Raw genomic sequence first — 247484 nt, forward strand, 5'->3', positions numbered from 1 at the left:
TAAAAAATGAATTGTCTACTGGTACATGATTTTAGGGGACAAAAAATCTGTGGACTGCAAGCGGCGATCGTTCTCCCTCTCTCTACTCTTCATACACAGTGTATAAAGTTACATACAGTGACAGTATAGTGTATAAAAGTCACGTACAGTGACTTTATAATAGTTAAAACACTTATAAAGTCATACACATCTCTCGCAGTGACCTCTGTAATTGTTAACCTACAACAGTGTTGTAGATTTCTTCACTGCGAAATCTACTATTACAGTTTTCTATATACAGGAGAAGTTTAAAGTGCACATTCGATTGTTGCTTAACGATTCCACGACAGGATGGCACTGAGTTCGAGTCTTGACTCATTCATTGCCTATTCATTCTTTCACTTGGAGGTTGGTTTCAGTGCGCCAACTAATGCGCATTAACAAAAAAATTTGTATTCGAAACTTGAATGTTTTGATTGTTTGCGAGTTGCGACTGTTGCGAGTACCTACTACTATACGCGTTTGTGAGGAAGGTGGTTTGTGTGTCGTTTCGTTCATTAAAATTCGCATAGTTACATGACAACAAAGTTTCCGACAATCTTTAAATCCACGAATGATACATTACTTTGACTGAATTGTGGAGTGAAGTGATTAGAAACCTGTTTTGTACATCTGTGAAGTGTAATGTCTGTGAATTGTATTACTCCGACTGCTCTATCTTAGGTGTTCAATTATCAGGTGAGTTCAATTAAATATCATCAAACTTCCAACGAACTTGTATCATTACCAGCAACGGATGCTGAATCTTATGGAATGTTTGGAGATGACTAATGCCATTATGATTCTCAGAACTTTAAACGTTACGTAGTGGTTAACAGGTAGGAGATGAGGTAGACATCTAGGTACGCAATTCTGTTTCGAAGTCTTTAGGTGTACGTCGGTTCGTTCTAGCGGTTTTCGTTTGGTGGTTTGGTACGACATGATTGGGTTAAGAACAGCGGCAAATTATGCGATAATTTATGTCGCCTAGAAATATTGATACAGATAAATTTTTGCATCAAACAATATAGCAGGGTGCTGCTTATGGAACAATCTCGGGAACAATTCGACTCTCCTCATAATCTTTCATTTCACATAAGTTCTTAAAAAGAAATTCTCGGCTATTTATTGCTAGAATTACAATTTTCGTGAACGAATAACACTGGAAATACCTGGTCGACAAACTCTCAAAGTTGAATAATTATGGCATAGGTAAGACTTGTCTCCTAAATTTTGAATGATTCAGCTAACAATTATTCAAATAAGTATTGAAACATCAATACCGCACAATTTCATAGATTAAGTATGTACAGGGTGTATCTGAATGACACCGAAAAAATGAAAGTAGATTATGCTCCGAAAGGGTTGAGATAGTAAACGATATTCTCGCAACTTTTTTAAGGGGGAAATTTTCATTTTCAAAAAACGGCCGAGAAGCCCAATGCATCTACAACTTTTTCGTTTTTCATGAGTTTCACCAATTTTCTACATCACTATATAAACATTGATAACATATTTTTGAGTAATCGATTACTGAGCCCTAATTATTGTCATTCTTATTATTATTTTTTTCCAACGCATGATGATTAATCTAACACTGTAAGTATTCATTCACTCCAGTGTGACTATGTTTTTCACGAAACCTCAATATCTTGTTAGCTGGAGAAGTTTGGAAGAGACACGTGTTGGTACTGTATATCGATTTAATTCTCTAAAAATGTTTTCTAGCTCTATTCATATGGGACTCCTTTTCCATAATAATCAATAATCATCATGAGAACTTAGTAGGTTAAGAAAAAGGTACTTTGTATGAGTCTCGGTAGGAGTAGATATAATTTTAATGAGAAAGTAGATTTTGCAGGTAAAATTTCTCTCTTTCAACTCAAGTTTGCTCTGATTTTGATACAAATATCATTCGCAAAATTGCCAAGCTTTCACATTACAATCCAGAAACTTTGCCGGCAAAATTTCATCACTACACCATTTCCAATTGTAATCATTCAGAAACGAGTTCAGAAATAATCGATTGAAATTTACAAAACATCACTCATATTTCGGATTAGTCAAGTTTGTTTCGGAAAACATCAAATGTAATTCCGAGTGTAATTCAGATTCGAGATCAATTGTAATTCGGAAAGAAATCAATCGAATTAAGTATGCGTCTCGGTATGCTTTATAACAGATACTACTGAAGATAAAAAGATGCTGAGTAGGTACGGCCGAGCCTACGGCTTTAAATGCTTTCTAAAATTCATAAACAGTAAAACAGTATTCTCATTTATCCATTTTGTTCAGTTGATTATAAACCTGAGAAAAAGCAACACACAAAATTCATATCTTCCGTACCTACTTATTTACTTTTTCGTAGGAAAATTCTTCACTTGAAATTGCACAATTCTAGTGCATTGATTGAGTAGTTTGCGAGGGAGTTTTCATCCTCTATGAAGGAGGGAGGGTTGTTCAGTTTTTCAAAATAGCAACTCTAACCTTTTGTGCCAGAAATGGATTAAACCTTGCTGCTGAGGATAGGTCATTGAGGGGATTTTTTATCAACGCTTTATTAGGTTTTGAATTCGAGTTTTTGCTTTTTAAGGAATGTGAAATCATATCCTTTTCTAGAGTGATGAAAGAAGAAAATAGGTAGGTTTATCAATTATTATATTAATTAATATCAATTATTATATTAATATATAATATATCAATTATTATATTACTTATTATATCAATTATTATATTAATTATTATATTAATACATGTTCAATTATTTTCAATTCTGATTTTAATTTTGGATAATTCATCAATTACAACACTACGACAAGGGCATGTTTTCGACATATCAAAAACATCAATCACTCCTACAGTGAATGTCATTGAGGTCGAAATTAAAAGTTTGAATTTTATGATAGAATATTTTTGTATCATTCTTCGAGTAAATTTTTTTAATTGTTGAATTGAAAAATTAAACTGCATGTTCTGGCATACTCATTTCTTTTAATAATTTTTATTTAAATCCGAAAATAGTAGGTACTCGAGGTTTTGTTCATCTGAAAACCATACGTTGTGTGTGGCTCACCCTGTATATATATATATATTTTTATTGTCAGCAATACATTTTTGTTTTCAAAAAATATAGTATATATCTGAGTTTTAACAGAGGTAAATGTAACGGGGTACCATCTCGGGTACCATATCCTGACGTTAAAAAAATCCTGTCTCCGCGTGAGTGGTGTAGTGCTGACAAATTTGTTTACAGAATAAGCTCTTAATATTGAAGGACTTCTTTTCCATTGACATAAAGATTTCTTTCCTGTCTCCATTTCGAAATTATATCTGAAACATACGAGGAAACAGAAAACAAGAACAGAACCTCCAGCTAGCAGAACCTTCGGCAGAACCACTTTTGAATTTTGGATTTTTTTTGCGGCCATAATTTTAAGCTAATTTATTACCCAATTAAGAATTTTTCGCTCCCCAATTTTTGGAGATATTGGGGGTTCTGCTAGCTTAACGTTAAGCGAAAACGAGTAAGAAAAAGTAAATACAATACAGCCTTTATCAAATTGGAAGATGGATTCATCTTCCATAGATGTATCAGTGGTTATTCTTTTAATAATAGGAAAAAAAACGAGAAAGAAAAGATATTAAAAAAAATTCGGACACTTCATTGAATGTGCAACACGTCTGAATTTCAACTGTAATTTGAATTCGAATATGCGAATATGTATAAGTATTTGCTTTATAGTATTCCTGTAAATGCTCACTTTAAATGATTTAGGCGAGAAATACGTTTTGCACGCAAGCGTTCTAACGGTTTCTTATAAGAACCTTGACCTCAGTTGCCACTTTTTCAATCCACAATATAGCATATTTCAAGCATTGAAGGACGGAAGAAAAAATAAATAAGTAGCTATTATTGTGTGTCTTTTGTGAGCCGGTTTACATGCAGGAAGCTTTGAAGGAGAACCGGACACAAACATATGACACATATGAGTGTGTTCATAGGGTGTATTATGTTCATCCCCCAAAAAAATTGACACCGGATTTTTATCGCCCTGTAATATTCATTTTATCCTTTTTCAAGCTACACTTAAAATAATATCGATCTCTCGTTTCGGACTAGGTTTTCTGACAAAGAGAATGTAAGAATTTTGCCCAATAATTCTTGAACGTCAACGCAACATCCAACACCTACACTGATAAAAATTCAATTTCAAACAACTCGGTTGAAAAATTAGGGCGAAATCATTAATTCGTGTACAGGTTTGTGAGAGGGATTTTATCTTCTGCAAGTAGGTACTTTTTATAAGACGTCATACAATATAACTTAAAACAGATTACACGATTTTCACAAATACTAATACTACTAGTCAATCATTTGAAATTCGCATACAAACTATATTTTTCATAATATCTGAACGAATTTGAGGCTTGGAACCGAGTTGGAACATAGATACAAGGAATGGAAAATAAACATTTGTTGTTGTCCAAAGACTGGAGTGAGATAGTTGCTAAGTGTAGCCAATCACAATTGAGATAGTTGAATCTGACATCATTGTCACGTCAATTTTCCGTACAAAAAGGTAGGAGCTATATAAATTTTATTCATTTTACGCCACTGCCTTAGTGTCGTGCTAGACACTAGATGCTAAGATCTGAGGACGATGTATAATGTGTGATATATTTCTGAAACGAAAAAAAAATGGCGATTTTTTCTAGGTCACTTCAAACGACTGTTTCCATAAGAAAAAACACGACTTTATGTTATAGCTCAACAAATGTACCTGTTAAAATAAATCATAGTACGCCACTAGATGCTATCAAAAAGGTGTCTCTATAATGTTTTCATTTCAACATCCTAGCAGAAACAGAAACGGAGATAATGACCAAATTTGAAATTGCCAAAATTTAAACTTTGGCCTATAACTCGAAAACAAAAGAATATAGAGGAATGCAGTTGATGGCATTTTTAGTTTCTCGAAAAAAGACAACATGAATGGCACAGCCATTTTCCTCTATCTCGTTGGATTAAAAAGTTGTAGTTCATGTATCACCAATTTTGCTCACTTTGTGCATATGCTTTTCGACAGTTTTGTTGAATATGTAGAATGCGAGGTAAAATGTGTATGAAACGCACGAAATCAAATGAATACCGAGGTATCTTTCTATCATCAGAGAGCATTTCTTAACTGGAAAATTAGGACATTTTTGAATCTTTACAACGAGATGAGTGAAATTGTGAATTTTCTATGCACTGTCATTTGCAGATGATTTCAAACCTCGTTTCAAACTGTTCAGCAAAATTCCTGAACATACTAGATTGTATTTTTTTGCAGAAAGATTTAAGTCAGATTGTTCAATGCTTTAAAAACAATAAAATGTCATTGATTATAGGAAAATGTCATGTTGTCAGCTACATTAGAAAATCTAACCCTATACATTTTGATCATGAAATTAATTCAAATGTCATTGATCGTAAGATAAATGTTAGAGACTTGGGTGTTATCCGAGGTGTTATCTTTCAGCACATTTTAAAATTCAGCGATCATTATGATTTACTGACAAATAGAGCATATAAAGCTATGGGATTTGTTTTAAGAAATTCTGTAGATTTTAATATTTTAACTACCATCCTACTGTATAATGCCCTAGTAAGACCCCATCTTGAATATGCCTTGGTTGTATGGATGCCAACTCAGATGCCAATGACAGTCACTAATATTGACAGAATAGACAGAATACTATTCAAGACCAAAATTGTGCTTTTATTGAGTTTATCAATTTCAGAGTTCCAAAATTCGAATTTGAGGATCACAAACAATTATTCTCAATTAAACCGCGTGGGTCTTCACCTCTGAACAAAATGATGATGATTTATAATGAATTTCTCATGAATAATGATATGGATATATTTTTTCATGACTTAAAAGACCTGAGGGATTTATTTTTTTTTAGATTAAGACATGAATGGTTTCTTTTCTCACTTTTTGTTCTTTTTTTGGTTCTGCATGTTGTAATTAACATAATTAATGGTGTTGGTGTTGAAGTAAAATAATTGAAAAAATAAATAAAATAAATACTATTTGAAACCAAACTGTTTGATGAGAATGATTTTGAATATTCGGGATGAAATTAAAATGGAAATATTCGATTTAAAAAGAATTTATCGACATTCTGAGAGAGCACCAGCATTTACTGAACTAGTTCTAGTGGGTAGCAGCTCCAGCGAGGGTTCCAGTTTGTCGGTAAGGACTAAGAAAGGATCGTTCATTTAAATTGAAAATAGCCAATCTTGGTGTGAAAATTTGCAGTGCCCTATCCATGAATTTTATTCTGTTTTGAAGTCAAATCTTCTGTTATTATGTATATACTACTTGAGATTCTTGAACGTATTCTTCCTACGCGGAGGTCGAATACCTTAGAATATGAACCATTGTTTTCAGTCAGGTACATTTTATGAGTTATTCGAATATGTGATCATAAAGATGGAATTCTTTCGATTTTTATATAACTATATGAGTCTCTAACATTCTGTAAAAGTAGGCAAACTCGCAAACTAATGAATGACTAGATCATAATGATCGGGTAAAAATAATAATTTTCGGAATATTTTTTTATTTCAATCGAGATTTCAATGCTAGTTTCAATGAACAGATGGTGTTTTCCCCGGTGTGTCCGTATGAGTGAATATTTTTTTTTGTAAGCTTTTCACGAGGCTTTTCATAATAGAAATTATAAGCTACGACACTGTCGTAGCGGAGGGGGAATGAGTGAAATAGATTGACATCGATATCATCCTGATACAAACTATCGATTGATAAAACTTTACTGACTGTCGACTAGGACTACTTCAAAGATTTTTTGTGGGAGATTTTCAGGCATTACAGTTTTCAAACGAAACAAGCCAAAATGATCAATGATCTCGGTGGCCTTTACATCAGGATATCTATTCCAAATTGCTTGATTTTGGCTGTTTCTGGAACTTCTAGCTAGACTATATACAGGGTGATTCATAACTATTGGGACATAGGCTAAGGGCAGATTGTTTGGACCAAAATATGGCGATAGGACCAAATATACCCCAATAAAATAAAAAAGAGAGCGTTAGAATTTTTTCGAAAAGTTCGAAAGTCCTTTATTAAAAGAATTAGAGAAGGCATAGAAGTCGGAGGAGGCCTCGTAGAACATTTAATTTAAGTTTATTCTTTTTATGTTACATTGTTTTTAATTATGCTTTATCTACGAAATGAATAAATAAAATAAATAAATCGTTACTTCAAATCCCCTTCCGATCCTCTGAACTGTTCAATTGTGTTTTTCTTAAAAACGGATGAAAAAATATACAGTGAAATTATTAGCAAAAAACAAAAAAAAAACTTCAACTTTAATGCCCTCTATCTTTATCCACAGCAATATTTTATTGAGATATATTTGGTCCTATCGCCATATTTTGGTCCAAACAATCTGCCCTTAGCCTATGTCCCAATAGTTATGAATCACCCTGTATAGGTAAATACCTCGGTAAAAACGTTAAAAGGAGGCCTGAGTTCGATTTTTGTGAAAAGTCGATTAGTGGCAACCGTTTCACGATATCTTCATTTGTTTTAAACATACATATAACCAAATATTGATATTTTGTCGATTTCATAACTGTCATAACTTCTCTGGTTACTTCTTTATTTTCGAACGTATATGAAAACGATAAAAACTTTCTACACTGGGAATACAATACCTACTAATTTCAAAATTTTTATCTCCTGTACTAAGGGTGAAAAAAAACAACTTCGTTATTTTAATTATGAATGCATCCTTTTTTTGATCTCATGTTACAAAAAAAATATCAGATTTTCAAAAATATAATTTATGTAATATTATATTATATGTCGATATATTACTTACATCTTCAAGGCAAAATCAGCATAAAAGTGAAATGATCACCAACTGTTGAGTCTCACATGCTATTAATAAAGTAAACATCGAGGTGAACATAGAATACTTCAATACATCGTAATAGTGAAGTTCATACAATGACATGAATTTCAATAAATTTTTGCTAGATTCTTTCCAAAAAAAGCATTGCCATAGATATAGGCAATCAGTGGATGGGAACGCTTGGTCCTATTGCCTGGAGAGCAAGATCACCTGACATCAATCGTTTTGTTTTTTTTTGTATTATGCTGTTGAATACAGTGAAATCTTTCAGAAAAAAGAATTTGTTAACAGAATTTTAGACTTTAGAAATTCAGCTCCGAGTTCTGCTCGATATTTATCGAAATTGAGTGTAACATGAATTACATGATTTCGTTGAAGTTATAGATATTTTAGCTAACAAATGGAATTCTATGAACGGAAAGTTTTGATTCGTATCATAGAGAGTATTGAGATGGGGATTTATTGAGAGCGGATATTTTTGTGTTCGATTGTTTCATAGAAATCTGTCGAAAATGGGAATTTCACTAAAATGGCTATTTTGCCTTGAGTATAGGAGAAATATATCGACATAGGTTTATATATTTTTGAAGGGCTATTTTTTTGTAATACCTGGGATTCAAAAAAAATTAAATCCGTATATAAAATAAAAAAGTTTTTTGTTCTCACCCTTAGTACAGAAGATTTAAAAAAATTTAATATAGTACCGTATAGATGCCGTGAAACGGTTTCCACGGGTTTCCACTTATGGACTTTTCTCGAAAATCGAGCCTAGGATTCCTTTTAACGTTTTCACCCTCGTTTTCACCTGATAAGTTTTCACCGGTTTTCACCTTTCTAGTTCGGAAGTACCAGAAACAGCCTAAATAAAGCAATTTGGGATACAGTGTACCGAGCAGTGTACACAAAAGCACAGCAGAAAAATAAGTTTTTGAAAAAACAGCTAACCGTTATTTCGACAGTTTATTCCGTAATTCCAGGGCATAAACTGATGATGCCATCCAATCATGAATGCAATTGAGATATCTTGTTTGAAAACTGACGAGCATGTTTGTTGAAAACATTCGGATGCCGTACTGGCAGATTTTTATACAAGACACTCGGCTCAGCTAAGTTGTCTTTCCTTCAAACTTGATCCTATCCAACTATGAAACGAACTCTCATATAACCCGGATCATAAAATAAATTCTTCGAATTATTTTCAGTGTCGCTTTGTATAAAACTGCGTAGCCGATAGCCAACCTCCAATCTACCCCATTTCCAAACAACCGATTCAATTAATCACCCTGAGCTTGATATCAATAACTTCAATAGAAAACTTGAGTGTGGGAAGCTTCAAATACTACTAATAAGTGCATTTCGATATGATCAAACTTTAATCGTGTTGTTACAATTATTATTGGATAAGAATTTATAATCACACTCTCGAATTATTTATTGTTATTCACAAATTTATGTTGTTTACATTTCCATGTAAGTATGTTCATTACACAATTCCAGAGTGAAATAAATTCCTCAATAATTGATGTCATCTCTTATTATAACGCATTCTAATAATTGTTTTACATGATGGTTTTGTCCAATGAGACATGAACTAGACAAGTTGGCAGGAAGACCTAGGTCGTTAGCCCTTTGAAAGTACCTAGTAGTTTGTTACTACTAGGTACTACTATACAAGTTTGATAAAAAAATTTATATTGTGTTCAGTTTTGTCTCTGTATTTCTTCGTCACTATGCCTTCCCATCCTATTTATACAGATCACAAAAATTTAACGCCGAACATAGGGAATGACTTGAGAAAGAAGAGGACTGTAAAAATGCAACCGCTCAGTGCGAGAATAATTTGATAACAGGCGATGAATTGTTCAATATTCAAACGGACCACTCCATATTTGATTTGCCACACTTATTTTCAAGTGAGCTGCGCCTATCATGGCTACGAGCTACAAATTTTTATGTCGTGAACGCCACCGGCCACGAATTCGCAGTTCCCACTCTAATGACAAAGTCCATATAGTTGGGGAGCCGAAGATGCTAAATCGGGATTTACTCGAGCGTCGTAGAAACCTAGTGGATTCTGAAGATTAGATGGTAGAAAAAAAAAGTATGCACTTTCAACGGTGGGGAAAGCGTATGCAGGTTCTCAAAGATATAAAAAAATCGTCCGTTCCTCTGATAATGAATTCACGCTTATCTGACAGTTTGAGCGGTGGGGCTGGTCGTACGGAAGAGTTGAAAATGGTAAAAAAAAAGTTCTTGAACGTGTCATATTTTTGGAGGATATGTTAATTGGACCCAAAGAAAGCTACTTTTCAAGGGACTGACAATTTGGACGTGACGCAAGGTCAAAGCGGCTCTTTGAAAATGCAAAAAAATCGTTACTTACACATACTCGAGCGGGTCAGATTTTCATACAGATGGTTAATCTTGGTGTTGTAGACGTGTTGACCCATTAATCTGACACTAATCAGGGGGGTTTTTCTTAATCTGACACTTTGAAGATGATGAAAATGCATTTTTTGCAAATATCTCCTTGCCTGTACCTCTAATCGTTTTTGTTTTCATTATGAAAGTTGTAGATAATATAATTCTATGCAACTTCCGTCTGAAGCAATTTTGCCTACTCTTAACCGTTTTCGAGTTAGAGGGCGATAAAGGCGAGGAGCTTAGCCACACATACGAAAGGCCAAGGTCAATGAAAAAACCCAGTCTAAAGTACATTAATCGCCATATATCTCAAAAACGTTTGAACGTAGAAAAAATTGCGTGAGACAAAATTTGTAGGAAATGTTATGCTCTACAACTTTTATAATGTATGCGGAAAAGATTTGAAACCCAGGGAAGGAGAGAATTTAATAAAATGGTTTTTGGTGACCTTTATGTCCAATTTTTATTGTTTCGGATTAAACTGTCAGATTATATTTTTTCCGTTATTCTGGAATCATTAGCTTCAAAATGACAAAAACGCCAAGGCGCTCGAGAATGTACACGTGACTTTTTTTTGCAACTTTGTCAGATTAAGAGAATATATACTTTTCAACATGTAATTAACTTTATATATCTTATGGTGGTATTCTGCTTTCATCTGTAAGTCAATATGTAACTTTTCATAAGCTTACAGGAAAATTGCAATTCTGTGCGGTTTTTAGTGGTCTGTAGCTTACAGGAATCCGTAACTATTTACGATAAATAGTTCAAAAATGCGACACTTTCAATGAGATAGTGAAAGAAACATTTCCAGAATTGCATTATTTACGAATCTGTCAATCTGATATTAGTATTCTGTGATCTGAAACTTACAGATCGATCGTACTCTACAGATTCGTAACTTACGAATGAAAAGCAGAATACAATCATTAATCTGACATGCTCGAATATGTACAATAATCGTTTTTTTACTATTCTGACAGGCTGTCCTAGAATATTCCCCTCGCTATTCCCCCAATATACAGGTCTAATTTTTGGTAGAGGTACTCTACAGAGTCCAAGGTATCTCTCTTTGTATTAATCTGACACGCTCGAGTAAATCCCGAATTTCTCTCTTCGGCTCCATATTTAGATTCAGAACAGGAAAATGGTCGATGGAATATTGTTAAGGTTCTCCCAAGGGTTTCCCTTGCTATTTTTACTAGTATTTTTACAACTATTTTTGAGATTTTCCGAATGTTGAAAGCACTTGAGCACTCTTGGACATGTACCTGTTGAATTGCGAATGCCTCATTCGTCAAAGTGTGACTGTTTTATGGACTTCCTGTTTTCTAACAAAACATTTAAATTTCATGGTCACGTTGAAGTCAAGTTTAAAAACCCAATGGTGATAAACTAAGAACTTATCTTCTAAATCTAGATTGTCTAAAATTTCATTTCATTTGAGCTACAGATTATTTTCCTTGTTTAATGCCAAAATGGCATCGGCAGGGCAATCGGCTTGAAAGAATGTTTTATAAAATTACAGGAAATGCTCACACTAATGTATTTCAGGCAATCTAGAAGATTAGTTCTCAGGGTACCACCATTGCCATTCGAAATTTTGGATTTCACCTTGAAGTGACCTTGAAATTAAAATAAGTTATTTATCGTAGGTACCATGAAAAATGGGGAATTTGCAATTCAACAGGTATAATTCCAAATCGGAATGATTGCTCTACCGTAGCCTTCATTCCAGAAATCTCATTAAAGATGAGCTTTTGGTTTGGGATACTTTCAGTATACTCCAATTTTTTCTGTACTGAATCGCGGTATGTTGAACTGAAACACACGGTTGGCAATTCCAAAATCGATTTGTGGCCTTTTTCTCAACTGAAATTTTGACCGTTCTGTTTGAACGCCCTGTATATCAGGTCCCCATGCTAGCTACAAAAAATATGTGATAGTTTCTTGGTAACCGATTTCATTAAACAGATTTGAAATTGTACATCGCGCTCTCGAGAAATACGCTGTAATTCAGCAGCTATTTTTTTTTAAGAAATGACGAATTACCCAAAGATTACTAAGAAAACAATATAAGGCATACAAAAAATGAACAAATACATGTGAATATGCAATGAAATACAGGAAGTTCATTTAAAAAGCATAACTTGACCTTTCATTAACCTTGAAGGTAACCTTGACTTCGACATTTGACTAAATCAAGAAGAGATTTTCTATAGGCAAATTACACATGGGGGAGGGTCATATTATAGGTAATATACCTAAATAAAAAACATTATTCAAGATCTATGTTGTCTATAATATATAATCTTGTTATATTTTAGCACCTTACTCTTAATCTTCTTGACTTCTTGACCATCAGTGTTTGATGTGTGGAATGGTCTCTCGCACGATGTGGTCAATGCAGGATCGGTCAATGCGTTCAAGAACTCCTATGAGAAATGGAATCACGACTGTAGACTGCTGTAATGGCTGGTGTTTCATGGCTTTCCTTAATTTAGTTTTTTTCTGTTTACGAGTTTCCGCATAATTTTTTCATTGTTTCTTTTTGAGTTCATACGTTCAAACCTCTTCTCAATAAATAATAATAATATCGGGGGATTAATACGATATAAGTATTCATTCAATTTATTAGACAAGAAAAATTTCTCCAACAGAGCAGACTGGCTTCGAATATTTTTGTAATTTCATATTTGAAAATAAATATGAAACATGACCTAGTCTGCATAGAAGTTTCTTACAACAAATGTGCAATATACTGCATGAAATGTGACTTCCCAAGGGGAGTTCAGATGGCATCGTTTCTAGATACTTATCCGCAATTGCCTTCATCGACAAGTGTATCGTAGGGCAGGTGTACTGTTCATCGTCGGCGTCGTCCACTGATAGACTGGAAACCTCTCATGATATTCGATACTTTTTTCGAGTGTTAAGTGAAACATTTTACTTTCACAATATCGTTGTTTCGTTTGGGAAGAACACATTTTTTATCGATTAGATGAAAAGTGTTTTTAATCTTGTACCTATGCTTTTTTTATCATAGGAACTTGTCATTATGTTCTCGATTTTGTGTCTAAAATATTAAACTTTTGTTATTTGTTGCTTTAGTCATATCTTCAGATGTCCTCAAATCATATCTATATTAATAAAAGAGGATCTATGGTTTACTTCAAAATGCTTTATTGTTCAAACGATCGTACCAAATTAGACAATTCTTTTTTTGTTGTGTTTATTATTGTTAGGGCAAGGTTTATATAACAAAATATTCAGAACAGAAAAAAAGGCATTCCTTTTTCTTACGACCAATCGAGCAATCACGATGAGTTAGTTATTATTATCTACCCTAGAAATAATTTAAATGGCAAAACTAGGTTTGCCGAGTCAGCTAGTATCACATAAATCTCTATGTTTAAGTAATATGTGGAATGAAATCACTTTTCGATCGATTATTATCTATTAGTCGATGCCGACCAACTTTCTAAGCAACGTTTTAGCGGACATTTTTCGCATTCTTCAGGCCTTAGAAGTACATACTTATTTACATCATTTCGAATGATGACGTTAAAAAAGGTAATTGAATAATTATATCCAATAATCTTGAAAAGGATACAATGCGTCAGTTTTCTCTGCAGGTATTTTGAGGAGAAAGAAAATGAGGTACATACCTAATTTTTGAGAAATAGCCTTATTCGTATTTAACGTAGATGGTTTAGACGAGATCAGAGAAAAAAATTAATGCAGAAGAGAACCCCTTCAAAGAATATAAATATTAATTTTTTTTAAATAATAATTCATAAGCAATAACGAGTGTAGATGCGACCCAATCCCTTCAATAAAATCAATATTCAATTTTGTTATCTTCAGTCTTGTTCATAGCTATGTTAGACTCTTGTACCTTATACTTTAATGGTTAATTGCATGTTGAATGAATAATAATACAGTGAAATCATCATCAGCATAAAAATTACAAGGCTGAGTTAATCAGGTACGTTCATAGAAAACAATCAACATTGAACATTGCATTGTAACGAGATGAAACTTCCTGATGAGTTTTGCCTGTAGGTATTTAAAAAAAACATAACGCAATAGCGTGTCGGCATGGTGAATAGTAATGCTGGTATGTAAAGAATGAATTACTTATTTGAATACTCAGCCATAAGTGTAGCCGTTAGCCAAAAATATCGTAAAGTTTTCATAAGAAAAAATTAACAACAAGTGTTGAGAAAAGAATATTCATCTACATTAGTTTATATCTCGGTTTATATCGATTGTCTCACAATTTATCAGAAATGAGTGACTTGTATCTGGCGCACTTCAGTGTTAAGGTACACTTTTTGTGTATACTGGCAATACAGGGTAATTCTTTCAAAAGGACAATTAGCCTTTTATAGCTTATGGTTATAGCTAGCATTCAAATGGCAACTTAATGTTACTTAAGATTTGTTCAACATTTCGTGTTTGCGAACTTTTGCATGATACAGGACACAGGTTCTAATCCAGTAGACTGCATCTGTGTCCTTGCCAAACAATGCGATGGGATAAAAAGTTTCTATAAATTATATTCTCTACTTTATTTGCTCGTCAGAAAACTATGACATCTTTGCTCAATACAGTGAGAACGTATTGATAATGAAATCACGTTTCATTCATAGGACAGCTGCATAACTGCTTACCCTGCATTTTGAGAATTATCAAGGAATAGGATGTATATTATTCAGCTGTCCTTGTACTTGTGAGTTTATCATTCAAAAGGAAATATGAAGTAGGTGTAAGTAAGCTGATTTTCAAAACTATTTGTTGAAAACATTCTGTGTTTAATTTCATTTTGACGGATGAAGAAATTGAATTTAAATCTCAACAGACGAACAATCAGTTCGCCAAATGGCTGTTTATGTTCATGTTTAAATTGACTCTGAAATGTTTTTCGCAAACTCTGCAGTGAATGGTTGGAATGATTTTTTTTCAGGAAAAAGATTTACGCCATAAAAGCTTCCTTTCTTCGTTTTCGAAAAAAAAAACAAAAAAAGGCATACGATGATTAGAAATGGTTTCTTTATGAAACATTGCCTATGTGCAGGGTGGGCAAAATTCGTTTTCTATCTCGAGAACTATAGCAGCTAGAAGAAAACGAATGACACATTTCCCAGCTCTTTTTCAGGGAAACAAAGAATAGTTCAAACCGTAGCCTCCTACGATTCATCGTTTTTTTTGAGTTATTAGCAAAAAATGAGATTTTGACGATTTCGAAAAGTTCTTGTTGGAAATTAGGTTGGTTTAGGATAAATTCTTCTTCAATGAAACGCACTTTGTGAAACAATCTTTATATTGATTCAATCGATTTAACGGAGGTCGATCTATACTCTCAATGAATATCAAACCAGAACTAACTAAACGGAGAGAAATATCTCATTCCTAAAAGATGCTTATATACAGTATATAGGCTCCAATAGCAAAGTACATAATATGGTTATCACAGTCGAAAACTGCTGGGGTATGTTATTCAACACTTTTACCGCCAGCACTAATATTGTTAACTAATAAACCAATCGCATTTGACATATTTATATTTGTCGAGAATTCTGAATGAGTAAGGGATTTGGTTTTGCTTTACTCTGATGAATTTATCTCAACAGTTCTCATAACTTTTTTGTTACAGATCTGAAACTGAAACCTTCTACAGGCACTTTTTTACGTAGAATCCACTGACGAGCTCGAAATATTTTTTCATTTCGAATCATTAGGCGAACTTTCGTTTTCTTAAATGCAAACTTTCATTGAATTTGTTATTTTTGATTTGGGAAAAAATCTTTTGCCTGTAGATTCTAAGTATAAAAGTGCCGAAGAAGGTTCAAGTTTCAGATCTGTAACTTCAAAGACAAAAAAAATATGAGAACTTTTCGAAAACGTCAAAATCTCAATTTTTGTTTATAACCCAAAATCTAAAAATGATAGGCCGGTTCTGTTTTCAGATTTGGATTATTCAGGAAAAAAGAGATTCCCTCAGTAGGCCTGAAAAGGCAACGATAACGAAATACATACATCACTCATAATGAATCGCATCACAAAAAAGGCTCAAAGGTTCACAAGTTTTACACTTTTCTATTGAGGGCGAACATACAAGGCTTATTCATAGTCATTAACTGATACTAGACTGGTCTTCATTTGTTGAAATCCTTGTAAAATCCAAATTGTCTACCAGCTATTATATCGAATTCATTGAATTACTCTTTAAATCATCATCATCCGAACAATTTTGTCTATCGAACTCATGGAAATGGGCTTTAACTTCACGTTTATTCCTTTTTTTTTTTAAATCGGAATAATGACCCTCCTCAGTTCATTCACATATTCCCATTTATGGAATTGTGGAATTAATTGAATTTTCTACGGGTTCCGCTTTGCATCGGTCATTTCTTTCAGGGTTTCGCTCTGTATTCCTATTTAATCCTGACGTAGTACTTCCGTAAGCCTCGTATCGTTCCACAAACACCATTTTTCTAGCCGACCTCAATAATTAATAGTTAAATTCTCGGAAAATTCATTTCTGATGAACAATGTGTACTAGGCTACTGTGCAATTTTCAGAACCCCCTCTCTGTATACGCCGTGCGCCTGTGAAGTCTCCATTCCCCCGATTCAAAATTTTATTTCTTGGATTGTGGATGTCCAATTTCTACAATGCGATTTGTTTATTGCCTTATTTTTTTTAGTAGGTATGTAAAATTTTGGAGATTATTGCAAGCCAGACGAAGTTTCATCTGCCAGATTTTGAAATTTAGAATGTTTAATGCTCGCTTTAATGCGATGTGTGGTAGCACAAGTCAAGAGGGGAATAACTTAAGAACGTAGTCAAATTTCAGTGGATACTTTGAGAGAGCTGTTACAAAATAACAAACAAAGATTCTTGAAAATGTACCTGTTTAGTTTATCCTATAATGAGGTTTATTTCTGGTGCGTAAATAAAGTTAATTTTTTATTATTATTATTTTTAACAGTACCAATATTCTGAAACTCAAAATACTATTCATATTCTAACAGATAAGATTTCCCATGATCACCACTACCATTGGAATTTTTGTACTTCACTTTGTAGGTGCCTTTGGAATGAAGAAATCGTACTGTAAAAAATGATGTCCGCCCTACAACACATACAGTTTCACATAGGGCGGGTAGAGAGATTTCACGGACGCACAATGTGTTCCCTTCTTAGGAATATTTTGCGACAGCTTTAAACATAATTTTAACGTGAAGTTGAGGTATCCGTTTTACATTAAAGGTCACTCAACGCTACATTTCACAGAATGGTAAAAATACTGCACAACATTCATATCCGTAAATAATCCTCAATAATTATAATATGAATAAGATAACATACAGTGTGTCGATTTGAAAAAGTATCACCCTTAAAACCTCGGCAGAAAAAATGCACAAAAAGGTAAACTTTTTATACGGTTAGTTCCGATCAATTTATATCAACCCTGTGAGCGTGATGACTCCTAAAATCCTAAATGGAAAGGGGAATGAGTGAAGTAATTTGATTGCCCTTTCAAAAATGACGTACACTTAACTAGTTTTGTTAGTACCTCGGTTAGTACGAAAAAAAAAGAGTAGACTAGTAACGGTACCAAGAGTTGCAATGAAACATAAAAATAATGAAAAACTTCTACTATAAAAGATTCTCACAATGTTATCCATTATTTTGTACACAAAAATATAACCTATTTTCAAATTCGGCCCTAACGTTTTGGAAAACTTCAACTCGAATTTCTTGGCATACTCTTTTCATTCTAACATCAAACTAACAATTCTTCTACATCTTTGTGTTTTATAAATGCACAATCGACTTTAAATATTCCCAGAGGAAAAAGTCTAAAGGTGTCAAGTCTTGTGGGCGTGGTGGCCATTCAATCGGCCCTTCTCTACCAATCCATTTCTCTTGGAAATCATCCAGTGAACCATTGCCTTCAGATTTTCAATCAATTGTGAGAACGTAAAATAATGACTGAAATTTTCAGAAACGCAAATGACCAGAAATTTTTTAAAAATGAAAAATTTATCGAACGAGGAGCAAAAAAAACATTCGGATATAACAGAGTAAACATTTGATTTCTCATAAATGAACATTTGGTGGACAAGAATCAGCATCTTTTCTCAAAAATTCATAAAATTTCGGAACCTCCTTAACTTTTGTTATACAGGGTGTCCGCGCCATGGTGCAGCGGTCGATTCTCTAATTCTATTAACTTTACAAAAAAAAGTTTCAAATAAAACTTTCCTGTTTTTAAGTAGAGCATCTCCTGAAATTATTTAGAACTATACAAAGTGTTTCGCTCGGTGTTTAGTTTCTTCTGCACAGTTATCAACTTCGATATTTTAAATGGAACACCTTATATATTTTTACATTTTTGAATTCCTTGTTAAATTTGAATATAAGTTTGATAACACAACTATGTCTGAATTCTCAACGGAGAAATTTGACTTTCTATTAATATTTTGACAATTTAAGGTACTTACATAAAGGACTAAAGCTCCGTCCCTATTCTATGTGATTGATTCAAATTTGGACTGTGTTTAGTCAATAAATGAAACACTAAAAATTTTCTTTGTAAATTACCATATCATATACAGGGTCCACGAAAACGTAGATCCCTTATCAAAACAGAAATTTGTCGAAATCTTCATTTTTGAAATGGCAACCCATATTTTTTTATTCATTATTTAAAAATTTTTTGTTCGCTTTTAGTTTTTTCAAAAAATGAAGGGAAAAAAATGAGTTGCCATTTAAAAAAATTTAGATTTTGATGAATTTCTGTTTTGATAATGGATCTACGTTTTCGTGGACCTGTATATAATATGGTTATTAACAAAGGAAATTTTTTGTGTTTCATTTATTGACTAGACACAGTCCAAATTTGAATCAATCACATAGAATAGGGACGGAGCTATAGTCCTTTATGTAATTACCTCAAACTGTCAAAATATTGATAAAAAGTCAAATTTCTCGAAAACCGTTGTGAATTCAGACATAGTTGTGTTATGAAACTTATATTCGAATTTAACAAGGGATTCAAAAATGTAAAATATACAGGGTGTTCCATTCAAAATAACGAAGTTTGTAGCTGTGCAGAAGAAACAAAACCACTTTGTATAGTTCTTAATAGTTTTTGGAGATGCTCTATCCGAAAAGAGGAATGTTTTATTTGGAACTCTTTTTTGTAAAGTTAATAGAATTAGAGTAATCGACCGCTTCGCCGGACAAACTGTATAAAACATTTCAATAAAGAATAAACATGGAAATATTATTTAACACTTTAGTAGAAATTACGTAGCAGTTAAGTTTGCTCAGTGAACATCACCATAAAAATAGGCCAATACTCTTTACTTTAGAGTTACCGGTTACGTAAATTCTGAACGGGCTTTAATGAGGCACTTCTGCAGCCCAAGGCATTTCTCGTTTCCCTAACCGAGGTTCCCTTGACTTGTCTTTAATGCGGTGGCTAATTCTTTCTCCCGGATTTCATTTTTGCTGAACGATATCGAATTCTACCTGACCTATCTAGTTGGCCGTTGTGACTGTGCATTCCTGAATGCCTGACATACTTCCACACCTTTCCGGACTCCGACTTATTATTTGTGGTTCTCGGAATGAACAGGGCCATCGTATAGATAAGAAAGTTGGATTTAGTTAAAATTTCAGTCTCGGCACGTCCTGTGACTCGAATAATTTACAATGTCGAGTACATCGACTCTGTGCCAAGGCACTAAATGGTTATTTGTCGAGGTGTTTCCATCCAATTGAATTGTTTCCTTTGTTTACTCGAGAAACTGACATACTTAATCGTAAGATAGGCTTGGCAATAGGATCGTCATTGAACATTCTACCTTTGGTTCAAATGAATGCACTGCGTTTTTAGAAAAAATTATTTGTGCCACCTTTTTTTCACTTTCTTCTGGTTGCTTCCAAAATTGTATTATAATAATAATAATAATAAAAAGGTTCTTTATTTTCTACAGGTCAACACCCAGCTACAGAAAATCTTACAAATAATAATAATTTTATTTGAGTTAGGACGAATTCAAATTTTACTTTAATTATAAAACCTATTATACTTTTGAGTACCCAACGATTAACTCTATAACTGGTACAGCGAAAAAATGAACAAATCTATTTCGCTCAAATACCTTGATATATGTACTTTTTTAATAAACCTATAGGTATTTCAGTTTCATTCCCTATATTTGCCCCACAAAAAAGTTGATGACTTCCTTATAAATTAAGATAGGTACATAGATACATTTTCATCTCATTTTTCTGTTAAGAACAGAAATCTTCATACTATACAGGCTAAGTCTTTGAATCGTACAAATATTTTAACAGTAGATTCTTTAGGTCAAAAGAAACACTTCGAATCACTCGAAAACGGCACAGTTCCTTTTTACAAAACGTTCAAGTATTAATTAGCGTCCAACTTATTTTCAGGAGTTGAGTTCATTGAATTTTTCTTATTTTTATGGTACGTAATGGTCAAAATGGGAAAACTGGAAGACCAGGGTGATATCTTGTGCGAATAAAGATTACTCAAATAAATGAAAAATTATATTCCGAAATTCATTTCATTCGATAAAACCGTTTGTGAGATAGAACTAAAAATAACATTTATTTATGTTTTTTCAACAGCCTGTATCTTTTAAATCGAGCCGATACGGAAAAAATGGTAAAATAGTCTTTCTTTCGACCTCAATAAATCTACTGTTGAAATATTTGTGCGAGTCCAAGACTCACCCTGTATATTATTACACCGGCCTTAGACCCATACGCAAAGTGTATATGTATTTGTCGAGGCAAATGTGTAATGTGATCAATCAACCAGCATATTAAGAATATTTATGAAAAAACTGAAGCAGGTTAGGAAATAAATAAATGTTACATTGATTCAACAATGAAATAAGCTCCATTCAGAAAAAAAAATGTACCTATACTCCATTCATGTTTTTTAATTGATTGTACATATAGATTGTTCTGTGATAGGTATATATTGATTGCTTTATAAATATTTTTTTCAATATCTCTTTTTTCCACAAATTCTACAAATATAATAAAATATTAATAAGATGACAATAAATCATAGTTGGAGCTTTATTTTTGATATTCATCGATTCATTTTAATTGTCCATGCTCCATTCACATTTATTTTAGCACTCGGTTAGCCATGGAAATTTGACACATTTCACTCTGTATAGTACGAAAATGTGGGGTTATGACGCGTGTCAAAACAAACGTTTTAAATCAACGCTATGTTGCCCGTCCTATGTTAAAGTTTCTGTTATTATGTATTTTATTACAATGTCGAATCTCTTTGGAATATATGTGACGAACGTAATTGACGTTTACACAAACTGATTGAAGGCATACCAAATCTAGTTATTTGCATGGAAAATACAAGAGATCAGTATAATATCAAATATGCAGGAGAGGTAATGTTCGTTATCTTCTTTGGCTAAAGTTTGAATACGTTACATCAGTTGTAGATTTCAAAAATGTTAACCCGAAGATGAAATGCATATGATGCAGTAGTTGGGAATGGGTATCTCTCGAAGGAATTAACAGATAATTACAAAAATGTTAAATTCTTCAACAAAAATCATCTTGCATCAATGAAAGTAAAAAGAATTGAAGGAAAGTTTCAAGTCAAGATGAACTTCACCTTTGTACAAAAATTCCACATGAATAAACAATTAACAGGACAACTGGCTCGTATTTGTGGCTGTTCATCTTAAAACATTGATATAATATTAATAATTAGGTATTTATTGGTACCTTAAGTCATTTACAATGTGTGGAATAGGACAAGTCAAATAAAAAATTGAAAAATCAATTTTCGGAAATTTATTCTACGATGACATTCATCGAAAATCCTGTAGTAACGTTTCGCATCAATTCACCCAAACATAAAATTCTCAAATTCCTCCACTTTTTGGGTTCCGAAATAATGGCTTGTGGAAAATATGGACCAAATGAATAAAGAATCCTGTATCTAGTACAATAGGCATCGTAGACCGTTCAACTATAGGAATTACAATCGTCTGAGTGTCACACTTAACAATTAAACACCCTGTAGAGAGTGTAGAGATCGTCTATCCGAGAGTCCATCCCAATTTATTTCAAATTCGAAGACATTTCTTTACTAGAATGACATTTGCCATTTCATCTCGCATTTCATTCTTCAAATGAACCCTGTAGATTTGTTTATGAAAAAGTTTTTCTTACGGCACTTTCATATCTTGCTAGTTTAGTTAAATATATTGAATAATAATTTGCGTCAGTGAATTCATATTCTTAACGATTTGGAATTTATTGTTCCTTTTTATTTTTATTGAATTTTGTCACTTTTGTCGAAGATTTACTGAATATGTCTAATTAGAAAAGAAATTTCCTTTGAAATAATTAACTGGAGATTCTGTATGAGAGACTCCGTCTGCCGATAAAGTATGCGTCGCAAGGTTAATTATGATTGTTCGGTCTCAATTAAATAAGATATTCCTCTCCTTAATGGGGAACATTATTATTGTTATTGTTCGAGTTAACAATTTACCATGGGATACTTAATTTTTGCTCAGCATTCACCTCACATTTTCCCACGTCCGTCGAATGGATGCATCTCCACTTTCTCCATATCCTTACGATAAACTTCGCAACTGAAACCGGTTGCATCGGTTTCATTGCCAAGGCCTTTTTATTCATTCAAAATACGTTGGCTCCTTTAGGAGAATCATGATTGAAGTTTAGCGCGGGACTTGGTTTTTGCGGAGAACTTTCATTTCAAATAATTGGCGATCCAATTAGTCTTGCAATTTTTTAACGATCATTTGATGTGATAAATTAGTTAGAAGTAATGAAAGCCTTGCATACTAATGCTGTCATAGATATACATATAGGGATTCTGTTGGGCTGGTTCCATATCGAGCATTTGATAGAAGGCAAAAACAGCAAAGTTGCCTTAGTGATAAGGGAACTTTAACTTCTTACAGGTATCTGGGACTAGTTTCATACTCTGTGACCGAGTCTGTGACCGAGTCTGTGACAGGGTTTTCCAACCTTTAGTCCTGTCCACTACTCTTGTATACTCCATTCACTTTTGTTTTAGCACTCGGTTGGCCATGGAAATTTGACACATTTCACTCTGTATGGTACGAAAATGTGGGTTATGAAACTTGTCAAAACATTTGTGGGTTTTAAATCAACGCTATGGTGCCCGTTCTACGTGAAAGTTTCTGTTATTACGTATTTTATCACAATGTCGAATCTCTTCGGAAAATATGTGACGAACATAATTCAAGTTCATACAAACTGATTGAAGGCATACCAAATCCAGTTATTTGCATGGAAAATACAAGAGATCAGTATAATATCGTAATATCCTTTTTATTCACAATGTTTCAGATTGTGGAAATATTCAGCTAAAATATAAGTCGTTTAGATTCAGATGAAACATTATATAAATTATCTTACATTGAATATGTTCGCTACCGTCTGACGTATTGTGGATTTTCGAATATCAGGGTTACCTACTATTTGAATGAGCTGACCTGAATTCTAAATACACAGCTCTTCCTGAAACCCATTCTTCTCTATTTTTTAGTCACTTTCTGCATTTTCTGTAATATTAATTGATAATAGGTTATCTATGATTAGGTGGCAACGGCTTTATGACATTATCGATATTTCATGAGTGTCAACCTTATTCCGTTCTAGTAACAAAAATTTGAGAAAATTATTTCGCTAAAATAAATGTGAATTGAGGATAGTGGACAGTGTAGTGTAGTCTGTCCTACACTTGAGGGCTGGGAGTTCTTTCCTAAGGCCTCGTAAAGCCAAAAGCCGGGGATTCTTCTGTGCGTCTTCTTGGCTATTTCTCTGAATGACACAACAGCCTCGGATAAGCCTATTATTCGCCACCTGTCCAACTGTCCTTTGCTCATCCTGACCTAAACAAATATAATCCTATAAATTCCTTCTAATAAATTCATTGGATAAAATTTATAGGCCCTAAGAAACACAAAGAGCCCTTCCTCAGCTACCTGCCCTCACCATAGCCCTAGCAATGACCCTTCGAAATTCGTCAATAGGCTCTGCCGCACCCTGTATATTTGAAAAATCATCAGAAACAACAACTGTGATTGTTACATACAATGGGGGCATTTAATTTCAAATAAATTCTTCTGAGCGATAGCAGCGCCTCATACCCTGTTTTTGACTCTATTCTCTATTTATGGTTAGAATAATAGAAAAAATTTATGAAACGCAAATCACATAGAAAAACTTTGTCACAGGGACAGTTGTATCAAAAAAATTTTGAAAAGGAGAGATATTTAAAACTATAGCGGTCTTATATCTGAAACTGAGTAACATTTCATTTGTCCCTAATCTGTATGCTAGCTCACTTTATCTGTTTGGTTAGAAGGATGCAAATGATGAACACGTTTTCATCGATTGAAAATTAATTAAGTTTGGATGAACATTGTAATTTATCGATTATCGGTTACATTATGAGCCAGTAAGTATCCAGTTTTGTTAGATTTTTCTAAAATTATACTGATGACCTAGCTTATATGTTGCACTTTAATATTTGGTAAAGGAGACTACCTATTGACCTGCAATAGAACGTTTCCCTATCAAGTTTCTAGATTAGTTGAATTGAAACAAGTATTTGGCATAAATATTGATGATTTTTATTCGGTTTTGAACTTGGGATATATTTTCGAGCATTCATGAATACATATTTTATTATATCAAACTGCTCATCTTGATCAGATCTTCAATAATCTGTTACAAAATGATGGAAGAATAGCACCCACAATAAGACCAGTCATCTTTCTTATGAATAGACAAACCATGAACCAAATAAAGAATATGTTTTTCATAAGTACTATGTTGATTATTGCGAAAATCATCTCGATATGATAAACTTCGAATTTGGTGATACTGAAATAATTTCAAGTGACAGGTCGGGTAGAAATATTCTTACCAACCTGAATTCCGCAACACAAAATCTCAGTTTATGGGCCATTACCAACTTAAATTCTATTTTCAATAGCCACCCGAGATGTCAATCATTCTTGAATAAACTATAAGCTGGTCACAGTATTTTGTAACATTGTAACTTATTCATTGAACAGAATTGAAGAATATGATAATGTTACTCATCTATAATTAAATCCATCTAGCTATAAAGGAATGAGGTGGAAAAGGAATGATTGCAGAATTGCCGATATAGCCTAGGAAACCGAGATAAGCACGTGCACAGTATCTCAGGTGCAATTCCACAAGAGCATAATTTTAATACGATGCAGCCATCTATAAATAAAAATTAGGTTCGATTTTATCTTATGGTATGGAAACAACACGTTGACAGTTCTCACTTCTTTATCTTGCCATTCAAAAATAGGATATACTAGGGATATTTATCATTCTAATTTGAATAAATCTACTGAATCATGCTTCAACATAATCTATGTTAACTCCTCATTTAAATCTTAACGATTTCCGGTGCAAGTGAAAGGAGAGACAGGATGGTGAAATTATTGAACGAACACGTACAACAGAGGTGTAAACATCGCAATTGGAGACCTTGATAAGCACAAGGAAAACAAAATACCTCATTCTTCTTGAATAAATATTGAATTGATATTCTCTTAAGTAAATAAACACCTGATGTGAGGATTATTTGTTTACATAGACTACGTTGGGTGAGCATGTGAGTTTGAATTAAACAATTCTTATATCAAGGAATGTGTACCAAATAATAGGTGTACTCGTGCAGAATTTTGAGGAAGAATATGATAAATTCGAATTTCAAAACTATTGAATAAGGAGTGAACGAATATTAAGGTGGAATTTATTTGATTCGAAATATTTTTCAATGAAGGAAGCCAATGGGAAAATTCGGGATTTACTGGAGTGTGTCAGATTAATATAAGGGAAGCTATCTTCTGGAACCCTGTATATATAGGGGGAATTGTCTAGAACAGCCTGTCAGAATAGTAAGAAAAAATGATCTTTGTACATACTCGAGCGTGTCAGTTCAAGATATATATGTGGTTGATTACACGTTGAAAAGTATACATGTATTCTCCTAATCTGACAATTTAAGCGTGGCGAATATTTTTAGGAGGACGCGAGGGAGGACGTCAAACTTGTCAAAAGAAATCACGAGTACATTTAAGAGCGCGTCGGCCTCTTTTCTTATTTTGAAGCTAATGATTCAAGAAAAACGGAAAAAATATAATCTGACATTTTCAGCAAGCCGAAACAATAAATATTGATCAAAAAGGTCACAAAAATAAGTTTTTTTCAATTGTCTCCTCTCCTGTTTTCACATTCATAATGAAAGTTGTAGAGCATAATATTTTCCACAAATTTCGTTTCAAGCAAATTTTTTTACGTTCAAACGTTTTTGAGATATATGGCGATGAATGTATATATACACAGTGGGATTCTACATTGACCTTGCCCTCCCGCATGTATGGCTAACCTCCTCGCTCTCATCATACTCTAGCTCGAAAACGGTTAAAAGTATTTATGTTGAATTGCTACAGACAAAAGTTGTATCGAATTTTATTATCTACAACTTTCATAATGAAAACAAAAACGATTAGAGGTACAGGCAAGGAGATATTCGCAAAAAATGCATTTTCATCATCTTCAAAGTGTCAGATTAAGAAAACCCCCCCTGATTAGTGTCAGATTAATGGGTCAACACGTCTACAACACCAATATTAATTAATATTATCTACAACTTTCATAATGATTAAAACAATGATTAGAGGTATAGGAAGGGAAACATGTGAAGAAATGAATTGTTATCTTTTCCAAACTGTCAGATTAAGAAAATCCGCCCTGATTAGTGTCATATTAATGGGTCAACACGTCTGCAACACCGAGATTCGCCATCTGTATGAAAATCTGACACGCTCGAGTATGTAGATACAAGTAGGTAACGATTTTTTTTGCATTCTCAAAGAATCGCTGTGACTTTGCGTCACGTTCGAACAGTCATTCTCTTGAACAGTAGCTTCCTCCGTATCGGCAGCCCCACTACGGAAACTGTCAGATTAACATGAATTTATTATTATAGACACGTAGGGCATATACAGTATGTTAATCTGACACGTTTCAGTTTGTAGGTACACCTGACGATTTTTTCTACATCTTTGGAAACTTGCAGACGCTTTCCCCACCGCTGAAAGTGCATAAGAACCTTATTTTCTTTCAACCATCTAGTATTCAAAATCTACTAGGTTTCCATGATGCTCCAGTAAATCCCGATTTCGCATCTTGGGCTACCCAACTAATTGAATTCTACTTTCCTGACATCGAATTCAATAATAATGAAGTTTATTCATAATGAAAGTTCAAGCTTGCGATATGCGTAAATTTCTGAGGACACTGGACACTTTAGGTTGACTCATATGAGCAATTTTTTTATCTGAGATGGAAAAATGCAAAAAAAAATTCAAGGACGGTAGAAAGATGTTAGAATGAACTAACGGAAGTTCTGCCAAAATTAATAAATCACCCTGTATATCAGAAACGAAGAGCTTTAGCCCATATTTCTTGTTTTCTGGCTCTCCTAGGTACCACCTTTTCACCATAAAACTAAGTGCAATTGCTCATGGGTATAAACGTCATTATATCTGTCGGGCAATCCAACTTTTGTGAAACCCACTATCTATGTTTGATATTCGGTCTATACAAAAAAAAATTGTTAGCCTTGAGTTTATGAAATATAAGCTCTTTCTTCGAAGACTCAATATTAGAACGTTCAATCACTGCCTACATCTAAATAGGGGAATTAACCTTCAACTTAGTTCAAATTCAAAGTGACTCAATTTTCGAGTCAAGAGTAAATTTTTCTCGATCATGTTATAGCAGCATGATGATGGTGGTCTGCATTTTCTGTTTGTTGATGTCGAGAAGATATAGGGGTCGTCCAGCAACAAATTCCCCTTACAGTATACCAATTAAATCCATTGTCCATCGCCCTATTGCGGACTATAATGGATGATTCAGGGAAGAAAAACAGCCTCCGATTCCCGAATAATTCGTATTGCACCCCATGAACCGAACATGTGTGCGCACTTTCTATCCTGCTCTTCCGTTCCATATTTACTTCGCAATCTGTACCGACCGAAGTTTACTTTATGCCCATCAAAATCATCTCCGAAAGAAACATGTCCAAGTTTGCCGGAATCAATCAACAAAGACTATTTTTATCGTGCAGGAAATGTGTTAACAAACTTGAGTTACGGTTTAACACGTCGTGAACAAATTCGATTCAGTTCCTGCAATAATTAGCGTTTATTTAGGTTAGTCAATCAACAAGCTGATAATTAAAACATTTCACTCATGTTGAAATGTTGCAGTGATGGGAGTTCGAGCAGAAAAGAACAGAATCAATTGAAAATGTGGTATTTTTAGATTTATTCATGTCGCACCTACCACAACAACAGACTTGAAGAACTGTACAGGTAAAAAAAATCAACCTTTCGAGCTGATATAGATAATTATCCACAACTGATCAACATTATCATTATCAATGAAAAGAAAAGTAGATGGTTCTCATGATACCTATAGGACTCATTTGTCCCCTTCTTCAATTACCCATAACTTTCGAACCAGCCTATATATTTTGAGAATACTTGGTGCGTTTATTCTACGCAACAACTAGTTCATACTGAGATAGTAACTGAACTGTTTTATTGATAAATAAGGTTCAACCCAAAAAATTCCTTGAATTTGATAGGATATTCGAAAGAATCAGAAAAAAACTAAAGAAAACAAGGCGTTTCTTGCACTTCCGCATGCGATTTCAATAGGTAGGGGGAGTCCGGGAGAGTTGAACTACTTTTCACTCTGAAGCCACTCAAGTTGTATCTGTAAATGGTAGCAACTCATTTTTTTGACAGATATCATGCCCAATAGGTAACTATAGATAATAGTAGATTGATGGTGAGATGAACATTTTGAGTACAGAAATTCTTTTTTTACGAACCGAAAATTGGCTCATGTCTCTCTAACCCATGAGAGAGTTGAAGAGGGGGCAAGAATTAAGTTTGTTTATAAGGAGAAACGCTGAAAAAAACAACAATTTCCAAAGACCAACGACTATGTGAAGGTTTTCATCATCAGATGTTGTGCCCGTCTAGACTTTTGATCACTGATTTTGCAGGGTCCTCTTGTTCACAATTTTCGAAACAATATTGATAACCTGCCGAGCGGAGACTCGCAGTATGTTTGAATTTGCAAGTTCTCATAAATAGATCGGAGCGAATTCTTCTTTAGTCAAGGATCTTCCAGTGCCCTACACTAACATCTATATTTACTCACCTTATAGCTACAGTGGTAATTAATACCACTCTATCTTATTTACGTAGTTGAATTCCATAAAATTGAGGTCGAATTCCCAAATAATCTGGAATAAGGATGAAATCTCTTACATTTGTATGTATTAGAAGATAAGAACCAGAACATTATACATGACGAAATCTACAGTTACAGTTTAAAGGAGATTGAAGCAAATATTGATGATATACAGGCTGTTAGATTGGTGAAGAAAACTAAAGGATGAGCGGGAGGATGAGTTATCTTGCGAAATTTCTCCAAACGCAGTTTTATAAACATGTATTTATTATATTAGGAGATAAAAACCTGACAGACACAGTGAATAAACATCGAGAAACTTTACAACGAAGGTAGGTTGAGGCTACTATATAGGGTGTGCCACTGTGGGTGGCCTATTAGACGTTTACGGAGAACGCATCATGTACAGAAAATTTGGGTAGGTACTAGGGTTTATACTACTGATCTATCTGACTAAAATATTTTCAATAATGTGCTGTTGCCGCTTATACGAAAAAATAGTACAAACTTCGTTATTTCAAAGGGGATACATTATTTATTATAAATTTTTTCGCTTCTGTATCCCCATTGTACATAATGTAACGTAACTTGCTAATAATTCGATTTCTGTTAGCTTTACAAAAAAAATGTTCCTTTGGTACTGTCGAATAGAACAAGGAAGGCAATTTGAACATCTAATTAAATAAGATAAATATTATTCATTGCTGTTAATTATTTTAGTAATAAAAACGTAAATGATTTCTCGATACCTGTATAATCAATAAGGCTAGAATTATGCGGTCTTCACGGTTGTATTTGTATTTTGATAGATTAAGAAAAACTAAAATAATATACAAGGTGTACCATTCACAAAAATATGTGTATGTTATTTTAGAGTAACGGTGCAATCTGTATACTCATAATCTACTTATGCAGATAGCTTGAATTATTTAAAAAACTTTTTTCTTGCAAACTCTACAGAAATTGAAATATTTTCAAGTTACGGTACTTTATGTACAGGGTGGGCAAAATAAATTCGTTGCCTACTGTGAGGATCTCGAGAACTATAAGAGCTAAGGGGGAACGGATGACACATTTCCGAGTTTTTTTTTACAGAAACAAAGAATGGTGAGAACTGTAGCCTCATACTTTTCTCCGTTTTTGAGTTATTAGCTAAAAATGAGATTTTCACGATTTCGAAAAGTTCTTATAACTTTTTTGTCTTTGAAATTACAAATCTGAAACTTCTTAGGCCTTCTTAGGCACTTTTATACGTAGAATCTCCTGGCAAAAGATTTTTTTCCTATTCAAAAATAACTATAAAAACGAAAGTTCTCCTAATGATCCGAAAAAAATATTCTGAGCTCGTCAGTGGGTTCTACGTAAAATGGTTCAAGTATCAGATCTGTAACTTCAAAGACGAAAACCGAGACAAAAACGCTATGAGAATTTTTCGAAATCGTCAAAATTTAATTTTTTGCTAATTACTCCAAAAAGAAAAATCATAGGAGGCTACGGTATCCACCATTCTTTCTTTCTCTGAAAAAGAGCTAGGAAATGTGTCATTCATTTTCTTCTATATTTTATAGTTCTCGAGATCCCCTTAGTGGACAACGAATTTTGCCCACCCTGTACACACCATATTTACAATTCATGAAATTATGATAATTATTTATCTGAATATCCAATTTCAGTTTCCTTCTGTGGTTCTCGCACAGTGTTAGACTAGAAAAGGGTCTCAAAATAGGTTGTTATATTGAAACATTTCCATACATTTCCAGTCCAAACAGCAAACAGTTTTGTAATGCTACAGAAACACAAAATTGAAAATGGAAAAAATTTCTGGAAAAGCGTCTCCAGCACAAATATTCAAAAAGATGTGATTTCTCGTTTTCACCACTTTTTTCATAAGAATACCAAGGTAATTGCTACCTAACGATGCAAAGATATATACTGGGTGTGCAATTCGAAATGAGTAAGTAGTAGACTGTTTACGGTATAACCGGAAGTTACAGAGGTCTGAAAATATTTCAGGGAGGAAGTTTATTGTCGAAAATACTAACAGCCAAATTTTCAGCACAAAATTGTGATTAGCATTCCATAATCGTCTAATGGGTCATCTAGGGGAATCACCCTGTATTTGACTGAATACATAAGGGTATTAAGGAGGTGTTTCGCATTTAGAAACAGAATTGAACTTGAATTCATTTTGTTTATTTTTGTATATTAAACCATATTACCATACGTATGACATCAATCTTGTACAGGGTGTTTCATAACTATTAGGACATAGGCTAAGGGCCGATTGTTTGAACCAAAATATGGCGGTAGGACCAAATATACCTCAATAGAATATTGCTGTGGAAAAAGATAGAAGGATTTAAAGTTAATTTTTTTTCGTTTTTTGCTAATAATTTCACTGTATATTTTTTCATCCGTTTTTGAGAAAAACACAATTGAACAGTTCAGAGCATCGGAAGGGGATTTGAAGTAACGATTTATTTTATTTTATTTATTTATTTCGACGATAAAGTATAATTAAAAACAATGTAACATAAAAAGAATGAACTTAAATAAAATGTTCTACGTGTCCTCCTCCGAATTCTATGATTTCTGATTTTTTCAATAAAGGACTTTCAAACTTCGAAAGAAAATATTATTCTGTCCCCTTATAAAAAATTCAACTTTAACGCCCTGCATCTTTTTCCACAGCAATATTTTATTGAGGTATATTTGGTCCTATCGCCTTATTTTGGTCCAAACAATCTGCCCTTAGCCTATGTCCCAATCGTTATGAATCACCCTGTATATTAGATGTCATTTTTGTATTGTTCGAACCCATTACGTTCTTCAAAGATTTTACCCAATTATCATAAAAGATTCTGACCAATTCGTTAATCGCCGTTTTCCCACGTGTAAAATAAATACGAACTTCCCTAAGGGCGAGGGCCTTCACTCTACCGTAACCGAACATTTCCTCCATTCCATTCGCCCTAACCCTTCCGTACTGTTAACCTTGACTGACCATCGAAATATAGACGACCATTGTTGAAGTTGGAAGTTGGAACCAACCTGCAGGAAATTGATCATAAAGGTCCAGTGTCCGGTTCCTGTGGATCTAAAATATTGTCGTTACACGATACAATAGACGATTAACACCATTTTCCATAATTTAATTATTGCCGTCGCCTGTTTCAAGTACGAAATAAGATATTTTTTATCCGACCTCGCCTGTAGGAGCGTAATATTGTTCTCTATTTAGCTAGCTAGAATCGATAAATTCTACAAGGATTTACTACGGCAAAATTTGCGAAAATATCCCATTCTTACAGGAATTTCTGAGTTCCATTTTAAATATACCTATATATTGGATTGATGTGGCCGACACTTGATGAAAATCAATAAGTTACCTTCACTCACCTAAAGATGCTATTGTGATAGCGAAACACGTGTCGTGGTTTAAAAACTCATTTTTGTGGAAATCGTATAATCTGTTTTAAGTTACATTTATATGTTGTCAGCACCGTTCATCTATGCGCATCCGTCCATTATTCAGTTCATATGGACGCTTATTTGCCAATTATTTGTTAAATTCGACGGGCCATTTTTTCCATATTAACGGATTTTATTAGCTTTTATAGGGTACCTTTTACTATAGGAGGATACGAAATGACGGCTTGGAGGTGAGATACGATATGGAATATTTGAATGGGGATTTTTCTCTGTCACATATTACACAAGGTGACACAGGATTGCGTACATCCCAAATTCTATGCCCAGTGTGGGTATCGCGGAAACTAGCATACCTAGAACAAAATCGATGACACATTTCCGAGCTATTTTTCAGAGAAACAAAGAATGGCGAAAACCGAAGCCTCCTAAGATCCTTCTTTTTTGAGTTATTAGCAAAAAATTAGATTTCGAAAAGTTCTCATAACTTTTTTATCTTTGAAGTTACAGATCTGAGACTTGAACCTTCCAACACAAGGAATTAACAGATTGTATTTGGATTAATCTCTGGTAATTTCAAGTAATTTTGGCACTAAAAACGATAAGATTTATTTATTTGATATAAGACCTCTATATACAGGCTGTCCCAAGTCCGAGTGCCTATTAGGGGTTCCTGGAGAACTGAATAAATCTGAATAAATGTCGAATTCGAATAGTTGAAATATCGAAAAAAAAACTGAAAAAAAGGACATATTCAGTATTAGGTTCATTATTCCTATTATAAATATCTTGTTGAAATATTGTACATTTCCTGAATTTTGAGATACTTGTCACAGGGTGTTCCAAATGTTGTGTTAAAAATGGAGATCAAGGTTTGCCCATAACTTTCGGTTTTCAAATAAGAACCCTATATTTTTATGATTGTGTTGGATTTTGCGAAGAAAAATAATGATAGTGTTTACACGTTAATGCTCCTGAAATGAATGATTCCCGAGTTCTATTCTGATATTCTGAATTTCGTAGAGTCAATTTCTCGGTCAAATCAATAAAATCTGCTTCATATCAGTAATCCATGGTCATAGAAGATTAATTATACCAATAATTCACAAGCGACAGATCTAATAATCTTATCTGAAATTTTTGTTTTATTCATTCAAATTCTGTTTTTTGCGTTTTTTTTTTCAAATGAACGAATTCAGAAAAGAGGTCTGTCACTTGTCGATTATTGGAAAAATTTCTATGACCATAGATTATTATTGATATGAAACATTTTATGAATTGTACCTACTCTACGTACGACATAAATTGAGAAAATCCTAAGTAACTCCGAAATTATTCATTTTAAGAGCATTGAAATATTAGAACACTATCACTATCATTATTTTTCTTCGCAGACTTAAAATCATAAAAATTAGGGTTCTAATGTAAAAAACGAAAGTTATGGAAAATGTTGATCTCAATTTTTGACACATTTGAAACATCCTTTGGCAAGTTTTTCAAAATTCAGGAAATGTACAATATTTCCACTTTCTTCGCCAGTCATCTTCCAGTGTCTGCCGGTGTAAGGGTTCCTCGAACAAATTATTCATTTTTTCTTCAGATAAGATGTTGATGAAAGGGATGGTAAGACTTAAAAAAATAATACAAAAGAAATGTTCGAGTGTAACACTGAGTCACTGAGTATATTCTTGTGATGGAACCAGATTTGTTCATTCAGCCAAACAAGTTGATCGAAATGCAGGTTATCAATAGGGATTAGACAAATTTTAAATGAGGAGGAAGGATGCCTCTCTGATCTATCTATGTTCACGGACAAAGCGTTACCAATAGAATTTTCAATTCCTGTATTGTGCGAATTTCAATGAGCTCATTCGACCAGAAATGGGGGGTCCCAAGCTGAACGACAGTATTGAGCGATCAGGTTCACACACCTTTTCGAAGTGATTGTAGGAATGTCTACTGTAAGTTCTTTTTTTCGGAATTTGTTAGTTCAGTTATGGGAAAATGGATGTACCTCAATAACTGTTTTTGTTACCGTTCACGTCCGCTGATTTACATATTATACACTCGATCTGTCGATTCTACAATGGAGTTCATAGGACCAGCAAATTATAAGGAATGTTTTTACAGTCACAAATAACGTGCTTTCAAAAAAATAGTCGTCAAGTAGGCTATGAAATTTTGAAGGTTGATGTTCTGTGACTGAACGTGTATGCCTTTCCTCGAAATACATCTTTGCGAATGTAAACAATGATGACAAAGCTATACAGGGTGTGTCTTTGACTCGTACAAATATTTCAACAGTAGATTCTTGAGGTCAAAGAAAACACTTTTTTCCGAACCGGCTCGGTTTAAAAGATACAGGATGTTGAAACACCTCCTAAACGGTTTTATCGAATGAAATGAATTTCGGAATATAGATTTTCATTTATTTTTATTTGATGAATCTTTTTACATCACAATATATCACCCTTGATATCACCCATGTCTTCCAGTTTTTTTAATTATGAATATTATGTACCATAAAAATACCGAAAATTCAAAAAACCCAACTCTTGACACTAAGTTGAACGCTATCTGATGAACATTTGAGCGTTTTGTAAATAAAAGTATTCTTCATATTTTCTCGTATACTGCGCCGTCTTCGAGTAATGTCCAAAAATTAAAAAGTATCTGTGAAATTAGAAAAATTGGTTACTTTGAATACAACTGATGTGTGGTGTCACACATTTAGCTAGGGAAGGAAAATTTTGTTTTTCCATGGGCATCGCAGCTCAATGAAAACTTAAAATAGCTATATTTTTACATCAGGGCCGAATGGAAAAATATGTTATAGGAAAAAAGTGTTTCTTTGGACCTCAAGAATCTACTGTTAAAATATTTGTACGAGTCAAACAAACACTCACCCTGTATATCGAATTTTGTATGGAAAGTTGAGAGACACTCTTCAGGAAGAAATTACTCGTAGATTTCTCCCAATGTGCGAAAGCATTTCTTTCATTTAGTCAGATTACAAGAATTCAAACAATCTGTGGCGGTTGGAAACATTTTTGGTGAAAAAGTTAACCGAATTTCACAATTTTCATCCGTAAGAGACATGAATCTTGAATGAATCGAGGTATTATATTTTTTGTACTTACTATTAGATATGTAAATCAATATTTTAGTGATATGAATAAACCTCAATATCTCTCTATAAATATTGACTTGATGTGGTTAATATTTAATGAAAATCCATAACTTAACTAAAGATAAGAAACTGAATAACATGATTTTCATTGAAATGAGTTCGAGGTTCTATAATCAAAATAGTTGCTAGAAATGTCCTGCCCTTTGCTCCCAACACTTTTCACATCCCCTGACATTTTCGAGAAGAAATAAAAATGAAAGAATCATTGTTAATTTCATGAATTTTTTTCAATGATTCTAGTCTAGATATTTTAAAAATTAAATTTTCTAAATGAGAGGAAAAATCACATAGTGTGAGATAACACGATCATGGAGGAAATTCATGTTGGGTATCAAGGATAATGATCCTGAAACACATTAATTGAAGTAGCTAAGATTTCAACAGCTGTTGGAAAGAACTATTCGACAATTCATCAAAATAAAATTTAGTTATAAAAAAGCATGATATTTTCTCTTCTTTAACATTCTGCTATTTTGATGCTACAAGGGTAGGTAATCAACCTTTAATTTTCTGATAATATGGCAATCTTCATGGAAACAAATTGATGTCTCCTATTTTCTGTCCAAGTTCGAAGTAGGAATCAGTAATGATTCTTATTGTACGCCCGTAAAAAACATGTTTTTAATTTTGCTGATAAATTTTAATACAACAATCCAAAGCGCTAACTCGACAGTTCACCTTGAAAATAGTACCCCACAAGATTGGAGGTGCGTTTAGACACAGAATATCGACTTTAAGAATTCCATAGCCTGCTTGACGACCAATTTTTTTGAACGCACTTAAAATATCGAGCAAATGTTTATTCGAGCTGAATGAAATAATCTGCGTGAGAAGTTGTCCAATTATTGTATCAGTTTTACATAGTTGGAAAACGTTCATTGGTCTACTTGCAGAACCAATTTGATTGGAGCAATGTCTTGTCTACCCAGCCCTCCGTTTCCTTCCTATAGTTTACGATAGCATATTTTGCTCCGATTCGTACCCCCGGTTATGTTTGTTACGTTTGACCGAAGCTCTTATCTGCACATAATATTCTTCAAACGGTGAGTCTGTCAATAAGGATCATTTAAAGAATGCACCGAATTGGTTTATCATGTCCAATTTTCTTCTTGAAAAATCAAATTTTTTCCGCTATACCTACCTCAAATTACGGTATTCAAATGACTCGAAAACGAATTCAACTAAATTAGACTTGTTGCAGAGACAATGGAAGTTCTAATTATTTGGACTCTAGCTTCAATATTTTGGAAAATGAAGAACTTCAATCTTCGAAATTTATTGGACAATATATTTCGGGATGGCACTTTATTCCAGTAGTTATTATTAATTTTTGTCCGGGGAGATATTTCGAATGGGAGTTATAATTTCACTATTTATTTCGTAAGAAAATACTAGAAGTGGTCAATTTTCATGTACAGGGTGGGCAAAATTGGTGAAACCTGAACTACAACTTTCTTACACAACGAAATAGAGTAAAATGAATGTACCATTCATGTGGTCTTTTATCCAGAAACTAATAATGCCATCAAATGCATTTCTCTATCTTCATTTGTTTTCGAGTTATAAGCCAAAATTTAAATTTGGGCGATTTCAACCATCCCCATCAACCCTCTGAATTTTTTGAATATGGAAAGGTCTTTGTATTCTTATTTGTATTCTTCTTCTTTACAGGCGTGCAGAAATTTTCAAGAAAATTTTTTTTTTTTGAAAAATTAGTTCAAAGAGGTTTTCAGTATGTGCACTTTGTCATGGCTCATTTACTTTGAGACGATGGTACCTGATGAAATTTGTCACCGAATGAAAGTCGACCATTACAGTTTTGTTCCTGACAAATTTCATCGTTACAAAGTCTCAAGTAAATGAGCCATGACAAAGTGCACATACTGAAAACCTCTTTGAACTAATTAATTAAAAAAAAATTTTTTTCCTGAAAATTTCTGCACGCCTGTAAAGAAGATACAAAGACCTTGCCAAAAAAGTACCACATGACCCACTTACCCTATTCAAAAAAATTTTGAGGGTTGATGGGGATGGCACAGGGTGCAACAAAAATCCTTCAAAAATGCATAGAAATTTGGTAAAAGTGAATCAAAAATGGGCAAGTTTCCTAAAACTCCAAAACCGAATTTGAGATTATTTATAGAAAGCCTTTTCTACTAGTTATCCAACACGTAAAAGATTCGCTTCAAAATTCAGACATTTCAGAAATCCACCCTTCGAAACTTCGACTATGGGAAGGCTTGTGACGTAGAATGCTTTTATTAAAGTATAGTAATTTTTGTTAATTCGACAACACTGGAACCGATCAAGAAGATATCCACAGATTACAAAAAATTATTTCTGTAATCTGTGTCTTTACCTTCTTAAAACCGAAGACATTTTCTGTCATTGTGTGTTTTTCTTGTCAAATGTGATCATCAAACTTGATATTTATTACGTCTATGGTGATCAGAAAACTTTCATGACCATTAGTGACACAAATAGGCGTTGCCGGATTGTAAAAATGACGTAGAATGTACACAAGAGCACTTCTGAAATCAGAATTTTCGTAATCGAATACAGACGAAATGCAATATGTTAAAATTCGAAAAAAATATATTTCGAGATATTTGAGTTATAAGGATTTTTATGAAATATATTTTGAAATTTAGGAAAATAGCCCATTGACCTGTTTCAGTATTTTGTTGCCAAATATTTTTCTTCTGAGAAAATGAATTTCTCAAGAAATTTTCTTGAAAACAAAACAGATCCAACATTCCGGAAATGTTTTTCATTTGTATCTGAGAATTTTTTTTTAATTTTCAGTAAAAAATTCTAAGAGTGCAATTTTTTTTTTCTTTGCAATAGAATAGTGAAGAAGTTTTGAGGTTGTTGTAAATAATACACTACTTACCTATTGAATTATCATACCTCTCGTCATACCTACACAAGAAAGTTTTTCGTGAAGTTTCATATTTTATCGATATATTTCAACAATTTTTATTTGTTCTAGGACATAAATGCATGGCAATTCATTGGAACGCAGGGCCCTCGAGAGAGAGGCCCTGCGTAATGTCATCATTCAGTGGAACGCCAACAGATTAGATCTTTTCGAGCTATCGGAGCCAAATGAGGTGAGTGAAAATATTTTAGAATTTGAGTACAAAATGTCCAGACCCTGCATCACTTTGTCACACACTTGATTTCCGAACATGCTTCGAATTCTTCAGTTTTTGTTTGGAAGAGGACAATTGTGATTTCACTTCCTCAACTTCCTAAACCTAACTTCCACAGGTAGTTACTCCAGTTTTCCGATAGGTATAGATCTGGATCAACTGATAAGTCTTTCAATTCGTATAAGAATATAATTGTTATAAGAAATTTTAGACCACTTTTTCAATTTCGGATCATTAATCAGTAATTCAAAGTATACGGGGTGGCCCACCCTAGACGCGTCGCTCATTTTGAGGGAGTAAATAAAGATATTTAGAAAATTTTTTCTTGTGTTGTGTGAATTATTGTCATATATACAGGATGTTTTAAACAGATAAAGACCAAAGTAACACTTTTTTAAATGTAACACTCTGTATTTGACCTGAAAAATGGAATGGAAAGCTCAAATTATGATGAGTTTCTTGAGATCACTTTATACCTTAGAAGCCTTAGTTGAACATCATCTCGAAACGGGACAGTCATTCGATTTTAATAGAGTCAACATACAAATCTCCATAGAGAGGAAAATTAAGAAAGAGGGAGTTTTACATTAGAAAATCAGACGACTGTGTCAATTTTAGATCAGATCTGGACAACTTGAGCTCTATTTACAATGTTATAATAGATATAGTAATTATTAGATGCAATACTTGATGTGTGGTTCTCTAGGTTATGTTATTGTTTTGGTTCCGGGTGTTTTTGTTTTTCGTTCATATAATGCTGGTTTCGTGAATTATTTGTTAAATTTTCCATTCGTAATTTAAGATCATTGTTTTATCTGTAATTGAATTGATGTGGCCGATACTTGATCAAAATCCATAATTGAACTTGAAGCAGATTATACGATTTTCTGAGTTATTTAACCACAACACGCGTTTCGCTTTCGCAATAGCATCTTTAGGTGAGTGAAGACGAGCCACCCGTTATATCCCGTAGTGATTGGAAAAATTTTCCGAAACACGTCGAATGATTTTTATTGAGGGGGGACATCTTTTGACGTATATTTGAGGCTTGAACGAGCAACTCCCTAAAAAGGGATGCTTCAACCCCTTAAAATTGAATAGGGGGGGGGTCTAGTGATACTTCATTTGAAAAGTCTTGGGGGCGTCTTTAAAACGAGAAGGATCTTTTTCAAATTTCCAACATTTCAAAATATTTCGCCATTTAAATTTCCAGGAATCAACAGAGGTCCATTTATGTGGTCTCTCAAAATTCCTATATTGTAAAAATAACCGAAATATTTAAGGTTTTTTCAATACCGTTGTGAAGAGGCTTCCAATACCTTTCAAATGAAGTATCACTCAACCCCTGTCCCCTATTCAAATTTGAGAGGCGGAAGCGCCCCTTCTTAAGGGGGTGGTTGTTCAAGCCTCAAATATAAGTCGAAAGATGCCCCCTAAAGAAAATCATTCAACGTGTTTCGGGAAATTCTTCCAATTACTATGGGATAATATATAATATACGGGGTGGCTCGTCTGAGATGGAACACCCTATATATCCGCTCGATATGATGCGACTCTCCCTACTTATTTTCATTTCATCTTGCTTTAACTTTTTTGTTTGACAAAAAAGGATGAACAAATACCACTTTACGACTTTACATTCCATTTCCAAACTGAATTATTTCATCATCGAATTGATTGATGCTTGTTAAATATGTTTATTTGTTTCTCATTTGTTAGTGTCACTTTCCAAAAATACAATATTAATCAAAAAAGTTTATTTTATCAAGTCACTAACTTGTAAAACTGACAGTTAACTTGCAAAATTGTTAGAAGTTAGTAGTATTATTTACATTAGAAAATTTTGTTTCATCGTCATATATGTTGAAAATCATATAGTACAATTGTTATTTCCAGTAACACAGATTTTTGATGATGAAAGAGTTGATACTGATGATGATGAACCATCTGTTGACTCAGAAACTGCTGAACTCGAGGACTGCGAAACATTTGTACTCTCCTTACTACCAAATAATTTGCTAGACATTTCGATTTTGTTGTTGACCGAATCATCGACATAACTCATCGCAATTTCGGTGCTCTTCCACCATCCTGCACGCTTTAGTGCTAAAATATCTCTATACCCGAATCCGCAACCATAGTGGCTCCAGTTCTGCGAAAAGAGTGGCCGGTGTATAACTCTGGGTCTTTCAAACCTAAATATTTCGCTATTTGCTTTGGGACACCACCAATAGTGTGCTGGCCAGCATTAAGGGAAATGCACTTTCCATGTCGATATGTCAAAAAAAATCTTAGGCTTTCTGTTCCAGGAGGCCGAAGATTTACATATTTTCTGTATAACATGCAGGGCTTGAAGCTGCAGCCATCATCGGTTATGGTGAATCTTCTTGTTGTTAAATTTTTTGTTTGCCGCAATGTCACAATAACGTATTTTCCCATATCTTCTACATCATTCATGTTTAAGGAGAGAATTTCGTCACATCGACAATATCCAAAAATCCCAAATATTGTTACAATTTTCGCCAGCAACCACTGGTCATCAGGAGCATGTAAAAGAAATTGTTCAGCCTCTTCTTTACTTAATACCTTGGCCCTTTTTTGGCGTATAACGCTCAATTTTTCGTTTCAGAAACGCTATTACCTTTTGAAATCTGCAGATGACAACTAAAGGTCGTATTTTTCAATGAATTTTCTAAGGAAAACAAACCTGCGAACAGGGGCATTTTCTTTCATTTCCAAGCAGCTTTTCAGCATAGACCATTTTGCCATAAAGTTTTAGGGCTGAATCGATTCAAGCTGATTGATTCAAGTAGACCAACAAAACATCTTCAGTTACCCCAATCACATTATTTTTTTTTGCCACTTTTTGAAGTCGTCCTATTCTAGCTCGTACCTTGAAGCTGATTTTGCAGGTAATAAACTTGAAGCTACACTGCTGTCTGCCTCAATAATTTCTTTTGGTACATTTATTTTCGCTTTCGCCAAAACAAATGTAAAGAAAGATAAACAGACATGTTCATGGCTATGCTTCCATAGCTCACGACATTTGCGACTAATTATTGAGATTTTTTTGGAATTTATCTAACCTTTTTACAAATGAGAAACAAATAAAATATAAAACAATACACGCAAGGTAATCGGTTTTACTGGCTCAAGGAGGTAACTGACTCGCCTGCGGCTCGGCAGTTATATCCTCCATTCGCCAGTAAAAACCCTCTTACCTTTCTAGTAATGTTATATACTATTTAACGACAAGCGATAAGGATTGCATATATGGTACGCATCTGTAACCTGATATACTTTATGATAATAGTCATAAAAAATGATCTATTACGTCATATCCATAGATTAATAAATCTATGATCATATCACAAATTTGGGACATGTTGTATAACATTTTCTTGGTTCAAAAGACATCGCAATTCAAAACACTAATTGACCTGTCCGAGCATATTTATTAGATGTATATTTATATCGAAAATGATATCTCTTCCAAGTAATCTTGATACTTATTGATTCCTTTCATATCCGGACCTAGTTTATCGTCATAACTCCGATTATTCGGGAGTGGTATTGAGAGAACCAACGGTTCTACACAGCTCGGCCATTTGCCATTTGACAATAGGTCATGTCCCCCTAAAATCGTCAGACCGTGTTTCCCCAATTCCGTTACAATTTTTTTTCGCGACGGAACTCTTCTTTTTGGGTTCTATAATACTCTTCGTACGGAACAGGTGGGAAGCCCCCTTCTTGTGACATCCGTAGCCGAATGAATTCCTCAGTTAAATGACAGGTTTTGTTGTTGATGAGACACTGACGAATCAGGAGGGATGATAATCGCTCTGATGCTTACTTTTTTCACTCCTGTTTCTTAGCAAAATAAGTGCGATAAAATTCCGTTCACTTTGACTCCGGAAGAAACGAATGACTTCAACGTTGTTTGTCCATCGTAGGTCCATCTTTGTCCAGGTCAGAGTTTGTCCGGAGAGATATGGAAAAAGGGGTGTTTTTAATGGCGTAGATCGTTTATTGAACGTAAATCTATATTGTTTCGACAATTATTTTATCTCTCCATTCACTGAACCACGAGCTGAACCATATCAATCATAAATTTTTTTTTGTAAAGGTGAAGTGGGCAAATTTTTGAACAAAAAATGCAAATAAATTTTCGATGTACAGGTGGGCAAAATTGGTGATACCTGAACTACAACTTTTTAACCTGACGAGATAGAGAAAAATGAACGATTCATGTCGTCTTTTTTCTAGAAACTAATAATGCCATCGACTGCATTCCTCTATCTTCTTTTGTTTTTGAGTTATAGGCCAAAATTTAAATTTGGGCCTTTTCAACTTTTGTCATTATCTCCGTTTCTGTTTGGGCTAGGATGTTTAACTGATGACACAATACAGACACTTTTTTGATAGCAATTCAGTGGCGTACTATGATTTTTTCCTACATGTTTAATTGCTGAGCTATAACATAAAGTTGTGTTTTTCTTATGAAAACAGTAGTTTAAAATGACTTAGAAAGAATCGCCATTTTTTTACCATTTCAGAAATATATTCGTCTTTCTAAGTCATTTTGAACTACACTTTTCATAAAAAAATACATCTTTATGTTATAGTTCAGCAAATATACCTGTTAGAAAAAAATCATAGTACGCCACTGGATTGCTATCGAAAAAGTGTATAATGTTTTCATTTCAACATTCTAGCTTAAACAGAAACGGAGTGAATGACCAATGTTGAAATTTTAATTTTGACCCATAACTCGAAAACAAAAGAAGATATAGTATTGCAGTTGATGGCATTATAAGTTTCTCGAAAAAGGCGACCGTAATGTGCCATGCATTTTCCTCTATCTCATTGGGTTGAAAAAGTTGTAATTCAGGTATCACCAATTTTGCCCACCCTGTACAACTTATGAACAAGCAAAAGACAAACGAACTTGAATTTTTGGTTTTAAAATTGGCCTGTGGGAAAGCCAACTCCGCACTTCCAAAATATATTGATTTCCATGGTTCTGTGAGTGGAAACAAAAATTTGGACAAAAGGGAACTTACGTTGAATAAACGGTCTGAGCTATTAAAAATACGTTTTTCTAATTTTGACATATAAAAAAACTCATTGACGTTTTGAACCGTTTTCGTAAACATCTACGAAAAGTAAAATATTTCTCAACTGGTGATGAAAAATGCTTGCTTCCATAGTAACGGAGAATAGAATTAAATATTTCCGTCACTAGATTTAAAAGGAATCTGTGAGAGACCCTTCTATAGACGTTCTTGGTTCTTTTAATTTAAAATCATAGGCATTTCACGTTCATTACACTCATTACGAAAAATAATATTTGTCTCAAATGGTTGCTACTCAGAAAATGCACGAGGTAACTGCTTTTTCCATATCTTTGGGACGACGCCGGAGCCTGGAAAAATGAGAGGGTGGATAGACAGAAATTTTGATAGACATCCTTTTTGATAGACCTATGATTCGGTGGTAAAAAGTGGATTTGGTGCAGAAAAAATGGAAGGTTGGTTCCAATCACCCTATAAAATATCCCCCTACGAAACAAAGTTTACCTCTTTTTCCATTTATTCTGATTTTGCTCGGATTTTGAGGGTGGTACCTTTTCAAAGTGACACACTGTCTAGTGTCTACTGTTCTATTCTGAATGAATTATTGGGTTTAATTAATCATACTGGGATATTTCATTTATAGCAATGAAGTGAGCATAAAATTTGATGTGAAGAAAGGACAAGATGGAATTCGAAGAACAGATATTAAAAATTATATTGTCAAATTGTAGAATTTGTCAGCTCCTTATTATAACATATTATTTCTCTAATGATTTGAAAACTTTGAAGAATAGGGAATAATTATGGAAATTCTAAAAATATATACCAACAATCAGGAAATCGCTGAAAAACGTCAGACGACTTCTTCTTCTTTGAGTACCATCTTCTTTTGTTGAAGCAGGTTGGCGATCAATTGAACCTTTGAAACTGCGGCACGGAAGAGTTGTTATGTGGTTTATCCGTACCAACAGACAGTAGATATAGGTATATGGCTGCGCATGAGATGGTATTCTAATTTTCTAGTATGGGTAATATGCTTTAATTGCAATTCGCTGTTCATCCTGGATAGCACCTCCACATTCCTCATTCTGTCCATCCATGATGCCTTATAACTCGAAAACGATAAATTGTTGTCCGCATTACTCATTAACTGAGTACTCCTAGCTTATTCTTCCTGAACTAAGTGTGCTCAGACTTAATTTTGGTCTCATCAATAAGTCCAACCAATTGGTTAAAAATTCGAAAATCATTAGGAATTCGGGCAAAATGATGAAATAAAGGTATCACTATGGACAAATCTTCGAAATAGAGGACTAGAAAAAGTGAAATTAAAATATGGTATGTCGAAAACTTTGGAAAAACTTCTCAACTAAATCACAAGTGTTTTTATTTAATTCATTTTCTATTCACGATTTCAATGGTCGACTGTGAAACTTATGGCTTAGGGATTTTTATTATGGATAAAATATAGCTCGGGCCCGAAGTCACATTCTTGTCGAAACCATAGCTAATAAAATATTTTTGTGCAGCATTCAAAGTTCATTTCAACCTAACCCATTTGAGTTGATAGGAATTATAGAAGACCATAATATTCTTTAGTCCGAGGTCCACTAACTTTATATCTCCCCTTTTTTACCTGCAGTGAGATGGTTTCCATCATTTCGAATTCTATTGAACGAAGTTTTCCTGTTATCCATATGTCTGTACCTATCTACCTACAGATGAGACCACTTCGTCAATTCACTGTAATTTTGATTCATATGCCGCGTCCAAACCAAGCAGAAAAAGAGAACAAAATTTGTAGACATAATGGGGTATTCAGCAGTCAAGACAGGATAGATAAAATTGAAACTATATTGATTATATTTATTTTAGATCCTACTCACAGACACGACATGTTTTGACAACGAAAATGTATTATTTCCGTCATTCTGTATTTGCTGCATGCAAAGATACTAAGTTAACCCGCCATTTAGATGAAGTTTTAAGAGGCTATAATACAAGATTTTTTATCATTTCACTGTTCCGATCTAACATGCAATCCTCTACTTCAACTATTATCCCAAAGAATTCATGTTTGTGATTAAGAGGAAAAATGCATTAAATTTATCAAATGAATGTACCTAATTATCGTGCTGTGACGTTTGATTCACTCGTTTTGGGACAGCCTGTATATCAAATTAAAATAGACCATTAGAACGCATGCGCATTTTTGATCAAAATGGGAAAGAAATGCATGGAAATGCGATTTTATGATAAAACCAATATTAGAAGTTATTCGTTGCATGGCAAATTATGTACTTTCGTTTATTTGCACTATAAATTATATTCTTCAGAAGTTTTTTTCACATTGCAAAATTTTGTTTATTCTTTAATTTTTGGTTTGAATCGAATCTTTTCAATTTTTCCAACAATTTCATGACCAAACCGCAAGTTCTGCTGAATCTATTTGAAAATTGTGATCTATTGCGAAAATGGATATTTCAACGGTTGCTTGTCTTTTAAAACAGGTCATTTTCTGAATAGGTCAAGAGACAGTTAACATTTCATCATCTATTCTGAATAAGAATACTTTCATGCGATTAATTAACTCGATTTACCCGTTTCCTGACTGCTGCTGAAAAAGCATTGTTTTATTCCGTGTAAATGTATTCATGCAGAAACGTAACAAAATTTAACCGAACCTGTTTCGCCACTATTTCCTTCAAGATGTAGTGAAAGCTTCAAAAACAAGATAGAGGGCTTTAGTGCTCGGAATCATATTCGAATTTTCCGTAATCATATGAATTTGAATATTCCGATTATTCAGATTTTCGGATATACGATTATTCAATTATCTAGCAATTCACGTGGTGTGAATTATTCGAATTACCTTCAGGTATTTATAATGCAAATTATCTGTCTCCACTATACAGGGTGTTTCATAAACATTGCGTACAAATTCAGGATAATGGTCTCTGAGTTATATGGCATCAAAAAGGTCCCTTAGGTTAGGCCTTTGTCCGGAAATGCATCGTTTCTAAAATATGTAAATAACGAATTCTTCGATATTGTCGAAACGGCTTGAGATATTTGAACGACATTGGGTAGAACAGGATACTTCATTAAGGAAATTATTTAACGTTGAATACGTCTTTTTCAGCAACTACAGTGGTGTGCGTACTGGCATTGACTTTGAAATTTTTGAAGAAAAAAAAAGTGCACCAGTGCCTTTCTCCAAAAATGAATTCATTTCCTCAATTCTTATTCAATCTGGAACAAAAATCAACACTTTTCAGTGAAAATTTAAAAACCGTGTTTTATTCAAAAAACTACTTCCCAAGATTTTGTTATTCATCTGGTAACATGTAACTCCCTGTATATCTTGGAAACAAAGCATTTCCGGACCAAGGCCTACAGTACCTTTCCGACTCCAAATAACTGAGAGAACAATATCCTGAATTTGTTATCAAAGTTTATGAAACACCCTGTATGTATAAACTGTCTCTAGCATAAACAGTGAAAATGTCGAGATTCAAAAAACAAAAAGTTATTCCTGTTGACAACAGCTACTCTAGCTATGCTCAAACTCAAAGATGTATGTAAATTTCTGACATCAATCGACAATTTAAAAAAAAACGTCAAAATCGAATGAGCGTTGCGTGTCTGTTTTTTTCGCTGGCGAGTGTATGTTTAACGGGCTTAAAATGTTGAATGACTCTTATTTCCATGTTTCTTCTGTGCGTGGTCTTCATAAATTGAACATAGCAATGAGCGTTAATTCTGAAATTCTATAATATTTGTCACAAAAGCCTTCAATAGGCGCAGCATATTTCATTTAAAAAGACCCAGTTTTATCCTCAAAGGAGTATACCTGTCCTTATGTGGTCAAAACCTTTCGTTAATTATATTTCACTGATTTTCCTCGCATGACTTGTGATTTCGTTATTTACATCGGATCTAAAAATCTCAATTCTGGAATGAACACGCAAACATGCAGAGTGAAACATAATAATAATTGTCATGAAGTAGGTAAAGAACGATTTTTCCGATTCACTGTTAGAAATGGAAATACATATTCATTTACTACAAACATACAGAATATCGATTGAAATTTAATCTGGGAGGACTCTGCATCTTCTGAAATTCTTTAGGGTTTTCACTCTCAGTCTCTGAAATAGAATCAATTGAAAAATTTGAATAATCGATTTGCTCCTGCGTCAATTCTTGCACTAATTTGTCAAAAGCAAATCAGATGGAAGAAAATGTTGCCTGATAATGAACGATAAATTGAACTTTTTTTTAAACTTTCGTTACGTTCAAAATTGTAGATTTTCAGCACAGATAACAGATTTTCAGTTGGTCAATTGACATTTGTCAAACACGGAGACGTTGATTCATTTAATTTTGTAATTACCGGATGTCAGTTCGTTGCTCAGTAAATTAATCCAAATACGAACTATTCGTACTGAACAATTGGCCAAATTATTATCTTGATTCAACAAAAATCATTTTGTGTTTTGAAAACAACTGAAAACAACCAGGAAACCGTTAAGAGCAACCAAATTTATTGAACGTCATTCCTTACGTGGTCTTTCAGAAAAAGTCAAAAAGAATCGGTTCCAAATTCAACATAAGAGCTGTTTTCAAAACACAAAATGATCTAACAAAAACTGAACCATTGAATGAAAAACAGAAATAAAAAATTGTATTTACAACATGCCCTGTATTTGTGGTAAAACTTATACAGGTGAAACGTCTAGACCTCGCGAACATAAAAATATCCTTAAAAATAGAGAACTTAAATAGATCACAGATTGCAGATCATGTGTGTTCTAATACAGGTGACCAGATGATGGATTTCACAGAACCGGATCATTATAAATGAAATATTAAAGATTCCACGTGTATTTTGTTGGATCAAAATAATAATTTGGCCAATTGTTCAGTAGGAATAGATCGTATTGTTGACAATTGTCAATTGACAAAATGAAAATCCTTCAATGGGCAGACATACTGGGTTTGCCATTTGAAATAAGAAAGTAGTAGGCTGTAGGTATAACAGAAGTTCCAGAGGTCTGAAAATATTTTAGAGAGGAAGTTCATTATTGAAAACACCAATATGAACATTCTCAGCACAATTATGATAACTTAACATGAAAGTTTCTCAAAAATTCCTCCACAGTTGAAAATATCGTTTATCCTGGAAATATTCGAACAAAGTTGCGGCATTTGTTAAGCTTTTTTCGACTCCCATTCATCGATGGCGCCAAGTATCAATGCAGAGTGATTTATAACAACCCTGATATTCGATACTTTTGGATAAACCCACTTCCACTATACTTCTGTCGCCAAGCAGCGACAAATAAGCTGAAATGAGCCGAGACTGGAGTGACGTGTTACATAAATCGATTAGGATTTGAAAGAAGCATTCGTCACTTCGAGTGGTTGAGAGGTTACATGGTGAATTTAATTTATGATGTTTCATCTCATTCACATTCATACATTTGAAACATTTATTTTGTTTCATTATCTTTGAGAATGAAACTTTTCACGAATTATGTTCTGAAACAATTGAAGTTATCAAGATGAAAAAATAAGAACAAATTCTATATTCACAAAGCAGAACAATTTTTTTATCATGATCTACAGGATTCCTTATTTCGGTAAAAGCCCAAAAATACTCAAAAAAGAGAATAATATCACGAAAAAGCACGAATTCAATTTATTTTCCATCCTATAGCAACGCAGTCTGTAAGAAAAAGATATTATGAAAAAAAAAACCTTGAATACAAACTCACCATTTATTGAGTTACTGGGATTTTTATAAAAAAAATAGAATTCTTAACCATCTTAAATTTTTCAGTTATGTTGTTTCATTATAACACTGTTTGCTGTTTGGACGTAGAATGTACAGGGTGTGAGAACGTAGAATCGACACTGACAATAAATTTTTTTATTTTAATTCGAAAATATTAAGTTCTGATTAATTCGATTTGTCCAACTCGATGATATTCTCATAAACTGTACAGGGTGGGCAAAATTCGTTGTCTACTGAAGGGATCTCGAAAATTATAGCAGCTAGAAGGAAACGGCCGAGCTCTTTTTTCTTGACTAATCGCAAACTGAAAACAGACCCAGCTTGAAGTTCATAGATTTTGAATTATGAACGAAAATTGGGAAATTGTCATTTTCAATGAAACTGAATAACTCGCTTATTTGAACTTGAATTCGAAATCCCTTGTTACATTCTACAGGCATTTTTAATGAGGAATTCGTATATGATATTAATAAATTTTTTGAGCCAGACATTTTCGAGATACGACAGGGATTTCTGATTTTTCAAATGTAAACCATAGTTGAAAGTTATTTCATCTTGCTGAATTTTTTTTCTGATTTCAAAAATGTATCATGAAAATGACAATTTATCAATTTTCGTTCATAACTCAAAATCTATGAACATTAGGCAGGATCTGTTTTCAGATTTTGAATAGTCAGGAAAAAATAGCTCGAGAATGTGTCATCCGTTTTCTTCTAGCTGCTATAGTTCTCGAGATCCCTTCAGTAGACAACGAATTTTGCCCACCCTGTACATTGTCGACCCCAACAGTAAACTGTACATAATAGAAAAATTGAAATTGGTTGAGTTTTTTCCTGAAATAAACCTCCCCAGCAGAAATATTCAAGATAGTTCTTACCAAATGTCAAAGTAACTCATAAACCATTGAGTTTTTAGCCAAGGTATGGAATACTCTTGGGGTGTGTTCATAAACTTACTCCGAGAGTAGAGTATGAGTATGGTCATGCTCAGAGAGCATACTCTGAGGAACTAAAAGTACGTTTGTGAACGCTTCGGGTAATCAGAGCTTACTCAGAGCTTGCTCTGAGTAAGTTTGTGGACGCAACCTTTTAATTGCCATATAAAGTCAGTTATCTTACGATGCAAAGATATGCTGGCTGTGTGGGTTTTTTTTTATAACCGGATGTTTCAGGGTTCTGGAAATATTTTTGGGAGAAAGTTTATTGTCAAAAACCCCAAAATGAGAATTTTGAGCACAAAATTATGATTAGTCATCGCAGTGAATAACCCTGTATCTACTGAACTAGGTTACAAAGCAAAAAGAAAACATGGTGGATTCATTATTTTTTCCTCTTTGCATTTTACATCAAGATCATTAAAGGACTACCTATGACTTTCTAACGATAGTCTTTATTTATGAGCTATTCTCGGTCCATTAACAAAGATGATTCATTTGAGTAGCAATTGCAATATTCTTGACCCTCCTGTCGTTCATCGACCTCCCCAAAAAGCCAGCAATTTGCTTTGCAGATTTTATTGGTTTATGCCTGTAGATACACCATCAAGTATCCACGTTAATTCATACACGGATCGTTACTTTGAACTTGCCTGGCACACTGCCATTGCATTTACAATCTGACCAAACAATTGCCCCGTTGATCATTGAACTCCACTTAATCAAACGAATTTGCGGTCACGAATCTCTGAAAGGAAGTTTTGCGAACGGGAAATTAGACCAGGTAGACACATTGGCCATTTAAATCTGAATGTGAAAGCGGATGAGGCGTTTTCATTAAGAAAGAGGCTGAGAAGTAGTTTGGCCGGTCTAGTGCAACGCAATTCTAGATAGTTTTGCTTTACCTACTTTCTATGAGGTGTTTGTGTGTTGTGGCCTCAAGCCGTGAATTCTCCTAATCTTCCGAGATATTTTATGTCGAGGTCAACGCTCGTACTAGAAGTACATATCGATCTTTAAGTTCTTAACTAAGTGATATTGAGAAGTCTTTTATATGTAGACTGCAGACGTTTCTTCTATAACCCTTTTCTTTCTTCATTCAACAGCGGTAAAGAGCACATTGTCTTATTATTTCCAAAGTTTTCCAATTATATTTGTATTCTTATCTATAGTCTAAGCTCACTAAGCTATCCGGTGTGAATAAAAAGTAACACACAAAATTCATATCTTCGATATTTATTTTATTACTCAGTAGAAAAATAATCGAACAAGTGAATTTTTATTTCAAACCAGCTGACCCAGCAGACGTTGCCCACCGCATAGTGAGGGTATATCGGAGGTATTAAGAAATTGGAATTAAAGTAAGAGATGAAAAAATTGAAGAAAGAGATTGAAAGAGTTAGGAAAGTATGAAAAATGAAAAAAGTTTTTATTATAAAATGTTCATTGAAAAAATTGATTGAGTACTTATTTATACAAATATCTAATATATACATTTTTCTATTTGAAGTGAATATTGACTCTTCCATTGTAGTGCATTTTTGTAAACAACTTTTTGGATTTTTCTGTTGCATGAATAAATGAAGTTGAGGGTTTGTCAACACAGGAACAGACTAAATACAATTGACCGTGTGAAAAATATATATAATACATGGATAATCGAGATTATTGCTGCAAATCCTAAAGTGCGATTTATTCATCGTCATTGCGAATGCAAGTCATACTGAAACTTGCAGAAGACTAATTTTCTTTTGAACGTAAATAAAACTTATGGCCTCACGGAAATTTAAAGTGAATAGTACAGTTCAAAGCACAATCGCGATTTATACATATAGTATAACTCACGATAATCACTTAATTCATAACCAAAATGCTTAACTTAACGTTGTTAAAGCAATATTGAGATCGTGTTGTTCATTCGTTAACTTTCAACCGCCAGCAATTTTCAATGACTCGGCCCTGGAGGGTAGACTACCCAACATACACTTGCACTTGAAATTTAAATTTCGGTTATTTTCCTGATTTTCCCTGTTTCCCAGGTAACTTTTCCGATTTTTTTTCCACTGAAACCTTCTACGAAGTATGAGGAAGGTAAAGAAGGAAAAAAGAATAAAAATAGGTTGAACTGTTTTTACGTGATGGTAATGTATGAACGCATGATAGGGCTCCACTTTTATTCATAAGAACTGCGAAACTTATAATGCATAATAGAGCAGCGATGAGAACAGCTCCGATAATTGCACCAACTTTTTGAACTTCAAACTATGTATAACTGAGGTCAAATTTATTGAATTCGAATTTCTGATTTTTTGAGTATAAGAGGTGATAACAAATGCTTTAGGACTGATAAAAGTTCTGGATAAGTGAACGAACAAGATGATTGTGTTTCTAACGATTTCATCAGTATAAATTTTTTTTTCACATTTTTTCATGAATAAAATTAAAAATGTGAACTGGAACTACTGCGTGGGGAGGGGGATTGGTACGAGGATATTTCGAAAAATTCCAAACAAAATTTTAATGTCAAAATATTTTATTACTCAACATATTCTCCTCTTAATCGGATACATTCATTACAGGGAACCTGCAAAGGTCTCTAGAACTTTAATAAAATGTTTCTTTTTGCTCTGCAAACCTGAACTCCACAGCTTTTATTAGGTACCTCTTGTTGGAAGAAAAAGTTTAAAAAAACTTTTTTTCATTTAAGGTAAGAGATGATAGTCGGATGGAGCCAAATCTGGTGATTAGGGGGGGTGTTCTAGTAATTCAAACCCTAAATCACAAATTTTTTGCATGGCAACATGAGATTTGTATGCAGGGGCATTGTCCTGCAAAAACAAAACCCCTTTTGATAGCTTTCCGCTTCAATTTCTTGCCGTAGAGTGGTCAGTAATATCGAATAGTAATCTCCGGTTATTGTTCTACCCTTATCCAAAAAATTAATCATTATTAATCCATGGCAATCCCAAAAAACTGAAGCAAGAACTTTTCCAGCAGATTTTTTGACACTAAACTTCTTAGGTCTTGGAGAACCAGAGTGTCGCCATTCCATCGATTGTTGTTTTGTTTCTGGATCGTAGAAATGTACCCAAGTCTCATCCACAGTAACAATTCGGTTACAAGTCTACATCGCTTTCAAATCGAGCACAGATCGAACGCGATGCTTCTACCCTTGCACGCCTTCGGTCATAATTCAAACATTTGGGGATCCATTGTGCAGAAATTTTTCTCATGTCCAAATTGACGTGAATGCGTTCGTATGAAATATTCAGTGCTTCAGATATCCGTTTTAGCCCAATTCGCCGGTCTGATAAAATCATATCATGAACTGCAGCGATATTTTCGGGGACTGACACAGAAACTGGCCTTCCTAATAGGTCATAATCTTCAATGGAAAATTTACCTCTTTTGAAGCTTCCAGTCCAATTTTTCACGGTTGCATACGAGGGACATTGATCACCAAGAATATTAAGCATATCTTCGTAAATCTGCTTACCTCTCAACCCTTATTAATACAGGTACTTGATGATGACTGGATACTCCAATTTTTCGATTTTCACAATTTCGGTGGACATCTTCTTTTTTTTTTATTTATTGCGTAACTCTGGTTTACTTTTTTGACTTCAAATTTTACACTAACACTTCTAATGAGTAATTGTTCGTTGCTAAGGTAACGCAATATTTTTTATGCATGAAACTGGTCTAGGCTAACTAGATATCAATATCCTCGTAATTATTCCCTTTATCCCACTCTGTATATGACCGTCCATGACTATTTGTAGAGGATGCATGAGCATGTCTTCAATGGTACATAAAAATGCGAACACTTTTTCACAAAATAGCAAAACTTCACGTTTCACCTACTTTTTATTGGAGGTTGTTTACCATAGATAGGCTAAAAATTCCTGTGATTTCCTGCAAGAAATATTTCGTGGAAAAACATGGGGTCGAATTCGAACCCCTTCTGCGAGATATGGGCGTCAAAAATGGGAAATTTCTCAGGTGTTCGCCATTTAAATTATTGTAATGATAAGAGATATTCCGTTTAAATTTCAATTATATCAATAGTTTATTATCATTATTTCAGGATGGTGTTTTTTTTTTTAATATTCGCAATTCCGAAATGAATGGATAGTCAGTGGTCTTCACCTGTCTATTTTGGACACGGGTCATTTCCAGCATGCAATTATCATTCAGCGTATGGTAAAACGTTTAATCGTAATGAATTCCCACGGTTCCCCTTTCTATTCCTACTCGATTATTTTTCGAACAGTTCACTGGCGTTGTAGGAACAGGTGCTTCAATTTGTAGATTAGTATTCGTCGCAGTGATGTAACACATACTCGGCTGGAGATATTTGCCAATTCAAAGACTTGCATGCGGTTCATTCTTGATGAGAATTGTTTTTTTATCGAAGAAATAAGACTACATGAAGATGTATTCGCATTTTTTAAAAGGGTAGATGAAGATTGATTTGAGGAGTGAAAGTTAATGATAATAGTTATAGAGACTTTATTGAAAACATACAAATAGGGCCAAGCAAATGCTAGTTTGTTTTGTACTGAAGTTTAAAAGTGCATTATTTTCTGTGTAACAAATAATTGATTTGCATCAAATGATAACTTCAAACCCTCTTGTGTGTACTATAACTAGAATGTAATACTAGTGTTTACCAAAAATTCCTAAATTTTAAAGGACACCTAAGTCCAATTAAGTAGTATACTTAGCTCGATTTCGATCCCTATAGAATCCTCAACAAAATATTTTTGTCAAAGAGATAATAAGTTTTTATAGTAAAAATGGATGGTGAATTTTTGGAAATTTTCTGAAACAGATATGTGATTGATTCGGTCCCAAATTGATTCAGTATTTATAGAAAATAAACATATTGAGATTCTTACTATGAATTATTCTTATTACTGAAATAGGTAGAACCCTTTTACAAAAATAATACCTTTATTCATTCAAGATTCATGTTTCATACGTTTGCAAATTGTTGACTTCGGTTAAAATTTCTACCTAGAATTTTTCCAACCGCCTCAGATTGTTTGAATTCCTGTGATTTGACTCAATGGAAGCAATGCTTCCCGCATAATGGGATAAATCTACAGGTAACTTTCTACTTTCCCTACAAAATTACGATATATGGGTTATTGTCATCATTGTTTACATTTTGGAAGATAAAGTAATTCAAGGAAAGACAACGTTCAGCCACAGAACATCAACCTTCAGAATTTCCATAGCCTACTATAACGCATGTTATAAGTAATGAAAATTAAGTGGGGAGGAATCGTTTATTAAATGAAGGATTCCACTCTAAGCAAGCTCTTTCCATACAGGAATCGATTGCAGATATAGATATTTGTTATAAAGCAGGGTTTCTTAACCAGTGGTCCATGGACCCCTAAGGGGTCCATTTAACAAAAGTCGGGGGTCCATGACCATTCTGTCTCAACATTAAGTTTGAAACTGATGTACATTGCGTACTTATCGTAAATAATAAAATCTGGCAAAATCCAAATCTCGTTCTTTTTATTTTTTCAGAAAGGGTCCGTGAGCTCTGCGAAATATTGAAAGGGGTCCATAGCTAGAAAAAGGTTAAGAAACCCTGTTATAAAGGGTATCCTTCTTCTAACCTTTTTGCCACTTTGCGACAACCTATTTTTATTTCTTCCGGTTGTTTCAGGAAACTCAGTCTCTTATTTCGAATGGGTTATTCACTCTTCTTGATTCTCTCATTTTCCTGAAATCAAAAAAAAAATTTTCAACTCATACCTTATACTTAGATTATATGTGAAAAGAGTTAGCTGTACAGGGTGGGCAAAATTAGTGATACTTGAACTACAACTTCTTCAATCCAACGAGATAGAACGGCACATTACGGTCGTAATTTTGTTTGTTCTCGAGTTATAGGCCAAAATTTAAATTTCATCTTTGGTCATTATGGCTTGATCAATCTATTAAGAATTCCGAACTTCAAATTCATAATAATTATAATATTTATCGTTGTGATCGTTCGCATAAATCAAGTTCTAAAAAGATGGGGGGTGGTGTCCTGCTTGCTGTTAAAAAGTGTCTTAGATCTGAAATTGTTCTTACTTCATGAGAACGTGGAGGATTTATTTGTCTTAGTCCGTGGTACTAAGAGTGTTTTGTTCGGTGCAGCATACATGCCTCCTTTGCTTGGTGTTGAGTATTTTGAGAGTCATTGTTCTAACTTTGAACATGCCATGGAATCTGTCAAGCCGGACTATGTGGTCATAGCCGGTGATTATAATTTGGGAAATTGTGTGTGGGTGAATGACGATTTGGGTGTTGGTCTTAGTGGTGTGAATGATTTGCGTGCTCAAGCTCTTGTTGATACCTTCGGGTTTTATGGTCTTCACCAGGCAAATGCAATAGAGAATGTTCATGGCAAAGTATTGGACTTGGTTTTCACGCAACAACACGATACCGTGGTTGATTGTGCGGTTGATGTTCTTTCTAAATTGGATGCGCATCATCCTGCACTTTCGTTTACTTACAAGTTCTTCAGTGATGTATACAATGAGTATGAGATCACTGCATATGATTTCAGGAACAGCGATTTTGTTGGTTTGAATGTCCATTTCAGTTCAATTGATTGGGTTAATTCATTGCCGGTTGATGCTTCTGTTGATGTTCTGGTGGATACTCTTTACAATTGTATTTACGAGGCTATTGATGTGTTTGTTCCTAAAAGACGTTTGAAGAGAACTAAATTTCCTGTATGGTATTCACACGACTTGAGGCAGCTTGTATTGGAGAAGAAAAAGTTTCATAAGAAGTTCAAAATATCAAAGTCTTGGGATGATTATCTTGTGTTCTGTAATCTGAGAGCCCAATGTAAGTCGCTTGCAAGTTCTTGTTACGCCTCCTATGTTGATCGGGTGGAGGGCCATATAAAGAATAATGTCAAAGCTTTTTGGAATTTCGTTAACGGAAAGCGCCATGATAACGATATTCCTTCTGAGGTCATGTATGGTGAGAGATGGCTCAACAGTGATCGGGACATTGCTAATGGATTTGCAAATCATTTCCAGTCAGTTTTTGCTGCGGCCTCTTATCCACCTTCTGGGATGACGGAGGGCGACTCCACTTCATGTTGTGATGTGGGTGGTATCTTGAAACTTGAATTGACCGAGGTTCTGCAGAAACTTAATAGCTTGGATATAAATAAGGGCCCTGGTCCGGATCAGATTCCCACTATTTTTTTACGGGGATGTTCTTCATCCCTGGCTTTACCACTTCAAATTGTCTTCAACAGATCCCTTGAATCTGGCACTTTCCCATCCAAGTGGAAGGAAAGTTTTGTCAGGCCTGTTCATAAGTCAGGAACTAAACTCAATGTAAGTAACTATCGCCCAATTTCCATCATAAGTGCTATACCTAAGTTGCTTGAACTGCTGGTGTATGATAGAGTCTATGAGAAGATTTTGCCAGGTATATCTCCTCGGCAACATGGTTTCTTGAGAGGCAGAAGTATCGAAACTAATTTGATACTTTTCACGCAGTACTCCATTGATGCGTTGGAGCGTGGGAGTCAGGTTGAGGTCATATATACTGATTTTTCGAAGGCGTTCGACTCTGTCGACCACTCAATTCTCGAATCTAAACTTATCCAATTTGGAATATGGGGTGCTCTTCTCAGATGGCTATTGTCCTACTTCAATTTTAGGATTCAATTTGTCAAGGTTAGGGATGCGCTATCTGACGCAATTCTGGTAACTTCTGGTGTTCCTCAGGGCAGCCACTTGGGTCCTCTACTATTCCTAATTTTTCTAAATGACGTATCCAGTTGTTTTTGGCATTCTCTGTTCCTGATATTTGCGGATGATCTCAAGATTTTTCTTGCAGTTAACAATAGGGAGGACGCTCGTAATATCCAGGCTGATCTTGACAGATTGGTAAAATGGTGTGAACATAATAGACTGCATCTTAATGTCGATAAGTGCAAGCACCTAACCATCTATCGCGGTAGTCCCCGAGTTGACTGCACTTTCTCATTGTCTAACAATTTCCTTGAAAGAGTAGACCAAATCAGAGATTTGGGTGTACTATATGATTGTAACATGAGCTTCAAGCCTCATGTTGATTATATTGTAAATAGAGGTGTAAAGTTGCTTGGGTTTATTATCAGACACTCGCAGGATTTCCAGTCGGAGGAGACACTTAAGTATCTTTTTGTGACGCTTGTTAGGCCGACGCTGGAGTTTGCTTCAGTTGTGTGGTCTCCTTATACGTACATGGACTCTGAGAGGATTGAGAAGGTACAAAATAGGTTTCTTATGTATATTTCCTTTCGCCTTGGCATTGAGAGGATACATTTTTCAGCTTCACTCATGAGATCTAGAATCGATCTGCCCTCATTGTTCCTTAGACGCAAGCGTGGAGATGTGATATTTTTTTCTAAGTTGATTTGTGGGGCACTAAACTGCCCTGATCTGCTTGAGCTTTTCAGCTTTCTGGTTCCTCCTAGGCGAACCAGAGGTAGAACTCTTCTTCATATCCATGGTTATAAATGTAACTATTCTAAAAACTCTCCTGTCCCAAGGATTAGCAATCATGTAAACGTTGCATCTGTCTCAGGAATTGACTTTTTTAATCGGTCTTTATCGGGGTTAAGGGGGGAGATATGTCGGGCGATTGTGGCGTGATCTTTGTTTTTAAATTCTTGAGACTTTTTTGTTTTCTTTTTTCCGCCTTTCGAGCTCCGCCTCAGTTTGAATTTAAATTAAGTTTAAATTTAAAATTGTAAAACACGTTGTCTACTGTTATGAAGTGCTTTTCGCTATCAATGTGCTTGTACTGAAATTTGTAAATCTTGTCCATTCCATTGTGTTGCACACAGTTATTTGTGTTATTTTTACTATTGTATTAAAGGGTATATCCCGTTTATTTCTTTAAATAAATAAATAAATAAATTATCTCCGTTTCTGTTTGTGCTAAGATGTTGAAATGAAGACATTATACAGACACTTTTTTGATAGCAATCCAGTTGCTTATTATGATTTTTTCCAACAGGTATATTTGTTCATATAACATATCACATAAAGATATATTTTTAATATAAAACAGTAGTTTAAAATGACTCAGAAAGACTGAGGGCGATGTATGATATATTTCTGAAACGGGAAAAAATGGCGATTCTTTTTAAGTCATTTTATACTGCTGTTTTCATACGAAAAAACACAATTTCATGTTATAGCTCAGCAAATAAACCTGTAGGAAAAAATCATAGAGCGCCACTGGATTGCTATCAAAAAGTACCTCAATAACGTTTTCATTTCAAGCACAAACAGAAACGGAGATAATGACCAAAGTTGAAATCGCCCAAATTTGAATTTTGGTCTGTAACTCGAAAACAAAAGAAGATAGTAGAATGCAGTTGATGGCATTCTTTGTTTCTCGAAAAAAGACGAACGTAATGTGCCATTCATTTTCCCCTATCTCGTGGTGTTAAAAAGAAAGAGAGAAAGCAACTTTTGAAAAACAATTTTTTTTCTGTGTGCAGATAAATGTTTCTCCTTCTTCAATTGACTTTTTAGTCTGCCTCACAAAAATATCCACAGACTGTTGGGTGGGCGCCTTATTCTACCGAATCTATGGATTGACATTTTGATTTAGAAATGTGTTGTTTTTCCGTTCAGGATAATCAATGTTTTCGCATATAATTCAACATTTTCTAGCTTTTTTGCACATATCATAATTAGAGTTCGTAATCATCATGCCACAATAGTTTGTAATCATAATAATCAAGATAATTGAGGAATTTATGTATTACTTATGTCTATATCTTTTCATCATTTAAGTGAAAAAAATTTAAAATTCCCAGGAGAAGAAAAAGATCAAATGAAAAAAAGGCACCCGTTTGAAATTAGAAGATTGGATCACAGACATTTTTTCAGAAAAACCCTCTTTGAAAAAAATTGAAAATTAATTAAAAAAACTTTGTGTGAAATTTTCTTAAATATACTGGCATACAAAATACTTGCAGAAAAGATGGCATTTATAAGCAATCACCCAATGTATAAACCACCGACTCGATTAGCGACTAAGACAATGAGGCAAATGATAGTAAAATCAGTCATGAAAAAAAACCAACTGTACATCAATAAATAAGTATCCGTTGTTTGTTCACATTTTACACAAAAACGAGAAGTCTCTCCCGTTGCGCTCCACATAGCTTGAATATTGTAAAGGTAATTTTTCATTTGAATCGAACCAGAACTGAGTTTCTACTTTATGGCTTCTCACGGCATATGTTGATCTATTTCCTTCCACACTCACCTTGAGAATTAAACAAAGTACCTTTTGGCATACATCCTCGAAGTATCACATAATTGAATAAGAGATGATTCATACTGGGTGGCAAATCGGACGTTCTTTTATTTAGACAGAGCGTATGACATAAATCTAGTCTCAACACTCAGTTATTCGAAAATATTCATGCAAGTAAATATTTCCAACGATGCGGTAACACGACTTTTACTGAAAAGTAGTAGTAGGTTTGGTCTATCAACTGTCGTTGATATTTTTGTTTATATGTGCATCCGTCTTGAACACAGAAATTTATTCAAATTTCAACATAACCTCTAGAAATGTTTCGAGCTCACTCATTCAAAATTGCTTTGTAGTATCTTGAACTACTCAGGTTGCTTTCAGCATTTTGAAAGAACCACTAAATAACACTGGATCCAAAAAGGTTTCGGATGAAAGTTTCTTAGTCTTCTATTCATACGGAATATAAAAACCAATTATTCTATTAGAAATGACTTAAAAGTAGGTATTTTGAAGACTATCTTGAGCATGAAACACTTCATATCTCCAGAAAAATTAGTTTAATGGAAAAATCGAAAGAAACAAAATACTACTCTGCAAAGAAGAATGAAAATTTTCTATTCAAAAAATCTGCTCGACCTTGAAGTTGACCTTCAAGGTCAGATAAAAATCTGCTCTTGATGTCCCTCTGAAGACTAAGGAACTTTTATATGAAACATTCTTGTTGTATCCATGCTCTTCCCAGGGAGTTATTTCATTAGATCTTTCAAAATGGGTCATCCTGTATATCTAAAATATTACCCGATTGATGCTTTTCACTGTAGGACTCTGACTAAACCAGTTCTCGAATCTCGATCAGCTCATAAAACTCATCATGCAATTTATTATTTTATCTAAAATCATCGAATAATGACCATTCTATGAAATTTACATGGCATTCGTGGTTTCTTCGGAGATCGCACTCCACTCCACTGATGGCTCAGTATACCATGAACTGAATTCTGTCGACTCAAGAAGTCACCGTCTCATGTCGGTCGTTCTTGGCTTGATATTTCCTTGTTAGAGTAATTTGGTTAACTGTGTCCAATCGAGACCGTCTGCTGTATTTCAAGTGACGTCACACGCGATATCTTGATGTGTGGCATGATATCGTCTCGAGTCCATCGTCTCCCCTCGCACCTTTACTATGTGGACAGGCATGAAACAACCTCCAGGCGTGCGATCAATGACCCAAAAGATCATGACTGAGGAAGACATCTCATTCCTGCGGTTTGGCGAGCTACTGGAACTAGATTAACTGTAGAGTTGCCTCCTAGGTTGCCTCTAATTATTTTATGTATTTCAAGCTGGGACAATACATTGCCAACAAAAAGTTTTGTTGCTCGTAAGGGAAATGTTGCAAATAGGACAGTTCGGATCACAGTATTTTAGAGCGAGAATTTGTTGGTCCGCCTGCCTTCTTTTGAAGTTAACGGAGATTTTGTACCAATAATGAGTTCTAACTCAATATTGGTGTCATCTATGACACGATATTGGTCCTATAGTACACAGGGGGAGCGCCTTTGACTCCTACAAATTTTTCAACAGTGGATTCTTGAAATCAAAAGAAAAACGTCTTTCCCTTACCATTTTTTCCGAATCTGCTCGGTTTAAAAGATACAGGCTGTTGAAAAAACATAAAAAAAAATGTTATTGTCCATGTGTCCATGTATGACATCGAATAAAAGGGTTCGTTACAAATAATATAACTGTAAATAAGATAATTAATCAATTGGAATTAATATTTCAAAAAATATTTAAGAATATATATGTACACTCCATTCACTTTTATAAGAGCGCCCGTTGGTCATGGAAATTTGACACATCCCACATTGTATAGTACGAAAATGTGAGGTTATGGCTTTTGTCATAAAATTTTTTGGTTTTAAATCAGCGCTGTGTTGTCCGTTTCACGTAAAGGTCTCAGTAATTTATCACGTATTTTATCACAATGTGAAGTTACTTCGGAAAATATGGATTCGAAAATATGTGGTGGACATAATTAACTTAAGACATTCACCATGTATAGGACAAGTGATATAAAAATAGAAAAATAAATTTTCTGGAACTTATTCTGCGATGACCTTAATGCCCTTAAATGAAAATGCTTAACACTGTAGTAACTTTTTGCGTCTTTTCACCCAAGAATAGAGTCCTCGAATGCCAATAACTTTTTGGGTCTTCCAATAGAAGGAGATTCTTTGTCATCCTCTTCATTCACTATCTGTGGAAGAATTCAATTGAAATATTAGTCGTTTAGGGTGACCGGCCACCGAATGCGAAGTTCAGCGAAGCTGAGCGTTTTCAGTACTAATATGACAACCTAGGAATCGAGTGACGTTGCTCGTCATTTAGCATTGAAAACGCTCAGCTTAGATTTAGATGAAACATAATATAAATTTACTTAGGTACATTGAATATGTTCGATACCGTCTGATATGTTCTAGATTTTAGAATATCAAGATTACTATTTGAATGCGCGCCCCCCCAATTCTGAATAGCACTTTCTGATGTGTTTTCTCTTTTTCAAACACTCTTGGAGTTTTTGTAGTATCAATTACTATTGGTAGTTTTTTCGAAGCTTTGCAGGCAAATAAAATGACAAATAAAACCATATAAGGCCTTGGTTAGTAGATATTGTACAGATAAGATAAGAAGTTCACGTAATAAACGAAAAAACAACAAAATTCTCCCTAATAGCTTTAGCACTTGACCGGTTTTGCAAATTTACAAACTTCGCATCTTCAGTCAAGTTACTACAAGTGATACACAAAAATAAAGGACTCAGTGGTTAAATTATTGCCGTTTTGAACAATTATCAAAATAGGTTCATCATTTAATCTCTGACGAAACAAATACAGGGTGTTTTCAAAGGTGTGGCTTTTTTTCGACAGGAGGTAGAAGTCATCAAAATACGCCATTTCACCAAAAATTTACTTTATAAAATATTCTAGATGGATGAGCTACAACCCATAGAATTTCGACAAAATTTCTTTGAATTTCATGTACGGAAAAACGTACGAGTGTATCTGATTAGATCACTTGAAAAAACTGTTGTATCGTGCGATTTGGGGTGAAAACAGTGTAGAAAATTGAGACAGTTCATTGAAAGTGCTTAGGTTGACAAAACTCTATTATTGTTACCTTATTTCACCCCATTTTTTGGAAGATTGTTGGAGGTTTCGAACAAGGAGAAGATTGTGGAAAAATTGGTGAATAATTCAGACGAATTTTATAGGTGACATTTTCAATTAATATTCTATATTAATACACTTGGTCCTAACTATTTTTCTGTCAGTTGATATCGTTTCAACTTGTAAGAGTAGGAAATTATCCTCGTTGAAGCCGTCCCTGATACTAGATAATAATAACAGCTCTGTTTTTCCCACTGCTTTGCGATAATTCAGGTAACAAACGGTCTAGGGTCATATTACGATCTATTTCAGTGATCATTTTCAATATTTTTTTCATCTTTTTTATTTTGAGAGTTTTATACAGGTGATTTTTGGTGAAACGCTTTATTTTGATCAGTTCTACCTTCTGTTCAAAAAAGCCTCACCTTAAAATACACTCTGTATTCAGACATCTAAAAAAAACCATACATTTAATATTGAAGTTATCTGCATTGTTTACGATTTGCACTGTTTTTCTGAATCACCTCGCTGTCTAAATCGTTTGATGTCGGAACCACTATAAATCATTATATTACCATGTTTTGCAAAATGGAAAATTTGAAACTTGAATGGCAATTCTGCTTTCGAAGAATGAGGAATATACATTCACTTGACATAATTCAAATATCTACAACTCCCACGAAAAGAAAAAAGTGACAGGAATCCCCGTAGTAGGGTTCTTTACAGTGATGTTATTTATTGACATCCAGCGCATTCTGCTAAGAACTCTACCAACTTCATAATATGGTGATTCCTGTCACTTTTTCTTATTCAGAGTCCATGTGAGGTGGCCACCCCAGGAAAGTTGACGTTTGCAAAACATGGTGAAGATTTCCAGTCTTTTCGATGCCAAAAAAATTGGAGAGCCGGTATAGTGAAAAAAAATCTTCAATATTTGATAACAAAGTCATATTGAGCTTCACAATGAGGCGTCACTTGGACATGCTCCAATTAAAATTGTCCGGGAAGGTGGCTACTCTTCCGTAGGGGTTGTAATAAGTCGTCAAAATTTGTCTCCCTTGATTTCAAAGTTGACGTGTAAAGCTACATCGGATATAAACTTTTCCTCTTTGAATGCCACACTCTGTATTGAGGATTTTATTGCATTAAACTCGTGAAAGAAATTCTATATAAGTTGTTAACGTCATTCTTCTTTATAGCTGTTGACATTGTCGGTAACAGCTGCATTTGTACAAGACCGAAGAACCTCAATTCTGCAATTATGGTTCGACCTCCGCCTATTTATAGGTTAATTCGAGTCCGCCTCATTTAACATTTGCTCCGAGAACAAACTGATTCATTCATGAGTAATCATGGAATTCATTCATTCAAGAATTCAATCCTAGTGCGTGCGCCTCACTTTTGGTTTTGGACAGTTTTTCAACATACAACATCCCAAAATGAAAATGGCTTCGATTAATTCGTTTTGAAGTATTCTTATATCATTCGAATTTCCCATATATTTGAACTAGAACTGTTTTAATAATAACCATGTCTTGACAAATTATAGGCAATGATGTAGGATTAACTGGGCTATTTTCATAATTCTGGCCTTTTCTGTACAATAATTTGAACTATTTTTTGGACAGTTTTTCGACATACAATATCCCAAAATGAAAATGGAATCCATATATTCGTTTTGAATAGTTCTTATCATTCGAATTTTTCATTGATTTTCACTAAAACTGTGTTGATAATGAACATGTCCTAACAATTTATACTGATATAGGATTATATAACTGGGTTTTTTGCTCTTCGTTTGATAACTTTCCAGTTTCAGGAAAATTCTTGTCGGTTGTATTTCTGAGAATTTTGGAACAGTTGTTGCTTTATGATCGAAAGTATGTAAAGGCGTTATCAGACTGTGGTTGATGTTCGGCAACAACATACTCTTTACTCAACTTTTTTATTGAATGAACTGATTTTGTACTACAAACATTGAAAATAAATTTTCTCCTGAAACTGTGCAACTTATAAAGTACCGGGCAGATGAATGAGCGAGTAAAAAGTTGGATGTCTCATATTTAAAGAATTGGTGAAAAAAAATGGAAACTTTTGAAACAGTCCCAAGGTTTCTGAATTATGTAGCAGTATATTTAAGGTTTCCAACTCTTTTGTTCTATAGGCTCCGAAATAGACCTCAGATATTTGCGACCTTGGAAAAGTTTGGCATCGACATCTGAAAATAAGTCTCCTTTTATAGAATGAATATTTCTAACTGAGTATTCTGTTAAGTATGTTGCCTTCAGGCCTATCTAAAGATAGGCCAGCTTAAAAGCTGGCTCCGTTAAGGATAGAATAGTGATATTTCACTTATCTTCTTTTTATAAACTGACCAGTAAACTGGTGTATAACTTTCCAAGTTCCATCGTATTTTGATAGACCCATTCGGTCTTCTAGGGATATTTTTATTTTTATCCGCACGAATTTTCTTTCCAAATGCGATATTTTATTATTTTAATTCATTTATTAAATTTCCTTTTTTGAAACAATATGTACGAGGATATATATTGAAAAATTCTTAGTCTACTATAGAGCCAAACAAAATTTCAATGTCAAAATATTTTATTACTCAACATGTTCCTCTTAGTTGGATAAATTTATTACAGCGAACCTGCAACGTCAAAAAAATGTTTCTTCTTGCTCTGCAAACCAGATCTCCACAGCTTTTATTACCTTCTCGTTAGAAGAAAATTTACGACCATTTAAACGTTTTTTCAATGGAGGAAAGAGATGATAGTCGGATGGAGCAAAATCTGGTGAATAAGGGGGGTGTTCTAGTAATCACGAATTTTTTGCATGGCAACATGAGATTTGTGTGCAGGGGCGTTGTCCTGCAAAAACAAAACACCTTTGGATAGCTTTCCTCGTATTTTTTCTTTAATTTTTTCCCGTAGAGTGGTCAGTAATGTCGAATAGTAATCTCCGGTTATTGTTCTACCCTTATCCAAGAAATCAATCATGATTACTCCATGGCAATTCCAAAAAACTGAAGCAATAACTTTTCCAGCAGATTTCTGGACACGAAACTTCTTAGGTCTTAGAGAACCAGAGTGTCGCCATCGATTTTTGCTTAGTTTCTGTATCGTAGAAAAGTACCCAAGTCCATATAGTAACAATTCGGTTCAAGAAGTCTACATCGTTTTCAAATCGAGCACAGATCGAACGCGATGCTTCTACCCTTGCACGCTTTTGTCAGTACGCCGATTCGCTTTGCGAATGTCAGACGCATGATGAATTGAGAAGTCTGGGACGCGCTCAAATCAGGACAGAAATGATGCCAGCGGTACAGTAATGAAAGAATGATAACGCCTAAATGACAATGAATACAATAATAAGGATAAATTCAGATGCATACCACCCGACGATATGAATATCGACAAGTGTTACGATCTGAATTGAGCTAGCCAATTTGCCATCGTCAAAGCCCCAAATGGAGTACTCCATTTGGGAGTTCTCCACCGTGGAAAAATGCTATGTTGCTCTGATGAGGCCAAATGAGGCCGAAACCATGGTCAGCATCTGCTTTTTCTCGGTGGAGCGTACTCCATTTGGGGCTTTGACGATGGTAAGAGGTATCAGAGGTGTTGCGATACCTCATGTTTTTATTAAGATCTTATCGAGTTCAATTTGATCCTGAAATTTCGCTTCAAAATTTCCATCGTTAACGAAATAACAGGTAAAATAGTGAAGTACTTACTTTTATCATTAGTTTATTAAATGCTGGAAATGGGCAACATTCACTTCCATGCAGTAATACAAGTTTTGCCGAAAACGCTCACGTATATTACGCAAGATTTCTGGTGTAATATGACGTCATTCATTAATGATCCGAGTTCGCAAATAATCCTGTGACTCAGGCTAGGTAGCGTAAATCTTGAATTTCAGGTGACCCCATAGAAAAAAGTCCAGTGGAACTAGATCAGATGATATCGGTGGCCACTCAATATGTCCGCTTCTTCCAATCTAGGCGTGAGGAAAATTTTAACTGACGCATTGGTTGAACGAAATAAGGTGGTGCGTTATTTTGATCGCTTGCTGGTCTTCTTCTGCAGTCTGCAATACTTCCACGAAGGCTGGATAAAGAGTGTTCTCCAATAGATCTAAATAATATATCGGACAATTTCTTAGTACTCAAGGTCGGATCCATTGCTACATGACCTAAGACAGCAATGTCTCTCGCTTCGTCTCTTTTATGCACCCTCTTTTTGTTTCCGTCTCAACCGCTAGCGTCAAATTGGACAAACAGTTGCACAACGTAAGCACTCAAACAGCGTATACATTTTTTCCAGAATGTCGTTCGTTGAATAAAGCCGCTGCTGTTCACGGAGACTCATTATTTCTAAAAAATAATAATATCATTTCCACTCTTTTTCCTACTAATTCACCATTCGAATTCTACGACAAATTCACAATCGCTGTGACACACTTGTAACGTTCTTAAAAACATATCTACTAAATAAAACCTTTGAAATCTGTCAGATACGAATACTATTCTTGAGGTAAATTCCACAATGCTTCTTTCGAGGAGTTAAGTTTTCATTGGACCATCCTATATAAATCGCAATATCGGTTTTTACAAATTCCAAAACCACAGTCGTTATATTATAGGGGTGAAATGTTACTCGCATTCCCTCATCTCCTAATTCATAACGAACTTTTTACAAAATCCACCAAAAATACGACACCCAGAATGAAAAACGACTGTTCTACAACATGTTTACTTTCAGTTCTGAATGAAACAAATCCTGAATTTTACACGAGCTCATCAACCAGCAGAGAGAGTATCGCTTGACTTGAAAGAAATCCTGTTGACCCCGGTGCTCTGGAGCATTTCGGCGTTGTCTGTCACCTTATAGTGGAAAAACAAAAGAGAATTCGATATCGTTCGGTGGGATATGTGCTTTACTCCGAATACAGTCCGATTTTTCATTTGAAAAGGAAGGATAAAATGACGACCAACGGTCTATTGTTTTCAGTCATGTCATCCGATACCTTTCGAAGTGAGGACAAAAGAACTGGTTAATGAGTTCATAACACGAAGTTTGTTTATAACTTGAGAAGTTCCACGAAAGTTGTAATGTTGATGAAGTTTAGTTTGAAGACTCACGTTTCGTTCGACAGTTAGGATTATCGTAGAGAAATATTTCATTAACACTATAATGAAGCCCCGTTTGAAATTTCACGAACCTAGCTACTACCAGTTTTCGTGGTATATTTTTATATATTTACTTATTACTTCATGTTCTATATAAGTTTCTGATAATGCTCCTAATTTTGTGGAGCGTCGAGAAATAGTGGAATTTCAGGAATATAGGTACTAATAGACGATCAGATCCATCATTAACAGCAGATTTCCCTTAAAAACCATTTGATAAATAACTAGTCCAACAACACTATCGACATAGAGTGGACCGAGGAATGGACTGAGCATTCCCTAACCAATTTAGTAAATATGCCAGTAGTTGTTTTCTTCTACAATTCTAAGTGGTCCACACTCACGTCTATGTACACAGAAAAGAGACAGGTAATGGCCGTGTCGTTGCTTTCTCTCTTTATACAAAGTATAGACACGTTCATGCGGGCATTGTCAATCTATATAGTCCCTACGCCTATGAACAACAGTTCGTTGTATGAGTTGAATCGATACGACCCAGCCCGTCTGTGACCGATGCTAACCTCACTTTTGTCAAACTGACATTAACCTGTACTTGTGAGAAACAGGCGGTAGTTCACCCTGTGATCGTGATCTTTTTTATTTTGGTTTTTCTTAAGGTTTTTCGGTCGAGATTTTTACCAGCATACGGTCGATTATTCCACTTTGTCTGGTTTCTTCAGCAGCTGGCGAAACGCAGCAGTATTAGGTCAAATACCATTTTTCGAACTCAGCTGATTTTCCTCCCTTGCCTCTTCCACTCTTCCACTTATTGTTTGATGTTAAAAATTATTTGGCTACGGATACAATTCATACGATTGGTTCAAAACAATTTGTATTAACCCTGTCGGCCTGATGACAGCAACCCCTAAAATCTTAAATAGTAGGTAATAGGGGTTGAGTGACACCTTGTTTCAAAGGTAATACGATTGCCTTTTCGAAAATGCCCTATACTTCACCTTTTTGTAAGATTTAATGGAACACCTTCTTTGTAAGAGTTAATGGAACATGAAAATGATGAAAAATTTTTGACTATAAAGAACTGAACTCTCAACACGTTGTCTTTCATTTTGTAGACAAAAATTCCTGGAATACTTCAACTTGAATTTTTCGGCATGCTATGGGTATTCTCACTTTCAATTCTTTCAACTACATCTCGGGTCACAACCCACTTTGAATGTCCCCAGAAGAAAAATATTAAAGGTGTCTGCTGAGCGTGGTGGCCAAGCAATCGGTCTTTTATCTTGGAAATAATCCTTACTAACTTTAAAATCATATTTCCATCCTCATCGAGTTGATTTTCCGAACTTAGTGTTATTAACGAATCTATTACTTCTTCAAGCATTTGATTATCATCAATTGGATATGCTTCAATATACAGGGTTGGTGACTCTACACATTTGTGAATCTTTTAAACGGAGTTTTGTATTCAGTCAAAGTATCCAATTTTTCAAATTTTATAGATACTTCTTGATTTTTGAACATCAAATTACTCGAAAACGAGAGAATATGAAGAATACTTCTATTTTACAAAATGTTCAAATATTCATTAGATAGCGTCCAACTTTTTTCCATGAGTTGGGTTCTTTGAATTTTCGGTACAGTACCTAATAGTCATAATGTGAAAACTGAAAGATGTGGGTGATGTATTCGAAAAAGATTCATCAAATAAATTAAAAACTATATTCCGAAATTTATTTTATTCAATGAAACCGTTTTTGAGATATGGTTTTTCAATAGCTTGTATCTTTTAAACAGGAAAAAAGTGTTTCTTTTGTCCGAATATTCTGTTAAAATTTTTGTACGTGTCAAAGACTCATCTCCTAGAATACCAGTGAATCTCACGTGTGGAGAAAAACATTTAGATACTATGATAAACATTTTGCAAAAATAATGATTAATAGGTACCTAATGAATTTTTTTTGGATTCTTCATTCTTCAGTTATTTTCTGCACTTCTTCAAAATAATAAATAAAAAAATGAATAATTGAATCTACTCGAAGAAAAAATAGATCCGTTCGTTTATAACAGCTTTAGAAAACAATGAACATCCGAATCAAGATCTTGGTGAACTACGACTCAGAGGAAGGCAGAGGAAAAATGAGAATTTGCAGAAAGAGACCGAGTGATTAGGGGTTAAGATGAGTAGATGGAATAGAATGACTCCCGACCAGGATAACCTCATAAACAGCAGCAAGATAGTGTGCAAGAAGAAATGAACCGGCAGTTTATAGGTCATTTGAACAGTAATGAGAACGGCTGTTTTTGTTGTCCATAAAAAAGTATTTTTACAGATTGTATATATATCATAATCCTTTATTCATCTTTTTAGTACGTTGAAAGCAAACTGAATTTCCAATGTGCCTCTAAATCGATATTTCAAATCATACATACCTACCTTCAAATAAATAAGACCACATACAGCTAATGAGATTCACTGTATAAATGGATTATCCGAAAGTCCTTGGCCAAGTTTATGTAACGATTCTGTGAAATATACTGGGTATATATGAGAGAACTAGAGATGTTTTGATAGAATAATGCCAGGAGAGGAATTAGTTATTAACAATACCTATCAACTATCAACTGAAAATTCGTGAAATTAATAATCAGCGAAATAACTCTCTCCGTCATGAGCAATAGAAGTTGTAATCCTACATTCTAAATGTGCAATTGTATTCACAACTAAATTGGCATTTTTAGGTTCGTTCACAGCATTTATAATTTTTTGCTTCAGGTCATATGCAGAAGTCTGCTTAATCACAAACGTATTAATATATCAAACCTTCTAAATGCGATTTTTATTTAACTTTGAGAAAGGCAACAATCGTAATTTCCTGGATAATACTTCTTGTTGCCAGGAAACAGCAAAAACTCCGAAAAATTGATTCAAAATAAGCAAGGAATTTCTTAAAATAATCAAACGAACAAAAAACCTAGCTTAATGACTGTGATGATATACAGGGTGTCTATAAACAAATGCGAAAGACTTATTAGAGAAATGCTTCCTCGATGAAAATAACCAGGGGTAGCTCCTATGAATTTTTATCGAAGTCGGCCTCCCTTCCAAGATACAGCCTTTGGAAGGCGATGACGAGTTGAACAGTTTTCAATTTTTTTTTACGGGTTCTAAGAAACAAGAGTCATAAAACTATACATAATATGAAGCTCTAAGTAGATGATATTCACACAGATCTCAGATCTCACAACTTTATTATTAGGGGTTGAAAATAACAACCCCTTATGATGTTACTTCAAGAATTGTTTTCGTGGGATAGATTTTCGAAAAATGAAATTCTCTTATGGTTTCCCATTCGATTCTGGAGAAGAAAGTTTGTCGCAAAATTTCGATGCAGTCGATACTTTTCTCGGAATAAATAAAAACAGAAGAAAAAAAGATGCATGCGTATTTTAGCGGGAGGTAGTCATTCTATGGAATGATCAAAAATAAATTTCAATGGGACTTCGCACACCTTTATAATTGCAAATATTGAGGTGACGAATTTTGTTAAGAACTTCCATGACGAAAATCTCGAAAACAATATGCATTCAATGTTTAGATGTACAGATATTCATGGAGTATCATATATTTTTCATGTAGGAACCGAAAAATTTATATAAAATACAGGTTGCCATTTTGTGGAAATAATGTTGGAAATCGTCCAGTGAAAATCGAACAGCGCATGAACAACAAATATTTTAATATTGTCGAGCTCGAATATAAAAAATAATAATTTTTATGTTTCCCAAACGGAGATATGAGTCACGGTGCACTCACTCCTGCTGGACCCTTTATGAAATCCACTCATTCGGAAACGCGTAGATTGCAATAAGCTTTTAGTTCAATTCATGAGCGTGAAATTTTACTATACATATCGAATGTTGTAATAGACGATGTGTCTATGCTTAGTCGTCCACAAGTTATCATCAATTAATTATGTAAACAAATAATGTGTTACTGATCTCTGTAGCGTGGAGTTAATAGACAACACTCATTAAAACTCCATTTGGTGAGATTATACGAGTATCACCCAGTTTAAGACATTTGAATAATGTTGAAAGAATTAGGTACTTGAATATGAATGACTCAGGTGATATAGAACTGTTACTGTACTGTCCGAGGTACTGTCCTTCGGTTCATAACCATTTTCATTTTGACTAGATTGAAGGTACATGAATTCATCTAAAAGAATGGGGTCACGTAAGCGGTTCACTAAATTTTGTGACTTCTTAATTGGGCAAAATTGAGAAGTGAACTGTCCATGTAATGTACGAATTTTTTGCATGGCAATATGAGATTTGTGTACAGGAGCGTTGTCCTGCAAAAACAAAACACCTTCGGATAGCTTTCCGCGTCTTTTCTCTTTAATTTTTTCCCGTAGAGTGGTCAGTAATGTCGAATAGTAATCCCCGGATATTTTTCTACCCTTATCCAAAAAATCAATCATGATTACTCCATGGCGATTCTAAAAAACTGAAGCAAGAACTTTTCCAGTAGATTTTTGGACACGAAACTTCTTAGGCCTTGGAGAACCAGAGTGTTGCCATTCCATCGATTGTTGCTTTGTTTCTGGATCGTAGAAATGTACCCAAGTCTCATCCATAGTAACAATTCGGTTTAAGAAGTCTACATCGTTTTCAAATCGAGAGCAGATCGAACGCTATGCTTCTACCCTTGTACGCTTTTGGTCAATATCCAAACATTTGGGGATCCATTTTGCAGCAATTTTTCTCATGTCCAAATTGACGTGAACTATATGATGAAGAAAGAAATATTCAGTGCTTCAGATATCCGTTTTAGCCGAATTCGACGGTCTGATAAAATCATGTAATGAACTGCATCGATATTTTCGGGTAGTGACACAGAAACTGGCCTTCCCGATCGGTGATAATCTTTAATGGAAAATTTACCTCTTTTGAAGCTTGCAGTCCAATTTTTCACGGTCGCATACGAACGACATTGATCACCAAGGGTATTGAGCTTATCTTCGTAAATCTGCGTACCTTTTAAATACAGGTACTTGATGATGGTTCGATACTCCAATTTTTCGATTTTCACAATTCCGGTGGACATATTCTTCCTTTTAATTTATTGCGTAACTCTGGTTTACTTTTTTACCTCAAACTTCACACTGACACTTCTAATGAGTTATTGTTCGTTGCTATGGTAACGCAATATTTTTTTTAATGCATGGAACTGGTCTAGGCTAACTAGATATGGGCCATCCAAATATGCAGTCGGAAATAACGTGCTCTACTATTTTCTAGGTGAATTGTCAAGTTAGTTTCCTGAATCCACTGACGACCTCAAAATATTTTTTCATTTCGAATAATCAAGCGAACTTTCGTTTTTTTCAAATGCAAACTTTTATTGAATATGTTATTTTTGAATTGGAAAAAATCTTTCGTCAGTAAATTCTAGGTAAAAAAATGTGGCTAAGAAGACTCAAGTTTAAGATCTGTAGCTTCAAAAACAAAAATGTTATGAGAACTTGTCGAAATCTTCAAAATCCTAATTTTTACTAATAACTCAAAAACGAAGGATCGTAGGAGGCTACGGTTTCCACCATTCATTGTTCCTCTGAAAGAGAGCTTGGAAACGTGCCATCGGTTTTGCTCTAGCTCTTTTAGTTTCCGAGATTCCCTCACTGGACATCGAATTTGAGACACCCTTTACATAATATGTATACTCAATCTTGCATTCACCTTTTTGTCGATCTAAGATAGGAGTTCCCTGATGTCAGTTTTTTTTTTTGTTATACTAACCTTATCCTTATTTTTCAGGACCTGGAATTCCATGGCGTCATGCGGTTCTACTTTCAAGATTCGGGTCAGAAGGTAGCGACGAAATGTATCCGCGTCGCCTCGGACGCTACTGTGGAAGACGTTATCGGCACTCTCGTCGAAAAATTTCGCCCGGATATGAGGATGCTGTCGGTACCCTCCTATGCCCTATACGAGCTTCACGAGGGTTGCCCAGAAAGGAAAATGGCACCTGAAGAAAAACCCCTATTAGTACAATTGAACTGGCACGTGGACGATAGAGAAGGCAGATTTTTATTGAAAAATGTAGATGACAAAACGGTAAGTAAACTCGCCTATGCTGAATTGCGCTGCGACCATTTTATTCCAGTGGCGTACCTAGGGGGCAGATTGAACGGTGTGGGGCTGCACCGTTAAGCTTTCTTTTTCTTCCTTCCTTAATTTTTCAAAAAAAATCTCGTTTATATCCAAGTCTTCATTTTTTATGGAGAACTAGATGTGCCATTGTTTGAGACCGATTTTCGGGTGAGGTTTACACTCAGGTTCACAGCATTTGATCTGGAATACCACTTTAGAAAAAAATTTCAATAATTTTTATTCCGTCAAAAAATTTGCGAAAATGTAGGTTGTATTCTAGTTGACGACTTTCTGAAATCAAATAACCTTTTTATCTACTTCTACATCACTGAAAATGTTCGAAGAATGCAAAAGGCAATGACAGTTGACATTCAACAAGCAATGTGAATGTAATATCTTTTGTCTCGGAAGTGAAAATATGTACCTAATTCCTTATCTTTATTAGTAGGAACTTTTTGTTAAACTTACACCGGGATAACCTGAATGAGAAATTGATATAAAATAAGAAGCAAATGAAGTGGGACACCTAAAAAATTGCCTAAATTTGGCTATTTATATCTTCGATATTTTGATGATATTGAATTTTAACCCCGAGATGTAAAAGAATTATCCTTCGCCTATAGACCATTGGCACAGGGTAATTTTTTTTCTCAATCTCTTCTTGTTGTAGAGGCTGTGAATTAAAGGCGGCCAAAAGTTTTAGTTTTTCGCTGAAGAATTTGGGAATAGTAGAACAATAGTAGACTTTTCAGATATTGCTATGGAAATATCGCCATTTTATGAAATCACCTTTCTGTCTTGAAATTCTAACTATAACCTCGACATTTCTTCCCCGATGTTGGATTTTTCGCCAGTGGTGTAAGTTATAACTAGTCGAACCTAGGCAATTTTTCACCTGTCTCCCTTCATTTGATGCTTAGTTTAAATCTTAGAACATATATACATGGAATGGCCATTAGGTGCTACGAATGAATTGTTTGTAGTCCAAACATCCACGATGTTTCTCTGTCTAGAGCGACACTAAGGCCGTGGCGTTTTATTGAAAAATTCACATGCATCCTGTCTATTCGTATTGAAAATTGATGCGCCAATGATGTCCGGATCAACTGTCTCAATTGTGATTGGCGAAACTAAGCAACTATCTCACTCCAATGTTTATTTTCCATTCCATGTATCTATGTTCTAAGGTTTAAATATTATAGATAGTTGATAGTTCGTTCATGTTATGTATCTGAATTACATTTCACGAGTAAACTGACAAATAAGAACTATTAATAGAGCTCAATAAAAAAAAAATTTGGGTATCAGAATTATCGCAAAGCAATGGGAAAAAACTTATCTCGTGATGACTGACTCAACCTCGGACTCAACCATATGATTTCGTTGTGGATATATTGGCCCGTTCGATTTTTACGTGGGAATGAAAATGGAAACTTGGGATTGCCGGTCAAACTAACGAATGAGAAAATTGTATGCGCTTTCGAAATTTGTGAATGAATTTTCAAAATATTGATATACCTACAGGGTGTTATTTCGACTCGAAACCTGCTCATTAAATCTCGCATTGAATTTTTTAGAGCCAAACCTGGATTGAGACATTATTTATAATGTTAATGGATAGCACTCATGATGACAAAGATCATACGAATACAATATTAAAAGAATGTAAAGAGCAGTTCATCTAAAAAAATGGAGAAAATTAGAAAATCAGCCTGTATCTTGGTTACAGAATGATAGACCCAAACCCCATACAATATACATAAGTTATTTCGAAGCGCACCTCGGTATCCTTCATCTACCCTGATTGTATATGAGCATTTTCCACTATCGCCCTGTATATTTCAGTAAGTGTAATCCTTTTGAAAAATTCATTTTATTTCGACGAAAGTTTTTGTTAAATATTTTTATGTAACTGTTTTTGTAATAGAGTTAAAAAGCTGGTCAATTTATAGCGAAAACCTGGTAGATGTTGTACGAGTATCCATATTTCTAAGATCTCGCTCAGGTCACAAGATTTTATCTTCTGATTTCGGGTTGAAACACTGAAAATTTGTAACTTGGACAGTAATAAACCTAGATATTTGATCAGACCACTTATTGATATGTAGGGTGTTCGTTCGCACATTGACCAAATTTTTTGTTCCGCTCTTCACATACTGAACGAGCACACTGGTAGTATCTGTATTATCCTACAAGCATATCAAATTCTCAAACTTTCTCAACAGATTCACTTCTTACACAAAGCCGAATTTGTCTCAAGTATTGCGCTCCACCCATTGATATACAGCCCTCTGTTTCTAAATACATAATGCCAGGCATTGTTCATTACTAACTAGAAATATCGAGCAATATAAAAGGAACGAACATGGTCTAGCGTAAGGAATCCTAAACTATACGGCAGTATCGAATTTAAATCTTAAGATGATTAATTTCACAGACCTACTTTGTCAGGGTTCACGGATTTATTGCTCTTCATGATTACTCACCACCTTCAATTTTAAATAAAGTAACAAAAGGCAGCTCGAAATGATTGCGCTAACAGGGTCGGTTCTGGTGAATGTTATGTCTAGGTACATATTTATTCAAATTCGTCATGTCCCAATTCCGCTTTAATACATGTGCGACAAGTTGTTCTTGTCACTCTTCACTGATTCTTGAAGGAAATCTGAACGCAATGTTTCGAAAACGGAAAACACCCGTTAACTTTTTCCTCTTTGTCCAGGTGAATTCAATCGGCAGCATAGACTCTAACGCAAGCTTCAGAAGAAAACTATCGAAAAGGGAGAAGAAGCAATTAAAGAAACAGGAGAAATTGTCCAGAATGAAAAGCGAGAACGGTGATATTAATGATAAGCAAGATGGTGTAGCTGAGAAATTGTACACTGGTGGGTATTAGATGTTTCTCCATCAATTTATTTCACTTCACTACGTTTGTTTTTTCAGAATTACCTGAAACTTCTTTCACACGATCAATATCTAATCCAGAAGCAGTGATGAGAAGAAGACGGCAGCAGAAATTGGAGAAGAAATTGCAGCAGTTCAGATCCAAAGATGGAGGACCGGATACAGGTACCTTATTCATGAAGATTCAGTCGAGTTAATTCATTTGTCAATATCACATGGCGAGTTGAAATGAATCATAATAATTGATCAATTTATAATGCAAAGCTTTTCAAAAGAACTTCTAATTACTTTGCATTTAGATGTGCTGATCTTATTTTTTCCTTATAGGGGGCACCTTGAAGATATATGGAGAAGCTTTGTGTAAAGACGTTCCATACAAAACTCTCCTTCTATCCATTCGTGATTGTGCCGGTGCTGTTGTTCGAGAAATGTTAGACAAATACGGTTTGAGTAGGGCCGACCCTACTCAGTGGTGTCTTGTGCAAGTGAACGCTAACGCCAATGGGACCACTGAATCAGAATATGTGCTTGACGATGACGAATGTCCACTTTCTATATTGATGAATTCTTCAAATACTGGTAAGTCTTTGTAGTTTCTGTATCCCCAAGTTGTATCACCATAACTAAATGGTACATGTGCGAATCATCGTTTACTGCCATATGCATGTAAACTTACAGTGACTCTATCAAACATCTCGTTAGAGTCACTGTATTTAAACTGACAATGAAGCGCTATCTATGTTTGTTATGGTAAGTTAACAACTTGCATTGGCTGTTCTCGATCGAGAGCGTCCTCAATTCGAATACAACTTTCGAAGTTTGCCAATAGAGGTCTCAATGGGTACCATCGCACGTGTTTTATCGAAGAGCTTCATAAATAATAGAAGGAATTGAAAAAAAAACGTGGTTGAATCGATATTACGGAACTTGATATCAGGCAGATAAACATTCATACTTTCGCTCGCTAGCCAGATTGTGTGTAGTGTAGACAATGCCTGGAAGTATTTCATTTTTGAATTACTGACAACGGTGTTCTAGATCAGGTTATGCGTCAAATATTTATAGCACATTTCTGTTCAAACGATTAATGGCACTTAGAGTTTTTTATTTATCTTTGTTTTGACATTTTTTGCTGAATTTTTAACGTAAATATTCTCAATACGTTCATTCACATTATATTTATTCAGCTTATTTCTTGTGTTTTATTGGAACTGGACACTTTCTTGGTTATGATCAGAAACAATAAGAGCCAAACGACTTTGTACAATTAAGTAACTACCCTCGACGTAATTTTTTATGACACGCGATTCATTCCAGTGTATGTGATTGCACGTGCTTCAAAACAGTGATAATTTCAACCTGATCTGCATTGCAAATATCAAAACGCCATCCTAAGTCCCAAAGCGGTCCTCCATTCAAGTGTCAATCACGATCATTAGTTTCATCACCAAATATACAGGGTGTATACCCCCTCGGTCTATTAGAGGTTTATGGAGAACAAATCACAATTTTGTGCTGAAAATTTGCATGCTGGTGTTCTTCGTAAGTTTCCCTCCCTGAAATATTTGCAAACTTGTGCAACTTTCGGTTCTACTAGAAACAGTCCACTAATTTCCTATTTCAAATTGCATAACCTCACACCCAGTGTATCCCCAGGAGGAATATTTAAAAATATATATATTATATACATATTATATATGACGTACTGTTGAAATTGCTATCAAAACAGCTATCTAACGATGCAAAGATATACTGGGTGTTTTCTATTCGAAATAAAGAAGTCGTAGACTGTTTTCCGAGCTGCTTAGGTCTGAAAATATTTTAGCGATAAAGTTCATAGTCGAAAAGCTCAGCATGCAAATTTTGTTCACAAAATTGTGATTAGTCGTCTATACAGGGTGGGACACCTTGCATATGAACGAAAATTTTGCCAATAACAGGCATTCTAGTGGGAATGACTTAGCGGGGGTATAGCAGTGGCACACCCGAATGATATTTTTGGGGGGCATATATAGGTGCATGCTAAATGAAAGTTGCATTGGAGACGTTTTCTTAGCATGGAAAAATCATGCTAATCCTTGGGGTTGGGAAGGGCGTGCATATGTGCCCCCCTGGGTGCTGTAAAGGGGTACACGCAAGACATATCAGTGCATCGTGCGTTGAAGCGAGTCTGATTTTTTCGTTCGTATCCAAGTCTTCTTTAAGTGAGAGATTGATCGGTCTGTTGTACGAGTACAGAGGTGTTTGTGGGGCATGCTAGAAAATGCTGACAAAAATGATCATAACATACAAAATGTATGTAATTGTTTGGCAAGCTCTGCTTTTCAACCATTCAAAAATAATAACTCCATTAGCGCACTCAAGAGAATAAAATACATTGAAGTCGTTTATATTTGCAAGTGGTAAGAATATATTGACTATTTCGCTGATGTAAACGCAGCTTTAGAAAAGGCAAACACTGAAAACCTGGTTCTGACGACAAATCTTTTCAGGAAGGCTGAAATTTTTCTCTTTTATTATTTAGATATTCAAGAGTCATACACGAAATTTGTAGACTCCGATTGCATCTGCCTTCTTTTAGCCAAATGTCGGTCAGATTCATGGTTGCCTCTTGAATATCTAAATATGTAATATAATATCCAAATTTAGTCTTTTTGGAATGGCTTCTTGAGTGTTTTGTCATCATTCACTTCGAATATGAAGCGAAAGATAAAGTAGTATTTTGAAACTTTGAGGGCGTCTGCCTTCTTTTAGAAACCTAATTAACGTCTCTCAACCTCTTGTTTTATTCAAATAATATAATATTGAAATTTTAGCCTTCCTGAAATGGTTGGAAATTTTACTTTCTTCTCCAACAATGGCGTTTGCCAGGAACTTAGCAACGGCCGATGCATCTGCCAAAAAAATTCATATTCCCAATTGTGTGCAACAAGAATAAATCTTGATAAAATAACTTCAAATTCATCACTCTAAGGCAGTGGCAGAGGTGTCATTTTTTGTTCGAGTGAATTCAAGGAATCATGAATAATCGAGTGATTAATATTGAAGAATCAGCCTTCCTGAAGAGCCAATGTTGTTGGCTCTTAGACTTGAAATTCCAGTCGAGGAAGTGAATTTTTTGTGCGCCCATTTTCGAATATTCAATATTCATCATAGACGTGTCATCGGAAACGTTGAAGAAAAATTTGAGCGAAAAAACTGAAAATTACCCAGAATTACCACCCGTAGATCAAAGGGGAAAATCTTTGCTAATAACTTCGATGTGACCTCTGATTAATAGTCTGAACCGTACAGTATTGTTCTTCTGTAAGCGACTTCAAGCCACAATTACTTCTCTACTCGCCGTCAATGGTCGTTCGGTATATCACACGCATACCAAAAGCGGTTTCTTAGTTATCTTCTACCGCCGTACACCTTCGAATATGCCCTTGACGTCCGAGTGGTTGATTCAGAGATTCAATTTCTTATTTATTATTATTTCCATCAATATTCCTTTGCATTTGAACAAGAAATTGAATAAGATAAAAATTTTCATTAACTCCTAGAGTTCAGACAGTTCTTTTAAATTTTCCATTTGTTTCCATTTAGCGTTTAGAGTTTCTACTCAAATTGTCTGAATGAATCTTTCTGCTTTTCATTATTATGGTTGTTTTCAAGTTATAAGTCAAAACTCATTTTCGACAGTTTGAATTGGTGCCTCTGTTCCGTAAAGTTTTAGTGATATCGAAAAACAAATGTAACATTCTTCAGGCACTTTTTATGTAGAATGCAGTGGCGTAGTCAAACAATTTTTTCAGTCCGCCACTTCTGTCATATTTTAGTCGTAACTTTCATTTTTTAAGGATAAATTCTATTTTCTTTCACATATTGTAGTCCCATATTTTTTTCTGATTCGGGATATATGATATACGTCATGTCTCTAATCGTTCTGCCAATAAAAAAATTCAGAAACTAGTTCCGTCAAGTTGGCAGGTCCTTTTCTTTGATAATATGATTTCATGCTTCTATGTTGTGTCAGGTTATGGGAGATTTTGAAGATCACTTTCCTTCCAGATATTTAAAAAGATGAAAAATTTTCCAATATGGAATGCATCACTTTCAGGAAATTTTGTAAATCTGAATTCAAATGAATATGTTCCGAAACATAGTATAAAGGTAATCTTTATACTAGTACCAAAGCCTTTTCAAATACCTTCACAAATAAAGACGGCTGTGCTGGTACTAGTATAGGCCAACTTGAACGAACTATTATAGTTTTTGAGTTGTTTCTATTGGAAGAACAATTAGAAACACGACGTATATTACATATTCTTAATCCTAAAATAATTTGGGTCTGGAATATGTAAAAAATTTCAAATGAAAATGAAAGTTAGTATCATAACACTGAAGTGGTGGAAAGGAAAGAATCTTTCACTATGCCACTGCATTCATTCTACATGAAAAAGTGTACGTAGAATGTTACACTCGTTCTTCGATTTCACTGAAACTTGAGGAAGTAGAGGCACCAACTCAAAAAGCCGAAAAAGAGATGAAGGGATGTGGTTTGGCTATGAATTTTTCCCTAGCTCTTATGGTTACAAAGTTGCGATTCAAACCCATCGAATTTTGCCCACCCGGTACAGAAACGAATACTAACGCCGATTTCAGTGGAGATCGTAATCATCAGTAAATTCTACAAAACAATCTCATAAAAGATTCTGTATCTCGCCAGATGATACCCAAATTTGGACCAACAACGTTCAAAAAGACGTTTTTAACTAGATTATATCGGTATTTTCGAAACTATTTGGAAACAATTAAGCGACGATAGATGAGTTCAGTACCTGAATTGGTGACTGCTCGGATTATTTTTGAACAAACGCGCAAAAGTTTTTGAGCAGAGCTTTCAACTTATAGTTGGGGAGCCGAGGATGCTGAATCGGGGTGGTAGAAAGAAAGAAAAAGTTCTATGAAGTAGGCAGTTTCAGCGGTGGGAAAAGCGTCTGCAGGTTCTCAAAGATGTAAAAAAATAAATCGTCAGATGTACATACTCGAGCGAGTCAGATTAAGATACTGTATATGACCTATGTCTTTCTGATATTGAATTCATGCTTATCTGACAGTTTGCGCGGTGGGATTGAAGAGTTGAAAATGGCAAAAAAAGAATTTTTTTTCGATCGTGTCAGATTTTTAGATGATATGTTAATTGGACTCAAAGGAAACTACTTTTCAAGGGACTGACAATTCGAACGTGACGCAAGGTCTTGCGGTCCTTTGAAAATGCAAAAAAATCGTTATTTGTACATACTCGAGCGTGTCAGATTTTCATACAGATGGCGAATCTCGGTGTTACAGACGTGTTGACCCATTAATCTCACATTAATCAAGGGGGTGTTCTTAATCTGACAGTTTGAAGATGATAACAAGGCTTTTTTTTCGAATATTTCCCTTCCTGTACCTCTAATCGTTTCTGTATTCATTATGAAAGTCGTAGATAATAAAATTCTAAACAACTTTTGTCTGAAGCAATTTGGCATATTACTCTTAACCGTTTTAGAATTAAAGGGCGATAAGGTGAGGAGCTTAGAAACACATGCGGAAGGCCAAGGTCAATGTAGAAACCAAGTCTAATGTACATTCATCGCCATATATCTCGAAAACGTTCAAACATGGAAAAAATTACTTCGGACAAAATTTGTAGAAAATGTTATGCCCTACAACCTTTTTAATGAATGCGAAAACAATTTGAAGCCCCGGAGAGGAGACAATTCAAAAAAACTTATTTTTGTGACCTTTATGGCCAATTTTTATCGTTTCGGCGTGCTGAAACTGTCAGATTATATTTTTTCCGTTATTCTTGAATCATTAGCTTCAATATAAGAAAAAAAGCCACGGCTCTCGAGAATGTACACGTGACGTTTTTTTTCAAGTTTGGCGCCCTGCCACACATTTTCGTCACTGTTAAATTGTCAGATAAAGAAACTTTTCAATATGTAATTAACCTATTAACCACATATATCTCAAGCTGACACTCTCGAGTATGTTCAATGATGGTTTTTTTTTTACTATTCTGACAGGCTGTCCCGAATTTCCTGCTTGGGCTCCCCAACTATTACTTTCAAATCAAAATTTCATAAAAAGTAAAATGTGAAGGTGGGATATTCTCACTCTCTTATTCGAAATACGTTCTTCGTACCATGCGAACCATTATTTTAACTTCGATTTCACACTGTTGATACACTTATAGAAAAACCTGCTTCCTCTGCTATCAATATAGCGCTCTTTATCGAAATCATTCGAAAGCATAGGTCCAACTAGTGACAAAATAAAATACGAAAGAATACACCACTCCATGTTTTGTGCAATTTTCTGATTAATTCGGTGGGGACATACCGAACAAACAGAAAATTGTCTCTTAATGGGCTGACTTTTCCTTTGTTACATTGGCTTGAACGCTACTGTAGTGTATGAACTTTGTTTCAGTTTGAATAATCATTTTAAATACACGTATATGTTAAAAATTAAGCCGATTCCTTCTCTGAAATTGACCTAGATCAATCAGAACGCTTGAAAATATCATTCGAAAATCGGTAGATCTACCGAAAAATCATCCGCAACTACTATCGGGTCTGCGCTTCCTCCGGCAAGCGAGAGAGTGAAGGACCTTTGTCTCACCGGCAACAATCGAGGTACCTTCTCGAAGAAGCCAGAGAAAGAAGCACCAACTCCAGTGTTCGACAGACCCGACGGGCGCATGTTTCCCCGGTGGAGCAGGTTAGAAATCGTGGTGTCCTGAGTGCTGGAGTGCGTCGCACTCTGCGATATCAGTTGTTGACCGTTTGTTGTCTATGGCATGTCTCATACGCGGCCCCCAGATATGAGGGTGAAATCGGTGGCATCTAGGTGGATTCGGAACCGTGGCCAGTTTGAAAACGCTTCTTCGAGCCCATAAGAAACAACGATACAGGGCATTCTGCCGAGCGATGGTGTGGACAATATGATGGACTGGGGTATCAGACGTACGTATATAAATATTTATTCACTCGAGAGAACTTTGTGGACACTGTTAACTATCTTGTTGTTGCTGCTGCTAGCTGCTACTGCTGTTGGTGCCCACTATGTGTGATTTATGTGGCATTGTTGTTCTGTTGTTAGACGTAACAAACAACCCGATTGAGTTGAACAACTGTTTTGTCTTTTATTGTGTACGCTTGAAAAGGTTGAAGAGTTATTTCCGCTTGTTGGGCTTGTCTCCACTGGGATAGAGATAGATATCAAAGATATCACTCGAGTCCGTTTACATAGAGGCATTGTTGAACACAGGTGGTTTTTTTTTGAAGATGCGTGCCTTTCGGTTGTTAAAAAGTTTTCAGTTCTACGTTATCGAACTTTTTTCTCTGAATCTATGGTGATGCATTTTCAAGTTGGCTACTCTAGAAATTGAATTCATTCTAAAGCGAGCTTCCTATTACAGTAATGAATTATAGGAAGGAATCAAGAAAATCGAGAAGAAAATATTACACTAGACGCTGTTGAAATTTCCAGAGTTGAGATTCTGAATGAAAGCGAACCAATTATTCATCTCCCAAAATGAAATTAATGTAGTTACGAAATCTGCCGAATACCCTTTTGATTCTTGGGTTGCGTCTTGATAATTTAATTAATGTGCTTAATAATTATTTCATGTTTTTACTTATTCAACTATAAATTCGTTGAGTCTACATGAGATATATCGAGAGATATATTTATAGGGTGGGCAAAATTTGTTTTCTACTGATGGGATCTCGAGAACTATTTACAGCAGGTAGAAGAAAAGGGATTATGCATTCTCTAGTTTTTTTTCCTGGCTAATTCCAATATGAAAATAGAACCGGCCTATAATTTCTAGTTTTCGAGTTTTAAACAAAAATTGAGAAATTGCTATTTTCCTTCATGCTTCTTTCAACTCATACTCGAAAATGATTGACAGGCTTTTTTTATGGGTTATCCGAATATGATTCATTAAATTTTTCGATCCAGCCATTTTCAAGATATGACAGGGATTTCTGATTTTTCAAATGTAAATTGTCATCCGTTTTCTTCTAGCTGCTTTAGATCTCGAGATCCCCTCAGAAGACAACTAGTACTAGCCTGTACAGGGTATATCCCATTTTGGCTACTTTTGTGGGGTAACCTCCCTTATAATCAAAGATAGAGGATTGCAGTTCTCCCGATAGTGCGCTACTTTTTTAAGAAATTAAAAATGGCGCAAGCTCTTCAGGTGTTTGATATGCAGGGTGAAAATGAAGTGTCTCTCTCTCGGTATCATTTTTCAGGCACCCGTCATATCTCAGTTATTGTTAAACTTATGGAAGAAGTTCAAACTTTTTCTGATTTGTCGAAGAATACAATGACGTAGTTTGTTTTTTCCTGACGTATTTTGTTTTTCAGTTAGGGAGCAAATACATATATGGTTTGCTATTGAGACACCGAGTGAAACACCTTGTGACCTTGTATATTATTTTCTATATTGACCAGGCATGAAGTGGGCAAAATATATATCCGAGTATATATGTATACATATGTAATTGTAAAAAATTTTTTTGAAAAGTAATCTTAGAATTCAAGATTTTCTAAAAATTTTTATGTTACCTTTTTCAATTCCGAAGCTTCTTGCAGATTTCCATTTTATCAAACTTTTCATTATTTTCGTTAACCACAATTTTCGTAAAATAAATTAAATATTTTATATTGTAAATTAGAAATACCAAAACAGCAGAAGCTGAACTATTCAACTAATTATCAGTTAGCTTCGGACATTTTGCTCTCTACATTTAACAAATCAGCCAAAGTCTTTCTATTATAATAGGAAAATTTTGTGCAAATTCTGAGCTTGCTTTTGAAAATACTTGAATTCAATTAATATACTTTTGGAAATCCCACTTCATGTTCAATGAATGAGGAAAATACTGTACATGCATATACATGTGTGGTCCATAACTGACAAACAAAATATGTTTGGAGAAATCTAACCACATTACTGGATTATACGACAAAAATTCTATCAGAACCAGTTTCAACCTCGGTTTCAACTTATTCGATAAGATAACCAAAATACAAGGGGTGTCTGAAAGGTGATACTTCTCAATACCATCCTATAATATGTCAAAAACCATAAGAGCTATCAAAATTAATACACTATCGCAAAGATCGCAATCCTCCATCTTCATTGTTGGAGATACCCCAAAAAGTTGTTATAGGGAAAGATGAATATGAAAAAATGCTACTTCGGGATTTCTCTTCCGACAGGTGAAAAACCCCGTTTGTATTCAAACCAGCTGTAGTCGACAGTGTCGACATTGACATTTTATTTTTGTATTAATATTAGCCAGAATGATCTCCAACATCCGATGACGCATTGGCAGTATTGGCACTATAATGAAGAAAGAAAACAATATTAGATACCAACAAAAAACGAGGGTCGAAAATATGTGTATGCAGGGATTTTGTGAGAAGCAAGGTTTATTTGAAAATCAGACAAAATGTAGCACTTCAGTGAAACCCACAAGATTGAAATTTTAAATATGATTGGCTACTGAGATAAGGCAAGAACACAAAATGTTCTTCATATTAGTCAGAGAGAACGAGAGAAGTATCCTGATTTACCGCCCGTTTCGCAAAGTACCATTGTTATCTCGATGATCTTCGCTTGATACGATGCTCTTCTCCTTACTTATTTTTATTTTACTTTTTGTTTGGGAAAAAATTTTTTTTCTGCTCTTCAATCTATTTCTTTCCACTTGGCTTAATTGCTTGTATTTTTTTTCGAGTTTAAAGGCACTGTCTAAACCCTCGTCAATTTGTAATAAGTTTCAAATTAGTTGATTGCCAAGCATCCTTTTAACGACACTATACAGGATGAGTCTTTGGCTCGTAAAAATATTTAACAGTAGATTCTTGAAGTCGAAAGAAATACTTTTTTCCTAACCATTTTTTCCGAATCGTCTAGGTTTTAAAGATACCTATTATTTTAGTATTTTTATCTCACAAACGGTTTTATCCTCGCTTTTATCGGATTAAATGAATTTCGGAATATAATTTTTCATTTATTTGATTAATTCTTTTTCGAACACAATATATAACCCACGTCTTCCAGTTTTCTCATTATGACCATTACGTATCATAAAAATACCGAAAATTCAAAGAACCCAACTCTTGAAACTAAGTTGGATGCTATCTATATAATAAATATATGAACGTTTTGTATGCCTCATATTTTCTCGTATAATGCGCCGTTTTCAAATTCAAGAATTAAAAATATCTCGGAAATCTGAAAATCTTTGTACTTTGACTGAATACAACTCTGTTTAAAAGATCCACATATGTGTAGTGTCACAGATTTATCTAGTTTTTCTGAATGTAATTCAATTTTCCAAGGTCATTATGAAAACTTAAAATGGCTATATCTTTTTATCAGGGCCGAATCGGAAGAAATGGTATATAGGAAAAAAGTGTTTCTTTTAACCTCAAGAATCTACTGTTGAAATATTTGTACGAGGCAAAGACTCACCCTGAATATTTAGAACCCTGTGTAACTTGAAATTCCTAAAACCCTTCAAGAATGGTCATAAAAAGATAGCATTGCCATTTAAAAATTTATAGGAAGTATAATTTCGAATTCAAGTGATTTGTGCAACAAATTTTTGGCGGATAATTTGGCCATGTGGAGTTTCATCTTTTTCATACTTTTAGATCCTTGGTTCGACATCCAGGATGGTATTTCTGTACACATCCGGTGTGTTGGCAGTTATTCTATTTGAGTAACTTATCAGACAACACGGAACAAAGAACAGAAACCAGACGGTTGTTAGCCTTATGCTGAATTTGCTGAATATTCGCGTTCTCATTGTACGCAGACGTTCGTCTCATCTATTCTGAAACCTTTTATGTTTCTCTCCAGAATCTTACTACTGATTATAGATAAAACCGAATTCGTGCTCGAACAGTATTTCCTACTCTTCCAAAAGAATATTATGTGGAGTTCAGTCTTGAATATAAATGAATGAAATTCAGTGCATTGATTCGGCAGTAAAAGGCATGAACACCTTATCTGAATACTCTAACACGAAAGGAAAGAATTGCAGTATTGACATTACATGCATATGTGGAATTTGTTCGAAAATATAAATAAATTATGTGAATAGTAATTGAGTATAATTTTTGGAATTGACAATTGACATCAAGTAGGTCTTTTTCTCTAGAATGCTAATTCAATAGAGAAAACATAGATCAAAATCTTTGACAAACTGTCAAGTCATTATGCCTTTCTCTTTTGCCTTCATTGTAGTTTCAATTTCGTACCACTTTCCATGTTTTATTTGAGTTATCATTTTGCCGAATTTCCTATTCACTGAATTAGCATCTTAAAATAAAAGAGTGTAAATGAATTTGAAATAGGATTTCATCGGTGATTTTTGGCAAAAAATAGTGTGGTTTTTTCATATGCAGTAGCTTGAGGAGAGTTAATGCTGGGTTTCTCTCGAAGACATGAAAATTACAAGAATGATAAATTCGTCAACAAAAATCATCTTGCATCAATAGAAGTCAAAAAATTAAAAGAAGTTTCAAGGCAAGAGGAACTTCTTCTTTATACAAAACAACTGGCTCGTATTTATGGCTGTTTATTTTTAATACTTTGATTTAATAATAATAATTATCTCTCAAGTCATTTACAATGTATAGGATAAGTCAAATGAAAAATTATCGAATATCCTGTTGTAACTTTACGCATTCGTTTACCCTGAAATAAAATTCTCAAATTACTCTACCTCTTTGGCTCTCCCAATAGAAGGAAATTCTTTGTCATCCTCTTCATTAACAATCTAGAGAGATTGTGTAAACATTCAGCTAAAATATAAGTCGTTCAGATTCCGATGAATTATTTTATGTATTCACTTACATTGAATATGTTCGCCACCGTCTAATATATGGTAGATATTAGAATATCAGGGTTATCTACTATTTGAATGAGCGGACCTGAATTCTAAATAGTACTTCTTGAAACCCTGTCTTCTATCTTTTTCAATCACTTTCAGCATTTTTGTAATTTGTAATTGATGTAAGTTGTGGCAACGGCGTTATGACATTAACGACATTTGATGAGTGCCAACCTTACTCCGTTCTAGTTACAAAAACTTGAGAAAATTATTTCATGGCCATCCGAGTGGTAAAATGAATGTGAGTGGAGTACAGGATGGGCAAAAATCGTTGTCTACTGAGAGGATCTAGAGAACTATATCAGCTAGAAGAAAACGGATGACACATTTCCGAGCTCTTTTTCGGAGAAACAAAGAATGGTGAGAACCACAGTCTCCTACGATACTTCGTTTTTGAGTTTGACAATTTCGTAAAGTTCTCATAACATTTTTGTTTTTGAAGTAACGGATCTGAAACTTGAACATTCTACAGGCACTTTTTTTTCGTAGAATCCACCGATGAGCTCAAAATATTTTTTTCATTTCGAATCATTAGCTGAACTTTAATTTTTTTGAATGAAAACTTTCATTAAATTTGTTATTTTTCAGTTGGAAAAAATCTTTTGTCGGTAGATTCTACGTATGAAAGTGCCTAAGAAGGTTCAAGTTTCAGACCTGTAACTTCAAAGACAAAAAAGTTGAGAACTTTTCGGAATCGTCAAAATCTCAATTTTTGTTTATAACTCGAAATCTAAAAATGACTCTGTTTTCAGATTTGGATTAGTCATGAAAAAAGAGCTCCAGAATGTGTCATCCGTTTTCTTCTAGCTGCTATAGTTCTCGAGATCCCCTCAGTAGACAACGAATTTTGCCCAGCCTGTGCATATTGAAAGACTTCGAAAACAAACAAATTCAGAAATATCTCATCCACAGATTGAGGAAGGTGAATCAAAATTTCAAGAATGATTAGAACATAATAGCCTTACGAGAAGTTTCCTTCGATTGGGAAACACAAAGAATGACTTTGAAATCTTCATAATGCAAAATGAAAAGTACTTCGAATAAGAGATGCTTTCACCACCTCATCACCATAAAATCCAACTCACCATAATGCCATCTTATGTATGGCGAACTCCTTTGTTTATTACCTATACTAGAATATGTACCGTCGTCAGGACGAGATGGCAGAAATAGAGGAAAAGGAAAATAACGCCGGGTTGGCTGTGGAACTGGTTGATTTATCTGCTTAATTTTTTCAGTGTCGATCACGCGCCACGTCAGCTTGCGTTCGTTCTATATATTAGGAACGAAGCGCCGTCGAGACTGGAAAATAGGAACAAAACGTGCGAATTGAGATGTTGCTGGATGTAAAATATTCACTTGGTACATTAACGTCCTCCCTTTTGTTGCATTTTTCATGTGGTGACGTGGGGAGATGTGTATAAAAACCAACGATGCTATTAACGAAATTTTCTAGTATCGAAGGGTTCGAAATTTTGCATAAACGTCAAGTGTTTCCAAATTCCTCCGAATATTTCAACTCTCAATATTCCAAATCAAAATCTGAGTTATTTCTTATGACTTTATGGCAAGGTTTTGGTATATTTTAATCTCCATTTTTCTCGGGCTATACATTACCAAAGAAATACTTCTACAATAATAATGATATCATACAAATCCTCTGCTAAAAAAAAACAACATTTAGTTAAAAAATGAATTATTAAATCAAAAGTTGGCCACACCCACAAACAACAATATTTTTAGTGAAAGGGTCTGAAAACCATAACATTCACCAGGGAAATAAACGTTCTATTTCATAATTGAAATGCGAGCAATTTTTTTAGAAGGTTTTCCATCTTTTTCCATTCCTAAATTGCTCAAGTTGATTTATAATTCATTGTAAAGTTTATTGTTTCTTGTTTTGCCGTTGATAAGAGTATTTTCACCTCGATTTGTTTGGTATCATTGTTTGTTCTGAACCATATTTGTTGTTATTGTAGCCTGAGGGCTGTGAAGAATAGAATCTACCAATACGTCGCCAAAGAAATAAAGCAAAATTTATGGTTTTATTTAACTTGAATTTATATTCACAATATATAGAGGTTGAGTCTTTGACTTGCTCATGTATTTTAAAAGAAGATTTCTGAGGTCAATACAAACACTTTTTCCTTTTACCATTTTTTTCAATTCGATTCTGTCGATACATGCTGTTGAAAAATGTAATTTTGAGTTACATGTCAAACGATTTTATCGAATGGAAAGATTTTCGGCGTATACTTATTGATTCATTAATAGGGTTAACAAAAAATTGTACATCTTCCAGTTTCATCATTATGACCATTACATACCATGAAACTACCAGAACCCAACTCTTAACAGTGAGTTAAACGCTCAATAATGAATGTGTGACCATTTTGGAAAATAAAAGCATTCTTCATATTTTCTCGTATTATACACCGTTTTCGAGTTGATAGTTATTCAAAAATAAATAATATCTGGAGAATTTGAAAAATTATGTAATTTGGTTGAGTCTCTGTTAAAAAGATCAACAGTTGTATAGTGTCATAGATTCAGCTCGAGATTCAGCTTGTTATCTGAAAAGAATTTTGTTTTTCCACGGGTGGCATAGCTCATTATGAAAACTTAAAATGGCTATACAGGGTGAGTCTTTGACTAGTAGAAATATTTCAACTGTAGATTCTTTAGGTCGAAAGAAACATTTGTTTCCTGTGGCATTTTGTCATTTTGAAGGTTTTGTAATGTTTAATTCCATATTGCTAAAAAAGTCCTTTCCCTTGCGCCGATTTTTTTAAGGCAGGATTAATTTTAGGTCATATTTATTTCAATGAATGCTATGGTAACTGCTATAGAAATTAGAGAATTAAGTAAGCCATAACGTAAAACCATAATATTGGAAATTAAAAACTGCAATTCATTCCATTATTAATTCCATACAAGCAATAAGCCCCCTGGCGTGATTATAAATAAACAAAATTTTTTACATTAACATGATTTTAATCATAGCGCAAAAGTTCAAAAATACCGCTATTAACCTCTTAACACACGAAAGGGCTCTTGTTGCTTTTTTAAGTGATTCATGCCTTTCTTTGACAAGCATTTCTACCTAGGATTACCAAGCATTAGGACCTCTCGAGTGTCGACCTTCACTTCGCACGCTTCATTTTTAAGCCAGCCCCACATACAATAGTCCAGTGGTGTGAGGTCTGGAGATCTTGGAGGTCAACTAATAGGACCACCGCGACTAATCCATAGTCCAGGAAACTCTTCGTCCAAAAATTGCTTAACCTGACGAGTGAAATGTGCGGGAGCTCTATGGTGCTGATAATACATTTGCATTCTGATGTTCTCTAATAATGCTTCCAATTCATTTCGCAAGAAAAATAAGTAGTTTTCTCCTGTAAGACGATCTTCTAAAATATGCGACCGTACCACATCATACGTTAACTGAAAACTTGTGCTGGAAATTAGTTTCGACTGTTGCGTGTGGATTTTCGTCTGACCATACATGAGATTTGTGAGTATTATTGCGTCAAATACACTGACACTAACAAATGTCAGAACAACACACAATGGACCAAACAATCGATAACTACAGCATTCGTGATAAGAAGGGGTAAACTACATTCTAATTACGCTATATTTTGAATACAAATTAGAATCGTATAAGAATATATGGGTTTTTTGAAATTATTTTCACGTGTATAATACACCCCTGGAGTTTGCTCAGTTCCTCCCGACTCTCTCTGTATAATGGAGACGGCAAAATATCATAGTTGTGGCTCTCATATAATCAATTTCCTTCTATTAGATATTATCGTGTAAAGAGTCAAGAAGTTCGGATTCAATAAATATTGCTCATCAGCTGATTCTGAATATAGTCGGAATTTTTTTCATAAATACTAATACTACATGACATTTATTGACCTAAAATTGATAATAATTCACACACTTGAATCCAGTTTCGGCAACCAATCTTCAAAATCGAGAAAAAACTACTATCAATTGAGAAAAATAGATTAATTTGACCAAAATCTCAAAATACCCTTAAAAAATGACAATGACTGTATTAACTTTTCAGTTCGTACTGTCATCAGTCATCACCATGTCGCTGCAATCTACATTTGAATTCCCAATCAGATGAAATAGATTTCGGGAATCCACCGGAAATAACCTCTTGGCGTTAACTTTTGACATTTAATAGTTGATCAGAGAGTCGCTTTCGAAGTCGGATCAGTTGAACCGTATCCAACGGTGGATGCATTTTATTCCCGTTGAACAATCACGAATGACAGCTATTGTTTTCGTGTGCAACATTCAAAATCCGGATCACCGCCGCCGTTAGAACGGACGTATCAATGGTGAAACTTCGATCGGATATTTTTTTACGGTCCGCGAAGATATCTTCGCAAAACAAGCCCGTATTATGTTGAACTTTTTCACAATCGAACGCGCGGTGGAGATTCGAATCGAATAATTTAGTTACTTTCGTTCATTGTTCAATTTGTATCTGGTTTGATCGGTGGTTATTTGGAAAGTAAGGTACTTTACTAATAGTGATTAACGGATGAAAATTAACGATTCAGTGTTAGTTTTGTCATCTGAAAATTGTTATTTTGCTGTGGTGATGTTTCACGAATTTCAAAGGACAAGTTGAGGAACACGAGAAAACTGTTTTAGTTAAATTTTATTTTTTTTAATTCCATTTGTGCCTTTCGGTTTCCGACTCGGTTTCCGAAACAATTACTATTTTCCCGAATTTGAAAATAAATATTCAAATCCTCATAACTCCCAATACCCATGATATTCTACCTCACTGTCACAATTTGGCAACGGCCTAAAGTCATATACAGGGTATCCCATACTGCTTGATTTTGGCTGTTTCTGGTACTTCTGAACTACATAGGTAAAAATGTTGTTACGTTCTGGGCTCGATTTTCCTGGAAACTATATTAGTGGATATCTGTTTCACGATATTTTCATTTGTATTTAAGATATAAACAAATTTTGATATTTTGTCGATTTCAAAAATTTGCCGTAACTTCTATATTTCCGAATATCATTAAAAACGATAAAAACTTTCTACTGGCACTTTCACTGGGAATACGACACAATTAATTTTTTTAAATGTTTCGTACTAAGGGTAGATAAAAAACTTCGTTTTCTTAAATCTCTTAAATTAATTGAATTCTCTTTTACATCTCATATCATACAAAAAATTATCTTTTCAAAAATATATATGTGTCGATATATTACTCACATCTTCAAGGCAAAATCAGCATAGTGAAATAATTACTAACTCTTGAGTCTCTCATACATTATTCTATGAATGAAGTGGACCAGAATAATTATACATGTTATAGTAAAGGTAATAATAATAATAATAATAATTTTATTTGCAGAAACTATAAATACATACTCCACAAATAAAGAATATTCCCACAAAGGCTTAGCCTGTCTGTGGGGTGAACCATCAAATCAAATTCCTTTTCACAAGCAATGCAAAAAAAGAATAAGATGAATTTTTGTAATTTTTTGCTCTTAAATTATTTCCAATAAGAACCAACCAGGAATATGGTCCTGTTTCCTGGTCAGCAAGATCAGCAGACCTCAATCCTTTGGATTTTTTCGTATGTTAAAAATTAAATTCTCAAGGCTCAAGTCATAAATAGAGCTGATTAAGGGCAATGTTAGAAAAAGATTTCGAATTTGTTTACAGAATAATGGTACCTACTCATTTCGAGAACTTTTTATGAGTTATATTGAAATTGATTATAGAAATTCTGCTGGATATTTATTCAATTTGAGTGTAACATGAATTATATGATTTTGTTTCAGCTAACAAATGAAGTTTTAATCAGTATTAAAGAGATGGAGATTTATTGGGACATTTTTGTGGTCAATGGTTTCATAGAATTCTCTCGAAACTGGGAATTTTATTAAAATGTTGATCTTGCCTTATATGAAGAAGCTTGGGAAGAAGTGAAATATCGAAAAATATATGTATTTTTGAAAAGCTGTTTGTTTTTGTATAACATGAGATCTAACAAAGATTCCATCCATATTTGAAATGAAGTTTTTTCTAGCCTTAGTACAGGGGATAAAAAAAAATCTTCAAGACAAATGAAGATATCTTGAAAAGGTTTCCACTAATGGACTTTTCACGAAAATCGAGCTTAGGGCTCCTCTCAACGACTTTACCTTCTAGTCTGGTAGTAGCAGCACATTCTATATCTTCCGGTGTTTTCAAATTTACAAAAATTAAGGGCTCTAGTGAAGGCATTCTACGTCATAAAATTTTTGATATTCTAATGTTTACTGAATTTTGGGTCGAATTTTTCACGTGGTGGATAATTAATGAAAAATGTTTTCCATAAATAATTTTCAATTAGATTTAGGAGTTTCAGGAAAAGTGGCGAATTATTGTAAAATAATAGCGAAAGGCACCAAAAGAATTTTAAAAAGATGCGTTTTTACTGATAGAGTTTTTCTAGTAGTTTGTTGGTGAAAGTTTTTGTGCGCGCCCATTCAATCATAATAAGGTGTAGAATTGTAGTGAACAGTTGGATGTGGTTCCATGTTAATCCTATAAGAAACGAAAAACCTACGACCACTCGATTGTTCTTCGAATTTTCAGTACTGATAGGGTGGAAATTTGTTACGTTTAGGGAATCAGGTGACGAAATCATGAAAATTAATTGATGTTATGTGAAATTGATTCTTTTACAGAAAATTTAACAATAAAAAGATTTCGTTTTCTTCATTTTCAGACGTATATTTTGTTAGATAATTGGCAAGATTCCTAAAACACAAAAATCTAATTTAAAATGATTTATGGAAACCATTTCCCATTAGTTATCCAACATATAAAAGATTCGTCTCAAAATTCAGTTCGAAACTCAGTAAACATTTTATAATATAAAATCTTGTGACGTAGAATGGTAATTTCTGTTAATTCGAAAACAGTGGAACCAATCTAGAAGATATCCACAGATAACAAAAAATTGTTCCTGTAATCTGTATCTATACCTTCTTAAAACCAATGACATTTTGTGTCATTGTTTGTTTTTTGTCTATTGTGATCATCAAACTTAATAAGTCTTAAGTGATCAGAAAGTTTTTATGATCATTTTTAACTTGATGAGCGTTACCGGATTGTTAAAATGACTTAGAATGAGAGGACTTCTCAAATCAGAATTTTCGTAAGCGATTACAGACAAAATGCAATATGTTAAAAGAAAAAAAAATCATTTTTCGATGTGTTCGAGTTATAACGATTTCAAGGGTATGTATTTTGAAATTTAGGGGAACAGCCAATTAAAAATTCATATGAAAATTGGTCATCGTCTACCACAAGGTATACTCTGAGAGAAACCGGATCAAATAACAAATTCATTCATTCTCAATTAACGTATATACGCTATAAATACAATTTAGTGGTGCCTAGTGAAAATCACAAAGCGTCGGTGCGTCCCATAAATCTTTATCGGTCCAGCCCTTCATCGCCCCGAACAGGGGTCAATCAAACGAAAATCCTAGGTGTCCAGATAAAAAAAAAAGTGTGGATGGTATGCGATGATTATTACAAAAAATTCCTTTCTAGGAAGAGTTCGACTCGAATTAAACTATTTTTTTACTCTGCCTTGGACCCGAGCTTGGCCCTTAGACCTTATTGTAGCTCTGTGTCTAAGATAACGTATACCTACTTCTTCAGTGCATAATGCATTTGTCTGTTATTAAACTTTCAAAATTTGAATTAACAATTTATATTTTTGCAATTCGAGACAGTGCTGCTGAAGTTTTTTTTTTCATCCTAGTTAATCTACTGTTGAAATGGTGGATTTTTCTCTAAACCGTACTATACAGTCTGACAGAGTCTATGAAGAATTTTAGACGTTGTTGCCCTGTTTATCGAAAAACCTCGGGTCTCGATAGTATTTTGCTCCTTTATTTTGAATCATTAAGACCACTTCACATCCACCAAGAATCTGAATATAATATACCTTTATGAGAAATAATTTGTAATTGTTTATTCGTTAGAATAGTTATTATTGCAAATGAATCACACTACTATCGAAAATTCAGAAATAAGTCAAAAATTTTGAACTCTCTAAGAAATTGTCAATAAGTCACATCTCTTCAAACAATTTGAGATCATTCATTTCCTACAGAATAACTATCGATAGTATTGCTGGCAATCTATTTCTTGATAAAAGATTTATTAAAACAGTGAAGAAAAAGATTGGTGGTTTGTAGGGCTGGGCGATAATAAAAACAACAATCCTTTTCAATTGACGAACGTTTCGAAAAACTCTTTTTCAAAGTTAAAATTTCAAATTTCAGTTACACAATGTTACATATAAACACAATAAAGGTTAACAAACAGAAGAACACAAAAGTATTGAATTTATGTGACTAATACTTGATGAAAATTCATAATGGAACTTGAAACAGATTATACGATTTTCACAAAATGAGTTTTTAAACCACGACACGTTTTTCGCTATCACAATAGCATCTTCAGGTGGGTGTAGGTGTTTACCGAGGTGTTTACCTTCACCCTGTTTTATCTATGACTTTCCCGACTTCGCCATTCTGAAATTTTTTGTAGGTGGTATTTGGTGAAAGGTGAAATGTTTTATCTTGACTCCATGTTTTAGGGGATAAAAACATAACAAATCTTGCTTGGCATGAAATCGCATAACTAACCAACGCAATGGCGTTTATTTGATCTAGGTCAAGACTATCCCCTCGTTCCCAATCAGGCGGAAAAGCTCTTCGATTTTCTAGGAAATTAACCATGCAAACAACGATCACAAAAAATGACACAGTCCTTTTCGAGGACGGTTCACATCAACGGAATTATATTGTTGGAAATCCCTAGCGTAGTATAATGTAGCGCCAGGAAGGACGAAATGAACCGAATGAAAAAAAAAACCTATAATCTTACAGTTTGTATGTCGGACGAAAGGATGTAATCGAATTCCGATGTTGTTCCATTACGCCACCTACATGAACTGTCCGTTTTGATGGGATTATTATTAAAGCCATTAGATTTTAGCTGCCATTCAATTCGCGAATGCGTGCCGAGAGCTTATGCCGCAAGTTCTATATACGTCTATTTGAAATTGGAATGCCCCCATAAAACTTCAGTCGATTCAGATGTCGGTGAAATGGAAAATTATTTGGTGGATTTTCCAACGATGATTATTTACGTGTGACAGTATCGGGAGCGTTCTAACTGAATCGAAAAATCAGCAGAATCAAATCACATAATATTTGATAAAGGATTTCCGAATCTACAGGGTGAGTCTTCGCAGTTTACATATACAGGGTGAGTTTTTGATTCGTACGAAAATGAATGACCAGTAGATTCTTGAAGTCAAAATAAACACTTTTTTCCTTTACCAGTTTTTCAGAATCTGCTCGGTTTAAAAGAGTCTGTTGGAAAACCATAAAAAATGTTATTTTTAGTCTGACGAATGGTTTTATCGAATGAAATGAATTTCGGATTATAGGTTTCGATTTATTTGACGAATCTTTTTTGAATACAAGATATCACCCACGCCTTCCAGTTTCCTCATTATGATCATTACGTACCATAAAAATACCAGAAATTCAAAAAAACCCAACTCTTGACACTTTTTGTAAAATAAAAGTACTATTCATACTCGTATAATGCGCCCTTCTCGAGTAATTTGATGTTCAGAAATTGAAAAGTATCTGTAAAATTTCAAAAATTGGGTACTTTGGCTGAATACAACTCTATTTATAATCATATATTTAAATCCACAGAAGTGTGATGTCACAGGTTTAGCTAGTTATCCTAAAATTAATTTTGTTTTCCTAGGGTTAGCACAGCTTATTAGTAGTATAGGACAAATTGTTTTTCTTTTACTTCAAGAATCTACTGTTATAATATTTGTACGAATCAAAGACTCACCCTGTATTTTATCAGCAGACGCTTTAGGTAAAAAAACACAAAACACTTTTTCCTTAGCATTTTTCGATTTGGCCTAGATAGAAAGATGTAGCCATTTTAAGTTTTATAATGAGCAATGCCAAAATTCCCTTCAGAATTAAGAAGCTTAATCTATATGGCACTACAACATCTATGGAGCTTTCAAACAGAGTTGCATTCAGCCTGAATATCCAATTTTTCGAATTCTACAGATATTTTTCATTCAAATTACTCGAAAACGGGGTATTGTACGAGATTATACCGGGTGTCCCAAAACTAGTGAATCAAACGTCACACCACGATAGAGTAGACCAAATATTATCGAATGACACCAACATTAGTTCAACGGAAATGTACCGTTTCCAAAATAATCATAATTTTATTAAAATACCTAAAGTTGCCGATTTTCGAACTATTTTTCTTAATCACAGGGCCAGTTTGTGAAGAAGGATATCGATTTTAAATTATATTGAACTAAGATCATTGTTTCATCTCCCCTAATTGAAATTATTTTAAGTAGTTAATCGATAACCTAAGTAAATATAAATTAAAACAATTGTTTTTTGTACATGATTTTTATTACTCAGAATAAACCCTCTCTACAGGGGTGATAATATGGGAGAAAAACGTTATACTTAATCACAAATTGGCCTTGTGATTGAAAAAATAGTTCGATAATCGGCAACTTTAGGTTAGGTTTTTTCAGAAACGGTACATTTTCGGTCAACTAATGTTGGTATCATTCGATAGTATTTGATCTACTCTATCGTGGTGTGACATTTGTTTGATTCACTAGTTTTGGGACACCCTGTATGAGAAATACATTTCCAAAATGGTCACATATTCATTATTGAGCGTTTAACTAATATTTAAGAGTTGGGTTCTTCGAATTACTGGTATTTCTACGGCATGCAATAGTCATAACGATGGAAAAGAATGATGTGGGTGGAATCTTGTGTTCGGAAAAATTATTCACATCAATGAAAAGCTAGGTATATGCCGCAAATCATCCCATTCGATTCAATTATTGTAAGATAGATCTCAAAGAACATTTCTCTTTGAATTTCAACAGCCTGTATATGTTGAAGCATATAGCCTAATCCTGTTACTGCTTTTCACTTTTGGGCTAACATTTTCACCTTCACATTGTCAAATAATTATTATGGCTCTATTTGCTATTGCAATGTTTCTATATAGGGTCTAAAATCACATGATCTTAGTGACCAGTAATCATGACGTTTTCCGAAATTTAGCTTGCAGAAAATGCAGCGCAACCGGCAGATTACATTGAAAAAGTTATTATAACAGAACCATTCACAGAATCTGATGATAACAAACAACATTGAACCTTCAGACGCGCAGTTCACTGGTGGAAAATTATTGGATTATCTTCACTTCAAATATTTCAATTTTTTAATCATCCTAGAATTAGCTGGCTCTTCATTGCCAGAACTGACAAATGAAAGCATTTCAAATGACACAGTGGTTATATTTCCGGTATTATTTATTCTCTAAGTTTCATAATCGAATTTAAAGTCACTTTTAGTGCTTAAAGCTTCCTTTAGTGTACTACGATGGTGGCTGTCAGAAGCTTAGGTTGGCATCTTCTTACCATAACAGAAAGAAGTCTGGGAATATCTGTTTGGACTCAATTTCAAGTTGCAATACGTGCATCTGTATTCGACAATTTCCTATAAACATTTATTGCAGAACGCCATTCTACAACTTGATGGTACGCCCCGGCTTCCCCGGCTTCATACAGGCTACATTATGAACTTTCATTGCCAACTGCCTAAAAAAATGCACTTGCTTTGAAATCACATTCTTCTTGTATTTGAAAATGTTGAACGCAAAAAATTTTCTAGGAAAGAACTCAGAATTAATAAGCTATCAATTAATTGGATTATTTTCGACCGTAATCAACATACATATTCTGTTAATGCAAAATGGCGAATGCAATGGTTAACGTTGCAAATAAAAAACCAGTGGCGCTGGTGAACTCATAACCGTTTAAGTCTCGGTTTAAGTATATAATTTCACCTCGTCAAAAATCTTATCCTTTCCGAAACACTTGATTCCACGGCATGTTCTCCATGTGTGGAGATTCTGCCAGTCCGATTTATTTTGTTATCATCAGACTCCAGACTAGAGTAGTTGCAGGACATTGCGATGGGAGAGAAGAAATTAACGCAGATATCTACTTTTGAGTAGCTATGTATGAGAAAGCTTAGGTTGTTGAACGATAGATGTCGCATCGATTTATTTACTACTTCGATGACGCCACTGGCTTCCAACAAAAAGTCCTGCTTTATTCAGTTGTTGAGTTATGACGAGCTTAAACGAGAGCGAAACTGGTCTATCGCTACTCACCTTCTATGTCGGCACGTTCTGAATGGTGTACTGAATGTGTAGATTTGCAAAAATTCCCTTTTGTAAAAAAAAATTTATCGTTAATCGAAGGAAAACACGAAGAGCATGCTTGTTTTCTTTTGGAAGATAGTACGAATTTCAAATATTCAAGAGGAAGAATCATCCGTAGTTGCCGAACACGATGTGGTTATGATGGTCACGGTTGTTGGACAGAAGACGGCAAAATGTTTCATATCCTTACGTCTCTCTGACAATTCTGATCGGAGAGATGGAAATCCTATGCTTCAAAATGAAAGAGTCAGGCACCTAATTATCGAGCAAAAATGGCTTGATTTAGAAGGAGGATCTAATTTTAGTTCATTAAATCATCCTTATATTTCTGATACACTAATCAACAACTGATAGGGATCACTGACCTTCCATCGATTTCAGGAATATTAGCTTCAAGATGTTTCTCTTGATCAGGTAACATGGAAGGTTTAATGATATGCTTGATTTTTTTCAGAAAAGAACAGAAGAATGAAAAGTTTCATAGAACATTTTCATTAATGAAAATATGACAGTTTTAGGTTTTAATAATAGAGAAAAAAGTTCCGGTGAAGCTAGTTCTAGTGGAGAACCACTCGAGCTCGTTTCTAACATTCTACTCTTCGAGAAATACTGTCGATGGGACAATTCATGAAATTTTAGGATAAATGCTGCTCCAGATTGAATATGTTTTGCTAAGAAGGATAGTTTTCTAGACATCAGTTCTAGTCCAAAATTGCGGAGAATTGCGAGGAAATAATTGTATAAATATCGAATGCCAATTGATTTGCTCTGAATTTGAGTATGTATTTTTTCATTTAGAATACTTTTCTAGGTTATTTTTATACATGGTGAGTCCTTGACTCGTACGAATATTCTAACAGTAGATTCCTGAGGTCAAAAGAAACACTTTTCTTTACCATTTTTTCAGAATCGCCTCGGTTCGAAAGATGAAGGCTGTTGAAAAACCATAAATAAAATATTTTTAGTTTTCTCTTACAAATGGTTTTATCGAATGAAATGAATTTTGGAATATAGTTTTTCATTTATTTGATTAATCTTTTTCTTACACAAGATATCATCTACGTCTTCCAGTTTTCTGATTATGACCATTAGATACCATAAAAATACCAAAAATTCAAAGAACCCAACACTTGAAATTAGGTTGGACGCTATCTAATGAATATTTGAACGTTTTGTGAAATAAAAGTTTTCTTCATATTTTCTCATTTGATGCGCCGTTTTCGAGTAATTTAATGTTCGAAAATGAAACATATCTGTGAAGTTTGAAAATTTGGGTACTTTATCTTAATACAACTCTGTTTAAATGTGTAGTGTCACAGATAGCTAGTTATTCTAGTTTTTCCAGGGGTGGTACAGCTGAGTATTAAAACTCAAAATGGCTATATCTTTTTATCAGGACCGGATCTGAAAAAATGGTATATGAAAAAATCGTTTCTATTAACATCAAGAAGGTACTCTTAAAATAGTTGTACGAGCCAAAGACTCACTCTGTATATTTAAGATATTAAGCTGCATCTGGACTTTCAAGGCATACTGGGAGGTCAATAATACAAGGACCATATACAAACCATAACTGTGTACGTGCAGTCCTGGCTTTACCCAGTGCATATTCGACCTGCGTTCTCTGCTCCGATGCGATGCACTCACCATCCATTTCGCTGCCAACTAACCGTATATAACCATTCATGTCGTGACATTCAAAATCGAACCGGGATGTTTGAATCGCAAACGCAAAAATTATGCATCATTAGATTCGGCAGACCGTCGTTATATAAGGGCAACGAATCAAACAACATCAACTAGATAATTCAATCCGTCTAATTGAATCAATTGTTGACGAATTAGTAACGTTTGATTGCGTTCACCTCAGCTGAACCCTGCCTCAGTCTGCATTAATGCCATATAAGAGAGGCTTAAGTAGGGTAATGCGAGTACAATGCACGGCAAATTTCGTTATTGGGGTATGTGGAAATAACTACCACGTCGGGTTCCATTCGAGGGCTTCGGGGAACTGATTAAAATTCGCCATTTTCGAATCAATACCTTGTTCTTGGACCCCTCACGACGTGGCTTTAATATTCATCCATGAGCTGATCGAAAAGAAGTATGGGTTGAAAACAAAGTAAAACAGAACATCGAGGCTGAGCTGAAACTGTTCAGAAAAATATTTCTCGACTCGTCAATGTCCTTGCTTTCCGAAACAAATCACTCCTTTTTTGAAAAATCTATAGAATAATCCTTCATCCTCTCATCACGTCAAAATACACAGCTCAACAATTGATAAGGATCGTGTATAAATTTCTCTTTATTTGTGGCTTTTGTTAAGTTATCTGGAACATCTGTTACACTGAGTGTTAGGTACACATATCTTCTTCTAGGAATAATTGGGATATTTTAAGATGTTTTAATCGTATTCTTTTTTTTTAACCCATCAAGCTGTTCTCCTCTGCAATAGATTAATTGTAGGCTGCAGATGGCCGCATAAAAAACCATGTCGTGTTTGTTGTTAAACCAATTAGCAATTTTATATAAATTATTCATGTCATGAAGTGTTACTGTTTATGAAAACATTCTGAATCAGCTAATAAAACTGATTATTTTTTTTAAATCCCAACTTCTTGGCTCCTTACACGATTATAATTGAAGGACATTGATTAAATGAGAGCCACTGCTATGATATCTTGCCTTCTCCATTATCTACAATGACTAAAACTTTAACATTATGCTAAGAAAATTGTCCAAATTGAACTGGAAATTAGTAATGATGTCCGTATGAATATTATCGAAATTTATATGTATATCAACTTATTAGGTGGAAAAAATCTTGTTTGGGGAGAACAATTTGTTGTTTGGGTAAATCCTTTCATTTTGAGGCTATACATACAAGGTGAATACAAATATTTTAACAGTAGAGTCGTGAGGTCAGAAGAAACCCTTTTTTTCTTCGCCATTTTTTCCGAATCGGCTCGGTTTAAAAGATACAGGCTGTTGATAATCCATTAAAAAAATGTTATTTTCAGATCTATCTCAAACGGTTTCACCGAATGAAATGAATTTCGAAATACAGCTTTTTATTAATTTGATTAATCTTTTTCGAACACAAGATATCACCCATCTCTTCCACTTTTCTCATTATGAACATTACGTACCATAAAAATACAAAAAAATTCAAAAAACCCAACTCTTGAAACTAAGTTGGACGCTAGGTAATAAGTATATAAAGAATATTTGAACGTTTTGAAAAATAAAAGTATTCTTCATATTTTCTCGTATAATACGCCATTATCGAGTAATTTGATTTTCAAAAATTAAAAAGTATCTGTGAAATTAGAAAAATTGGGTACTTTGGCTGAATACAACTCTATTCAAAAGATCTGTATAGTGTCACAGATTTAGCTAATTATTCTGAAGGGGTGGCACAGCTCATTATGGCTATATCTTTTTATCAAGGCCGAATCGGAAAAAATGGTATGAGAAAAAAGTGTTTCTTTCGACCTCATCAATCTACTGTTAAAGTATTTGTTATATATAGGTTAGTTAATTGACCTCCTATTCCTTGTAACCAATTTGATATGTATAAAAACTTTACATTTTATATGAACAAGATACATATATGTCCTTGAACATTCTATAAACCTTCATTTTATCGTGCAAAATGGATAAAACTGACACCCCTAACAAGATAGGTAATTCGAAGATTTACTCGAAGGATGCAAATTATGATAACTTTAGTAAGCGCCTTTCAATATCACGAGATAGATAAAGATATTTTTTACCATTATTGACCAATATTGACACCAGGTGGCGTATATCCAATTACAGACCAACTTTAATTCGTTTTTCCACATCAGCTGCCCGAGATGTCAATAATTCTTGAATGCAGTATACTCGCTCCAAGAATTATTCACAATCTTCTTTTAATTGAACTGATTGAAAAAATAAATATATCAATTTTGAATGGTTTATTTAAGTATTTTTTCAGTCAAAACCTTTACTAGGTATTGTAGGTAAGTATTGAGTAGTGACAAGTCAAAGGTATTGGTCCTGAACCAGAATACAGACGAACACATCGAACACACCATGTTCTTGCACGGTTCCAGAAACTGGAATCTGGATGGTAATTTTTCGTGTTTGAAAGCAGTGCAAAGGGTGGGCAAAAATGATGTCAGTGGTTCATGCCCCCCAATTTGCATTTGTTTTACTTTCCTTTCATTTTAGAAATAATTGAATAGAGTCGCCGATATTGGGTCACTTTGCTTGGTGCCTCTTTTAATTGGGAGAGAGCAAATCTCTTCTCCGGTACAGAAAATGGTTGTTGTAGCATCTTTGCAGTTTGCCATAATGTATTGGCGGGTGTTCTCGTCTATTCCCTTCCTAATGGGAGTTCTCTCAATCGTGGCATGGGATAGTGTGTCAAACGCCTTCTTAATGTCGATCGATATAACTGAGTAGCCTCTTCTAGATCTTCGTTTGGACCATCGCTCTTAACGAACCCTCTTTGGTTGGTATTTATCGAGACTGCCATGAGCCTGCGATTTATGATTTTATTGCAGACTCTCGGCATCAGGCTTAAGGTGGTGATGGGCCTCCAATTCTTGATGTTGGACAATCCTCTTGGGGATTAGAGTTGTTCTACTTTTATTTGGGCATTTTGGTATAGCTTTAGTCAGGAGCATATAGAAATGTAAAGAAGTAGAAGCTTAAACCTGGGGATCCTGGTGATCTGTCACAGAGTTATGCCTTCGGGATTAGCAGCGTTTATATTGGTATTTTCCGAGCCCACAGAAAGGCTCAGGTTAAGCAGGTGTTAACCTTGATGCCTTTTTTGCAAACCCATAGTAAAATTACTTTGTTGTCTCTGGCCAGTTGCTTTATGGTATTGCGGCACTCCCATGTCAGCAGAGCTCTCTGGCAGTGTGATTCCAGGGACCTCAGCGTGGCCTGGCTCACCGTGGTGATGTAGATATGCGCCCCTTGAGGTTCATTTTAAGACACTCCTGACCCTGACCGAATACGTAAACAGCCAGTGTCTCTGTCTGTAAAATAGAGGGTTCACTTTCCAAGGCTTTAAGGATCCTCAGTTTAGGTCCATATACACCAATGCCGGTGCCCCTTTCTGCCCAGTAGGGTAAAATATAAACGAGATTCCTTGTGCCTACCGCAGCGAAAAGAAAAGTCAAGTTGAATATCTAATCAGTACGGCTGAAAATCCCTTTTTTTAATCTTATGACTGCATCATTTTTTGGCTTTCACCTGAATATCTCAATGGGAAACTGGATGGGAGGCATAGGTGTTTTTTTTTGGAGCGCTAATTTCAAAATGTATAAGTCTACCCTCTATGGGCATCGTATAATCATGTGAATAAATGACTAGCTTCAATCCAGAAGCAGTGGCTAACACTTGAAGGATTTGAAGTATTAATTGAATTTTGAGAAATGGAAACCCCTTTCATCCATTTTTTGTCCTTAGAGAAGGCAGAGTTAGCATTTTCACTAGATTCGACGTTATCGTTTCTGGATTGCCTTTCGATGACTACGTCACGTGTTATCGGATATAGGTTTCACGTTTCCGCAACTGTGCTACAGCGGCGTGCCAGGGGGTCTGAACTAAAGGACCTTCAATCACCCGATTAATTTCGAGAGGCGTTTATATTTATTATTTACCTCGAGCTGGCGCGGTCGATTCTGCTGCCATGACTGTTTGACGTTTGCGTTGGTTGGTTAGTTTATCGTTTGTTTCTTTACCATCTTCTAGGAGGATCATCAGTGGATTACGAACTTCTTGTGCGCAAAAGTGTTTTATATTTTTGGTCATATTTTCATCGTACGTTTTACAGTGAAAACTGGACATTTTCCATTAGTTTTTTCGGGGTGAGTGATTTTACTATTTTAGATTTAGATTCTAAGGAACGGCACTGATGATTAATTTTTTCTTATTTCAACTCATAGAGTAGAGAGTAGGATTTATTGAGCTATTTTATTTTTCCCACATCGATATTCATCCACTGAAAATATGATAACATTTCTGAAATTTTCATGACTTGGAATATTTTATATCCCTCAATGTCGTTGAAAAAATCTCAGTGAAATAAACTAAGAAGAAAATGTAGTGAAACTGCTGAAAAATTTCACTAGATATAATTTCGACATTACTTTGGTGATGTTTTTCAGCCCGAGATGCAAAGTATTATCATTTGTCTTTGTGCCACTCAGGCAGGGTATTTTTGTTGTACAGGGTTTGAATGCAAGACAACTAGAAATTTCCTTTCTTTAGCGAAGTATTTGGGAATGGTACATTGCCTCTCGAATTTTTATCATGCTGGGTGTATTGTTAAATCAACAACTCAAGTTGTCTCTATAACTTTTCGGATACAATGCGTTGTTGCTATGGATAAATCAGCATTTTATGAGATGACCTGTTTTACTTGAATTTCTTGTCTATAACTTATAACTCGACATTTTCTCGACGATGATGGATTTTTAGCAGTGGTGTAAAAAAGCACTATGGATAGTCTCTACGTAACCGGCTCAAGGTTTTTTTATTTCAAGCTCTTGTTGTACAGGGTCTGAATATAGGAAAGCAAAAAATTCCCTTATCAATTTCTCACAAATAATTTTTTTCGCTGGATCCAAAACCTTCATTTATTATTGTCATCAATGAACCAAAAAGCCTTATTACGCATCTTTATATTATCTCTATATATTTATACCTTTGTATTCAGTAAATCGGCGTGTCCGTAAAAAAAACATTTATCAATAAGTTGAAACAGCCTGTTCAGCAATGGAGGAACCAAATCTTGAAGACGACAAATTAAACTTCTATTTAAACTGTGTGAGTGGAGAACTGGACCCACAATTCAACAAAAACAGCTTGAATTATTTTCTCTTCCTTGTTAGGTATTCCTCCGGGTGGTCTGTATTGGAACTCTGTGAATTGCACATCTGAATTAATTGTGCATAACCCTCGGCACAAACTCTTGTGCCGGGTTAGGACGCAATGACATTAGTTCTGCAGATTTATGCCTCAGGTTGGTGTCGTATTCCCTTAACTGAAATTTTCCCGATCTTGTTATGAACAGACTGGGACCGTTTCGTAGAGAACCATGAAATTATTTCGTGGCAAGACTCAGCCAAGTGAAGATTTGCAACTGTTTCTTCTGACAGCATTTGATAGACTATAGTTATTTTACAATGTATGAAAATTGTTCTCGCCTTTTTCGGTTGCGCATAACGTTCTCGTGATATAACGAGTCTCTGGAGTGCATAATCTAGAAAAATTTCTTTTTTTTGCACTCGAATCAAATGCCGTACAAAAGTAGCGTGTGGAGAGGCAGATGTTTGTGGATACACTCACAAAATATGGTCCTCACGGCTCTTAAACACTTATTTAAAAAAAAAAATATAACAAACTTTCTTTCGGAACGTATGATAATGGGCTAGTGCAATTCATCTGGTGTTGTGTACCACCTATCAATTTGGAATTAATTGTCACTGGTTCAACTCAACAAGAAGTGATTTATTGTCTTCAGGTTTCGCAGATCGTAGAGCGTGGTAACGTACTAGTGGATGTGCTGCGTATACTACTCATGAAGGTGGGAGAGCAAGAGCTACAACCGTCGCATAAGATCGGCTAATACCCTCGCGATTACCTTTTACTGAATGACGAAATCCCTTATTCAAAGCATCCCGAATCAATAGCTTCGGTGGGATAGTTTCTGGCCAAACAATCCGTAATAGGTTGCATAGCTTCAATTTGCTGGCGAGAAATTTCACCAGGCAACCCCGCGATTGAGTTGGTAGCAGGACCGCGTAGGATATCGTTGGGTTCTCGACCATGAAAGCTGAAACACGCATTGATGGAGATCCTGCTCATGAATGAGTCCAGATTTCTTCTGTATGAGTCTGAGGGGCGAATATTGGTGTGGCTAGAACGGAGTTAACGGTATAATGAACATTCCATGACGCTAACAAGTCAGTGTGCGTTTGAGGAAGCATTTGTTGTTTCGATGTGCGCACAGATCTAATCATTTTCATTAAGGTTGTTCATTGATTTGGTTGTAGAAGATATTATTGTTCCCTTTGAGGCAGCCATAGGCCACCATTACTCACTCTGCAGGTATACAGGGTGTTTTCAAAGGTAAGATATCGCTCACACGTAATATCACTATTTTACCTTGTGAAATTGACCTATCCATTAATGTGATCCGTGTTTGTAAAATCATGAAAATACATCGAAAACTTTCTTCATGAAAATATTATACAGAAATTTTTGCAAAGGTGAGGCTTTTTTTTGACAGAAGGTAGAACTCATCAAAATAAGTCGTTTAACCAAAAATTGTCTATATAAAATATCCAAGATGGCTTCATTGAACTTCAAGTACGGGACTGTGCATCCGGCATCGCAAAAACGAAACAAAACATAAACATATGGCTGGACAATGAATGGTTCAGTACCAAGTTATAGTATTAGATGCATCAGGTCACTCTTGAGAGAATAATAATTGCTGTATCGTGCAATTTAGGGTGAAAAAAAATTAGAGAATCGAGGCAGTTCCTTGAAAGTGCTTATGTTAGTTATGTTGAAAAATTGCTATTATGTACCCATTTCATCCCATTTTTACGAAGATTGTTGGGGTGTGTTCACAAACTTACTCCGAGAGTAGAGTATGAGTATGGCCATGCTCAGAGAGCAAACTCTGAGGAACTAAAAGTACGTTTGTGAACGCTTCTAGTAACCTGAGCTTACTCAGAGCTTGTGATGCCCATTGTGAAAAAATTCGTGAATAATTTAGACGAATTTTACTGGTGAGATTTTGAAGTATTATTCTATTTTTTTCTGTCAGTTGGTATTGAAATGAGCCATTCTTAAAATCGTGTATGTTACTGAAAATTAATGAGAACAATTCGGGAATCCTAAGTTTCCATTTTCCTTACAACGTAAATATCGAACGAGCCAATATCCTAAACGAAACCACATGGTCGAATCAGGAGATAAGTTTTTTCCCACTGCTTTGCAATAATTCAGCGGTCTAGGGTCGTATTAGGATCTATTTCAGTAATAATTTTCAATTTTTTTTTTTTTTACTTTTGAAAGTATTTTATAGGTGATTTTCGGTGAAACGCTCCATTTTGACCAACCTTCTGTTGAAAAGAAAATCCTCAACTTCAAATACACCCTGTATTTATATAAAATAGCTCGTCTAGTGACGGAAATTATTCAATTTTTCACTCCGTTACTATGAAAGCAAGTATCGGTTCATCATCAGTTGCGAGATATTTTACTTTGCGTAACTGGTTTAGAAAAATAAAACGTTCCAAAACGTCAATGGGTTTTGAAAAGTGTGACTTTATACGTCAAAATTAGAAAAAATACATTACTTTATAAGTTAATAATGCTCCCCAGTTTGTTTTCAAACTATTAGACATTAATAGGTAGCAATGTGTGATCAGAAAGTTGTTGATACTGAGAAAATATTCCCTGATTCAGCAGCATCCGGATCATTCACGTTCCCAGAGGAATCCCTATGATAATTTTATTATGCCGGTCGATTGAAATGCAACAACAATTAGGTCAACACTAGGCGAATTCTACATCCTACAGTGTTACAGGTTTGTTCCAAAAACAAGGATGGTTTGTCCAGTTTGAACTAAACACATAGAAGATTGCAATTACACAATATCTGACCATTCTAACCGCTGGCTGCGTACCTCAATCGGACCACCTATTGGGATCGATTTGAACTCCGTGTTCCGTCATGCTGTCCGCATTATGTTGCACGTTTACTTGTATGTAGCATCATTACGTTCTTCTCCACGCAGCATTAGATAAACGGCTAACGACCTGAGTCTTGTTTCCATCATTCTAGAATATTGGTCTTGGAAACCACAAATAGAGAAGAATTCCCTACAATTGAGGCGATTTCCGGAGAATTATCATTTTTCCGTGAATAGAACCGAAATAGATTTCTGAAATTCTTGTTTCCGTTATTTACATAACCTAAAATAAATATCAGATTTACTTATCTGTGATGGACAGTTTTTTTGGCTTCGGGTTTGACATCCATGCAGTATGTAGACGTGAATCTACTTTCGGATATGCAGGGTGTATTTGATGGTGAGGCTTTTTTTCAACAGAGGGTAGAACTGGTCAAAATGAAGCGTTTCACCAAAAATCACCTATACAAAACTTTCAAAATGACAAAGTCGAAACAAAATTGAAAATGATTAGTGAAATAGATCCTAATACGGCCCTAGACCGTTTTTTAGCTGAATATTGGCTCGTTCGATATTTAGGTACGTTGTAATGAAAATGGAAACTTATGATTGCCGAATTGTTCTCATTATTTTTAAGTAACACGATTTTATGAAATGGCTCATTTCGATACCAACTGACAGAAGAGGCTTAGGACACAAGTGTAAAAAATAGAATAATACTTCAAAATCTCACCAGTAAAATTCGTCTAAATTATTCACGAATTTTTTCACAATGGTCATCACAATCTTCTCGTTCGAACATTCCAACAATCGTCGTAAAAATGGGATGAAATGGGGAAACATCATAGATAGCACTTTTTCAACATAACTAACATAAGTAGGTACTTTCAAGAAACTGCCTCGATTTTCTTTATTATTTTTTTCCATCCTAAATTGCACGATACAACAATTATGATTCTATCAAAAGTGACCTGATGCATCTAATCCGATGAACTGGGTACTGAACCATTCATTGTCCAGCTATATGTTTATGTTTTGTTTCGTTTTTGCGATGCCGGAGTCTTCTTCCACAGTTCCGTACATGAAATTCAATGAAATTTTGTCGAACTTCTAGGGGTTGTATCTCAGCCATCTTGAATATTTCATATAGACAATTTTTGGTTAAACGACTTATTTTGATGTGCTCTACTTCCTGTCAAAAAAAAGCTTCACCTTTGAAAATATCCTGTATAATATTTTCATGAAGAAAGTTTTTAATGTATTTTCATGATTTTACAAATACGGATCACATTAATGCATAAGTCAATTTTACAAGGTAAAATAGTGAGATTACGTGTGAGCGATATCTGTCGAGTAATGTGTACAGGAACGATAAAAGACCCTCTTGTTTATGCAGAAAGATACGGTTCATATCACAACTTCAAACAGAGAAGTCATTGTTATGTACATCAACGGCCTTCCCTTCTTCATTCCCACACTTGAGCGACATTATTATTAGCTCGACAATGGGTGACAGAAGTGCAGAATTTCCTCCACAGGCTGTTTTACTGTTTACTATTTTCCATGCACTGAATTATGAACTCAAATCTTATTTAAATGGAATACCGTATACCAGTGTTAATAATACTGGATTTTATTAGATATACAGTAGGACAATAGAGCGTCGATTCTCCGAAATAATTACATTATATGGGTATTCGGAAAACCAATTCATTCGGATAATCAAACTGACAATGTTTATTCGAAAATATTGTGCATATATGCAAAAATTTCTACAGAATAATAAAAAATATAATCACGTTGATTAGAAGTGGCAGGTTCAAAAATGGAACACAATATTATTTTGATTTTAGACTCAACTTTTTTGTTAACTATATGTTATAACTTAATTCATCAGTTTTCTAGAAATCGGAGTTTCAAAAGTGTGAGAATGACGAAAGAAATGGTTTTGATTACCTAGCAGACATTTTTGCGATAATTTGTAGCATTTTCAGATAGTAAATGAAGACCATTTTAGACAATTATTGAAAAATAGAGCCTTCTTGCCATTTTGTCCTATATGTTTTTGTTTAATTTGAACTTATTAAAATGTTTCTTGAAATTTCTTTTATGTTCAGTAACTGACGAAGATGTCCTTATATCTAGGTGTCGAGGATCAAAATAAGAAATAGCATACAGGGTGCTCCATTAAAAAAATCAGTCATTTTCTACAAATTTTGTGACAGACCCCGTATAGTTCAATTAATCACAGATGAATTTATGAGCTTTAAAACTTTTGTGGGAGACATTTTTGATACCATCTGTATACATATTTTGAAATAATCGTTCTGGTAATTTTTCTAAATCCTTTATAAAGAGGTACATTGCTTCCTAATTTTACGTTACTATTCAACTTCAGCAATATTTCAAAGGAACTGTATTGGAAATACGTAATGTGAATTGTGGGCATGTATTTAGAAACAGAGATACATTGTAAATCTATTCTAGTCTGTTCTTCAAATATTCTTCATGAGTAGATATAGTGAAAATTCCCTTTCCGTCAACTGAATATATTGGTTATAATAATATCCATTAATAAAACTGTGTTTTATTGAAATCATATTGAATTACCCCCTCATGAATTCAATTTATCAAACGGAAATTATCTTGAAGAATAGTAAATACTCCTTCGAACCCTTATTCGATAGTGTTGAAGTATTGACAGATTTGTTTTAACAACGAAAATTAAACTGTAAATCACGAATATTCCTTAACAGCTGACAAAATGGGCCAGTTCATATTTTGAACTCGTTGATCGATATTCGATATAAACCCAAAACAAAATAAAACGAGAGAGTATCATTGGACTTCCTTTGGAGAACAAAGGATAGAACGAACCAAATGACATGGTGGCGCCGCCACGAAACTGATCCCATATCCCCGATTTTCTGAAATGTTGATGCTTGCAAAAAGTGACAACTGCACACACCAGTATTTTAGACATCTTAGATATAGGCAACCAATGGATGGAAATGCATGGTCCTGGCCAGCAAGATCAGCCGACCAAATTCCTTTAGATTTTTTCGTTTTCGGATATGTTGAAAATAAAATTTTCAATATTCCAGTTATAAATAGGGCTAATTTAGAGCAGTCAGGAACACCATCACAGACATTTCCGCTGTTGAGACACAATGAATTCTGAATTCTGAAAAAGATTTCGAATTTGTATACAGAATAATGGTCCTCAATTTGAAAACTCTATGAGTTATGTTTATTGAAATTGATTATAGAAATTCTGCTCGATATTTATTCAATTTGAGTGTAACATGAATTACACGATTTTATTGAAGTTTCAGATGTTTAAGCTGGCAAATGAAGTTTTAATTCCTATCACAGAGATGGAGATTTAGTGGGAATGGACATTTTTGTGGTCAATGATTTCACAGAATTCTATTGAAATATCAAAATTTGGCTATATCTTCCAGACAAATGAATATATTTTGAAAAGGTTTCCACTAATGGACTTTTGAGGAAAATCGAGTCCAGGACTCCTTTCAACATTTTCACCTATCTATCGATAATAAAGTTTTTCCCGAGGTTTTTCGTAAACCAGTGCACTGATATTATTGGCAAGTATTCTGTCTCACCATATTTACCCATGTAATGCGTCAAAGTTGACTCCTGCCTAATCCAATCGAACTTCGTGTAATTGCTCCATTTCATTCGCGATTCAGTTTGATACGATTTTCTCATGATCATGTCCTGAGAGCTCAGTCAATCATCCAACTAACTTGATAATCCTGTAGCCATTCGTCTGCTATCGATCGGTCCGCTGTGAAACTTTGGAGGCTATAACTTCCGGCCTGTAATTTTCCCTTCAAAAGGGCAAAGGTAACGCGGTGAAATAAGAGCAACGTCGCTTCAAAGCATAAAAAATGTCTTCTGCGAGAGTTCAACACGGAACTTCTTCCTTATCGGAAATATCGATTGTTTTTTAGAAATAAACTGATTTTGTTTACTCAGCCTTTTTTTTGGAGACGAACGGTTCACCGTGTTGCTTGACCACTCAGGTTCAAATAGGGTAAGACAAGGGCAGATTTAGGGGTGGGGGCACGGGGGCACGTGCCCCCCCCCCAGACGGACGGATCTTTCTATACATAGTTGAACTCTTAAAAATAAACTTGAAGTTCATTTCTCACATTTACTGTTGATTTTTTTGCTTGTCTGCCCATTGTGCCCCCCCCCAGAAAAAAATCCTAGATCCGCCCTTGGGGTAAAATGTGTTAACAAATATTGAATGAAAATGAATAAAGATCAAAAAACCGATCCAGATTGTAATTCCTCGAGTAAAGTAGCCATCAATCCCGAAATGCACACTATTTGAGGATTTTTGAACAATAGAAAAATTTTCTGTTTCTCTAATTTAGATCAAAAACCAAATGGTTTGAAAAATACCTGGTAGTTTTTGGCCTACATCAAATTGTTTTTTGCGCGTTTGTTCAAATTAAGCACCAACGTTTATAAAGCACTTGTGTGAGCAACATTCAGCTTATTGTTAGTAGGTCAGTTAAGTCTGATATAAATAAATATATATATATATATATATATATAACCCGGAATGGTGAAAAAGAGAAAAAAAGATATATATATATATATATATATATATACTTTAAATATATTTCAAATGAATTAAAAAGTGATTCATTGGTTAATGGTCGGAAGATAAGAATAGATAGAGGACACGGAGGTAAGTTAGAGTATCCTATATTCAAAGGTTTTTTATAATCAAGATACAGAGTGTTTTATTGATTTTGCCAAATTCTTCAATTGGTAACCCAACTTTCAAACCACCCTTGGCGTGTTGATAATATTTGTAGTACGTTTTTTTTTCGCAACAACTAGTTTATACTGACATTATAACTGATTTTGTTTTCAGATCCGGCTTAGAAAAATCTGATAAATAAAATTGATCCCAAAGAAAACACACTGTATATCAAAATTCCTTTTATTTGATATGATATTCGAGAAAAGGAGAAGAAACTAAAGGGAACAACCAAAATGCTATAAAACACCATTTTATTCGGTATTATCCAAGTAATTTCTCTAATAATTGAATCTTCAGCCTCTCATCAGGCCCTTATTTTTTGGCTCACAGACTTCAGACCTCCTCTTTCGTAGTGTTTCACGTTTGTAACCCAAACAGTTGGTAAAATTAATAAATACAAATGAAAGTTTTAGCGGCATACAGACAGGAATTGAATTCTGAAAAAAGTACCACCCAGAGCAGGATTCAGAATTCAATTCCTGTCTGTATGCCGCTAAAACTTTCATTTCATTATATTTTCAGACAAAAACTATCATCACAATTAATAAATACCGAATGAAATTTAATTTTTTTGAAATTTTGGTTACTATATTCAGATTCAGATTTGACTCGGTTTATTGAGTATAGAAAGAAATACCTTGTTCCTTTCAGTTTTTTCTGATTTCCTATTGATTTTGAGGAATTTCGATATACAATATGTTTTTTTTGGGTTGAACCTGATTCAACAATTTTTTCTAGGCCGGACCTAAAAAAATGCGATAACTTTACACAGTATAAAGTAGTTGTTGCGCACAATTAACGCACCAAATATCATCAAAATATATAAGGTGGTACGAAAGTTATGGGTAATGAAAGAAATTGACACAATCAACAAAACACTCTGTAGATCTTGATTTAAAAAAAAGACCCCTCAATTATGGGATATTCGATATTCTGACTCACCTCAGTGTTATCTATCTACCCTTAGCTTCCGCCTGTGTACCAATAAATCACCTTTTATAATTAAACAAAATAAGAAATACAAATACATAAATACTTATTACTAAATTACCTTAGTCTCTATTAGACTGTGCTGCCAATTTTACTCACGTTATTTTGGTTTCTATGTCACTGTGTACTTCAATGAAGTCTATCTATTTGATGTACGTACTGTGTAGTCTATGCTTGATCACTGGTAGTACATATTTATCGACATGTGATATTGCACTTAAAAATTTTCTTCATTCTCTCTTCTCTAACTGAAAGATCCCGATCTCCAAATTTAATTCTTCATTCATCTCTTCTTAAATTGTTTCGATCTGATGTGATCTCCATCTAGGATTTTCATCTACCAAACAGCTATTTCTTCTTGATTTTAATTTCAATGTTCTTCAGTTTGAATTCTTACATATTATAGCCAAATTCTATGATAAGAAAATTGTATAAATGTATCACTAATATTTCATACGAGATTTCATACAATATTCAAGTAATAATTTCCTAAACCGTTCATCTTTTTCTTCTATACTTTTTCTCGTTACCATGTTTTTTAAATTTTTTAACATTAAGCATCTATGAATCATAAATATACTAATATTTTTCGTACTATAAACTAACTTCGTAAGCCTTGATTGATAGAGATCAGAGGGAAAAATCAGTTGATTTACAGGGTTGGGAAATCTCTGAGCGAACCGCTGCATATTGTAGGCCGCTAAAAATGGCAAACATAAGACGAATAACCGGAATGTGCCCAACAAATACTATCAACCCGGGGGTTAGATCGGAAATTAAAAAAAAAACCTTCGGAAATTCGAAATTTTTGACGTTTACCAAAGGCAAATGTACACAAATCTACGTCAGTCGCCAGTTTGACAAAAGTTAGGTTAGCAGGGTTAGCACTGATCACAGAGTAGTGTTTTTGGCATCGGTATTTATGAAATTCATTTCATTATGGATTTTTGAAACTGAGCTGCCCGAAAAGATCTATCTTCTGGCCTGTTACTTAAACAAACTAAATAAATACATTCTCTATCTTCGAAACCACAATTGATATGCATAACTGAAAGACTAAATAAATAAATTTTTGACTAAAGAAACGTCTACCTCAACAGTAGTAACTGAGTTTCAATACAATTGGATCGGGTTTTTTTAAATAAAAAAAATTAACTTCAGATGTGTGTAACTCGGAAACCATCGGGTTGATTTGATCCAGGAAATCGAATCGCCACATTCGACTTTTGATGGAACCTATGGTGAGTTTAAAATCCCTATCTTTTTTTTTTTGAGGTGTTTACCGACATAATTGGTCGTTCGAATTTCTCATCAATGAGCCAAACCCCATCATTTGGAACCATTGTCGGTCCAAAATTACAGACATTTGAGAGGAATATCCCGGCAATCGTGTCGTCATTGAATTTCATAATGATTGAAGTATTGGAATTTCTAATGAGAAATGTTCCGAATTGAGTTCGAGGGAAAATTGGAATCCTCTGAAATTTTTACTTTTTGAGACGATGTAAAAAAAACGCCATGTTAACTTTGACACCAGTTGAAGCTTTAATAAAGAAACCGAATCACATTTCAATCATTTTTCTGTGAGTGTAGACACTTTGAGAGAAGGAATACTCCATGAATTTTCCAGTCTTTACTTCCACCTATTTCCTCCAACTCACACTTTATCTTCTGCACTGTTTCTTTCGAAAGCATAATAGAATGTTGTGAAAGGAAGGCAAAATCTTTTCTGTGGCATGAAAAGAAGGAGAAACGGGATGACTTCTATTGGCATTAGGTACTTTCAGAAGGGGTGAAGTGAGCAATAAAACAAAGGACGGGATAAAGTTGATGTGTTCTTTCCATTTTATACTCGGGGGAGAAATATTTTGTATTGCCCCATTTCGCGAGATGCGGCGGAAATAACCGCTCAGGGCATTTGGCTAGAACGGTTTCCACAAAGAAGAAAAAACTGTTACAGAATTATCTTTCTTTCTCTATGTGATAAGGAATTTTTATAGCACGCGCGGTTCGCCAAGTACGATAATTGGAATCGGTTGTATAGTTCTACTAAATAAATTCTGTTAATCTACTGTTTTGTTATGCATTTTGATGAAAAATTATTTGTGGTAATTGCAATTGAAAGTCATGCCACTGCCAAATGGGTATCTTGATAAAGCTGTAACATTTTTCAAAAATATTTCATAGGTTTTGAGATATACGTATTTTAGCGTTGCGACGGTGACATCACAAACAAAAAAATGTTTGATTATATTTAGTGAATATTGAAAATAAATTCTGTCCAAGTTCGAACCGCAAAACTATTAATTTCAGCACTAATGGATTCACACAGGATATATTTTGAAAATATTTTTGAACGCAGTATACAGCTCAAATGTGGGACAATATTTTGTTTAGTATTTCTACACTCATGTCCAATATAAAGGAATACTTTCCGAAATCTACAAACACAAAAATAATAGACTCCCGAGTACAGAGCGCTTGGCTCATAGTTATCACGATGGAACGAGTGCATAACAAATGCGAAAAGCACTTCGTTACCGTGCTACCTCAAGGAATAAATAAAATACATAGCTCCGGCTAACATAGCATCATGTATTGCCAATAATTATTCATAAAAATATATCTACAGGTCAGGTTGAGTCTTTAACTCGTACAATTATTTTAACAGTAGATTCTTGAGGTCGAAAGAAACATTTTTTTCCTTTACCATTTTTTCCGGCCCTGATAAAAAGATATAGCCATTTTAAGTTTTCATAATGAACTTATTTCGTGAACAATTACAATCCACTACACTCACGGGGAGAAAGGATTTTTTTACTAAGGTTTTTCCCTAAGCTCTAGTATCATACACCAATTTGTATGGTACCCTGTTTACGCTAACCTCTGCTAAAATTGTATCTCATACACATGCTATAATTATTGTTTGCTGTTAAGGACTGTAATGCTCTGTATCAAAAGAATATATACAGTCCCTGCCAGTTTATTAGACGCACTGAGGATTTTTTTTATATTTACTGGTATTGCCCGAGGAAAAAGCAGAATATTTGAATTTCATTTCCACAGAATGTCAGTTTTATCTACGACTCTCATTAAATTGTTCTATTTGGCATTTATTTTTGATGTTGTAGTATTAGTACTAAAGTATGAATCAGTACTATGTCTTCCAGTGGACGTCTTGCATTCTGCAGGTTCGGACTTTATTTCGATAATCCACATATGAAATCATCGTCCTCGAAAGCAGCAAACCGAACAATTCTGCATTGATAGTATGAAGCTCTCTTAGCTACACAGGGTGGCTCAGCAAAATATTAGAATTTCATGTTTGATCATCAATAAATCAATATTTTTTATTGAATATGATATATTATATGTGAAAACCATTTACAGATGAAGTATATATAACATATACATTCAATTCAATCATTCAATATTCAAAAACCAATATCCTAATAACATATTTCAAAGCGTGTTTAATTGAGATTCTGCATCGAATCAATGCGTCTAATTAATATGGCCAGGGACTGTAGATAATGAACTGTGCCACCCCTGCAAAAATAAAATTACCTTCAGAATAACTCGCTAAATCTGTTACACTACAAATCAGTGGATCTTTCAAACAGAGTTGTATTCGGCCAAAGTACCCAATTTTTTAAATTTCACAGACACTTTTTAATTTTACATCAAATTACTCGAGAACGGTGCATGGTACGACAAAATATGAAGAAAACTTTTATTTTACAAAACGTCCAAATATTCATTATATAGCGCCCAACTCAGTTTCTTTCTAATTTTTTTATTTTTATGGTAAGTAATGGTCATAATGAGAAAATTGGAAGACGTGGGTGGTATCTTGTGTTCGAAGAAGATTAATCAAATATGTAATTGAAAAATTCATTTAATTTCATGAAACCGTTTGTGGCATAGTACAAAAAATTACATTTTTTATGGTTTTTAAACAGCCTGTATCTTTCAAACGGAGCCGATACGGAAAAAATGGTAAAGGAAAAAAGCGATTCTCTTGACCTCAAGAATTTGCTGTTAAAATATTTGTACGAGTCGAAGACTCACCCTGTATAGGTATCCTCAATTCTCTATCAGGGGAGATATTCAAAAACAAACTTAGAAATGCGCTAAAATATGATATGCAAATATAATAAAAAAACCGAAAAATCAATCATACTAAATGGTTATATGCATTATATTCTGGGAAATACGAAGTACTTGCAGGAAAAAAGACGAAAATCTGTGATACCCTTTTATAAGTAATACATTCGGTACATCCTTGGAAATAATATTCGTGACAGTTAATCCGAGGCACTATAGCGAAGACAAAGCTTTGGGATTGGTTCATTATTTTTGTTGGACTATAGGTGTACTTGCGAGGCTTTTTCATTCATCTTAAATTACAATCATAAAGATGAATAGAGGACATATCTACTGAAATTTTTTCGAATCAAGAATAATATTGCATAAACTCACCAATACCAACAACACTGTTTTACTAGGGAGCGATAATTATCTGGATTACTAGTTTCGGGGCTTCTCAACGCATCCTTTCTTCAGATCCTTGATAAAAATACTCAAACAATAGGTAAACAGGTAAAGTCAACAACAATAAAATTAAAATAAACTGTTGTTGACTTAACCTATCCTTACCATAATACCTCAAATTTTGATGGCACGCAGATAGATTTTACAACAAGTGGTACTGCTACAAACTAATTTGCAATAACAATTTATCTTTAACGTTAAAAATTTATGAATTCCTTTCTGAATATGACGTGAATAATTCGAGGAATAAATGGGGAGCAGCATTAACGTGGCCCAAAATCACCCAAATTTTCAGCCGTGACGTATTAGGAGCTTCCTCCAGATCTCAAAGACTGCCTTGTGTAATTATCTAAGGAGTTTATTATACACCGTCTTCTTTGGGTTGGAAATTATAACTCATTCATAAACTTTTAGGAGGAGTTACCAAGGATTGACTAATTTCAACAAAGTTATACATACTTCAAAGACTCAGTGAATATAAATTCTCATCTGCAGTGATCAATAAAATTATTAGATAGCGGAATATTGGCAGGTTACACTTATGAGACTGAATGGCAGAGTTTCAAGCATAGTTGGTATCAAATTTTCGAAATAAATATGTCAAAATGTAATATGTAAAAAAAATCTTCTTCAAACAACATTCATATAGTTGTCTAAATGTTTAAAAAAATTCGATTGTTGAGATCTTCTTCAAAAGCTCGTGCTTGTATACAATGTCCCACGGTGGGACAGTATTGTTACTTGATTTTATTACTTGGGATTTTGATCCTTATGACTAAAATATTTGCATTATTCTGATGTTGTCGCTTATACGAAAAAAAAAACTGCAAACTTCGTTCTTTCAAATGGGACATCCTATTCCCTATTCATTACAACTTTTTTCGCTTCTCTATCCGCATCTGAGTATTTTTATCTAGTACTTCCCATCTAACCTAAATTCAAAGCACTCCAACTGCTCAAGATAGCTCCCCTTGACGTATGGATCGATTTCATGTAAAACAAAAATAAGTTGTTTGATTAAACGAGCGGTATTTTTTTAAGTGAAATTAGAGAGAGAGGGCAACCTCATGTCACCTTGGAGGTCGGCGACCAAATGATGAAAACTGTTTTTTTTTCAACCTTTCCTTACCTATTGTGGTTAGGAACATCACGAAATATTTACTACGTATAAATACATAGTTCCGAATAACGAAATTGTCGTAAAATCCGTTTGTTTCTTTAAGACATTAACTGAGTTTTTGTGGATATGAATCTAATGAATGAATGAAGAGAACTGCAAAATATGTTTAATAAAATGTGAAGCTCGAAACTTCAATCACTTTAATTAGAACATGAAGATTTTACGCGAGTTATAAACCGTTTGTCATAAGTAAATGGAACTTGGTTGAAGGAGTAATTAATTAACCCAGCACACGCGATTCCATGACCATCGGTTGTAGGAAAATCGCTATTATTATAGTTTTTTTCTTCAGATATTAATTTCTGCTTCTAGTTATTTATTGTTGTTCGATACTGTTGTGCAAAAACTGTTGAATTATATATATATGGATGATTCTCAATTCCTCAATAACTTATTCAAAAGAGATTGCACAATCGACCATTGTAAGAAAGTTATCAAGGTAGAACTTTATATCTTGATAATGAAGAGTTATGTATGTTAATTATGTAGGATGCATATCATAATTTCATTATTGATATTTATATTAATATTTTTTTCTTATTGCAGGTAAGTCACTGTTTTATGAAAAAATGTGCAACTCTCCGTAGGTGAGTAAAGGAAAAGTTCTTACTGTAATTTTGAGAATATCACCACCCATTCAACCTCAAACGAAGGGTTTGCATTCGTTTCGATAATTCACATTTTGAATCTTGAACTTTATGTTAACTCAACTCAAACTTGGTTGAGTAAAAAGTTGTTTTTATTCTGTAGATTCAATTTTTATTTTAAATTTAAATTATTTTGATTTAATTTTCATTAATAAATAACGAGTTTGTGGTGAAGGGTGATAGGGTTTTCCAAACACAATCCTAAGTTTTTGTGCCAAGAATGGATAGAGACCCTCTGTTGCTGATGATAATTCGGTCATTTTGAGGTTTTAATCAATTCTCTTTCTATTGAAGGGTTGTAGTGGTTAAACTACTTGAATTCGAATTTTTATTTTATTTTTTTTGTATTTCTAGGTAATTTTCATACTCTTCAAGAGTAAAGGATGTTTGGCCAGTGTTATTGAAAACATGCCCTTTTGTTGTGTAGTAATTAATAAAATATATCAAATAAAAATGACAATTACAAAAATAAATGTACAGGCTGCAGCTCAAGAACTATAATACTCAGAAAAAAAATGTTCAAGGACTATTTCTAATATTTCGCTATATCCTGGTTTATGTTCGATATATTCGAAATATTCCAAAACATTTTTTTTTATTTTTATTTTTTATGTGAAAGTCATAACGGATTATAGAAAATTAATTAATAATAATCTCCTTCAGTAAAGTTAATATCACATACATCAATCACTTCTAAAGAGAAAAAAATTAAAACTACAACTTCCTCAAAATACTTTAATGATTTAAGAACAAATAATATTTTTGTAATAACCTGACGAAACTATTGTTCTGAAATTATTAGAGTATTTTGTGCAAGTTGTAGGTTTATTATCAATTCCAAAACAAATTTTCATCATATAAAGACCGACCCAATCAAATGTTTTTGAAGAATATCTCATACAAAATGTTAAAAAGTAAGAATTCGAATTCAATAAGTTTAACCCTCGGTTTAACCATTTCTTCACCATAAGAAAGAAGGTGGTTAAAAAACTCCCAACAGTGACCGAGTCATCCTCAGTAACAAAAGGTCTGAATATTTCTGGCGCAGAAAGTAAATTCAACTATCCTCTCTTCTTATAGAGGGTCTTTGACAAAATCCTCAATTTTACAGAGTAAGTCTTTGACTCGTACAAACATTTCAACAGTAGATTCTTGAGGTCAAAAGAAACACTTTTTTTCTATACCATTTTTTCCGATTCGGCCCTGATAAAAAGATAGCCATTTTAAGTTTTCATAATGAGCTGTGCCACCCCTGAAAAAACAAAATTACCTTCAGAATATCTAGTTAAATCTGTGACACTAAACATCTGTGGATATTTTGAACAGGGTTGTATTCAGCCAAAATATCATTTTCAAATTTCACAGGTACTTTTTGATTTTACTAACATCAAATTACTCGAAAAGGGCGCATTATACTAGAAAATATACAGGATACTTTTATTTTATAAAACGTTCAATAATTCATCAAACAGCATCCAACTTAGTAAAGAGTTGGGTTCCTTGGGTTTTTTGGTATTTTTATGGTACATATCTAATGGTCATACTGAGAAAACTGGAAGATGTTGATGATATCTTGTATTGTAGAAAGATTCATCAAATAGATGAAAAACTGTATTCCAAAATTCATTTCCTTCGATATAACCGTTTGTGAGATAGTACTAAAAATAACATTTTTTTATGTTTTCTCAATAGCCTTCATCTTTTAAACTGACCCGATTCGTAAAAAATGGTAAAAGAAAAAAGTGATTTTTTTGACCTCAAGAATCTACTGTTAAAATATTTGTACGTGTCATAGACTCACCCTGTAGGTATATGAAAAGTTGTTGGATTTAAAATAAACATTGAACCTCTCCGGCAAATTGGGACTTAACGAAGATATGAATTTTCTATATTACTTTTTACTCATTCTGTATATTCAATATACTGTATCTCTTATTTATCGGAATGTCTATCAAATAAATGCGAATGTCATTTATAACAATTTCGGCTCCAGAGTTCAGAGTTCATTCAAGTAAGTATCTCAATATTTTAGCCTATAAAGATAAATTATTCAGAATACGTTTCCTTCTCGCGAGGTAAAATCTGGAGTGTTTAATTTGCAAGTCTCTTTTTATCGAACAGCATCTTCATTCTTCAAAGCGATATGGAGTATTAAGGCCTTCAGCGTCTGCTCCATTTTTTCATCAACTCTTAATGGTTTGACAAATTTATTAGCCCTCACAAATTGGGCTCCTTTCCAACTACAAGCTTCTCAAACGAAAGAAACGATCATGGTTTTTATTTCGCATGAAAAACGTTCGAATGGATTCGTAATATAATTGAGAAGAAGCATCGCCAATTTTTCTCCCGAAAATCCTGCGATTTAACATGAGAACTGAAAAATTGAAAACAATATACAGGGGGAGGATCGTTGACTTGCACACTTATTCCTTTACCGTTTTTTCCAATTCGCCTCGGTTGGAAAGAACAGGCTGCTAAAGTCCAAAAAATTATATACAGGCTGTCCCGGATAAGATGGGAAACATTTCGATATGACGTAGAGAACACCTAGAGGATCACGAAAACCTCCCATATGTAGTATCTAGGAGTTCTACATTCTGATTTACACGGTGTTTTTCAAACTTGAATGTAAATTAGAACCACTCTATCTTCTGAACGGAATCACCGATTTATCCGAAATTTGGAATGAAGATAGCTTCCATGAGGTTCCAGAAAACTGCAATCAAATATCCGGTTTACAGGACCGTATCGTATAAATTTGGGCAGTTCTTAAAAGTACGCAAAATCACCCTGTAAAATGAATTTAATGATTTGCTCGATATCTGCGTAAACTGTAAGGATCATTTGTTCAATTCTCCATATAATAATGCATGGCACCATCTAAGTTTCCCAGGACTGATCTTCTTTTTCTTGCTAGTGAAAATAATTTTTTCTGTCGTGTCGATATTTAACATCCTATTCATTTCATTATGAATCTTTATGAATTTAATCAATTGAATATACATTTTTGAATGTTAATTTCAGATTTTACGCTTCAGAAAACTGATGTATTCGATCAAATGAAAACTGAAATTAACATTCATTTAATTTATTGTATATTTAATTGATTAAATTCATGAAGATTCAAAATTCACTTCGTCATTAGATGAATAGGATGTTTAATATCGATACGAGAGAAAAAATTATCGTCACTATCAAGAAAAAAAAACAGTTCTCGGCAACCTGGATGGTGCCATGCAATATTATTTAGCATATTGAATAAATGAATCTTACAGTCTACGCAGATATCGAGGAATTCATTAAATTCAGTGTACAGGGTGATTTCGCGAACTTTTAAGAACTGTCCAAATTTATGTGATATGGTCCTCCAAATCGAATGATATTTGGAAGGATATCTGGAACCTCATGGAAGCTAGCTTCATTCCATATTTCGGTTAAATCGGTGATTCCGTTCAGAATATAGAATTATTTCAATTTCCATTCAAGTTTGAAAAACACCCTGTAAATCAGAATCTAGGACTCCTAGATAGGACATATGGGGATTTTTCGTGATCCTCTAGGTGTTCTTTATCTCACATTAAAATGTTTCCCTTCTTATCCGGGACCTCTTGTATTTTAGATTTATCTCATAAACGATTTCATCGAATGGAATCATTTTCTGAATATAGTTTTTCATTTATGTGATCACTCTTCTCCTAAATTTCAATCTTGGGGTGTTTAAATTCAAACGAAACGCGGGCGAATATGGAAGAAAGCCAATAGATGTCGCTTTTAAGGAAACAAAAATAAGGGCAGAGAGATAAGCATCTATAGGTTATATATGGTGTTCCCCTGTAATTGCTAGGGGTAAAAAAATCCCTGGAATTTGTCTCCGCATGAAGTAATTAGGAAAATTATTTTCATGTATACAGAGTGTTTCAGCAAGCCTGGGCGTAATTTTACTTCGGCACCTCATTTTTTTTTGTGTCTACTTCTATTCCTTTTTCTGAAAATTCTGAATATATTTCACCTCAGATGCCCTATATCTACGTTTGAAGCTGATAAAAATATCAACATAAAAAAGAAAAGGCAACTTTTATACAATAATCGATATTATGTCAAACAAATCAAGGAGGTATCATAGGCTTTACGATTCGAAAAAATGTTTGATATAAAGTATAGTCCATTCAAGAATGATTGACATCCCAGTAGGCTTCGAAAGTTCAGGCGCAGCTTATAAGTATTCAAAATTGATACAATTATATTTTCAATTTGTACGATTAAATTAAGAACATAAAAAGCAGTACAAAATTCAAATTATCGTCGGTCGGTGCATAGATTCACAGATAGATCACTGTTTATTCAAATTACCAACCTAAATTCCGCAACACTAAATCTCAACTAATGGCCTATTACCAACTTAAATTCAATTTTTCATTGCCACCCGAGATGTCAATCATTCTTGAATGGACTATACATTTGATTCAACAAAACTTTTCATGTCTGCGGTACCTCAATGTTTTGAAGAATAATGAGGGACTAGGTAGATATGCATAATTCTAATTTCAAGCAGTTTGAAATCTACACCAATTCCAGTTGTAATTCAGAAATGATCAATTGAAATTCAGATTAGTCATTTTGATTTCAGAACCCGTCAATTGTATTTCAGATTAGTCAATTTAATTTCAGAAATGGTCATTTGGAATTCAAAGTAGTCACTTTTTTTATTTAGAAATTTCGCTTCAACCACAATGGTTATTAGCGATGGAGTGGTACATATTAACATTATTAATTATATTTGTTTGAGAATTTGTACACTGCTGAGAAAGTTTATGATATTTTTAACTTCACACTTTTCCACCAAAATGTCTTTCAGAGAACCTGCTATGGAATTTCTTGTTCTTTCTTCGTGGTATCTTGAACATTCACAAAATATATGTTTCACAGTTTGTTTCACGTTACACTTATTTCCGAAAATATCAAATGTAATTCATATTAGTCAATTTGAATTCAGAAAGCATCAATTGTAAATCAGAATCAATCATTTGTATTTCAGAAATCGTAATTTGTAATTCAGAAAGTAAGAAAGAGTACGAATATTATTTAAGGTTATGTCAGATGAATCTCTCACATATTATCTAATACGCATTTTCATGATAGGATATATGATACATAGGTACATAAAATGATTTATTAAGTTAATTCTGTTGTAGGTACTAATCACATATCCTATTCAAGATACACACCGTGTTACTTGTCTCCAGGATTTATTTAATAGCTCAGTAGGTACAGACAAGGTGATGGATTATAAATGCCTGTCCTGTATCTTTGACTGTTTTGTGATAAAATGAATTTTTGAAAATTCAAAAAGCTTCTTTTCATATTATATTTAGGGTGTTGCAGAATCTTGACGTGATCCCACTTCCTTATTTTTTTTATCTAGGTACCTAATCTTTCTCTCCTCCTGAAAATTGTGAATCTGCATATCTAGAGAATGTTATTGACCAGGCTAAGGACACAATCTTTGGGGGTGATTGTGCTAGAGCAGCGCAGCGTACGACCACCTTCCATGCAGCTGCTATTGCCATGGACGACATGCCAGCAGACGTTTAAATTGTTGTTTCTTGTTTACATACATAGAGTTTAGTGTTTTTTAAGATAATAAAAGTTCGTACATTCAATGAATTCCTTTCTGAATTACAATTGATATTTTATGAAACACAATTGACGGCGAGATTGACGGTTTCTGAAATACACATCTTTAATCTGAAACACAATTGACGGTTTCTGAAATAAATGTGACTAAACCGAATTTCAAATGGCCATTTCTGAAATGAAATTGACTAATCTGAATTACATTTGATGTTTTCTGAAATGAACTTGACTAATCTGAAATACAATGGATGTTTTCTGAATTTCAATTGATTATTTCTGAATTACAACTGGAAATGATGTAGTGTTTCTTTAGGTAACCCAACACTGTTTTATGTAGAATAGACTGAAAAAATGGAAAATATAGGTTTTAATTTGGAAGATATCGATTGAAATTCCATCTGGGAGGACTCTGCATCTACTGAAACTATTTAGAGTTTTCAATCCCAGCTAAGTTACCAAAAATGGAACATTTTTCGTTCTCTGTCAGGCAACAATCTTTCCTATCTGATTTGCTCCTGACAAATTAGTGCAAGAATTTACGCAGGAGCAAATCAATTTTTTAATCGATCGTGTCTCAGAGACTGGGAGTGAAAACCCTAAAAAGTTTCAGAATATTTAATTTGGAAATCTTGAGTATTGATGAATTCAATTGGTCTAACTTGATGATTTTCTCATAAACACCCTGTAATATATTTCAGGTCCACATAGCAAACGATATTATACTACTGCATTATGGAAAAATTTTAAATTGTTAAGATTTTTGAAGAAATGTCCTGAACAGAAATAATCAAATAAATTTGGACTCATTTCTTTCAAAATCTTTCCAAATAACACAACCAAGCTGCGGTATACTGTTTAAATTGTCATCGGCTCTCTAACGATGACAAGATATACGTGGAATAATAAAGTAGTAGGTATAACCGGAAGTTTCTGAGGTCTGAAAATATTTTATTGGGAAAGATCATTGTCGAAACCGTAACATGCAAATTTTCAGATTAGTTCCTCCTAATCGTCTAAAAGAACATCGCGGTGTTTCGCCCTGTATCACCTTGTCATAGCCTACTTGGGGTGTGTTGCAAACTGTCAATAATAAAGACGACATTTTCATAGACGTATCAATAAATGTACTCTTTCTGACCACCCTAACCTATTTAAGCCTAATAATCATCCCGGATGTGACCATTCATCGGCTTTTGTCCTAGAATTTCGTGTGACATCAGTCAATAACTGGCTGGGGTGGAGTCACCTACTATATCGACTGGAATCTAGAGCATTACGCTCAACTCGATGGTCGCGTTCTTTTCCGTGACAGCCGAGAAACACAGGGGATGCGTAGTAATATCATCGTTGCCCTCTAATTATCAATCGCGATATTAGTCCGCTGTGGACGTCGACAGAGCGACCACGGTGCCCGCGTTATTATGATAGTAACGGTTTCCCGTTTCCATCGCGAATTTTCCGGACGTACGACCGACTGTCGGGAAAGATATCGATTGAGTAACGACCATGTTTTCTAGTCTTTCCTAAAGCGAAAGATCGTACATGATAAGCGATGTAAATAGTTGGGATTGGGATGTTCAGATGGCGCGTGTACGAAAAAAAAAGTGAGCAATACTTTGATGCATTGTATCAACTCGGATAAGAATGAAACTAGTACTGTCGTATGTATAATTCTTCAAAAATTAATTCTAATACCTCCTTACGAACTGTCAACAAATGAGGCATAGATAACGCAAACAAGTCTAGTCCGACCTTTAATATTTTCGAAAATGAAACTGACATCAAATGGGCACAAAATTAAAATTGAAGAATGCGGTTATTTGAAAGCAACATAACTGGGATTCTTTAACACTGTGCTCTCGTTGAAATATACTTTTTATTCAATGAATAGATATTCAAATTTGAAGAATGTTGAATGAATGAAAACATCGATGTTGTGAAACAGATAGTGGAGGTTGTGAAAAAGACCAGCATTAGTTTGAAAATTGCATTCGCATCAAGACATTATTAGCTTCGAAATTAACTTTCATTCACATAGTTCACATAAGAACTATTTTGGGAAACGTTTGCACAAAGAACCTTTGAATTATTCTATTTATGTACCCAAAAAGAGCATTTGGAACACCTCAGTGTAACAAAATTAACCGTTTAAACTGTAAACAGAGTAACATTTTTGCTACACTGTTATGTTTGCAATAATTATTATTATTGACTGGTTTTAGTATTGGGTTTTTTATATCATTTTGGTGTGAATTGTCTTGTGTATTGTTGGGTTTTGAATATTTTATTTGAAAATATCGGGTTAGGAACTTTTTTACATCCATTGAATTTGGTGAATTGGGTGTAATGAATTGTGTACCTCTGTCAGTGGACTTTGTTTATAGATGTTAACCCTTATAAAAGCTTCATTCTGATATAATATACAGGGTGAGTCTTTGACTCTTACGAGTATTTTGACAGCAGAATCCTGAGATCAAAAGAAACACTTTTTTCATATACCATTTTTTCCGATTCGGCTCTGTTCAAAAGATATAGCCATTTTAAGTTTTCAAGATGAGCTGTGCCACCCCAGGAAAAACAAAATTACCTTCAGAATAACTAGCTGAATCTGTGACTCTACACATCTTTTAAACAGATTTGCATTCAGCCAAAGTAACTAATTTTCCGAATATCAATGATGTTTTTAATTTTTGAACGTCAAATTACTCGAAAACGGCGCATTATACAAGAAAATATGAAGATTACTTTTATTTTACAAAACGTTTAAATATTCATAAGTTAGCGTCCAACTTGGGTTCTTTGAATTCTTGGTATTTTTATGGTATTTAATGGTCATAATGAGAAAACTGGAACACGTGGGTGATATCTTGTGTTCGAAAAAGATCAAATCATCAAATAAATAAAATACTATACTTCGAAATTCATTTCCTTCGATAAAACCGTTAGAGAGATAGAACTGAAAGTAAAATTTTTCTATGGTTTTTCAACAGCCTGTATTTTTTGAACCGAGCCGATTCGGAAAAAATGGCGAAGAAAAGTTTCTTTTGACCTCAAGAATCCACTGTTAAAATATTTGTACTAGTCAAATACTCACACTGTATATCCGTATCAATGCAAATTATTATGTAGCAACACCCTTCCAATCTCAATATGACAAAACAAAATGCGAGGAGAAAAATATTCAACAAGATATATCGTTTCATTTACGTAATGTAGTAACTCAGTTTTAAACATAGGATCAATCTATAATTGACTTGAATTCAATAATTGCTAACCTGTGACATGGTTCGATATTTTCACTTGTTTTCTTCTTTTAAAAAAAAATGATAATTAAGTGCCGTATCGTAATAATTAGAGGTCATATAATCCCAAAGGTCTTACGGTAACCGTCCGTATCAAGGCCCATCCTCTTCATACCAGTTATAATATCCTCTGTATCACAGTTTCTCATACTTTTTTAGCTCAATACTCCCTTTGAAAATATGAGCAGATATTACCACGATTATAGTCGAATGTGTAGAGTAAATACTAGAAGACACTACACGTAATTTTATGACGATTAAGCCAAACTTGCATTAGTGTTGCTAGTTTATGAGAAGCAAAAAAGAAAAAAGGGTTTTATATAGTTATGTATAATCAAAATAGGTAAATACAATCATTTTACAGAAACCAACTTGTTAGAAAAAACGAAAGCCATCTTGGCCAACATGGCACAATATATTGCAATATCCTAATAGATGCAATAAATTTTCAATCTTGAAAACTTTGTGAATTATATAATTCATGTCGCATCTGCAGTTTCTATATTTCCTTTCGTTTTGAATCACCCTGTACTCGACCCTGTATTATAGTTGTAAGATAGGATATTACACCTTACCCCGGACCTTTTTCTGAGTTGAGAATGAAAAAAGAATGCTATATATGCTCCGGCGAACAGTTTCCGTGTTATCGAATTTTGAAATTGAAGGATACATAATCACACCCTAAATCCCTTTGCGAGTCGATGATTTTTCTTGTGGTTGATCGTATCGATATAATGATTCCACAGACCAAGTATGGTTATGCTCGTATGAATAGTTTTGTTATAGTGAAACACTCGAAATAATATCGAAGATTATTTTTTTAATCTTCATCTATTGTCTATTGCATGATCTAACATAATTTCTATATAAATTTTAGCTTCCGTCTGTACGCCACTGGTCACCTTTTTCGGGTGTTTCCGACGAACAAATTGGCTAGTTCAATTCAGATCGTATGACTTGTTGATGAATATCAGCGGGTAGTATGCATCTGAATTAATTTGTGGTATCCATATATAATAATTATTATTAATAATTGCTGTTGCAATTATTCCTTTGATGGAGAAAATTTCAATCGGGGGAATTGTAAGAGGCTCTCAGTGTTTCCTATTTAGATGTCGTTCATCATCAATAGGTTTGTTCGTAGAGTAGTTTGCAAAGGTTGTGAACTGTACAGAGCAAGCGCAATTCCATTTTAGGGTAGCGAAAATCCATTTGCGCTTGCTCTGTACAGTTCACAACCGTTGTGAACCACTCTACGAACAAGCCTAATGTGTCCAGGAATGAGGTACCTGGGTTAAAAAAATTATCGGAAAAAAATTAATTTAAACCTCAAACGGAAATACTTTGGTTTAGAAATACAGGCTCTTCATAATCATCTTGGGATTTCATCTCTCAATTATTAGTTGGATCCTTGAACGAGGTAGATTCTTTTAGCCTCTTATACTTTCCGAGCAAAATCAACAACAACGAACGGGTTTATTCGGGCTAGGTAGCGGACATAATAGCACATATTCAGATTCCTTGTGTAATGAATCGTAATTAATGGAGTATTAAAAAAAACAATAGACAATACAACCAAGAGTGAATATATTATCCCACCCAATCGGTGTCACTAGAGGTAAATCATGCCTAAATTCAAATTTATGAGGTGATGATGAATGCGCCAAAGAACGAAAAACTTCTCGAGAGAACTGGTTTTCCCAAATCTTTTATTATATGAATGGAACATTTATTCCTACTGAAAAGAATTGGAACTAATTTTTCAGATAATAGAATATGTGTGTATCAGAGTATTGCAGTTGGAATGAGAATAAAGTAATTTATATAGAAGACACTTTAAAATTCAAAATGAGTTTAGTAGGCCGTAAAACATTTTTTAAAAGGGAACAAGCCGGTCAGATCAGTTCGAATTCCAAGGAAGTAATAAGCCTTAAAACATTTTTCAATGAGGAACAATAATTATGGTATATACAAAGCCGGTTCGATTGAATTCAAACAGCCCACTTTACAGCAGCCATATTTCTCACTATACCATTAAAAAATATGTATGTTTCCTAACGAGAAAAGATTATGATCTTTTCCCAAATATTATAAGGCAATAAATCATTATTGCAGTTCCAGCTATGCACCGGATGCAGAAATACCCTTCCGGTATCTAGGGAAAATTCATGCAGAGGTGACCTAATTTGAGGTTTTCAATTTTTAGCGGCTAACAGCTCTGCACATGGCGTCCGAATACTGCGCATAAATTGAATTTGACAAATCAGATCATTCTATGTTCGTGAAGCTTATTGCAATCTGCACAAGAATACTATAATTTTACAATTTCATTAAATTATAATAGTTTCATTTATCGATGGCACAGATGTGGATGAATCTCATGATATTTACTACAATAATAATTTCTTTCGTTTGCACACTCGATTTTAGCATTCGTTTGCCGATTGGATTTACACCAGTGTAGAGGAGGTGTAGTTTATCTACACCTAGTCAAATAGATTTGTAATATTAGTGTTCTGTGGTGTGAAATGCAAAATTTTATATTAATGTAACGGACGTCACAGTAATCTACTTCAAAATGGATACGATTAAATTTGCGATAAGTTCATGACTTTACAAGAGGGTGAAAAAGTAACACATCTTCTGAGAAACGTAACCATATTTCGAATTCGAATTATTAGTCTATGAGCTTGACAACCTAACGTCAGTGTTTTTTTTCATTCCTTTGCGCAATTACACCAAAAATCAGCTGATTTAAAGTGCAGTGTAGATTACACTACGCTGAGAAACAGACGAAAGGACCTTATATTGAAAAAGTACTCTTTTCCAACTTATATGTAGAGTGAAATGTCCTATTATTCTATGTTGATCTCTTCAACCTGAAACTTTCATGTCTGCTTTCACCAATAGCTTTTTATTGCCTCCTGGCTTCCATAGGTTCCATTTATATTTCCTGGTTTCTAAGAAAAAATCAAAAATCTTTATCTAAGTACGGGCCGCTCAAAAAATGTATACGAAAGGCCCACACTATTGTTGTTCAAGGAATCATCCTTTTTATTTTTTCGCAACTATTCATTCACACCCTGTAGGTATATGAACATTGAAAATTTAATTCAAAGTGAAATTATAGTTTTTTTTGGTGCTAGATTCCAATGGTTCAGTTTTAGAAATATTGAATGGTGCATAGCTACTCACTAGTGACTCTTCGTGGACTGTTTTTTTTTTTTTTCAGAATTCCGGAATCTATGAAACTTGCATCCCTCAAATAACCCATTGTGAAATCCCTGCTGTACGGCAATGACTCTGTGGAAAATTACTCTGCTGACTCTGTTTTTGCGAAATACAGGTTCATTCCATGTCATTAGTGTATATAATGTTCTTTATTCACACTTGTAACTTTTTTTTCTCTTTCTTTTTTTTTCCTTTTTTGGTCTTCCTGTAGATTCATTTCCGGCAACGGGATTCAGCAATGATGATGATGAACTTTAAACAGATTTTAACCTAAAGTAAAGAACATGTCTTTAGAAATATTACAAAAAATGGAAAATTATCTTGAATACATACCTGAAGTAAAATCGGTTTCAAAAGTCAAAAACCAACTGGAATAAGATTAACAATATTTTCGAAAAATCATTCAAATTAGAAAATGGATAATAATAAAACTAGATAGAACCATGGTAACGATACTGCCTACTTGGAATTAATCACTATAAAATAAAAGAATTGGAATACTTTTACTACATGTGTAATTGAAAAGTTGAGGAAAAAAGAACACATGTTTCGTAATTTCAGAGAACACAGTGAAAAGTGAATTAGCTGGCGAGTTGAAATATTTACAATTTGTTGTCATATCAAAATATGTATTTCAGTCCATCTGGGCTACCAAGTTGTACAAGAAGATTATTGTTGGTTAATATTAGGTTTTAATGAAAGGTTTTGGAAAAGTAGGTATAATTTGCGACTGCCAAACGTATGACCAATTATAGTACCACTATAAATTATTTCAGCAAGGAAACCAGGAAAAAGATTTGAGCTCCCTCATTATGTACACAATATTTTGAAATAATCTCGATGATGTCTATTTATAACAGGGTTGGTTGAATTCTTGTTTGATAAAATGTGTTATTTTTTTTAAGAATGTGGAAAAAATTTGATGAGTTACATCTACTGACGAATCGAAGAAACTCTCTCCTTTCTCGAGGCTACAAATATGAACATTATATTACATATTTCTGCCGATTGAAATAAGTATTCTTTCAAATTTAGAAGAGAATTTATATTAGAAAACACTATTACAAAAATACAAAAGCACAAATCAAGAAATAATAATACCTACCTTAGTTTTCTCGATAAAATTATATTATATATACATATAGATAAAAAATTTATAGGCTTGAGACTTGATATTGTATCCAAGCATACTGTGTCAGAGTTGCAGTTCTACTTCATGGTGAGAAGAAATTTTTCTCTTTCCAAAATTCTTGCTAATTTATGATCATTTACAATGACTATGACCTTCATCGAAGAACATCTCTTATTTTCAAGATGTTATGGGAATTTTCTTCAAAACGTGATCATGGGAGGCTGCCGAATAATTTATTGCTATTGGCGAGGTTTTTAAGATTTCAAACTAATGTGTATCGTCTATTGATGTTGTAGATATTTCTTCTTTGGTTTATTCGTAAAAATAAATACATAATAACATAATACAGTTTCACATTCCATATTTTATTTTTAATCCTTCTTTTCAAATCATTTCATTCGAAATTTTTTGAATTTTAGGTTCAGACAAAACAATATACCTCTTATTCCTATTTAGAATTGGAAATGGTAACCAGAAGCACAAACGAATTCAGAGTTTTGTATATTATTTCGAAAACGTTGACAACATCAGATTCATATAATCTAAAACGAAACAGAACGGACCAATGAAAATATATCGGTTAGTAGGTATTATTCATGACCTATATCGTGTTTCCTTCTCTGAATCCTCATATTTAATTCATTCTTAATGAAAAATCGATAAACAAAATACATAAAACAAAATATACTCCGACGTTAAAGACCCGCAAAATCATGAGGTTTCATAAACAATGCAACCAACGAATGATCAATATTTGACACGACCATAATATAAAAGGTGGAGTTTACAATGCATCAAAACGAATCCGTTAGTTACGTTTTATTCTGAAATAATGTGAAACCGGTGGTGTGTTGGCCAGGAAATGCTAGGATTCAGGAATACATACAGAAGATTGAGGAATGCAGACGTTGAGATTATGCTCGGTAAGTGGTTATACTCATGAGGGGCCGATTTGAATGAATTTTACGACGCATCAGATATGATCTAAATATGAATTTCTTAAAAGTTATATTTCGTTATGCCAATGCAGATGGCATTGGCACGAGTGCAAACCACTACGACGGAGCAAATCTAAAGTAAATAACATTGAACTTAAACACAAAATAAGTAAAAAAATTTAAAAGCAAAACCAAGTCATAATATTCTAATTACTAATGCATTACAAACAGGCATTATTTATACTGATTAAATTTGCTAGATAAGGCATTTACTAGTCACTATTTATAATGCGTAGGTATAGTAGGCACAGTTTTCAAGTATTAAACACTTAAACTGGACGTATAATACTCACAACATACAGGATGGTCCAACGAAAAGGTAACACCTTGATTTTCTGATTTTAAAATGAAAATGTGGAAAATCTCTCGGATCCGTGAATTTCTGATTTCTGCTTTTTTCATCCTCGTAACTACAACCCCCTAACGGGGGTAATAACAATCCCTTAATTTTGAATAGGGATGAGGGGTGTTGCGATAACTAATTTTGAAGATCGAGTACTATCTGACCCTAAAATTTCAAAATATCCATCGATCATGAAATAACAGTAAAAATAGTTAAAGAGGCAATGTGGAATTTATCTCGGGAACATTATTCGTAACCAAGAGATTTCAAAGGTATTTAGTAATTATTTGATTATTTTTGGTCCAAAAAAGTAGACGGACAACGTAACAAGTGTGTCAAAGTGGTTGTAAATTATTCTTCAGAAATAACGTCTCTGCGCGAACAACAGCGGCTTTATTTAACGAATGACATCCTGGAAAAATGTATCCGCTGCTTAGATTTTGCAATTGGTTGCCGAAGACGCTACTAGTTGAGACGGAAACAAAAAGAGGGCGCATGAAAGAGACGAAGCGGGGGACGTGGCTCTCTTATGTCATGTAGTATGGATGCGACCTTTACTACTAGGAAACTGTCCGATGTATCTGGTGTTTCAGGCACAACAGTCATGAGAATTTATAAAGGTGAATGGAGTATGTTCTATGTTTTGAATATTCATAGTGGTGAAGTAAGTAGGGGAGACTGGGGAGGGTTGATACGTTTTTTGGAATTTTCATTCTGGAAACTGAATTATATGAAGAAGCAGGACTTTTCTTATATTATATAATTCTTCAATTAATCGTTCAACAAAATAAATATAGAAGTCGCAAAACACAAACATCTTATTCTGTACAGAACGTTGAACACAAAAACATGCAAACTGTCTCAAGCCTCCCCACATATGGGAGGATTGATACGATGTACTGGGAGAGTAATCGAGAGGATTATTCAGCTCAGTAGGTAGGTCAGCAATGATACTGGCTTGCTTTGGTCCTATAGGTGTAGAAAAATCAGGAAATTGTCAGTTAGTCACTTCCACACAAGAAAAGTCGGCCTCGTTAAATACATGGGGATTGTACGGTTTTTAAAAATCCCTTTGATATGTTGGATGGTGAAGACGCCTTCATGTAGGCCTATCCAACTAGCTACGGAATATTTTTCGAAGATTATACATGTATCAGGCCTCCCCACGACAAATGTCTCAAACCTCCCTGAAAGCAATTTTTAAAGTGATTTATGTTTTCATCTTATACCCATATGTTTTGAAAAGCGAATAAAACTGTAAATTGAGTAGTTTTATGCATATTTCCCAGTGAAATGTTTGTTTATGCCGAAGAATTAATGCATGATCATAAAACCCTTAGGTAACTTGAGTAAAAACTTACAATTTCTCACCTCGAAACACTCTTCGTTGAATATTTCACAAACAAACTACTGTTAGCCTTACATATTAACGTCACGCAATGCCCTCTGCCAAAGAATAGTGTTCACTAGTATAATACTTTTGAAAACGGCTACAGATCGCGGATATAAGCCTGTATCAAGCCTCCCCATGTATCAATGCTCCCTAGTCTCCCCTACATTGGATTGAAAATATCTTTTTCTATCTCGTGATAATAAAGGGCGCTAAGTGAAGTTATCATATTATGGATCCTTCGAGCAAATCTTCGAATACGATAATGATATACTGAAGGTGTCAGTTTTCACTATTTTCCACGATGGAATGAACGTTTGGTCTACAGTCCCTGGCCAATTCATTAGACGCACTGAGGATTTTTTTTATATTTACTGGTATTGCCCGAGGAAAAAGCAGAATATTTGAATTTCATTTCCACAGAATGTCAGTTGGCATTAATTTTTGATGTTGTAATATTAGTACTAAAGTATGAATCAGTAGCTGTATTCGGGTTCGGCTTTTGGACAGTCCGAGAATGGTTCTAAAACTGCGCAGAGGATTTTATACTAGGGCGCAACAGTTTTGCGCATTTTTAGAACAATTCTCGGACCGTCCAAAAGCCGAACCCGAATACAGCCAGTACTATGTCTTCCAGTCTTGCATGCTGCAGGTTCGGACGTTATTTCGATAATCCACATATGAAATCATCATCCTCGAATGCAGCAAACCGAACAATTCTGCATTGATAGTATGAAGCTCTCATAGCTACACAAGGTGGCTCAGCAAAATATCAGAATTTCATGTTGAATCATCAATAAATCAATATTTTTTATTGAATATGATATATTATATATGAAAACCATTTACAGATGAAATATATATAACATATACATTCAATTTAATAATTCAATATTCAAAAACCAATAACCTAATAACCAATTTCAAAGCGTGTTTAATTGAGATTTTACATCGAATCAATGGTCGCATTCAGCGGACGGAGCGCAAAACGCTTCTGCTACCCATCGGTAGCGGTAGCGGTCGGGAACATGTTGAACGTTCGCTGGCAAGCCGAGATAGGATAAGGCAGTCCAACATCAGCTGATTAGTTGAAAAGCCTGTAGGAAAGACGTAAACAAACGGATTTTTTAAGTTTCGTTAACCTTGTGCTGGTTAAGTCAGTTTTTTTTTTGTGAAAAACATAACCTAGAATTCTGACGAATTACTTTGTTGCTCTAGTATATTTCCTATAACTTATTTAACATCCTTCTTTATTACCTTCCATCAATTTTCATTTCATTTTCCTCAACAAACTCAAGCTCGTGCATCTTCCACACTAAATAACAACTACCTACTCAGTTCAAGTCCAACTTTCGCTCCTTTCCGCTACCGCTACCTAGCACAAATCAAATCCGCTCCCAAAAGTGGCGTCCGCTCCAGAACGTGTTGAGAATGTAGCGCATATGTCACCGAACGTTTACGCTAGCGTTTGGTAACAGTTACGCAACTGTTTCGTCCGCTGAATGCGACCAATGCGTCTAATAATATGGCCAGGGACTGTATGTTTAAGGACAATGTATCTTGTCCGTATAGAATGGTAATAAAGTTTCTGTACATTTCAAATTGGTTACGAAGCATAGGAGGTCAATTATCCAACCTGGATATCCAGGGTGAGTCTTTGACTCATACAAATATTTTAGGAGTATATTCGTGAGGTCAAAAGAAACACTTTGTTCTTATAACATTTTTTCCGATTCGGCCCTGATGAAAAGATAAAGCCATTTTTCCTAATTAGCTATGCCACTCCCTTCAGAATAACAAGCTAAATCTATGACACTACACACCTGTGGATCTTTTAAACAGGCATTCAGTGAAATTACCAAATTTTCCGAATATTGCAGATATTTTTTATTTTCGAACATCAAATTACTCGAAAACGGCGCATTATGCGAGAAAATATGTGGAATACTTTCATTTTACAAAATGTTCAAATATTTATTAGATTGGGTCCAAGAGTTCGGTTCTTTGAATTTTCGGTATTTGTATATTACGTAATGAGAAAACTGGAAGTCGTGGGTGATATCTTGTGTTCGAAAAAGATTCACCAAATAAATGAAAAACTTAATTCCGAAATTCAATTCATTCGATAAAACCGTTTATGAGATAGAACAATGTAACATTTTTTATGGTTTTTCAACAGCCTGTATCTTTTAAACCAAACCGATTCGGAAAATTGGTATAAAAAAAAGTGCTTCTTTTGACCCCAAGAATCTACTATTAAAATATTTGTACGAGACAGAGACTCACCCTGTATAAACTCAATATGAAAGGATTTTCCTAAACAACAAATCTGTTTCCAGCAGAGAGACAATTTCCACCTAGTATAAATATATAAGAATTTCGATAATATTCATATAAATTACATTTGGAATATAATCGCTTATTTCCAGTTCGACTTAAAGAAGTTTTCTTAGCATCAATGTTCCTATTTCGGCCATTGCAGATGAGGGATAAGATATTATATTCCTCCTATAATCAGTTTTTTTCTATTATGATCGTGTAAAGAACCACCGTTTACCGTGTTTCATCAGCTGATTCATAACACAATCGGAATTTTCTTCATAAATACTAACACTTCAGTACTTTCATTGATTTAAAATTGCTAATTATTAAAACATTTGAATCAAACGATCTTCGAAATTGAGAAAAAACAAGTATCAACTGTATTTGTTGATATGTAAGTGTAATATGTATTTATTTGACGAAAATCCCAAAAATCCCTTAAAAAATTACAATGACTCTACTAACTAACATCAGAATGTCGCTGCAATCTACATTTGAATTCCCAATAGTTCGAGAGATATTTCGAAAATGTACCTACAACTCAAAATCTGGTGAAAATTGACATTATTTTCCGAATTTCTAAAATTTAGGTGATAAAAATCCTCCTTCTCCGATAATTAAAATTTGCTTCCAACTCTTAATTCCCTAGAGGGACTAACCTAGTGTAGTCCTGTGACGAATCGATCTATTGTGCCGATAACCTAGTTTCCTAATTCACGTTTATTACAGAGTTTCAATAGATGTAAATGGCGTATTTACTCTTTTGTTAGGATATGAAATTTATACAGATCATGAAAAAGCTTTCAATTTATAAGATAAATTGTTCAGGAGCTGGAATAATTTGGTCATATTTCATATGAATAATTGAATTATTCATATTCCTTTTACAGCCTCATAAATTTGGTCTTTTTGTTTTCTGTGTTACATTTCATTTATGAATTGTTGAAATTCTGGCTGTGTAAAATCGAAAATATCTTTGTAATGGCCCATTCAGTAAGATTTCGAGTTGCGGGATACAGGTTGGTTGAAGATGACAATTGATGCTAGATTGTTGAGTTTTGTATCTATGAAGAAAACAATTAGTTTAAGTTTCTGATTTGTTTGTCAAATAAATTCAAGTCCATCTTCATGGCCATTACTTCCAACAATACAAAGAACCCGCACTATCTTTATTGAAATGGCTTTCGGCTAATTTTGCTAAATTAATGGTATATTATACAGGCTTGGGCATAAGTAATAAAATAAATATTCCTTCAATCAATAACTCGAAATAAAAATGCTGGAACTCGTTAACTGATTTTTAATTACCCTTATTGTCTGGCAATAAAATTGAATCTTTTTCTTCAACCCCTCAGTCGCAACCTGAGTGGGCTCATTGGAAAGCTTACGAAAAATGGAATTCCACCATAATTTTCATTATTTTTATTTTGTGGTTATCAAAAGAAACAAAAAGGCCTCTTGGAAAAAATGATATTGATTCATAATTTCTCCTCAACCAGTTACTTGAAATTAGGAAGCTGTTAATTGAGTTCCGGTTGTACTTATTTTTTGAGAACAAAATAGGAAAGCTAAAAGAAAATAGAATCCCTTCCTAATCTTCGTTTTTTTTGTCTTCCAGAAGGAACACAAGAAAAATTTTCTATTTTCAATAATTCGTAGAATTGACAAAACATACATTTATTCTGCGAATATGATGGACCAATATCACGGTGATCCGATATCCAGTATACTTTTTCGCTTTGTGCTTTAGAATAGGGTTAACGCAAAAAAATCCTATGAGATTAATTTAGAAATAGCCAGTGTCAGTTCTTTTATGAGAATTGAAGAGGCCTAAAGCATGAATAGGTCGAAGAAAATAGAACACACTTGTTAATCTCCAACGTTTCGGTTCATTTAAAATCTTCAAAAACAAAGGGTCTTTAAAGAAATTGACAATGTACGATTACTACTGCAAGAAAACTGCTGTATGTCAAAACAGGAACTGCCAATTGAAAGATTAACCCTCAGAAGTAGAAAAATACGCAAGAATAATGAACTAAAATCTGGCAATATTACACATAACAGTTGAAAATAAAAATACCAAGAGATCTAGCTGTGTTCCTCATATTGTTATTTTTTTTTCAACCGAAACATCAAAAACGGTCAAATAAGTTTTATTTTCTTCGACCAATAACCTATCGAAATTCTTATGGAACAATTTGAAGGTCCTTAACCATTGTGTTGAAATAAAAATAAAAATAATTTTGTTTTCATTCGAAAATATAAGAGAAAGAAATCCATAAGTATCAAGGCAAATTCTAGCCTAAGCTTTTTCAATCAACTCCTTAAAAAAGAACATAGATAAAAAAGAGTAAGAACACAAATAAACTAAATTATAAATCTACCACACGATAAGAAAATTAAACATCTTATAAATCCGTTAATATCCTTCTAATTGGTATGCTCAAATCTGTTGAAACTGCTAAGACATCATTTTCGAGCAAAATATGAATCTACTGCTTCAAGTAACGAACAATCTATTTTTCATCCAGGATTTCAGATATTTGCGAATATTTCGTACTTATTCATCCATAAAGTGTTCGAGCTCTCTATTGATCAGGCCAATTTTCCCACTTCGTTTTCCAGTAGTTCACATCCCTCGTAAATTCTCAGCATTTCCTCCAATTTCAATATATCAGTTCCTTTCTTTTATAACTCAATTTCTGTTGGATTACTTGATGAAAAATTTTACGAAGTCTCGATGCTTTGATTTCTATTTTAAAGACATCAATCGATATCATTTTAACGAATGTATACTAGAAGTCCCGACTGGAAAACGTCACCCTAGTCCCACAATCGAGTTTCAGTGAGTACTTCCAACTGCTTCCTCCTGCAGAGAATATAGGCAGGATGGTGGATAAATTATTCGAATGACGATTTCTTCTTCTTCTTTTGCCTGCTAATACTTAATAATAATATAAAGCCACAAATACTCTTAGCTTCATCCTACTATTATTTTCTGTGCCTTTGCACTTTTCTCTTCGTTAATTATTTAGACGTCCCATAATACGAGTATATATTGAAAAATCTTAGCCTACTATAAAACCAAACAAAATTTCAATGTCAACATATTTTATTACTCAACATATTCTCCTCTTAATTGGATACAATTATTACAGCGAACCTGCAACGTCTCTAGACCTTTCAAAAAAAAAAACGTTTCTTCTTGCTCTGCAAACCAGACCTCCACAACATTTATTACCTTATTACGTTGGAAGAAAATTCACGACCTTTTAAATTTTTTTCAGTTGAGGAAAGAGATGATAGTCGGATGGAGCCAAATCTGGTGAATAAGGGGGTGTTCTAGTAATTCAAACCCTAAATCAAGAATTTTTTGCATGGCAACATGAGATTTGTGTGCAGGGGCGTTGTCCTGCAAAAACAAAACACCTTCGGATAGCTCGCGTCTTTTCTCTTTAATTTTTTCCCCTACAGTGGTCAGTAGGTAATGTCGAATAACAATCCCCAGTTATTGCTCTACCCTTATCCAAAAAATCAAGCATGATTACTCCATGACAATCCCAAAAAACTGAAGCAAGAACTTTTTCAGCAGATTTTTGGACATGAAACTTCTTAGGTCTTGGAGATCCAGAGTATCTCCATTCCATCGATTGTTGCTTTATTTATGGATCGTAGAAATGTACCCAAGTCTCATCCATAGTAACAATTCGGTTTAAGAAGTCTACATCGTTTTCAAATCGAGCACAGATCGAACGCGATGCTTCTACCCTTGTACGCTTTTGGTCAAGATTCAAACATTTGGGGATCCATTTTGCAGCAATGTTTCTCTTGTCCAAATTAACGTGAACGATATGATGAACGCGTTCGTATGAAATATTCAGTGCTTCAGATATCCGTTTTAGCCCAATTGACGGTCTGATAAAATCATGTCATGAACTGCATGGATATTTTCGGAGACTGACACAGAAACTGGCCTTCCGTATCGGTCATCATCTTCAATGACTTTTGAAGCTTGCAGTCCAATTTTTCAAGGTCGCAGGACATGGATCACCAAGGGTATTAAGCATATCTTCGTAAATCTGCTTTCCTCTTAACCCTTCCAAATACAGGTAATTAATACTCCAGGCTCGATACTTCAATTTTTGGATTTTCACAATTTTGGTCATCTTCTTTCTTTTAATTCATTGCGTAACTCTGGTTTACTTTTTACTAATGAGTTATTGTTCGTTGCTATGGTAATGCAATATTTTTTTATGCATGGAACTGGTCTAGGCTAACTAGATATCAATACATCCTCGTACATTCACGTCAAATTTCGAATTTCGAATGGATAAAATAAAACATAATTCATAAATATTTCCGAGCCTAAATAAACTTTTTGAATCCGTCTCATTTGGATCCTTGATCTTGATCTGGATGATCTGGAGGAAAGATTTCCAGATTTTCCGTTAGAATCGGTAGAACCGGGGATTTATGATCATATTAGTTTTTATCAATTCATGGGCATCCATGATTCGTTCCGTATTCTCCAATTGAATACGTGTATCGTCGGGGGAAATTTCCAATTTTCGGGAACGATTCATTAATAGAAATTGGAAATTGAATTACCGCGCAGTAAATTATGTAGCATAATGCTATAGCTAGAGGGTCTGATTGAGTACGGCGCGCGTCTTTATAGGTTGATCGATGTGATTTGTTGGCTTATTACATAGAAAATGTTATTTGATCTGATTGATGAACAACTTGATCAATAAAAATTTCACATTTAAAATATTTGTGGGTGCAGTTATGGATATTCCACATGATATAGCATGCTCTCAAAAAAAAAAAAAAAAAAATAATAACCAATGCATCCATACCATCTTAAGATTGTTCATAAATTACAGCGAGGAGATGAAATTGAAAGAGTACAATTCTGTCTATGGATCAGTTTATCTTATGGTGGAATTTCCAATTTAAAAACATATATGTCTAAGCAAAATCCCAGAAGTATCAACAGGGTGTCCGCCAGAAATGGACCCTATACCTCATATGCGAAACTATAGAAGCTACCGAAAAAATTTTGAAATAAAATTTGTTCTGGAAAAATCAGTCTTCAATAATTCAATAATAAAATACGACTAACTCATTTGTTTACAGAGAAGCAATACAAATTACTCAAAGTATTTCGAATATTAGGCCTTTTTTGCAGAAAATTATCAATAAATCTGAGGCCCATAAAACTATATACAGGGTGAATCTTTGATTCGTACACATATTTGAGAGTAGTTCAGTGGCGGATTTACATATTTTCCGCCAGCAGGCTATTCAAATTTTGTCGCCCTTACCATAATTATTTAGTTCAAGTTCAGCATTTAGTTCAGCAACTATAAAAACAAGTAACAAAGACGAAAACAAACAGCAAATATAATATATACATGGTGCATAGGAATTGTTGCGAAAAATTAAATTCTTCGTCAAAAAATAGTGTGGATCTTCAATGTATTATAAATTTTTTTTTCTGAGCCCCCTGCTTAGTTACAGTTTCCTAAAGGTGGCACCCGAAAATCAGTTTTTGATTTTTTCTTGAGAATCGAAAAACTGACTAGAATGAAATTAAGCAGATATTTTATGCGGGGAAGTTTTCGGTGCTGTTCCTCTATGATTGAAAGTGCTAGCTATTGAAAGCCACCCCTAAACATTGTTCCGCAAGAAACTTTATTCCATATCCATATTTCACAATAAAAAAAATTGATTTTGGAGAGCTTGATCCATCATTAACAAATAAGGTCTTTTGTAGTATCTTGCGAAAATTCACGGTTTTTCAGAATAAATCCGTAAACAAAGTGCATATCGAACTTTTCTGCGTTTGCGCACACAATCATTTTAATGAGTATGTGACAAAATTCCCAAGATGATAGTCAAATCAACAAATAATTGTAACTGAATCAAAGTTAATCCAAACTAGTCAGTTGTCATATCAAAATTACATCCGCTTACTAGATAAATTCTAGTTCAGAAATGATTCCAGCCTCTACGACTCACGCTATCATCATGATTATTTTTTTATTCCTTGAATTTTAGCACGAAATCACAGTCAAGATCATTTAGAATATCATTCTCGCATCAAATTATGATGTTTATAGGCCCAATAAATTATTCTCAATTGCTACTTGTACTATATATTCAAAAATGAAAAGGTTTCAGTGATTTCGTTTTAGAAATCGAGTGACTGTCAAATCGTTGATCGCAAAATCAAAGTTTTATGAAACCTGCTGTTGAAATATCTTTCTGCTATGTCATCATATGAAATTTTGTTCATTAGTTCTGACTCTATACACAAAAAAACCAAAGCGTTCAGCTTTTCTTGCCTTAATATGGTTCTTAGGTACCTAACTTTTCACCTTTTTCAAGCAAAAAAAGCTTCTCTCACCCGAACCATTTGTCGATGGTGTATACATAGAGCCATAGGTACGAACTGCTATATCGAAATTTGGACAAACATTTCTTGAATTGTGTTGTGAAAAAACACATCCCAACGATTCAGAATCACCAAAAATTTTTCACCCTCACGAACTTTCAGTTAAGAGTTCAATGCGGCCGAAATAAGAGGGAAACAGGAAAATAATTATCATGCAGGGCAACAACTTGTTCAGTTTTTTTTATATGTCGGGATGTAGATAGATATTTAAATAGATTTGAAATACAAGTGTTTCAGTTTCTATAATGGGTTAAAAAAAAATTGTCCCCAAATTTGCCGCCTCCTAAAATCTGCCGCCCTAGGCTTCAGCCTACTCAGCCTCTATGGTAAATCCGCCACTGGAGTAGTTTCTCTGTATATTTCTCTGCAGAAACATAAATCACCCTGTATCTCTGCAATGAATAGACATTTGTTAGTCGGATTTACGTTCACCTTGTTGAGTTACACTTGTCGACTTGTTATATACGAGGATATATTGAAAAATTCTTAGCCTAATATAGAACCAAACAAAATTTCAATGTCAGAATATTTTATTACTCAACATATTCTCCCCTTAATTGGATACATTTGTTTCAGCGAACCTGCAACGTCTCTAGACCTTTCAAAAAAATGTTTCTTCTTGCCATGCAAACCAGATCTCGACAGCTTTTATTACCTCGTTGGGAGAAAATACACGACCTTTTAAACTTTTTTTTTTGAGGAAAGAGATAATAGTCGGATGGAGCCAAATCTGGTGAATAAGGGGAGTGTTCTAGTGATTCAAACCCTAGATCACAAATTTTTTGCATGGCAATATGAGATTTGTGTGTAGAGGCGTTGTCCTGCAAAAACAGAACACCTTTGGATAGCTTTCCGTGTCTTTTCTCGTTAATTTTTTCTGCCAGAGGTCAGTAATGTCGAATAGTAATCTCCGGTTATTGTTCTACCCGAGGATCTACCCTTATCCAAAAAATCAATCATGATTACTCCATGGCAATCCCAAAAACTGAAGCAAGAACTTTTCCAGCAGATTTTTTGACACGAAACTTCTTAGTTCTTGGTGAACCAGAGTGTCGCCATTCCATCGATTGTTGCTTTGTTTCTGGGTAGTAGAAATGAACCGAAGTCTACAACGTTTTCAAATCGAGCACAGATCGAACGCGATGCTTCTACCCTTGCACGCTTTTGTTCAACATTCAAACGTTTGGGATCCATTTTGCAGCAATTTTTCTCATGTCCAAGTTGACGTGAACTATATGATGAACGCGTTCGTATTAAATATTGAGTGTTTCAGATATCCGTCTTAGTCTGATGAAATCATGTCGTGAACTGCATCGATATTTTCGGGACTGACCCAGAAAATGGCCATCCCGATCGGTCATCATTTTCAATGAAAAATTTACCTCTCTTGAAGCTTGCAGTCCAATTTTTCACGGTCGCATACGAAGGACATTGATCACCAAGAGTATCAAGCATATCTTCGTAAATCTGCTTACCTCTTAACCCTTTTGAATACAGGTACTTGATGATGGCTCGATACTCACAATTTCGGTGGACATCTTCTTTTTTTTAAATTCATTGTGTAACTCTGGTTTACTCTTTTGGCCTCAAACTTCACACTGACACTTCTAATGAATTATTGTTCGTTGCTATGGTAACGCAATATTTTTTTATGCATGGAACTGGTCTAGGCTAACTAGATATCAATACATCCTCGTAAATTAGTACACTCACTCACCGAATACCCTGTATATACAAATAATTGTTGTAATAAATTCATTTATACTGGGACTTCTCTTTTCTATGTTTATTATGATCTCTTTATGCAATGGTAGTGGATGCAATGGAAGTGGATGCAAATGTTTTCCTGTTGTTTATTTCCAATGGGACTGCTTAACAATCAAAAATATAATCATACAAAATCACCCAATCTTGATTTGTTCTCTATCTGGTACGAATGAAACCTCGCCGCAAAAGAAGCCTAATAAAACCTAATGGTTGATTTGTGAGTGGGAACTCGGAACACCCAATTTACCCATCTTACGGGGATATAAATCCTTATCGCCGAATAAATCAGCAACGCACCCCGTATTCTCTCCATTTGTTATCCAATAAAGCAACAAATTTCGGCTGCGATAAGTACAGCAGAAACACATCAGACCCCCGAGAAAAGCGAATGCCTTCGGGATTTGGAAACATATTCTTAAAGGAAAGGGGATCCTCCTGAAGGGCTATTAAAAGGGGAATTCGAGCACTGACGGATTCCCTGTTTTTCAAACGGAAAATTCGATCAAATAGGGGGAAAGTTTCTGTGAGAAGAAATTGATTTTGTTTTGCTTCAACTAGTTAGCAAAATGGATATAATTCTAATGATGTAGATTGAGTAGGTTTCTTTCAGCCAATAAAATATTGTTTCCTTTCACCATTCAACCCTGCAATAAACTGAAGACATGCCATTAAAAGGCGTTTGGTTCGATGAAGTTTGGTACAAAATTGGATTATACTGTTTACTATCCGATGCCGAAACTCTTAAATCTAGGATGGTTGAAATTTGACAAATAACCCCCATAGGGAATGTTGTATGAATCCCGCAAAACATTATATTGTCCTAATAATAATTGAATAAATGTTTCTTTCTGCATGAATTCGACTCAAATAGTAATGAAAATTGGGCTTCTGCAACTCTACTGCAGTGTAGGTAAGATGAGTTTCAAACCTGCAATGGGGAATTCTTCTCAATTCAGGTTAACACTGCATATGAAAGTTTAAACTGAATTATTATGAGTTTCATTCATGAATTTTTCAAATTCACCACGGAAACTATTCAAAATCAATCTTCAAAAATGGGGTTTCAAAATTTAAGTCGCTTTGTTTCAAGTTTATGATTTGGCAACAGCGCCTAGTAGAAAATAGAAGAAGAAGAACAATGTCAGATCAGCTTGTTTCTAAAATAACAACTGTTCATTTACAGCCATCATAAGGCGCGTACTTACTGGCCAGCCTAAACAGCAACCGGCCATAAAAATCCCATAAAATTTTACGACCTTCCTCGTTCGTCGCAGACTTCATAGACAGCCATCTTTGTCTATCTCATCAAGATAATGTATTTATTGTCTTTTATTATCAACACATATTCCAGTATACGATGCCAGCTTGTGCAATTGACACAAAACGCTTTAAATTTTGAATACCCATTTTTATTTTTCATTTTTAAGTACCTACTTTAAAAAAAACTTTCTTGGGAAACAGTTGAAATGGTTATTTCAAAATATGACGTTTCAAAGATACCTATTTCATAAAAAATACATCGTATTTGTCAGAAGGAGTATTCCCTTGGCAGTGAAATAGCAGACATGACAATTATGGTTGGGTAGTCAGGGGTTCGAAGCTCATTCGACTCATCCAATTCTTTTTCCACTTCAGAATAGTCAAACTTGAAATTTTCCTGGGGAATATCAACTTTTGTGTCATACATAAAAACTTTTCACAACTTTTTGATGATTCCTATTCCCAGAACGGTCCAGAATGCTGAAAAATAGAATTGTCAGAATTTATCATCGATATCGATGTACTTTGTCATTTCCCCGTCTTTTTACTCAAAAGTATGAATTGTATTGAACGAGTTACGAGTCTCTCTCTCTGAGCTTCGGATAAACCAGGTATAGAAACTTCTTTTCCACTATTGAACGAACAAGACTTACCAACTTTCGTAACACAATTATGTATTAGGTACAAAGTTTTCTGGAGGAGCATCAACAAGATATACAATTCCTTTCGCTATACGACAGTTATCCAGAAATTCAATATCTGCAGACATTCGATCTGTTATAGGTACTTTCTGAACTAACTAAAAAAGACGGAATTGATGATTTCGCTAGGATGAGTGAAAAACTCGTTGTCAAATGGATTTGTCAATTGTTTTAGATGGGGTGCCATTAGGAGCTTATTTCATATACATGATTATTTTGAAGATCGTAAAGAAAAAAAATATGATAAATATACTGCTCCACAAAAATTATGGAAGTTCAAAAATTTTGAGATCGTTTCAAAAGTTGCCCAAGATCTAACACTCCTGCACAAGATCGGTTTCTGACTATGTCCAAACCTGTAGCGCCTTTGAGTAGGTACTTGTCGTATCATGCAACAGCAGTTTTCGAACGAACGTATAGAGTCTAAGGCCTCACCTGATCTCAGGTGCATTATATCAATTAATTTTCGAAATTAAAGGTCATTGTCACAAGAAAATGATTTATAACAATGAACCAGTAAATATGTGTTATTTGCTCAATTTAGTTTTCGAAATGGGTTAAATCAAAGTGTCCTCATGAGTTGGTTTGAAAATAATTTCTATCAAAAATCTATGAAAACGAGCCTGGAAAAAATTTCCTGTAATTATTCCTGAAGATAAAAAAAATAACTGCTGGTTCCAAAAAATATCCAGAAAATAATTCTAATAAGTCTGCTTATATTCATCTTTCCGTTTATATTCTCTTATCGTACATTCCCTACACTCTACTGCCTAGATTGTCGAATGCGAGTCCCGGATTCCTCAAACAACTGAAATACTCCGTCCTTGCGACCTTATTATTATTTCAATTTTCTTTCTACTGCTAGGAAATCGGGATGCCAACCTAGTGCTGAAGGAGAATTCGTTTCGGAGTCGGTGTTCATTTTACTTCGTTTACTCTGCAGAGGTCCTTAATTAGGAATTCTTTCCTTGCGAGAGAGACAAAGAAACGAGGTAGCTATTGTTTTACTTCGTTGGGTAAATGGTCATATAGGAGATGTCATATGCCTGGCAGCCTAGCTACATTACTTTTGAAGCATCAGAAAAAATTGGGCAGATTAACAGACTATTCTAAAGAATTTCCTGAGTGTTAATATTTAAAATATGATACATTAAGTCCTCTAATAACAATTTGTGCGAGTCAAAAGCGGAGTTACGAACAAGTCCTGTAATAACTGTATTTTGCGACAAAATACATTAGTTCATTTATTGAAACAAGTGGTCACAATTCATCAATTAAGGCCATAATGAAGGGAAGACTTCAAAAGACTCTAAGAAAACTATAAGCAAACGATTCCGTAGCTGCAATGTTCATTTTATTGATTTCTCTTCTGAATGAATCGGTAACATTATTTTAACGTACAAAATAGAATCGATCAAATTCGAATTTCTTGAAAACTTGTTATCGGGTGATGGAAAATTCCTCGAAATTTTTTCATGAGAAAAAATTTATAAAAATTTTGACTGAGTTGGCGTAATCCATTTTATGATTTTGTGGTTCGAAGCAATGGTTTATGCCATGAATTCGAACGCTTTCTCGCTCCCTCCCTCTCTGCTGGATTACCTCAATATGCGGTTTCTGAAATCTGAGAGTTTGAGCAAATTGCAGTGACTCTAACAAGACAGTGGCGACAATTGTGGTCTCGTTTTTGATCGGATCGTTTTATTTTAGCAATTTAATGCTACGTAAGGTAACGTGACGTGACCCAATGCGGATTACAGATTGCAGCATTGTAAGCTATGCTTTTAAGCCCCCATGTTACTGCTGAATTTCCAATCAGAACCACTATAGAGAATGCTGCAATCTTCACTCGCCGAGTGATGAAAGGGTAAATAGTTGGCCTTGTTTAATGCCAGATGGTGCTAAGCTGCATTCTTCCATCGTAGCGACCACCGCATGGAATAAAAGGGCCATCACTTCTTTCTATTTCTGTCGAGGTGGGAGTTGTGTTGCTCTGTACTTTAATGGACAAATTAATTAATAGTAGGTTATGTACTATTGAAATGAGAAATGAAATGTACTATTAATTAAATTCAACTCTTATGTCTATTGTCACAATATACAGAGGGCGTTCCTTAAAAACCCTGAAATATGTGAGAGAGCGATTCTTGGTCTTAACTATTGAAATACAGGGTGATAATATGGCCATTAGTGGCAAGCTGTTAGCACTTTTTCTGAAGTAAAACATTTATTTTTTCTGACTTAATCGACATTCAATATTCAACGAACTCAACAGTTTGAAGAAAGAAACAGAAAACATTTCCATACAAAAATCGCTTGAGCGATTTGACCATGAAGTAAAATGTTTTTGTTGCTTCGTTTGCAATTTTCAATGGAAGGGCATGTTTTGGACATTTCCATTCCATCATGAATGCCAAGCATCTCTACTTCATTCATAAATTGGAGTATATTTCTTCCCTATCAATTTTTATTCAGCACTTTGCGCTAACTTCAGAATTTCGGATGAGACTTCCGTTTTATTTGATTCGAAAGTATTTTGAACTTCGCATTCATATGAACTGTTTTATAAGGTTCTAAATAGACAATTATTGCCATATCAATATCAACAAATGTGACATCAGATATCCATTAGCTGCAACAAAATATTACATAAATATACTGGTCTGAAAATAACTTTCAGCATTTTCATTGAACTTGTGTTGCAAGTATGATGTATTACAAGTACCTACATTTAATTTGTAGTTCAAAACACTTGCAACGTGGTGCTTCATTTGATTGCTCACTGTATATGTTCAAGATCTTCTATCAGGAAAATTTGGAGTAGCATCAGCTTGCGAAAACTGATATTTTCAATTATCCACCATGAAAAAATATCCATTCAAATTGAGATCTCGCATTGCCCATAATGAACGACTATTCACCTCAACAAGGATTTCGTCGTTCTGCTTTCGATATATCCGATTTCCGCGAAACTCTAATTATTCTTGAAAATGTGCAGTTGCCTTTGCCCCCATCTGCTGCCACCCGCGTGTCAAACACCCACGCAAATGGGACACACAGAATGAGAAAATCCGCATAATATTCAAATATTTCGAAATTGGTAAACAGTGATCGTTTGGCATTCCGATGCATGTATCGTCTCTCCATTTCTGTGAACTGGATTTTATTTTTACATCACCCACGTTTCATTAAACTGATTTCGGTCGTGTCCGTGCGCTAATGTGAACTTAAAAACGGCTGTAACATAATGAAATGGTTGAGAAATTTGGGTATGTTTTTTCTGTTTCTTTTTGTTTTCTGGGATAGTACTTAATTTCGATTGTTGGTTTCCGGCAATTAGTATAGCATTCAGTGACCCGTGTAAACAATTTAAATCATCGTCGGAAATAGAAATCGATTACTGCTATGTTTTTATCCTCATTGAAATGAAGAAAACATGCTACTTTTTATGAAATTGAGGAAATAATTGTCATTGGATAAGTGTGAAGAAATTTTGAATAACCCATTTAAATTCATGTAAATATTTTTGTATTTTCGAAATATGTTTTGTTTCCCTGAACCAACTCTGAAAGAAAGATAGGAGTGATTACATTAAATACTGTCAAGTCAAAATAATCTGTTAAGTTATGATGAAAATTTTAAATTGGAAAAAAAAGAGCAAAATATATTTGCCAAGGTGCTGGTATCAATTCTGGTTGATAACTGTGGAATGGAGTAAGAAGTAAAAAAGTTGAATCATATTGATTTTTCATTCAGTGAATTTTTTCAAGGTTTTCCGTTGTATGTACATATACAGGGTGAGACTTCGACTTGTACATATCTTTTAACTGTAGATTCTTGAGTTGAAAAGAAACTCCTTTACCATTTTTTCCGATTCGTCCTAATTAGAAAAATATAGCCGTTTGAGTTTTCATAATGAGCTGTGCCTTCCCTCCAAACCTGACACTAAAGTTTTTCCAAGCATTAACTAGGTATACCATAACCTCAGAATGAGCTACTATATTATAAAAACAGGCATGAACTCACTTTTTCCAATTCATTGAGTCAACGAAGAAGTATCTATGATAAGTATATACAATAAATGATTAAGTCGAATGGTTAAATATTTATGAGTTAGCATTCAGCTTACTTTTGGGAGTTGGATTCTATAAATTTCTGGTATTTTTATAGTATGTAATGTTCATAAAGTAGAAACTGGTAGATTGAAAAACTATATTCTGTTCAAATATATACATACATTATACAAGTCCAAGACTCATCCTTTAACTTTTTAATAAAATAAAAGTGGCATCAATATAACATAATTAGTATTCTTATATAATACATAGTAGGAAAATATTTCTATATGCATGTTCAAGCATTAAAATCGAGATTAAAATGGTTGCCACAGAACAAAATTTTTCACGGTTTGTTTTCGAAATCGATTACTTTGTTACACTTCAGTGTTTTGGGATATCTTCGAAAACTTATTTATTCAAGATGTTCTCAATATACTGGTGGTTGAATGGGAATGTTTGGTGTTTAATTTTTTCATCTCACTAGACTGGCTCCAATTAAGATGCTTCATGAAGATAACCGAGGTTTGTTGATAACAGATTATAGAACTATACAGAACAACTGGTTTTCACCATACTTTGATTTTTTTTTCTAATTCTCTCCATGAACACATAGACTTATGGTCCCTAAAAAATTTGATGCAGAAAAATCGAAGGGATAAAAACCCTTGAAAGACCGAAAAATAACCTCCATTCTATTGTTATCCGTTTTAAAATAAAGCAAACCGCTAGACATGCAGACTTCGAAAGGGTGAAAATACGAGCTACGTTAAGGATTAATGTCATTTTGGTGAGGACACGACTTTTCCTCCATTACTTATTGTAAGGGTCCAAAAATACTCACTTCTTGTATAGGAGGGAAGTTGTCAGTTTATGGACCTGATTAATTGCCGAGAACTATTTTGGAATACTGACGATGTTTGTTTCCGTTGCGTGCTTCACCGTGAAAAAGGAATAGATACTTCTTTTCGTGCCATCTCCGCTTCCAAGGATGGCAAGCATCATTGCAATCTGGACCTTTGATATTACGGCCCGGTACAATTGACTGGAACTATACCTAACCTATACTCAAAAGTAACATCTTTCATCTTTCTTCTGCCCATACTCCGCTTCCCCAGAATTTCACCCTATATAATCAATTGTAGCTTATACAGTTGGTCTCCTCTTCCACTCCGCACATGAGAAGTGAGCAAATATAACACCAAAGCATTCGAATTCTCAATAGCATGATGTTCATCCATTTTCATAGTCAAATTTATTTTCCCTTTAAATTTGGTCCTACTGAAAACTAAGCTTCAAATCGAACTAGCCCTGAAATTAATTATGAAACTATACTCCATTCACTTTTATTTTAGCAGTCGGTTGGCCATGGAAATTTGACACATTTCACTCTGTATAGTACGAAAATGTGGGGTTATGACGCTTGTCAAAATATTTTTGGGTTTTAAATCAAAGCTATGTTGTCCATTTTACGTAAAAGTTTCTGTTATTACGTATTTTATCACAATGTCGAATCGCTTCGGAAAATATGTGACGAACATAATTGAAGTTTATTCAAACTGATTGAAGGTATAACAAGTCCAGTAATTTGCATTGAAAATACAAGAGATCAGTATAATATCATAATATGCACTAGCTTGAGGAGAGTTAATGTTCGTTATCTTCTTTGGCTAAAGTTTGAATACGTTACATCAGTTGTAGATTCCAAAAATATTAACCCGAAGATGAAATGCATATGATGCAGTGGTTGGGAATGGGTATATCTCGAAGAATGTTAAATTCTTCAACAAAAATCATCTTGCCTCAATGTAAGTAAAAAGAAGTACCTAAAGGAAGTTTCAAGTCAAGATGAACTTCACCGTTGAACAAAAATTTCACATGAATAAACAATTAACAGAACAACTGGCGCGTATTTTTAGCTGTTCATCTTAATACATTGATATAATAATAATAATTAGGTATTTATTGGTAACTTAAGAAATTTACAATGTATAGGACAAGTCAATTGTAAAATAGAAAAATCAATTTTCGGGAACTTATTCTACGATGACATTCATCGAAATTCCTGTAGTATACTTTTCGCATCAATTCACTCAAATATAAAATTCTCAAATGCCACTAATTTCTTGGGTCTCCCAATAGAAGGGAATTCTTTGTCATCCTCTTCATTCACAATTTTTCTGATTGAGGAAATATTCAGCTGAAATATGAGTCGTTTAGATTCAGAGGAAACATAATATAAATTCTCTTACATTGAATGTGTTCGCTACCGTCTGACGTATTGTGGATTTTAGAATATCGGGGTATAACTATTTGAATGAGCGGACCTGAATTCTAATTAGCACTTCCTGAAACCCTCTCTCTTTTTTCAATCACTTTCGGCATTTTCGTAATGAAAATTGATATTAGTTGTGGCAACGGCGTTATGACATTAATGACATTTCATGAGTGCCAACCTTACTCCATTCTAGTTACAAAAACTTGAGAAAATTATTTCATGGCCAACCGACTGCTAAAATGAATGTGAATGCAGTATAGCTGTAGCTACATTGTATTCGTTTAACACAAGTTCACCCAATCTATTCTTCTCTGTCCTATATTGAGATAAAATAATCTTCATTAGGCAAATTTTTGCGAGTTATCGATTTGGAGTTATATTCATCAACCGTTAATTGTAAAGTTGTCCCCACCGTCAAGTTAATTTCCTGAAATAAACATATCACCTAACAGTTAAGGAGGTTGACTGCTTTGTGGTTTTTTCTTCCCTGTACAGGGTGGGCAAAATTTGATAGGATTGAATGGCAGATCTGTAACCGTGAAAGCTAGGGAAAAATAGATGACACGTTTCCTACCTCGATTTCCAAAAGATGGTTAATGATCCAAACCGCACCCTTCTATCTTCTTTTGTTTTCAAGTTATGAGCGAAAACTCATTTTTAGGCTCTTTGAATTGGTTTCTCTATTTCCTAAAGTTTCAGTGATATCGAAAAATAAATGTTACATTCCACAGACACTTATTCATGGGGAATGCAGTGGCGTAGTCAAAGATTGTTTTCAGTGATGAAGTGGTAACAATTTTTTTTAAATACACCCGTATTTGAAGGGGAGGCTTTTTTTTCAACCTAAGGTAGAACTTTATAAACCATTTGTTATTTTTACATATTGCAGACCCATATTTCTTCTAAATGCAGAATATATAATATACGTCCTATTTCTAATTGTTCTTTCAATAAAAAAAACTCAAAACTAGTTCGGTCAAGTTGGCAGATCATTTTCATTGATAATATGATACCTAATGAACTTATTTTCTGATATAATATATGCACAAATTGTTTGAATTTATCTGATTTAGAGTGTCCTTAACCTGTATCATTTTTTTCTAGGATCAATCATGTTCCACGTGAGAAGAAGACCGGCAGATTGTGCGCCACGTAAAAGAAAAAAGAAACCGGGGGCGTTAGGTGCGAACAACAATCCGAGAGACTCCAGGGAGAGCCAAGCTCCACTTTTGGTGGAACTAGGTCCCGATGGTTCAACTCCGCATCCTAGTGATACGGCCAGGACGATAAGGTTGAATACGGAAGTCATGGAGGTATGAAATGTTCTTCCTTTCATAGCTTTATGTCGAATTTTGAGCACAACAAATTTGTTCATAGAACCGAAGTGTTATATTATATCGGGTGGCTTTGAAGCGTTTGAGAACAAATACGAGTGCCAATATTGACTAGTTAATGAACATTTGTACTGATATTTTGGGATTCCTGTATCAAAAAATATATTGTGAGGCTTCTATCGTATCTTCCAATAAAATATCTAAGAAAATATGTTTCCTTCAAATCATCAGTTCAGTCGATAGTTTCGCGCAAATTTTGTTAATGTTGTTTTTAATATTACATTTAACTACAGCTTGAAATTGTAATAGTGTATTTTCGATTGGTGTAGATGCTGGGCAGAATTCGATGGGTTTGAATGCTCTGTTACCTTAAGAGATAGGGAAAAATGGATGGCACGTTTCGGACCTCAATTTTCAAAATGTGGATAGTGTGCAAAACCGCATCTCTGGTATATATTTTTTTTTCGGCATTTTATTTTTCGCCTAAGTTTCAGTGATACCGCAAAACAAATGTGACATTCTACAGTCACTTTTTTATGTAGAATTCCGCCATATAAACCCTATGTTTTTTTACATACTCTAGTACAATATTATTTTCTGATTCAGAATATATGATTCAAAAACTAATCCGCTCAAATTGACAGGTTATTTTCATTGATAATAAGATAATGCATATAGAACTGTAATGCTTCTATGTTGTGTAAGGTTATCAGAGACTTTGATGATCACTTTCATTCCGGATATTTGAAAAGATGAAAAGTTTTCCAATATGGAATTCATCAATTTCAGGAAATTTTATTAACCTGAATTCAAATGAATATGTGTCGACACCTTTTTCAGTAGTAAATATTCTATGCAGGGTGACAATTTGAAAACTTGCAAGGCCAATTATGTTGCGACAAGGATGTTCTCAAAAAAACATGCCGGAACAGGCAATTTTTATTCGGAGGGGGACATATTTTGAGCAGAATTGTAAGCCGAAATCTCCTCAACCGTAGGTGTAGGAACTATCATCCCTAAACTCTTAATAAGGGATATGGGTGAGATTTACCTCAATTGAAAGATCACTTGTCCCTCTACATGCATACTATGGTTTGCAAATTTTTATTGATTCCTTGAAGTAGAAACAGGAGGTGACAATTTGAAAACTTGTCAGGCCAAGGATGTTTTCAAAGAAAAACCCGGAACAGGTCAAGGGGTGGTGGGCATATTTTGAGCAGGTGTGGGGGCTATCACCCCTAAATTCTTCGTAGGGAATAGAGCGTGAGCTAAACCTCAATTAGAAAGCAATATGTTTCTCTATAATGCTATTGTATTGAGGTATAGCTCATCCTTTATTCCCTATCAAGAATTTAGGGGTGACAACCCCTACACCTAAGATTGAGGAAATTTTGGCTTACGATTTTGCTAGAAACATGTCCCCCTCCGAATAACAATTTTACCTGTTCCGGCATTTTCTCTGAAAACATCCTTGTCGAGACATAATGGGCCTGGCAAGTTTTCAAATTGTCAGCCCCTGTAACTACTTCCTGCAAAGCAGTAGTATTCATGTAGAAGGCAAGTGATCTTTCAATTGAGGTATAGCTCACCTCGAGGCTCACCTCCTATTCCCTATTGAGAATTTATGGGTGATAGCTCCTACACCTAGGATTGAGGAGATTTCGGCTTACAATTCTGCTCAAAATATGTCCCCCTACGAATAAAAATTGACCTGTTGGCATTTTCTCTGAAATCATCCTTGTCGTGACATCATTGGACTGGCAAGGTTTCAAATTGTCACACTGTATACCTCAGCCTTTACAAACACCTTCTCGAATAAAGACGTCTGTGCTAGTATAACTAAGTATAACTATAGCTTGTATGGGTAGAGTTGAAGTAAAAACTGAAACTTTCGTCAAAATATGAAGTAGTCATATTGAAATTCTCGTTTTTCCTTCATTTTTTGAGAATCTTTTCAAATATCCGGAATGAATGTGATCTGTCTCTGAATATGACACAACATAGAAAAGTATTATCATTATCAAAAATCGAATAATGTACCTGCCAACTTGACTTTATATACCTCTTCTGAATGTAGGAAAAGTATAAATATCATGAACGAGCGTAGGAATAAATCTCAGAAGTTGAAACATCTAAACACAACTGTAGATCGGTTTCGGGATCATTGTCCACTCATCAGTACAGTGTAGTGTTAAATATTTCAACCGGAGGATGGGGTCTTAAGCGATGCGCCACCTGTCCCGCAAATACTGAACCAAATCTAACTTTCCCTCCTACACCAATTCAGGGCTCCCACATTCACTACTACCTGCAGTCAACGAATGTACAACAATTCGTCAAGCGACTGCAGGAGAGTCAAGAGGGTTCGCTCGCTAAACCACAATCGGTCAGGAAATAACGTAGAAATAGAGTACTCCTCCAAGTGCTAACCGGGCAGTTTGATATTTTCAAGATGCCACCCCGTTGGCACTTGGAAAAGTACTCCATTTCTACGTTATTTCCTGAACAAAAACGATTTTTCTTTTTAACTCTATCCAAATGTAATGCTTATGCCGGAATCCACTGTGATCAAATAAGTAGACGTTATACAAACACAGAAAAATGAAAAAGCACAAGAAAAACTAGTGTTGAATAAGAAACTGAACTACATGATTTTCACTAGGATGAGTTACTCAACAACTACACTTGTTTCCCTATTACTAAAGCTATCTTCTAGTAAAGAAGCAAGTAATTCATCGTCTACTTCTTAATGAATTTCCATCAGTTCAACTAATTATAAGTCGAGGTTTAAAGAATGCATCAACGATTTTCTCCAAAGGTAGTGTATGTACTCAACTTCAGATCGGAATCATTATTTGAAAATTAAATGTTTTTGAAATGACCAAATACTGTTTCTGCATTAGAGTAGCGAAAAGATCATCTTCAATCTGAAAATCTATTCAGTTCGATAGTTAACAGTGAGATAATTCCAATGCTAATTACTTCGATAATTAACACACACAACTGGTATGTTATGCTACTGTAATGTTCCAAAGCTGTATAAACGACGTCGTTGTGCTTTAGAATGGGGGTCCAATTACGAATGATTACTGAGACTGTTCAATGGCCTCTCTCAGATGTCCCTTGGGATATACCGGTGTTCTGTGTTCGGATGATAGGAGATAAATTTTAATCATGCTCAAATAGGCTTTTAATTTGATAGTGCTGAAGTAGCAGAGGCGACGATAGGGCATACGAACGAATAACTGTTGGACCGGACCTGGGTAAATTCTGAGAAAGAAGAAAAGATAACTTCATACAGAAAATAAAATAAACAAGCCCTATTGGCTATCATCATCATATACTAATAGGGATTTAGTATTTAACTTCATTTTTTAAATTTTGATATTTCTGCTGTATATTCTCAACTGAAATTATTTATTATTGTTGAATTATTTTATTTAAAAGTCGTAAGGTCGATTTTTAAATTTCAATTTTGTTTCTGCTATTTATTCTCAACTGAAATTATTTATTACTGTTGAATTATTTTATTTAAAAATCGTAATGTCGATAACCTATGTGTTGTAAGATTAAGCCGTCTTTTTTCACTTTACATCAATGAAATGAAATTTGGGAATGAGATCGAGCACCCCGGGGGATTGTGTTCTATTGTACAACAACAAAACTTTGAAAAATCATATTTGGCGGAACTCAGCAAACTCGGAATATCTATTGCCTTCAGATTTTGGTTCGCATTTTTAGGTGAACTATGATACCTACCCTCTATACAAGGTGCGGCATTTAACTTGAGACAGTAAATTATCTGATAAAAGTTGTTGTTGTTGAAATCAAGAGGGAAAAATGAACATATAATTTGTTTTAACCTTGACTTCAAGGTGAACTTGATTTTTTAAGAAAAATTCTTAGTGCACATTCTTCTTGAATGTCAAATTCAAAAGTTATTTATAAAGTATTCCCACATCACCGAGAAAAATCTACACGTCTATTCTATGATCAGAAATACTTCAGATTGTGGTCATGAATGATAGCAGATTAAAAAAAGCAAGTAAAAGAATGTGTAAAAACTTGAGGCAATGTAGAAATATGCATTAATTATTTTTTCGAAGTACAAGATCATCATTTTGAACATTTACTTAAATGATATGAAAATACTAAAAATATCATCATTATTAAAATTATTTTTAATTTTTTCCCAACCGTGTTCAAATAAAATTTAGTTCAATATTTTTAAATCCCATGAAAAAAAGTTTCAAACAAAATTTACCACTTTCTTTTGAGGAATAAGAATCTGTACTTAGAAATATACTCGGAAATATACCTTTCCATTAAAAAAAAAGTTAAGTCAAGGTTGAAAAAAATATTCATTTCTGTCCCCCTTGGTTTTTAGTTAATATACTGTTTCAAGATAAATCCATCAACCTGTATATTATTATTCACAGGATGAGTCTACACCTTGTACATGTACTCTACATATACAGGGTGATTTCAACAATTATATTTTATTTGAAAGCAGAACCAAAATCGCATATATGAAATACTCAAGAATTAACAGAACATTACAGTAGCAATTCTTTTTGGAATAACAGGGATTACCAAATCTATCACTGAATCTTTTTTTTTTTCATTTAGAAAATTGAATGGGTCACTTGATTATTATGTTCAATTTTTTCTGTCCACTCCTTCAGGAATTGAAAAAAAAAGTCACGTCAGTATGTCACAGTGATAAGCGCCTTCATCTGAATCTGTGATTTTGTTCCCTCTTCCATTATTTTATCCATAAGAGAAGTTGTCTTTGGATAACAATGAGCGTTGCACAGGAAGACATGCACTTTTCCAATCAAAAATTCAATTGAAAAACTTATTCCCATTATTTTCCCCATGACAATCGACGAATAAATGAAATTTCAGTTACTTCTTTTTCTTAACGTTAGGTAGGTAATTCAATTAAGAAAGAAGTTATTTTCGCATGATTTAAACTGACCATCATTTCATGACTTTCAGTTATAATATCAGAAGACAGTGACAATACATTGAAAACTTGTTTGAGAAGAGAAATTGATTTTGCTATTTATGGAATCCCCATGGTATCACTTAGATTATTTTTTGACATTCCATCCGAAGCGTTCTGTCAACGTTAAAGGTGCGTGTTTGCTTTGCTTCCTGTAGAGACAACACCACGCAACCTCCAGGGAACCTGATTATTTTTTATATCCTAGATAACTTGAGATAATCGATCATCTCCTAAGGACTCGATTACAGAAGTTTATGAGCGTTTAGCTTCCAGAATATGAAGAAATTTTACCGGGAGTATTTACCCTCAAATAATATCGGGTGTTCGTGGAATTTTTAAATTTGATGCTAAGCGTTCTTTCAATAGAAAGAAACACTTAGCACTTTTTCTCACCTTCTCATTATTCGCAAATTGAGAATATGTCAATGTTGATATGAGAATTTACAGTATTAATTCTCTTAAGATCTAAAAAGCTGAATCAAGAGTGTGTATCAAATCTTGAGTAAAGAAACTAAGAATAAAGAAGATAGTTTTATGTATTTTCTTGGTCTTCCAGCAATTCTACAAAGGTCTTCTGTTCTTTCTTTCTATTGTTCAAATTTCCCAATTTATTCTCATTTCAGTTGAGGTATAAATAAATATAGTGGCCTCTTGCTATTTTAGGTACCTACTTCAGCTATCAACTGAATTACTTCCTACTATTTAAATATTTTTTTCAAGATGTAACATTTTTTGAGACGATTCAAGTAACTTGTTTGACTGATTAGAATAATAATTAAATAGCGAATGAATCATATTGGACGTGAGTGTATGAGGCGGCTTTCCAAGGCATCATCCGGTTTTGTGTATGCCTTAGAATTTGATTGAATATATTATTTACTAAATTTTTAAACGTTTAAGATCTACTTTGGGTATATGAATCTTTTCGGATTGTTCCTCTTAATTATCAGTTAATAATCTGGTTGTTTTTCATAACCGAATCTAAATATGCCTACAAAGATGTCTTTCTCCTAGGATCTAGATTCGGAAACTTGCTGTCTAAAATTAGGAAACAAAAAATTATCGCTATAATCAGTCCTTTTTTTGTAAAAGCAAATAATCAAAGTATCTGTCTTGCGTGTTAAACGTCTGCCATGGTTTATTTTCTGAGAATTTGTTCTCAGAAATTAATTGGCGTTATTGAGATTCTATGATATTTACATCAAAATCCTTCAGTAAGGAACAAGAATATTACAAAGCGAAATGCAATAATCATATACAGGGTGAGTCTCTGACTCGTACAAAGATTTTAACAGTAGATTCTTGAGGTCAAAAGAAACACTTTTTTCTTTTACAATTTTAAAAGATACTGTTGTTCCATCTCACAAACGGTTTTTTTCGAATGAAATGAATTTCGGAATATAGTTCTTCATTTATTTGATTAATCTTTTTCGAACACAAGATTCCTTCCATTATGACCATTATTTACGACAAAAATATCAAAAATTCAAAGAACCCAACTCGGATGCTATCTGATGTAGATTTGAACGTTTTGTTAAATTGGAGTATTCTTCATATTTTCTCGTATAATGCGCCGTTTTCGTGTGATTTGATGTTCAAAAATTGAAAAGTATCTGTGAAATTTGAAAAATTTGGTACTTTGAATGAATACATCTATGTTTAAAAGATCAACAGATATGTTGGCTCTCAGATTTAGCTAGTTATTCTGTAGGTAATTTTGTTTTTCCAAGGGTGACACAGCTCATTATGAAAACTCAAAATGGCTATCTTTTCATCAGGGCCGAATCGGAAAAAATGGTATTGGAAAAAAGTTTTTCTTTTGATCTCAAGAATCTACTGTTGAAATATTTTGATCCGAAAATGGTCTCAAATGATTGGGTTGGTAACTCATTCATCTGAAGTCATCTTCAATTCTGAATTATTCGTACAAACAGGGTGATTTTACAGTTATATCGGAAACACCCTACTATTTCTCACTTCAAATGACATACCGGCATACCTTTGCACATATTTGCATCGTTACATAGTTGATTCGATGATAATTCCAACAGTTTGCTAACAGTATATAAGATATATATAAATCTTATATATAAAAGGTGTCCCATGTCAAGAATGACATGGACGACTAATCTGCCACAAAAAAACTTTTTATTTCAGTCTTATAGTTCTCGAGACACTCTCAGTGAGCATCGAATTTGGGAAACCCTCTACATAAAATTAATACCCTACAACCTTACAAGGTATATATTTTGGTTTTGGAATACAAACTAATGAAGAAAATTGGATTATCGACCTATTTGAAACTTATAATATTAAATGGATGGTGAAATCTACCATATATAAATCTATATCAATTATTCAGATTGGTTCACACTCACGTTTATGTCAACAAAAAAGGGACAGGTATTGACGATCATTTCTGACATTCTATAAAATAGCCAATTTCATGCTGGTATTGCTCAGGCTCAGTCCATTTCTCTATCTCTATGGCTTGAACCTTCAAAATGTTCTTTCAAAGCTAATTAGTCTTCCAATCGATAGCTATTGTATTTCTGGTAATATTGAAATATTGGGAACATACATTTTTTCGTCAGTTAGCCAAGCAGCGATAAACCAGTTCATTACGAGGAACGGTGATCAGATGATGAATTTCAAGTTCGCAAAATCTGCTGAATCACGTCAGTGATCCTCCTATTTTTTGTCCCTACAAATAAAACATCGTAATATGAAGATTGTACCTTTTCGTAAAATAACGTACAATTTTTCTATAAAATCGACTTCGAATCCAAAAGAACTCGCATGACATGATCGGAACGTTTTCATCATTTCATATTGTCTTGTACGCTATATAAAAGTAAATGGTCTTCATTAATAGAGATTGCATTACATTTTGCGCTTCTTTCTGATGAAATACTATACTCATTCATTCCAGAACGGACATGAAACTAATTTCTGTTCCTGCTCACTCTATCATTTAAACTTCCGGCGCCACTGAAAATACCCGCAGTTCTTCTTTATATCCCCATAATCTTTACATGTTTACATCCGTTTGGGAGTCTAGCAGTTTCATTTTCTGTTTCGCTTGTTCAGTTTCATACCCATAAGTTAACTACTAAACTCGTTGTCACGAAGTTCGTGTATCTCCTGTTCAGTTTCACGTAAGCTGGCTGATTCTATCCAGCAGCAGCAGTACACCGCAAATGTCATTAGTTTCCTTTCGAGAGATTTTGCGACTCGTGAATTGTGATGGTTATTCTTCAACCCCCATATGTGACTGAAGCTATTAGAGTTGGAACGACCAAAGGGATCTATTCTTCCTAGGTTTCGAAATTGTAGGAATGGTATGTACTAAATTCTTATTTCTTTGGTGAGGCCTTGTGTTTGATGGAAAACAATAATTCACATGTGGGGACATTTTCGGAATATTTTCTCGATTTCCGTTCTGTCCTTTCATTCCCAAAAATGAGCAAACAAGAAAATTTACAGTTTACGTTTTGAGACATGTAGAAAATCTGAGAAAACTTCTCTTTGCGCTTTCCATTTTTTTCTTTCTGAAACCACTGAAGAGAAAAAAGAAATTCATGCAATTTGGTGTAAAACCAAGTGCAAATCAACAATTTTACCTACTTGGAGCTTTTGGCTTCAATTTAGTAATTTTCATATTACAAATCTTGGGATAAATAATGAATTATACTTGCGAAACTGTTCAAACTGGATTATTGAAATTCGACTTTTTTATCAAATTCATGATCAACTTTTCCAGGCTACAAATTGGAATTGAAGTTTTCTGAAAAATTCATAATATGCATCTACCCAGCTCATATGTTAACTCTAAAGCCCGTTTGCAACAGCCGAGAATTCTCTGGAGAATTCTCTACAAAATTCTCGCAAGAAAAGGGCGGAGCCTATTTAGTACGCAACTGAACAGAGAATTCTACCGAAAGTGCGTATGTAACGGTACATAATTCACGGCGCATGAAATCTCGAGTAAATTTTCTGGAGAATTCTCGGCTGTTGCAAACGGGCTTAAGAGGATACAAACAATGTTCCAAAACTTCAACCTAATTGACATCGGAATGTGTTCTTTTCGAAAATATTTTCTAATTTTCTTCTTCTTTTATATAGGTTTACCCATGCTTTTCTAAAATTCAGCCTAGCCTGGAATAACAATTAGGAGTGCACTTGTGGTTAGATATTTCTTCATCTGATCGGCATATACATATATTTATACATTATTCGCTTGGGATGATTGTTAGATGAAAAGAAAATATCCTAGGTATTTCTTTCCAATCAATATTACTGAACCAATACATTGAAATAGTTGTAGGGAGTTGTATGAGAACACAAGAACGCTATGGAATTCTGAGAAAGCTCACGTAGATGCTATTCTCAATTAATTAGCACACTTCCCAAGACTGATGTTGCTCCTGCAGCTATCAATTTAATTATAAACTTAATTTTTCCGTAGATGCGGCAACTAATGATGTTGATCTACTAGTCATGGGAAGAATCAGAGTACATATCAAATATTTGGTTTCGAAGCAATAATGATTCATTAAAACGTACATATCATTTCATAATATACAGGGTGAGTCTTTAACTCATACAAATATGTTAACAGTAGATTCTTGAGGTCAAAAGAAACACTTTTTTCGTATTCCATTTTTTCATAATGAGCTGTGCCACCAATGAAAAAACAAAATTACCTTCAGAATATCTAGCTACATCTGTGACACTGTGCCTCTGTGGATCTCTTAAACCTCGTTTTAAACAGAGTATTCGGCTAACAAAAGTACCCAATTTTTAAAATTTCACAGATACTTTTTTTGAACATGAAATTACTCGAAAACGGCGCATTATACGAGAAAATATGAAGAATAGGTACTTTCATTTTATAAAACGTTCAAATATTCATCAGATGGCGTCCAACTTAGCAACAAGTATATGGTATTTTTGGTATATTTGTGATAGATTTTGGCCATAAGTCATAATGAGAAAACTGGAAGACGTGGGTGATTTCTTGTGTTGGAAAAAGATTGAGTATCAAATTTTAACGGACTTTCCTGCAACTGGACGTATATTTATTTATGTAGGCTGCATTGGATAAAATAAGAAAGAATCTTATGTTATTGAAATATGTATATGTACAAGTCAAAGACTGACCCTGTATATTTACATGACAAAATCTGTGATGTTTAGTTAAAAAAATCCTTTAGTAAGAAGCAGCATGATGTAATTCGATTTGTCAACTCATGGTTCAAATATCGTTTCCAGGTGGGCTCTGCTAATGGCATAGCCTTACAACTTTATAGCCCTCATATTCAACCTCGTCATTGTGTCATAACCAACACAGATGGCGTTACCTCCCTAACTCCATGTCACGCGGATGCTCATACATACGTTAATGGACAAAGGATACACCAAACAACCATTCTGACACATGGCAGCTTAGTGAAATTTGGCAACAGCAATACATATAGATTTTTGGACCCATCACAAGAAGAGAGAACGAGACATTCGGGTGCAATGCCTGATTCGTCTAGTAGGATATATGACAGGTTCGTTCTCAAGTGATAATTTCGAGCTTGAAAGGAACTCTTTTTATTTTACAAGTTACTGCCTTGCAATTATGATAGCCATAACTTCATTTTGACTTGTTTTCACAAAATTAAAAATCTGCTAGCCTTTTCTTCCTGTTGAGTGCTCAACGAAAATTAAAAACATCATTATAATATTCTAAAAAATTACGGTTCTTGTGGTACGATTTAACATCATTTGGTTTGTAAGGTGGCTTATAGTTTCAGTGTTAAACTTAACCAGAACGCAACTGATTCCTAACTTTTGGAATCTTCCCCTTCTCATATAAGAATCTTCAAGTTCACACCCAAATATTTAAAAAAATAGCGTTTCATTTCAGTTGAAGTAAGCGCCAGAACAAAGAAGTGCTAGTGCAACTATTTTTTGACATAATTTTAAGCACATTTCCTCCGGAAGAAAAAGAAGCCCTTTCCAATAATTACAAAGTTATGGCATTCATTTTATTTTTTTATTGCATTTTTATTTTTGCTTTTGTCGCATGTGCAGCAAAACTACTAGACCACAAAGCCCGTCTGAAACTAATCAAAGAAATATCGTTGAGACAACGTTTGATATAGAAGGAAATGTTGAGACCATTTCCCTAGCAAGTGGTGCTAAAGAAGACAGTAGATCCGTGGGATCATCATCAGAAAACAGGTCAGTAGTAATCTTAAATTTTGTCGCTTTCAGTGTTGTCCTGAATTTTAGTTTTGATCCAATTTTGTTGTCCTAGAAATATCCCCCTAATTCTTAGATCCTCTTTTAGAGTGAGCGGTTTGGACCGTTATCCAAGGGGCCAAGATCCTATATTACCGGCAGTCTTAGAATTTCCGGAAGAACCGCAAGAACAATTTTTAGCACGAGTGATCACGCATTTAGATGTGACAACTCCTACTTTTCGGCTAGCTCCTGCATACACCTTGTACCTTTGTGCTAGATATAGAGCGTCAACTCATTATCGGCCTGAACTTACACCAATGGAAAGAGCCCATAAATTGACTTTGTTACTTCAGCATGCAGCGATGCTCATAAGGTATGTTTCATCATTATTTATCTTCAAGTTCCATAAAAAAATATTAGGCCTTAATATCATGATAATATCTTATTTCTGGCCATTTTGCTCACGTAAAAGAAGTATTCTATACGAAACGATACCCTTTACGCTCCAAAGAAACGAAAACAACATTCTACTCAAAAATAACAGATGACTCGAACTAAAAAGTGATAATATTTCTCTAACGAAATTTCTTATGTTTAAGGCACACAATCCAGGATAGGAGTACAGAAATCACATCCCAAGCCTTCTGGTTAGCAAACGCCAGTGAATTGCTCCATTTCCTCAAATCAGACAGACATGTTAGTGCTTTTTCGATACAAGCTCAGGATACATTAGCTGATGCAGTGCAACTAGCTTTCAAAAACCTTGTTGCATGCTTGACTGATGAATTGAATGGCGCACTGAGCTTCTTTGTGACAATGAGTGGGGATGACCACCCAAGGGAAGTAATAAATGTCTTAAGCAATGCGATGAATCTCTTGAGGAAATGTCGAGTAAATGCAGCATTAACAATACAGCTGTTTTCTCATCTATTCCATTGGATTTCGGCTAAAGGATTATATCACATCATCAGTAATAGCAATCTTTGTACCAGAAGCTTTGGACACAGGATGTTCAATCGACTAAGGAATCTTCAGGCATGGGCTGAAAGTCAAGGGTTAGAGTTGGCGGCCGAGTGTCATCTAGCAAAAATATTGCAGTGTGCTCATCTACTTCAAGCACCAAAGAGTACCCCTGAAGATCTAGCGAATTTGTCAGCAGCTTGTTTTAAGTTGAATTCAATGCAGTTGGGTGCTTTGTTAATGCAGTATAAAGGTAGGTTTAAATGCAATGCCCCATTTTCTCTATTCTCTTGATTTTGTTGTTTGAGATAATTCTGTTTCAGCTGAACCAGGCGAAAAAATTGCATCTCCTTCGCTCTTAGAGCAAGCTGCCAAAGCCGCCGAAAGTGTTGCAGATGAGTTGGCTAGAGCAGAAGGTCGCGAAATAACATTATATGACGACCCTGCCCCACCTCTCCAACTTCTTTTACCAGATGATGGATTTAGCTGTGATGTAGTCCAAGGTGTTCCACCAGGCTTAGCAGATTTTCTTCACCCTCTTCAAGCATCCGGACTATGCCGACTGGCAGCGCAACCCACTAGCTCTGGTCATTGGACAGTGTACATGAATGTTCCAAGACCTCCAAGCGCTTTGAGTAGCTCCCAACCAGAGGTATGTATTAATATTTTGAATTGAGCGTTAGTTTACTTTCGTAAATTCCTCTTCTGATTTTGTTCTCCTGAATTTCTTTTCTAGTAAAAAATTTGAAATTATTGTTTGCGACAACATTCGGTGTCTAAAACGTTCAACTAGTTGACTAGAAACACTCAGAGTGGCTGCGTGAAATATCCATGTTAGTTGTTATAACAGCAAATTTATAGTGAGATATTCTTTTTCATTTCTAGGTACAAGTTATCCGTTTGCACAAAACTGGGGGTGGTATGGGTTTATCAATAGTTGCAGCTAAAGGTGCAGGCCAAGAAAGATTGGGTATTTACATTAAATCTGTGGTCCCTGGAGGTGCAGCTGATAGAGATGGGAGATTGGCCGCTGGGGATCAGTTACTGTCGGTTGATGGACAGTCTTTATTGGGAATCACTCAAGAGAAGGCCGCCGAGTTCTTGGTTAGAACTGGCAGTATCGTTACTTTAGAAGTTGCTAAAGGAGGAGCTGTGCATCATGGATTAGCAACTTTGTTGCAGCAGCCAAGTCCTACTCCACATAGAGGTGAGATAATAATTTTCAGTTTTCTTAAACCCCCACAAGAAAATTCCGATATCCAAAATGTTTTAGGTCGTGGTTCTCAGTTTGTATCTCTATCTCTGTTGTTGGGTACTGAGTGTTCCACACAAAAAATCCACTATAAGTATATAGAGAACCAAATGATTTTTTTTTTGAAAATTTCCACAATGAATGGTCACGATGATACTTCCGATTATGCCGAAAGTTGAGCCAAATGGGATATCCTATATTTTATTATATTTTTGGATTCCCCACAAAATTCTAATTTGGGTTTAATGGATTCCTCATATCCAAACCGCAGTTCTAGAGATATTATGTCATTTGTCTAAATTTTTTAAAGGTAGTCTCGAATGAATGGTTATAACTTCCTACTGACAAATGTTGAGGATGGTAGTCCAACACGAAAAAAATCATTTTTTCAGATACAACATCGTGTGTTTTCAAAAGTCATTAGATGGGCAGCAAAGAGCTTTATCTAACAATGTGTCAAGCCCTGTACATAAATCTGAAGATCTAAGAGAAGTCATTACGAAAAATCCTTGAATTGTTTTAATTTCATGGAAATTCTATGCTTTATCTTTGCATATGGCCAATACTCATTTGTCGCAAATTTGACAAATTTGAATGATTTGTTATAACTTCTTGCAAATCTCCGTATTTGATGTGAATTCAATCTTCATTTAATGAAACGTTGCATACGACCCATGACAGCTTTATTAATGGTGCAATTGTGAACAGGCTCTGGTATCGGTAAGAATGTCGAAAAGCCACCGAAGCTAGTTGTCCACTGCGAATCTCAAAGCGCACCAGTTTTACAGATGGAATTTTCTATTACATCAAACTCCCTTGGTAGAACTAGCTTCCCATCTTTTGGAATTACTGCAGTAACATCCAATTATGCGCTCACACTGCATGCATGCGGCAATACAATGTGAGGAATTTTCAAAAAAAATGTATTCGGTTCTCTAGATACTTCTAGTGGACACTGCGTGAAATACCCTGTGGTTATAATTTTGGGAAAATTCCTCTCCACAGATAGAACTAAGTTGAGCTGAATTCTAAGCCAAATGGATCTCAGACATAGTTTCAAATAAGCACGTTTTTATTATTCAGTTCGTAGTTCTCGAATCTGAAAAATTTTCTGATAATTTATTTCATTGTCAGATATAAATTTATCTCGAACCGTATTGCTCTCAATAAAGTTCATTATATTTGAGAACTGTAGAAATCAATAAGCCGATAACTGATAGACTGAAGCCCATCTCTATTTCCCCTTCTTTATAAAGCCTGTTGCAAAATTCACTTTGTTTCTCATATCATAATAAGTATTTATGGATTCCTTATAATTATTTCTCAATGTTAACAACATAATTCAAATTATAACGCAAAGCGAATAGAGCCAAAAGCAAGACCATCTCAAAAAATAATTTATGGTAAATTCCCTTCCTAAGAACTAGAACATTCAACGGAGATTCGCTCTAAAGGCTGCTTAAACTCACCACTACAAAATTAACTTAAGTATGAATTATTCGATTTAGAAGTCACATCAAACCAAATTAGAGTATTTTTATTAATTCAAGTATGTTTTGCAGCTGTTATATGTATCACAGGTTATTTCTGTAAGGATGAACATAATTTTCTCAGAAACTTGGGATAATGAAAAGAAATTTGGGAATCCATGTACTAGATATATGTACAGGGTGGGCAAAATTCGTTGTCTACTGAAGAGATCTCGAGAACTATAGCAGCTAGAAGAGAACGGACGACATATTCTCGAGCTCTTTTTTCTTGACTAATCCAAAACTGAAAACAGATCCAGCCTAACGTTCATAGATTTTGAGTTATGAACGAAAATTGAGAAATTGTCATTTTCAATGAAGCTGAATAACTCTTTTATTTGAACTCGTATTCAAAATCCGTTGTTACATTCTACAGGCACTTTTTTATGAGGAATTCGAATATGATATTGTCAAATTTTTTGATACAGTCATTTTCGAGATACGACGGGGATTTCTGATTTTTCAAATGTAAACTATAGTTGAAAGTCCTTTCATTCTGCTGTAATTTTTTTGCTGATTTCAAAAATGTATCATATGTCGCTATTCACTTGAATATAACATAAGAAAAAAAATTCAATACTTTTTCCTGCTTTTCGATTCACTGTTGAATTTTTAGTAGACTAGCGTAACCATAGCGACCGTTGAAAATGCATTATGGTATGTGAACTCCACATAATCCTATGTGAACTCAACCTTGTGTGATAGGAATCACAGACTGTCGAATAATTATTTCTATTAATTATTTATATATCGAGATCGATATCCTTTAAAGGAGAGTAAAAGACTTTCGTCTGATTATTTATTAAAGACGAAAATCTATTCAATTATCGTTTTTCAATTCAGGAAAGAAACTTAAAGAGTCAGTAATATAAATAAAATACGAAAGCTATCTATAATTATGATTTTTACAAAAGTAAGATGATGCAAAATAGGTACGTCTGTCCACGGTAGTATTCGAATTGAGAACCATCGTAAGATAAGCATGCCAAACATCGCGAGAACAAACGATGGCAAATTAATCATCGAAATATTTATTCAGCAATCCGTGATTTCAATCATAGAGGCTTAGGTTCACAAAATATAATGCATATTCAACGGTTGCTATGGTTACGCCAGCCTACTAAAAATTCAACAGTGAATCGAAAAGCAGGAAAAAGTACTGCATTTTTTTTCTTATATTATATTAATGTGAATAGCAACATATGATACATTTTTGAAATCAGCAAAAAAATTGCAGCAGAATGAGAGAACTTTCAACTATAGTTTACATTTGAAAAATCGGAAATCCCTGTCGTATCTCGAAAATGAGTGGATGAAAAAATTTAATGATATCATATTCGAATTCTTCATAAAAAAGTGCCTGTAGAATGTAACAACGGATTTCGAATACGAGTTCAAATAAACGAGTTATTCAGCTTCATTGAAAATGACAATTTCTCAATTTTCGTTCATAACTCAGAATCTATGAACGTTAGGCTGGATCTGTTTTCAGTTTTGGATTAGTCAAGAAAAAATAGCTCGAGAATGTGTAGTTCGTTTTCTTCTTGCTGCTATAGTTCTCGAGATCCCCTGTACATATTATGAAACTGGATGAAGTTTAAAATAATACTTAGGATTATTTATATCATCAAATACCAACCAACCAAATTTCTTGTCGTTCCCGATGTTTCTTCTTAGGCTAGGTTCTTTCGCCCCTTTAGAAATATTGTATTCCGCTAGTCCACTTGCTTATTTCGATATTTTTCTCATACATGCAGCCTCGGATATAAACTACTACGAACAACATTTAGGGGGTTCTCAGGAATCCCTGTTGAGTCTAAACAGCTACCACATATTCACGCCTCCAGCTGTCCGACCGAAAAACAACGTATTTTTCAATTCAGCGGATAATTTGTACAAAAAACAAAAATTCAAACTAACAATTCCTCGTATTGAGGTAGAATGTGAACCAGTTTTCAGCGTGCAAGTTACTGATTTCAGTGAACCTTGTCCTAAAAATGTCACTCTTACTTATGATGAATCTGGAACTAATTTAGAGATTAATTTACCGAATGACGAAAATGACATCAATAAATCTTGGAAAAATAGAGCTAACGACTTCGTACAGAAAAAGAGTTACTCAATAGAAGTAAACGAAATTCCAAGCATTACAATTGATTCAGTGAATGAAACTGACAAATTTTTGAGCATAAGGGCAAAAAGAATGAAACAACAACGTGCATTATCGAGTTCTTTACAAGATGTCTCTAGTTCCACTTCCAGCATAAGCAGCTGTGTTCATGAATCTAATTTAGACCTGAGCCTTCTTGATGGCGAAGGCTCATCTACTTCAAATAAAAATTGGAAATCGCCGGATGAACTTCGATTTCGGAAATTAACCGACTCGGAGAAATATGACTCCAAGGCAGTCAGTTTTCCTGAACTTTGCAAGATCAGAGGAATGCCAAGCAGGAGCCATAGCGTTAGCGATGAACATCTAAATGATAAATTAACTGAATATGAAAGATTAGAAATACTGAAACTACTTCACGATTGGAGTTTGTATGGTTCCGACTCTAAGTGTGATTTCAATCTATCCCTGGATAAAAATAGCAGGAGATCCTCTGAAATAACATCTCGAAGAAAAGATGATGTTAATGGCTTAACTAAGTCTTCCAACGACTTCAGCAAAAGTAGGATTAAGTATAATTCAGAGCCAAATTTATCACCCGTCAATTCTAAAAAAATAACAGATGACTTCATAGTTGTAGCTAGATATAACTCTGAAAATGACTTGAACAGTAAAGTCAACACAGACTTATTGCATAAATGCGAATTTAGAAATTGCATATTCAACATTGATACAAATTCAGCGTGTGGTAAGCCTGTCGATTCAGAACCAATAAAAGAATACCAGGACGCTAATGAAATTGATAATAACAAAAAATATAGAAAAGATAATTCAAACGAAAAGGCATGTCTCAGTAATATAACAAATCTTCCAAGAAGAATAAGCAGGATTGATGAAGCGAGCAGGAGAAATAGCGATGTAATCCAAACCAAAACATTCAACAGTCAATTGGTGAGATGTGATAGTTTGGAAAGATTAACTCATATACAAAAAAATATAAGAAATAAAAATGCTACACAAAAAAAATTTCCAGACTCTTATATAGTTAGAAAAAATAGCGTAAAAAGTACTCCATCAAAATCTAAGTACAACGAAAATCAGAATAAAACGAAAAAAATAATCGTATTACAACAAAAATATATGCCTAAAACTTGGAAAAGTTGTTCTGATATCAAAACAAAGAAACCGATTAGAAAATGTTGTAAACTAGCCAAGAAGTCTTGCCCAATGATGAAAGGACATCCTGAAGAACCAAGGAAAGCGCAAAGTTGCGCTGATTTTGATCAAGACACTTTGGAATACGCTGCTAGGTTAGCTGAATTGAAGAATTTGCGCATTGGCGCTTTTGATCGTAAGATTACGATTACTGAATGTTGCACACAAGCATAATTTTATTCTTTATTGTTATATGTCTCACTCCTTTGTGGTATCCCATTTTAGCAAAGTGCTTTTTCAATAGAATATACAATTGGTAGGTATTCAAAACATATACTCAGTTAGATTAAAAGTACAGCATTCAACCGTAACAATTTGATTATTTGCTCATCCGTCTACTATATATGGTGTAAACATATATAAAACACTTTTAGTTCGAAAACATAATCTCCGTGTTTGAGATAAAAATGTTTAAAAATAGAAACACGATTTGAAAGAAAGAAGCAGGTTGCAAAGATAGGTGTGTGTCGGAGTATACTCAGCTTTCGGCTTCGCGAATTATTGATGTTTTTTTTTTTCATTAGACATTGATAAAATTTGTTTTATACGTATGTTATCGTCGATTATCAAATTGCAAAAAAAAACAAGTTGATACGTCTAGGCATAGCATTTCTAATAATACTGAGTATATTTTTTGATTGAAAAGGCTATCGTAATTGGCTGTGATTATATACAATATTGTTTTGTTCATACTATATTTCCGAGCTTTAATACCCTATAATTTCATAATTTTCATTTGTTTTCTTGAGTTGCATTTTAGATTTGATTGCAGAAAAGCTTATCAGAACTAGATGAATGTGCATCACTACCCAATTATTCAAACTAATTTGTTTTCTCCCTTCCTAGGGCCTCGAAGAATGTCTGAGAGAGATCTTCCATCGAAGGTAGATTCAGAGCGTACAATTCCATCTTCGAAATCAGTGCCAGCTCTTCATCACATTTCACCAAATTCTGAACAGAGTCGACCTACCCATGATGTTTTCAATCCAGGTTATAGTAGAACATCTTCGAATAATAGTATCAATACAAATAGTGTAGCTCAGATTCCCCAAAGTGCACCAATAAATACTTCAGGTCTAAGAAGCAGATCCACGCACAACTTGCTTCAACAGGACAATGGATTCTATCAAAATCTGAGTGTTTATAGAAATAAAATGCCTAATCAATTGGGAGACAGGTGAGCATCCTTGCACTTTAAACGTGCAGATATTTCACTATATTGAAAAAACACTTTTGGAGATTTTTAATTGAAATATTTTTTCAGAACTTCTGCCCTGAGAAGCTCACAGAACTCCCTACAATCTTCGAATAATTCCCAAAGACCCGCTTCTGCTTATTACCCACCTGCTAACACCAATTCTCAGAGTAGGATGAATCTACATCAGTCGATACCAAATCTGAAAAGTCCTCCTTCAATGCATAGACTTCTACAAAATGAAGATTCAAGGTCTGGCTCTTTTCCTAATGTCAACCATCAGCAGTTCAATCAAAATTCGTACCAAGGAAATCCAAACACATCAGGGCAAAACTACTCCCCAGGAATAAATAATTATAATACAAGACAAGAAGAAATGAATAACAAATATTTCACATATGGAGGAAATACACATACCAGTCAAACACATGGAAATTCACACTTGATGGGAAATATGAACAATTTGCATCAGCCGTTGAATATTCAAGCTAACGGTCATCGACATGAAGAACGATATACGAATAACGGATCTGGTTTACTCAGAGAAGATGTGATTAGACATTCTCAAGGTCTTCGTCATGAAGATATGATGAGATATCCTAGTGTATCGAATATTCGGTTGTCTGAAACTCAAATGCAACAAAACAGAATACAGGAGGATTTCAACCGATTAAATGATTTGAGAGCTTCAAAGAGTGAGGATATGATGAAACAACATCACATGAATAATACATATCACGGTGATATCATGAGCTATGCCAATAGCAGTGGAATAAAGAGCCATGAGAGCAGTATGAAAATTGATTCACCCCAACTGAGACAAAGTACGGATATGCTACATCACAGATTCAACAATGAGCAAATGACCCATTTAAGAGGGCAGGCAAAATTGGCTGAAATGGGTGAGGAGGTTAGAAGGCGGCAGAATAGGGCAATGCCTCCCTACACTCAATCATCACATTACTCAAACCAGTTTCACAATCAGAACAGCCCGTCATACTCTAATTCTCCAAACTTCAATGTAAACATGATGCATAACACTCAAAGTATGCAGAATCTCAATTTGAATAGTTCAAACTATCCCCTAAGTCCCACATATAGTAATCACAGTGGAAATATTCCATCATCACCTACATCATATAAATCACCCCCTGTATCTTCTAAAATAATTAAGAAGCAAGAGGATGTACCTGAACCTCCACCTACTAGTACCCACCCACTATATTCTGCAAGTGCTCAAGATCCTCCCAAAATGTCGTTTTATCCAACCAATCCAACAGGTGAGCATAATTGATGACTTTCATTTCATCATATTCAGTATCATTGTGCATAATATAAATTTTTACATTATTTCGGTTTTAAAAAAAAACCTGAATCGAATTTTTTCATTCAAATTGTTTTTGGATTACAGTACATGCGAAAGTCTAGCTAGAAGATGCATTGCAAGTGACACAGCTGTTTGTATTCTGTTTCAGGCACAACCACCAAAACTCCCAAAGATCCTTGGGCAAGAGAAGAACAAGAACGACAAGCGGAGGCTAGGAGAGAAGCAGCTAGGATATGGCAAGAACAACAAATAAAAGAACTTCTTGCCCTTCCTCACAGGAATCCTCAGCAAGAAGAACAACTGAGAGTGCTGCAGTTAGAAAGAGAATTCCAACGAAGGGCTTTGGAAGCAGACCAGGATGATGAGGACACTGAGAAGGTATATTATCTTTCATTCCCTGAAGTTTAATTATTTGCTGACGTTTTTTTTTTCAGGAAAGTCTCTCTCCTCACATGCCTCAACCTGTTTCAAGTCAGACACAGGTTACTACTTTACAAACTTCAACGGCTACTAGTCGGACAGAAGCTCCACCCACATCTATTCTCAAGCCAGGAGGTGTTAGTACTGGCCCCCCTTCAAGTAGTTCTGAGAATAGTCAGAACTCGCCTACGGAATCCGCTGCTCCTCCACCTCCTGAGAGAGGTTCTAGCTTTGCTGTGATGTCAATGAGAGCTAAGGAAAACACTAAACGCGTCTCTTTCAATGACACAAGCCCTACCAGTCCACAAGCACCAAATACTCTTCATTTTGATGAAAACATTAGAGAAGATCCCAACGTGAGTAGAGTTTTTTTTATGTGTTGGTGATAATAAAAATTTATTTCTGGAATTACCCAACCTCTTTCATAAATAATTACTGATGGACTTGCATCAAATTAACAGTATTGCTGTACCATGTGGAGAAGCATATGTTTGCGTAATACACATACACACACACAAAATATGGTCCTTGTGACACTTAATAATAATTAATGAACACTGACCGATGTCCTACAGCCTAGTGAATTATAGAAATACAAAAAAAAGAAATAATTAATTCTATTTCTACGTGGATATTTCACTGCAGCTCAGATAGTCTGTTGGAAATTTTCTGAGTGGGGTAGTTACCAGGAGGTCCTTGCGAAACATGTTTTCTACATCCTCTATTTCTTTCAATTTTTTTTGCAAATCTTTTTCAGGTTTTGTCCTTGATTGGCTGTATTTTGGTTTTTTTCATATAAGAGTTTATTTGATGGGTTGTGCAGTTTATCAAGTGGGTGTCTCAGTCGTGTTATGATATTTAGTGCTACTCTTTCTGCTACTTCTATATTTCTCAGTACCGAGTCCCCAACGTTTGTATATAGGGGAAGACCATATTCCAAAATTGGTCTACAGATGATTTTGTAGATTTTGATGGGATTTTCCGAACTTATTCCTTGGTCCTTATATGTGAGGCATCTGAAATGTTTAGCTCTTGCTGTCGGTTTTTTTGGCGATGTTTGAATTCAATTTCATATTGACCTTGTTGTCTACTTGTATGCTTAGGTACTTTATTGAGGGAGATGGTGAAATGATGTTGTTTTCAATCTGGAAGGTTGGTGATTTTGGTTGTATCCTATAATTGAATATTATTAGTTTTGATTTGCTTGGATTAGGTTGAAGTCGTGAATCCAGGAAACGAGACTGTTTGTGTAGAGTTGTAACCCTTTCAGGCATTTCTGTTGTGTTTGTTCGTGTGAAAACTATAGTGTCGTCAGAATATTGTTGGAGGTATTGTGACACTTAATGGCTCAAGTAACAAAATTTACTAGAAACTTATTTCTTGTAGGTGCATGTTTTTTTTTGTGGTGCGTATGTGAGATAATAGGCTATTACGACTCATCTGGTGTTGTCTATAGTATCAATTATTGTAGATTACTTGTCATGATTTCAACATGCGTTTAGAAGCTTTCAACTTGGATAATACTTAGTGTATTGGTTAAACAAAGTTTCAACCCATCAGGAAGTTGTTAAACATTTCACGGTTTCACAAAGTAGTAAGTGAAGCGTGGAATCCCTGTCGCATTAACGGATGAGTATATCATGCGGTTGGACGAGCTACAAGATCGGCTAATACGACTACTGTATGACGAAATCCCTTCTTCACAGCATATCTAATTGATAGCTCATCCCTAAAAGCTACCGGTAGAATAGTTTCTGATCAAACAAACCGGAATACGCAACCGCGATTGAGAAAGGAGCAGCGGTATGTAAGATATCGTTGGGCTCCCGAACATGATATGATATGATGGAGATCCAGCCTGTTCACGAATGAGTCCAGATTTCGTCTGTATGAGTGTGGTGGGCGAATCTTAGTGTGGCGAAAACGGAGTCAAGGGTATAATGAACATTTCATGACATCATCAACTTTTTTCGGTGGTTCCTCAGTGAGCGTTTGGGGAGGCATTTATTTTAATGAGCGCACAGATCTTTATATCTTCATTAAGGCAACCATGACAGCGGTAATGTAACATGATTTTTGATTGTTGAACCTATAATTATTCCCTTTGCTGCACCCATTGGCTACAATTTTATATTAATCGACGGTAATGCTTGTTCACCGAGCCAGAATTGTCAGCGACCGTATATGCATGGCCTCATATCTTTTGTCGTTCCGAAGATAATGGAATTCAATCAATTTTGGTAGCCACCCTTAATGAATCACCGAAGTATATGAATATTATTCTTGAAATAAACTTTAGAGTGTTCTTTCATTCACATTTTATGATAATAATAACTGTTCTTTAATGGCCATCGACCGAAGTCCTTCATTTTATGTTCTACAATATTTCATTATTCATTTTCAGAGTTTCATTCGGCAAGCTGAATCAATGTTGGCATCTCCCACAACACCGACATCACCAGGTGGAGTTCTGAATAGCACACCTGGCGTTATTGGTGCACAAGAAGTGTACAAAGATCCACGTGCCAAAAGGTTAGCAGAACAAGCTCAACAGAAGAATGTTGCTGCAACTCCTGTTCCTGAGAAATTATCCTTCAAAGAAAAAATGAAGATGTTTGCTATGGAGAGTGGTGAAAACAGCTCGTTTAAGGATAAGAGCAAAATTAGTAAAGCACAGAGAGAAATAGACACTTTGGGAACTAATCAGAATCAATCTGGTATGGTGCACTAACAAGTGAACATCAAAGTCCATTTATACAAAATATTTATTTACAATGATATAAAATTATAATGCTATATTGAACATTCTTTCATTTTTCCGAAAATTATTCTCCACAGAACCAATTTACTGATAATTTGAGAAACCTTACAATTTTCCAATTCGAAATTCTACCATCCAGAACAAGAGACCAAGCATTTAGAAAAACTCTATAGCATCAAGTTCCTGCTATTATTGTTGAAATTTTTGGACCAATTTGAAGCCTCGAAACTATTCTTGGAACTGAGTAACCCAGTTATCTTATGATTCTATATGTATATATCTTATGATTCTATATGTATATATAGATATCCAAAAATATAGTTTTCAAACATTTATTGGTGCGAAAAAGTGTGATAAGCTAGGTGAATAAATTATTTAGAATTGAAATTCCATTATTGCGTTAGGATAAAAGATGTCTGAGAACTAAATATTCTCAAAATTAAATATTTTCATTTTTTAAATGCCTGAAAACACAAATCCATAGAAATATGTTGTGTAGATACTTTATCGTGATTATGATATTGAAAATATTTCCTTCAAAGAAAACCTTCTAGATTCTAAATGTTAAACAATACCTGAATTAATCTGAAGTGGCACTGAAATGTAGTTTCCATAGATATACTTACTACTGATAAAATATTTACCGTCCAAGTTGCAGCTTTTCATTGTACAACGAGGCCAATTTTAACTGACTAAATCTAGTTCTTAATTCTTGATTTCTATTGAGTAGAGATAATTATATAAATTTGACGAAAATGAATTTATTAGAAAAGTTTCCTTCGAAAATTATATTGTAACATAAATATAGAGATTATTTTTGTCGTTTTATATATAAAATATACCCATCTAAATAATAAGAGCAATATATTGCACATAATAAGGACCAATGTTAATATTATACATAAATATATACCTACAATAATATTATATTCTTATGACATTCCCATATCATCTTGTCTTTTTTACGTATAGTTTTGGAATTAACTTTCTTATTTGAGAATTTTGTTGATATATATTAGAATGTAATCTATGAGCAATATGTATATTCAATTATGAAATTAGATGATATAGTGTAAATAATGTTGTATATTGTAGGTTACACTTATTTTATTGCCTCAGATTATAATTTTTTCAAGGCTTTCCTTTCATCTTATTGTCCTTTATTTTCTGTGAGAACACAAATATATATTAAAGAATTGAAATCGTGCTCTTTTTTTTAATTCTTCTTGAATCCTAGTCCACTATTCTTTCATTGAAGATGTATAGCGTTTCCATTTATCAAGAAAAACCGACCCCTAATATAACGTGCAAAAATTCGTAGGCTATGGAATTTTGAAGGTTGATGAACAACGGTTTCATTACATATTAACATATCGTGATTATTCTTCAATTTGATAAAATATGCTAGGCATTTTTCTTGAAAAGTTTTCATAAATATATAAAATCACGCTAGAAGTTGTCATTGAAATATTTTCACTCAGCGAATAATGTGGCTGTACAAGTTGGGTGATACGTTTTTTCACATAATATTTAAACCTCCAATATTTCAAAACCCGTCCTCAGAATTGAATTAGTTCGAATCGTCATATAAACTGTCGATAAAAATTTCATACATATTGTAACAACAAATAAATTGTCTTCTTTCTTAACGTCTAATTTATTTACTTTCACTACTCGATAAGTCACCTGGTGTAGACGGCGTTCCAGAGGAGATATTCAAAGCCCTGGATGAAGACATTGTCATTAGTCTCCTAACACTATTCCGCAAGATTTGGGAACAAGGAGATGTGCCACAAGACTTCAGAGACTCTTTAGTTATCAACCTCTACAAGAACAAACTCGATACGTCAAATTGCAACAATTACAGGGGCATATCGTTGCTTAGTGTGGCCGGTAAAATTCTCTCAAAGATTATGGCTAATCGTCTGATTCCACTCTTAGAAAAGCTATTACCTGAATCCCAGTGCGGCTTTCGACCAAATCGAGGTACGATGGATCTAATTTTACACTGCGACAGCTTCAAGAGAAGGCAGTAAAGAATAAAGCGCAACACGACAAGCTGGTAAGCTTACAAAGGAAGGGCCTTCTGAAGGTGGCTTCGGCCTATAGGACCGTGTCGGCCGAACCAGTACAAGTGATATCGGGATCGCCACCGATCGACTTGATGATAGCCGAGAGATGTTTCCTGTTCAAGGTAGGAGGACGAACGCCGGGTCTTAGGAGGATGGCAAAGACGAGAACATGGAAGAAGTGGGAAAAAGAGCAGCATACAGCGGTGTGGACTAGGCGCTTGATAAAAGACCTGAAATCCTGGCTGGAGTGCAAACATAGGAGAACTGACTACTTCCTAACGCAGTTTCTCACGGGCCATGGGTCTTTTCGTGCGTTTACCCATCGCATAGGAAAGGTGCAAGAAGTCTTGTGTCCAACATGCCAGGTGGAAGATAATCCAGAGCATATGTTCTCGAGCTGTGAGTGGTGGCGCGATGAGAGAACAGAGTTGGAGACAAAACTCAACCAACTCCCACCTATAGAACAAATAGTTCCAAGGATGATTGAGAGTAGAAAGAACTGGGACATCCTGGAATCCTACATAGTAAAGGTGATTAGACGTAAAGAAAAGGAGGATAGAGAAAGGGACGGTTGAGTTTTGACTGGACGCAACGCCTGGATACCCGCATGTTCCGCTGATGTATGGACAAGCTTCCTTACCGGCGAACATGGCGGTTTACGAGAAAGGGGAGGGGGTTTAGTGGGTGCGAGCCCCACACGACTCCTGGCAGCATTGCACAGCCCAGCTGCTGGGAAAGGCTGGTAGAGCTTCCCAACACCCCAGGGCAAAAAAAAAGAGCCTACATCGATTTGAACTCGGTGAATCGTAGAGCGCTATGGAAAATCATAGCACGCCTTTTGGAGTACCCGAAAAATTCTTAGCAATGTGTAAAGTCTTCATACCAACAACACCGCTATAATACAGCATAATGGCTCTACAACCGACCATTCCTTAAATAACTCTGGAATAAAACAAGGCTGCGTGTTAGCGCCTTTACTCTTCAATATTTTCGCCATAGCTGTCTGCTGTCTCGATAATTGCTGACATGAGTGTGCATCTAAGAGGTGTTGGAATAAGATTCAGATTTGATGGAGGCCTATTTAACCTGAATCTTCTCAGAGCAAAAAAAAACAGTTTATCACGGAACTCCAATATGCAGACAACTTCGCACTTATCGCTAGCAGCTCAGAGGATCTACATAGAATGCTGGACACCTAAAAACCTTATGGGTACCACTCACGCGTCGTTTTCTCGGGACTATACGATAGGGACAACTCTGGAATAAAACAAGGCTGCGTGTTAGCGCCTTTACTCTTCAATATTTTCGCCATAGCTGTCTGCTGTCTCGATAATTGCTGACATGAGTGTGCATCTAAGAGGTGTTGGAATAAGATTCAGATTTGATGGAGGCCTATTTAACCTGAATCTTCTCAGAGCAAAAAAAAGCAGTTTATCACGGAACTCCAATATGCAGACAACTGCGCACTTATCGCTAGCAGCTCAGAGGATCTACATAGAATGCTGGACACCTAAAAACCTTATGGGTACCACTCACGCGTCGTTTTCTCGGGACTATACGATAGGGACTATCGAGGAATACCCAACATAAGTCCCCGTGTGTGACCGACCAGCCCCTACTATCGACATCCCCAACATCTGGGAATTTCTCGTACTCGAGAATTTTATTCATTGATGCTACACTCGAATAAGGTTCCTAGTCTCGAGTAGAAGCCCCGTGTGTGGCCGACCTAGCATAGCCTAGCATCAGATCGCCAGATGGGATGCTCTTCGGCATCGATGCTCTACCTGATAGTCCCGAAAAAACGCCTCGTGAGTGGTACCCATTAGAATATAGATACATGGAATGGACATTCATTGCTACGAATGAAAGTCAGTGGCGTTATATTGCAAAATTTACATAATTCCTATCTATTCGTACTGAAAATTGATGCGACAATGATGTCCGAGTCGACTGTCTCAATTGTGATTGGGGACACTAAGCAACTATCTCTTATCTTATCTTTGGAATGTTTATTTTCCATTCCATGTAACTATGTTCTAAGCTATTAACATACCTATATACGCGAGGCCTTAGACTCAATATCGACAAAACCAAAACCCTGGTAAATCCGCCAGAAAGCCTTCAAACAGATATCAGCCAGGACAATGAAACTCTAGAACAGGTCGAGCAGTTCAAATACTTGGGAAGCTTCATAAATACTAGAGCTAACCTACAGTCCCTGGCCATATTATTAGACGCATTGATTCGATGCAAAATCTCAATATTGAATTATTAAATTGAATGTATATGTTACATATACTTCATCTGTAAATGGTTTTCACATATTATATACCATATTCAATAAAAAAAATTGATTTATTGATGATTAAACATGAAATTCTAATATTTTGCTGAGCCACCCTGTGTAGCTAAGAGAGCTTCATACTATCAATGCAGAATTGTTCGGTTTGCTGCATTCGAGGATGATGATTTCATATGTGGATTATCGAAATAACGTCCGAATCTGCAGAATGCAAGACGTCCACTGGAAGACATAGTACTGATTCATACTTAAGTACTAATACTACAACATCTAAGATAAATGCCAAATAGAACAATTTAATGAGAGTCGTAGATAAAACTGACATTCTGTGGAAATGAAATTCAAATATTCTGCTTTTTCCTCGGGCAATACCAGTAAATATAAAAAAAATCCTCAGTGCGTCTAATAAACTGGCCAGGGACTGTAGACACGGAAATACACAACCGAATCAATTCGGCATCACGGGCATTCTGGAAGCTAAAAGACAGAGTGTTTCAAAATCACGACCTCAATCTGAAGACCAAGACAGCTGTTTACAAAGCAGTGGTCCTCTCAACTCTTCTTTACGGAAGAGAAAGCTGAACGCCCTACAGGCGACATAGAAGCTATGTTTTGGTTCGCACTTGAATCGGTTCCATGTAGTGGAGCAGCAATGGTATTAGTTGGGGAGCCGACGATGCTAAATCGGGATTTACTCGAGCGTCGTGGAGACCTAGTGGATTTTGAAGATTAGATGGTAGAAAGAAAAAAAGGTTCTATTCAATCTGAAAGAGACCGAGTGGTAGTACGGCTGCTGTGTTGAATTTATATTGATTTCTGTAGTTTATTGAAATTTTCATTTGCTGAGGATAGCACAAGTGGTGTATCGGGTGGTCAGGATTCACGTGAGCTATAAATAAAGTTTGAGGATTATTATTTTTTTTCTTGATATTCAGTTGCCTGATTGTGCATTATCGAATATAATTTTATTTCATTTCGCCGGTGGAAGCCCATGTGTGCTGGTGACATACGTTTTTTTCTATTGTATTAATCATTTGGTTTATCGTGGAATCCACCCGTGATTTCATTTGTTTATTTGAGTGGAAGGGAATTCCGTTTGTTTAACCTTCTGTTTATTTTCCATTTTATCCGCGGCCTACATGTCTTTGTATTATTAAGTCTCTTATATTGGCCCTTAAGAGTGAAGCGTGTATGCCTGTACATCCATCCTTATAATTTACCACTTCGCAGGTTTCTTTTTCTTTTGATTCATTTCTCAACTCATTAATTTTGAAAAGAATGCCTTCTTATTGCCCTGTTTGCACTGCAGTGCAAACAATCAAATCAAGTTAAGCTGGATGACCTTATTCATCTCACGCAGACTACTATCGGAAAAACTTTGGAAAGGCTGTCAGAGGATATTGGTGAATTGAAAAATGGTACTCCTACCTTATCATCTTCAGAAATTTTGGACAGGGTGAAACGATCCCACAGTTTAACTATCTCTGGTCTCAAGACAAAAGCTGACGCTACGCTGGATCATGATTTCTCGCACAGATGCTTGGCTATCATGAATGATCGCGCCCATGAGAGCATTATTGATGTTGTTTCTCTTGGTTCCGCCAACACCTTATGGAAAGTCTCTTTCTCTAGTTCCCACATGGTATCTCGTCTTTTACGTAACAAGGGATTGCTGCGGAATGTTGGAGAGTTCAGGGAGGTGAGGATATCTGATGACAAGACTCCTGCCCAATTAGACGCCTTGAGGCTGTTGCGTTTAGAGCTGAGGAGAAGAACTGAAGCCGGAGAGAAAGACATCACCATAAGATACGTGAAAGGATCGCCATCAATTGTTCGTGCTCCTCCCAACTCAAAAAACTAAATTCATCTCTGCTCGAGTCGTCGATAAGGGAACGGTCATATATATATATTCCAATGTGCAATCACTTCATTCTAAGTATGATGAGATCATTGCCTTTGTAAGTGTCAACAACCCCATGTTTATACTTTTGGCGGAGACTTGGTTAAGACCTGATGTTCCGGATTCTCTTAATGATATTCCTAATTACACCATTCATAGAAGTGACAGTACTACAACTATTGGTGGGGTCTGCATTTATGTATATTCTGTCATAAGTGACAATTTCTCTATTTCTGTTGATATAATAGGTTGCATACCCCAGGCATTGACAACATATTTCTCCACATTTTCAATTGTTCTTTTGCCCTAAATATTTGTTGTATTTATAGACATCGTGCCTCACCATATGATGCTGTCCTCTTTGAACATCTTGGAGAACTGTCTTCCAATGGGGTGCCGACGTTAATTGCTGGAGATTTCAACTTTCCAGACATGAGTTGGCCGTTATCGATGTCTAACCTTCCAGGGACGAATTCTCCATCACAAGTTCTCGTCGATTTTTTGGTTGTTTCGGGTTTCAGTCAGTTGATCAATTCACCTACACGCTTCCGTCAGGGACAGAATCCGTCACTGCTCGATTTTATTCTGGTTAATGACGAGAATCTCACATCAGATATTGAGTATCTACCCCCCTTGGCCGATCTGATCATCTAGTCCTCAAGTCTATAATGCAATTTTCCTTTTCGCCCTCAGTAAAATGCAAATTAAAACTAGAGATGTGGTGGATTACTCTATGCTCAATGAAATCCTTCTAGCATTAGACTGGTCGATACTCTCTTCCGCGGAGGGGATTTTTGAAGCGTGGGAAATTTTTTTGGATGTGTTAAGGGATGGGATTGAAAGAAGTACCTCTATGCAAGAGGATATTTTCTGTGTTTCCGTCAAAGCCCTGGATCACTCATGAAATGCAGCATCAAATACGCCACAAAAAATCTATATGGCAACGGTATATGCGAAGCAGGTCTCATCGTGACTGCTATCACTATCACAGAATATACTCGGATGAATTGAAGAAGACTTTATTGACAGCTAGAAGGAACTTTGAAAATAATCAGGTTAGATCTGGTAATCATAAGAAATTCTATAGATACGTCCGTCCGTCCGTCAATCACTCAGCATCAAAAGCCATATTTTCGCGATTAAGACGCGTGAAGCGTCTTTAAGCGGTGCTATTCGAGCGAATAAGTCATGACCATAAAGTAAGTCAAGGGTTGTTGGGGGTCTGTTCTGTGGTCATGACGTCAGTCGGTAAGACGCTTTAAGCGGAACCTGGCGGTCTGTGGAGAGCGCCTGTGTCATAGTCATCTTGTCTCTGGCCTGTGTCGTCTTAAGCACAGAACAGAGACACTTTCCCTTTCTCTATGGCACAGAACGTCTTAAGCGGAAAGAGGTAATATAAAGAAGAAGGGAGAATATGTTGTTTATATCGAATTTGATTTGAATTCCTACTAGGGAAGAGTGCTTTTATTGCCAATAATGCAGTTTCTGCATTATCATTTAGAATAAATAAATATTTTTCAAATAATAGCCAAAGAACAGAAATTGAAAAATTCACAATTCGATTCGCTGTCTAATGACAACGACAGATGACTCAACCATCAGCGATATTCTATTTTTGCGACAACAAAATTAATGACGTCACGCTTAAAGACGCTTTAAGACATCGATTAAGACGCTTAATCGCCAAAATATGGCTAAAGTATCCGTACCCATTATCCGTGATTCATCGGGTCGGCTGTGCAGTGAGAACTCACAGTCAGCTGAGATTTGAAGTTTTTTTCTGCTGCTTTTTCAGAGGAAACCCAGGTTCTTCTTCACGAATTGCCAGGCAAAAGATCCATCACTGAGATCACCAATATTTCTTTAAACTCTGAACTGGTAGAACGACATCTTAAGAATCTGAAAGTTACCTCATCACCTGGTCCAGATGGTATTTCACCCGTTATCTTGAGGAACTGTGCCACTGCTTTGGCTGAACCTTTGTCCATGCTTTATTCCAGGTCTTTTGCTGTTCACCGACTTCCTTCTGCCTGGTTGGAAAACTCGTAAAGTGTAAGTGAGCAAAACGAACGGACTGGTGAGCAAAACGGAGTAAAACGAGAGCTTTCGAATGATGCTAATATTGGAAACATCCGTTGAGGTGCCCTGCTGGTGTAATATTACACCAGCAGGGCACTTTGAATTGTCTATAGCTCATTGTATATAGGTGAGCAAAATAAACTGAGTGGAGAGCAAAACGGAGCAAAACGGGGGCATAAAAATCGTAAAAATTCTTTGAGGTGCCCTGCTAGTGTAATGCCGCTAAAGTCGCCCCTATCCGCTTCAGGCTAGCCGCTGTCCGCTAGCGCATAGATAACCTAGCGTGTGTTCGTATTTGTTTACGTTTTGAAATCATGGCGGACAATAGTGGTCAAAATATTTTAAAACTGATTTCGCGAGGCTTTCGCTGGCGGAAAAAAGCCGTATTAAACTGCTGGGTAGACCGACTCCCGATTTAAATTTAACCCAGGCAGATGAAACTCCAAAAATTTCTTACACAAGACGATTCTCAAGACAACTGCATGAGAAAAACAAGATTATTCTAAAAGTAGCCCCCTAGTCAACTAGATCACGAGCCGCCACTGACTCATACATATATACAGATATCATGAAAAAAAAATTTTTCGTTGATTCAAATGTTGAAATGTCACATTACAAAGATATTACACAATAATAATAATATCTTTGTCACATTCGAAGATATTACACACTACTTACTATAAAAATTTATATATAAAATCCGATTGAGTAAGATCTGCTTAGCAGATCTCCAGATTTCCAGATCAATCGAATGAGCCTGATTCGATTGATCTGGAAATTTGTCTGAATGGTCTAAGCAGCCGTGGACATAGTTAATCCTTAATCCACGGCTGCTTAGACAAAACTCGAAGAAGAAGAATTATTCAAGCTCAGAGGATATTAATCAGCATTCAAAATTGTTATAATTATAATTATGTTTCCAATTTGTTCGATTAATTTAAGAATATTGACAGGGGTACAATATTCAATTTATCTTCGGTCAGTGCATAGATTCACATATAAAATAGGTCTAAAGATCACTGTTTATTCACAATACCAATTCCGAAATACAAAATCTTAACTTATGGCAGAGGCAGAGAGCGGTTGTCTCTGCTTATGGGCTATTACCAACCTAAATTAGATTTTCCATAGCCACCGGAGATGTCAACCATTTTTTAATGGACTATATAAAGTCCAAGGAGATATAGGATATATATCTCCTTGATAAAGTCAAAACTGAAAGGATAAATGTCAATTTGTGCCCAACGTTATTTACTTCAAGAAAATATAGGTAGATACTATGCAGGAAAAGGAAAGAAATACCTTATACCAATAAATCGTTTTATTATAGACAGAATAAATAAAATTTGCAGAAAATATAACAACAATACAAAGTTGAAAAATATTTACATAAATATACAAATGATCGTAAACACTAGCTATCTGGGATTTTTACACGGTTTCTAGATGAAATAGTGTGATACCTTTGAGTACTCAACACAATGGTGATACAGAAAATAGTTGAAAAGTATTATATAATAGGTAGGTATACCTGCAAAGTCAGTTCTTTATATTTTCATATTATCCACTATTCGAAATAATGAAATAATTGTGCCAAAAATATGATAAAGATGAACTACAGTTTTGCCACTATACAATACGAATTTTGCACTTCAGTTTGTGACTTTAAACAGAACAGTTCTTATTTACAAATATCAATTTAATTATTCAATGATTCATATTATCTGAACTAAGAGCTAAAGATGTGAGGGCACTTCTTCGCCCTGGGCTCACTCCTAAGTTTTCCCAATTTATCCACGACAAGCGAGCAGTTAAATCTGGAAAGGAATATTATTGAAAATATAAAAAGATTCTATTTTTGAGTAAGTGGTATGGCAAGAAATATTCATTCAACTGTACTTGTGCAAACTTTTATGATGTTAGTAGTTTTTGTACAGCTCTTTCAGAAATGTGGGCATGTGGAGGTCTTGAAAAACATTGAATCAGTCATGTTCTTTTTTCTATTTACTCAACATGAAATATAGTAGATGAGGCTTTCTTAGGTGCTCGATTTCGTTTGTAATTTATTCAAGTTGTGCGAATTCAAAGATCTTTAAAATAAGGTGCTATACATTAGTTACGAGGATGTATTATAAAACATCCTCGTAACGAGATATCAATTGATATCTAGTTAGCCTAGACCAGTTCCAAGCATAAAAAAAAATATTACGTTACCATAGCAACGAACAATAACTAATTAAAAGTGTCAGTGTGAAGTTGGAGGTCAAAAAAGTAAACCAGAGTTACGCAATAAATTGAAAGAAAGAAGATGTCCACCGAAATTGTGAAAATCGAAAAATTGGAGTGTCGAGCCATATTCATGCAAGTACCTGTATTTAAAAGGGTTAACAGGTAAGCAGATTTACGAAGATATGCTTAATAACCTTAGTGATCAATATCCTTCGTATGCGACCGTGAAAAATTTTACTGCAAGCTTCAAAAGAGTTAAATTTCATGACATGATCTTATCAGACCGTCGAATTGGTCTAAAACGGATATCCGAACCACTGAATATTTCATATGAACGCATTCATCATATAGTTCACGTCAATTTGGACATGAGAAAAATTGCTGCAAAATGGATCCCCAAATGTTCAGAATATTGACCAAAAGCGTGCAAGGGTAGAAGCATCGCGTTCTATCTGTGCTCGATTTGAAAACGATGTAGACTTCTTAAACCGAATTGTTACTATGGATGAGAATCTTCGGTACATTTGTACGATCCAAAAACAAAGCAACAATCGATGGAATGGCGGCACTCTGGTTCTCCGCAAGACATGGAAAAGTTCTTCAGTTTTCTGGGATTGCCATGGAGTAATCATGATTGATTTTTTGGATAAGGGTAGAACAATAACCGGAGATTACTATTCGACATTACTGACCACTCTACGAAAAAAAATCAAAGAGAAAAGAAGCGGAAAGCTATCCAAAAGTATTTTGTTTTTGCAGGACAACCAGGGCCGCCGCCAGACATTTTGCCGCCCTGGCAAAATAAAATTTCGCCGCCCCCGGAAAATGATATTTTGCCACCTTGCTGGGACTATATACATACATACAGCAGGTTCAAAATGTAGATATTCAGAGCTAAGTCTTTTCATAAATTGATATGCCTTGGTAAAAGTGGAATCTAAAAAAACGATAAGAAAAAAGGGAATACAAAAGAGTGGGCGGCTATATATCTACTAACTACGCCGGCGCCGGTATTATAAAGTGAAATACATAAAGTAAAACATTTGAAAAATACAGATATAGAATTGGCCTTCAATATGATTAAATTTGAAATTCTATATTCCACAGATAAAGAGATATATGAAAATTTATAACAGTCTCAATTCGTATAAACACGATATAGCACCTACTATTGTAAAGGGTTTATAGGTACTCTTGCTTCTCAAGTATTTTAAATCCCTTCCAGAAATCAACATTTCAAATTCGGATTGGCAAACGGAATATAAAAATTATTTCTAAATTATCTTGGAAGCCGCCCAAAAAACTATACAGTCCTCGACGTTTATTTTGATAAAAATCACGGTCTTTTTGGAGACCGATTGGCTAGAGAGCCATAACTCAAAAAAAATGGCAGTTAGTGGCCGCTCGGTGGAGATATTTACAGGCTGACTTTGATAGTTATTCATGGATAGAATGCGGCATCTTCGATCGTTTTTCATCTGGCGGTATTCCTCTTGTTTCTGGTTGAAATGCATTCTTATTAGGTACTTTGAGAAGAACATATGTGAATTGTTTTGCGACCAAGCACAAAAAGCCGCCTTTTAGATTTCACTCTAATAATTAATAATGTTCGTCTTTACGATTTTGAATAAAAAAAAATTTTGTGTGAAAAAATTGGTATCGTTTTATCAACTGATTTGCCGCCCCCAGAATGTGCCGTCCCGGCAGGGTGCCCGGTTTGTCGGTCCTGACGGCGGACCTGAGGACAACGCCTCTGCTCACGAATCTCATGTTGCCGTGCAAAAAATAAGACTTAGGTTGTGAATTACTAGAACACCCCCCCTTATTCACCAGATTTGGCTACATCTGACGATCATCTCTTTCCTCAACTGAAAAATAGTTTTAAAGGTAGTAAATTTCCAACGAGGAGATAATAAAAGCTGTAGAGGTCAGGGAGGTCTGGTTTAGAGATCAAGAAGAAACATTTTTTTGAAAGGAAGTTCGAAGTGGTGATCCAAAAATTTACTTCAAGATAATTAGTGGTGTAGGATCATAGAGATATACAGAAAAACGATACTCTGTTAGTTCGTTGACGTTTCGGAAAAACTTATTTCCATCCTCAGGGCTCTACAAAGTTTGTGGAGAAACATGGTTTAACATCCTGTAGATTTTTACAAATAAGAAGGAAAAATGAGCTGTACTACAAGTTACTGACTAGAAAATATATCACGGAAAAGATGGTTTTTCGAACTAACAGAGTATCGCTTTCCTGTATATTTCTCTGATCCTACACCACTAATTATCTTGAAATTTTTTGAAAGGTCTAGAGACGTTGCAGGTTCGCAGTAATAAATGTATCCAAGAAAAGAGGAGAGTAATAAATATATATGTATATATATTTTGACATTGAAATTTTGTTTGGTTCTTTACTTAGTAGGCTAAAAATTGTTCAATATATCCTCGTATGTAAGCACATCATCACTATTAAACGACTGCACCAAATTGGATAATTGTTTTTTGGTTGATTGAGCAATCATATAGTATATTTTACGAGGATGTTGACAAATTTTAGAAATAATTCTCGAATTTGTCCAGGTTTCGCGCCATTTATAAGGAAAAAAGATTTCGTGAAGAAGAAATCGAGAATAGGTTTTCCAATTTTTTTCATTGTTTACGCCACCCGTGCGAAGGGGAGAAAGAAAGTTAGTAGTAATATATTTCTTGTCAAGAGACTTTTGAGTTTCTATTGATAAGATGGGGTTACGGCTAAGGGGTTGAAGAAAAATATTCAATTTTATTTCCCAAACATAAGTCCAATCAGAACTCAATTAAGTTGTTTCGGCATCCTAATGTTAAGTTATTGGTTGATGAATTATTAAGTGACAGAAAATGAGGGTAATTAAAAATAAATTGACAGATTTTAACGTTTTCATTTTGAGTTCTTGGTGGAAAAAATATTTATTTTATTGCAAACTTTACGCCCCACCCTGTATAATAATTTTGTTTTCAATGTGGTAAAAGCTGGTTTTTGGAGAAAAAATGTATTACATACTACACTTTTTTGCTTTTGCCAAGCTTTTGAATAAAATTTTTATTATTCTTTAGGCTCTTTCTGTAAATAACGATAAAAATTCAATTGCAACCTAAAACATCAAAATCATTACGAATCACAATTTTAAATCCACTGAAATCTACTCACACGAAACGTGACTTCAGACTTACCGCTTGTGTTCCAGTTCGCTCTATCAGCTTTAATTTCACCTCTTAAACATCTTTCTACATAAGTCAAGGGATCACAGTCGGCAGTTAAGACTTCCCTCAACAAAGCAATGTATGCAATGGCTAATCTGAGCGTGTCTATTTTGCTCAATCTTTTTTCGTATGGAAAGGTAGGTACATGCATTCTGAGCTCATCGAAAGCGGAGTTGATACTGCTGCAAACCAATGACTATTAAAAAAATGCGGCCAATAAATTATAATAATTGTCAATTCGCACAATATGCAAAAGGTCCTAGAAATAGACGAAAACACAACATCGCCCAACGATTTTGAAGTAGGAGATCGAGTTTTGGCAAAATTTGATTGTTATGATTTCCAATGGAATTCAACATTGAATGTATAACACGAGTATTCAATTCCAAAAGAAAATAATCGGAAATATCATTTTAATTTAATTCAATTTAAAAATGGTGAAAATTCAAAATAGAACTATTATGTTCGGGCTATAGTCGAATGAAAATTAGCCCACTTCAATGATTAAGGATTCAATGTGCTAGGCAAACTAATTTAATATCATTGTTTCATCTATTGAAGTCTAAACTTGATGGACCTCGGGTTCAAGAAGGTATTGTTTTTTTTGCGTGAGAATACTTGATAAGCTAGAATCAAAGACAAAAGAACGACTATGTAGCTGTTATCAATCATTTTCATCAAGAAATAAACAAGAATCATCATTTCGGACCTTAGCGATGTTTTTTCTACACTCCTAGTACAACAAAACAAACTTGAACTTAAAACAATTGTGCTACACATTGAAGTGAAAGAAAAAGATACGACAGGTATAAATTACATATTCAAACAAAGTATCTAAAGTATGTCCCAAATTCCAAATGAGATGGTAAACCTAGTCATTGGTCAGAATATCTCAATAGTTTTGGAGTTATTATAGGCACCTGCATTCTTTCAATGCTTCAATATGAAGGTAGGGGCGGTAGGGCCAAGGACCAAAAACAATAGCTTTAAAAAGTTATTGAGCGGAAAATCATACAGGGTATCAAAGTTGAACGACAATAAATAATTATCTCTCACCAAAAAGTTTTATTGTGGGGTCCGTTTAAAAAACGTATACATCCGGATCGATTTATCTCATTATATAGTTTGAGATTATTTTATCTTTAAATCCGATGAACACCAGAGAAAAGACGAAATGCTGGTTAAACTGATTTTTTTTCAATATTGGTAAGGGGTACAAATAGGAAGAATTTCGATGTTGAGTAATTTTATTCATAAACTAACGTCTCGGCTGATCAATCGATCAATGCAAGCCTTCTTCAAGGTTCTATCACATAAAGTGTGATTGTGTGCTCGGGGTCTGTTCCGGATGAGATTTTTTCTCATATGGGTGGCAAGTAAACTGTAGAGCTGGCTTCTCTTATAGAGAAAAATTTTTCGATTGATGCTTGTTTCGATAATTTTTTCATTTGCGAATTCGAGATTTTATTCTGAAATCGTGCGTGATTATCGGTACTTATCTGTTATCTAGCCTCATATGTAGATGATAGCACTTCTTATCAGCTTCGCATATACGGGGTGCATTCGAGAATTAGATTTCTTAGATATTTCTGTAATTTTATTGGTGTATCCTATCCTTAACATTTTTTTTTTGTTTTTCCTGCGGCCCTCTTGTTTGTTTGAAAGTCATCGGCTATCGGCCCGGCCGTTGTGAAAAGTGAACCTTGTTTATTTTCCCATATTTACACCAATCCGTTTTAGGTGATTCTGATGCCTACTATGTCTTGTATTAAATGTAATGTTACTGTAAAGGAGGGAACTGATAGGGTTGTTATATGTGATGGCTGCAATAGGCCTGTCCATGCACAGTGCTCTGAACTTTCGCCTGCTGAACTAAAATGTTTCGAGTCTCGACCCAATACCAGGAGAAGGGTCAAATACTTATGTGCGGAATGTGAGAAAGGTCTTCAGCAGATTCCGAAGATATTGAAGCTCATTAGTGATCTCAGGGAGGAAGTTCGTGAAATGAAGGAGCTGAGAACGGGGAGTACGGCTGGTAATCAGTTGAGTCCTGGACCATTGCTGGCTGAGGAGAGGATGATGAGCGAGTTGCTTGAAAGGAATAAGCGTTCCAGCAATTTTATAATACACGGCAGAGCTGGGAATGGCAGTACCAAAAAGGATCAGATGAGAGAGGACACAATTCTTGTAGGCGAGTTGTTGAGGGAGTGTAATATACCTGAGCAAACAGTGGTACCTATCAGGCTGGGTAAATTTGATGACACCAGAGAATTGCGTTCCCGTCCTATAAAGGTTCGTTTATCGTCACCGGAGTGGGTTCCTCGGATCTTACGCAATTTCAGGAAACTCAAGTCCAAGTTTCCTAACCTGTCAATTTCCCCGGATAGGACGCCGCATCAGATGGCCGTGTTCAGGGCTGTGAAGACTGAGCTGGAAGGTCGTTTGGCTGCTGGTGAGACACAGCTCACAATAAAGCATATAAATGGGGTTCCCACCATAGTAAGTTTGGTGTCGGAAAACTGAGTTGTCCCAATGGGGTTACTACATCTTCAGTAGATGATACTTGTGCTTCAACGGTGGGTGTTTCCGTGTACTATCAAAACGCGAGGGGACTCAATACTAAATTGACTAAATTTATGAAATCTGTTTGTGATTATTCATTTGATATTATTTGTATTAGTGAAACATGGTTAAGTGAGTCAGTTTTTGATGCAGAGCTGGTCCCTCCTGGTTACAGTGTAGTGCGTTCAGACAGACAGTTTGATGTGATTGGTAGATCTAGAGGTGGTGGTGTGCTTGCTGCATTCTCTGATGATTTGGTTTATGAGATTTTGGATGTTGAATTTATAAGGGATCTCATTCCATTGGTCGATATAATTTTGGTTCGGTGTATTTTGCCTATTAGATTTTTAATTTGTGTTTTGTATGTGCCTCCGGATGTCTCACTTCTTCAGCTGGAAACGATGGTGACTGCTCTTGAGATTAAACTTCAGGGTGAGACAGTTATTGTTGTTGGTGATTTTAACGTTCCTGGGTTTTCTGGTTCCTCTTCTTGTCAGAGGTCTATGCTGCTACAGAATTTCTGTGACCTTGTGGGTATGAAACAGCTTAATGCTGTGTTGAATAGGGATGAAAGACTATTGGATCTGGTTATGGTTGGTGGAGATCTTGATGTGATGGTTTCTCACTGTGAGATGCCTTTCGTTTCGGAGGATCCATATCATCCAGCATTGAGTATTGATTTGAGTCAATCCTTGCATGTCCGTCTGGTGAATTTTCCAAGGGGGTCGAGACAGTTTTCTTTCGATTTCAGAAGAGCAGACTTTTTTGCTTTGAATAATTCTATCTGCAGCTATGATTGGAGTGTTTTGGAGATGTTCAATGATGTCAATCTGGCCTTGGAATTTTTTTATGATAAGCTTTTTTGTTTTTTTCGTGAGCACATTCCTACTAGGTCAGAGCCTTCAATGGCGAGAAGATATCCTGTTTGGTTCAGTGCTGGTACTAGAAGACTAATCCGTCTGAAAAATTATTACCATACCAAATGGCGTTCCACGGGAGACAGAAGATACTATGACGACTTCAAGCGTTTGAGAGCGAGGGTCAAGTCTGAAGTTTCTTTGGAGTATGATGATTATTTGGCTGGCGTGCAGGATGATATCAGATCTGATCCAGCATCTTTTTGGAGACACATAAACAGGAAAAGGAAGACCACTCGGATACCCGGGGTAATGCGGGATGATGACAGCACGTATAAGGATCCTAAAGCTATAGTTGATTCATTTGCATTTCAATTCTCAAGTCTAGGAGGGATACATGTCTCCACGAGTGGAAACTCATTTGATTTTGATCATTCTTCTCCCTTTGTCTTGCCTAAAATTTCGGAGGAAGAAATTGAATCTATTATGAAAAAAGTTCCTAATAAACTAACTACTGGCGATGATCAGATTCCTGCATTATTGGTCAGGGAGTGCGCCTCTGCTCTCGCTTGTCCTGTTCATCTCCTCATTTCGATGAGTATACAAACATCGACATTCCCAAGCTTATGGAAAAGAGCTCGAGTAGTCCCGGTCTTCAAAAAGAATGACAAATGCGAGATCAAAAACTATAGGCCGATATCGATCCTCTCCAATTTCGCCAGGTATACGAGGAGGTATTGTATAGAAGTATGCGTCAGGGTGTACAGTCCCACCTGGCTGAGGGTCAGCATGGTTTTGTGCGAGGTAGATCGACTATCACAAATCTGGCCACCTTATCACAGTATATTACAGAGACTGTAGATGATGGTGGTCAAGTAGATGTGATTTATACTGATTTTTCAAGGGCGTTTGATTCGGTGGATTTTGATGTGCTTCTCAGGAAACTGTCTTCATTCGGTTTTTGTCCTGCTTACGTGAGGTTGATTGGATCCTACTTGAAGGGAAGATACAACTATGTTTTTTATAATGGTTTTCGGTCCTTTGAATATGAACTGGAAGCTGGGGTTCCTCAAGGATCGAATCTTGGCCCTCTACTATTTGTGATATTTTTAAATGATCTGTTAAATTCCCTCGGATGCATGGCTTTGGCGTATGCTGATGATTTAAAGTTGTTCCTGAGAATATGTGGTGTGGATGATCTGAGGATGCTCCAGTTCAGTTTGCAGATTGTCTGGGATTGGTGTAAGAGGAATGGGCTAAAATTGAATTTCCAGAAATGCTTCCAGATGTCCTACACTAGGAGACTCCAGCCCTTGGTTGCCAATTACTTCATTGGGGATCACTTTCTTGCACGTGTAGATCAAATACGCGATCTTGGTGTATTATTTGACAGTTCTTTGAGCTTCATTCCTCATATTAATGAGCTGTGCGCCTCTGCTTGTAGAACGCTGGGTTTTGTCTTTAGATGCTCTAAAGAATTTGATGACATAGAGTTATTTAGAAAACTTTATTTAACTCTGGTTATAAGCAAGCTAGAGTATGGTAGCATCATTTGGTTTCCTACGTATGACTGTCACTTAAATCTGCTTGAGCGTGTACATAGGAGGTTTTTCAAGTACGCTGCTTTCCGACAAACTGGTGTATACCCTGCTCGTGGAGCTGACCTTTCCTCCGTCATGAGAGAGATGAGAATATCATCATTGGCTGAAAGACACGAAAATCAGTGTGCAAGATTTGCTCGAAAGTTGCTGACCGGTACTCTCGACTCTTCATATCTGCTGTCCAAGGTGAATGTTAACGTTCCAAGGTTGACCTCTAGATCTGCTCCTGTCTTTCGTTTGCCGACACCTCGCACTAACTTGTTGATTCGTGCACCAATTTATCGTGCGTGTAAAAGTGCAAATGACCTGAGCTTGAATATGTTTCCTTGATTGTTATGGTCAAGTGTTATGATTATTTTTCTTGTTTTTTTTTTCTTGTTCATTCTTTGGTTGGTACATTGTAGGGAATTTTTTGTATATGTATTTTATTTTTCAGGTTGCGAATTTTCTCATTTTGTTAAATATTTTTTTATTTTACCCTGTAATTGGGAGTACTCCTGTTGGGTAATAAAGTTATATTATTATTATTATTATTATTATTATAAAGTAAATTGAAAATAAGTGGCATTCAGACACAAGCATTGAGTTCTGAAAACTTTTTAATTCATATTTAATTTTCAGACGTTATCAAACTATCACCTGAATGTAAAGGGTGCGCAAAATTCTATGGGATTGAATGGCAGCACTGTAACCGTAAGAGCTAGGGAAAATTGAATGGCACGTTTCCGACCTCGATTTTCGAAAGATGGATAATGTCGAAAACCGCATGCCTCCTTCTTCTTTTGTTTTCAAGTTATAAGTGAACATTCATTTTTCGGCTCTTTGAATTGGTGCCTCTATTCCGTAAAGTTTCAATGATATCGAAAAACAAATGTTACATTTCACAGACACTTTTTCATGTAAAATGCAGTGGCGTAGACGAAGTTTTTTTTCAGTCCGCAACTTCAGTAATTTAGTGGTAACTTTCTTTTTTTTTAATATAAACCCTATGTTATTTTGACATATTTCAGTCCCATATGTTTTACCTATTCAGAATATATAACATACGTCGTGTTTTTAATTGTATTGTTCTTGCAATAAAAAAAAACCCAAAAACTAGTTCGCTCAAGGTCATTTTCATTGACAAAATGATAATGAACTTTATGCTTCTATATTGTGTCAGGCTGTCCACACACAGGCTTTGCCATTAGTGGATTTCCTTAGGTTTATTATTCAGATATGAATATTGCCTTTGAGGATCACTTTCATTCCGGATATTTAAAAGGATGAACAAATTTTCCAATTTTTTCAGGAAATTTTGTAAACCTGATCCTGAATTCAAATAAACATATTCCGAAACCTTTTCAATTAGCAGATAATCTAAATACTATTACCACAGCATTTTCAATCACCTTCACAAATAAAGTCGGCTATGCTAGTACTATAGTATTGGTAAATATGAAGTAGTCATGGAAATTCTCATAATTTTCTCATTTTCCAAGCAACTTTTTGAATATCCGGAATGAAAGTTATCTTCAAAGTCTCTCATTATCTGACACAACATAGAAGCATAAAGTTCATTATCATATTATCAATGAAAATGACCTGCCAACTCGAACAAACTAGTTTTGAGATTTTTTTATTGGAAAAACAATTAGGGACACGACGTATATTATATATTCTTAATCAGAAAAAAATTTGGAACTGAAATATAATATGTGAAAATAACATGAGGTTCATATTTGAGAAATGAAAGTTATCACTATGTATATCACTGAAGTGGCGGACTGAAAAAAATCTTTGACTACGCCACTTCATTCTTCATAAAATGTAATATTTGTTTTTCGATATCACTGAAACTTTACGAAATAGAAGCACCAATAAAAAGAGCCGAAAATGAGTTTTCACTCATAACTTGAAAACTAAAGAAGATAGAAGAATACGGTTTTGGACATCATCTTTCGAAAATCGAGGTCGGGAACGTGCTCTCCATTTTTCCCTAGTTCTCACGATTATAGAGCTGCCTTTCGATCCCATTGAACTTTGCCCATCCTGTACAGTAAATTCATAAGTCTCCAAGAAACATATCTCTTCAAGTAAGTGTTTTCAATATCAAGGATATCGTTCTGGTTAGATTTAATGGCAATAGTACTAGATCCCGCTGCAGAATCACTACGTTCATTACGTACAAAGACAAACACACATTTTTACATACGTTTATGGATAGGAGAATACAATGATAACACTGCAGCCTGTCAAAAGTGGCCGCAAGTAATTTTAATTAAATTAATGTTAATCAATATTCCAAGAAAAATTTCGTTCACTCCGTTTTGAAATAAAATATCATCCACATCATAGCAATGCATGTAAAGAATACTAAAATCCATAGCTGCCGTTGCACACTCGGCCGCAACTACCTCTCAGCCAGGTGTGCGCAGGTAACATTTCGATGTATTTCTACGTTCATGACGTACACGTATGTTTTTGTTATCAAATTAAAGTTAATTTTTTTCGAATATGATGATATATGGCTGCCTGTGAGAAAATAGCCACAAGTTAGGTCTGCCATCTGTTAAAATAGCGAGATATCCGTAATGAAGTGAAAGAGATGGCGCGCAACGCCACTTGTTAGATGAGGATGGTGGAGGCCAGCCGTGTATTTAAAGCCATTGCGCATGCTTCGATAGATAGGGTTCTAAGCCGGCGGCTCAAAAAATAGTAGGAACGACTTAACATTTACAAAATTATAATTACGTAATAAATATTATGAAAAAAACTTAAAGTATTAAGAGATTTATTTTATAATAAAAAATAGTCATCAAGTACAAATGTAATGAAATCTCAAGAATTTTTTTTCGTGTTTGTTCAAAATCAGTCTCTTGAATCAAGTTATATTTTATATCAGTGTATTACATTATCTAGTCCAAGTCCGATTCCTCGCTGTTTTCACAATCGCAGTTGTCACTATGGTCGTCGCAATCAGAGTTTTTTTCATCATCTGAAAATGTGTTAGCTCAATTACATAATACATTTTCAACTTGTATCGGAGTTGAACTTCCCAGAAACCATGTTGGTTTGAGGGCACCATCCAGAAGAAGCCAACCATTTATTCTCCGCACTAAACTTCAAACAGTGGTACTTAGTAGCATTGAGCAACATCGAATTGACGAAAATCGTCCGTAGCACCTTTTGTTTTGATGACTTCCAACACGATAAAATGTGGGTTGAAACAAACCCTTTGATTTTTTTAATGAATTTTTCGTTATTCTCTTTAGCCGCATACATCTTGTTGAACATGATAAATCGTCCAGTGTCTCTGGAATGAACTGTGGTGAGACTTATCATCTTTAAAAAAAATTCTTCTTATGTTTCAATTTTAATTTATTTGGACCTTATTCTTATTAGAATCTATTATATGCATTCCGCCCGAAATCTCAATATTCGTATAGCGCCCGACGAAGGGTTCATACATAAATAATATCAACAGCTTTGTGTACAACGATCTCCAACACGTGGTTATAATATAAGAATAATTCAGCTGCACTGTTGAGAACCCTAAGACTCCTTTCACACCACGGGTTTTTACCGTCGAGTTTTTACCGAAAAACAACCGAATGAAAAATTAATCATCGGGTTTTATCCGTACGGTGGGCACATCCAGCTCTCGAATCTCGTGGCGATAAGCGCCGCCGAAAGTGCAATCGGGTTGTTTTCCAGTGCGAAACTAAACCGGAACACTTGTGAAAGATCCCATTATATCAGTAGATATAATTCGGAACATCGGGTAAAAACCCGATGGTGCGAAATGAGTCTAACTCTCTCTTACTTTATTTCGGATATCTCGCTATTTTAACAGATGGCAGACCTAACTTGCGGCTATTTTTTCACAGGCAGCCATACATCATCCTATTCGAAAAAAAATTAACTTTAATTTGATATCAAAACATCCGCGTACGTCATGAACGTAGAAATACATCGAAATGTTACCTGCGCACACCTGGCTGCGAGGTAGTTGCGGCCGAGTGTGCAACGGCAGCTATGGATTTTAGTATTCTTTACATGCATTGCTATGATGTGGATGATATTTGATTTCGAAACGGAGTGAACGAGATTGCTCTTGGAATATTGATTAACATTAATTTAATTAAAATTACTTGCGGCCACTTTTGACAGGCTGCAGTGTTATCATTGTATTCTCCTATCCATAAACGTATGTAAAAATGTGTGTTTGTCTCTGTACGTAATGAACGTAGTAATTCTGCAGTCGGATCTTAGACTAACAGGTTTACAGTATTTTTCGAATCAAATTGAATTACTACATTTTTTTATTAACCACATACTGATTTTAGATTTTTCTGGGTTCGCACAAAATTGATTGGCAGTCCAGGTCCGGAGAGCGTTCCTCCATTTGGTGATCCCCGAACTAGAGTATGCATTATAATTATTGGATATAGGTCCGCTTTCAAAATGCATTATGAAGCACGAGTCTCTCGCGCGAGTAGTAATGCCCACGGGACTAAAGATATGAGACTTTCGTAATCGATGTTTTTCCCACCCCTTCATTACATGCAGATGAATTTTACACGAAAACCTTATCGAATAAATTCTCTACACCTAAACTATACTGAAATTCCTATTAAAATTAGACAATTGACTCGGGAAATGTAGGTACTCAACCTTTGAATGCAGAAACTACTCAAATTCATCGAACGAACTAATAGTTATTCTACAGTTCCGCTCATGCCATGTTGAGGCTAGTGTTCGTAAGTCGCTCATGTTTGTATATTAACATTAAGTATTAATCCCCTCAATTTTATTACTCAATGATATTAATATTAATTATAAAAACCCCATAGATTGTATGCAATTTATATCTATCATCCACTTACATATCGAAAAGAAAAACTACTCATACATTAAGGGTTTGGATGCGAGGGAGAACCGAAAAAGGCACATAACACCAAAAAAGCACAAAACTCAGCAAGACAGGTGTACCCGGTGGGTCCAATAGCAGACCTCAGCATCCGTTTCCTTTCCCGGATGTTGGCTGCATGTCTCTGTATTCTGTAGGGAGAAGATCCATAATAATCTCCAGTGTTCGACATGGGATTATTACCGCTGCAGTGGTTGTTATCTAAAAAGAAATATATAATATAAATGAATTATCGAGGCAAGATAATCTCGAGGATTGGTAAAGAATTTTGCAGCCATGCTATAAACACTATTTTTTGGAAAAGCGTGAAAAACATAAATGTAAAGTTACATATTGCAAGAAAATTCATTAAATCTTTCGAATTATTTTCTTAGCGATTCTATCAAATTCTTCTCGCAGTTTTATTATTCATGCTGTTCTGATTCTGATTTTGGAATGTAACCTGATTTCAACAACCTATTCATTCTCCAATGAGTGGATTCTTTTTTACATTAGTTATTTGTTTCACTAAGCAGATAAGGACTAGAATCAATACCGCATCTAGGAAACCAGCCTTAGAACCAAATCTGAAAATTTCACGCACAATCGACGTTTTCATATTTATTGCACTTGCCTTTATGACAAAAGACGCACATTTTTTGTGATTTGTTGCTGACCTAACGTGCGCTTGAAACAATTCATCGTCGTTCAATAGGATAACAGCAAGTTTCATAATCAATTTCAAAGTCCTTTTCACTGTAAATAAATATTCAGTCCTACCAAAAACAAAATTACAAAAACTTCAATATTGAACCAAAATTTGATTATACAACTGAAGACATCATTGTTATTTTCAGTTGGTCCTGATCAGGAATATATATTTGAAAAAAGAATTTTTCAAATGGGGCATTAAAATAACCTAGGTATACCTTGGTGAATTAAAGTATTCCGCCCAAAATACAGTTGATAACTGAGTAAAAAGCAGGAAATATTGGGATGGGGTATAATAAGATGGGCAAAATTGGTGATACCTATAAATAACAACTTTTTAACCCTGAGAGATAGAGTGCCGAAATTGACTGTTGGGTAATTTAAACTTTCCACGTTCTAGTTTTTGCTACGTACAGGGTGGGTAAAATTCGTTGTTTATACTGATGGAATCAGTAGATCGAGTAGCTTGAAGAATACGGATGGCACATTCTCGAGCTCTTTTTTGCTTACTAATTCAAATCTGAAAACAGATTCGGCCTATCATTTGTAGATTTTGAGTTATGAAAAAAAATTGTCATTTTCGATAATTGGCGAATCCAAAAATCTAAACGCCGCCTAGCGGCCAAATCACTAACCTAGAAAGTGAGTAATAACTTGAGTTTAACTTCTTTGGGTTAGATATTTTCATTACATATTCGGTTACCAGTGAACTATATTCACAAAATTTTTTGGATGTCTGACTAGAAAAATAGGTATTAAAAAAATTTAGTGAGTATTTATTTCAGTGTCATTCAGTTGCGAAACTATTTACCAATTTTCGCTATAATTTTAGGTTAGTAGATATCTTTGTTCTAGATGAATTTTCTAGTGTTGGACGATTAAGAAAGGCAATGCGAATTTTCATTTCCATGATTTTGATAGTGCCGAGAAACCTGAGCAGAAGAAAGTAGATGAGATTAAATTTCTGACATAACTGAAGTTGTACATGCATTACTTGCAATCTTCAAGAGATGATATGTTGGGAACATTTCAAATGAAAAGTGGCGATTTGAATTTTGCAAGCAGTTGAATGTGATCAATAATTAAACCGTTCGACAAGAATTTCAAATTTCGTTAATGAAATTACAACTGTAAAATTAATTTTCAGGCGGTCTTGTTGAGTTGGTTGTAAATGCTGGAAAATAATTTCTGTGTTGGCATTTTGAACTGCATAATATGTTTTCATCCAAATAAATTATCTCAAATATTTACATTAATTTATTTCCACAAATTACATAATTCATTTGAGTGTGATGATAGAATGAAATTTTCTGGATATAAGTTCTTGTAAAATCTTCATCAAACGACACCAACATGTTCAGGAAAGTTTTGGAGGAACCCGAGCACAATCAATAATCCCATAATTATTCACTACCTTCACAAATATCTCTATAATCGAATAAAATCTACGATAACATTGCTTTCACAATAAAGTTTTCACGATGATTACTCATTTTCCGCCATGTTTGTTGACAAGTCGCAGCGCCCTCATCGGTAGTTGGATTCGCCAATGTTGAATCAGTCACTGGTTTTGACTCATACTCGAAAATCATTATGACCAAAGATTATAGAGTAGAAAGATAGGAAACGCCCTCATATCGCTAGTACTAAAAACCGACTTCATTTTGGCCAGTGAAAACACGCGTGACAATGAGATGGCGCTAAAAACGCACTGTCAATACAGGAAAACTTTTTGATAACAGTTTTCTGTTTTTTGATTGGGGGGCGCGAAATTCGAATTCTATTTCTCGTATTGCATTCCAATATTGACTTTGTTTCTATCAGAAAACAAACATCCTGAGCGACAAAACAAAAGTATGGTTTTGCTTTGTGATCAGGATGTTAGTTTTCATCTAAATATTGTTTGGAATCAATTGATATCAACGAAAAACGCTGTTGGATGTGCTATATGTTTATTTGCAATTCATAAAAAATTTACAGAAATTGAAATAGTGGGCAATAAATGAAGCTTTAACTAGGACACTAAAGTATATGTAATCTGCTATACGTCGAAGGTGTTGTTTCTGTACAATAGGTTGTTCTGAATTAATGAACTTGATTAAATTTGTAAAATATACATACAGGGTGTTTCATCATAAACTGGACAAACTCATATGACGTGTAGAGAACATCGGGAGAATCATTTTTTTCTTATGAAATATTTCCCGTTTTCGAAGCATAAGGGAGATACACGGTGTTTAATGTCATTTTCGAGCGTTATTATATTGAGTGTGGTCGGTTATGTATAAGACTGGAAGTAATAGTTTCTTGTCATATCGTAGTATTTTTGGATGCTTCATTCAGAAATGGTGTAGAGCACCTAAAAAAAAATTACAAAATGGCGGAAAACCTGCAATGTTCGTGATTTTTTTCTTCGGTTGCCAAATTGATTTTCATTTCCTAAATAAACACAATTTTTAAAGGATATTGATGAATGACCGATTCACATCTTACGACTTTTAATACTTATGCTTCCATTTTCCTTAGTTGAGTGAAAAACTTAATCACGTAAAATACATTTTATTATTTGATCCACCGTTCTTCACCATTCAATAACTTTCGAACAATATTTTGATGTTTTCACCAAGAAATAAGACGAAAACTCCAAAAATCAGCAACTAGAACGAGCCAAATAAACAAAAAGCGGAATGAGAATCAAAACATTCAAAACCTCTTTGATCAAAATTGACGTCTGAAATCTTAAAAATGTCATATATTTCTGCAAATGGCACTCAAATTAATATTTTAACCAGTCCTAGCGTTTAAAAACACGCGTGACACACAGATGTCGCTCAAATCGCTTTAGTCGCCTCGTTTCCCATCTTTCTATTCTATAATCTTTGATTATGACATTTCTACATACAAGCACTTTTCAAAAAGTAATTTTTTTTTTAAATTTTTTCGATCCAGCCATTTTCAAGATTCTGATTTCTCAAATGTTAAAACAATAGTTGAAAGTTCTTTTACCTTGCTGTAAATTTTGATGATTTCAAAGAGGTATTATATGGAACTATTCACCTAAATTCTTCATGAGAAGACTATTGAATAATATAAGAAATATAGGACAACAAGAACAAGTAGGTAAGCCTGACCACAGCGACTGTTAAATATGCATTTATTTTTCGTGGGCTCAATACTCTGTGATCGATTGTCGTATCACTTTTCCTATGCATCTATTTCTAATTCAGCAGTATTGAAAATGGCAATTTCTCAATTTTTATTTATAACTATGAATGTAGAAATGATAGGCCGGTTAATTCTGTTTTCAGATCTGGATTACTCAGGAAAAAAGAACTCGAAAATGTGTCATACGTTTTCTTCTATCTGCTATAGTTCTCTTGGAACATAGATACAAGAAATGGAAAATTAACATTTGTTGTCGTCCAAAGACTGGAGTCAGATAGTTTCTTAGTTTCACCAATCACAATTGAGATAGTTGAATCTGACATCATTGTCACAACAATTTTCCGTACAAAAAGGTATAGGAGCTACTTATATAAATTTATTCATTTGACGCCACTGCCTTAGTGTCGCGCTAGACAGAGAAGCATCGGATGTTTGTACCACAACAAATACATTCATAGCACGTCAATGTCCATTCCATGTATTTATGTTCTAAGATAGTTCTCGAGATCCCCTCAGTAGACAACGAATTTTGTCCACCCAGTACATGAAACGAAAACGATTACTTCACGCATCTGAAGATGCTTCTGTGATAGAGAAACATGTGTAGTGGTTTTAATTACTCATGTTAGTGAAAGTCATTTATTTCAGTTTTTTTTTTTAGTTTGAGTTTTTTGTCGCTTGGGACGACTATCAATTATTGCCATTGTCTGCGGTACACTCGGCTGACGCAAGATTTTGACGTATAGTGATGAATCTTTTATTATATTTTTATATCTATTGTCATATACCGATTACATAAATCCTTTTCATTTCACCGTTATAAGCAAAAGTGGCACGCATTTCGAAACCAACTTGTTCATGCCTTTAATCTTTAATGAAATCTTTCTTTTTCACGAAAATGCTTTTTTTGGTCAATTTTGGTCGACCAGAATGTTCAGCATCATCGGTGCTTGTACGGCCGCGTTTAAATTCAGCATAAAAGTCAATAATACTTGATTTCTCTATAAACAAAGTAAGGCGGATCGGCCACCGAATGCGAAGTTGAGCGAAGCTGTGCTTTTTCAATGCTAAATCACGAGCTACGTCACTCGATTCGTAGCTTGCCAATTATATTAGTACTGAAAATGCTCAGCTTCGCGCAACTTCGCATTCGGTGGCCGATCCGCCTAAGCCTTTGACTCGTAAAAATATTTTAACAGTATATAGATTCTTGAAGTCAAAAGAAACACTATCTATCTATCTCACAAACTCTATCTCTATCGAATGAAATTAATTTCGGAATATAGTTTTTCATTCATTTGATGAATCTTTTTAGCATACGAAATATCACCTATGTCTTCCAGTTTTCTCATTATGACCATTACGTACGTATGTTCAAAAATTGAAAAGTGTTTGTGAAATTTGAAAAATTGGGTACTTTGGCTGAATTGAAATCAGAAGATCCACAGATGTGTAGTGCTAGTGTCACAGATTCAGCTAGTTATTCTGAAGGTAATTTTGTTTTTCCAGGGGTGGCACAGCTCATTATGAAAACTTAAAATGGCTATATTTTTCATCAGGGCCGAATCGGAAAAAATGGTATAAGTAATTAATAAGTGATTCTTTTGATCTTAAGAATCTACAGTTAAAATATTCGTAAGAATCAAAGACTCATTCTGTATAATGCTTATCAAGCCACTGTTCGACTTCAACAGTAAGTTTCTCCATCAAACAATAGTGTTTGTTCAACACACGACATTGCCTTGTATGCATTGTCTTGTAGCAAAACTGAAGTAACAAGAACTTCTATAGTCTCTAAACTAACGGTCAGGAAGATATGAAATTTTTACAAGTATTGTATGAAGGTCAGTAGGTATTACTAACCTGTACAGTATACTACACAGACAATACATCTTCAATTGTGTTGTCATATTACTCATATTAGTGTCAGCCCGGTGACTTATTAGTGGCGTAGTAGGTATTTAATTCTGTATTGCATCAAATGCGTTATTCATCATTGTACCTACTTGCTTGCAAACTTTCGTAAATATCATCCTCTTCGTTTTAATGATATTGCTTTCATATTTTATCCCAATCCAGTGTACTCGAAATCATAAGTTTCACTTATAAAATGTAACTGCCAGATTCTTTGAGTGTGAATAATCCTGATTATTGCGTAGCTTTATTAACTGATAACTCTATTCTGTATGCCAAAATTTGTAAGCACCGAACATTCTTATCTTACAGAATATTACAGATTATAGATTACACACTAAATTTTTAATATTATATACGGGATTTGTTATCAACCTCGTTATCAACACACCACACAACTACAACTTACCATTATTGTGATGAAGTGTCGTGAGATAATGATGTTGAAGCTGCGTGCTAGAAGGCGTGGATCTATTTGCGAAAGCACAGCTCGGCAGGTCTGTTACTTCATCTTCAGACAATTCTCCAGCGCTGTATCCGCCAAACTGCATTCTGTGAAACAAATGAAGTATTTGCATTAATTCAGAAAATTACAAAAATATTTCTGTATATAACAAGATACGTCCGTCCATTACAATCGTTAATTTTAGAGATATGAAGGTGGTTGGAAGTTTTTTTATTATTGAAATATGTCTCAAATCATGGACTGCAAACAGCTGGTGTAAAACTACCATTTATTTCTGCTCAGAATGGTTCAAAAATAATGAAGCAAAAAGTCAATCTGTTCTATTTCCATCGAAAGCGGTTAGTTATTTCAGTAAAAGTAAGTAAACAAGGTAGGTGAGGGTAATAAGGCCTAACTAAGGATTATTTGAAATCAATCAAAAACTATTAACTTCAATAACCAAATTTTATCGTTAGTCAAACTTAAACATCAAATACTCTCAAATAAAAACAAGAATGTAAAGAAGAACAAAGTGGAATATTTTCAAAAACCTTGTCAGTAGACCTATAATAAAACAGTAGCGTATTGGAATTTTACGTACCTAAGTATATAATCAAAATAGGATTATTTTATTCGGTAACTGAGATGCTGGCTAGCTGCGGTGAAATCATCAATTTCTAATGACCTTGTAGTGATGCCCACGAGGCCAAAGAGACTAGACTTTACAAAAGTCTCGCCTCGTGTGGCCGATAAGGCATGAAGTCTCGTCTCGTGGGTCGTGGGCACTAGTCTCGCCTTGAGTCTCGTGCCCTTGCGAGAGTCTCGTAAAAGTCTCGTAGTCCCGTCGTTCATAACGTTTTGTTAGCGGAATAATTAAATCTAGTAATTATAACGCAGACTCTAGTTAATCTAGTGCTTTCCTCCAATTGTTTGCCTTTGGAGGTAAAATTATAATAGATATCATATGAAATTTTATTTATTGATTGTCGTACTTGTTTCAAAACCTAAAAATAAATGAAGCAAAAACGTCCGTCCATCGGTCCAAATAATTTTAAATTTGTTGTTGTTGACAAAGATCCGACATTGGCTAAGGAATAATAATTTGGATCGAAAAATAATTTCAGCGTCTATTTATTTTTATTTAATGTCATCAAAATCGCCGCAGTGACACTTTTTAAAACCAACTGACTTTTTGAAACATTTAACTTCTCGTTACCAGTTACGGACAGTAAAATATTTGACAACTGATGATGAAAACATACTTGCTTTCATACTAATGGAGTGAAATATTAAAAATTTCCGTCACTAGACGATTTGAAAAGAATCTGTGAGGGACGCTTGTATAGACGTTTTTGGTGCTGCCAATTTGAATTTATAGCCACATCCTATTCATAATTAGAAAGAATATTGGGTGAAACAAGTTGGAAAACGCAATTTTTCATAGGTATTAAGGTATTTCGCGTTCTTTTGCGCAACCAGCTCCTCTCATTGAGCAGAAATACTCTTATAATAATGCTTTTCCCAACTGGTTGCACAAATAACTATTATTTCAGGTATTACTTCATATTTTGTTGTAGCGGCCGCCACGTGAATGATTCCTGATGATGTAGTCAGGGCCGCTGCCAGACATTTTGCCGTCCCGCAAAATAATATTTTGCCACCGTGGTGATGTTAGCTCCCGGCCGGCCAGCTCCAAAACGACTATTCCACCACGGTCAATACCGTGTCTACCGTATCGATGCTGCAATCGATTAATTTTTTCCCCCATTTAGAATAGGATGCTGAACGAATGATTAAATATAAGCAGAGAACGATGAACTGATTTCAAATTACGTTTTTCTCTTCTTCTATTCGCAATATTTGAACTCCAAGGATCAAAATAATCCATTATATTGTCTACAACGAAGCGCATGTTTCTCTGTCAGTTTGAAATGGCCGGCCAAGAAAATTGATAAAAAGGGTGTATAGAGGAATGTTTCAGATGTACTAGGAAAAATTTTCGTTTCATTCTGACACTTCTAGACCCCCAGCTCCAAGAATCGAAACGAACGTATATTCTGTCTATCACGGAACGGATGTTCCCCATTTTTTTTCTATAGTTTAAAATGGCCGGCCAAGAAAATTGATATAAAAGGTTTATAGAGGAATGTTTCAAATGTACTAGGAAAAATTTTCGTTTCATTCTGACACTTCTAGACCCCCAGCTCCAAGAATCGAAACGAACGTATATTCTGTCTATCACGGAACGGATGTTCCCCATTTTTTTTCTATAGTTTAAAATGGCCGGCCAAGAAAATTGATATAAAAGGTGTATAGAGAAATATTTCAGATGTACTAGGAAAAATTTTCGTTTCATTCTGACACTTCTAGACCCCCAGCTCCAAGAATCGAAACGAACGTATATTCTGTCTATCACGGAACGGATGTTCCCCATTTTTTTCGATAGTTTAAAATGGCCGGCCAAGAAAATTGATATAAAGGGTGTATAGAGGAATGTTTCAGATGTACTAGGAAAAATTTTCGTTTCATTCTGACACTTCTAGACCCCCAGCTCCAAAAATCGAAACGAACGTATATTCTGTCTATCACGGAACGGATGTTCCCCATTTTTTTTCTATAGTTTTAAATGGCCGGCCAAGAAAATTGATATGAAAGGTGTATAGAGGAATATTTCAGATGTACTAGGAAAAATTTTCGTTTCATTCTGACACTTCTAGACCCCCAGCTCCAAGAATCGAAAAGAACGTATATTGGAGCTGAGGGTCTAGAAGTGTCAGAATGAAACGAAAATTTTTCCTAGTACATTTGAAACATTCCTCTATAAACCTTTTATATCAATTTTCTTGGCTGGCTATTTTAAACTATCGAAAAAAAATGGGTAACATCCGTTCCGTGATAGACAGAATATACGTTCGTTTCGATTCTTGGAGCTGGGGGTCTAGAAGTGTCAGAATGAAACGAAAATTTTTCCTAGTACATCTGAAACATTCCTCTATACACCCTTTATATCAATTTTCTTGGCCGGCCATTTTAAACTATCGAAAAAAATGGGAAACATTCGTTCCGTGATAGACAGAATATACGTTCGTTTCGATTCTTGGAGCTGGGGGTCTAGAAGTGTCAGAATGAAACGAAAATTTTTCCTAGTACATCTGAAATATTCCTCTATACACCTTTTATATCAATTTTCTTGGCCGGCCATTTTAAACTATAGAAAAAAAATGGGGAACATCCGTTCCGTGATAGACAGAATATACGTTCGTTTCGATTCTTGGAGCTGGGGGTCTAGAAGTGTCAGAATTAAACGAAAATTTTTCCTAGTACATCTGAAACATTCCTCTATACACCCTTTTTATCAATTTTCTTGGCCGGCCATTTTAAACTATCGAGAAAAATGGGGAACATCCGTTCCGTGATAGACAGAATATAGGTTCGTTTCGATTCTTGGAGCTGGGGGTCTAGAAGTGTCAGAATGAAACGAAAATTTTTCCTAGTACATCTGAAATATTCCTCTATACACCTTTCATATCAATTTTCTTGGCCGGCCATTTTAAACTATAGAAAAAAAATGGGGAACATCCGTTCCGTGATAGACAGAATATACGTTCGTTTCGATTCTTGGAGCTGGGGGTCTAGAAGTGTCAGAATGAAACGAAAATTTTTCCTAGTACATCTGAAACATTCCTCTATACACCCTTTATATAAATTTTCTTGGCCGGCCATTTTAAACTATCGAAAAAAATGGGGAACATTCGTTCCGTGATAGACAGAATATAGGTTCGTTTCGATTCTTGGAGCTGGGGGTCTAGAAGTGTCAGAATGAAACGAAAATTTTTCCTAGTACATCTGAAATATTCCTCTATACACCTTTCATATCAATTTTCTTGGCCGGCCATTTTAAACTATAGAAAAAAAATGGGGAACATCCGTTCCGTGATAGACAGAATATACGTTCGTTTCGATTCTTGGAGCTGGGGGTCTAGAAGTGTCAGAATGAAACGAAAATTTTTCCTAGTACATCTGAAACATTCCTCTATACACCCTTTATATCAATTTTCTTGGCCGGCCATTTTAAACTATCGAAAAAAATGGGGAACATCCGTTCCGTGATAGACAGAATATACGTTCGTTTCGATTTTTGGAGCTGGGGGTCTAGAAGTGTCAGAATGACACGAAAATTTTTCCTAGTACATCTGAAACATTCCTCTATACACCCTTTATATCAATTTTCTTGGCCGGCCATTTTAAACTATCGAAAAAAATGGGGAACATCCGTTCCGTGATAGACAGAATATACGTTCGTTTCGATTCTTGGAGCTGGGGGTCTAGAAGTGTCAGAATGAAACGAAAATTTTTCCTAGTACATCTGAAACATTCCTCTATACACCCTTTATATCAATTTTCTTGGCCGGCCATTTTAAACTATCGAAAAAAATGGGAAACATCCGTTCCGTGATAGACAGAATATACGTTCGTTTCGATTCTTGGAGCTGGGGGTCTAGAAGTGTCAGAATGAAACGAAAATTTTTCCTAGTACATCTGAAATATTCCTCTATACACCTTTCATATCAATTTTCTTGGCCGGCCATTTTAAACTATAGAAAAAAAATGGGGAACATCCGTTCCGTGATAGACAGAATATACGTTCGTTTCGATTCTTGGAGCTGGGGGTCTAGAAGTGTCAGAATTAAACGAAAATTTTTCCTAGTACATCTGAAACATTCCTCTATACACCCTTTTTATCCATTTTCTGGGCCGGCCATTTTAAACTATCGAAAAAAATGGGGAACATCCGTTCCGTGATAGACAGAATATAGGTTCGTTTCGATTCTTGGAGCTGGGGGTCTAGAAGTGTCAGAATGAAACGAAAATTTTTCCTAGTACATCTGAAATATTCCTCTATACACCTTTCATATCAATTTTCTTGGCCGGCCATTTTAAACTATAGAAAAAAAATGGGGAACATCCGTTCCGTGATAGACAGAATATACGTTCGTTTCGATTCTTGGAGCTGGGGGTCTAGAAGTGTCAGAATGAAACGAAAATTTTTCCTAGTACATCTGAAACATTCCTCTATACACCCTTTATATCAATTTTCTTGGCCGGCCATTTTAAACTATCGAAAAAAATGGGGAACATCCGTTCCGTGATAGACAGAATATACGTTCGTTTCGATTCTTGGAGCTGGGGGTCTAGAAGTGTCAGAATGAAACGAAAATTTTTCCTAGTATATCTGAAAAATTCCTCTATACACCTTTCATATCAATTTTCTTGGCCGGCCATTTTAAACTATAGAAAAAAAATGGGGAACATCCGTTCCGTGATAGACAGAATATACGTTCGTTTCGATTTTTGGAGCTGGGGGTCTAGAAGTGTCAGAATGAAACGAAAATTTTTCCTAGTACATCTGAAACATTCCTCTATACACCCTTTATATCAATTTTCTTGGCCGGCCATTTTAAACTATCGAAAAAAATGGGGAACATCCGTTCCGTGATAGACAGAATATACGTTCGTTTCGATTCTTGGAGCTGGGGGTCTAGAAGTGTCAGAATGAAACGAAAATTTTTCCTAGTACATCTGAAATATTCCTCTATACACCTTTTATATCAATTTTCTTGGCCGGCCATTTCAAACTATAGAAAAAAAATGGGGAACATCCGTTCCGTGATAGACAGAATATACGTTCGTTTCGATTCTTGGAGCTGGGGGTCTAGAAGTGTCAGAATGAAACGAAAATTTTTCCTAGTACATCTGAAACATTCCTCTATACACCCTTTTTATCAATTTTCTTGGCCGGCCATTTCAAACTGACAGAGAAACATGCGCTTCGTTATAGACAATATAATGGATTATTTTGATCCTTGGAGTTCAAATATTGCGAATAGAAGAAGAGAAAAACATAATTTGAAATCGGTTCATCCTTCTCTGCTTATATTTAATCATTCGTTCAGCATCCTATTCTAAATGGGGGAAAAAATTAATCGATTGCAGCATCGATACGGTAGACACGGTATTGACCGTGGTGGAATAGTCGTTTTGGAGCTGGCCGGCCGGGAGCTAACATCACCACGGTTATTTTGCCACCTTGCTGGGCCTATAATGAGTTTAAGTACATCATTCTTTATGGAATAACGTATAGCATATTCAAAATGTAGGTATTCAGTGATAAGTCTTTTTTATAAATTGGTATGCCTTAGTAAATGTTGAATCTAAAAAAAAGATAAGGAAAAAAAAGAATACAAGAGAGTGGGTTATACATCTAATATTCACGCCGGCGCCGGCATAATACGGTAAAATATATACAGTGGATCGTTTGAAAAATACAGATATAGAACTGACCTTCAATATGATGCAATTGAAATTCTAAACTACATAGATAAAGAGATATTTGAAAATTAACAACAGTCTCAATTCGTATAAACACGATATACTATTGTAAAGGTTTGATAGGTACCTACTCTTGCTCCTCAAATATTTTAAATTCCTCCCAGAAATTTAACATTTCGAATTCAGATTGGTAAGCAGAATATAAAATAATTCCTGAATTATCTTGGAAGCAGTCCCAAAAACTATGCAGCCTGTGACGTTTATCAAAGTGACCGACTTGCTCAAGAGCAAGAAAGGTAGACAGTAAGTGGCCGCTGCGGTGGAGATATTTACAGGCTGACTTTGATAGTTATTTATGAGTATAATGCGGCATCTTTGATCGTTTTCCATCTGGCAGTATTCCCCTTGTTTCTGGTTAATATGCATTTTTATTCGGTACTTTGAGAAGAACATATATGTGAATTGTTTGGAGACTAAGCGCAAAAACCGCCTTTTCGATTTCACTCTAATAATAAATAATGTTCGTATTTTCGCTTTTGAAGAAAAAAAAATTGGTACCGTTTTATCAACTGATTTGCCGCCCCTAGAATGTGCCGTCCCGGCGGGTGCCCGGTTTGCCCGGTGGTAAGTATTGTGACGGAGGTAGTCAGAGACCAGAAGCCAGAAGCTTTTTGCCACTAATACAGGAAAGTCCCTCAAAATTTAATGCTCCATTAAAATTTCATTCATGACAGTTTGGAATTTTAATGGGGCATTAAATCTTAATGAACCTTGGAACTGGGCCTAAGAAATAGATTTTCGCATATATACATATATTAATTTTTTCCTCAAGAGTTTCGCAAGTAGGTGCTCCGTTTGGAGTCTAATGCAATATCTAGGAAAATCTCGGAAGAAAACCCCATTTTCACTATTGAATTATGGCCCTATAATTACAAATTAAATTAATTACAAAAGAAATCAAATTTTCAATTGTTTCAACAGGAAATTTTCAGGCTTGGTCAGACAAAATGTTGCAGAAAACGAATGAAATTATACTGTATTTCATTTGAATCAGTTCAGCACCTTCAATAGAGCTAATTTTCATCGACGCTTATCCTTGACGTGTGATTCTGACAAACATTGGATTTGGAGCAAGTTTCTTTGAATCTTAAAATTTATCTTCGTGAGTGGATTATCTATACAGTGAAATAGAGAATTTCCATGGTTGAATAAATGAAATGTGATATTTTCTGGCAAACGCAAGAAGCAATGTTGATGTAATTCCTACAGGAAAATTGCCGATATTGGGAGTATGTATTTTCATCGTATGATGAGAAAAAGTTGAAGTGATGAATTTTCAGAAAATTACCTAATATTTCAACTTGAATGCGGTGAAGTAAGGATCGAAGATATTGAGAAATTATTGGCACAGTGGTTCTCCTTTGGAATAATACAACGATTGGAAATTGCTCGAGAAATATTGTCCTTAGAAGAAGTAGTACATGAATTTCAACACAATAGGTAGGTACTCAGATAACTTACGGAGATGAAGAGGAGTCAGGTAGTTGTCCTCTGCTAGAGCTCATTTTATTCTTCACAAACTGTATTTTTTTCGATTTGTGCTTCCAACTACATAAAACCTTGTATCGAAAAACGTCACTTTCATACGGTTAACTATCCACAACACAAATAAACAATTTTCCTTATTAGAATAAGTCGTGTTCTGTTCCAACAATTCGTTGATTATGAAACCTTGATATCCCTAGGGATTCAATTTATACAAGAATAATTAAGTATATGTACTTAAGAACACACTCCCATCCCGTTCACATGGAGTTTCGTTCCAGCAAAAGGTAAAGTTTCTAATAGAGATCTTGTGACCTATGTATATAATGCCCATTTTCCAGCATTATTCACCCTGGAACTTATCGATTAGGGGCTGTTCTACCCACTCGACAACCAATGAGAGGCCTCTACGAAATTACTTTCGGTTGAGCATCGCCGATTGGCGGACGGATTGGTGTTTGCAAATTATGGATAGTGGTTTGTCAGGGAGTCTGTTTTTGACGGAACATTGGGGAAGTTCAAAGAGGCTATCATGTGCAGATATTTCGCTGCAGTTAAGCTTTGTAGACTCTTTGACTAACCCACATGAACACAATCGAATTTACACGCTTTATTCAAAATCACTGTGATTTTAGAATTTATTTTACTCGTAAAGTACCTAAACAAAACCTATTCTATAGCAGCTTCATTGAGAAATTCAATTATTTGAAATAAACTAGATACGCTTCTCAGGTTTCGAAAACATTCTGATGAATTTTTAAGAATGTATCTTTATTGAAAAAGAGTTCAAGAATTCGAATCAAGAGAATTTAATGAATGAAACACTTATCGAAGTTTGACATAATGGAGTCTCGACTTGCATCCTGCATGATTTCGATTAATTTGAGTTTTTTAGCAGATCACAAAAGCTTCTTCAGGATCAAAGTAATACTGAATTACTCAAGGTAACTTAAAAGAATGGATTAGAAATTCACTGAATGTCGTTGGAAGCTGAGAACAACTGCATGTGAATCATATTTCAAATAATTAATTTTCCAACGAAGCTGGAAGCTGAAGTTCTGTTTATTATTGAATCAATAAGAAAAAAATTGCAATGAAATATTGGGGGAAAAAACTGATCCTGGTGAAAATCACTTTTTTTTTTAACAGATGAAAAAGTTTATTTATTTCTTGAGGATTTTTCAGAATCATTTTGGAAAACCAGTAACGGCAATATTGCGTCTAACAAACTGCATTGAAAAATTTGGGGTGTCCCATTTAAAAAACAGCGACTCTCCTTTATGTCTCTGAAATGGTAATAATTAATTTCTATGTATCACATAAAACTTTGTGAAAAATAAGAGTCATTAATTTTTCAAATCTCAAAGGGGGGTTGAATACTCAAAGGTATCACATAAATGTTCCCAACAATCTATCCGAATATTGATGTCACCCTTAGTTGAGAATTCCAAATAAGTTAACATTGGAAAAAAAAATTATTTGAGTTCTCCAATTTGCTAGTTTGTTAGGTAATGAAAAAACAAAATATTTGCCGAATAATTTTTGTTAAATACCTAAATCAAGGATAAAGTGATAAGCGATATTTTACATAATATAGAATCAAATAACAAGGAAGCCAATTGAAAAAAAAGAAATAAAAATGTTGCCCGAGTCAAGCAAAATTTTTGGATTTTATAGTTGAGTAGCTTTTCGACGGTAATAAAAATGAAAAAAATGCCTTAGTGTGTTCCAACTCCGGTCCTAGTTTTTTCAATTTTCAAAATGTTTAGGGGCGAAATGCGAGACACAACTGAAAAATTTGAAACCATTCTGTTGATGAGTCCAAGGTTTATGGAACTTTGAAATCTTATTCAAAATCTGAGTATCAGCCTGTATATCCTAAACGAAGGCTCTCAGGCAAATGAAACCTTTTTCTTCCGAGACACCTTGTGTATATTCGTTTTATGGTTTCAAAATTTTGTGTTGTGTAGAAGGATTTAATAAGAAAGTGACAGCATGGGACCTTCACTCATGAATTGGGAAAATTATTTTTCTACAAGCGTGCGCGTTCAACCTTTTTCCCGCACGCATTTCAAGTTGCAAAGAGTCACTTTCCCAAAAGGTGCGGGAAAAACGCCTGCTTTTTCTTTCCCGCACGCATTTGCATGCGGGAATGAATTAGCAGGAGTTTTTCTCGCACGCAAATATTATAGAGTATATAAAATTCTATCATGTCTCTATGCACCAAACGTCAACGATGAGAAGCCCTTGGTAACGACATGCAGAATTACGTCTGTCATTATATAGGAATTAATCAAATGAGATATGATATTTTTCGTGAAATGGATATATTTATATATTTCGAGCGCTTGTAGAAAAAATATTGTTCCTAACTCTTGCGGAAAGTGTCTTGCCGCACTCAAATGCTTACCAGAACTCTGCTTCGCATCGTTCGGGCAACGGCAGTTTCGAGCGGGCAAGTATCACTTTCCGCACTTGATAGGAAAATAACTATTTTCTACAAACTTTCGTGACCATTTTCCTTCACTCATTTCAGTTCATGAATTATCACTTTTGAGCACCAGGGCAGGAAACAATTGATTTTCTCGAATTGCTGGAAAAAAATTTACTTTACTGTACTAGTGAAAAACATGACACTTTCTAAACCGAAATAAATGCGAGAATTTTGCTGGAAAACGCACAGGAATAGAAAGGGTATTTATTAGTGGGAATTAATTTTCTATTACAATGGAAATATGTAAAATGATTTTTATGTGCCTACAGCTTGAATTAGAAAAAAAAAATATAAAATACCTAGAAGATTAATCCTTGAAATCTCTTCGTTCAGTTCTCATATTCCTAAAAGGAAAAAATGGTAACATGACAATTATCACCCACATCGAATGATGTTAGCAAACAAAAAGTAACAATACATAATAATACGTTTCCGCTATGTTCCCATGGGGTTTCGAGCTTCCCTTCAGTCCCCATCAAAACTAGGGCTATAATATGTTCAGGCGATAACCGCCAGCACAAAGAATCAAAGCATATTGACAATACTTATGGAAGTGTGGCTTACCAATTAAGGGTACTTAGAATGGGGTGGCCAGGTTACGTCAATGCGAAGAGGGTTTAAAAATAATGTATTTATAAGTGTGACGAAATTATTATCTGGACTATATACAGTATTCTACCAGATTCTGTTCAAATTGGCCAATTTTTTTTCTATGTTACCATTGTCTGAGAAAAGTCACTGTGTCTGAAAGACAAATTTTATAAATTGAATAATCGCTAGGTTTTTTTTTTCTAGGGGGAGGTAATTGATATTTATATATAGATGATATTATACAGTGTGAATGAAAAGTTGCGAGAAAATTCAAGAGGTGCTTCTTCGTCAAAAAATAGTGTGGGTTTCTCATATAATTTTTTTCAGCAGCCCCTGCTTAGATACAGCCCTCTTAAGATGGCACTTGAATAGCAATTCTTTATTTTCTTCTTAGTCTTAGAAACCATTAAACTGACAAAAATGAAATTGAGCACATTCTATGGGAGACAAAAAAATTCATATTATACCATTGAAAGATTGATTTTTGATAGCTTAGTTCCAGGGCCGTAGCGAAGAGCTTTTCCGAGGGGGGGGGGAATTCGAATTTTGGCGCCCCTCTTTAAAAAAAATTCACAGGATATCGAAAAAAACAAGGATATGGAAAAGGTGTATTATGATATGTAATACAAATATGTACCTACAGTTTTTTAAAGAGTTAATTATATATGAACATGAGTATAAATGAAAATACCTCACAAATATTTCAAGTAACAAGTGTGATAATAAATCTGTGATTAATTAAACTAATCAACGAAACAAGAAAATATTCTCATAAATATTGCTATTCAGATCACACTTTAATTCTTCGTTCTTTTAATAGGCTCCAAGAAGTCACTATTGACTCAAGAGAAAGAGTTGCTGCGATTTTTTTTCGCATTTCAGTAGAAGCAAATCGTTCAGACGCTGATCAGACATTGTTGTTCTGAAAACATTTTTTACTAACTTAAGTTGACTAAACGTTCTCTCGTTAGTACTGGTACCATAACCAGCGGTTACGACAAATCTTAAAATGTAATCGGCGAGTTTTAACATTTTATATTTCGTTGCCAATACACCAGCTACTTCAGTTAATGATTTACATGATTCGCAATCAGAAAATAAAATCATGAGTTCGGTAAGTAATGCTTGTGGGTCTGGCCTATCTAGCTTTGGCGGAATCATATTGATCAATGCTTCTAAGTACTCCAGGTTCAAATTTTGTGATTTCAGCGGAAAATGGAAAACTTTAAATATTGGATCTAACGTTTCTATTACTGATATCACGTTCAATGATAAATTATTAATGAGCGTGTCTAATACTTGTTTGAACTCTTTTCTATAACATGTATATAAACCTAAAATTGTCTCATTTTCATTTCTGCTATAGAATTTTTGGGGTCCTAATCGACGCCGATGAAATTTTTTAAAGTCTTCTTCAACATTGATGTCGAATTTTTCAGCAAACTGCTTTGCGCTGGCGATCAAATCATCGATAGATGAGCTATTTTCATTCATTGTTTTCAATATTTGAATGTGTAATTCTAATATATTATTGCAATCGATCACATTTATTTCGGGAGTCTCGATAGATTCAATTAAATTTTTTAGTTTGAACATCACATTTTTCATGAAATAAAGGGTTACAATGAAGTCAAAATTCAAAATTTTCTTCCTCAATCCTGAACTTTTTGTTCTAGAGGTGCTGTCAAAGTCAGTATTTTCGGCAATTTCTTGGAGGAGTTGAACTATCTCTTCGTAGGAAATATTGACGGCCTTTATGCTTTGGGCTCTAGCAACCCAGCGTGTTCTAGACAAATTTCTGAGTTTCAAAGAGTTTTCAATTTTATGTTATGTTTATTTTATTCATGTATCCGTCACATTTGCGGCTTTTTCCGTCTCAATTTTCCTTTTCTGCGCCCTTTTTCTGAATTCCGCTCCAGACGGTTTGAGCTTTTTTTGGCAGGGATCCATAATACGATTAAATGCTTCTAAATGGTTAAACTCATGTGTTCACACCGCTGACCGCTCTGACAACGAGACTTTACAATGCCGCCACTGTAGTTCCCATGAATCGACTAGATGGCGGGGCACGCAGTTTGTTATGATTTCGCGCCTGCGCGGTCTATTTGGCGCCCTTTCGAATGTGCTCCGGGGGGGGACGCTCCCCCCCCTCCCCCCCCTATAGCGACGGCCCTGCTTAGTTCCTTTTTGAACAAATAAGGTCTGTTGTAATTTCTTGCTAAAATTAACGGTTTTTGAAAAAAAAAATATTAACGGATAGGTACGTAGCGTGAGTCGTATCGACTTGAATTATCCTCGAACTCAAATTTATCTAGTAGTCGGTCGGATATCATGTTAACATAAAGGGTCACCACCAAACATTTTTTGTATTGCCTTGTCGCTCCCATAGAATGTTTGCTCAATTTCATTCCTGTCAGCCTTCTGGTTTCTAAGCTCACAATTGCTTTTCAGGGGGCATCTTTAGAGGGCTGTTTCTAAGTAGGGGCTGCTAAAAACAAAAACAATTTTATAATTAGGAATACTTTCAATAAATTTGGTTGTTCTTGACGGTTTGTTGGTTGTTCCTGATCATTATTATGATTTTGGTTAGTCATTTTTCTCTCTAAATTTAATATTGTTTTTTCAATAAAATTTTTCGGGTATTGATTATCCCTAAGAAAATGTTTAATGAAGTCAACTTCACTATTTCTAATTTCGGGTGTAGATGAAATTAAATTAGCTCTATCATCAAGTGTTTTAATAATACCTTTTTTGACACTTACTTGGTGATTGGAATAAATTAAATGAATCAACGTTTATATGCAGTCTCTGTTTCTATGTATTGACAATTAATGTCAAACAAAATATACAATTCAGAAGATTTTCGAAAATTGATTTTTCGTCTGATGAAGGAGTATGATATAGACTCCGGAACGTTACAACATAAAATAATAATTTGAACGTTCTTTATTTTCAGTTCATTGTCAGGCAACAATTTTTTCTAGTTGATTTGCACCTGACCAATTAGTGCAAGAATTTACGTTTACGCAGGAGCAAATCATTTATTTCATTTTTAATTGATTTTGTTTCAGAGATTGGGAGTGAAAACCTTAAAAAGTTTATTAAGAAATGCAGAATCTTCCCAGAATAAATTTCAATCGATATCTGATTTATTCATATTATAATTTGCTTCGTTAGTCAAATTGAATGGAAAACTTGGGTATATTTAATAATTTAATGCTTGGAAAAACTTTAGAGTCAGGTTTTCAGGGGTGGCAGAACTCATTATGAAAGCTCTTATATCTAGGCCGGATCTGAAAAATGGTAAAGGAGAAACGTGATTCTACAGCTAAAATATATGTTCAAGTCGAGGACTCGCCCTGTATAGCTTGGAACGTAAGTGATGGTAGGTACTTTCCCCGAAAATTAGTCGTGTCGTGTGGGTGTGTCATTTTCAGTGCACACGTTAGCTGCGTAACGCATGTGATGAGATTGACAAATCATCTTTCATGGCTATGATTTGAAGGAACGCACATGACGCGGCACGTGTGAACGACGAGAGGTCCCACTTACATGTGTCAAACATAGTTTGCAACCACGACCATTCTCTAGTCCCGCGAAGGATGCAGGACGTGTACCACTGGACTGAAACACAGGGGCGTAACATCTGTGTGGAAAAGAATAGAAATTGTTGAATATTTGTTGGAAAATGGCAATATTCTCATACAAATAACTGTCGTCGGATCTCTTGGAGACTTACCTCGGGTTTCATAAAGCTTGATCAGGGAATCAACGCTTGATTGACCACCAGACGTCAATTTGAATTCAATCGATAATTCAGTCATGATCATTCATAATATCATTCTCGTATCAAATTAAGATGTTTATACGTCCATTGAATTATTCTCAATTGCTAGTTCTTTAATATATTCAGCAATGAAAAGGTTTGAGTGATTTCGTTTTAGAAATCAAGTGACTGTCAAATCGTTGATCGCACAATCAAAGTTTTATGAAACCCGCTGTTAGTGTGAGTTCATACACTAAATAAAACTAATAAGTCTTAAAATGAAAAAAAAAAAAAACGAAAGCCCTATAATGATTGCATCTTATCATTTTTATCTAAAAAGTATTCACGGATTTTTGAACATCCCTATTTGAGTGGTTTTTGTAAGCCTATAAAAAATGTTGAAGGCGAACGTTTTTTCAAAGCTGCTTCATTTTTTTGTGAGCTCAAATATTCATTCTGAAACAATATTCTTCAAAATACTTTCTACAATGTATAAACTATTAATTATAAAATTGGAGAAAGTATAACTGGGTAATCTATATAATATGAACACAGAAATTCGAATACACTTTACGAATGGAAAAAAATTATAAATTAAACATAAATATTTATGTTCTTTAGGTAAAACCGCACGAGATCCTCAGAGGCGTAGCAAGCTCTTGTGACACCCGGGGCGGAATTTCAACTTGTCGCCCCCCAACATTACATAACATTGTTGAGCCTTTTTTGTTTGTTAACAAAATTACGAGTTTTTATTTGAAGTGTTTGAAACATGGGAATAGAGGTGTGTGAAGGGCAACACGTAAAATATGATATTTCAATAAAAAATCTGTTTTTTTGCACAAATTCAACAAATTATCAGCATCTTTTCTTTCAGAACTTCTTTTTTTTAACTTTGCTCTCTGCAAATTGAGAAATAATCTCATCAAAGTCGATCCCACTGGCTACACCATGCTCATTAGATTAAATAGCCAAGCAAGATAGTCGAGCTTGGCTCATAGTAGATCTGAGATAACTTTGGATAAGCTTAATTTTGGAAAAACTCAGAAACTAATAATGTAAGGTAAACCCCAAGGGCTAACGTTAAATTTGGAACAGAATCTGAAAGCTCATACTCGACATTAAACTGCAATAGTCTCAAAGAACTTCACTTCAGAGCTTCTTCTTCAGGAACGCTAGCCGCACTTTTAAAAACCTCCTCAGACGTGGGATTTCTTTCAACATGTCTTCTGAAGACATTTATTCATAACTCCAAACTAAACTGCCAACTAATTCTAGCAATTCAGTTTCTGAACTCTTCAGCAAGTTCTTGGTCTGCAAGATAGCACACCTGAGTGATATCACTTCCATGCCTTGGCAACGAGTGTTTATTTCTTGTTGAAACGTGTCAATGCACCCTAACATCGATCGTCCGATATCTTTCTCTCCGGGCATAGATTTCCTTCTTCTGAAGGTTCTTCTTTTGGCGGTAGGAATTTCCATCTCGTCACATATACCTTTCGCAAATTACATTGCCTTTTCCACAAGAATTTTCCTGTTTTCAATCAAAAAGGCCATTAAACTTCTCATTCTGATGAGGCACTTTTCGACACTGTAGGAATAGGTAAGTGTCGAAAATTTCCTCATAAGAATGAGAAGTTTAAAAGCCTTTTTTCTTCTAGTGCACTATTCCATAGACTCAAATAGCGCAAGAATGAAAAATCACATTCTGCAGTTAATAAAGTTTAAGCTGCTCTTCAAATGTGGATAGTTTCTGAAGGGTCACAAAGTTCCTCAATGCTATATCGGCAATCTTCTCGGAACTTTGGAATACAGGCTTTACAGCTTCATACTGAGCACTCCACCTTAATTGTCAGTCCTCCTGCTACTTCTCAACAGCTCGACCTTCACTAAATTGCGAAAGTGTGCATATGTAGATTACCTACCTCTGCTCCTCATCCTTTCACATTTCGAACTATCAAAACGCATGGGAAAACAAAACTCACCCAAATTCCTAAATAGCCGCCAGATCGAAGAGGTAGAATAATCTGAACCACTGATTCAATATTTTATTTCTGTACGATTATACGTACACCACGGCAGCTAGTCTAGTTCACCACAAAGAAGCACAAACAATAAACGAGTAAACAGCGCTTGCGTACTATTGCAGTCGAATTTAGGTACTGACGCAGACGCACTGAGGATGAATGACAAAATAAAACTCCTGGAAGAGGCAGGCGCAGTGGAAACATAATGGGTCATAAATCACTCCACCCGGACACTCGCTGCTCCTACTCTATTCAGCCCTGACTTCAAGTTCCTTCTCGACGCGATCGTACTCTTTGCCCACTGTTCCGCTCCTCGCTTAGTAGCCATTTTCAAAGATTAACCTTCCTCTTTGCCATTATACGATATCTATCCTAATAGATAATTGTACTTCACCCACAATTTTAGCGATCGTACGTAAACTATATCTAAAATCGATCCGACTTAGATGTACTTTGTTATTCTTTGCTAGGAAAATACGCTCTAATCAAATATAAGCCTCTTAAGATACATTTTTGTCACTCCCACAGGGCTGGCACCCGGGGCGGTCCGCCCCCTCCGCACCCCCCTTCCTACGCCTCTGGAGATCCTCCGCCCCTGGCTTTTTAACATAGAAGCACACGCTCAGCCCCTGCTGTGGTACATACGTACATGATTTTCCGCGAACGCTAACCTTAAGCCCACCGTCAATTGTTATCCCCAAGTTCAATTGTTCGGAAAGATAAGCCGTACGGATTTGTTTGCAATGAATTGGTTCCGGTTTTGATGGAGGTTTTGAATTATTTATCTGTTTGGTTTTTCTGGTGGTGAACGTACGTGTGATACTAATTCAATTTAGAACTGCACTTAAGCTGCTTTATTTGAATTGTGGGTAGGAAATATTTGTTTTTCTCACGTGGTGGTCATTATATGTTTTTTTAATTTTTTGCTGGGGGAATTCTATTGTTTATTTGATTCAATGATAAAGTTTTCATATTATTCGATAAATATGATTTTTTTGAACCATGCATACTCTGGGACAGTCTGATGATTGGCGGGAAGGGGTATCAAAGGAGATAAAGATATTAGACATTTCCATTCTGTCGCAATCATTAAAAAAAATCTAAGTATGATGGGAAAAAATATACATATGTTATAGGTACACATAAAAAAATCATAAAACTGAAATATCACATCAAGTTGAAATTCTTGTCATATTGATAGTTGATATTATGTGCTTCTTTTATGAAATTTCGTGGTTGCATCCCAAATTTATCATTATCGATTTATTTTTTGGATGCTGCGAGAATCAGCTAGGAAGTTGTTCCTAAAAAAAAATCAAAACCGAAAATAACGCTAGAGAGTATAATGTCGGTATAATAATAATAATGATAATAATGTGGTGGTAAAGCTAGGGCCTAAGAGCTACGTTTTAACTTTGTCATACTCGCAGAGTATCTAATCCCTTAATTTTCTCTATTCACAGTTTACCCAAATATTAAGAAATACCTAACGCATACGAAGGTTGCCTTTTACATTTCGGAATAACGGAATAAAAACAAATATTAATAAATATTCGAAAATCTATTTTTGAGGTATCTCCAAACCATGTATTCTGAACACATCAACCGCTTCTTCAGGTGTCGAAAAACGTTACCTCTCTGTTTATTCTTTACGTACGCGAATAAAAAGGAGGTTTCATAAAGCTTGATCGGGGAATCAACTCTTGGTTGACGAATAGACGTCAATTTGTTTTCAATCGATAATGCAGTCATGATCATTCAAAATATCATTCTCGCGTCAAATTATGATGTTCATACGTCCATTCAATTATTCTCAATTGCTATTTCTTCAGTATATTCAGAAATGAAAAGGTTTCAGTTATTTCGTTTTATAAATCGAATGACTGTCAAATCGTTGATGAGACAATCAAAGTTTTATGAAACCCGCTCTAGAGTTTTATATCCTGAAATATAAAAGGCAACATTTTGGATTTCCATACAACACCAAGAAGATATATTATCCTTTAATAGGACCTTTACTTCGATTTTTGTGTGACAATCATATGTGGGTTTCAATAACTGAAAATTGACACACTAAATTCCTTGTTATCAGGAACTCAGCATCATTTGCAACAAGAGTAGGGGAGACTGGGGAGGGTTGATACGTTTTTTGGAATTTTTATTCTGGAAACTGAATTATATGAAGAAGCAGGACTTTTCTTATATTATATAATTCTTCAATTAATCGTTCAACAAAATAACTATAGAAGTCGCAAAACATAAACATCTTATTCTGTACAGAACGTTGAACACAAAAACATGCAAACTGTCTCAAGCCTCCCCACATATGGGAGGATTGATACGATGTACTGGGAGAGTAATCGAGAGGATTATTCAGCTCAGTAGGTAGGTCAGCAATACTGGCTTGCTTTGGTCCCATAGGTGTAGAAAAATCAGGAAATTGTCAGTTAGTCACTTCCACACAAGAAAAGTCGGCCTCGTTAAATACATGGGGATTGTACGGTTTTTAAAAATCCCTTTGATATGTTGGATGGTGAAGACTCCTTCATGTAGGCCTATCCAACTAGCTACGGAATATTTTTTGAAGATGATACATGTATAAGGCCTCCTCACGACAAATGTCTCAAACCTCCCTGAAAGCAATTTTTAAAGTGATTTATGTTTTCATCTTATACCCATATATTTTGAAAAGCGAATAAAACTGTAAATTGAGTAGTTTTATGCATATTTCCCAGTGAAATGTTTGTTTATGCCGAAGAATTAATACATGATCATAAAACCCTTAGGTAACTTGAGTAAAAACTTACAATTTCTCACCTCAAAACACTCTTCGTTGAATATTTCACAAACAAACTACTGTTAGCCTTACAGATTAACGTCACGCAATGCCCTCTGCCAAAGAAGAGAGAATAGTGTTCACTAGTATAATACTTTTGAAAACGGCTACAGATCGCGGATATAAGCCTGTATCAAGCCTCCCCATGTATCAATGCTCCCTAGTCTCCCCTATAGATCATTAAATAAGTTAATCTTGACTCTCTTTCAATTATCTTAATGATAACCTCACCATCGAAATCGTTTCATACAAACCTTTGAATTCTCAATGCATTTGACGATGCTATACATGTTCCAGGAGGCTCCACAGTATTTTAGGGGATTGTGTTTTTTCAGGAATTTAAATGACATGTGTTCATATTTGTGTAGTATTTAAGTTTATACTCCATTCACTTTTATACAAGCACTAGGCTGGCCATGAAATAAATTTCTTAAGTTTTTGTAACTAGAAAAGAGTATGGTGAGCACTCATGAAGTGTCGTGTCATAACGAAGTTTAACAACTAATATCAATTATTATTGCCATAATGCCGAAAACGAAGATCATAGAGCAAAAAAATAGAAAACGGCCTCATTCTCTCGTACTAAAAACCGACTACATTTTGGTCAGTTAAAACACGTTTGACAATGAGATGGCGCTGAAAACGCAGTGTCAATACAGTTTAATAACAGTTTTCTGTTTCATAATTGAGGGGCACGAAATTCTAATTTTATTCCTTGTATTGAATTTCAATATTGACTTTGTTGAAACCAGAAAACATACATCCTGAGCGACAAAACAAAAGTATAGTTTTGTTTTGTGATCTTAACGGATCTTAAATAAAAATCAATAAATGACCGAGTCAAATGTTACGAGTTTTAATAATTCCATTTTCCTAAGTGAAGTAGGGAACTTGATTTCGGAAAATCCATTTTATTATTTGATTCGATAAGAAGGAGCTAGATAAAGAAAAAGCGCTACGGCCGGTACGTGTATCAAAACATTCAAAACCTTACTAAAGCCGATAAAAACGCCGGCTTAGTGATCCTAAATAAGAACATGTACATGGATGAAACTTTACAATTCTTCGAAGAAAACAACATCAACAACCCAATATCAAGCTATAGCAAGAAGCTCACTCCTGTTTTGAAACATTACCTACTCTTCAAAAACTTATGAATGGCATCAATATACACACTATTAAAGAGAAAAATCCACGAACACCTATTCTATACAGTATGATAAAACTTCATAAACCACTTAAACCAGACAAAAATATACGTCCGATTACTTCAGCTATCGACTCACCAGCACATAAAATCTCTTGAATACTAAATAATATTCTAGTCAAAGAACTGGGAATCAAATCTAAATACTCCATCAGGAATTCAATAGAACTGATAAAAGAGATAAAATCCGTCAACTTGAACAAAGACACCAGATACATCTTACTATCTTTCGACACCTATATTTGTCTCAAGAAAATCATTTCCAGCTAGAGGTAGAGGATATCGAGAACATAATATCTCTCATTAAATTAGCGACAGAACAAAACTCCTTCATCTTTTGGGACAAACTTTACATCTTGCTTAAAGGACTACCGATGGGCTCCTCACTTAGCGGCATCCTGGCAGAAGTTTATATGGACTACGTAGAGCAACAGATTATGAGTCAACCCCTGAGTAAATTTGTGACCTTCTGGAGAAGGTATGTGAACGATATCTTCTGTATTTGGTCTGGCAGTGAAGCAGAACTTACTTTAATAGTTTAAATATCAAATTCACTGTAGAGAAAGCCACTAATAATACCATCAACTTCCTAGACCTGAAAATTCAACTAAATCTAGAAAAAACATACAACTTCACATTCGATATATATAGAAAACCCACAAATACTGACGTGAATATCCCCTATTAATCACACCAACCGCCACACATTAAAAAAGCTACATTCAACTTCCTTATCCATAGATTAAACAAAATACCCCTCTCAGAAGAAAATTAAAATAAAGAAATGAAAAACATCTACACAATAGGCCTCAACAATCAATACCCTAGAACATAGATAGATAATATAATAAAACAGAAAAAGAAGAAAGAACTCATTAACAAAAAGATCTACCCACATCACTGCATAGTTCCCAAGTATATTTCCTTCCCTTTTTGTAGTGGTCTTAACTATAATGTCAGTTCAATTTGAAAAAAATATGATTATTTTGTTACAAAGAAAAAAGAAACTACTTTAGAAAATATGGAAAATATCCTTATTAATAACAAACCTAAGAGAAAAACAGAACAAAAGAGTGAAATCTATAGGATCGAGTGTGAAGATTGTCCAGTTTACTATGTAGGCATGACTACACGAGCAGCAAATATAAGATTTTCAGAACATATTATAGTCTATGCGAGAATGATTGACATCCTAGTAGGTCTTGAAAGTCCATTCGCAGCTTAATATCTGGTCACAAAAGATCTTTAAAAATTTCCGTACTTTCAATCACAGAACTGGAATATATTAATATAACCTAAAAAAGTAGGTATATGAAAATAAGAAATATTCAGATTTGCAGTATATTAATCAGCATTCAAAATTGACACAATTATAATTATGTTTCCGATTTATACGATTATATTAACAGCATAAACAGCTGTACAAAATTCAAATAACCGTCGGTAAGTGCATAGATTCACATATAATAATAGGTCTATAGATCAATGTTCATTCACAATACCAACATGAATTCCGCAACACAAAATCTCAACTTATTGGCTATTATCAACTTAAATTCGATTTTTCATAGTCACCCGAGATGTCGATCATTCTTGAATGGACTATATAAAAAATAGACCAGCTTCAGCATTGGGAAACCACCTCATAGATAATAACCATAAGATATCAATTGAAAAACTCAGTATCCTACACTATGAGAAGCATTTCTATCGCTTAACCCTCCTTGAACAATTAGAAATATTGAACAATTAGAAATATTGAACAATTAGAAATATTGAACAATTAGAAATATGACGATGACATAAAGTTGATAAATGACATCAAAGAATTTCCTTTTAATAATATCTTCAAAATGTTCATTTAGATAAAGTCAAAAAAGTAAAACATTCATATTCTATTTATCGAACTGCATTGTTTCTGTGTACTTGTTTAAAATTAATGTATACATTATGTTTCACCTGTGTCACGATCCTCCCAAATATTTGTCACGAAAGATGTTGGAAATAATTTTAATAATACAATCCAAACAACTTTAGTGAATGCTCTGCAAATTTCAAACTTTAATCTGGAACTTGTCCTGTATTTCATGACGGTAGGACTTTTATATGTCTCGTTCATTTCATGTCATAAATGTAATGTGAACGTCATTTCAGACCAGACTGATGATGGCATATGCCGAAATCGATCGCTGAAATAAACAATAGAATAAAACCAGTGTGTGAATTCACTCCGTATACTATATACTTACGCTACACACTGATGGAGAAATATATCTACTTCATTCAAAACCTCTTTGATCAAAAGGGCCACCTGAAATCTTACAAAATTCCATATTTTACTGCAAATGGCTCACTTAAGTCGCTCCGTTTCCCATCTTTCTACTCTATAATCTTTGGCCGAAAGTGATTGAAAAAGGAAAGGGAGAAGTCAGAGTATGCTATTTAGAATAATTGAGGGCCACTCAATCAAATAATAACCCCGATAATCTAAAATCTACAATATATCGAACATATTCAATGTCCGTAATTTTATAATACGTTTCATCTTAATCTAAACAACTCATATTTTAGCTGATTGTTTCCACAATCAGAAAGTTTGTGAATGAAGAATATGACAAAGATTTTCTTTCTATTGAGAGACCCAAAAAGGTGGTGATATTTATGGACTCAATGGTTTTCAATTTTAAGTGAAAAATACCACTGCAAGATTTAATTGATTCAGATCTATGCCCCTGAAAAAATTTAATAAATACATCATTGAGTCATCATATTTGAAGCAACGTAACTCTTCAACTTCGACGGAGGTACTGAACCTATTTCCGAATTTATTCCCATTTATCCTGAGACACCCTGTATAGAAATGAATTTTACACCAAAACGTACACTCCCAACGAAATCGGCGAAGAAAAACATACAAACAAACAAACAAACAAACAAGCAAACCAACAAATACATGCGCGGATTTTCACTCTTATAATAAATAGTAGTGAAGATCACATGGTCAACAGTCCAGACCACTGCGTTCTTACAAAAAAATAATTTCTTCATTGGAGGTAGAAAAGATGGAAACCAATCAAGAGTATATGTACTGAAGTGGTAAATACTTGAGATTGAGCTTATTTTAATTTTTTTTGGTTTTCCTCAATAATGGCAATATTATTATTATTATTAAGCGGTTTTTGCTAGTATAGAAAGTACACGAGCTTCAGTAAAATATACAGGGACTTTCACGAAGAACCTCACCCATATTTATACGGGAAACTACTGAACGTATTTTCATGAAATTCAGCACTTATAAGTATTTCACGATGCTGATGAAATCTAAAATATTTTCAAGGCATGAGCACCTCCGGTTTTTCCGGAAATGACGTCAACTTCCGTTTTTCAAATTAGAACACCATTTTTTTATTGCAGAAATAGATTCCTTAGAAAATTTCAAGTTATTTTGATGTAACATTTTTCAGTTTTGGTTGGAAAATTCTCTCTGAGCGGGAAAATTCGAAAAAAAAATCGAAAATAGAGCACCTGCTCAACAAGAATAACTTCGAGGTTTTTGGATGGGAAATTTTCATTTTTGGGATTTTTCAAGATGTAAGATTGATGTATCCACTTTGAAAATCGAAATCGCGATTCATGATACAGGGGGTGAAAAAATCGCTTTCAAAGTTAGGGATGACAAAATCGTGAAAAATCAATTTTTTCAAATTAGAACCCCACTTTTTTATGGCAGATATTGAATCTACGTTAAAAAATAATGTGAGTGTATGCATCACACCCTTGCCCTAAAGTGGATATTTTCTGAGTTATTCACAAAAAACTGTTTTTCGTCTTTTTTCAGCTATTTCTTTTCCCTTCACGCCAAAAAGATGAAATTTTCAGGAACTGTTACTTAAACCATGTTTTAGATTTTACAACTCTAATATGCAAGAGAAAAAAGTTACAGGTTGTTCCTAAATAGATGGCGAATTTTGATTCGAATTTGTATCGGATAGCTCTTTATTTCAACTAATCGGCCATCGGTTTTCTCTCCAGCGATAAATAAATAATTCCTTATGAACCATATGCAAAAACTTACCATGTTTTACATTCTTTTTTTTTAATGATAGATATCATTAATTACATCTGCCAAATTCCTCTTTATTCAGTAGCATTTTGTGTTTACTATTAATTTGGTATTAAGTTATAAAATCGATCACTATGCCTAATTTTACCAATGAAGATTATTTAAATCTCATTCTACTTCATGGAGAATGTAATAAAGTTGTAGATAGAACGATTCGACTGTTCATTGAGAGGTTTCCTGACCGACCCAGACCAACGAGAGATACCATTAACAGAACCATGACAAGCTTGAGAAATGTCGGATCTTTCGTTAAGAAAACTATACACAGAGAAAAAAGTGTAGTAGAAGATGAGAACAACGAAATTACAGTTCTTGCATATTTTCGTGTGTATCCTCGAAATTCTCTCAAAGATGCCGAGATTGATCTGGGATTATCTCAATCGAGTGTTTGGAGAATATTAAAAAAACATAAAATGCACCCATATAAATTCAATAGGGTACAGCATTTGAAGCAAACTGATTTCGTCAGGAGAACAGAGTTTTGCGAAGCTATGATGATTCGATTTCAAGAGAATGGAGACTTTTTGGACTGTATAATTTGGACAGATGAATCTAAATTCACAAAGAATGGTTCTTTCAATAGGCATAACAGTCATTATTGGGATGAAGAGAACAACCAACACTTCAGACAATGGAACTTTCAAGAGACCTGGAGTTTCAATGTTTTTTGCGCCATCAAAAATAATGCAAATCTCGATGTTCACATTTATGATGGGACTTTAACTGGTAAGATAGAACACTACACATGTTTGCATTATTTAAAGAATGTTCTCCCTTAGGAGATAGATATTCTGACATACTGACTCAAATAATTGAGCCGCTAGTACAGAACCATAACGACTTATGGTATCAACAAAATGGCGCGCCTCCACACAATTCACTCAATGTGTCAAAAATCCTCTACAGGCTATTTGAAGATCGATGGTTGGCGAACAATAGTCCACATCTTTGGCCACCACGATCTCCCGATTTAACTCCTTCAGACTATTACGTTTGGGGTAGGATAAAAAATATTGTCTACTCAACTCCCCTGACTGATAAAGAGGACTGCATAGAACGAGTCAGAAATGCGTTCAGGTTTGTTTAGATTTTTAGATTTATAGTTTTGAAACTCAGTTTGGTTTTTAAACACTTTTGCAGATCTCTTCCTCCCGATGAAATAAGAAGAGCAACGAACGAAGCATTCCTGAGACGTATAAATAAATGTCTAGAAATTAACGGTCAAAACTTTGAGCATCTTCTCTTGTTATAACTGCGAGAGTTTGCCATGGTTCTCCTAATAGTAACTTGAAGTCGGTTTCAAGAAGGCGTGAAAAATCTACAGCATGGTTCAAATAACAGTTCCTGAAAATTTCTTCTTTTTGGCTTGAAGGGAAAAGAAATAGCTGAAAATTCAAGACGAAAAACAGTTTTTTGTGAATAACTCAGAAAATATCCATTTTAGAGCAAGGGTGTGATGCATACACTCACATTATTTTTTAACGTAGATTCAATATCTGCCATAAAAAAATGGGGTTCTAATTTGAAAAAATTGATTTTTCACGATTTTGTCATCCCTAACTTTGAAAGCGATTTTTCCACCCCCTGTATCATGAATCGCGATTTCGATTTTTGAAGTGGATACATCAATCTTACATCTTGAAAAATCCCAAAAATGAAAATTTTCCATCCAAAAACCTCGAAGTTATTTTTGTTTCAGCGGAGCTCTATTTTCGATTTTTTTTTCGAATTTTCCCGCTCAGAGAGAATTTTCCAACCAAAACTGAAAAATGTTACATCAAAATAACTTGAAATTTTCTAAGGAATCTATTTCTGCAATAAAAAATGGTGTTCTAGTTTGAAAAACGGAAGTTGACTTCATTTCCGGAAAAAACGGAGGTGCTCATGCCTCGAAAATATTTTAGATTTCATCAGCATCGTGAAATACTTATAAGTGCTGAATTTCATGAAAATACGTTCAGTAGTTACCCGTATAAATATGGGTGAGGTTCCTCGTGAAAGACCCTGTATAGATTTTACCTCATTTTGCTGATGACACTGGTACGCAAAAACTGAAAGCATTTGACTGAATAAGACAATTTTATGACTCTATCGTGGTGAATTCAAATATTTTGCCCCTGTTTTATCGTTCCAAATGTACCTAACCACTGTACCAATTTTCCACCCAATACCAAACCATTGGTAAGCTTGGAAGCAAAACAAACAATTACCACTCATTTCAATCTTCACAACTTCCCACTGTGGGAATTAAGGGATGCGTTGACCTAGACATAATGAATTTCCATCATAAAACCTATTTAAATACAACCGCTAAATCTATTAACAAATGGACCGTAGAAACCATCCCAGATTTGTTGCCGTTCCAAATCAACCCCCTTCCGAGGGCTTCAAGTAGCCGTGAAATTGTTTCGTCAACGCTGCTGTTGACACTTCCTCAGAATCGATGCGAACTTGTTCCGCCCTCCCCTACGGTACGTACGTCATTGCCACACGACCTCCCACCCTATGGGAGATGCACTCTACCGGAAAATTTGACCGACCATTAGGGTGAATTTCCATAAGGTCCGAATTTCAGAGCAGTCATCTTCACACGAGAATAGAGATAACGGATTTCTTGAAAATCAAGTCTTCAGTGAAACAATAAATTATTTGAAATATTTTTGGAAGTATACTTCGGGAGGTGCTTTCATTATTTTTTAAACTTAAAACTTCTGGGTTATCTATTCCAATATCTGAAACACAAGGAAAAATTATGAAAGTTGATACAGAAATACAGGGAATACTTCTCGGTAAGTTCAGTGGCGGATTTACATATTTGCCGCCAGTAGGCTATTCAAATTTTGCCGCCCTTACCATAATTATTTAGTTCAAAATATTAATGACAATTTTTGTGTCAGTGAAAATGTAACTTTGGGATTTGTACACGTTGGTCCTAATAACAACTCATTATTATTGTGACCTAGGGAATCGATGTGTCCGAGTCCAGATCATTTTTACAACGCAACGATTAAGTTGAGATTTCACAAGAAATAGAACGTTTATTTCTGAATGAAAGAAAATTTAGTCATAGACTTCTAATAAGGTAAAGTATTGGATATATTAATTGATATTAGTCACACAGTGATATACATTCAGTAAACTTGATCATTTTTGCTGGGAACACAGTTCAAAATAGAATAGATAAATTCTATATCAAACGAAAAGAAGAAATTTATTATCATTAAGCATGGCACAGCATATATACATGGTTACATGGTCCATAGGAATAGTTGCAAAAAAATTAAGGGGGTGATTCTTCGTCAGAAAATAGGGTGGACCTTTAATATGCAATTTTCTTTTCTGAGTCCTCCTGCTTAGTTACAGCCCGAAAAGCAGTTTTCAATTTTTTTCTTGCTAATCGAAAAACTGACAAGAACGAAATCAAGCAGATATTTTATGCGGGGTAGAAAATCTCGGTGCTGTTCCTCTATGATTGAAAGTGCTAGAAAAAGCTACCCCTGAACATTGTTCCGCAAGAAACATTTTTCCATATCCGTATTTCAAAATAAAAGATTGATTTTGGATAGCTTGATCTATTCCTAATAAATAAGATCTCTTGTAGTTTCTTGGGAAAATTCACAGAAAAAAAAGACCGTAAGCAAAGTGCATATCGAATATTTCTGCGTTTGTGCACACAATCATCTTGATGAGTATATGTGACAAAAATCTCAAGATGATTTTTTGAGAATGGATTAACTTATCCAAAATTAATTTTTTATTTTAAGATATGAATATCGAAAAAGTTTCTTGCGAAGCAAGGATCAGGGATGGATTTTTCTACCCCTTCCTATCATAGACGAACAGAACCAAAATTTTTTTGATGCCTTCCCGTCCGTATAAAATATCTGCTTGAGGAAAGTTCATTGATTTTCAATAAAAAAAAACAAAAACTGCTTTTCGGACGCCATCTTCAGGGGGTTGTAACTAAGCAGGGACACAAAAAAGAAAAGACCTTCCCTACTATTCATATTATTATATGTATTATATCGCCACAATCTAACTGACGATGACAATAAAATAGGAACGTAAGTCATAAAAGTCTCACCTAGGGTTTCATAAAGCTTGATCAGGGAATCAACGCTTGATTGATCAACAGAAGACGTCAATTTGTTTTCCATCGATAATTCAGTCATGATCATTCATAATATCATTCTCGTATCAAATTGTGTTCATACGTCCTTTTAATTATTCTCAATTGCTACTTGTTCAATATATTCAGCAATGAAAAAGTTTCAGTGATTTCGTTTTAGAAATAAAGCGTTGATCGCACAATCAAAGTTTTATGAAACCCGCTGCTAAAATATCTTTCTGCGATGTTGTCATACGAAATTTTGTTTAGTTATGACTGTATACACGAAAGAGTCAAAGCGTTAAGCTTTTCTTGGCTCAATGTGGTTCATAGGTACCTAACTTTTCACCTTTTTCAAGCAAAAAAAGCTTCTCTCACCCGAACAATAAGTCGATGGTGGGCAAAATTCTTTATCTACTGAGGGAAACTCGAGAACTATGGCAGCTGAAAGAAAACGGATGACACATTTTCGAGCTCAGAAAAACAAAGAATGGTGAAAACGGATTTTGAGTTATTAGCAAAAAATGAAATTTTGACGATTTCGAAAAGTTCTCATAACTTTTTTGTCTTTGAAGTTACAGATCTGAAACTTGAACCTTCTACAGACCCTTTTTTACGTAGAATCCACTGACGAGCTCCAAATATTTTTTCATTTCGAAGCATTAGGCGAACTTTCGTTTTTTTTAAATTGAATTTGTAATTTTTGAATTGGAAAAGAAGATTCTGTCAGTAGAATCTATGTATAAAAGTGACTAAGAAAGTAAGTTTCAGATATGTAACTTCAAACACAAAAAAGCTATGAGAACTTTTCGAATTCGTCAAAATCCCAATTTTTGATTATAACTCAAAATCTAGAAATGATAGGCCGGTTCTCTTTTCAGAATTGGATTGGTCATGAAAAAAGAGCTAGATAATGTGTCATCCGTTTTCATCTTGCTCTGATAGTTCTCGAGATCCCCTCAGTAGACAACGAATTTTGCTCACCTTGTAAATAGAGGCAATAGAGCCATAGATACGAACTTCTGGACAAACATTTCTTGAATTGTGTTTTCGTAGGAGCCGAAGAAACACATCCCAACGATTCAGAATCTGGTTACACCAAAATTTTTCAACCTCACGAAATTTCAGTATAGAGTCCAAAGCGGCCGAAATAAGAGTGGAACAGGAAAATAGTAATGATGCACTACTTGGGCAGTTTTTTTTTATAATTAGGGAAAATCAGATGTAGATAGATATTAAAATATCTATGAAATACAAGTATTTCAGTTTCTATAATTAGTGCAAGCAAAATTGTCCCAAAATTTGCCGCCCCCTGAAATCTGCCGCCCTAGGCTGCAGCCTACTTAGCCTCTATGGTAAATCCGCCACTGGGTAAGTTGACTATTTGTCACAAGCACTTAGTTTAAATATTATTATTTATCAAGCTCAAGCAACCTAGTTTTGAACTACTTTGAACCCTTAACCCATCTTCATTTTAAGTCCCTATAGCTCTTTTTTAAGTAAGTGTTTTTGGTGGCCGTATCGGCGGAAAGAATTTCATTCTACAAACAATTTATCCCATCTGTTATTGTGAGGATCCTGATTCCTGAAATACCTACATTCCACAGATTAGCTAAGGTTTCTGCTTTTGGAAACAAATTTTGGACCATTGAACAAAATTCAATTCAGCTGTGAAAAGCATAATACCTTTCTTCTTTATAACATTCTGCTGAAGATTCATTAAAGAAAATGTGTGTGATAATTCGCCTCTGACTGATAGCATACCAAATCACCCTGCCAAAACCGGAAGCATACTGCAAGGTGTTATATTTTTATTACAATTACACCAGGTCCGAATTTTATAATACTTGACATTCCCGAGTAATGCCTCGGATGACCGGAACATCATTCGTGATTCTTTGAAGCTGTTATTAGAATTTGCAAGGGTTCGCGAATTATAATCAAATAACATAGCCTCTACAGGTATCATTTTTTTGTCGAAATGGCAAATAGGCAAATATTTCGAAAACTATCGAAGAAAAATATGTGAAAAGTATACAAAAGCATGCAGGAAGTTCCTGAAAATTGAAAAGCACTACTGAATATAGTGTGTCCCATTTGAAAAATTAAAGTCAACCTCTATTTCCCTTTTGTAGAACACCCGATATATTCGGAAATACTTTTAGGTTGTGCTATTCTTGAAGTAATTCAAGTTTGTATCAAAAAATTTTGCCAAAATTTGACTGCTACCGTTGTATCGTCCGCTGCGGCACTAGTGGGACACTCTGTATATATATAAATATATATAAATATATATAAATATATTATTTAATATAATGTACAACATGTTTGTATTTGTTGTACCATGAATAAAAAAATAAACATATCACCGAGTACCCGCGCTACCTGGATATCCGGACTTTGAGCGACTGCTGACCAGCTCTGTTGCATTAATCTGTGGTCTGACTATTTTATTTTTAAATTGTATATAATAATTAAGCAGTATATGAATTTTTAGCCATTACAAAACTGTTGCACATACATCGTTCTGTGGCGTGCTGACTCGCCGTGTTCCACAAGAAGGCGGTCTGACCACTTTCTTACGTTTTTTGGTACAGTAAACTTGTGTACTGCCAATTTTCAATCGAGCATGTTGTGATTTTACATATTTCAAAGCGCGCCACTGCCAGTCCTGATCTTGCGAGTGGGTGCTGACTCATGTACACCCTCAATACTAAAGCATATTTATTTATGAGCCATCACAAAACTCGTATTTCGGTACCTAAGAGGCCCTTCCAGTCCTTTCAGAGTTCACTGAAACTGGAGCTCTTCTACCATGATTCCATGCTCCAAGCGACGATTTTTCAACGCCAAAGTGGTGAGCTAATCGGCAGCAGGAGAATGTGAAGTATCCAGGAAGTGAAGCTGCGTCTTGACCTCGTCGAGAGTAACCTCTACGAAACACAAGGATGGAACAACTCGCGGCATGGATAGTTAAGGCTCGG

General features: G+C 34.8%; 3 protein-coding genes across 12 annotated transcripts; 2 read left to right on the forward strand and 1 right to left on the reverse strand.

Annotated features, from left to right (window-relative positions):
* The first annotated feature begins 428 nt into the window (after positions 1-428).
* Positions 429-186718, forward strand: LOC123312608 (afadin). 6 transcript variants are annotated; one of them, XM_044897128.1, is made up of 18 exons: positions 429-717; positions 39405-39525; positions 75827-76126; positions 78885-79047; positions 79106-79231; positions 79394-79645; positions 161265-161473; positions 171780-172063; positions 172590-172739; positions 172849-173115; positions 173342-173955; positions 174026-174354; positions 174588-174909; positions 180655-180985; positions 181073-182283; positions 182479-182708; positions 182765-183106; positions 185155-186718. In XM_044897128.1, exons 2-18 carry the CDS (start codon positions 39412-39414, stop codon positions 185479-185481), a joined length of 5571 nt encoding a protein of 1856 aa, XP_044753063.1. In that variant the 5' UTR covers positions 429-717; positions 39405-39411; the 3' UTR covers positions 185482-186718. The 6 variants fall into 6 exon arrangements, with proteins under 6 accessions (XP_044753063.1, XP_044753064.1, XP_044753066.1 ...); XM_044897129.1 differs by lacking the exon at positions 172590-172739; XM_044897131.1 differs by lacking the exons at positions 429-717; positions 39405-39525; positions 75827-76126; ... (1 more) ...; positions 79106-79231; positions 79394-79645 and adding an exon at positions 85808-86064.
* On the forward strand, positions 174916-180136 carry LOC123312609. Its single transcript, XM_044897134.1, has 2 exons — positions 174916-176616; positions 178054-180136. The coding sequence occupies exon 2, from the start codon at positions 178147-178149 to the stop codon at positions 179980-179982; it is 1836 nt and encodes a 611-aa protein (XP_044753069.1). The 5' UTR covers positions 174916-176616; positions 178054-178146; the 3' UTR covers positions 179983-180136.
* Positions 186719-195173: 8455 nt separating the features above from the next.
* Positions 195174-226168, reverse strand: LOC123312419 (helix-loop-helix protein 13). 5 transcript variants are annotated; one of them, XM_044896838.1, is made up of 5 exons: positions 226142-226168; positions 215438-215580; positions 209322-209460; positions 199298-199509; positions 195174-195684 (listed from the first exon to the last, which is right to left on the reverse strand). In XM_044896838.1, exons 2-5 carry the CDS (start codon positions 215577-215579, stop codon positions 195575-195577), a joined length of 603 nt encoding a protein of 200 aa, XP_044752773.1. In that variant the 5' UTR covers position 215580; positions 226142-226168; the 3' UTR covers positions 195174-195574. The 5 variants fall into 5 exon arrangements, with proteins under 5 accessions (XP_044752773.1, XP_044752772.1, XP_044752771.1 ...); XM_044896837.1 differs by lacking the exon at positions 226142-226168 and adding an exon at positions 223325-223527 and having other exon boundaries at positions 199298-199506; positions 209343-209460; XM_044896836.1 differs by lacking the exon at positions 226142-226168 and adding an exon at positions 223325-223527 and having other exon boundaries at positions 209343-209460.
* Between the last annotated feature and the right edge of the window lie 21316 nt (positions 226169-247484).

This window comes from Coccinella septempunctata, chromosome 4, assembly GCF_907165205.1.
Source record: "Coccinella septempunctata chromosome 4, icCocSept1.1, whole genome shotgun sequence".
NCBI lineage: Eukaryota > Metazoa > Arthropoda > Insecta > Coleoptera > Coccinellidae > Coccinella > Coccinella septempunctata.

Excerpts from the sequence above, each read along its gene's own strand:
- LOC123312608 (XM_044897128.1), top strand. The coding sequence starts at position 39,412 with ATGCATGGCAATTCATTGGAACGCAGGGCCCTCGAGAGAGAGGCCCTG. Across the intron at positions 79,646-161,264 it reads GATGAATTCTTCAAATACTG|GATCAATCATGTTCCACGTG; the intron begins GTAAGTCTTTGT and ends ATTTTTTTCTAG. Across the intron at positions 173,956-174,025 it reads TTTGTTAATGCAGTATAAAG|CTGAACCAGGCGAAAAAATT; the intron begins GTAGGTTTAAAT and ends ATTCTGTTTCAG.
- LOC123312609 (XM_044897134.1), top strand. The coding sequence starts at position 178,147 with ATGTTTCTTCTTAGGCTAGGTTCTTTCGCCCCTTTAGAAATATTGTAT.
- LOC123312419 (XM_044896834.1), bottom strand. The coding sequence starts at position 223,368 with ATGAGCTCTAGCAGAGGACAACTACCTGACTCCTCTTCATCTCC. Across the intron at positions 215,581-223,324 it reads CCTGACTCCTCTTCATCTCC|AATGCAGTTTGGCGGATACA; the intron begins GTAAGTTATCTG and ends TTTGTTTCACAG. Across the intron at positions 199,510-209,321 it reads TCTGCTATTGGACCCACCGG|CAGTATCAACTCCGCTTTCG; the intron begins GTACACCTGTCT and ends ATTGGTTTGCAG.